The 288,358-nt window shown below is 38.8% G+C and overlaps 2 protein-coding genes and 1 pseudogene across 6 annotated transcripts; 1 reads left to right on the top strand and 2 right to left on the bottom strand.

Moving 5' to 3' along the window:
- Positions 1-26,757: 26,757 nt before the first annotated feature.
- On the bottom strand, positions 26,758-27,430 carry LOC113897436 (annotated as a pseudogene).
- Positions 27,431-69,640: 42,210 nt separating this feature from the next.
- On the bottom strand, positions 69,641-230,674 carry C8H9orf135 (chromosome 8 C9orf135 homolog). 4 transcript variants are annotated; one of them, XM_027549439.1, is made up of 7 exons: positions 230,593-230,674; positions 226,263-226,358; positions 146,153-146,261; positions 131,369-131,487; positions 130,733-130,801; positions 93,948-94,005; positions 69,641-69,950 (listed from the first exon to the last, which is right to left on the bottom strand). In XM_027549439.1, exons 4-7 carry the CDS (start codon positions 131,458-131,460, stop codon positions 69,759-69,761), a joined length of 411 nt encoding a protein of 136 aa, XP_027405240.1. In that variant the 5' UTR covers positions 131,461-131,487; positions 146,153-146,261; positions 226,263-226,358; positions 230,593-230,674; the 3' UTR covers positions 69,641-69,758. The 4 variants fall into 4 exon arrangements, with proteins under 4 accessions (XP_027405240.1, XP_027405239.1, XP_027405236.1 ...); XM_027549438.1 differs by lacking the exon at positions 230,593-230,674 and adding an exon at positions 229,668-230,479; XM_027549435.1 differs by lacking the exons at positions 226,263-226,358; positions 230,593-230,674 and adding an exon at positions 173,647-173,965.
- A 104-nt stretch (positions 230,675-230,778) lies between these two features.
- Positions 230,779-281,991, top strand: PTAR1 (protein prenyltransferase alpha subunit repeat containing 1). 2 transcript variants are annotated; one of them, XM_027549433.1, is made up of 7 exons: positions 230,782-230,953; positions 238,567-238,736; positions 250,225-250,291; positions 258,390-258,494; positions 260,619-260,832; positions 269,699-270,003; positions 272,359-281,991. In XM_027549433.1, the coding sequence occupies exons 1-7, from the start codon at positions 230,868-230,870 to the stop codon at positions 272,699-272,701; spliced, it is 1,290 nt and encodes a 429-aa protein (XP_027405234.1). In that variant the 5' UTR covers positions 230,782-230,867; the 3' UTR covers positions 272,702-281,991. The 2 variants fall into 2 exon arrangements, with proteins under 2 accessions (XP_027405235.1, XP_027405234.1); XM_027549434.1 differs by lacking the exon at positions 269,699-270,003 and having other exon boundaries at positions 230,779-230,953.
- The last annotated feature ends 6,367 nt before the right edge of the window (positions 281,992-288,358 follow it).

Below are 288,358 nucleotides of genomic sequence, written 5' to 3'. Positions count from 1 at the left end.
TTCAAAATGTGTCCTTCTACTCTGCAACTTGATCTGAAGCTCTGTTCCCTCAAATTTCAACCATAACTAGGAGATTGGGTTAAAATATTAAGTACATTTTATTTTTATTACTAATATTTCTGAATATTAAACCTGGGCCCAAAAAAGTGGTTTATTTTTGTAAACTGGAAAATGCCACTAGAAAAGGACAAAATATATAGATGTATAGCATTATTAAAGGGACAGGTGTCAGGAAGTAGTCTTGTTAGACGGCATGGTGGAATTTTGGCTGAGATGAAAAGGAGGTTTGAAAAGACAGAGACAAACTCCCAGGGTGCAAGTCCCAAAAGAAAGCAAGGGTGAAACTTGTCAGGGATGAGGGGGGTTGAGGGAGCTCCCATTGAGTTGGAAGACAGGGTGGGAAGACGGTGAGACAAATAACTTGAGAATTGTTGGGGGTGAGGAAACAACTGATTTGGAGTTCAGTCCACTCAGTGAGTCAAGTGGAGTCAAAGAGGACTGAAGGAGTGTTAAGAATCAAGAATGACAGAGGGATGAGAAGTGACATAAAGGAGAAGGTGATCTGGCAGGAATGAAGGAGTGGAGAGTTACAGGGGAAAGCTATGGTCAGTGAGTCAGCCCTGAGTTCCAGTTACGTAAGGGCATTGTCATCTTCTGCTTTCTGTCTCTGTCTCTATGCAGGCTACAAAAAAGTATAAGGAGATGTTCTTTTAAAATGCCGTATTTCCTCCCAACATTTTGCTTCCACAGTCTCAATTTCGATCTCGGGCACAAATATACCATATCTGGGCAGCTGGTGGAATCAATTAGATCACTTAGTCAAATATCAGTGATGTATATGGAATTCCATTCCTCCTCTCCTTCAACCAGGTACATAAACAACCCTGAATCCTACAAACACCCATAAGAATAAACCTGTAAAATATCCCTTTTTGGATACCAAGGGTGGCCCCCAATCAGAGAATTTAGCTTTTGCTAATAACTTTTATAGTTCTCTTCCCAAGACTCTCCTCCCTTATTAAACCAATTCCATTTTCCACTATAACGGGAAAAAAAAACTTGTAAAAACCCTAAAGGGCCATGTGTGCTTAGTCACTTCAGTTGTGTCCAACTCTTTGCGACCCCCATGGACCGCAGCCTGCCAGGCTCCTCTGTCCATGGGATTCTCCATGCAAGAACACCACTGTGGGTTGCCATGCCCTCCTCCAGGGGATCTTCCTGACCCAGGGATCGAACCCACATCTCCTACATCTCCCGCATTGCAGGCAGATTCTTTACCGCTGAGCCACTGAGGCAGCGCCCTAAACGGCTATAGATATTGTCTAATCCACCTCCCTCTCTTTTGCAATCTGGAAAGTTGAGGCCCAGAAAATGACAAATACTCATACAGGAATGGCCAGCCTGGCATCTGCATTAGTATTGTGGTGCACTGAGCCCTGGCCTTGGTTTGTTCCTTCACATAACAAGGGGCTCTCCTCAGCCCACTTTTCCTAGCAAACTAAATTTTGCTTAAGGTCCATCTTTTGTACGAAAATTTATCCTCATTTCTGCCCAATTCCTGATTATGTATAGGGTTTATGTATGTGTATGTTTCTACTGATTTTAGTCTCTTTCCCCCATAAGACTATAAGCACCACTCCCCACCATGCATGGACCACCTCTCAATGATGTTAAGCATCTTTCATGTGCTTATTTGCCATTTGAACATAGAGAAATGTCTATTTATATCCTTTGCTCATTTTCTAAATTGAGTCATATTTTGTTGTTGGGTTGTAAGAATTCTTTATATATTCTGGATATTAGTCCTTTATCAGATATATGGTTTGCAAATATTTTCTTCCATCCTATGTATTGACGTTTCACTTTCTTTGATGAAATACAATTAATTTTTTTCTTTCACCACTATGTTCTTAGTCCGTAGGATCTTTGAACTCCAGACCTCACTGCCAGTGATGTCATATCTTCCTTACTTCACCTTTAGAGGAACACATCTGGTGGATCATTGATGAGTCAAAGATTGGCTCCTACAAGGGCAAGTCAAAGGATCTGAAAAGCAGGAGTAACAGAGGGAGCAGGGATCCCATGGAGAAACATGGTCACCCGACGAGTGCTTTCAGCAAGGGGTAGGGTAAGGGATCTTTCCAGACAAAAATGCACACACATGGTGGCCACACACACCAGGAAAGCTGTCTCCCATAGCTGCCTGCACCTGGAAACTGGCTGCCACCCAGTGGTGGAAATGGGCAAGGCTTTAGGGTACTAGTTAACAGTCAGTTACTAGTTGCTAACAAAAACATTTTGCTTGAAGTTTCAGATAGGCCGCTCTTTGGGACAGGATGTGTTTGGTTTTGGGGTTGTATTTTGCTCCACTGGGTTTCAGTGAAGGACAGGCTCCTCTTCCTAAGTTTGAAACTGCCACCCTGGAGAGTTGCTTCCAAAGGCACAGCACCACATTCCAGCAGGAAAGCGGCACTGTCTTGACTGGAGCAGTTTGCTTGGTGGCCCAGTTGTGCCCGTTATATGCTACTTGTACACTTTATAGATTTCTAACCTGCTAACAGTAGGCTCCTTAATTTGAGGTGATTTTCCAGCAGTGAAAGATCTGGTGGGATGATGGCTGTAGCTGTGAACCAGAGAGGACACAAGCCCTAACCTTGGGTTTGACCTTCTTACTCCAAACTCTAAATGATCAGAACAGATAACACTAAATTTGGGAGGATAGAGAAGAAGTCTCACTTAATAGACTAATTATTTTAAGTTATAATACAGTAGTAACATCTCCAAGGCACCTCAATTCAATTCAGCTTTTTATTGGCTAGTGGCAGAAATACATCTCAAATTAGCTTAAACAAAAGGTGGAGTTCATAGTAAGGATTTGGGGATATCTCATGAAATCACAGGGGGCTTCCCAGGTGGCGCTAGTGGTAAAGAACCCGGCTGCAAATGCAGGAGACACAAAAGACTCGGGTTTGATCCATGAGTTGGGAAGATCCCCTGGAAGAGGGCATGGCAACCCACTCCAGTATTCTTGCCTAGAGAATCCCATGGACAGTCCATGGGTCTCCATGGGCTACAGTCCATAGGGTCGCAAAGAGTTGGACACAACTGAAGTGACTTTGCACATGTAATCACAAGTAGGTTGTAAAACCAAATTATTAACTGGTAAGGTATGTTGTAGGGCCTCCTGGATAGTGGGAACCTAAATTCAGTCTTACTTAAACTCTGTCTCTATCTATGCTATAGTCTGTGCTGATTCCATTCTCTCTTAGAGAATTCTCAAGAGAATCCTCTCTCCATTCCATTCTCTCATAAAGCTGGAAACAAAAGCATTGAAAGGTCCCCTATTTTGCACTGCAGCTCCTACCGTGGAGGGTCTATATGAGTCAGGGCTCAGTCACAGATAACAGGAACCCCTCCTATAAGTTTAAGCAGAAGGTAGAAGGATCAAGTGTTACCATGTGATGCCTGCGCCCTCCATCATTCCTAGAATTAGGTGCTTACAAAATCACTGGAAGAGCTGGAGATATAGACACCATGATGAGCTTCCAGGAATAACTTCTAGAACAATACTATGTATTTGCTGCCACAATCAGAAGGCTTCCCATTGCTTCTGCTGCTCTCCTTGCAAGTGGAATTGATGTCTCATGTTCTGCTTCTGACACCCCCAAAGCTAAGTGCCAGCCATTGGGACCTCAGCTACCTCAGTCACAGAAAATTGAACATCTACATACCACGCTCACCCAGAAGCTCACAACATGCACTGCTGCCTTCTACATCTCTCAGGAGCCTCTGCTTGGTATCAGTTAAGTCACATGAAAACCCAGCTATAAGAGACTCTGGGTAAGAATGTGCAAAAATAGGAACCCTGTGCATAGTGCATGGGAATGGAAAATGGTGCAGCTGTTGTGGAAAACAGTATGGAAATTCCTCAGAAAAATTAAAAATAGAACTACCATAGGATTAAGCAACCCTACCTTTGGGTATATATCCAATTCAATCTTAAAATAGGATCTTAAAGAGATAACTATACACGCAGGTATAGTGCAGAATTACAACAGCCAAAATTTGAAGTAACCTAAATGTCCATTGATAAATAAAAGGATTTTTTTTAATGTGGTATATACATACAATAAAATATTATTCAACCTTAAAAAATAAGTAAATCTGATCACAGGCTACAACATGGATAAACCTTGAGGATATTATGCTAAGTTAAATAAGCTTACCATAAAAAAAAATTACTGCATGATTCCACAAGCATGAAATACTTAAAATAGCCAAAATCAGAGAGACAGAAAGTAGAATGGTGGTGGTCAGGGGCTGGGGAGAGGAGAAACTGGGGAGTAGTCTTTTTTTTAAACAAGTATAGAGTTTTGATCTTGCAAGTGGAAAAAGTTCCAGAGATGATCCTGCTCCCCACACATGTGCTTGCATATGATAATTTACCACTCCAAAGGCAGCAAGGTCTCATGGGTATGCATTCCCAAAAGAACAGGGAATAAGAAAGAATCCCTATAAACTCCAACTAACACAAAGGAAGCTCTCCAAGTCCTGCTCCACGCAGACTTCACCTGTATAACCTAAGTGGGGTCAAAAGCAATGTTCTCTTTTTTAAAAGTTGACAAAACCGAGGAAAATTTGTAATTTCAGTCACATTGGAGAGTCTAAATTAGAGGTTAATTTGGGTGTGTAAATGGGTTGTTGTTGTTGTTCAGTCAGCAAGTCGTGTCCAACTCTGCAACCCCATAAACTGCACCATCCCAGGCTTTCCTCCTGTCCTTCCTTATCTCCCAGAGTTTGCTCGAATTCATGCCCATTGAGTCAGTGATGCTATCTCATCATCTAATCCTCTATCGTCCCCTTCTCCTCCCGCCTTCAATCTTTCCCAGCATCAGGGTCTTTTCAAATGAGTCAGCTCTTTGCATCAGGTGGCTAAAGTATTGGAACTTCGGCTTCAGCATCTGTCATTTCAATGAATATTCAGGGTTGATTTCTTTTAGTATTGACTAATTGGATCTCCTTACAGTCCAAGGGATTCTCAAGAGTCTTCTCCAGCACCACAATTGGAAATCATCAATTGTTCAGCACTCAGCCTTCTTTATGGTCCAAAGTCCATATTACTTTATAATTTTCAGTAACTTTCTTCTTCTGAATCTTTCCCATCTTATCCAAGTCTAAGAAGTTCTTTAATAACAAAAAGGCCTGTTAAGATCCAATGATGACTGTTTTCCTAACAGAAGTAAAAAAAATTTCAATCTACTATGGAGAATTATATCGATTCCCTGGAAGACAGAAGAGGTTTCAGTCATTTTATGTCCATCATAGAATTTTTTTCTTCTAATTAAAATCAGTTCTCATGACCATGACCAGGCCACATAATGGCCCTCCAAAGATATTTGTGTCTTAACCCCCAGAACCTGGAACTATGCCTCAGTACTTCACATGGCAAAAGGGATTTTGCTGACAGGATTAAGTTTAGAGCCTTGAGATTGGGCATTTACCCTGGATTATCCATGTGGGCCCAATCACTTGGGTTCTTAAACCCATCTGAAACCCTTTCCTAACTGTGATCAGAGGGTGACATGACCACAGAAGGGTCAGAGGGCTGTAACATTGCTGCTGGCTTTGAAGATAGAAGAAATGAGTCAAAAGCCAACTGATATGAGTGGCTTCTAGAAGTTGGAAAAGGTAAAATATTAACACGTACATATATTTCTCCCTTTGTCAACCTCCAGAAAGGAAGGCTTTCAACACTTTAATTTTATCCTAGTGAGACCCATTTGGACTTCTGACCTCCAGAGCTGTGGTGGTGGTAGTTTAGTTGCTAAGTTGTGTCTGACTCTTGGGACCCCATGGTCTGTAGCCCTCCAGGCTCCTCTGTCCATGGGCTTTCCCAGACAAGAATATTGGAGTGGGTAGTCATTTCCTTCTCCAGGGGATCTTTCCAACCTAGGGATTGAACTTGGGTCTCCTGTGTTACCTGAACTGCAGGTGTGTTCTTTACCACTGAGCTACCAGGGAAACCCAACCTCCAGAGCTATATAATAATGAATTTGTGTTAAGTCACCAGGTTTGTGGTAATTTGTTATAGCAGCAGTAGAAAACAAATATAATGACAAAAATGAACTTCACAGAGAATATTTTTTTAAAAAATACATGATGACAGAGACCATGTGGGTGAAGTAGGAATATTCTACCCAACCCTAGTTTGATTCATGGGTCAGGAAGATTTCCTGGAGAAGGGATAGGCTATCCAGTCCAGTTTTCTTGGGCTTCTATGGTGGCTTAGATGGTAAAGAATCTGCCTGCAATAGGGGAGACCTGGGTTCAATCTCTGGGTTGGGAAGATCCCCTGGAGGAGGGCATGGCAAGCCACTCCAGTATTCTTGCCTGGAGAATCTCATGGACAGAGGAGCCTGGTAGGCTACAGTCCATGGGGTTGCAAAGAGTTGGACACAACTGAATGACTAAGCACAGAACAGCTGATGTTCTAGTAACATTCACTTGTGGATGGAACTCAGCACTTTTTTTGCATAAGCTCATCACACATCTCGTTACTGTGAAAAGCAAGGACAGAAATACAACCAGAAGGAAATGGAAGGCACTCTCTTTCAAATGTTCATAAAGGGTGACTATGTTTTATAAGTTACGTTATCTCATTTCTCATATTGTTTGAAGTTACCAACCTTGTCACCACTGAGTTTTAGGGTGTCAGGGCAATCAAGTGTCCATCCATAAAAAAAAACACTAAATATCACACACAACCCAAATAAAATGATGGTAACTGGAAAATAATAGGAGATTCTTGAAAGAAGGATGATAATAAAAGAGTTAGGACCATGAGGTCCAGCCCCTTCACCTGGGAGAACTGTCCTCCTGTGCTGGCCATGGAGGACACAAATTTTATTTAATTTACATCATACTATTAGAGGCTTCTAGAACTTCGAAATAAAAGAAAATTGTAGGAAATCATGTACTCCCTTTCCCAGAACTGTTTTTCTTTCTTAAGCTCATCATTGGAAGCTATTGCTGCTCCATTTTTGCCTCCTTAAAGTTACAGTGAATGTTTCTCATGAGATGACATGGAACCACTATTAAAGGTATAGGAAATAAATAGACTACATCACAATCATGAGACACAGGACTCTAGTTATGAGGGTCAGCCTGTCTGATCAGACCAACCACTATATAGCCATCTACTTGCATAGTTCCTAGAAATCCCAAGAAGCACAGTTACATATACCTTCCCAAGTCAACACATGTACACCCACCCCCACCCTTTGCACCTGGTCACAGCCACCGAGCTCTGTGAAGCCTTGCTTTGTAGTATAAACTTCCCAATACCATGGACATAGGTGATTGGCCTGGAGTGGGCAACTGACACAGATTAGTAAATCAGAGTCTCTTCTCTAAGAAAGCAGACCTGGAGAAAGAAAGGGGGTGGGGGTGTGACACAAACAGTGACAGAGAGAAATTTTCCTGGAGAATCACAGCTATAACATTGAAACTCAAAGGCTGTGGGGAAAACTAGTTTTTTCTATCAGATAAATCGAACAAGTAGAGGAAACTAGACTGTAAAAAGAAAGAAAGAAAAATGAAGCAGACATAGAGATACACTCTTGTGGTTACCTTCTGCTCTTGCCTTAGCTGCATCCCTACCCTAAAGTATTCTAAAACATCTCCTTGCCCTTTCAATAAATTATTTTGCTTTAGTTGGTTTGAGTGGATTTTGTCCATATACAACCAATGACTCATGACGAATAAGGCCCAGTGCTGAGGAGTGAGTTTGAGTTGTGATGACACGGCTTTTGGGTGGAATACAGCCTTGGCAGCCTACTGTCTTACACCACCATTAGTGTCTCCCTTCTGTAGGCAAATATGCAAGAACTAACCAGAGAAGAAGGCTGCTTTTAGATGCCTCTTTTAAAGATATAAGGAGGAAGGTAAGAGATTCCCTTGCTAGTTTCAAAAATAACTGTTTTACTCTACTTTCTCCTGCATATATCTCAAGAGGAGAAATAAACTAAGGAGCCAATTGCTTTAGTCATTTACAAAAATGGCTATGATTGGAACAAATGAAAGTAGAAACTTGCTGCTGCTGCTAAGTCGCTTCAGTCGTGTCCGACTCTGTGCGACCACATAGACGGCAGCTCACCAGGCTCTGCTGTCCCTGGGATTCTCCAGGCAGGAACACTGGAGTGGGTTGCCATTTCCTTCTCCAATAGAAACTTACTAGTAAGCTAAATAATACAAAGGGCTAACTCAGACCAGAATTCATGTGATGATAAATTACTGCACTGTCTCTGAAAAACATCTACTTCTACTTCATTTACTGTGCTTAAGCCTTTGACTCTGTGTATCAGAGCAAACTATGGAAAATTCTTGAAGAGATGGGAATACCAGACCACATTACCTGCCTCCTGAGAAATCCATATGCAGGTCAAGAAGCAACAGTTAGAACAAGACATGGAACAATGGACTGGTTCAAAATTGGGAAAGGAGTACTACAAGGCTATATATTGTCATCCTACTTCACTTCACTTGCTCAGTCAGGTCCGACTCTCTGTGACCCTGTGGACTGCAGCACGCCAGGCTTCCCTGTCCATCGCCAACTTCTGAAGCTTACTCAAGCTCATGTCAATCAAGTTGGTGATGCCATCCAACCATCTCATCCTCTTCATCCCCTTCCTATGAGCCATGCCGTGTAGGGTCACCCTACTTATTTAACTTATATGCAGAGTTACTGCTGCTGCTGCTAAGTCACTTCAGTCATGTCCAACTCTGTGCAACCCCATAGACAGCATCCCACCAGGCTCTTCTGTCCACAGGATTCTCCAGGCAAGAATACTGGAGTGGGTTGCCATTTCCTTCTCCAATGCATGCACACATGCTAAGTTGCTTCATTAGTGTCCAACTCTGTGAGACCCTATGGACAACAGCTCACCAGGCTCCTCTGTCCACAGGATTACTTAGGCAAGAATACTGGAGTGAGTTGCCATTTCCTTCTCCCTATATGCAGAGTACATCATGTGAAATGCCAGGTTGGATGAAACACAAGCTGGAATCAAGATTGCCGGGAGAAATATCAATAACCTCAGTTATGCAGATGACACCACTCTTATGGCACAAAGTGAAGAAGAACTAAAGAGCCTCTTAATGAAGGTGAAAGACAGTGAAAAAGCTGGCTTCAAACTCAACATTCAAAAAATGAAGATCATGGCATCCAGTCCCATCACTTCATGGCAAATAGATGGGGAAACAGTGTCAGACTTTATTTTCTTGGGCTCCAAAATCACTGCAGATGGTGATTGTGCAGTCACAAAATTAAAAGACCCTTGCTCCTTGGAAGGAAAGTTATGACCAACCCCTACAGCATATTAAAAAGCAGAGATACTATTTTGCCTACAAAGACCCATTTAGTCAAAGCTATGGTTTTTCCAGTAGTCATGTATGGATGTGAGAGTTGGGCCATAAAGAAGGCTGAACCCTGAAAAATTGATGCTTTTGAACTGTGGTGTTGGAGAAGACTCTTGAGAGCCCCTTGGACTTCAAGATCAAATCAGTCAATCCTAAGGAAATCAATCCTGAATATTCATTGGAAGGGCTGATGCTGAAGCTGAAGTTCCAATATTTTGGCCACCTGATGAGAAGAGCCAACTCATTGGAAAAGACCCTGATGCTGGGAAAGACTGAAGGCAGGAGGAGAAGGGGATGACAAGAAGTGGAGATGGTTGGATGGAATCACCAACTCAATGGACATGAGTTTGAGCAAGCTCGGGGAGATAGTGAAGGACAGGGAAGCCTGGGGTGCTGCAGTCCATGGGGTCTGCAAAGAGTCGGACACTACTGAGCAACTGAACAACAACAACTCTGAAAATTAAAATATGCATATGCTCCCTGTTCCCAAAACACACAGAGCTTCTCTCTATCTTTCATACACACACACATATACACACACATCCCTTCCTCAGTCTTAATGCCTCATATCCCACTCTGTCAGTTCATGGGTAGTACGACAGACTCTCCTAAGATCCCAGAAATGATCATGTAGCAGAGAAATAGCTGTCAGATATAATGATACAAAATCTGACCTGAGCTAATATAGAGCATAAATCCAAGATGTGCCTTATTAACTGCTGGTTTCTGGCAATATCTCACATAGAAAACAAACCATACAAAAATGCTGTTACACACCTAGCATGAGGTTTAGAGTGTCAGATTTGGAGACAGGTAGAATTTGTTTTCTGTACTAGCCATACTACTGACCAGCTATGTATTATTCAAGCTCTGGGCCTCAGTTTAAACATCTTTTTTGATTAGAGAGATCATATTAACCTCATGGAAGTATTGTGGCATCAGGCACTCTATAGGTACAAGATAGCCCTGGTGACACCCCACCAGTAAAGGATAAGGAGAATCCTTAGGCATTCTTGGGAACCAAAGATTCTTTCTTCTCTCTTTTCAGGGTCTTTCTAGGCCAGGTTTTCCTTTCCTATAATTAGGCCTAAAGAACTGCCCCAAGCAAGAAATAGAAAGTCAGTACTCAGAAATCTTCAAAAAAGAAGATCAAGAAACCTATGCATGAGAAAAGTTCTTCAACTCAAACCTATCTACAATGTAGAGCATCTTTCCATTTTCTCTCCTTCCTTTCCCTTCTCTTCTTTCTCTTCCTTCTTTCCTCCCTTTCTTCCTTCTGGCTTTGACAAGAATTAGAATAAGGAATATTTCACATTTGTCTACTAAAACAAAACAAAAACTCTGTTCAGCTGTTCTTATTCAATCTAGATTTGCAGACTTGACAAGGCTCATAAAGCATGAGCTTAAATAAATTCTTATTCTCACCTTCACCCCTGCCCTCTACCCAGGCTAATTACCTCCATGACCCCTTCTCCCTTAGAGAGAAAGTAAGGATCATTCAGAAGATGCCACCTGGATGCTTCTAGTGGTTAAGTCAGCCCAGCCTGGCTTAGTGCAGACACACTCGTGTAAGTGACTCATGATTTATCTTGGGAGGGGTAGGTTTGCATGTCTCCAGCCCTGTATAATCTTCACTTCAATCTTGCATGCAGCTGTCATTTTACTTTCTCTGTGGGTGAGGGATCTGTGATCAAGAGGGATGGAATGACTTTCCCAAAGCCCTGTATCTATCTGACTTCAGAACACTGTGCAGCCTCAGTGTTCTTAGCAAGGATAGTTCATATTATGTCATTCCTCTGCTTGAATCTTTTCAATGGTTTCACATCACACTTTCAGTAAAATCCTGACTCCTTCTCTCAATGTGCAGAACCTACCATAATTTGGCCCCTGACTTCTTCAAACCAGCCAGTCACTGGCAATCAAGAAGGCTGACATAATTTTGCTAATAGGATGAAGTCTGGTTAACATTATATCAAGTAATAAAATATAGTGTTTAGGATGATTTTTTTTTTTTGCAGTGCATAAGTCCATTGTCTCTACATTCTTGCTATCTGCCAGAATTATTTACATTGCAACAGTTTTCTACAAAAGAACATCTATCCTTATCAAATTGTACAATATCCATCAATCAAAAGACAACCAAAAGAATTCCCTCTATGTAACCAGCTAATCCTCAAAGCATCAACTATACAGTGCCTAGCACCCTACTGAAAGGACATTCAATAATATTTTTTGCATATTTCCAAGTCTTGGGTAATTTTCCCTGACAATAACTTTGCTGTACCTTGGCTTTCCATATAGCTGGGAGAAGGTTAGTGTCAGAATCTGCTTTCATGCCCAGAGTCAAATAAAATCCCTGAGTTGGAAGTGGTTCAGGGTAAAAAGAGAGGATTGCAGGTTCTGCTGATTTGGCCAGAGATTGCATTTTCTAAGTTCATGGCTCTGACTAATGCTTGGAAGATGACAAGCATTCAATAAACCTTTGTCAAATAGATAAATGAAGGAACAGAGAGTGGAGGGAAACAAACTGGGGTTTGAATACAATTTCTGTCATTTGCTGACTGGGTAATCCCAGCTAAGGGTTTACCCCCAGCTAAGGGATGGTCATCCCACCATCCCACCTGGTGGCCCAGATGATAAAGAATCTACTTGCAATGCAGGAGATCTGGGTTCAATCCCTGGGTTGGGAAGACCCCTTGGAGAAGGGAGTGGTAATCCACTCTTGACTGAAGAATTCCATGGACAGAGGAGCCTGGTGGGGTACAATTCATGGGGTCACAAAGAGTCAGACACGACTGAACAACTAACACACACATACAAACACAACCCCAACAAACTTCAGAGTCTCAGTTTCCACACTTGGAAGATGGAGATAAATAAGACCTACCTGACAGGTTTTTGTGAAGATTCAAAATAGTGTTTATGAAGCACTGCACATGCTGTCTGACATATTGCAGGCCTTCAATACACAATAGTCATGGGTTTACACATAGGGGATACTTACTCTATGTGTGGGCAACTAGCTATCTCCTGTAAACATCTTGTGGTGAATTTTCAACCATAAATTCTTCTTTGTTGTTATCCAAATAATCAAAATCATAACCAAAAACAGGAAATCAAATCAGCAAATACTTGGAAACAAAATAACTGAACTAAATTTTTAACCTAAATTCAACCTAGAACTTTTTCTTTTAACTAAAAAGTATGGAGAATGTAAAATATATACAAAAGTAGGCATCACCAGTTCCACCAATCATCAACCCATTGCCAGTTCCTTCCCACCCATTCTCTCCTTCCACATTATTTTGAAGCAAATCCTAGACATAGGAGAAGAAATACTTTTCTTCTGCCATCTTAGGTTCAGTGTCAGGGAAGCCTATAAGTTAAACTTAAAAGACAAAAGACAGATAGACAGGAGAGAAGGCATATAAATTCATTAGTTTTTAAATTTACTTGTACATAGAACATCACAGAAGGAAGTGAATGCCTAAAGTAGTGATGAGATTTGAGGCACTGCTTTGAGGCAGATAAGGGATTTCAGCAACTCAAATGCCTTCAGCTGAAAATAATTCTTATGCTAAAGTGACATACTTTGAGATGGCATATCCTGATCCCCTTCAGCATCATATCACTTCATCGATAGATGAAATCAAGTGTTTAAAAAAAAAAAGTTCTGTATGTAAAAGAAATGCTAAGGGGATACAAACTCTCAAAAGGATTGGAGGGGAGGCACACTCGGAAGATGCACTCCTATGTTGGACAATGCAATTCATGGTAAATGACGGGTTTCAGAACACTCAACCCTGAAATATGGCACCTTGACTGAAGGAGGTTGAGAAAACAGTAGAAGCAAGTTGTTCTCTGTGACTTCCTACCCTTCTCCCCTAAAGCAGGTTATAAGACCATCATGCAAAAGGTGCCCTCTCTACTACCAGAGGAAGGAAGCATCCTGATCTCCAAGACAGAGGGCACGGACAGGAATCTGAATGAACAGGCCTTGCTAAGTTTCCCTCAGCTTACTACACTTATCTGATAGTCCTTAACTTACCCGTTCCTCCTCAAAATGTGCAGTCATCATCAAACCTAGCATGAAAATACTCAGGTTTAACGGTTCTTTCAGATCATTTCCTTAATGAAAGCTCCTAATCACATAAAAATTATATTAAATAAACTTGCATGCTTTCCCCCTGTTCTGGTTTCTGTTAATCTTTGTCAATTTAACATTCAGACTCAGCCAGGAAACTTATGAAGGAGGAGGAAAACTTTTTCCTCCCTTACATAATCCTGGGATTTCACTGAGGCTTAATTTATATAAAGCTCAGGCAGTAAATTAAGCATATTTTCTGATCACTTAACTGGAAGCTAGATCTCTGTCTGACAGGCCACTTTGATCTTTCTCCTAATTCTTCCTCGAGGTTGACATCTTCCAGAAACTATAATCTGAGTCACTAAATGCTGAGTCCTCCACAGGATGTGTATTTGGGAGTTTTCCCAGTCCAGCCCCCAGAGTGAGTGAAATGTAAATTCAGCTGAAGAGAAGCTAAGGATCACTCTAATGTTATTCCTAAGGAAACCTTTGTCTCAGAGTGGTAGCTGCTTTAGAGACAACTGAGAGATCAGAGAAGTGAAATCCTAGGTGGAGTGGTATAGTGAGAACTCTTCAGGAAATTTTTGGAGCAGGGGCAGTTGAGAGGTATTGACCCCAAATCCAGGAGTATGGAGAAGGTGGGTCATGCTTAGTGTAATCCTAAAGAGTAAAGATTTAGATAGTGTAAGAGACAAATGCAAATTGAAAATAAGGGGCCTAATTCTCCCTGGTGAAAATCAGGGAAGAGGCTTTCCTCCCTCCCCTCTGCTTTCTTTCACAATTTCTTTCTCTATCCTTCTCAGAGGAATGTAATACTTCTTAATGACTTTAAATGCCAGTCTCACAACTCAAAAATTTCATCAAAGACTCAGCAGCCATTTCTTTGGAATGTAATCCTTAAGAAAAATAAGGCTTATCCCCCAGTGTCCTGGGAGGAGATGCGTCTAACCTATCTAGTGTAATTGCCACTCAAGTTACAGAAAAGAGGGAGACTGCCCTCTGCCTTTGCAATCCCTTCAGTGGGTTGCCTGTGGTGCCCATCACATTCTGGTTTAATGCTTTTTCAACATTAAAATTGTCTCCTTCTCTTACATCTTTGTGGCAAGATTTTTTGGATTGAGAGATTTTGCTTTTAATTATGTTTTCCCAATGACTGCTTGAAACCCAAAGATAGGGAAGAACGCGGGGACCAAATGCTTTCCTAAAAGCTAGGGTAATGGAAAACATTAGCTCAGATTTTGACTGGAAAGTAAAAACAAACCAGAAAACACACTGTGTTTTCCTGTATTTGAGGAAAACACAGCATGGTAGCTAAAGTCACATACTTTGGTCTTAGATACCCTTCAGTTTAGGATCTAGTTTTACCAATTACTAATTGGGCAAGGTACCTTCTCTGAATCCTAATTTTCCTCTGTAAAACTGGCATAACTAGCACAGCACCTATGAAAGAGAGATTTCATGAGGGTAAGATAATGCAATCAAAATACTTAGTCCATGTGTCCTACAAGGAGTGAGCTCCATAATTCTTAATTATTCATAATGTATATTTACAATAACATCTAGGTTTTATTATAAAAACCTGAATTATGTTTAAATGAGTGGTGAACTATCTCTGGAAACTAATGGTTGTTGAACTGTAACCCAATGACTGGCTATGTTTCCAAGGTGACGTAGCCCTGCAATAAATTGCACTGGTTCATAATAGACATGGCGGGGAGATTTAGGACAGATATAGTGGTTACAGACCGGGATTTTGAGAGAATCACTTTGAGATTTTTTTTTAAACTGATTGATTCCCCAGATAGGAGAAGTAGAAAAATATCTATGTGTTTTGAAATATGCACCCCAAAAAGGTCAGTTTGCAGGTGACAATAGACAGGTTTGTCACATCCCTGTGGAGTAGGAGGAAACATTTTTCCTCCTGCCCTTCTACTTTTTTGACTGGGACCCCTCTTATTAAAGACAGATTAACAAGACAAAAACAAAGAGAAGTTTATTAACATGTATCTCTCTCATATTACATGGGAAAAACTCAGGGATGAGTAAATTCAAAGAGGTGGCTAGAACTTGAGCTTAGATACATCTTCAGCTAAAACAAAGTAAGAATGGTGGAGGGGAGGCGAGTTATAGGAAAATGATCAGAAAAGTACAGTAAACAAGGGTAAGATTTGTCATGCAGATGCAAGTGCCTTCTCCATTAGTTAGAGTCTTTGAGGATTTAGTCAACCTTTCTTTTCCTGGTACCCAGAAAGAGACACCCCTACAAATGGTAGTTTCCTTTATAAATGTAAGTTTCCCTCACCAAAGGGTAACTTCTACTCTATTTTCAGAGCTTTTCCTTTGTCTGCTGTGTCTCAAGAAAATCCTTATGCCAAAGAGTCCATTAAGCTAGCATATTCTGGCCTCCCACAGTTATAGTTTGGGGTGACATATTCTAGCTTCCTAGACCTACTTTTCCATGGTCATCTGACAGATGGCAGGAGTACTTTGACTTCAGATTCTGGTGTGGTGAGCACCACTCACCTCCAGACTATCTGCATAAGTATGAATCCCTGACTGTGGGTGGTTCCCCTCTAGGAGTGTATGTCTGGCTTGGCAGAAGACACTTCAGTGCCATTCTCAAATATAAGTGACCTTCCTATCACTCCTGAAATGATTTTTAAAAGAATATAAAATAGACATTATGTCTTGGAGCTCTCTCCTAAGCTCCAAAGTCAGTATTGGAATATGTTGACTATGGAGCCATAGAAATCTCTTTGGGAAGTCAGAACATCTGATGAAAATGCTCAGAACATTTGTCAGAGCTCCCAAAAGCTGATGAAAAAACGTCATGCTCTGATGGGTTTCTCCATGGTCAAGGGGCCCCCTTACAAAGCTGGCTCTGTAAGAAAGCCTAGCTCTGGGACTGGGCCTGCCAGGCCAGCTTACAGGTCCACAAATGAGCAAGTCCCAAGCCCAAGCCCAGATGGAAAACTGGAATGCACTAGGGGAAAACTCTGGGAGGAAGAAAAAGGCAACTCATTAAATTGCATGCCTGCCTGCCACAGAAAACACTAACAGATTTAGAGATAGGGTGGTAGTATAATTCTCAGATCCAGAAATACTGATTTCAAGTGAATTCATCAGAGATGTGCTTCAAAGTTGGATACTGATCCTCCACTCCCAAGAATTCTGCAGGAAACATATGTGCACAGATGCCACACACATCTGTTCTAAACTAAATTAACATGTTCAAGGGGTAATGAAAATTTAAGGTCTCAAAAAACATCACCAGTGGATAGGAGAACTATTCAAAGAGTAATTTTTAACACCTGGGGTTGGAATTCTGACCCTCAGGCTAAAAGATCTTACCCAGTCCTCATTATACAACTCAATCTGTGTTGAACTATGAGTCTTAATCACATTCAATTTGATAATCAATAGATATAATTTATTCTATGTCAGCTTGGCCATAGACTCAAAAATAATAACCATTATTTTAGTCATGTTTGATGCAACTGATCAAAACACTTCATTTAAAAATACATTTGTAGAGCCTATAAATACCCTCCATAACACTGAATTTAAAAATATTTTATAATTGATGGCAAAATTTACTAACTACAACCTATAGCTATTATAGTTGTGACATGGTTTTTTCCAACAGAATATAAATAGGCAAATTCCAGTGAGCATTGTGACTTATTTTTACATTCTGGACGGCACCTAACCACCATGTTACTTCTTGTTTCTCATTATTAGCTGTGTTTTCTGATAGATATAATGATGTGAGCCCACAGAGCACAAAACTCTGTTAAAGGTACCAAGGCTTTGTGAACTCTTTCAAAAGGCAACACAGAGCCTCTCACTAAAGCAGGAATAGTAACACATCAATAATAGAAAGAATGTTGCTGCTAGCATTTAAGTTGCTATTCAGGGTACTATTACTACTAAAATCCCACTCTCACCCTGCTTTCTTTTACTCATATTGATGTCCTTCTTTTATTTTATGAAACAGACTTTCCACTGGATAATTTCATAAATCATTCCCTAGCCTTTTAATCTTTCAAAACTTATTTTGAACTTCCGAGTGGAGAGTTTTGCTCTCATGGCTCTTAGTAAAGACAAATGAAACAATAAAGGACAGAAATGGTATGGACCTAACAGAAGCAGAAGATAGAAGAAGAGGTGGCAAGAATACACAGAAGAACTGTACAAAAAAGATCTTCATGACCCAGATAATCATGATGGTGTGATTACTCACCTAGAGCCAGACATCCTTGAATGTGAAGTCAAGTGGGCCTTAGAAAGCATCACTACAAACAAAACTAATGGAGATGATAGAATTTCAGTTGAGCTATTTCAAATCCTAAAAAATGATGCTGTGAAAGTGCTGCACTCAATATGCCAGCAAATTTGGAAAACTCAGCAGTGGCCATGGGACTGGAAAAGGTCAGTTTTCATTCCAATCCCAAAGATAGGCAATGCCAAAGAATGCTCAAACTATGGCACAATTGCACTCATCTCACACGCTAGTAAAGTAATGCTCAAAATTCTCCAAGCCAGGCTTCAGCAATATGTGAACCGTGAACTTCCAGATGTTCCAGCTGGATTTAGAAAAGGCAGAGGAACCAGAGATCAATTTGCCAACGTCTGCTGGATCATCAAAAAAGCAAGAGAGTTCCAGAAAAATATCTATTTCTGCTTTATTGACTATGCCAAAGCCTTTGACTATATGGATCACAACAAATTGTGGAAAATTCTAAAAGACATGGGAATACCAGACCACCTGACCTACCTCTTGAGAAACCTATATGCAGGTCAGGAAGCAGCAGTTAGAACTGGACATGGAACAACAGACTGGTTCCAAATAGGAAAAGGAGTACATCAAGGCTGTATATTGTCACCCTGCTTATTTAATGTATATGCAGAGTACATCATGAGAAATGCTGGGCTGGATGAAGTACAAGCTGGAATCAAGATTGCTGGGAGAAATATCAATAACTTCAGATATGTAGATGACACCACGCTTAAGGCAGAAAGTTAAGAAGAACTAAAGAGCCTCTTGATGAAAGTGAAAGAGGAGAGTGAAAAAGTTGGCTTAAAGCTCAACATTCAGAAAACTAAGATCATGGCATCTGGTCCCATCACTTCACGGCAAATAAATGGGGAAACAGTGGAAACAGTGACAGACTTTATTTTGGGGGGCTCCAAAATCACTGCAGATGGTGACTGCAGCCATGAAATTAAAAGACGCTTACTCCTTGGAAGGAAAGTTATGACCAACCTATATAGCATATTCAAAAGCAGAGACATTACTTGGCCAACAAAGATCCGTCTAGTCAAAGCTATGGTTTTTCCAGTAGTCATGTATGGATGTGAGAGTTGGACTGTAAGGAAAGCTGAGTGCCAAAGAATTGATGCTTTTGAACTGTGGTTTTGGAGAAGACTCTTGAGAGCCTCTAGGACCACAAGGAGATCCAACCAGTCCATCCTAAAGGAGATCAGTCCTGGGTGTTCATTGGAAGGACTGATGTTGAAGCTAAAACTCCAATACTTTGGCCACCTGATGAGAAGAACTGACTCATTTGAAAAGACCCTGATGCTGGGAAAGATTGAGAGCAGGAGAAGGGGACAACAGAGGATGAGATAGTTGGATGGCATCACCGACTCAATGGACATGAGTTTGGGTAAACTCGGGGAGTTGGTGATGGACAGGGAGGCCTGGCATGCTGCAGTCCATGGGGTCGCAAAGAGTCGAACACTGAGTAACTGAACTGAACTGAATGAAACTTCAAAAATGTATGCCTCTCATTCTATTCATTTGGAGCCACATGACCTCTTCACTGTTTAATAATAAGCATTTAAAACTGTTACTTTATATTAATGCATTTTAAATGCCAGGAAAATGGTAGACATACTTAAGAAGAATAACTAAAGCAATAATTCAGTGTTATACCAACATCCTTAAAAGTCTAGAGTTATATGCTTACAGTTTATAAATTTAATTGAATCCTAAGTGATTATGACTATCAAGTTTGAGGAGATTCCAGGTAAAGGGTCGGAGAAGGCAATGGCACCCCCACTCCAGTACTCTTGCCTGGAAAATCCGATGGATGGAGGAGCCTGGTGGGCTGCAGTCCATGTGGTCGCTAAAGAGTCAGACGTGACTGAGCGACTTCACTTTCACTTTTCACTTTCATGCATTGAAGAAGGAAATAGCAACCCACTCCAGTGTTCTTGCCTGGAGAATCCCAGGGATGAGGGAGCCTGGTGGGCTGCCGTCTATGGGGTCGCACAGAGTCGGAGACGACTGAAGCGACTTAGCAGCAGCAGCAGCAGGTAAAGGGGAAAATTTGAGACAGGATTTGGAGACAGGAATATGCAAGGTGTTTGAGGAATAGAAAGCTATTCAGTTTGGCTAAATCAGACAGTAGAGCAAGAGATAGGGCTGAAAGAAGACACTCAGAATGTAAATCACGGGTTGAAAACCAGACTGAGGTATCTGTGCATGATTCAGAGGGCAATAAGGGCATGCTGCATATTTTTCAGCGAGGATCTTGTATGATTTGAGCCAGGGTTTAGAAAGATTAACAGAGCAGTGACTTGCAGAACAGAATGGGAGAGTTAGGGGAGGGCAGGGAAATGGAGCCAGGACTGGAATCACGGGGCCCTATTAAAGTCATTACAACACTTCTACTTGGATGGCTCCAGGAATCTCAAACCTAAGATTGCCAAGACAGAAGTCTTCATATTTTTCCAAAACATCCTCCTCCCTTAATCTGCCCCATCTCAATAAATGGCACCACCACTGACCTAGTCCCTCCAGTCAGAAACTAGATGTCACGTTGGATTTCTCCCCTACTCCTACCCCCACATTTTATTCAACGACAGCACAACCATAAAAGGATGTCCTTTATCCAACCACTTATCTCCATTTTCCATGCCCAAACTTCAGTCTGGGTTTATGCATCGTACACCTCCACCCGGACAGCTAAAACAACCTCCTGAGTGGTGACCCTTTGCTCATATTCTCCAAATGGCACTCCAGAGAGTTCTGCACAAAGTGTAAGTCAGAGCATATCACCTCTCAGTTTAGAATCCTAAAATGGTTGTCTGTTGCATTAAAAATAATATCCAAAATTTACCTTAGCCTAAAAGGCCTTACATATTCTGCTCTCTACTTAACCTTCAGATTTCATTTCTCTTCCTCTTATCTGTGATTCTTTAACCTTGCCTCAGCCACTTGAACGTATCAGGCTTATTCTCACCTCAGAGTACTTTTAGTCTCTGGGAACTTTTAGTCTCTAGTATAACTGAAAACAAAAGCCAGAGGAATAGCAACTAGAACTCATTTTTTCATTGTGAGTTTTAACAGAGCGAGGATGATATATCACTCATGAAATCTATTCATAGCTTTTCAACAGCTATTGTATTGATTTTTGGTTTGTGGTTATAGCAGCTATTGCAGAAATTGACTGTAATAAAGAGGGTCATCTTGTAGAGAGCCCCCAAACAAAAGACTCTGCTAGCTTGCTTCTTCCTCTTGACCCTCTGGAGAGGCGATAGTGAGAATGGAGAGAAGGTGTGGAATCTCCTCTCGAAAACCTGCTCTGAGGTCTCATGGACTCCTCCCACCCCACCTCCAACACTTCCCTCCACCATGTCTGTTTCTCTCTAGAACCCCTGGTTTTTTCAGATGCACAAAGCTTCTTCTACTTCATGTTATGGTAAACAAAAATTTTCCTTGACCATATAAACATCTCCTCCCCTTTCCTGCTATGTATCTTATCCCAATTACAGTCCCAAACAAACCCATCCTTAATATTTTAAAATATATATCCCAAACATTTTCTATGCACATATGCATCACTGAGTTTTAAAAGTTATCTCAAAATTCTGTGGCTAAAAAAAATCATTTTTTTTTTCAACTCAGGGGTCCTATAGGTTGGAACTCTAGATAGGGAATAATGAGGATGACTTGTCCTATTCTGCAATGTTCTGAGCTCAGTTGGTTATTCAGGAAAAATCTCTGACTTGATGCTGGAGACTGAAACCAGCTGAAGATTTGGTCACTCATAGTCTGGAGCCTGAGATGACTCAAAAATTAGGACTGATGACTGGAGTGTTCCGTTTGCTGAAGAAAAATCTAGACTAACACAATAGGAACAAAGGTGGGGACTGTACCCAGGCTGAAGGAAAAGCATCCACATACCAAGTTTCCCTGGTGGGAGAGAGCACAACACATTAGAGGTAATGAGAGGAAGTCCGTGAGGCTACACACACACACACACAGCAAGAGTGAGAAAGAAGTCTTTTGTGAGGGGCCAGACCCCACATGGCCTTGCAGCTCAGTTTTAAATTTGTATTTTACCTTAAGAGCAATGAGGACCCAGTTAAAGTCTTAAGCAAGAGGGTGAGCATTGGAGGTTAGACACCAATATACCTTTTCTGGGGGGACACAATTCATTTCATAGCACATGCTAACGGCATTCCACTGTTGCTAGTCCCTAGGTCCTGCTCGTAGGTGACTTGCTTGTAGGTTGTCTTGAGCTTTCTCACACCACTATAGTATCTTCATTAAAGTCTCTTAGGCGAAACACTTCAAATTTGCCAGGCTTGCTTTGGGACCCTGACCCATAAATCCACTGTGAGAGCTATTTAATAAATAAAATGGAATGGACTTGGTGATGGGCTGCATTTGTAAGGAGTGGAAATAAGAGAATGAGAAGTTAATTCCCAAGTTTCTATCTTGTTGTTTATTGATGAGTGTGGTGCTTTTCACTGAGATCAGGCGTGCATAGAAGGACCACTGTACAGGAGACTATGACATATTTTGAGACACATGAAGAATGTATAACACACACACATATAAAATCTTAATGTCTGTGCATTACAGAGTTTATATCCTCTGGACATTAAAAGTCAGCATGAATTCAAATTCTGGTCCTGCCACTTATTAGTTGAGCCATCTAAGACCTTATTATATTCATTTTTGTCTGTAAAATAAACATCATAATATCTGTGTCATAGTGCTGCTGTTAGGATTGATGAGAAGAGTCATATAAAGCAATTAGCAAAATGTCTGACATTTAGTAAAAGCAATAAATGTTAGTATTAGCCAGTATTACTTTTACACACTTAATTTCCATCTGGAGAAAGTATCACCAACAATAAAGGGTTTGAAATGATCCACCTGAGTGTGGTCTAATTCCTATTTTCCACTGAAAATTTAAAACAATTTTAAATGCGTACAGGACTGGAAAAAAATAAATCTTGCTAGCAGGCTTGCACTTCTAAAGCTTTCTCTTTTCTATTTCATTTTGAACTCAGCAAGCCTATTTAAAAGAGTTACTAACCTTGATGCCGGATATCAGTTGGAGATTTGGATAAATTTCAAAGCAATATAGATACTTTAGGATGTCAAGGGGGCTTTGGAAAATTATATAGCCTGACCTCTAATTTTTGGATGTGGAAATTAAGATCTGAGAGGTTAAATAACTCATCTGAGGCCACACAACTAGAGGCAGAGTTGGGACTAACATCCCGGCGTTGTGATTCATTAACTGGCCTTTCATCTCCAACATGGCAGCTTCTAGCAAAACAGTCCAGAAAAATGTTTACTGCACAGATTTTAAATTTATATAATGAATCCCCCCCCACAAAAGATACACATTAAAATGAAGAATGAGGCACCAAAATAGGAGTTCAAAAGCATACAGGGTTTTGATAAATCCACTCTAATGATTCCTTTTGAAAAATAGATGAATGATTAACTTTAAGGAGATCAAACCAATCAATCTTAAAGGAAATCAACCCTGAATATTCATTGGAAGGACTGATGCTGAAGCTCCAAGACTTTGGTCACCTGATGTGAAGAGCTGACTCATTAGAAAAGAGCTGACTCATTACAAAATCTTTCCTGATGCTGGGAAAGATTGAAGGCAGGAGGAGAAAGGGATGACAGAGGATGAGATGGTTGGATGACATCACAAACTCAATGAATATGAATTTGAGCAAGCTTCAGGAGATGGTGAAGGATAGGGAAGCCTGGCGTGCTGCAGTCCATGAGGTCACAAAGAGTCAGACATGACTAAACAGCTGAACAACAATTTTGTAGATTTTGTGCTTTTTTTCCCTCTGCAACAATGAATTAACTTAATGCTATGTTCAAAAGTATTCATCCTAAAGAGATTCTATTTTAAAGAATTCTGACTCAATAAACCAATGAAATAGTTATGTACCTTTTAATAATCAATCTGGTTCTCAAATACTGAGTTTAAAACATCTGAACATTACAACTGGGTCAATCATACTGTGACATTTGTGTGTACTTATGTGGAACCAATGAAACGAGTTTTCCTGTTTAGATAGAATTAAAACCAGAGATATCTATTTCTTCAAATCATCTTTTCTATTGTAAAAAAAAAAAAAAGAGGAGCTGTAAGATAATGAAAATTTTCAGGGCAAAATTAGAGAAAAAATTAAAAAATTAAAATTAAAAAATTAAATATCAAAAATTTTTTGATATTGGGAGAAAGGGATATAATTTTTTTATTTTAAAAGAGTATGCTGGGTAGACATAATATTTAAGAAAAAGTCAACCTAACTGAACTGGATTATGTTAAAAGAATTTTATCATCTCAAAGACTGGTATCCATAGCAACTGAGACATCTCTATGCTTACTTTTTCTATCCACAACAAGGGAAATAAACAGCCAAAGAGCTTGCTATTTTTCTGATATCATTCTATCATAGCTAATAAATTATTATTTGACTGAGACATCTTAACTAACCATACTTTCAAAACAAGGCCCCTTCCAAAAAAAGAAATAAGAAAATGTAACCAAAACACAGAAATAAAAAATCAGCTCACAACGGAGAGCTGGAACAGCACATCTAAGGATGGAAGAAGTTATTCTCTGATCTTGGCCCCATGCTGGCTGATGTCCAACACAGAGAAGCATATTCTGTGATCCTGCCAAGCCATAGGTCACCTGGTCCTCCATGCATGCAGACTCTCTTGGTATGAAAGGGAGTCTAGACCTAGTCTAGACAGACCAAAGATATTTCAAACAGAATGTCCAACCATTGACAGAGGTGAGCCTTTTACACCTATAACTAACTGTTGTTACAGAATAAATTTTTTTCATTCATTAAATATTTGCTGTGTGTCTATATGTACCAGTCACTGTGTAAAGTTCTAAGGATGTTAGATGTGAATGAGGCAGTCCCAGCTGACAAGAAGTTCACATCTTGTGTAGAATCTAGATATATCAAATTTCTGATTAAGAGGAGAAGAGACACTCTAATATCCATCTATGATTGGCACATCATTATACAATATCCTTAGTACCCAGGACAGTTTCTTGCAAACAACTGACACAAAATTGTTGACTGAATACAAGAACTCAAGGGTATGATCAGGATGATGCTAACAAACAATATTGAAAATATCTGTAAGTGGGAGATCTTCAAAATGCAAAGCCTCAAGTTTTAGTTAATGAAAGGACTGTAGTTTAAAAATTGTTATAAATATAATTAAAGTTTTTAGAAATTTGTGATAAAGCTATGATTTGAATTTGTGCACCCTGGCTCCAGAGATTTTTGTGCTTAACCACTATACTATGCCACCTTTTTGAGCAAAGCAGAACAGAAAGGGAGGGCACATGTTAAATTATTTCTACAGCTGCACTTATTAAAATAATAATAATAATAATAAAAGCAGTCCAAAAGTGCAAATTGAAAACCCTTAGAAGCCAAACATACAGGCCGAACTACACCTATTCATTTATTCACTCATTTATTCAACAAATATTCATTGTGCCCCCCTGAGCCAGGCATTCTTCTGAGCATCATGGTTTTCATGTAAAAAACATTAAACCATTGCCCTCATGGTCTATTTTCTGCATAGGATTGACTACCTTCAAACACACCTGTGATTTACTTATTTAATAAGCTTATTGTCTCTTTTTAACAGAATGTAAATTCTATGAGGACACAAAATTTTGTATTTTGCTACCTGAGAAAAACTGTCTTTAGAATAGTGATTGGAACATGGCAATAAGCATTTGTAGAATGAATGATTCGTGGAATTTACTTTTTAGTGGGGGACTGCTGCTGCTAAGTCACTTCAGTCGTGTCCGACTCTGTGAGACCCCATAGACAGCAGCCCACCAGGCTCCCCCGTCCCTGGGATTCTCCAGGCAAGAACACTGGAGTGGGTTGCCATTTCCTCCTCCAATGCATGAAAGTGAAAAGTGAAAGTGAAGTTGCTCAGTCGTGTCTGACTCTTAGCGACCCCATGGACTGCAGCTTACCAGTGTATGCTATGCTATGCTAAGTCACTTCAGTCGTGTCCGACTCTGTGAGACCCCATAGACGGCAGCCCACCAGGCTCCCCCATCCCTGGGACTCTCCAGGCAAGAACACTGGAGTGGGTTGCCATTTCCTTCTCCAATGCATGAAAGTGAAAAGTGAAAGTGAAGTTGCTCAGTTGTGTCCGACCCTCAGCGACCCCATGGACTTCAGCCTTCCAGTCTGCTCCGTCCATGGGATTTTCCAGGAGGGTTTTAAAATGAAATAATACTTAGGAATATGTTCAGGGCAAGATCATAAATGTACTATGCCCCAGTTCTCTAAAATACAGCAGAGTGAAAGTATTAGTAACTCTGTCATGTCTGACTCTTTGCGACCCCATGGACTGTAGCCCAGCAGGCTCCTCTGTCCATGGAATTCTCCAGGCAAGAATAGTCTCTAGGAGTGGGTTGCCAGTTTCTATCCATGGGATCACCTGACCCAGGGATCAAACCAACAGCAAAGATAACTCTTAATTACTATTGGATTTAGAAGGACATTATAAGTTTTAAGCAAGATGTGAAAACACGTTGGAATCCTGGGAAGAATCCTAAAATAAAGTCTGTTTCTGAATGTGTTCTATTTTCAAGTATCAGGGAGATAAATCTGAATGTGTACTTAATATTTTCAGCGTTACTCCGGCAAGTCAATAAATGATACAGATAATGCAAACACCAGGAATTCTGCCAGATGCTCAAAACCCCACACTGGCTAACATCTGCACTATTTTACATATTCTGTTCTATCCGTATACTTGTCTTCCTTCTTTCAGCAACACTTTATCTTTTTCTTTTTTTATTACAAAGAAGTCCCACCTTTTTACTGAGGGTATACAAATCGTTCTGCTCAGAAGGAAAAGAGCTCTCCCTTTTCTTGGGTGATAGACACACCTCTTCCACAGCTCCCAGTTTTCTCTTCTACCAGTGCTTTCCATGTTGGTTAAAGCATTTGTAGAAATCGGAGAAGGCAATGGCACCCCACTCCAGTACTTTTGCCTGGAAAATCCCATGAACGGAGGAGCCTGGTGGGCTACAGTCATGGGGTCGCGAAGAGTCAGACACGACTGAGCGACTTCACTTTCAACTTTTCACTTTCATGCATTGGAAAAGGAAATGGCAACCCACTCCAGTGTTCTTGCCTGGAGAATCCCAGGGATGAGGGAGCCTGGTGGGCTGCCGTCTATGGGGTCGCACAGAGTCGGACACGACTGACGCAACTTAGCAGCAGTAGTAGCAGCAGCAGAGATAGCTGATGAGTCTGCTAAGGTTGTGCAGTTCATCAGTGAACATTCTGTTTCTAACCAATATCTTCTTTTGGATACAACACTGCAATTAATTCTCCTTCCAGCCTCAAAATCATATGGGGCCCTTGATCAGTTCTTTGGAGTGCTTTTCAAAGTTGCCCAGGATCCTGATACTGTCATATACCCCAAGCATGGCCCTCTTCTCTTTCCAATGGTCAGCCACTTTGGGGGCAGGAGGGTGACCATTACATGGAACAATCTGGGAACACCCAAAGAGAAACTTCTGCAGGCCAGAGGCACTGGTCCCATAGATTACAGCCTGCCACCCAAGAGAGGTTCCCTGCCATTGTTCTCATCTCTCCCCCACAACAGCTTACCACAGGAGCACAGGAGGGAGGGCCAAACGTGGCCTTCAAGGAGATAACAGAACCTTCCCCCCTGGGGGTCACATGAGTACCAGGTGCAAGCAGCCATCTTGGGCTTTACTGCAGCAGCTCTTTATCTTTTAAACATTTTGGGGAATTCCCTGGTGGTCCAGTGGTTAGGACTCTGTGCTTCCAGTTCAGGGGGTATGGATTTGATCCCTAGTTGTGTCCAATTCTTTGTGATGCTATGGACTGTAGCCAATCAGGCTCCTCAGTCCATGGGATTCTCCAGGCAAGAATACTGGAGTGGGTTGCCGTGCCCTCCTCTGGAAGATCTTCCAGATCCAGGGATAGAAACAATCTGCATCTCCTGTGTTGCCTACACTGCAGGTTGATTCTTTACCCACTGAGTCATTGGGAAACAATTACCTAAGTGATATAAAAATAATTATTGAAGATAAACTAAAGATGTAGTTACTTATAAATTAACTCATTAACATGTAATAGATGAAAACAAGCAGAAAGATTACTTTTGTACAATAAAAAACTGAAACAGGGAAACTTAAAAAAATACAAATAACTATATTTGCCAGCAGAGTACATCATAAGAAATGCTGGGCTGGAAGAAGCACAAGGTGGGATCAAGATTGCCAGGAGAAATATCAATAACCTCAGATATGCAGATGACACCACCCTTATGGCAGAAAGTGAAGAGAAACTAAAAAGCCTCTTGATGAAAGTGAAAGAGGAGAGTGAAAAGTTGGCTTAAAGTTCAACATTCAGAAAATGAAGATCATGGCATCCGGTCCCATCACTTCATGGGAAGTAGATGGGGAAACAGTGGAAACAGTGTCAGACTTTATTTTTCTGGGCTCCAAAATCACTGCAGATAGTGACTTCAGCCATGAAATTAAAAGACGCTTACTCCTTGGAAGAAAAGTTATGACCAACCTAGATAACGTATTGAAAAGCAGAGACATTACTTTGCCAACAAAGGTCCGTCTAGTCAATGCTATGGTTTTCCCAGTGGTCATGTATGGATGTGAGAGTTGGACTGTGAAGAAGGCTGAGTGCCAAAGAATTGATGCTTTTGAACTGTGGTGTTGGAGAAGACTCATGAGAGTCCCTTGGACTGCAAGGAGATCCAGCCCGTCCATTCTAAATGAGATCAGCCCTGGGTATTCTTTGGAAGGAATGATGCTAAAGCTGAAACTCCAGTACTTTGGCCACCTCATGCAAAGAGTTGACTCATTGGAAAAGACTCTGATGCTGGGAGGGATTGGGGGCAGGAGGAGAAGGGGATGACAGAGGATGAGATGGCTGGATGGCATCACCGACTCGATGGACGTGAGTTTGAGTGAACTCCGGGAGTTGGTGTTGGACAGGGAGGCCTGGCATGCTGCGATTCATGGGGTCACAAAGACTCGGACACAACTGAGCGATTGAACTAACTGACTGACTGACTGGGGAAGTAACATCCCACAAGCTTGTGCAGCATGGCCAAATAAACAAACAAAATTTCCTCCCCAGCCTTAACTAAACATTAATCTACTTTCTGTCTCCATAGATTTCCCTATTCTGGATTTTGATTTTGAGCAGAAGTGTAAATATGTGCTCTTTTGTGACTGGCTGTCTTCCAGTTAGGATATTATCAAGGTTAATTCAAGTTATAGCATGTTTCAGTGCTTTATTTTTATTTTTTGGCCAAATAATATTTCATTGTATGGGTATACATCCTTTTGTTTATCCATTCATCTGTCGATGAATATTTAAGTTGTTCCCACCTTGGGGCTATGGATAATGCTGCTATGCACACTCATATACAAGGTTTGTGTGAACAGGTGCTTTGTTTTCTCTTGGATATATTCTAGGAGTAGAATTGTTAGGGCATGTGGTAACTATGTTTAATCAGTTAAGAAACTGTTTTCCAAAGCAGCCACAATTTACATTCCCACTGGCAATTCCATTTTGAACTGACTGTTGTATATGGTGTGAGTTAAGGCTCCAACTGCATTCCTTTGTATGTCACCCCATTGTCCTAGCACCATTTTTTTGAAAAAGACTATTCTTTCCCCATTGAGTAATCATTGGCATCTGTGTTAATCAGTTAATCATGGAGGTACTGATTTATTTCTGAACTCTCAATTCTACTCCACTGATCTGTGGTAGCCCTCCTTATCTTCAAGGGATACGTTTGTTCCAAGACCCACAACGTATACCTGAAACCATGTGCTGTGCTGTGCTCAGTTGCTCAGTCGTGTCTGACTCGTTGCAACCCTGTGGACTGTAGCCCACTATGGATAGTACCAAATCCTATATATACTATATTTTTTTCCCTATACTTACATACCTATGGTAAAGGTTAATTTATGAATTAGGCACAGTAAGAGATTAACAACAATAATAATAAAATAGAATAAGAGTATTTAACAATATACTCTATTGTTCATACCATGTGAATGTGGTCTCTCAAAATATTTTATTACACAAATTTAATGCCTTTTTCATCTTAACTAAATATATATCATGGACTATGGCCATAACTTTTGCAGTTTGAGGTACACAGCAAAACTAGCATGAATTTCTTTTTTCTTCCTCATAATTTCATGGACAGATTTGTTTTTACTGTATATCTTAGCAACTTCAGCATATGATTGTTTTTCTTTCCTTATTGAGAACTTTCACCTTTCCAGTTGAAGCATGTCTTGGACATACCCAAACTGCCAGTATCACTACTCTTGCTCTTTGAGGCCATTATTAAGTAAAGTAAGGTTTTCCTGAACACAAGCACTATGATACCACAACAGTCTGATAAACATTGATAGTGACTAAGTGATTAACAGGTGGCATAAACTGGAATAAGGGATGATTCATATGTCAGGTTGGATGAAATAAAATGTTGTGAGAGTTTGTCATGCTACTAAGAATGACTCATGATTTTAAACTTATGAATTGTTTATTTATGGAATTTTTCCATTTATTATTTTCAGACTGTGGTTGACTGCAGGTTAACTAAGACTTTAGAAAATGAAAACAGGGATAAGGGGAGGCCACTGCATGTGTCTATTATCAGGCTAGTAGTGCTAGGTTGTCTTTGTTACCATTTTTTTGTAGTAACCTTTGAAGTCAGAAAGTGTGAGTCCTCTAATTCTCCATTTCAGGACTTTTGTTTCTGCTATTTTTGGCCCCTTTAATTTCATATGAATTTTTGAATGAGTCAATTTCTATAGTGGTCAACTTCTATAAAGAAATCAGCTCAGAATCAGATATTGGCACAAAACAGACACATGTATCAATGCAGCAGAAAAGCGAGCCCCCAGAATAAACCCACACACCTATGGTCAATTAATCTTCAACAAAGGAGGCAAGAATATACAATGGAGAGAATGGTCTCTTCAGCAAGTGGTGTTGGGAAAGTTGGACAGCCACATATAAATCAATGAAATTAGAACCTACTCTCACAGCATACACAAAAATAAACTCAAAATGGCTTACATACATAGATATAAGACTTAACACTATAAAACTCCTAGAAGAGAATATAGACAAAACATTCTTTAACATAAATCATACCAACGTTTTCTTAAGTCAGTCTCTCAAGGCAACAGAAATAAAAGCAAAAACAAACAAATGGTACCTAATCAAGCTTCCAAGCCTATGTACAGTAAAAGGAAAGCATAAACAAATGAAAAGACAACCTACAGACTAGAAGAAAATATTTGCAAATGATGTGACCAACAAGGGCTTAATTTTCAAAATATACAAATGGTTTATACAATTCAATAATATCAAAAAAACAAACACCACTATCAAAAAATGGGCAGAAGGCCTAAATAGACATTTCTCCAAAGAAGATATACATATGGCCAACAGGCACAGAAAAAGATGGTGAACATTGCTAATTATTAGAGAGATGCAAATCAAAGCACAACGAGGTACCACCTCACACCAGTCAGAATGGCCATCATTAAAAATTTACAAATAACAAATGCTGGAGATGATATGGAGAAAATGGAAATCCCCTACACTGTTGGTGGGAATGTAAATTGATACAGCCACTATGGAAATGGTATGGAGGTTCCTCAGAAAACTAATGATTGAGTTGCCATATGATCCAGCAATCCAACTCCTGGGCATACATTGGAGAAAACCATAAATCAAAGATACGTGCACCCCACTGTTCATTGCAAGCACTCTTAACAACAGCCAATACATGGAAGCAACCTAAATGTCCATCAACAGATGAATGGATAAAGAAGATGTGGTGCATATATGCACTGAAATATTATTCAGCCATAAAAAGGATAAAATAATGCCATTTGTAGCAACATGGATGGACCTAGATATTATCATACTAAGTGCAATGACAGAAAGAGAAAGACAAATACCATGTGATATCACATATATGTAGAATCTAAAATATAACACAAACGATCTTATCTATGAAATAGAAATAGACTCAGGCATAAAGAACAGACTTGAGATTTACCAAGGAAAAGAGGTAGTGAGTGAGGGATGGATTGGGAGTTTGGGATCAGCAGAGGCAAGCTATTATACCTAGAATGGATAAACAACAAAGTCCTATTGTATAGCACAGAGAACTATATTCAATATCCTATGATAAACCATAATGGAAACGAATATGAAACCCAATGTACCACAGCTTTCTTATCCATTCATCTGCTGATGGACATCTAGGTTGCTTCCATGTCCTGGCTATTACAAACAGTGCTGCGATGAACATTGGGGTACATGTGTCTCTTTCCATTCTGGTTTCCTCAGTGTGTATGCCCAGCAGTGGGATTGCTGGGTCATAAGGCAGTTCTATTTCCAGTTTTTTAAGGAATCTCCACACTGTTCTCCATAGTGGCTGTACTAGTTTGCATTCCCACCAACAGTGTAAGAGGGTTCCCTTTTCTCCACACCCTCTCCAGCATTTATTGGGATGGTACGGGGAAGGAGGAGGGAGGAGGGTTCAGGATGGGGAACACGTGTATACCTGTGGCGGATTCATGTTGATATATGGCAAAACCAATACAATATTGTAAAGTTAAACAATAAAAAAAGAAACATAATGTATATACATGAATAACTGAATCACTTTGCTGCATGGAAGATATTAATAAAACATTGTTAATCAACTATACTTGAATAAAGGAATTTTTTTTTTTTTAAAGAAAGAAATGCTAAAGTCCTGTTTCTCCTGGGAAGAAAGCCCTCCAGCTAAGAACTCAGAGGAGAGAGATCCCTGTCTTCTGGCTGCAACAGTCTGGCATGAACTCTCTGCCTCACTGAGCTGGGAGAGGAGAAGGAGAGTGTGGTGTTGGTTCACCTTTCTTACCAAATTTTTGTTGATTTTCTTTAACAGATGTCTCTTCATTTGCTGTTCATTCTTAGGACCATTTCCAGAGGCTTTCATATTTTTAAAAATAATTTTCAACAGTTTCTCTGTGAAGCAACTCATCAGATATCCTTTAATGTAAGAATTATAGCAAACCTTCATTTTAATGAGTTTATTCATTGCTCACTTATAGCAGAATGGCTTTGGAGTATATGCTGTCCATTCATTAATTTCAAATAGGTTTGTATCAACTAGTAACATGATGTGAGATCAACGATTAATAGTAGCAAGAAGCATATGTTGACACTGTGCTTTACCCTGGTGAGATCAAAGGCAGTAAGAGAAAACAGCTCATAGAAGGTGTGGTTTTATGAGTGATTAGATAGACACCTGGGAAGGGCACAAAATGTACGCCCAACCCACAGAGACTGAACCAGAACTGTGTCTGAGTGTCTCCTGTGGAGGTACGGTCAGCAGTGGCCTGCTGCAGGGGCTCTGGGTGCAGCAGACCTGGGTATGGCATAAGCACCCTTGGAGGAGGTTGCCATTAACCCCACGATAGAATGACCAGAACTTACACAGGACTGAGGAAACAGACTCTTGGATGGCACAAACAAAACCTTGTGCATACCAGGACCCAGGAGAAAGGAGCAGTGACCCCACAAGAAACTGACCCAGACATGCCCATGAGTGTCCAGGAGTCTCCAGTGGAGGCGTGAATCGGCAGTGGCCTGCTGCAGGGTTGGAGGCACCGAGTGCAACAGAGTGTACATGGGACCTTTTGAAGGAGGTCGCCATTATCTTCATTACCTCCACCATAGTTTGGCCTCAGCTCAAGCAACATGAAGGGAACACAGCCCACCCTTCAACAGAAAATTGGATTAAAGATTTAATGAGCATGGCCCCGACCATCAGAACAAGACCTAGTTTCCCCCCTCAATCAGTCTCTCCCATCAGGAAGCTTCCATAAGCCTCTTATCTTTATCCATCAGAGGGCAGACAGAATGAAAACCACAATCACAGAAAACTAACCAAACTGATCACATTGACCATAGCCTTGTCTAACTCAGTGAAACTAAGCCATGCCATGTAGGGCCACTCAAGATGGATGGGTCATGGCAGAGAGTTCTGACAAAACGTAGTCCACTGGAAAAGGGAATGGCAAACCATTTCAGTATTTTTGCCTTGAGAACCCCATGAACAGTATGAAAAGGCAAAAAAGTATGACTGAAAGATGAACTCCCCAGGTCGGTAGGTGTCCAATACACTACTGGAGAAGAATGGAGAAATAACTCCAGAAAGAATGAAGAGATGGACCCAAACAAAAACAACACCTAGTTGTGGATGTGACTGGTGATGGAAGTAAAATTAGATGCTGTAAAGAGCAATATTGCATAGGAACCTGGACTGTTAGGCCCATGAATCAAGGCAAATTGGAAATGGTCAAACAGGAGATGGCAAGAGTGAACATCAACATTCTAGGAATCAGTGAACTAAAATGGACTGGAATGGGTGAATTTAACTCAGATGACCATTATATCTATTACTGTGGGCAAGAATTGCAAGAATCCCTTAGAAGAAATGGAGTAGCCATCATAGTCAACAAAAGAGTCTGAAATTCAGTACTTGGATGCAGACTCAAAAACGACAGAATGATCTCTGTTCGTTTCCAAGGCAAACCATTCAATATCATGGTAATCCAAGTCTAAGCCCTGACTAGCAATGCTGAAGAAGCTGAACAGTTCTATGAAGACCTACAAGACCTTTTAGAATTAATACTACATCCCACCCCCCCACAAAAAAATGTCCTCTTCATTATAGGGGACTGGAATGCAAAAGAGGGAAGTCAAGAGATACATGGAGTAACAGGTAAATTTGACCTTGGAGTTCAAAATGAAGCAGAGCAAAGGATAAAGTTTTGCCAAGAGAACACACTGGTCATAGCAAACATCCTCTTCCAACAACACAAGAGAAGACTCTACACATGGACATCACCAGATGGTCAATACTGAAATCAGATTGATTATATTCTTTGCAGCCAAAGATGGAGAAGCTCTATAGAAGGCAATGGCACCCCACTCCAGTACTCTTGCCTGGAAAATCCCATGGACGGAGGAGCCTGGTAGGTTGCAGTCCATGGGGTCTCGAAGAGTTGGACACGACTGAGCGACTTCACTTTCACTTTTCACTTTCCTGCATTGGAAAAGGAAATGGCAACCCACTCCAGTGTTCTTGCCTGGAGAATCCCAGGGATGGGGGAGCCTGGTGGCTGCCATCTATGGGGTCACACAGAGTCAGACACGACTGAAGTGACTTAGCAGCAGCAGCAGCATACAGTCAGCAAAAACAAGGCTGGGAGCTGACTGTGGCTCAGATCATGAACTTCTTATTGCCAAATTCAGACTTAAATTGAAGAAAGTAGGAAAAACCACTAGACCATTCAGGTTTGATCTAAATCAAATCTCTTATGATTATACAGCGGAAATGAGAAATAGATTCAAGGGATTAGATCTGATAGACAGAGTGCCTCAAGAACTATGGACGGAGGTTCACGACATTGTACAGAAGGCAGTGATCAAGACCATCCCCAAGAAAAAGAAATGCAAAAAGGCAAAATTGTTGTCTGAGGAGGCCTTACAAATAGCTGAGAAAAGAAGAGAAACTAAAGGCAAAGGAGAAAAGGAAAGATATACCCATTTGAATGCAGAGTTCCAAAGAATAGCAAGGAGAGGTAAGAAAGCCTTCCTCAGCAATCAATGCAAAGAAATAGAGGAAAACAATAGAATGGGAAAGACTATAGATCTCTTCAAGAAAATTAGACATACCAAGGGAACATTTCATGCAAAGATGGGCACAATAAAGGACAGAAATTGTATGGACCTAACAGAAGCAGAAGATATGAAGAAGAGGTGGCAAGAATACCCAGAAGAACTATACAAAAAAGATCTTTAAGACCCAGAGAACCAGGATGGTGTGATCACTCACCTAGAGTCAGACATCCTGGAATATGAAGTGAAGTGGGGCTTAGGAAGCATCATTATGAACAAAGCTAGTGGAGGTGATGGAATTCCAGTTGAGCTATTTCAAATCCTAAAAGATTATGCTGTGAAAGTGCTGCACCCAAAATGCTGCACTCAATAAGAATTTAGAAAACTCAGCAGTGGCCATGGGACTGGAAAAGGTCAGTTTTCATTCCAATCCCAAAGAAAGGCAATGCCAAAGAATGCTCAAACTACCACACAATGGCACTCATCTCACATGCTAACAAAGTAATGCTCAAAATTCTCCAAGCCAGGCTTCAACAGTATGTGAACTGTGAACTTCCAGATGTTCCAGGTGGATTTAGAAAAGGCAGAGGAACCAGAGATCAAGTTGCCAACATCCGCTGGATCATCAAAAAAAGCTAAAGTTCTAGAAAAACATCTATTTCTGCTTTATTGACTATGCCAAAGCCTTTGACTGTATGGATCACAACAAATTATGGAAAATTCTTCAAGAGGTGGGAATACCAGACCACCTGATCTGCCTCTTGAGAAATCTGTGTGCAGGTCAGGAAGCAACAGTTAGAACTGGACATGGAAGAACAGACTTTCCCTAAATGGGGAAAGGAGTACATCAAGGCTGTATATTGTCACCATGCTTATTTAACTTATATGCAGAGTACATCATGAGAAACGCTAGGCTGGAGGAAGCACAAGCTGGAATCAAGATTGCTGGGAGAAATATCAATAACCTCAGATATGCAGATGATACCACCCTTATGGCAGAAGTGAAGAGGAACTAAAGAGCCTCTTGATGAAAGTGAAAGAGGAGAGTGAAAAAGTTGGCTTAAAGCTCAACATTCAGAAAACTAAGATCATGGCATCCAATCTCATCACTTCATGGCAAATAGATGGAGAAATAATGGAAACAGTGTCAGACTTTATTTTTTTTGCTCTCCAAAATCACTGCAGATGGTAATTGCAGCCATGAAATTAAGATGATTGCTCCTTGGTAGAAAAGTTATGACCAACCTAGACAGCATATTTAAAAGCAGAGACATTACTTTACCAACAAAGTCCATCTAATCAAAACTATGGTTTTTCCATATAAAGACTATATGGACTATAAAGAAGGCTTAGTGCCGAAGAATTGATGCTTTTGAACTGTGGTGTTGAAGAAGACTCTTGAGTTTTTTGAACTGCAAGGAGATCCAACCAGTCCATCCTAAAGGAAATCAGTCCTGAATATTCATTGGAAGGACTGATGCTGAAGCTGAAACCCCAATACTTTGGCCACCTAATGCGAAGAACCAACTCATTGGAAAAGATCCTGATGCTGGGAAAGACTGAAAGCAGGAGGAGAAGGGGACAACAGAGGATGAGATAGTTGGATGGCATTACCGACATGATGAACACAAGTTTGAGTTGGTGATGGACAGGGAAGCCTGGCATGCTGCAGTCCATGGGGTCGCAAAAAGTCAGAGACGACTTAGCGACTGAACTGAACCGAGATAGACATCACACGCATGTGCTCAGTTGCTTCAATCATGTCCAACTCTTTGGGACCCCATGGCCCACCAGGCTTCTCTGTCCACAGGAATCTCCAGGCAAGAATACTGGAGTGGGTTTCCATGACCTCCTCCAGGGGAACTTATCCACCCAGGAATCGAACCCACATCTCTTGCATCTCTGCTTTGCAGGCAGATTCTTTACTTTTGAGCCACGAAGGAAGCCCACATAGACAACATACGTAACACAAATGATTAAACTTCTAAAACTCAACATGTTGTATGGCCTTGAAGAAGCTGTGAACCAACTAGTCTCTTTATCTTTCAGAAACAGTTTGAAAAACAGGACCTTAATTCAAACTTAGCTTGATTTCAGTGCTGAAAATAAGAGATGTCGGCGATATAAAACAGGAAACGTTAATTAAGTCTCATGTGAGTTTTAAAAGCTAAATGCTTGGACAAGCTCTAGTCATTTGCAACAATCACATTTACATCTACATTGATAAAAATGAGGTACTGCTAAATCTCAGAATCATTCTCAGCTCTGGAAGGCATTTCATATTGTCTAAAGTCTTAAGAGAGGTGCTGAGGAAGCCCCTGATGTGACACAGAGAATATTAAGAACACAGAGTCCTTTTGTCTGCAGTTGTGCCTTTTCTTTGATGTTAAAACCTAGCATCCAAGAATTACCACTGATTGAAATAGGAGAACCTATGTTTTCTAAAGATACTTCAGGAGGAAGAGATGTGCTTACATCTTACACTTGTGCTCAAGTGTAATTATTTGTTTTGACTCTAGAGGTTCCTGATCCACAGCGGACTTTAAAAAATCATTTCCATAATGCTTTTAGAACTTCTAAGCAGAAAATATGGGAGCAGCAGGGGACTGACATTTAGTTTATTAAATCAGAACTGAGGTTTCTCGCCCTGATGCCTGCAGTTACTGAAAAGGCACCCTTTCCCCAGATAAATTTTGCCCGCCCCCCCTCCCCCAACACACATATCTGTGTTTCCAGAACCGGCAAGAAATGGTATTTATTCAGTTGGGTTTCATTTTGTAAGTTGACTTTTGAATGCTTTCTTAGAATTTCTATACACCATATTAGTTTTCCTTGCACATACAAATTGAGTGATAATAATGTAAGTGATACATATATGTGCTTTCTATGTACCAGAATCTGTTCTAATGGCTTTGTGTATATTAATTTGTTATTCATTACAACAATCTCAGAAGGAATGTGAGGCATAACGAGAGTAACTTGCAACCCCGTGGACTATAGCCCACCAGGTTCCTCCGTCTATCGGATTATTCCAGCAAGAACACTGGAGTAGGTTGCCGTTTCCTCCTCCAGGGGATCTTTCTGACCCAGGGATCAAACCTGTGTCTCTTACGTCTCCTGCATTGGCAGGTGGGTTCTTAGCACCACCTGGGAAGCCCTCCCAAGGTGAAACAGCTGGCAAAAGGTAGAGCTGGGGTTTGAAGCTCTGATAAACACTACAATGGACTGCCTCTATATAAATGTTGCTTCTTGAGGCAGCAGAATAAATGAGCAGTAGAGTGGTCCAAACAAAGTCAGAGTGGCTTTTGGTCTCTGTTCTCTCAGCGTAGTAGTTAACAATTAGGTGAGGGTCTGTATACACACATAGAGTTAGGTAGGAATGGTGTCTCTACAATGGACTGTAAGTTCCAATGGGCAGATGAAAGTCACACGCTGAACTGACTACAAAAGATTTATACAGGCGTTTTAGGATTGCAAGGTGAGCTTAAGGCTGTTGGACCAATAAATAGAACCAAATATGCAGATGTGCTTTCTAAGAAATCAATTAACTTATGAAGAGTCTGACATTTCCATTAAAAAAGAACTTTAGATTATTCACTGATAATCCAAAGTCATTTTCTACAGTAATAACAGAACCAAAATTTTGTAACCCACTCCAACACAAATTATCACCCTCTCATTAAAATCCCTAATTTCTAGTTCAGAAGGTCAGTCAGTCCTCAGAGCTAGCTATATGGGAACCAATACCAAATAAAGGAGAATAAGTGGCTATGCAAAGAAATTATCAATCATCTGTCAAGAACCAGTGCTTCTTAATATGAAAAAGGTCACTTAATTTGGCCATTGGGAGTTGCAGACAGGGAGCAATGTATACCCTGGAATTATCATTCATATAACTTAATTCTATAAGCTCTCTGAGGAGCAAAGATCATATCTCATACATCTTTGTATATCTTGCGTCTAATTTACAGAGGCAATCAAGAAATACATCTTAATTTGATGCAGTAATTGCTACTGAATGTTATAGATGTGCATCATACATAACTTATTATATATGCCCAGTTGATCAATCAGGCAATTTCCATATGCACGGGGACTAGAAAAACCTGAACTGTGAACCCCAATCCTGCCAGTGCTTTTTGGACCTCAGTCAAAAGAAAAGGAGGAAAAGTATCATATCCTCCAGTAGAGGGAGCCAGATTTTAAGTGTTAACCAAATCACAATTTACTCTCTAGCACTGTTTGCCCGATTCAGAAAGAGGAAATCAGCAATTTGATACATAATCTTCACTTCTGAATCTTACATAATACAGCAAAAAATGGTATCATAGAGGCCAACACTAAAGGCAAGATTTTTCCTAGTAATAGTAATTGTTACTTCTTTTTTAACAATTCTCAGTCAGTTTCATCAGAAGTGGTAGGAGATTTACAACCATTTATTCGGCTTGTGGGTCTCTGACTTCAAGTAAAACTTACAGATATATAAAGATGTCACTATAGCTTGGTATTTTTTTTAAGTGGGAACTTTTTCATTAACAGGTAAAGAGAAGTCTTTTGTTTTTTTACTGAGATATAATTGACATATAACATTGTATTTATTTTAGGCATACAACATAATGACATACAAAATACAATATATACAATATACAGCATAGAACATAATATTGTGAAATGATTACCACAATAAAGTTGGTTAACATTCATCACTATATATAGTTACAACTTTTTTCTTGTAATGAGAACTTTAAGATTTAGTGTCTTAGAAACTTTGAAATATGCAATAGAGTATTATTAACTATACTTCCAATGTTGTACATTACCTCCCCAGGACTTACACATCTTATAACTGGAATTTTGTACATTTTGACGACCTTCATCCACTTACTCCACTCTTCTGCGTCTGGCAACCACTCTTTTCTCTGTATCTATGAGTTTGGTGTTTTTTTTTGTTTGTTTTAGATTCTACATATTGGTGAGATCATATGTATTTGTCTTTCTCTATCTGACATTTCATTTAGCATAATGCCCTTAAGATCCATCCATCTTGTTACAAATGGCAGGATTTCTTTGTTTTTTATGACTAATAATAGTCCATTTTGTGTGTGTATATATATACATATTATATAAAATGTCTATATGTACAATGTATAGATATATATATATATAATATATTTTATCCATTCATTCATCAATGGACACTCAGGTTGTTTCCATGTTGTGATTATTGTTAAGTAATGCTATAATGAACAGATTAGTGCAGATATCTCTTCAAGATAGTGATTTCATTTCCTTTGGATAAATACTTAGAAGTTGAAATGCTAGATCATATGATAGTTCTATTCTTAATTTTTTTTGAGCAAACTCCATAATGCCTACCTTATTTGCTGTACCAATTTATATTCCCATCAACAGTGTACAAGTGTTCCCTTTTCTTCACATCCTCTCCAAAACTTATCTATTGTTTTTTGATAATAAGTCATTCTAACAGGTTCGAGGTAATATCTGTGGTTCTGATCTGCGTTTTCCCAATTAGTTATGTTGATGTACTTGTTGGCCATCTGTATGTCTTCTTTTGAAAAATGTTCATTCGCTTCTCTCCCCATTTTTAAATTGGATTGTTTTCTAGTTCTATTGAGTTGTATGAGTTCTTTATATATATTGAATATTAATCCTTTATCAGATATATTATTTCATTGTATTTTCTCCCATCTATAAATTGTTTTTTAATTTTGTTGATGATTTCCTTTTCTGTTCAAAAACTAAAGAGTTTTAACTTGGTACAGTCCCACTTGCTTATTTTTGCTTTTGTTGCCTTTGCTTTTGTTATCAAATTTGAAAGGTCATTGCTGGGACCAAAGACTAATGTCAAGGAGCTGGCCTTCTTCCAGGAGTTATATGGTTTCACGGTTTGGGTTTTACATTTAGCTCTTTAATCCATTTTCAGTTTATTTTTGTGTATGGTGTACTTACACAGTTTCATTCTTGTGCATGTGACTGTCCAGTTTTCCGAACACCATTTATTGAAGAGATTATCCCCTCTTCATTGTGAATTCTCAGCTGAAAAGTCTTCATTAAGGACAGTATTTTGGGGCAAACGGATCATGATGGCAAAGAAGAAGAATGTGGAATTCACCTCCCTCCACAAACACATTAAAATACATTTGTATGTGGAACAATTCTCATGAAAAGCTAACAGGAACTGGCAGATAACTGCACAAAGCTACAAGAAAGATCTCCATGTAAGGAAGTAGGTTGAAATAAAGGCATGAGGTCCTGTGCCCTGAAAGGATTCTAAAAGGAAGAGAAGGTCCATGTGGGTGAGTCCTTGCTCTGGGGAGCAGGCACTTTGAGACAGTCTGGACAACTCAGTCATGGGGTCCCATACAGAGGAGACAACACTCCTTGGCTGCTGGGAGAACTGCTGGGACAGACAGAAGGGCTAGAGAAGCCTAGACTACTTGAGAGGAGTGTGCATGCTGGCTTGCCAACAGAGTGGAGAGAGCCTTGCACTGATGACTGTTGCCTTGTCAGTGTTCCCAATCCAATGGGGCAAACACCTCAGCCCTCCTCACTCCATACCACAGCTTGGCATGAGATCTGGGCCAACTGAGTCCTGGAAAAAGATTTAGTCTAGCTATGCACAAACTGGGGGGCTTGTGTGTGATCTGGGTGGGGCAGAGGTGGCCATCGTCAGCATATGCATGGGGTGGTGGTGCTGTAGGAGTGTGCACATGTCATCTCCCAGAGCACCCTGACCCTGCCCACTCCATACTGCAGCTTAACACAGCATCTGGGGCAGACAGGTCCTGGAAGAAGACTGCCACAGAGGCAGCCTAGATCTCTGGCAGCAGCACAGACACCTCAGTCCCCACAGCCACAACACCCTCTCTCCCAGCCCCAACCTGGTGGATGTTCTGGCTCCACCCACTCCACACCACAGCCTTGCACTAGATCTGGGATGACCACAGCAAGGTAAAGGACGCTACCTTGGGCTGTTCCGAAGTGGAGCCACAGATATCTACACAGGTGGCACATCAGTCCTCAGTGAGCACATGAGCCCCACTTGCTTTAGAAATCACCTCTTTGGGGGCATGGCATGCACTCAAAGGAAATGGAGACTGGGTGACTTCTACTCCAACAACTGAGGAGCAGACCACACCACACCCTGACAAGGTTGTGACAGCTATAAAGCAGAGGGGAAGCCCCCACCTCACACCCTACACAGGCTTTGAATCCCCCGACACCAACCACACCCCCTTCAAGGCGAAAATGTCCAGCAAACCCTGAGGAAAGATGTGGTTGGTGTCCATATCAAAAAGAACTCTCACACCAAAGACATCAGACACACACAGTGTACACAGGGATGCTCCCACATAAAAACACTCCTTCAAGACCACAGTAGATAACTGTTTCTCCTAAATTCATAGGGTAAAAGAAAGTTAGGCAAAATGAAAAAGCAGAGGAACTACTCCCAATTAAAAGAGCAAGAGAAATCCCCTGAAAGAACAAATAAAGAAATAGAACTAATAACTCTACCAGAACCTGAGTTCAAAAAAAGTGGTAATAAAAATGCTAACCGGGTTAAGAAAGAGCATTAATAGAAATGCAGATCACTGTAACAAGGAATTAGAAACTATAAAGATGAAGCAATAAAAAATTAGATAATTCAACTTCCAAAAGCAATCTAGAAACACTGAATAGTCAACTAAATGACACGGAATAACAAATAAGTGCTGTGGAATACAGAACAATGGAAATCAGCCAATCAGAATAGCAGATAGAAAGACAAATTTAAAAAATGAAAGCAACATACGAGGTCTACAGGGAGTAATATAAAATGTGCCAACTTATGCATAATAGCGGTTTCAAAGGTGGAGAGAAAGAGAAAGGGATGGAAAATGTACTTGGAGAAATTGTAGCTGAAAACTTCCCAAATCCGAAAAAGGAAACAGAGAGCCAGGTACAGGAAGCACGTGCACGCATGCGTGCTCAGGAAGCACAGAGGGTCCCAAACAAGATGAACCCAAACAGATCCTCAGCACAGCATATAATTAAAACGGCAAAGGTTAAAGATAAACAGAGGATTCTAAAAGCAGCAAGAGAAAAACAGAGAGTCATATACAAGTTTTCTAAGAATTTCACCAGACTTATTTGATCTCATCTAATCTATTAACTTCCCCTCAGTCTACTCTGCGTGCTTGCTCAGTCGCTTCAGTTGTGTCCGACTCTTTGTGACCCCATAGACTATAGCCTGCCAGGATTCAACTCTAAATCTTAAACTTCTCTGTCTGCTGCTCTCAACAAATATTTATTGAGCATCAATTATATGCCACACTTTGTCCTATGTACTGGGCATACAGAATTGAAATACTCCTGTCCTCATGTAACTCATGTTCTATTTATCCTCAGAACTAGCCCAGCCTGAATATCTTAAACCCTGTTAATAGTCTCTCTTATCACAAACTTTCACCCTCTCATTTTCTCATCCCCTCACTATTCCAAATCCCGTAACTTCACCTTACAAGGTCCTCCAGTCTCTTGGCCACTCCATACATCCATGCCTGACCATGCTTTCCTTCTTACAGAGCTTGGACCCATGCATAATATAGCACTTCAGCAACACTCTAAGAGTTTCAACTGTTTAATCCTTTTATCTACACACCCTCATCCATGAGGATTTTCTTACTTTTCATAAGTAAACTCAGTTTTACTTACTAACTATATATCCACCACAGAAAACTCTCATAACTCCAGGTAATTCTTCTGGGTCCCATTCCCCTTATATCCAACTACCTGCTAGATGTCCCCACCTGGATGTCCCAAACTCAACATGTCTCAGATAGTACTCATCTTCATCCACATTCCCACTTTTCCTTCAGTGTTCTCTATCCTCATCAATGGTACCACTGATGTCATCTTGGATTCCCACCTCCCCCCCTCCATATCTAATTAATCACTAAGACCTGCCAACTCTAAATCATAAACTTCTCTGTCTGCTGCTCTCTGTCCACAATGACATCACTTCTCTCCTCCCTTTTATGGTAGCTTCGTCACTGGTCCTTCTGCTTCTAGTCATGCTCCTTCCAAGCATTCTCCACACTGCCTTTATTTTTATCATCATATTTCTTATCATATTACTCACTGCTTAAAGCTCAAAATTTCCTGAATCAAGTCTTTTCTTCTCCATGATATACTTGGCTTTTTATGATCTTGTTTCTGTCTTCCTCTACTGCCTCAGTATCTTAGTCAGTTTTGGTTCAGTTCAGTTCAGTTGCTCAGTCATGTCCAACTCTTTGTGACCCCATGAATTTGCAGCACGCCAGGCCTCCCTGTCCATCACCAACTCCTGGAGTTTACTCAAACTCATGTCCATCAAGTCAGTGATGCCATCCAGCCATTTCATCCTCTGTTGTCCCCTTCTCTTCCTGTCCCCAATCCCTCCCAACATCAGAGTCTTTTCCAATGAGTCAACTCTTTGCATGAGGTGGCTAAAGTATTGGAGTTTCAGCTTTAGCATCAGTCCTTCCAAAGAACACCCAGGACTGATCTCCTTTAGAATAGACTGGTTGGATCTCCTTGCAGTCCAAGGGACTCTCAAGAGTTTTCTCCAACACCACAAACAAAATACCATAGACTGTGTACTTTAAACAATGAACATTTATTTCTCATGGTTCTGGGGGCTGGGAAGTCCAAGATTAAGATGCAGGATGACTAGATGTCTGATGAAGTCTCTCCTCCTGCTTGCAGACAGACATGGTCTGTGTCCTCACATGGTGGGGAAAGAGGGAGGTAGTAGGAACAAGCTCTGGTCTCTTCATTCATTCCAATATAAAGACCCCACCCTCATGACCTCATCTAAACCTAATTAACTCCCAAACACCCTATCTCATAATGCCATCACACTGGAGGTCAAAACTTCAAATTACAAATTTCCTGAAAGACATAGACATTTAGTCAATAATGCTTAGCTTCCATCATTCCAAATTCATCCTACCTCTGTGACTTTTCTCTAGCTATTGCCTCTGTCTAGAATTCTCTCCTCCTCTCACTTTGCTCAATGTAAATAACCACTTTCTTTTAGGCAAATGTATGCTCTTTCCATCAGAGAAGGCAATGGCAACCCACTGCAGTACTCTTGCCTGGAAAATCCCATGGACAGAGGGGCCTGGTAGGCTGCAGTCCATGGGATCGCTAGGAGTCAGACACGACTGAGCGACTTCACTTTCACTTTTCACTTTCATGCATTGGAGAAGGAAATGGCAACCCACTCCAGTGTTATTGCCTGGAGAATCCCAGGGACGGGGAGCCTGGTGGGCTGCCGTCTATGGGGTCGCACAGAGTCGGATACGACTGAAGTGACTTAGCAGTAACATGCTCTTTCCATCTAGTCAAGGCTATGGTTTTTCCAGTAGTCATATATGGATGTGAGAGTTGAACTGTGAAGAAAGCTGAGCACCGAAGAACTGATGCTTTTGAACTGTGGTGTTGGAGAAGACTCTTGAGAGTCCCTTGGACTGCAAGGAGATCCAACCAGTCCGTTCTGAAGGAGATCAGCCCTGGATCAGATCCTTATTTGGAAGGAATGGTGCTAAAGCTGAAACTCCAGTACTTTGGCCACCTCATAAGAAGAGTTGACTCATTGGAAAAGACTCTGATGCTGGGAGGGATTGGGGGCAGGAGGAGAAGGGGATGACAGAGGATGAGATGGCTGGATGGCATCACTGACTCGGTGGACGTGAGTCTGAGTGAACTCCGGGAGTTGGTGATGGACAGGGAGGCCTGGTGTGCTGCGATTCATGGGGTCGCAAAGAATCGGACATGACTGAGTGACTGAACTGAACTCATGCTCTTTCATCATCTTTCAACTCATGTTTCAACTTATTGAGTAGCCTTCTATGATTTCCCCCAACAGACCAAAGAACATCTCTAGAATTCCATTACATTTGCACACATATCTATTATAGAAATCATCATATTACTGTCTATTTATAGGTTTATTTTCCCATATAATCTATGGTTTTAGATACAAGCCAGCCCTAGTTACTTAATATTTGTGAAATGAGTAAGTAAATATATGGACAACATACACCTTTAACAACACAGCATACTAGATCTTCTGCTTTGAAATGGGTTTACTATTCAGAAACCATTTATAGTACATACATTTTTTAATCTTGGAAAGCAATTTATCCAACTCCTCAAGGTCAATGGTTTTCTTTAATAAACTTTCAAATTGAGGTATAATATACATATTGAAGGGGCTTCCCAGGTAGCTCAGCTGGTAAAGAATCCGCCTGCAATGGAGACCTGGATTCAATTCCTGGGTTTTGAAGATCCCCTGGAGGAGGGCATGGCAACCCACTCCAGTATTCTTGCCTGGAGAATCCCCATGGACAGAAAAGCCTAGGGGGCTACAGTCCATGGGGTTGCAAAGAGTTGGACATGACTGAGCAACTAAGCACAGTAGAGCATACATACTGAAAATAAGCATACAAAAGTTAACAGCCCAGTGAATTTTCACAAAGTGAATACAGTGTAGTAACTACCAGCTGGATCAAGAAACAGAGCATTATGCTCTCTGAAGCAGCTCTAATGCCCTTCCTAGTCATATTGTGACCCCCTAAAATAATCACCATTTCAACTTCTAATACTGTAGGTTAATTTTCCCTTAATTATATGTTTTGAACTTTTTATAAATAAAATTACAGAGTACTTTTTTTTTGCATCTGTGAACTCAACTATCTTTTCTTTACTTCTTTTTGCCTACCAGATTTCTTTTTTGGAACCAGTTTTATTGAATTCATGTAGAAGTGTTTTAGCCATTTAAAAAATAAGGCATTTAATCCAAGCAAATTGGCTTATGGAAAACACAAATTTCATATTACAAGGCTTGGCTATCAAATATCACATCTTTGTAACAATTTCTCAGTCAACAGGTGCCAGCATTCATCATGAACACTGTTTTAAATGTTTCAATGAAATTTTCATGTTAGAGTATTTTTAGACTTACACAAAAGTTGTACAGAGTTCTCGTATACCTCTCACTTGGTTTTCCCTATCATTAACATTAGAATGGTACATATGTCACAGTCCTTACTTCATTCAATTCTCCTTAGTTTTTATACAATGCTCTTCTGTTCCAGGAACCCATGCATGATGTCACATTACATTTAGTAATCATATGTCCTTAGGCCCCTCTTGTCTGTGACAGTTTCTCAGACTTTCCTTGTTTTTGATGACCTTGAAAATTTTGATGAGTACTGGTAAGATATTTCATAGTGTCCCTTAATTGGGATTTGTCTGTTTTCCCATGATTCAGCTGGAGTGAGGGGATTTTAGAGGACGACCAGAGAGGTCAAGTGCCATTTTCTTCATATAATATCAAGGGTGTGTGCATGCTTCCAGTTGCTCAGTGGTGTCCAACTCTTTGCGACCCCATGGACTGCAGCCCATCAGGCTCATTTGTCCATGTAATCTTTCAGGCAAGAATACTGGGATGGGTTGCCATTTCCTACTCCAGGGGATCTTCTCAACCCAGAGATCAAACTCACATCTCTGTATTTCCTGCATTGCAGGTGGATTCTTCACTGATGAGTCACTGGGGACACCTATCAAGGGTAGACACTACTTATTACTGCTGATGTTGCCCTTGATCACTGCATTGAGGTAATGTTTACTAGGAGTGCTCACTACAAACTTACTCTTCTTTCCCTATTTCCATACTATTTGGAAGAAAGTCACTGTGTGCTGCATACACTGAATAAGTTGTATGTATCTCACATGCCCTACTGTTCTACTGTTTAGTTCTTCTGTTTAGAACTAAAATTCTAGAAATATAGAATTATTTGCTGTTTAGCTCTAAACATCTGCTGCTGCTCAGTCGCTTCAGTCATGTCCGACTCTGTGTGACCCCATAGATGGAAGCCCACCAGGCTCCCCCGTCCCTGGGATTCTCCAGGCAAGAACACTGGAGTGGGTTGCCATTTCCTTCTCCAACGCATGAAAGTGAAAAGTGAAAGTGAAGTTTTGCTCAGTCGTGTTCGACCCTCAGCGACCCCATGGACTGCAGCCTACCAGGCTCCTCAGTCCATGGGATTTTCCAGGCAAGAGTACTGGAGTGGGGTGTCATTGCCTTCTCCGCTAAACATCTAGAAATATTTAAAAATTCCATCACTGATATTTTCCCATGAATGATCCCCACCCTCCAGTCATACAAAGCAGCAACTGAAAGGTGAAATGATCTGCTTACCTTCTACTCAGAAAAACTCCTTTCCTTACTCCAGGACTTGAACTGAGGCAGACTCATTCTTCAGAGAAATCTAAGGTTCTGTAGCATACCATCTGTCTGGCAATCTCTTGAGATACTTTTCTCTGCCTGATTTCTCTAAAGTGAGAGGCATTAAATTTGCCTCCACACTTACTTCATCTGCTTTTTTTAAATCATTTTATCCTGCCTCTCGATTACCCATTTCCTTGAGTCTTGTCTTTCATAGCCACTGTCTTACAATTATCCAATAAAATCAGAAATGCCAACAGCCTTTTTTCTTCTATTTTCCTGCTTTATGAAAGAGCTTTTTGCATACTCCACTGGATTTTAAACTACTTATGAGAAAGAGGCATTCTGAAAAGAAATGCTCTTTACTTTATGATTTCCCTATGTTCTTTTCTTCAGTTGGCTTGAAAAGATAAGTGTTTTCAGATTCCTACATTTGCTTGAGGCTTTTAGAAATATTTCTTTGTTTGATGTACTTCAGTTTTTAAAAAGTCACTATATACACTATGCAGTTTGTTTCTTAAGTAATGAATAAGCACTTTCTTGTGGCCAATTCTGGGGTCTCATTTTTTTTTAAAGCCCAAACAACCCTTTAATTGCCAGTGTCATATCAGTTATCTTATCAGTATAGTATCTGAAATAAGCCTACTCAGAGTTTGTATGCATATTTAATAAAAATTTGAATTAAATGCACCAAACATGTACAATATTGAAAAATACTCTACCTTTAATCCATTTTTTAAATCTCTTCTCACTTTCCAATTATAACTTGAATTTATCCTCTCCCAAATATCTCCAAATTTGTTTTCTTACTTTGGCAACTCCACCCATCTGTATAGACTTAAGTTTAATTAAATGCATTTTTTTCCTAACTGTTCTTAATATTAGGCCAAAAGCCTATAGAATCTAACATTCTCATGTTCAATAAATAAATGGACATATATTATGCACCTATATGAATTCAACACATTAAGTTTTAAGGGAAAAAAGACTTGTTAATCCTTAGTCTGGTAGTACAATAGAGAATAAAATATTTATAATCAATGAATACTTGATCCTGCCTATATTAAAATGATAATTGGAACCCTAGGCCACAAGTTTTAGTTGTGTTTAATGAAAACCTCAGAGTGAAATGTGACACAAATCATTTTTAGAAGGTAAAGCAGAGTTAGCCATTACCCTTCATTTAGAAAGATAAGGGAGAAGAGTCGAACATATACATGCCAATTATCATAACATTTAAGGTGAATCTATACTTCATCATCATGAGGTTGGATTTCTGTCTAAGTCTGTTTACTAAAAGAAGTACTTGGGCTTTTTTTCCTTATTAGTAGTACTGGAATTTTTTTTTTTAAATTAGGAAAATATCTTTATTATTTCTGAAATATTCCACTATTCACTGTAAAAATCATGATAATGGCTTTTTCACAACTTCATAAATTATGGAAAAATTATCTTCCACCTTCTTTACAGAAGTCCTCCCACCAGCCACCCTCCCTTGCTGAGTCCCAGAAACCTGTGAGCCCTGTGAGGGAGCCTCAGCCCACACACATCTGTAGCACACTGAGGCAGGCACCCACAGAAGGCCTGCGGCATGACACTTGTGGCTGGCAGGCCACAGTATAGGAATTTTAAAAAAAGAAGAAAAGAAAAAGTCTACTTCACCTATGAATATCGTTTTTACTACACAATAAATATTAATTTTGTTCTCCATCCTTATTCAGAAAATGCTTAGAGCGATGCTTTCCCTATTTTCCATGACATACTAATATCCTAGAATATATGAAAAAATATTCCTAGCAAAAATGATTCTGTGATGAAATAAACCCAGAAAATATCAGATTAAATAGGAGTAAACTGCGTTCTATTCTACAGAATTTCTCAGGGTCTTTGATATTTGAACGTGTGTTGTAATGTTCCAAGATAGAGAGATGGCATATAGTATTCCCCAGTGACATTTGGCCAACAGAACACTTCCTTCAAGAAACACCTGTTAAAATCTCCAGGCCAAATTTTTGGAAGTGAGAGATTAATAGAGAGAGCAATGGAGAGAGAAATTAAAATGACTATTGGGAAGACAGTGATACTATTAATAGCAATAGGAAATAGGAGAGACAAATTTGCAATGGAATATTATTTCATCTTGAACATAATGAGGTTCCTTTCCTGTCTGGTGGAGATGAGCAGCATATACGAGACTCAAGCTCAGGAGAGAGGTCAGGTTATTGATTATGATTAATTAGAAGTCTTCTACTATATAGCCTTAGCACTCTGATACATTACAATGGCTTGTGAGATAGGTCACAAGTAACTTTTTACTAACATTGGTTAAAATACCAAATTTGCAAAAGCTTTACACTTTCGAAGAAAATAATATTATAGGCTTTTCTGCATGTAATGAATGATACAAAGAAAATTTATTTTCTCAGCAACTAGTGACTGAATGGGTACTTTGATAAATCTGAGGGTGGCACTGGGCTTCCAGGGCCTCACATCAATAGTAGTAGGCAGATTCCCTGCATAGACCAGGAAAAGGGTATGAGTTCAAGTCTTAAAATAGGAAATGGTTTGGTGAGTGGAGGGATGCAAGAGAAAGAAGGGGGTGAAGAAACGTGAGAGCAGAGACACTTGGTGGAGGTTTTCAATTAAACTGCCACATGCTATGTGATATAACTTACCCTCACATCCCAGTAACTGAAGCAAGTTTTCAAAAAATCATATACTGAGTGTGGTTTGATTTTTTTTTTTTAAAGAAAGCAATGTTTTGTTTGGCAGAGTATCAAGACAACACTCAGATGCATGAAAAGAAGGGACAGCCTAGAATAGGTGGCCAATTTGGTGGATTCTGTTGACTACCTGCTCAACATCTGCTTCCCTCTTCTTTCTTCCTGACACCCTGCTTTACATCAGGTAGCCATATAACAGAATCCAGTGGAAGCCAACACCATTTGTAGTTCAGGAGGAGATTCTGGCTTGTCTAAGCCAGTCATGGCATCCCCCTTACCAGGGATGGTTTTAGGAATGTGCAAGTGACCCCATTCTGGCCACTGAGATATACATGAAGGAGACTCAGTGAAATTTTCCTAGTTTCTGAGAAATGCATCAAAGAAGAGAAAGTCATTCTCTTTCCTCTGAACATTTCATGCCTGGACATGAGGGCTGGAACAATTTCATCCATTATGTAGCCAGTCTGAGGAGGGCAGAGGCAAGAGAACTCAGGAGCCAGGACACAGCAGACCAAGGGCCTGTCCTACCTTTGAACTTGATGTTACGTGAGATCATAAAAGCACTTAGTGTTTCAGCCAGTCTAAGACTTTTGTTTCTTACAAGCAGAAGTATGTGAACTATGAATGCCTATAATAATACCACTCTCACTGACCTACATTCTGAAAAGCTTTTCCAGGTGGGAGAGAAAGCAGCACAGTTAAACCCAGCCTGATCTAAATATTTCATAATCTGTAGCCAATCTAATCTATATCATACCTTTATAAAATGTTTTACTGACTGTTATGCCCACCCTCTTCCCCCACCTGAATGCATTCTATGCACTGTTATATTAGTCAGGATTTTCCAGAGAAACAAAACCAACAAGATGTGTGTGTGTGTGTGTGTAGATAGATAGATTTTAAGGAATTGACTCATATGATTTATGGAGGCTGGAAAGTCCAAAATCTGCAGGGTGGGCTCTCAGGCTGTCAGGCTAGAGACTAGGGAGAGCTGATGCTGAAGTCTGAAGGAAGTCTGTTGCAGTATTCTTTCTTGTTCACGGGAGGTCAGCATTTTTGTTCTATCCAGGCCTTCAAATGACTGGAAGAGGCCCATCATATTTTAAAGGCAACCTGTTTTACTCAAAGTCTACCGATTTAATTGTAAATCTCATCCAAAAACACCCTCACAGAAAATATCCAGAACAATATTTGATGAAATATCTGGGGCACCCCACTCTAGTACTCTTGACTGGAAAATCCCATGGATGGAGAAGCCTGGTAGGCTGCAGTCCATGGGGTCGCTAAGAGTCAGACACGACTGAGTGACTTCACTTTCCCTTTTCACTTTCATGCATTGGAAAAGGAAATGGCAACCCACTCCAGTGTTCTTGCCTGGAGAATCCCAGGGATGGGGGAGCCTGGTGGGCTGCCATCTATGGGGTCACACAGAGTCGGACACGACTGAAGCGACTTAGCAGCAGCAGGGCACCATAGCTCAGTCAAGTTGACACATGAAATTAACCATCAAAACTATTTTTTTTATTTTTTAAATTTTATTTTATTTTTAAACTTTACATAATTGTATTAGTTTTGCCAAATATCAAAATGAATCCACCACAGGTATACATGTGTTCCCCATCCTGAACCCTACCCCCTCCTCCCTCCCCGTACTATCCCTCTGGGTCGTCCCAGTGCACTAGCCCCAAGCATCCAGTATCGTGCATCGAACCTGGACTGGCAACTCGTTTCTTACATGATATTTTACATGTTTCAATGCCATTCTCCCATATCTTCCCACCCTCTCCCTCTCCCACAGAGTCCATAAGACTGTTCTATACATCAGTGTCTCTTTTGCTGTCTCGTACACAGGGTTATTGTTACCATCTTTCTAAATTCCATATATATGCGTTAGTATACTGTATTGGTGTTTTTCCTTCTGGCTTACTTCACTTTGTATAATGGGCTCCAGTTTCATCCACCTCATTAGAAATGATTCAAATGTATTCTTTTAATGGCTGAGTAATACTCCATTGTGTATATGTACCATAGCTTTCTTAGCCATTCATCTGCTGATGGACATCTAGGTTGCTTCCATGTCCTGGCTATTATAAACAGTGCTGCGATGAACACTGGGGTACATGTGTCTCTTTCCCTTCTGGTTTCCTCAGTGTGTATGCCCAGCAGTGGGATTGCTGGATCATAAGGCAGTTCTATTTCCAGTTTTTTAAGGAATCTCCACACTGTTCTCCACAGTGGCTGTATTAGTTTGCATTCCCACCAACAGTGTAAGAGGGTTCCCTTTTCTCCACAACCTCTCCAGCATTTATTATTTGTAGACTTTTGGATCGCAGCCATTCTGACTGGTGTGAAATGGTACCTTATAGTGGTTTTGATTTGCATTTCTCTGATAATGAGTGATGTTGAGCATCTTTTCATGTGTTTGTTAGCCATCTGTATGTCTTCTTTGGAGAAATGTCTATTTGGTTCTTTGGCCCATTTTTTGATTGGGTCATTTATTTTTCTGGAGTTGAGCTGTAGGAGTTGCTTGTATATTTTTGAGATTAGTTGTTTGTCAGTTGCTTCATTTACTATTATTTTCTCCCATTCTGAAGGCTGTCTTTTCACCTTGCTAATAGTTTCCTTTGATGTGCAGAAGCTTTTAAGTTTAATTAGGTCCCATTTGTTTATTTTTGCTTTTATTTCCAATATTCTGGGAGGTGGGTCATAGAGGATCCTGCTGTGATGTATGTTGGAGAGTGTTTTGCCTATGTTCTCCTCTAGGAGTTTTATAGTTTCTGGTCTTACGTTTAGATCTTTAATCCATTTTGAGTTTATTTTTGTGTATGGTGTTAGAAAGTGGTCTAGTTTCATTCTTTTACAAGTGGTTGACCAGATTTCCCAGCACCACTTGTAAAAGAGATTGTCTTTAATCCATTGCATATTCTTGCCTCCTTTGTCAAAGATAAGGTGTCCATATGTGTGTGGATTTATCTCTGGGCTTTCTATTTTGTTCCATTGATCTATATTTCTGTCTTTGTGCCAGTACCATACTGTCTTGATAACTGTGGCTTTGTAGTAGAGCCTGAAGTCAGGTAGGTTGAGTCCTCCAGTTCCATTCTTCTTTCTCAAGATCGCTTTGGCTATTTGAGGTTTTTTGTATTTCCATACAAATTGTGAAATTATTTGTTCTAGCTCTGTGAAGAATACCGTTGGTAGCTTGATAGGGATTGCATTGAATCTATAAATTGCTTTGGGTAGTATACTCATTTTCACTATATTGATTCTTCCAATCCATGAACATGGTATATTTCTCCATCTATTAGTGTCCTCTTTGATTTCTTTCACCAGTGTTTTATAGTTTTCTATATACAGGTCTTTAGTTTCTTTAGGTAGATATATTCCTAAGTATTTTATTATTTCCGTTGCAATGGTGAATGGAATTGTTTCCTTAATTTCTCTTTCTGTTTTCTCATTATTAGTGTATAGGAATGCAAGGGATTTCTGTGTGTTGATTTTATATCCTGCAACTTTACTATAGTCATTGATTAGCTCTAGTAATTTTCTGGTGGAGTCTTTAGGGTTTTCTATGTAGAGGATCATGTCATCTGCAAACAGTGAGAGTTTTACTTCTTCTTTTCCAATTTGGATTCATTTTATTTCTTTTTCTGCTCTGATTGCTGTGGCCAAAACTTCCAAAATGATGTTGAATAGTAATGGTGAAAGTGGGCACCCTTGTCTTGTTCCTGACTTTAGAGGAAATGTTTTCAATTTTTCACCATTGAGGATAATGTTTGCTGTGGGTTTGTCATATATAGCTTTTATTATGTTGAGGTATGTTCCTTCTATTCCTGCTTTCTGGAGAGTTTTTATCATAAATGGATGTTGAATTTTGTCAAAGGCTTTCTCTGCATCTATTGAGATAATCATATGGTTTTTATCTCTAGACAGGAAACACAAAAACGGTGTATAAATTCGAACCCAAAACAATAAAGTAAATGGCAACGGGATCATACTTATCAGTAATTACCTTAAACGTAAATGGGTTGAATGCCCCAACCAAAAGACAAAGACTGGCTGAATGGATACAAAAACAAGACCCCTACATATGTTGTCTACAAGAGACCCACCTCAAAACAGGGGACACATAGAGACTGAAAGTGAAGGGCTGGAAAAAGATTTTCCATGCAAATAGGGACCAAAAGAAAGCAGGAGTAGCAATACTCATATCAGATAAAATAGACTTTAAAACAAAGGCTGTGAAAAGAGACAAAGAAGTCACTACATAATGATCAAAGGATCAATCCAAGAAGAAGATATAACAATTATAAATATATATGCACCCAACACAGGAGCACCGCAGTATGTAAGACAAATGCTAACAAGTATGAAAGGAGAAATTAACAATAACACGATAATAGTGGGAGACTTTAATACCCCACTCACACCTATGGATAGATCAACTAAACAGAAAATTAACAAGGACACACAAACTTTAAACGATACAATAGACCAGTTAGACCTAATTGATATCTATAGGACATTTCATCCCAAAACAATGAATTTCACCTTTTTCTCAAGCGCACACTGAACCTTCTCCAGGATAGATCACATCCTGGGCCATAAAGCTAGCCTTGGTAAATTCAAAAAAATAGAAATCATTCCAAGCATCTTTTCTGACCACAATGCAGTAAGATTAGATCTCAATTACAGGAGAAAAACTATTAAAAATTCCAACATATGGAGGCTGAACAACACCCTGCTGAATAACCAACAAATCACAGAAGAAATCAAAAAGAAATCAAAATTTGCATAGAAACGAATGAAAATGAAAACACAACAACTCAAAACCTGTGGGACACTTTAAAAGCAGTCCTAAGGGGAAAGTTCATAGCAATACAGGCACACCTCAAGAAACAAGAAAAAAGTCAAATAAATAACCTAACTCTACACCTAAAGCAACTAGAAAAGGAAGAAATGAAGAACCCCAGGGTTAGTAGAAGGAAAGAAATCTTAAAAATTAGAGCAGAAATAAATGCAAAAGAAACAAAAGAGACCATAGCAAAAATCAACAAAACCAAAAGCTGGTTCTTTGAAAGGATAAATAAAATTGACAAACCATTAGCCAGACTCATCAAGAAACAAAGGGAGAAAAATCAAATCAATAAAATTAGAAACGAAAATGGAGAGATCACAACAGATAACACAAATACAAAGGATCATAAGAGACTACTATCAACAATTATATGCCAATAAAATGGACAACGTGGAAGAAATGGACAAATTCTTAGAAAAGTACAACTTTCCAAAACTCGACCAGGAAGAAATAGAAAATCTTAACAGACCCATCACAAGCACGGAAATTGAAACTGTAATCAAAAATCTTCCAGCAAACAAAAGCCCAGGTCCAGACGGCTTCACAGCTGAATTCTACCAAAAATTTAGAGAAGAGCTAACACCTATCCTGCTCAAATTCTTCCAAAAAATTGCAGAGGAAGGTAAACTTCCAAACTCATTCTATGAGGCCACCATCACCCTAATACCAAAACCTGACAAAGATCCCACAAAAAAAGAAAACTACAGGCCAATATCACTGATGAACATAGACGCAAAAATCCTTAACAAAATTCTAGCAATCAAAATCCAAAACTATTTTTTTTAGTTCCCAACCAATTTCCTGGGACCTCATTGAACTTTGGGCATATTCAAGGCATTATGTCATACATGTGAATATTTTCTGTCATTGGCATCATAATAAATAAAAGAAAAAAACAAATTCCAGATGAAGGTAATAGTAGAGTCTAAGACATCATGAGAAACGCTGGACTGGAAGAAACACAAGCTGGAATCAAGATTTCCAGGAGAAATATCAATAACCTCAGATATGCAGATGACACCACCCTTATGGCAGAAAGTGAAGAGGAACTAAAAAGCCTCTTGATGAAAGTGAAAGTAGAGAGTGAAAAAGTTGGCTTAAAGCTCAACATTCAGAAAACGAAGATCATGGCATCTGGTCCCATCACTTCATGGGAAATAGATGGGTAAACAGTGTCAGACTTTATTTTTTGGGGCTCCAAAATCACAGCAGAAGGTGACTGCAGCCATGAAATTAAAAGACACTTACTCCTTGGAAGGAAAGTTATGACCAATCTAGATAGCATATTCAAAACAGAGACATTACTTTGCCAACAAAGGTCTGTCTAGTCAAGCCTATGGTTTTTCCTGTGGTCATGTATGGATGTGAGAATTGGACTGTGAAGAAGGCTGAGTGCCGAAGAATTGATGCTTTTGAACTGTGGTGTTGGAGAAGACTCTTGAGAGTCCCTTGGACTGCTAGAGATCCAACCAGTCCATTCTGAAGGAGATCAGCCCTGGGATTTCTTTGGAAGGAATGATGCTAAAGCTGAAACTCCAGTACTTTGGCCACTTCATGCGAAGAGTTGACTCATTGGAAAAGACTGTGATGCTGGGAGGGATTGGGGGCAGGAGGAGTAGGGGACGACAGAGGATGAGATGGCTGGATGGCATCACTGACTCAATGGACGTGAGTCTGAGTGAACTCCGGGAGTTGGTGTTGGACAGGGAGGCCTGGTGCGCTGCGATTCATGGGGTCGCAAAGAGTCGGACACGACTGAGTGACTGATCTGATTTGATCTGATCTGAAGACACTGTATGCAGAGAGCAGGGTAAAAGTCAACCCAGGGAAATACCTAGGTATTACAGTTAGGAAAAATAAGACAAGCCAGTGAAAGAGGAGTTGAAGTGGGCAGGGCAGTGCCTCCATGACTCACAAAAGGACTCCTGGGTCAATATTGCCACTGTTGTAAGAAATGGAAGGTGTCAGGGTCCAGAAGACAATGTTGGGACTAGGTCTGTAAGAGTGCATCTGTTTAGGGATCCAGGCAGGAAACAGATAGCTGTTCGATTTGGTTTATTTAAGAAGCATTTAATATAGTATTAAAAAGGTGTGGGAAATATGAGAAGGAACCAGGGAAATGACAAGTTACCCAGGTAGTATTAAGGAAGAACAAAGAAATGTGAGCACTGGAGAAGTATTTACCTTCCCTATGTCAGAAGAGACTTGGGAAAGGTGAGGCTCCTGGAACCAAGGACTGCATAACAAGAGGTAGGACCATCTGTTAATGGACAAAATCAGCCTGTATCAACTTAGTCAAGAGGGAACAGGGCAGGGAAATACTCTGACTTCACTTCGATTTTCTTGATTACCTGTTGGTGCTCCCACTGACTAAACCAATGACTAAGCCAGAGTGGGTTTGCCAGATAAAACACAACACATTCAGTTAAATTTGAATTTCTGGTAAGTCTAAGTATTCATATTACATACGACATGGGACATACTTGCATTAAAAACTATCCTTTTACTGGAAATTCTAATTTAGCCTGATGTCCTATATTTTCATTTGCTAAACCATTCAACCCTAAGCCAGAGGGCCATGGAGTCCACCGAAGCGTCTCTAAAGCACAGCCTCTCAGGGTCCAGAACAGAAAGAGGAAGTGTGGGGAGTGGATCTGAAGGGCAATAGCTGATAGGAAGCACAGATGATCGCAGAATCCAGACAAAAAGGAGTGGCTGGGGCAAAAGGTGCAGACAGCTAAGTATCATCCACTTTTTGAGGATGACACCGGTGGTTTGAGAGAGTAGCAGGATAAAGGGGTGGAGTGCATAGCTGATGCAGCAAAGTGCAGGAGGGACAACCTCTCAAAAGCCTATTTGGAGAGGCCACAGCCCTTTACCTCCCCATTTGTGGGGCTCCTTTCATGCTTCTCTTCCAAAAGTCATTTATGTTGGTGCTCTGGATGCTCTCTAGAAAACACTGTTTATCTTTACCTTGAAGGATAAAGACATAGAAAATATTTGTGGTTAGGCAAAAGTTTCAAGATTTCATGTTTAACTTTTAACCAGATTGCTCATTAGTATTAAGCAACTCAGGAGAAGAGATAAATCTACTTTTTCTCAAGAATCCTCAGAGCTGAACTATTACAAGTTTTTTCTTTAAGTACACCTCTTCCTTGCATTGCTGTATACCAAGACTCCAGACTGTATAAAATCTTCTCTTGTTACAAATTTTACTATTTGGTCAATCTCTATATTTTTAAGATTCAGATAGTGTTAATATAAATTAACCTTTAATAAAGAGAATATAAATTTTAAAATAATATTTTTATCTGGAAGTTGGGAATTGGTATGTGTTTGTCTTTTGTTTTGTTTTTTTCCCTTTTAACTGAAGCTTTGTAGAGTACTTCCTTCATGGCTAATTCTTGGTCATTTATGGTGCTGTAAATAGGTTATGCCATGGAGAAGTCAAATTTGAATGTCATTCATTTTGATATTTTGGTTACTTATTTCAGCTTTTTGATTTCTTTGTTTTACTTCACTGGGACAGCTACTGTCCACTCCCAGTATGTGATAGAAAGGTGACTTACATCAGTAAGATAGTTTGTGTTCAGACAACCAAAAGATGACAAAATCCTGTCACTTAATAAATATTTCTCAAGCCCATAACACAAACAGAAGGCTTGAGTAGAGATAAAAATGAACCATCACCAGGGACCTTTAGAGTACTTATGAAGCAATTTCATTTTCTACAGTAAGAAATTTAAGTGAGGAAGGCTTGAGACGAATACGAAAAAGGCAAACTGAATATTTATCCTCAAATATCCAATTCAGGACCATCATTCTCCAAGTTTGTAGCTACCATAGGCAGTTGCACAACCAAACCTGTACGCAGACTGTGAACCTGAGAACGCTAGCGTGCACGCTGATTTTCCTTCAGTGCAGCATTTCTTCAAAGCAACTTTCCTCTCCACTCCTCTTCCGCACCATCTTTTCAGCCTTCAGTCTTACTAGCTGCCTTCATCACACCTATTGTGCTACATTGTTCAACTTTCACCAGTTTTGGGGACACGAGAAGTACTCATTCAAACTGATGCTCTGGCTTGTGAGCAACTTTTTTTTTTTTTTACTTTAAGTAGGATTTCAGTCAGATCAATAGATGCTTTGGCAAACTGTCTGCTTACCATGCAGGGCATAAATTTTCTTAGGTCAATTTTTGCTATCTCCTCCCATTTTCCCAATATTATAACTGAAACTCTTGGTAATATAAACCTGTTAATTAACTGAGTCTTTTTAGCTAATCCCATTCTGATCATATGGATTGCAATCATTATTATCCATACACTCACCATTCCAGTATATGATTATGACAAATGTCTTTATACCAATGCCCTCAGCATTTCTGAGTGCCCACTGTTTTAGACACAAGTGGCCCCCAATGAGTAGACATGATGCCTCCTCTCCAAAAACTATTAAATGGTAATAAGAAAAGCAGGTGAGTGCCATAATAGAGAGACACACAAAAAGCACAAATGACTGGGGAGCAACTAATATCAGACTTAAGGAGAATGTGGGGATAATGTTTAGAGGGAGAATGTTTCTAAAACAGTCAGAAACGGTCACAATTCTATGTTTTGAGACTCTAAGTACAAAGCAAGCTTCTATCTTTTGGTTCATAAAAATAATGGCTGATAAATTATTAATACATGGAAAAACAAGAATTTCACATACAGGTAACATTAGGCAGAAAGTGGTCAGGCTAAAGAAATAAAGACCTAGCTTTCTATTAGGAAGATGAGGTGGGCCATGGATTGTGTGCCCAGTTGACAAACTGGCCACAACACAGGACTGGAAAGTCACAGGCTAAATGAACAGTATCTCCTTAATCTCTAAGAGTTCAATCCTACTTTGCTCAACTGTGAAGATGTGAAGAGTTCTGAGATTATTTTCAGATGATCTTGGTTTGAATTCCAACAAGTCCCTTCACCACTTTGAGGCTTAAGGGCCAAAGAGAAGTACTAATGATAATCACACACACACACACACACACACACACACACATACACACACAGTATTCACAGATTTTGTTGTGATGATGAAATGCAAATATACTAAAAGTGCTGGCACGTGTTGGTTCTCAGCTCTAATTATCAACTCTAAATCTGTACATTCTGTACTTTTAAGCCCCGGGTCACTTTTAAGAAACTCAATTTAGTCTTTTCACCTGCATAATTATCGCCTCCTACAACTTACAAACCTGGATGACTTGGGTTCAGGGTATCAGCAAACCTCCTGAAATGGTAGGTAGCACTGGATGGATGGTACTATCCTGTCGTTCCAGACACTAAGTCGTGTCTGACTCTTTGTGACCCCATGAACTGCAGCATGCCAGGCTCCTCTGTCAGTTCTTTGCATCAGCTTCAGCAACAGTCCTTGCAATGAATATTCTGGGTTGATTTCGTTTAGGATTAATTGGTTTGACCTCCTTGCTGTCCGAGGGATTCTCAAGAGTCATCTCTAGCACCACAGTTTGAAAGCATCAGTTCTTCAGCACTCAGCCTTCTTTATGGTCCAACTCTTCTATTCACACATGACTACTGGAAAAACCATAGCTTTATAGTTTTTTGGACTATATGGACCTTTGTCAGCAAAGTGATGTTTCTTCAATATGCACTCGAGGTTTTGTCATAAGCTTTTCCTCCAAGGAGCAAGTGTCCTTTAATTTCACGACTGCAGTCACCAACTGCAGTGATTCTGGAGCCCCAAAAAATAGACCAACTCAATGGACATGAGTCTGAGCAAACTCCAGGAGCTGGTGATGGACAGGGAAGCCTGGTGTGCTGCAGTCCATGGGGTCGCAAAGAGTTGGACATGACTGAGTGACTGAACTGAACTGAAGAAAATAAAATTTGTCACTGCTTCCATTTTTTCCTACAATGTGCTTAACTTAAGGGCTAGGTGCCTCCCTAAGTTAGGAAGTGCTTTGATTCTTCAACTGCAATGGGGTAGTTCTAGAACATCAGGAGATAGAAGTCCATGAATTATTTTTTTCTTATCCTTTTATTCTTTGTTTACACTATTCCAGATCTGTGACAAAGGAAAAACTTCTCATAATTCTTAGCTATCCAGGACCCCTGAGTGGAGGGATTCACTTTGCCTTAGGAATGGATCCAAAAGGATTATCCTAGCCCATAACTAGGTTCCATGAACACCAACAACTTGGGCCACAAGTGACAAAAAAACCCACCAAATTATGTTACCAATTTAAGACAAATGGGCAAGATTCCTTCTTGACTCTCTTGTAGAAGTACTGAGCAGGAAGAGGCAGAATTTTTGTACAAAGGACTTTGCATAAGAAGCATGCAACAGCATAGACTGTGATCGACTGCAAAAATAGAAATTATCCCCTCATTCTACCCACACTCTTTGGTAGAGCACACCCACACAGACTCCAGGCTGGCCTCCTGACTTGCTCCAGCCAGGCTTTAGTAAGCATGACACACGATGTCTGACAAACCCTTGTGCACAGAAGTACCCCCATTTGTTTCTCTTGTGATCCCTGCACTACTACCAAATGAATAAGCCCAGTCTGTCCTGCCACATGATGAACTACTCATGGCCAGGATGTCCCTGACATCCCAGCTGTCTTTGAACCAAGTGCCAACTAGGTGAGGCCATCCTAGAACCATCTAGCCCCAAAACAGAGAAACCACCCAGTGGACCACAGAACAATAAGAAATACTATTTTTTATTTTAAGTCAGTATATTTTCAGGTGGTTAGCAAAAGCTAATTGATAAAATTATGCATTCTCTTTCATGGTCGCCAAGTATAAATACATGAATGTAAGTGTGTATATGCATGCATACTTTGTCTTCTGGAAATGGGCACACAGACCTTAATAGTAACTTGTTAAATATTCACAGTTGATTTAATCTTCTTCCAAAGGAAAGGAAAATTTCTTTACTTAGTGATGTTAGAATATTTCTCAATATTTTCAACAGGAATATTTGTAACTTTTTCAGGGCAAAGGTCTGGATTTCATTAGACCGTCAAAGGCATTCATGAGCATAGCAGGGTGAGATCCACACTTAAAAGGAAAATTCTAGTATGAAGGAAGAATGTTAGCAAATGAGCTGAGTTTGATTCCCAGAAAACAAGCCCTAGTAACTATCCTGACAAATGAAAAGCGGAACTGTGTGATGAAAAATTAAAGAACAGAATTTTATGAATAATTTCAGTATTATTTATTGACTCACTGTATCATCACTATCATTATCAAAAATATTGGTTAAACCACATATGTGCAATACAAATTTTCACTTGACAGTGCTTTCCTACAAGATCTTAAGGTTCTATTCATTTTCAAATATTCTGTTGTGTTGGAACAGAAATTCCAGTATTTGTTTATAAATGAAATCTCCCAAGCTACTTCTCAAGCCAACAAAACTTTTTTTTTTCAGATTTATGTGTTTCAATTGTTTGAAAACTATATTACAAATAGGTTATGATCTTAAAAGCTAAATAACCCAATTTAAAATGGAAAATGGATCCAAATAAAGGCTTCTCCAAGGAAGATACACAAATGGTCAATAACCACATAGAAAGATGCTCAACATTACTAGCCATCAGGAAAACACAAATCAAAACCACAATGAGACACTACTTCACACCCACTAGGATGGTTATAAGCAAAACAACAGATGTTGGCAAGTATATGAAGAAACTGTGATCCTCAAGCATTGCTGGTGGAAATGTAAAATACACTAGAAAATAGTTTGGCAGTTCATCAAAAGGTTAAACATAGAGTTAACATATGACCCAGCAGTTTCGCTGCTACCTATATGCCCAAGAGAAATGAAAACATATGTCCACACAAAAACTCATACATAAATATTCATAGCAGAATTTTTTTTAATAGTCAAAAGACAGAAATATCCCAATGTCCATCAACTGATGAATGGATAAACTGTAATATAGCTATAAAATAGAATATTATTCAGCCAAAGAAGAATGATACACTGATATTTCATTCAACATGAAACCTTCAAAACATTGTAAGTGAGAGAAACTAATCACAAAAGACCATGCATATGATTCCACTGACATAAAATATTCAGAATAGGTAAATCTATAGAGACAGAAAGGACTTCCCAGGTGGCTCAGTGCCACCATACAGGAGACGCATGAGACATGGGTTCGATCCTGGGTCAGCAAGATACCCTGCAGGAAGGCATGGCAACCCACTCCAGTATTCTTGCCTGGAGAATCCCATGGACAGAGGACCCCGATGGGCTACAGTCCAAAGGGTCACAAAAAGTCTGTCACGACCGAAGTGACTAAGCAAGCACACACGCATACATGCACATAGAGACAGAAAGTAGATTAATGGTTGTTCAGAACCAAGAGATGGAGAGGCAATGGGGAATGACAGCAATGGGTAAGGAGTTTCTTTTGGGGATGGTGAGAACATTCTAAATTGATTGTGGTGATAGTAGCACACCTCTATGAATATATCCCAAATCACCGAATTACACACTTTAAGGGTGAACTTTATAATTTGTGAATCATATCTCAATAAAGCTAATAAATTTTTGATAAAGCTTATGATCTTAATATTTGGAACACTGTGTGGGGTTTTGTTTGGGTTTTCCACTTTCATTTACAATATTTGCCTCAGGCTTGCTCCACCACAGCTATTTAGAGGGCCAATAGAGTCAGACATGACTACTGGGTATTGGCAAACTGCCCTCCTGCTCACTCTGAAATAAAGTTAGCTTTTGGCCAGCACACCTTTAAGAAAGGATCTTTCTGCCTCTCTGTTGTTGATGGTAGCAATACCAGCAATTCTATGGGCTCACCTACCCTGTCACCTACCTGTACTCTATGTCCTATCATAGAAAGGACTTTTACCATTGCTACCTAGGGTCTTGGTAAATCTGGAGTTTTTCTATGCCTCTAGAAAAATGAGCACTGGAATCCAGGGAGTGATTTTCCTCTGTAAATAAACCAGTGAGGGGCTTCCATGGTGGCTCAGTGGTAAACAATCCGCCTGGCAGGGCAGGAAACATGGGTTTGACCCCTGATCAGAGAAGATCCCACGTACCGTGGGGCAACTAAGCTTGCGTGCCACAATTGCTGAGCATGTGTTCCAAAACCTGGGAGCCACAACTACTGAGCTGCATGCCCCAGAGCCCATGCTCAGCAACAAGAGAAGCCACTGCGATGAGAAGCTTGTGCACCGCAACTAGAGTATTCCATGCAGCAATGAAGACCCAGCACAGCCATAAATAAATAAATACACATTTGAAAAAAATACTCACTTCCTGCCTCAGTACAAAGGGATTCCCAGTATAAACCAGTGGATCTGAGATTTCTCTATTCAGTATTTCTAAGGTGGAGCCATCTACCCACTCTCCATCTCTGCTGCTGCTAAGTCGCATCAGTTGTGTCCAACTCTGTGCGACCCCATAGATGGAAGCCCACCAGGCTCCCCCATCCCTGAGATTCTCCAGGCAAGAACCCTGGAGTGGGTTGCCATTTCCTTCTCCAATGCATGAAAGTGAAAAGAGAAAGTGAAGTCACTCAGTCGTGTCCGACTCTTAGCGACCCCCTGGACTGCAGCCTACCAGGCTCCTCCATCCATGGGATTTTCCAGGCAAGAGTACTGGGGTGGGGTACCATTGCCTTCTCCCACTCTCCATCTCTATTTTCTTTTTTTTGGCTTGAAAAAAAATGTATTATCTTACAGCTTTTTGGGTCAGAAGTCTGGCACAGCTCTCACTGGAATAAAATCAAGGTGGTAGCAGGTTGTGCTCCTTTCCAGAGGCTCTTAGAGAGAATCTGTTCCCTGCTCATTTGGGTTGTTGGAGGAACTCAGTTCCTTGTGGTTATAAGACTGTCCATATCTCTATTTTCTACATCATATACTCCAGGATCTTGATTCCTACTTGAACTCAACCAGATTTGCAGTCCCTACTATTAGGATGTGGCCTCTGCCTTTATTATCTTAATCTCAGACACCAAGAATCTGCCAATTTTGCCATTTTTCTACCACCTCTTTCCCTCTACAACTTATTTCATATTTGTCCAACCTATCCTTTGGTAAAGGGTCACAGTGCCTCCATAAATAAGTATACCAGGTGAGAACTGCAGCAAAATGGTGAACTTAACCCATCCAGAGAGGTCCCCCCATCATACCCCTGATGATTGCTGCTGGATTCATTTTGATATATGACAAAACCAATACAATATTGTAAAGTTAAAAAAGAAAAAAAAGAAAACCAAGATTAAAAAAAAAAATCAGACCAGTGCTACCAGATCTGTAAATGTGCCAAGGACATAAGAATTTGAATTTTAAAGTAAAATGTCCTAGTCTATAAAATGTGGCTCAATTTTTTTTTCTCTTTTAGATTCTTTTCTTTGATTTTTTTTTTTACACAGTAAGGTAATAGCTGAGCTTTGAAATGAAACCCAAGGGGACCTTGCAGAAGGCTATCTGTATTTACAAAATTTTTATTCATATGATTTTGATTTTTTAAAATTAAAGAAAAAGCCACTGAAGATTAAATAAAATTTATGGTGGGCCAAATTTAATCAAGGACCACCACAGCAGTCTGCACTCTGCCATGGTAAGCTCACACCAACAATTCAGATATAATACCATATAAAGGCCAAAATAAAAATACTGAACAAATATGAATGCTAACTGTATAAAAACATACAAAATATAGTGTTATTTTGGTGTCTCAAGTGAAATCTGTCAAAGTATATGTGTGGAACCATTAGAAGATAGTGCAGTCACTTCCTAAAGAAGACATTCTCTAACAATATCTGAGTTTAAGCTTTTATTGTTTGAAACAGTCTCTGACACTGGTGAGTGAACCATTAAAGCAGTTATCTAAAGAAATCCAAATCAACACAAAATAATTACTCCTGAAAAATCTAATCTTTAATTTTTTCAATGCATCATATTATTCAACTAGTTTAAAATACAACCCCCCCTTATTTCATTCTCCTAATCAAGCAAAAACTGATTTCTAAATTGATCCCTTGTGACAGACCCAGGTTATTTATGTAAAATGTAATGCTAATCATTGTAATAAAACAGAATTCCTGCTAAAGAAGGTGAATTTTTTATTCTAAGTAAATGGCAAGTTCAAAGGTCAGTATGGCCATTGAGACTTTTCCCTTACAAAATGAAAAACAAATTATAAGTAGCTTGACATACAGATTTGCATACTTCAAACAGCTGTCCATCCTAGATGTTAACGAATGTTCAGAGTGATTAAACTTGAATTTATAGTTTATAGAAGGAAAAGTAATCCACTAGAATAGGTACTGCTGCTGCTAAGTCGATTCAGTTGTGTCCGACTCTGTGCGACCCCATAGACGGCAGCCCACCAGCCTCCCCCGTCCCTGGGATTCTCCAGGCAAGAACACTGGAGTGGGTTGCCGTTTCCTTCTCCAATGCACGAAAGGGAAAAGTGAAAGTGAAGTCGCTCAATCCTGTCCGACTCTTCGCAACCCCATGGTCTGCAGCCTACCAGGCTCCTCTGTCAATGGGATTTTCCAGGCAAGAGTACTGGAGTAGGGTGCCATTGCCTTCTCCGAGAATAGGTACTAAGCAGCAAGAAAATATAGTAAAACTCTGCTGGTGAATGCTTCCTTGCCATTTCCACATTTTCTTTATTTTCATTTCCCTATTCACAAGACTTGTGTTCTCACCTGTATTTTTCTAACCACATTAACATTTATCATGAAATACTATTTCATGAATTACTTTTTTTTTTTTAAAGAAAAATAATGAGAGTAAATTTAGCTCAGGCTGACCAAATAGGCTGACCTTCCTCAGAAAAAATGAAAGTTCAAATGCACCCCAAAGTTCAACTAGAATCTGCTATTTATGTAACCCTGGGAAAGCTACTTGAAAATTTGTCTCTGCTCATCTGTAAAATGGAAGTGTAAGTCAAAACAACTGCTAAGATTTCTTCTAAATCGAACACTAGATGATTGGATTTTCCATTAAACCCTTAAAGTTTCACTAAGATTCTGTCTGCATGACTGTTACGCCATACAATCAAGAGGTGTTATATTAAATAAGGAAAATATTCCTTAAATATTAAATAAGGAAAAAATACCATGCTGAAATGATAATCCATAGTGCAGCTAGCCACCACAGATATGTTAAAGTCTATAAACAGACACACTCCCCCTCAATACACATACACAAACATTCAACACCATCATAGGGTCAGTGTTGCTCAAATTTCAGCAATTTGAGTTTCGTGAGGAATTTGAGCACCACCTAAATTTTATGATCCAGCAATCCCACTGCTGGGCATACACACTGAGGAAACCAGAAGGGAAAGAGACACGTGTACCCCAATGTTCATCGCAGCACTGTTTATAATAGCCAGGACATGGAAGCAACCTAGATGTCCATCAGCAGATGAATGGATAAGAAAGCTGTGGTACATATACACAATGGAGTATTACTCAGCCATTAAAAAGAATACATTTGAATCAGTTCTAATGAGGTGGATGAAACTGGAGCCTATTATACAGAGTGAAGTAAGCCAGAAGGAAAAACACCAATACAGTATACTAACGCATATATATGGAATTTAGAAAGATGGTAACGATAACCCTGTATACGAGACAGCAAAAGAGACACTGATGTATAGAACAGTCTTATGGACTCTGTGGGAGAGGGAGAGGGTGGGAAGATTTGGGAGAATGGCATTGAAACATGTAAAATATCATGTATGAAACGAGATGCCAGTCCAGGTTCAATGCACGATACTGGATGCTTGGGGCTGGTGCACTGGGACGACCCAGAGGGATGGTGTGGGGAGGGAGGAGGGAGGGGGGTTCAGGATGGGGAACACATGTATACCCGTGGTGGATTCATTTTGATGTTTGGCAGAACTAATACAATTATGTAAAGTTTGAGAATAGAATAAAATTAATTTAAAAAATAAATAAATAAAAGAAAAAAAAAAAGTGGAAGTTACCTCATTTTTTAAAATCAGACACACCCTAAGCAATCAAGAGCTTGACTGTGTTAGCTGTATGTATTTTTCCCAATAAAATGTATTCAATAAAATAAATCCAGTCAATAAAATAAAGTACAATTAAATAAAATTCCTCCAAGTACTATCTAGAATTTTATACATACCTTCAATGATAAACATACTAAACTTTGGAAATACCAGAGTAGCTTACGAAAAAAAGGATATACACACTAGTGTAGAATTTAAGATTTTGTGTTAAAGGAATGTAAAGTTTCCATTGTATTTATTAGGATAGAAAATCATCAACTGTTACATCCACTACCTTTCGTTAGTTATAGAATCTGACCCCATACATTATTTTAAAAAGGGAGCAATAGGGCCACCTGTTAATGAATAGAGTTTTCGTTTTACATATGAATTGGCATAAATCCCACTCTCGTCATGCCAAGTGTTGATGCCAAGTCTTTTGGAACCATCTAGATCTGTGAACTGAGAACGGCATTTTCTGTGGACAATTGAATAATCATCATCTTGACAAGGATCACCCTATGGAGGGAAAAGACAATTTAAATATTAAATGACTGAAATATGTATAAAGGAATGATTTCCAAAAGTTGATCTTTAATGTGATAGTCTTATTATGATCAAAGGTTAATTTTCAAACAGTTGATTAATATAATCTCTCAAATTACTCATCACTTCTTGTATTTGGCTATTGCATTTATAAGCATTTCTAATTATGAATGATAAGTCTAATTAATGATTGTCTTATTTATAAAATTATAAATTATTATATGTGCAAAAATTTCTAAACCATAAATATACAGCATAAAGAACTATTTCTACATATGAAAAAAACAACTACAATTTAACTACCATTTAACACCTTTTATATTAATATAATTTTTCCAAAGACTAATATCTTCAGTTATATTTTTATTTTTTTGTCTTTTTTTAATATAAATTTATTTATTTTAATTGGAGGCTAATTACTTTACAATATTGTATTGGTTTTGCCATACATTGACATGAATCTGCCACGGTGTACATGTGTTCCCCATCCTGAACCCCCCTCCCACCTCCCTCCCCATCCCATCCCTCTGGGTCATCCCAGTGCACCAGCCCCGAGCATCCTGTCTCATGCATCAAACCTGGACTGGCAATTCATTTCACATATGATAATATATGTGTTTCTATGCCATTCTCCCAAGTCATCCCACCCTTGCCCTCGCCCACAGAGTCCAAAAGACTGTTCTATACATCTGTGTCTCTTTTGCTATCTCATATACAGGGTTATTGTTACCATCTTTCTAAATTCCATATATATGCGTTAGTATACTGTATTGGTGTTTTTCTTTCTGGCTTACTTCATTCTGTATAATAGGCTCCAGTTTCATCCACCTCATTAGAACTGATTCAAATGTATTCTTTTTAATGGCTGAGTAATACTCCATTGTGTATATGTACCACCGATTTCTTATCCATTCATCTGCTGATGGACATCTAGGTTGCTTCCATGTCCTGGCTATTATAAACAGTGCTGCGATGAACATTGGGGTACACATGTCTCTTTCAGTTCTGGTTTCCTCGGTGTGTATGCCCAGCAATGGGATTGCTGGGTCGTATGGCAGTTCTATTTCCAGTTTTTAAAGGAATCTCCACACCGTTCTCCATAGTGGCTGTACTATTTTGCATTCCCACCAACAGTGTAAGAGGGTTCCCTTTTCTCCACACCCTCTCCAGCATTTATTGCTTGTAGACTTTTGGATCACAGCCATTCTGACTGGCGTGAAATGGTACCTCATTGTGGTTTTGATTTGCATTTCTCTGATAATGAGTGATGTTGAGCATCTTTTCATGTGTTTGTTAGCCATCTGTATGTCTTCTTTGGAGAAATGTCTGTTTAGTTCTTTGGCCCATTTATTGATTGGGTTGTTTATTTTTCTGGAATTGAGTTGCAGGAGTTGCTTGTATATTTTTGAGATTAATTCTTTGTCAGTTGCTTCATTTGCTATTATTTTCTCCCATTCTGAAGGCTGTCTTTTCACCTTGCTTATAGTTTCCTTTGTTGTGCGGGTTATATTTTTAATAACTGCTATCAGGTCATACTTGCAAGTAAATGCCAAGCTGGAAGGTTCATCCTATGAGAAATTTACCTCAGTATAACCCAGTATAATATTTAAGGTATTTATCCTTAGAGCGGGCTTCCCAGATGGTGCTAGTGGTAAAAAACCTGCCTGCCAATGCAGGAGACATAAGAGACACGGGTTCGATCCCTAGGTTGGGAATATCCCCTGGAGGAGGGCATGGCAACCCACTCTAGTATTCTTTCCTGGAGAATCCCATGGACTGAGGAACCTGGCTGGCTACAGTTCACAGGGTCACAAAGAGTCAGACACAACAGAAGTGACTTAGCACATACGCATCCTTAGAGTACGTCATAAAAACTTCTATCGTGATAGAACAAAACACTATCATTTCCACTTCCCAAAGGAAATATTAATTCACTCAGATTACATCAAGGATAATGGCAAACAAGAAACATAAAGCCCCTGTATTGATTATCTAATTTCTGCTTTAAATTGATACTGATTTTAAAGCACTAGGACAAAATTTAAATTAAATCACCAAAACTATGAAACAATGAAAGAACACCAAAATAGTTCTAATCTTAGATAGGCTTTGTTGAAAACAATTGAAAATTCTAATCTCATAACAATTATGGTGTCTACTTATTTACTGAGTGCCTATTATGGTCTGAACATGGTAGTTGAGTATAACTTTTAATCCACAACTGGCTTTGAAGTAGGAATTATTACTCCCACTTTACATGCAAGAAAATATCATTTGCTTAAAATCTCAGCGAAGAAGCTAAAGAATGCCAGTGATTCAGCCAGGGCTTCAAGCTGTCTGCTTGTAAGACACATTAGTGCACTAGCACCTTCATGAAATTCTTAATAATTCAAAGATAAAATATACAAACAATAAAATCTGAAAGCTACATAATATCCATGTCACTTTCTATATAGTTTTGGGCTTTTGCTTTGTGTTGGGGTTCTATTTCTTTGAGGTTTGTTTGTTTGTTTGTTTTGGGTCAGGTAGAGATCCTTTAAATGAGATTAGAGCATCACTTGCCAAACTGCCTTCTAAGTAGGAAGCAGGATCTCCTCATTCCTACCCCTGTTGCAGTGGAACTGAGGAGAGCTTCGCATGTAAGTCAACACCTTCCTTTAGTATCTCCTAGGCAGAGAGGATGATATGTTTTGATGAGACGAATGATAAGAATAAATGTGATGTTTTAGGAGAAATATTCTGGCAGCAGAAGGTGCTAAAGACTGAAGATGAAAAAGACTGGATCCCAGAGCTATGATTAGAAATGGATCTCAACAACTTACATGTCATTAACTCATGGATGTATAAACAAAATGTGGTCTATTCACACAACGAAATAATTTATTTTGGCCAAAAAAAGGAATAAAATACTGGTAGCTCTATAGCATAGATGAAATTTGGGAATATTATGCTAATTGCATGAAACTAAGCCAAAAGCCAGATTTTATGATTCCTTATATGAAATGACAAAATAGGCAAGTCCACAAAGAGAGAAAGTTGCTTTGCCAGAGGATGATGGAGGGGAAAGAATGAGGAGTGACTATTAATGAATGTGATTGGATCAAAAGGCACCAAGATATGTGCTAAACATTATTTGTGGGTTGTATCCAGATGAAACTAGCATTTAAATCAATGAACTCAATAAGGCAGTTTGCCTTCCCCAATGTGGGTAGGCATCATCCAATCTGCTGAGGGCCTGAATAGAAGAGAAAGGCAGAGAAAGTAAGAATTGGCCCATTTTGCTTGATTGCTTGAGCTGAGATGTTGATCTTATCCTGCTCGTTGGTGCTTCTGATTCTCAAGCACTGGTTTTCCTAGGATTTCAGCTTTGGTTTGTTTCTGTAGAGAAACCTGACTGGTACACTGGGTATGTGGTTTCTTTGGGATATGATGAAAATGTTCTGAAATTGACTGTGGTGATGATTGTATGACACTGGAGATGACTGTATGACTCAATGACTGGAGATATATTTTAAAAAATCACTGAATTGTACATTTTAAAAGGGTGAATCTTATGGCATGTGAATTAAATCTCAGTAAATTATATCTCAGTAAGGCCATTATTTTCTACAAGTGGATAAGAAGGGGTGAAAAATGCTGAAGTTAGGAAAACTAATTAAGAGAATGTTTGTTGCCTGTTAACACACATAAAACTGAATGCCTCCCATGATCAGAGATGGTAAACCAACCTCCCCACCCAAAAAAACCCCATACAACTGAATCTGTAATATTTGACAATTTCTTCATTGTCTATACTCCTACCATGTTTGATTTCAAGTGAAGTCAGTAGTGAACACTGAGTTGGGAAGACATGAACAGACTCATTTCATGCAAACTTTAAGAGGTGACTCCAGCTCATCCTGAATCCACTTTTCTCATTTCCCATTAAGCAGCAGCCATGCAATGTGAGTAGATTAAGCCCCCTCTAGGTCTAGGGGCAGAATCTAACTGGCCTGAGACAATCAGGATAATCTCACTCCACTCTCAATGACAGTGATTAGTTCAGTGTTAGACATGTGACTTCAGTTTGTCCAAACAGCTCAAAGCCTGAGACTTCTGTTCAAGGGTTTGGGGAAGAAAACATTCTTTTTTCACTACTGGATATAAATAAGGAAGCACCTAGCCCAGGCTGCTGTTGGCAGCCTGCCTACAATCAGTATAGCATGAAACCAATACCATAAAAAGGCAGATATGAGAGTCAGTAAAAAGTATGATGACATTGCCATATCAATCCTTTCCTGAAGCCAGACTTTTCAAAAATATATGGGCCAATAAATTACTTTTACTGCCTAATCTAGTTTGAGTTGGTTTTTGTACAACCTACTAAAAGCATCCTATCTAATATATACCTGAATAATCTGCATTATTGGAACACTGAGGTACTGAGAGTTAGAGCAAGGAAATGGGTCAAAAACAAGGGAGATGGAAATATATTAAAAAGTAGGAGTAAAGGCAGACAGTAAATTTCTGCCTAAGCATACACCCAGGAATTAGAAGGATGCAAATATGGAACAGGTGAAAAAAGAAGGTTTTCAAAAATAAGAACAAACTATTAGGAACCATGAGGGTATAATTACTATAAGGAAGCAGAATAAAGTATGTTTTTCAAAGTTTAGTACAAAAGGCACCAAATAGAATAGAAAAAAAGCAGCTTCACCAACCAAGAAGGTCCTACATCAAAGGACCTTTTATATTGACTACAGCTCATACCCAAGGCCAAATTGAGATGCTGGGAGCTTTGGACAAGCAAGTAATTTGGTCTACCTCTGAAACTAAATATATAGGGAGGGAGTAATCATTTCAAAATTATTATTAGTTTTCTCTTTTCATTGTATGTAACCACCCATTTTCCCAAGGGGTGATCAAAATTTGTTTTAGAAAAAAATGACAAAGAGCAAAGTAATATCACCTTCTAATGAAAAATACAGTTTTTCCTAAAGACAACAACCTTGCAATCCAATGCACACTCTTGAGGATTTTAGAATATCAATAACCATACCTGGAAGATTCAAATCATAGATTTCTCCAAGCATGGAGAGAAAACATTCTTTGCCATCAAACCTTAAACAAGAGTTGGAATATAGAGTAGGAAAATACAGAAGTTTGGGGCATTGTAGAAAGATGAAAATAGGTAAAAGCACAGAAGGACAGGAGAAATAGTTGATGCATTTCCCAGTTTTCCCATCCCTAGACTTAAATCAGGGCTTCCCTGGTGGCTCAGACAGTAAAGAATCTGTCTGCAATGCAGGAGACCTGGGTTCAATCCCTGGGTTGAGAAGATTCCCTGGAGAAAGAAATGGCAACCCACTCTAGTATTCTTGCCTGGAGAATTCCATGGACAGTGGAGCCTGGCAGGCTACAGCCCATGGGATCACAAAGAGTTTGACATGACTGAGCAACACCTTTCACACAGTTTCATAAGCTTCCCCGGTGGCTCAGTAGTAAAGAACCCTCCTGCGCAGGAGACTCAGGAGACGTGGCTTCGATCCCTGGGTCAGGGAGATCCCTTGGAGGAGGAAATGGCAACCCACTCCAGTATTCTTGCCTGGAGAATCCCATGGACAGAAGAGCCTGGTGGGCTACAGTCTATGGGGTCGCAAAAGAGTCAGACACAACTGAGCTTGCAGCACAGATTTAAACCAGATAGGGTCTCATTGATATGGACAGAGAGAAGTACATTAGATACGTGAGAATAATGGCAGAAAGGCATAGGGGTCTCCTGGCCCTCATTTCTCATGAGATCTTTAAACAGACCACCTCTCAAGCTGTTCTTTCGTTTGCCTGGGGCACAGCCAAACTCAAACCAGTGAAGCAGCCTGGTCAGGCAGAGGGAGGTCTGAGAATCATCAGTCCTGAGGCATGTTTGGTATTCTGTGGCACAAACAAGACCCTGAAAGTAGTTGCAAGTCTGGAGAGAGGGTTCAACTGTTAGCTGCAGAGCTGAGCACTGAAGCTAGTTATTGAATGGGAATCACAGAAGGCTTCTGTGGGGTCAACAGTATCTATGGAAGTGGAAATGAAGTTCAGTCATCTCAGACAAGCCATGAGGGCTCCAACCAAGCCCAGAAAAAAAGAGTGGGAAATAGAAAAAGACTGAAAGACTCACAGACTATAGCCACTTATACCAGTAAGAAAAAGAGCAACCAGGTAGACTTGGGATATCATCCCAGAGACTAGATGTTGCTGGAACAGCTACACAACAACTCTTTGTGCCTGCGTGGGCTTCCTCACAGCATGGTGACTGGGTTCTAAGAATAAGGTTGGCACAAAGAGAACAAGAGGAAACTGCAGTGCATTTAAACAGCTACTCCAGAAATCATATAGCATCACTTTCATCACAGTCACAGTTCACCCAGATTTGGGGGGATGTAACACAGACTTGGAGATGGTGATGGACAGGGAGGCCTGGCGTGCTGCAATTCATGGGGTCGCAAAGAGTCAGACACGACTGAGCGACTGAACTGAACTGAACTGAACACGGACTCTACCTCTCAATGTGAAGAGTGTCAAAATCACATTGTAAGAGCACATGCCATGGCAGCGCATGTGGCAACCATTTGGGGAAAATAGCAGTTTGCCACAGGGAGAAAATTAGGGTGTGTTGGGATTCCCAAGACCACCACTAGATTCAATGACTTGCTCAGAGGACTCATTAAACTCAACATATAATTGTACTTGTGACTATGATTAGTGCTAGCACTAGTTATAAAGAATAACTAGCACTAGTTGTAAAGAATCCGCCTGCAGATGCTGCTGCTGCTAAGTCACTTCAGTCATGTCCGACTCTGTGCGACCCCATAGATGGCAGCCCACCAGGCTCCCCCATCCCTGGGATTCTCCAGGCAAGAACACTGGCGTGGGTTGCCATTTCCTTCTCCAATGCATGAAAGCGAAAAGTAAAAGTGAAGTCGCTCAGTCGTGTCCTACTCTTCACGACCCCATGGTCTGCAGCCTACCAGGCTCCTCCGTCCATGGGATTTTCCAGGCAAGAGTACTGGAGTGGGGTGCCATTGCCTGCAGGTGAAGGAGACACAAAAGACATGGGTTCGATCCCTGGGTCAGGGAAGATCCCCTGCAGTAGGAAATGGCAACCCACTCCAGTATTCTTGCCTGGAAAATCCCATGGACAGAGGAGCCTGGCAGGCTACAGTCTGTGGGTTGCAGAGTCAGACATGACTGAGCACATGCATGCATGCACGTGGCTATGCTTGATTACAGCAAGTTGATTCAAATCAAAGTGAGCAAAGGGAAAAGGCACATAGGCTAAAGTCAAGGAAAAAACAGGTATGAAATTCTGAGATCAAGAACCTTCTCCCAGTGAATCACATGGGATGCACTTGATTCCCTCCAGCCATGAGGTATGAGATGCTACCTACTGGGGAAGCTCATTAGAGACTCCAAGGCCAAGATTTTTCTTAGGAGCTGGTCACATAGGCACCCTCTGCCTAGCATATACCAAAATTCCAGACTCCTAGAAGGAAAACAATTGTTCAACATAAGGCACATTGTTTGTGCCAACAGTTCAGACACTGTGAACTACTTTTATTAGGGAATTCTTATCTCCACATGCCAACCAAAGGCCAACCTTGTAAGCAGACCTTTTAACAGATAACAGTCTCAGTTCTTTTCTACACATTGAAAGTGGGAGAGGATCTCTGAGAAAGTGAGTTTTTTTTCAAGAAAGATTAAATTTTCTTATAGGAGCTATTTAAATCATGGAATCAGACTAAGCTTATGTTGATTGAGAATTAGTATTTTCCCACTGGTGATGGGCTTAGGAAGAGGGCCAGTGATCAGTTAGACATACTTCCTCTGCATATGTGAATTGTGGACAATTGTTAGAGTTTCAACACCCTAACATAATATCTAAATGATTACTCAACATCTATTAAGTGGGTTGGGAAGAAGTGTTTAGAAATTGTATATAGAAAAAGATTTGTGGATTATTTCACATTATTGGCTGATCCACTATTCTGGTGCCACACAGACCCTGAGTTCTGACAAAGTACTCAAGATATCACTGACAAAGTACTCTTAAGATATCTTAAGATATCACTGAATTGTCCGAGTCTTCCGGATAGATGAGGGTAACAGAATTCGTCTGAAGTATGGAATGGGTGGGCAACAGAGCACACAGCTTAAGCAGAGCTGTACTAGAGGAGGCATTTCACAGGAAGAATTTAAAGGACTTACTAGCCTAACTGGGGATAAAGAATCGAAGATGCTCATACCTTCAAATCTGGATGGCTGGGAGAGTTCTAACACCATTAAAAAGAATTAAAAAGACATGGAGATAAGGAGGACTTGTTAAAGGGGGCAAATGATGAGTCACTTCTCAGACATTTTTAATTAGAGATGACATCAGTACAAAATTCTTATTTGAAAGGTAATGCTGTTGGACAGATGTCCAGGAGAGAAGTCAGTGCCCTGTGCACAGCAGTGATAATTGATTGGGTAAAATAGCGATAAAGAATATCACTAGGACCATGGATTATATTTGAATATGGACTCTGGCTTTCATAATTATCCTGTATCAATTTTCTGTGAGGCTGAAAACTTTACCATGGCTATGTGTCTGTTATTAAGAAATGCACGTTGAATTATTTATAGGTAAAGAGGCACAAAGTCTCCAATCTACTCTCAAATGGTAAATAATTGGTGACTCTAGGTAAAGATTATATGGGAGCTCCTTGTGCTGGTCTTATAAATTTCCTGTAAGTTTGAAATTATATAAAAATAAGTTACCCCCTCAAAGGTGATGGTTACAGAGCCATGGGAGTGGATTAATTTTCTGAGATTATGTAAAATGAGAGGAGCAGGGTTCTGGGACCCAATTCTTGGGAATACTTATGGCTGGGTTCATAAAAAAGCCATGAAAGACAGAGACAAAAAGTCATGGAGAGAGCATTGCAAAGCTATAGATTCTAAGGAAAGGCGGGACACAAAGAATGCAGTGGTAGCCAATGACTACTCACTTCCAAAGAAGCATCATAGAGGGCAAGACCTGATAAAACACAACCAACAATAAGAATCAATCTCTTGTCATCTTTGACTGTGCTGTTTCAGAAAATGGTTGGGGAAACCAAAACATCCTGATAGAAGATGGAAAAAGAGTGTCAGAGAAAGGAACACAGAGGGCAAATAGGCCCTGCAGCAACGGGAACTACTAAAGACCCAGCAAGAGAATCACTATACAGAAAATCTGCATTAAGGCTAATAAAGTTTTCTTTTTCCTTTCCTTCTCTTTTTCTTCCTTCTTATTTTTAACAGATAATAGAAAAATAGGTTAGGATATTACAGAGGGTCCTCTTGAGTGCCCAGTCAACCTTCCCTCCTTGTGAAAGACAAATAAGACATGGTTTTACCACTTACATCAGTAAAATGTATCAGTAAGTGATGAGTATCCAATTCTTAGATTCCTATCCCTTTCCCACCTCATTCCCATAACCTCTAAGCATCATTTATCTTACAAACCATTTTTTCAGGATAAAATGACATTGCTGTTTCTTAGTCAACCATATACCCAGTCCTTACCCATTTCTGTGGTTTCACTTATTCTTATTTGATTTCATCCTGTTTTTTTAGGACTTTTTATTTTTCATAGTTTTATTTCTCAAGGTCATTTTCAGTTTTAGTCCTGCCTTCTAGAATATCAATAACTCTACCTAACTTAATATCACTAGATAATTTGAGAGCAGTCTCAATTCCTTCATCTAGAGAGCTCATCCATAAAAATACATAATGGGTTGTTTCCTGCCCAAATCAGTCACTGGGAACTAACCTTGTGTCCACCATTACAAATAGCTATTAGCCACCTGGTATTCATACAGCAAAGATCATTCTTCCCTAGCATGCCTTTAAGCATCCTCATTTGGTGTACTCCATTTACTCTTTAAAATGTATGGAGGCAACAAGCTTATTTATCCAAATTTCACATTGGATGGAATTTAAAAAGATATTAAAGTAGATTGTTGTGATATTTTGTTTAATTTCAGTATATATCACATATAAAATTCTTCCCTACTCACATGCACTTGGCTGAAGACCTGTCTTCCCCTAATTAGGCTGTCTTCTAAACACACAGAGTGATGTGGGAAGAAAAGAACAATTCTCCTACAGCCAAAATTACTTTACTAACTCTGGGAATCACAGGTCATAGGCATTTTAGACAGATTCCTTTGTTCATTTCCCTACATTACTTTTAAATTGATTTCATTTCTATTGGATATTTTTTCCTCAATGATTGAATAAGAGTAACTGGCATATGCAGCTGTAAAGAACATGCAGATAGTTGGATATATTTAAGAAACCTTTATATATATCTTTTCATTTGGTAAAATTTTACAAAGGAGAAATATTTGTAACAAATAAAAGTATTCAACCAAAGAAAATAGTCATGGGAAGTTCAAGTAGGTATAGACTGTGAATATAGGTATAAACATCTATATCATTAATGAGTTAGGGTTAGGGTCATCCCAAAGAAAAATATGGAGGTCTATATGAATCAGATCAGATCAGATCAGATCAGTCACTCAGTCGTGTCCAACTCTTTGCAACCCCATGAATCGCAGCACACCAGGCCTCCCTGTCCATCACCAACTCCCAGAGTTCACTCAGACTCACGTCCATTGAGTCAGTGATGCCATCCAGCCATCTCATCCTCTGTCGTCCCCTTCTCCTCCTGCCCCCAATCCCTCCCAGCATCAGAGTCTTTTCCAATGAGTCAACTCTTCGCATGATGTGGCCAAAGTCCTGGGGTTTCAGCTTTAGCATCATTCCTTCCAAAGAAATCCCAGGGCTGATCTCCTTCAGAATGGACTGGTTGGATCTCCTAGCAGTCCAAGGGACTCTCAAGAGTCTTCTCCAACACCACAGTTCAAAAGCATCAATTCTTTGGTGCTCAGCCTTCTTCACAGTCCAACTCTCACATCCATACATGACCACAATGAATAGTCACATCAAAAAATAACCTTTTCAGTGCAGTTCAGTCGCTCAGTTGTGTCCACCTCTTTGTGACCCCATGGACTGCAGCATGCCAGGCCTCCCTGTCCATCACCAACTCCTGGAGTTTACCCAAACTCATGTCCATTGAGTCAGTGATGCCATCCAACCATCTCGTCCTCTGTCATCCCCTTCTCCTCCCACCTTCAATCTTTCCCAGCATCAGGGTCTTTTCTAATGAGTCAGTTCTTTGCATCAGATGGCCAAAGTATTGGAGTTTCAGCTTCAGCATCAGTCCTTCCAATGAATATTCAGGGCTGATTTCTTTTAGGATTGAATGGTTGGATCTCCTTGCAATCCAAGGGACTTTCAAGAGTCTTCTCCAACATCACAGTTCAAAAGCATCGATTCTTTGGCGCTCAGCCTTCTTTATAGTCCAATTCTCACATCCATACATGACTACTGGAAAAACCATAGCTTTGACAAGATGGACCTTTGTTGGCAAAGTAATGTCTCTGCTTTTTAGTATGCTGTCTAGGTTGGTCATAGCTTTTCTTCCAAGGAGCAAGCATCTTTTAATTTCATGGCTGCAATCACCATCTGCAGTGATTTTGGAGCCCAAAAAACTAAAGCATGTCACTGTTTCCATTGTTTCCACATCTATTTGCCATGAAGTGATGGGACCGGATGCCATGATCTTAGTTTTCTGAAATTTGAGATAGAGAGAATAGATATGATAGTCATATTATCTATATATCTTATCTATCTCTCCATCTTATCTATGTGTCTATTAATCTCTATATCTAAATAAAGATCAATGAGAGAAGCTGGAGAAGCCTTGTGGAACTATATGAGCAACTGCCAAATGATACAAAGGTTAAAGCTTGTCGTTGTTGCTCAGTCGCAATCATGTCCGACTCTTTTCAACCACATGGACAATAGCATGCCGGACTTCCCTGTACTTGACTATTTCCTGAAGTTTGCTCAAACTCATGTCCATTGGGTCAGTGATGCCATCTAACCATCTCATCTTTTCCTTTTGCTTTCAATCTTTGCCAGCATCAGAGTCTTTTCCAATTAGTCAGCTCTTCCCATCAGGTGGCCAAAGTGGAGCTTCACTTTTCAGCATCAGTCCTTCCAATGAATATTCAGGATTGATTTCCTTAAGGGTTGATTGACTGGTTTGATCTCCTTGCAATCCAAGGAACTCTCAGGAGTCTTCTCCAACACTACAATGGGAAAGCATCAACTTTTAGACCCTCAGACTTCTTTATAGCCCAACTCTCACATCCAGCATGACTACTGGAAAAACAATAGCTTTGACTATGTGGACTTTGGTCAGCAAAGTGATGTCTCTGCTTTTTAATATGTAGTCTGGTGGTGGTGGTGTAGTCACTAAATCACATCCGACTCTTGCAACCCCATGGACTATAGCCTGCCAGGCTCCTCTGTCCATGGGATTCTACAAGCAACAATACTGGAGTGGGTTGCCATTTCCTTCTCCAGGGGATCTTCCTGACCCACGGATTGAATCCAGGTTTCCTGCATTGCAGGAAGAGTCTTTACCAACTGAGCTACAAAGGAAGCTCTTTGTCAAAACTCTCCTTCCTAGGAGCAAGTGTCCTTTAATTTCATTTCTTCAGTAATCATTGCAGTGATTTTGGAGCCCAAGAAAATAAAATATTTCACTTTTCCCCCTTCTATTTGGCTTCCCAGGTAGCCCAGTTGGTAAAGAATCCGCCTGTCAATGCAGAGTATGTAAGAGACATGGGTTCAATCCTTGGGTCAGAAAGATCCCCTGGAGTAGGAAACAGCAGTCCAGCAGTCTTTCCTGGGAAATCCCATGTACAGAGGAGCCTGGAGGGCTACAGTCCATGGGGTTACAGAGTCGGACATGACTCAACACACACATATTTGCCATGAAGTGATGATGGGGCCAGATGCCATGATCTTAGTTTTTGAATGCTGAATTTTAAGCCAGCTTTTTCACTCTCTTCTTTCAACCTCATCAAGAAGCTCTTTTAGTTCTTCTTCACTTTCTGCCATTAGAGTGGTATCATCTGCATACCTGAGGTTATTGATATTTTTCCCAGCAATGGTGATTCCAACTTGTGATTCATCCGGCCTGCCATTTCACATGATGTTCTCTTCATAGAAGTTAAATAAGCAGGGTTACAAAAAACACAGCCTTGATATGCTCCTTACCCAGTTTTGAACCAGTCCATTGTTCCCTGTCTGGTTCTAACTGTTGCTTCTTAACCTGTATACAGGTTTCTCAGGAGACAGGTAAGGTGATCTGGTATTCCCATATCTTAAAGAATTTTCCACAGTTTTTTTTTGATCCACACAGTCAAAGGCTTTATAGCATAGTCAATGAAGCAGAAGTAGATGTTTTCCTGGAATTCCCTTGCTTTTTCTATGATCCAATGAATGTTGGAAATTTTATCTCTGGTTCCTTTGCCTTTTCTAAATACAGCTTGTATGTCTGGAAGTTCTCGGCTCATGTACTATTGAAGCCTAGCTTGGAGGATTTTGAGTATTACCTTGCTAGCGTGTGAAATGAGTGCAATTGTGCAGTAGTTTGAACATTCTTTGGCATTGCCCTTCTTTGGGATTGGAATGAAAACTGACCTTTTCCAGTCCTGTCGTCACTGCTGAGTTTTCCAAATTTACTGGCATATTGAGTGCAACACTTTAATAGCATCATCTTTCAGGATCTGAAACAGTTAAACTGGAATTCCATCACCTCCACTAGCTGTGTTTCATAGCGATGCCTCTTCAGGCCCGCTTGGCTTCACATTCCAGGATGTGCGGGTCTAGTTGAGTGACCACACCTTCATGGTTATCTAGGTCATGAAGATCTTTTTTGTATAGTTCTTCTGTGTATTCTTGCCACCTCTTCTTGATCTCTTCTGCTTCTATTAAGTTCATACCATTTCTGTCCTTTATTGTGCCCATCTTTGCATGAAATGTTCCCTTGATATATCTAATTTTCTTGAGATCTCTAGTGTTTCCCATTCTATTGTTTTCCTCTATTTCTTTGCATTGTTCACTTAAGGCGGCTTTCTTATCTCTCCTTGCTATTCTATGGAACTCTGCATTCAGTTGCATATATCTTTTCCTTTCTCTCTTGCCTTTCAGTTCTCTTCTTTTCTCAGCTATTTAGAAAGCCTCCTCAGACAACCACTTTACCCTCTTGCATTTCTTTTTCTTTGGGATGGTTTTGGTCACAGCCTCCTGTATAATGTTACAAACCTCTGTCCATAGTTCTTCAGGCACTCTGTCTACCAGATTTAATCCCTTGAATCTATTCATCACCTCCACTGTATAGTCATAGGGAATTTGATTTAGGTCATACCCAAATGGCCTAGTGATTTTCCCTACTTTCTTCAATTCAAGCCTGAATTTTGCAATAAGAAGCTCATGATCTGAGCCATAGTCAGCTCCAAGTATTTTTGCTGATTTATAAAGAGTTTCTCCATCTTTGACTGCAAGGAATATAATCAATCTGATTTCACTGTTGACCATCTGGTGATATCCATGTGTACAGTCATCTCTTGTGTCATTGGAAGAGGGTGCTTTTGCTATGACCAGTGTGCTCTCTTGACAAAACTCTGTTTGCCTTTGTCCTGCTTCATTTTGTATCTTAAGACCAAACTTGTCTGTTATTGCAGGTATCTGGACTTCCTACTTTTGCATTCCAGTCCCCTATTATGAAAAGGACATCTCTTTTTGGCATTAGTTCTAGAATATCTTGTAGCTCTTCATAGAACCATTCAACTTTAGCTTCTGTGGCATTTGTGGTTGGGGCACAGACTTGGATTATTATTGTTATGTTCAATGGTTTGTCTTGGAAATGAACTGAGATCATTCTGTCATTTTCTAGATTGTACCCAAGTACTACATTTCAGACTCTTTTGTTGACTTTGAGGGATACTTCATTTCTTCTAAAGGACTCTTTCCCATAGTAGTAGATATAATGGTCATCTGAATTAAATTCACCCATCCCTTCCCATTTTAGGAAATGTGGTCTCTTAGCACTCGGAGAATGCCATGAGACTCAGATTCAGAATTATTTGCCTATAAGCTACAAAATCATGGCCATATGTATGTTTCAGGTCAGCACACATATGTACAACACATATTGAGATCTTTCAGGTATGAATATACATCAAAGAAAGCCACCATCTCCTTCTGAACCCAAGTAAGAGAAGGCTGTTTCTGTGGTTAACTAGAAGCAGGATTTTGAAACACCTTGATGTCAATCAAAAAATATTAGGTACAATCATGTGACCTCTCTTCCTTCTTCTCCAATTCCACTCCCTCACCACTACACCTCTTTTGCAGAAGAATGTAAACCTCTCTCTCATTTCATTTCAGTCAACAGTACATAATAAGATAAACAAGAGTATTCAGCAAAGGGCCATGATTATACTCTTAGTAGACAGTGAGTCAGAACCTTAACAGAAGAAAAAAGAGAAAATTAAATAGTAGATATATTAAGATGCAGTACAAAGTGAAGTAGTACTAAAATAAAAATTATGAAGACACATTATGGACTCTGAAACATTACCTAATTAAAGTTCAACCTTAATTTTTTGGATGAAAGCTTGGCAAAACTACACTCTATTCTAGACTACAAGGCTTACACATGATTATTCAGTGTGACCAGATTTACAATGAACAACTTTTCATGCTATTACATTTTTAAAACAATAATAATAACAAAAGAACAAGAAAAAAAGAAAAAGACTATCTACACTGGAATTATGGAAGATCACAGGGACACAGAATGGAGCAGATACAAAGAGAAGGGCTTAAAAAGAAGTGGAAATGAAAGCTAATTTAGTTCAGACGGGTAATGTTTCCTACAGAAACCCCAACCTGTTCTAGATTCACTTTCTGACCCAACTACTGGTGGTTTTTGGTAAGTCACTCTTTCCCTTATCTTCTTTTTAAAGCCCCTGTTAGACATCCCTTCCTGGGAAGCAGGAAACTAAGGGTAATTCCAGGCTTTAAGGAGTTTCTTTCATGTTTCTGAGCCTAATAAAACAATAAAAGGCTCTTGATAGTGCTCAAGGTGACTCCTAGCTGAGGTGTATCTTGGTTTGGGATGATATTCAAAGTATTTATAAATCAATACACACCAAGCACTTTGGACAAGTTTTAGATGCCCCTGTCAGGCAGGTGTTAAGCTACCAGAAAGAAAATCCAGGCTCAGCCCACTGAGCCATGAGGCACAGAAAGCCCAGTGTCTAAGGCCCATAGTATTTTAAAGTTCCCACAAAAGTGTTTTAATTTATTTTAAAATCAGAATTTTCAAAGTGACTATAACAATAATGTGAATGTACTTAGTGCCACTAAATTGTAAACTAAAAAAAGGTTAAAATGGTACTTTTATATTATATATATTTTACCATAATGAAAAATGCAAATACCATTTTGAAAAACTAACTCTATTAAATGATATAAACTCATATTGAAGCCAGGAAATGATGCCAGTAATTTAATACCCATAAACATCTCAAGGCAGTAAGCAATGGCAGCTATTATACAGAAAATTTTGCTTAAAATAGAGTACCAAAGTCCAAAAGTATTTCTCAGGAAAAGATGAGTGTTGTATGATTTAGTTTTGTGTAATAACACCCACTGGACTTCCCTGGTGGCTGAGCAGTAAAGAATCTGCCTGCAATGCAGGAGACGCAGGTTCAATTCCTGAGTCAGGAAGATCCCCTAGAGAAGGAAAAGGCAATTCACTCCAGTGAAGATCCCCTAGAGAAGGAAATGACAATTCACTTCCTGGGAAATCCCATGGCCAGAGAAGTCTGGCAGGCTACAGTCCATGGGATCACAAAAGAGATAGATACGACTTAGCATCTAAACAACAACAAAAATAACACCCATAGTATACTGATAATTTCAGGAGGGTCAGCAATAACATGATCACATAACATGGCTATAAAATACAATAGTATAGTCACAAATAATCAAAAATAGGCAAGGAGGCAGAACAGTATAAAAATATAAAAGAAAAAAGGATAGGTAATCTTTACAAAATACCAGTGAGAAATGCAGCCTAAAAATACATCTCTTCAATAAGCCTTTCAATTAGCAAAAGAGATACTGATGTATAGAACAGTCTTTTGGACTCTGTGGGAGAGGGAGAGGGTGGGATAATTTTGGAGAATGGCATTGAAATATGTATAATATCATATATGAAACGAGTCGCCAGTCCAGGTTCGATGCACGATATTGGATGCTTGGGGCTGGTGCACTGGGACGACCCAGAGGAATGGTTTGGGGAGGGAGGAGGGAGGAGGGTTCAGGATGGGGAACACATGTATACCTGTGGCAGGTTCATTTTGATATATGGCAAAACCAATACAATATTGTAAAGTTAAATAAAATAAAATTTAAAAATAAAAAATAAAAATAAATAAATTAACAAAAGTGAATATAATCCAACCTGGATTATATTTGCCTTTATGGCAATACAGTTGTAAAATAAATTATTTAATTTTTTTTTCTTTCAGTGGAAGAAGGAGCCCATGAAAGTCCTTAGGGCCCAGGTAAGTCATAATGTACCCCTGGGTCCTGGGAGTCCAGAATGCTGGGCTACTGAGGCAGCAGGGTTCTGGAGAACACAAGGCCACAGCAAATTTCTAAATAGCACAGAAATATCAATATTTTAACAATGCTGTATCCATACCAGGGCACAGAATCCCGGTGACAGGGTAGGTCAATCCTACCATTGTTGGGAATATTTTAAACAGATACAGCCTCTTTCTTACCTACTGGGCAACACTGCTTAGGTTCCTTGTAATCAATTTGGAATGCATGCCAGCTTTAATACGTAACTCTCTAAGAGTTCCTCAGTTTTTTATCTCTGAAAGAACTGAGATATGAAACATTTTCTGGCTTAAAGCTACACATATGCCTGGAAAGATAATTCAATAGACAGCTCTCTTTAGGAAAAAGGATGGTAATTCACACAGTAAAGACCAATCTTCTTCGTCTTCTTCTTCTTCTAAGTTGCTTCAGTCGTGTCCAACTCTGTGCAACCCCATAGACGGCAGCCCACCAGGCTCCCCCATCCAATCAGATGTACTCAAATGGCAGCTGCAGGGCTGGGAGGAGCCATGAATCTCCAAAATGCTCCCACCGAGGGACTGGTCATTTGACTCAGTCTTTGGTCCTACCTTTCTTTCCTACTATCTTGTAGGCTGACAACAACACTCATATGTAGAATCTAGCCAACACTCTCACTTACCATTTTTTCACCTTCTCAAGTCAATGGCTTAGATTCCATTATAACACCTCATTCCCATGACCACATCTTGGGATCTGTGATTCCCCCAGATTGTTCTAAATCAGAAATATCAATAAATTCCAGTACATCCCCTTCACTCACTACCTCTAATTCTTTTAGCTCTCTCACTCCTTCACTATTGCCATGCTTGTTCTTTTTTTTAATTCCCTACTCCTCAACTTCCTGAGTTTGCTAGTCCATGCCTGAAATAATTATTTTCCTTACTAATCCTAAGTGTGTTCAGTTGACTCTCCACCATTACCCTATCCTCACTTGTCCTTTGTCTAAAAGATTCATGTACCCTACAAACATCCAGTCTTAGACCAATCTTCTGATGTAATATCTCTGTGACTTTTCCTTTATTTTGGTTCTTTGGGAGACGGATAGGAAAGATTTTAAGAGAAGGTATCTTTCATTGAAATTAAACACCCCCTTTAGGAAGTGGAATTCTGAAGAAGAAACTTGCAATTCTCTTTCTTTTCTCTCCTTAGAAATAATTTCATAGCTTCCTAATATTTTGGATTTATTAATTCATATAGGGAGATTATTTGGATTCCCTTAAGACTTCTTAGGGCTTCCCTGGTGGCTCAGACGGTAAAGTGTCTGTCTGCAATGCAGGAGACCCAGGTTCGATCCCTGGATTGGGATGATCCCCTGGAGAAAGAAATGGCAGCCCATCCAGTATTCTTGTCTGGAAAATCCCATGGATGGTGGAGCCTGGTAGGCTACTGTCCATGGGGTCACAAAGAGTCGGACACAACTGAGCGACTTCACTTCACTTCAAGACTTCTTATAATTCCATCCTACTTTATGCAAATGTGAATTAAGCAAATGTAAGAGACAACAATATAAAAATTTATAAAGCCTCAATTCATGCATAAAATTTGAGATAATACAAATCAAAATATTTTAAGATTTCTCCAGAAACTGCATAATTGCAAAAGTGATAGACTGAGTGAATGGTGAGTTGTGTTTATGTAAAGGCCACATGGTGAGGTCTCTAGCAAGTAAAAAATATTCTCTTTATTTTGTCAGTATTTTATGAATCATATATTTTTTTATGTGAATGGTATCTTCTAAGTCTGAGTTCAGTCACTATTCTGCTATTACTTAACCATTCACTGTCATTACAATTTAAAATAGTTTTTATATTCTATAACAATGTAATGCAAGCATTATTAAATGGGGGTGCTAGAAGCAGTACTGAAAACATGCTCAAAGTCAATTACTTTGACAAGAAACTTAGAAGTAAATGAACAAAACTCTAAATAAAGCCAAACAACTGCCATCACATGCTGCATGCTGTGCTGTTAATGTGGAAACAAGCAACATGAGAAATACTAGACATAATGCTGAAAAAATTAAAAGTACAAATACATAACACAGTGGCTAAAGAGTTATTCACCCAAAAAATACATCCCACATTCTTTATATTTATGCTTATGGGAAAATTAGTCCTTTGAATTTTGTGAGTTTTTAATTATGTGCCTTGCAACTTCCTTTTTTTAGAGATGGGACCAAATCCCATGCAAATAAGGAAATGAGCCTGAAACTCATTTTTAAATAATATATATTTCCTTGTGGTTCTGATTATAAACCACCATGCTTGCTACACTGAAAAATGTTGAAAAGTGTAATAATGAAGGAAATCATCTAGAATTTCAGCATTCACTAGCCAACTTTTATAGCATTTAACAGTTTCTTCAGGCTTTTTTTCCTCCATACTTTTATCTAAAAGTATGGAGGAAAAATACACATACAATTTTGTATCTTAATGATTTTCCTTGACCTTAAATAAGAAGATTTATCAAGACACTAAGAACTATCCATGGACTTTCTAAAGGGTGGAATATATAAATATATAAAATATCTCATTATGTGATTACAACCTATTTAATTAGTACTGTCAGAAAGGAAAACAAAACTTTCCTTTACACTTATAGATTCTTCTGATTAGTCTAAGAATTAAACTGACATAAGACAGATTAGCCAGAAAAAGTCTAATTTAATTTCATACATACAGGAACCTGACATACATGAGAAGGTTCAAAGACAGAAAGATAAAATGAGGTATACATGTCATCCTGAGCTAAGGAATGGGATAGAGGCCTGGGGCGTCCAAAGATAGGAATTGTCTTATTTCAAGACAATAAGAGCAGATGTTTGGCAATTAGACATTTGCCCTGCAATATAGATGCAGCAACTTAGCTAAAATTTATCTCCAGTAATAACTTTTTTTTTTTCCTGAGAAAAATTCCCAGTTTAAATTCTTCTAGGTAGTTAAAGGAGGAGATTAGGTTATCTTAACCCACAGGGTCTTTGGCTCAAAAAAATCCTCATGCAGGAGTGAAACATTTTTTGGAGACTCATTCTGAATCCCTAGAGTACTGTACCCAATTCTAAAACATTGAGTAATTTCCAAGTTTGCCATAATAAATAATTCAGTGATGAATATCAATGGATATAAACTTTGTCCCTGGATTGAATTGTTTTTCTTGGGGAAATCCTTAGAATTATTAGATCAAATAGTGTATCAATTCATATTGAAAAATTCCTTTCCAGAAAGACAAACAATTTACAATATTTCTGGCAATAGAAAAAAAAGTAGCCATCTCACCCTAGTGTCACTCAACAGAGTATTATTATTTTAAAAAATATCACCAATTTTTCTAGCAAAAAAATGTACTGTTTTAATCCACACATTCTGTTATTTGTAGACTGAGATTTGCCCTGTATTTGTCAGTTAACTAATAATAATTATTTCCCAATTTGTGAATTGTCTTTATATGCCCTTGGCTCATTTACCTATGGTTGAACAGTTTTCCTGCCAATAAATCTGAATTCTTTATGTATTAAGCATATTAATCCATAAGCCATCATATTTGCTTTTCTAACAGCTTGATTTGTATTTTTTAATAAGAAAAAATAAATAATATTATAATATAGGTGGTATCAGGAATCTTTTATTTCCATAAATGGTTATGCCACTGTTTCAAATAACTTTTTATTATTCTCATCTGTTTATACTCTCAAATAACTTTCAGAATCTTAGAGTTCTCAGATAGTAAACAAAGTCCATTCGGATTTTTTAATGTAATTATATTAAATTTATAAATTTAACTTATAATTAATTTAGTTTCCCAGTCCCCTAAACAGTAGATATTCCCTTGTACTTGAGATTTCTGTTTCAGTTACCTTTGGTGTGTATTTATTAAAAAAAAAACAAAACACCCAAAACTTAATGCCTTCAAATAACAATTTATTATTATTTTCTTGCAATCTCTTGTGGTTTGTAGTCAGATGACAACTGAAGCTTCAGTCTATGCCCACGAGGCTGGATGTCCAAGATGGTTTCATCGTTCATAAGTTAAGTATATCATTATCCCTCCTCATGGCCTCTCCCTTCAGCAGAGTAGCCTAGATTTCCTAGCCCGTGGCTCAGGGCTCCAGGAATTGGAAGCAGTCTTATTAAAGCTAGCCTAGATTTGGCATAGAGTTACTGTTGTCATGTTCTATTGCTCAAATCTGTCACCTGACAACCGTGATTCAAAAGGTGGAGGAACATTTAACTCTTGCTGGGTAAGTAGCCTGTCTACCATCTTTGGAGAGGAGCTTCCACATCTTCTTTATTGATCTTTATCTGAGAATTTTCTTCATAAAAGTACTTAAAATTTGTGTTGCTATAGCAATTTCTATGTTTTTTTCTTTTATGGATTGCTTACTAAGCAGTTATTACTAATATGAAGGAAAAATATTATCTTTGATATATTTTATATTCAATCACCTTACTAAGTGGTCTAAACTGATTCTAAGTACTTATTATTTTAACATCCTGGTTCTCCTGAGAAGAAATCATACTATCCAAAAATAAAGATTTTTTTTCTCCTCTTTTTCAGTAGCTAAGTCTCTTATTTATTGCACCAGTTAGGACTTCTAGAACAAGACTAATAGGAAGCAGCCTTGTTTTGCTTTTGTTGTATAATGTTTTAAGTACAAGTACATGCTAGTAAAGTAATGCTCAAAATTCTTCAAGCCAGGCTTCAGCAATATGTGAACCGTGAACTTCCTGATGTTCAAGCTGGTTTTAGAAAAGGCAGAGGAACCAGACATCAAATTGCCAACATCTGCCAGACCATCGAAAAAGCAAGAGAGTTCCAGAAAAACATCTATTTCTGCTTTATTGACTATGCCAAAGCCTTTGACTGTGTGGATCACAAGAAACTGTGGAAAATTCTGAAAGAGATGGGAATACCAGACCACCTGACCTGCCTCTTGAGAAATTTGTATGCAGGTCAGGAAGCAACAGTTAGAACTGGACATGGAACAACAGACTGGTTCCAAATAGGAAAAGGAGTACGTCAAGGCTGTATATTGTCACCCTGCTTATTTAACTTCTATGCAGAGTACATCATGAGAAACGCTGGATTGGAAGAAACACAAGCTGGAATCAAGATTGCCAGAAGAAATATCAATAACCTCAGATATGCAGATGACATCAGCCTTATGGCAGAAAGTGAAGAGGAACTACAAAGTCTCTTGATGAAAGTGAAAGTGGAGAGTGAAAAAGTTGGCTTAAAGCTCAACATTCAGAAAATGAAGATCATGGCATCTGGTCCCATCACTTCATGGGAAATAGATGGGGAAACAGTGGACACAGTGTCAGACTTTATTTTTTGGGCTCCAAAATCACAGCAGATGGTGACTGCAGCCATGAAATTAAAAGACACTTACTCCTTGGAAGGAAAGTTATGACCAACCTAGATAACATATTGAAAAGCCAACTTTTTACTTTGCCAACAAAGGTCCATCTAGTCAAGGCTATGGTTTTTCCTGTGGTCATGTATGGATGTGAGAGTTGGACTGTGAAGAAGGCTAAGCGTCGAAGAATTGATGCTTTTGAACTGTGGTGTTGGAGAAGACTCTTGAGAGTCCCTTGGACTGCAAGGAGATCCAACCAGTTCATTTTGAAGGAGATCAGCCCTGGGATTTCTTTGGAAGGAATGATGCTAAAGCTGAAACTCCAGTACTTTGGCCACCTCATGCGAAGAGTTGACTCATTGGAAAAGACTGATGCTGGGAGGGATTGGGGGCAGGAGGAGAAGGGGACGACAGAGGATGAGATGGCTGGATGGCATCACTGACTCGATGGATGTGAGTCTGGGTGAACTCCGGGTGTTAGTGATGGACAGGGAGGCCTGGCGTGCTGCAATTTATGGGGTCGCAAAGAGTCAGACACGACTGAGTGACTGAACTGAACTGATACTGAAGTTGTAAAACTAGACATATTTTATCAGCATACATATTTCCCAGGGCTAAATTAAACCACTTATTTTCATATGCTAATATAATACAAATGAATAGAAAGGTAGATTCTTATTCCAGATAAATTGCATTTATGGAGCAGGACAATAAAACAAAGATGAGGAAGAAAGTAACTAATATATTTTAGATACTGCAATATTTTCTCCCTGAAATCTATAAACTTGTTCCCAAAATAAATCATAACCATAAAATATTCCATTAACTCCCACAAATAGCTAATATCTCTAGATAAATATAAAACATCATAAATCTCAACAATTTGTCCTTTCTTCTCAAGCTTGACTATTTACACTAGATGTAAAGAATCATATTAAGCACAGAAATATTAGAATATGGCTTTTCAGCTCTGTTATACTCACAAGTGGCTGATATTCATATGGTGGAGCATATTCTTCAGCATATGTTGTCAATGTACACCTAACAAAGATAAGTCAATATCTGAGAAAAGAATGACTCCAAAAGAAAAACATCTTAATTTTTTAGTAATATGTGCTTTAAACAAAATAAAAACATTTCAAGGAAAATTGGCCTTAATAAAAATTTTAAATTTTTTAATTTCCCAGGCCTCATTTATAGTGTTAACTATCACCAGCAAGGTGCCTTCCTTCAATTACTTCCAGTATCACCTACTATTCTTCTATGCTAACGATATGCTACCAAGTCCCAAAGCTCAGGTTCATTCCAGACAAGGGTTCTCTTTTCCACTCACTTTGTACTTTTCAAATTTTTGACCCTATACCCCATGTTCTCTGCTAGTTGGCAACTGAAAAATAATACAAACCAGGTCATCTGAGATTACATAGTTTCCCCAACCTCCACTCCATGAAATACATAGAAATGCTGAGTGAAATACATCCTTCTCCCCCAAGTCTTACAAACACAGTCTAAGACTCAAAGCTGGAGTTTGAACTGCCTATCAAGGGCAGGAGACATGACCTTGGGTTCACAGAAGGCACAGAGCTAAATTGCTACTTATAATCAGGAGTTTGTAAAGGCTGTACCTCCATATGTGTGTGTGCTAAGTGTCCAACTCTTTGTGACCCTATATACTGTATCTCACCAGAACTAAACTGCTGCTTCTAGTCAAGAGTCTGTAAATGTTGTACCTACATATAAAAGAGACCAAAGAAACTCTAGCCATCAGACTAGGGAAACTTGCAAGAAAGTTTCTCTCTGTCTAGTACTCAGAATTGGGGAAAATTTTTTTCTCCTATGAGAAATTACTGTCCTGATTCTGTTCCTGGCAATATTATGGGATTAGATGGTCAAAGAAATTCATCTGAGAATTGCAAACCTAAAAATACCAGGAAAAAGGACATTTAAACATTTTAACATATGACTGAGCTGAAGGGAGGGTAGAGAACAAGTAGAAGAATTCAAAACTAACTAGGATGTCAACTAAGAATGGTTACTGGGTACAGATGCTAATATTTATCTGGTGCTAACCACCAATTCGGAGAAGGAGATGGCACCCCACTCCAGTACTCTTGCCTAGAAAATCCCATTGACAGAGGAGCCTGGTGGGCTGCAGTCCATGGGGTCCCAAAGAGTTGGACACAACTGAGCGACTTCACTTTCACTTTTCACTTTCATGCATTGGAGAAGGAAATGGCAACCCATTCCAGTGTTCTTGCCTGGAGAATCCCAGGGATGGGAGAGCCTTGTGGGCTGCCATCTATGGGGTCGCACAGAGCCGGACATGACTGAAGCGACTTAGCAGCAGCAACCACCAATTAATTACTGTCAGATTTTCAAGATGTGATTTCCAGAGGCGCAACATTAGCATTATCTGGGGACTTGTTAGAAATGCAAATACTTGGATGTCACGCCAAGTCCACTTAATTACAAATTCTAGGAGTGGGCCCCACAATCTTGCTTTAACAAGCCGTTTAGGTCATTGGTCCCCTATCTTTTTGGCAAGAGGGACCTACTTCGTGGAAGACAATTTTACCAGACTGGGAATGGGGGGACATGGTTTGGGGATGATTCAAGCAGATTACATTTATTGTGCACTTCATTTCTATTATTATTACATCAGCTCCACTGGAGACCATGAGGCATTAGATCCTGGATGTTGGGGACCCCTGCTCTAGGTGATTCTAAAAGTATGAGTATTGGCAATTAAAAGAACAAAAATTAGAAGTGTAACTTTCAAACCAGCAAATAGGATATTATTTAAAATTTTTAAAGAACACTCTAATAGAAAGCAGGAAAGGATAAAAAAAAATGTGAAAATTTTTTTCTGCTCAGAAGACAATTAAAATCATAAAAAACTAAACACCTTGGGTAATCACAAAGAAAGTAAAGGAATTAAACCCATCAGTGAAAATATTTTCTCAAACTTAGATTGAAAATCAAGCTGTATTATATAGCCCAACTCTATGGGGTGTTTTTTGTACTAGTATTTTTTTTTGTTTTGTTTTTGGTTTTCAAGTATAGTTATCTATAATATTATATTAGTTTTAGGTACAGCATAGTTATTCCGTATTCTTATAGATTATACTTCATTAACAGTTATAACAAAATAATGGCTATAATTCTCTGTGTTGTACAATCTATATTTGAGCTTGTTTATTTTATACATAGTGGTTTTGTATATCATACTCCAATCTTCCTTTCCTCCTTTTCTTCTCCCCATTGGTAGCCCACTAGCTTGTTTTCTATGGGTCTGTTTCTGTTTTCCTATATACATTTGTTTGTTTTATTATTTTTTTACATTACACAGATAAGTGATAACATACAGTATGTCTTTTTCCGTCTGACTTTTCTCACTAGGCCTAATATTCTCTAGGTCCACCCATGATGCTGCAAATGGCAGGATGACATTCTTTGTATGGCTGAGTAAAATATATCATTGTATATATATACCACTGTATATATATATATATACCACATCTTTATTCATGTGTTCAAGGACATTTTGGTTGCTTCCATATCCTAGCAATTGTAAACAGTGCTGCTCTGAACATTACAGTATATGTATCTTTTCAAATTAGTGTTCCTTTTTCTTCTGGAAATATACTCAGGAGTGTAATTGCTGGATCATAAGGTAGTTCTATTTTTAGTTTTTGAGAAAACTTCATACTGTTTTCCACAGAGTCTGTGCCTTACATTCCCAAGAGTGTGCAGGGGTTCCGTTTTTTCCACATCACACCCACATTTGTTATTTGTGTTCTTTTTTAATGATAGCTGTTCTGATAGGTGTAGGGTGATATCTCATTTTTCTTTTGATTCAGTCAGTTCAGTTCAGTTCAGTCGCTCAGTCATGTCTGACTCTTTGAAACCCCATGAACTGCAGCACACCAGACCTCCCTGTCCATCACCAACACCCAGAGTCTACCCAAAACCATGTCCATTGAGTTGGTGATGCCATCCAACCATCTCATCCTCTGTCGTCCCCTTCTCCTCCTGCCCTCAATCTTTCCCAGCATGAGAGTCTTTTCAAATGAGTCAGCTCTTCGCATCAGGTGGCCAAAGTATTGGAGTTTCAGCTTTAACATCAGTCCTTCCAAAGAACACCCAGGACTGATCTCCTTTAAGATGGACTGGTTGGATCTCCTTGCTGTCCAAGGGACTCTCAAGCGTCTTCTCCAACACCACAGTTCAAAAGCATCAATTCTTTGGCACTCAGCTTTCTTTATAGTCCAACTTTCACATCCATAACATGACTACTGGAAAAACCATAGCCTTGACTAGACGGACCTTTGTTGGCAAAGTAATGCCTCCACTTTTTAATATGCTGTCTAGGTTGGTCATAACTTTCCTTTCAAGAAGCAAGCATCTTTTAATTTCATGGCTCCAATCACCATCTAGAGTGATTTTGGAACCCCCAAATATAGTCAGCCACTGTTTCCACTGTGTCCCCATCTATTTGCCATGAAGTGATGGGACCAGATGCCATGATCTTAGTTTTCTGAATGTTGAGCTTTAAGCCAACTTTTCACTCTCCTCTTTCACTTTCATCAAGAGGCTCTTTAGTTCTTCTTCACTTTCTGCCATTAAGAGTGGTGTCATCTGCATATCTGAGGTTATTGATATTTCTCCCAGCAAACTTCATTCCAGCTTGTGCATCCTCGAGCTCAGCGTTTCTCATGATGTACTCTGCATATAAGTTAAATAAGCAGGGTAACAATATACAGCTTTGACATACTCCTTTTTGTATTTGGAACCAGTCTGTTGTTCCATGTCCAGTTCTAACTGTTGCTTCCTGACCTGCATACAAATTTCTCAAGAGGCAGGTCAGGTGGTCTGGTATTCCCATCTCTTTCAGAATTTTCCAGTTTATTGTGATCCACACAGTCAAAGGCTTTGGCATAGTCAATAAAGCAGAAATAGATGTTTTTCTGGAACTCTCTTGCTTTTTCGATGATCCAGCAGATGTTGGCAATTTGATGTCTGGTTCCTCTGCCTTTTCTAAAACCAGCTTGAACATCTGGAAGTTTATGGTTCACGTATTGCTGAAGCCTGCCTTGGAAAATTTTGAGCATTACTTTACTAGTGTGTGAGATGAGTGCAATTGTGTAGTAGTTTGAGTGTTCTTTGGCATTGCCTTTCTTTGGGATTGAAATGAAAACTGACCCTTTCCAGTCCTGTGGCTGCTGTTGAGTTTTCCAAATTTGCTGGCATATTGAGTGCAACACTTTCACAGCATCATCTTTCAGGATTTCAAATAGCTCAACTGGAATTCCATCCCCTCTACTAGCTTTGTTCATAGTGATGCTTCCTCAGGCCCACTTGACCTCACCTTCCAGAATGTCTGGCTCGAGGTGAGTGATCACACCATTGTGATTATCTTGGTCATGAAGATCTTTTTGTACAGTTCTTCTGTGTATTCTTGCCACTTCTTGATATCTTCTGCTTCTGTTAGGTCCATACCATTTCTGTCCTTTATCAAGCCCATCTTTGCATGAAATGTTCCCTTGGTATCTCTAATTTTCTTGAAGAGATCTCTAGACTTTCCCATTCTATTGTTTTTCTCTATTTCTTTGCACTGATCACTGAGGAAGGCTTTCTTATCTCTTCTTGCTATTCTTTGGAACTCTGCATTCAAATGGGTATATCTTTCCTTTTCTCCTTTGCTTTTCACTTCCCTTCTTTTCACAGATATTTGTAAGGCCTCCTCAGACAGTCATTTTGGTTTTTTTGCATTTCTTTTTCTTGGGGATGGTCTTGACCTGTCTCCTGTACAATGTCACATACCTCCATCCACAGTTCATCAGGGACTCGGTCTATCAGATCTAGTCCTTTAAATCTATTTCTCACTTCCATTGTATAGTCATAGGAATTTGATTTAGGACATACCTGAATGGTCTAGTGGTTTTCTCCACTTTCTTCAATTTCAGTCTGAATTTGGCAATAGGGAGTTCATGATCTGAGCCACAGTCAGCTCCCAGTCTTGTTTTTGCTGACTGTATAGAGCTTCTCCATCTTTGGCTGCAAAGAATATAATCTATCTGATTTCAGTGTCGACCATCTGGTGATGTCCATGTGTAGAGTCTTCTCTTGTGTTGTTGGAAGAGGGTGTTTTCTATGATGAGTGTATTCTTTTGGCAGAACTCTATTAGCCTTTGCCCTGCTTCATTCCTTATTCCAAGGCCAAATTTGCCTGTTACTCCAGGTGTTTCTTGACTTCCTACTTTTGCATTCCAGTCCCCTATAATGAAAAGGACATCTTTTTTGGGTGTTAGTTCTAGAAGGTCTTGTAGGTCTTCATAGTACCGTTAAACTTCAGCTTCTTCAGCGTTACTGGTCAGGGCATAGACTTGGATTACCATGATATTGAATGGTTTGCCTTGGAAACGAAGAGAGATCATTGTGTTGTTTTTGAGTTGCATCCAAATACTGCATTTTGGACTCTTTTGTTGACCATGATGGCTACTCCATTTCTTCTAAGGGATTCCTGCCCACAGTAGTAGATATAATGGTCATCTGAGTTAAATTCATCCATTCCAGTCCATCTTAGTTCACAGATCCCTAGAATGTCGATGTTCACTCTTGCCATCTCCTGTTTGACCACTTCCAATTTGCCTTGATTTATGGACATAACATCCAGGTTCCTATTCAATATTGCTCTTTACAGCATTGAACCCTGCTTCCATCACCAGTCCCATTACAACTAGGTGTTGTTTTTGCTTTGGCTCCATCCCTTCGTTCTCTCTAGAGTTATTTCTTCACTGATCTCCAGTAGCATATTGGACACCTACCGACCTGGGGAGTTCATCTTTAAGTGTCCTATCTTTTTGCCTTTTCATACTGTTCATGGGGTTCGCAAGGCAAGAACACTGAAGTGTTTTGCCATCCCCTTCTCCAGTGGACCACTTAATGTTTTGATTTGCGTTTCTCAAATAATTAACAATACTGAGCAGCTTTTCATGGGCCTCTTAGCCATCTGTGTGTCTTCCGCAGAAATATGTCTATTCAGGTCTTCTGCCCAATTTTTAATGGGGTTGTTCGTTTTTTTATATTGAGTTATATGAGCTATTTATATATTTTGGATATTAACCCCCTGTTGATCACAGCATTTGAAAATATTTTCTCCTATTCAATAGGTTATCTTTTCATTTTGTCAGTGGTTTCATTCGCCATGCAAAAGCCTTTAAGTTTTATTTGTTATCCTATTTGTTTATTTTTGTTTTTATTTATTTTGCTTTAGGAGACAGACTCCAAAAAGCACTGCTATGATTTATGTCAAAGAGTGTTCTGCTTATGTTTTCCTCTAGGAGCTTTATGGTATCTGGTCTTACATTCAGGTCTTTAATCCATTTATAATTTATTTTTTGAACATGGTTTTAGAGAATGTTCTAATTTCATTCTTTTACATGTAGCTCTCCAGTTTTTATGTCCAGCACTATTTATTGAAGGGAGTGTCTTTTCTCCACTGTATATTCTTGCCTACTTTGTCATAGATTATTTGACCATGGATGCATGGGTTTATTTCTAGACTCTCTAGTCTGTCTCATTAATCTATGTATCTGGTTTTATGCCGGTACCATGTTCTTTTGATTACTGTAGCTTTTTCGTAGATTCTGAAGTCAGCAAGAATGATACCTTCAGCCTTGTTATTTTTTCTGACGATCACGTTGGAAATTTTTTGCCACACATTAACACGCAGTAGTCTTTTGTGGTTCCATATAAATTTTAGGATTATTTGTTCTAGTTCCATGAAAACTGTCATGAGTATTTTAACAGGGATTGCATTAATTGCTTTCTTTGAAAAGTATGGCCATTTTAACAATATTATTTTTCTAATCCATGAACATGGGATATCTTTCCATTTTAAAATATCATCTCTAATTTCCTTTATATATTTTAAATATCATCTTCAATTTAAATTTATAAAAATATAAATCAATATTTTATAGTTTTCAGAGTATAGGTATTTCACCTCCTTGGTTAAGTTTGTTCCTAGGTATTTTATAATTTCTTATTCAATTTTAAATAAGCCCCCTCCCTTTTTTTCTTTCTCTTTCTGAAAGCTCATTATTAGTGATTAATAATATACAGATTTATGTATATTAATCTTGTATCTTACAACTTTACTGAATTGATTTATTAGTTCTAATAGTTTTTTTTGGAGATTTTAGGGTTTTCTATATGCAGTATCAGGGCTTCCCTGTTAGCTCAGATGATAAAGCATCTACCTGCAATGAGGGAGACCTGGATTTGATCCCTGGGTTGGGAAGATGCCCTGGAGAAGGAAATGGCAGCCCACTCCAGTACTCTTGCCCGGAAAATTCTGTGGATGGAGGAGCCTGGTAGGCTATAGTCCATCGGATCCCAAATAGTTGGACATGACTGAGCAAATTCACTGGTTCACTGGATACACAGTATCATGTCATCTGCCAATAGAAACAATTTTACTTCTTCCCTTCCACCTTGGATGCCTTTTATTCCCTTTTCTTATATGACTACTGTGGCTAGGACTTCCAATACCATGTAAATAGAAGTGGCAAGACTGGGCATCCTTGTCTTGTTCCAGACTCTTGGCATATATTGGTGCATGAGCTGTGGTAAACTAGCCATGGTCACAGTACTGTTCTGGGCTATCTCTGAGGCATTGCTTGAGTTAGCACTAACAATGGCCATTGTGCCTCCACTGAGAACCAAGTCATTTTTGTATCCCATGGCCAAGCTTTTTCCCTGGTCTTGGCAGTCCTAGATCTCTGTGATGTGAAGTAAGTGAGGCTAGAGCATTTGCTCACCTCAGGCTGGGGCACATGCCAAAGTGTTTCCAGGAAACCCAGCAACCAGTAGAGCAGTCTTCAATTGACGTCTGATCTGCCTCAGAATCCAGACTTCACATAACCCTTCTATTAGTCTCAGCAGTCCTCCAGCCAGCCAAGGGGGCTCATCTCTCCTTTTCTGGGCCCTAGGACTGGGGTACCTGATGTGTGACTTGAACCATTCAGTCTCTGGGGCATGTCTCCACTCATGCAATCTTTTTCTTCTGGGTCCCCTCCCAGGGGCACAGATTCCAGGTTGACTGCTTTTCTTTCCTCTCTACTTAATTACATGTGTACTTTTGTTATAGTCTTGGTTGAACAGAGGTCTTTCTTCCAGTTTCTAGTTAGCTTACAGTGAGAATTTTTCCACGTGTAGATGTATTTTTTAATGTGTTCATGGGGGGAAGTGAGTTCCATGTCCTCCTACTCTATATCTTGGTTGATCTTCTCCCCAACTCTATGCTTTTTACACCTAAAATAAAATTATTTTCCAAAAAATGTTTGAAAATAAAAGGATATTAAAAATATATATTCAGCAAATATTAACCAAAAGCAACTGTTCTTATTAATATCATATGTAATTGATATTGAATCAAAAATTATTAGTTATAAAGATCATTACTTACTGATTAAAGGAATAAGTCACTAAAGAAGACATAATAATCCCAAATCAATAAACCTAACAACACAGAGAATATGTAAGACAAAAAATGACAGAATCACTAGGATAAAATGACTAATTCATGGTTATACAGGAAGAATGAACCACATGCCTAGAACTTGGGTTCCTTAAACCTATATCTACATACATCTTCCAATACCGTATAGATTAACAGCAAACAAAATCATGTAAGTATTGATGCATAGAGTGTAACAGAGGCTAGAAAAGACTACAAACTTCTGTTTACACAGAGGTGGGAGAACAATCCAGAATCAGTAGAAGCAGATCCAGAGCCCATTTAGGAGCAAAATCAGGCAAGGATTACATGGAAAAGGAGAAAGAGAAATACTGAGAACAAGCTGGGAAAATGCTGAAAACAAGCCTGAGACTAGAGGATTTGAACATCGGCTTTCGAAGAAAAAGACTTGGAAATTATGAAAGACCACAATAGCAGTCTTGGGAAGGCACTGCCTCTAGAAAACTAACAAGGTAAAGAAAAATAAGAAATTAAGCCCACAAGTTAAGGGTCCTAGAACCACCACTCTTTCATAAAAGATGCCATTAATGAAATAAAGCTCATTTCACTGATTCAACAGAAGAGGGCACTCCTGAACCAAGATATTGAGGAAACTGCCCAACTTTCATTCCCTCTTTGTACAATTACATGGTTGCTACTATTCCAAGAAATCTCAATATATTTAAATAGCAAAAGGCAACATTACTATAAGAAGAAAACAATAAGTGAAAATCAAAACTAAACTGATGAAAATCCTCCCAAGAAATATTTTCCCAAATAGTCACAGAAGCTCTCCATCAACATTTGTATTCAATGATGTACTAAAGATTCTGGCAGATACAGTAAAACAAGAAAACGAAGCACAAATATACTAATGTGAATGGAAGAACAATATTCTCATTTTCCAACAGATGATAAGGTTGTACGTTAGACTACCCAAACGAATCTACAAATCATAAAAATAGGCAACTTTCAGGGAGGTTGTTAGATATAAGATCAATATACAAAAATATAACAGCCATACACCAATAACAAGAAATTAGAAAGTGTAATTAGTGGTAAAATCCCACTTATAATTGCAATAAAATCTCTGAGCTTCCTATAGGAATACAACAGAAGATTGACATTTATGCAGAAAATGTATAAAAAAATCAAAAGGACATAAAGAACTGATTTATAATGGATGGCTCAACATATGTTACATATGTGTATGTGTATATATATAATTTCTAAAAGGTTTAATGTTTGATATTTTATATATAGGTCTTGATTAAATTTTAATTTAAAACTTCTATTGCTCAAAAGACAGTATAAACAGTTATAAGACTAGGAGTTATTATAATATAAAATTAACTAAAGCAAGATTAGCCCATATTTTATAAATTCTTACAAATCAATAAAAGACAACATCTCATAAAAATGGGTTTTTTAAATAACCAGTCAATTCATACTAGAAAAATCAGAATGACTAATGAAATTTTAAAATGAATTAAAACTTAAAATTCAGACAAATTTAGTGATTAGTGAAATGCAAAGTAAAACTACAAGATATAACATGTTATATCCATTAGATTGGTAAAAACTAAAATTTTTCTAAATGTTGATAAAAATCTGAAAGAATGAAGATATTAGTACACTATTGGTGGCAATATTTTTACAAAATTGAAGATGCACACATCTTTTTTTTTAATGAAAATACATTAACATTTTATTTTTTTTTTAATTTTATTTTTAACCTTTACAATATTGTATTAGTTTTGCCAAATATCGAAATGAATCCGCCACAGGTATACCTGTGTTCCCCATCCTGAACCCTCCTCCCTCCTCCCTCCCCATACCCTCCCTCTGGGTCGTCCCAGTGCACCAGCCCCAAGCATCCAGTATCGTGCATCGAACCTGGACTGGTGACTCGTTTCATACATAAGTATAAAGAAATCCTTGCATATATATTGAAGGAGACATATGTACATGTATACAGATATTCAATGAAGCCTTATTTGCAATAATAAAAACTTGAAAACTATCTAATGGGTCCATCAACAGGGTGGATATATTGGATAACTAGATAAATCATTTTTCAAAAAAACTGTAGAGCAAATTTGATTAAAAATATTAACTTACATTGTAACCAGATAATGAGTTGATGAGTGTTTGAAAGTATTTTATTTGGAAATATTCCATCTTAAAAAGTTTAAGTGTGAATAGATGACTATAAATAAACTTATTCTCCTACTTTATTCTCACCTGATGTTATGACTCAAATATGATTATCATTCAAATATCAAAGTTTGCTTTGGGCAGGTCGACCTTGAAAGCTAGCATTGGGCATCTCTCAACTCACTTAAAGCAGGCAGAAACCCATTCCCCGAGTTCACGCCCTTTTCAGTTTAGTTCAGTCACTCAATTGTGTCCAACTGTTTGTGAGCCCATGGACTGCAGCACTCCAGGCTTCCTTGTCAATCACCAAACCCTGGAGCCTGCTCAAACTCATGTCCACTGGGTCAGTGAAGCCATTCAACCATCTCATCCTCTGTCATCCCCTTTTCCTCCTGCCTTCAATCTTTCCCAGCATCAGGGTTTTTTTCAGTGAGTCAGTTCTTCATATCAGGTAGCCAAAGTATTGGAGTTTCAGCTTCAGCATCAGTCCTTCCAATGAATATTCAAGACTGATATCCTTTAAGATGGACTGGTTGGATCTCCTTGCAGTCCAAGGGACTCTCAAGAGTCTTCTCCAACACCACAGTTCAAAAGCATCAGTTCTTTGGTGCTCAGCTTTCTTTATAGTCCAACTCTCATATCCATACATGACTACTAGAAAAACCATAGCTTTGACTAGATAGACCTTTGTTGGCAAAGTAATGTCTCTGCTTTTGAATATGCTGTCAATGTTGGTCATAGCTTTTCTTCCAAGGAGTAAGTGTCTTTTAATTTCATGGCTGCAGTCACCATCTGCAGTGAATGGCTGCAGTCACCATCTGCAGTGATCTTGGAGCCCAAGAAAACAAAGTCAGTCACTGTTTCCATTGTTTCCCCATCTATTTGCCATGAAGTGATGGGACCGGATACCATAATCTTAGTTTCCTGAACGTTGAATTTTAAGCCAACTTTTTCACTCTCCTCTTTTGCTTTCATCAAGAGGGTCTTTAGTTCTTCATTTTTTGCCATAAGGGTGGTGTCATCTGCATATCTGAGGTTATTGATATTTCTCCCGGCAATCTTGATTCCAGCTCGTGCTTCATCCAGCCCAGCGTTTCTCATGATGTACTCTGCATATAAGTTAAATAAGCAGGGTGACAATGTACGGCCCTGACATACACCTTTTGTAATTTGGAACCAGTCCGTTGTTCCATGTCCAGTTCTAACTGTTGCTTTTTGACCTGCATACAGATTTCTCAGGAAGCAGGTTAGGCAGTCTGGTATTCCTAGCTCTTGAAGAACTGTCCTCAGTTTGTTGTAATCTATACACTCAAAGCAGAGAAGGCGATGGCACCCTACTCCAGTACTCTTGCCTGGAAAATCCCATGGATGGAGGAGCCTGGTAGGCTGCAGTCCATGGGGTCGCTAAGAGTTGGACACGACTGAGCGACTTCACTTTCACTTTCCACTTTCATGCATTGGAGAAGGAAATGGGAACCCACTCCAGTGTTCTTGCCTGGAGAATCCCAGGGACGGGGGAGCCTGGTGGGCTGCCGTCTATGGGGTCGCACAGAGTCGGACACGACTGAAGTGACTTAGCAGTAACAGCATACACTCAAAGGCTGTAGTGTAGTCAATAAAGCAAAGTAGATGTTTTTCTGGAACTCTCTTGCTTTTTCGATGATCCAGTGGATGTTGGCAATATGATCTCTGGTTCCTCTGCCTTTTCTAAAACCAGCTTGAACATCTGGAAGTTCATGATTCACTACTGTTGAAACCTTGCTTGGAGAATTTTGAGCATTACTTTGCTAACGTATGAGATGAGTGCAATTGTGCAGTAGTTTGAACATTCTTTGGCATTGGAATGAAAACTGACCTTTTCCAGTCCTGTGGCCACTGCTGAGTTTTCCAAATTTGCTAGCATATTGAGTGCACCACTTACACAGCATCATATTTTAGGATTTGAAATAGCTCAACTGGAATTCCATTACCTCCACTAGCTTTGTTCCTGGTGATGCTTTCTAAGGTCCATTTGACTTCGTATTCCAGGATGTCTGGCTCTAGGTGAGCAATCACACCATTGTGATTATCTGGGTCATGAAGATCAGGCCCTTTTCCCTTTCTTTATTATCACCTCCAGGCATAGAGCCTGATACAAGGTAGACACTGAAAAGTATTTACTAAATGAATAAAGCAATAAAATAAATTAAAACATAAAGAAATATAGAGAATTCAATTCAATGAGAATTCTAAGTAAACAGAGGTAGAAGATTAACTGAAAAGGCAATGATATAGCTAGACAACATGGAAACTTTTACAGTACTGAATAATGACTTTCAGTCAGTTATGGCTACTTATAAACTCTTAGTGATTCTCCTTTTCTTTTCTATAAATCTGAAGAAGAGAGTAACAGTCTTTAAGTGATGTATTTAATCGAATTATCATTTGAGAATAAAAATATGAAAGACCAACATGAATCTTCCTCTTAGATATCAGCTTAAAGCTGTACCCAAATAAAGAACATAAGGAAGGAAAGAAAAAGTCCATAGAAGAGAAATGGCCTTCAGAGAAATTCGGGAAAGCAAAAGGAGAGAGAGGGAAAGGAAGCATTGGTTCTTGGCATATTCTGGGGAAGGGGTATTCTGGCTCATGAGTAGAACAGAGCTGGAGTATATCAATGTCAGGGCTCCAGTCCAACTTATGGCAGACAACTTTTACTTTAATTCATGTCTGGAGTCACAGGAGCAAGCCTATGCTATGCCTCCTCTACCACTCCATCACTATCCATAGATGAGAGGTCCAAACATCAGACTCCAGCTCATGTCTGTCAGAGCTCTCCCCTGAAACATCTTAAGAAACACTAATGGGAAAGGGTCACTCTCCTGTGATGAGAATCACGGGCTATAATGTCCCTATTCTAAGAGGGAGCAAATGAAGCCAACAGGAAGAGAATCCTGGAGGTTTTCTAGTCCTGATTTCAGCAGTCTCTGAAACTCAACCCTTCAGTGCACTTTCCCAGAGTTCCGTGAGGTACTTGAGTGCTGTTTTCAATGAACTCCCTTTTGGGCCCAAGGTAATTTTAATTGTGCCTTCTCTTACGTACAGCCAAAGGGTCCTATTACAATCAGGCATTCAAAGTCTGAGGCCATTGATCACTGTAATCATATAGCTAATCCCCTTCACTCTGATTCCAAACAGACTGGCAACCTTCTGACTAGAGTTTGGCTTTTTATACAGCTTTTTTTTTTTTTTTTTAATGAGAGAGAATGCTTTTATTAGTCTGACATGACTGGAATGCTTGAAGATTTTATTTCTCATTATAAATTAACTAATTAGAATTCTGGCTTTTCTTGTAAGTTTAATGTGCACAACTCAATTTCCATGAGTCAGATAAATTCTGAAGCACAGAAAAAATTGTCTTTCTGGGAATGTAAAACTGAAGACCAGATGCTGGTAAATTCACCAAGATATGCCATGCTGAAAGGACACTTGGAAATTCACTAGCTGGCTTTAATCCAGCACCACCCACAGTTTGCCACTCATGCCCTCTTCAACCTTTAACAGTTGTAAGGTAGAGAACAACTAAAAGTGTTTTGTAAGATGAGAAAGGAAAAGGAGTCTGTTATGACAGTTACCATTAAAGCCATGTATCATTTAAAACACCAACACCAAGTAACATCAGTGGTAACATGTATGACTCTATAAGATGATGCACCAAAACCTAGAATGAGATGATGTACCATGGAATCACAGCTTCTTAAGTCTGGAAGAATTTTAAAGGTTAACCGCTTCTTTTCTTTTTTATCAAGAAGAGGGGCAGATTTTTTCTCACCCAGCTTCCCAACAGCCAGAAAAGTGACATGCGACATCTATTCAACTAATCAGATGGTCCCACCTAAGAACCTAAGTTACCAACTCAATTAACGAATTAATTTGGAATTAATCCAATCACTGACAGCAGTAGAAGCAGCATCCATTTTTAGAACGAGTATAGCCACAGAGGGCCTTGAATTCTACTTGACACTGTGTGATACAAGGGAAGGGAAATCTTATAGCCACTCTGGGAAATCTGTCTCACTCTGGACAAGCAACCATCATTTTAAAAAATCTCCTATCAAGCTAAAATGGATATCCCTGTCATTTCCTCCTCCTATTTACTGAGGAAGCTGTGAAGACAAATCTGATAGTTCTTCCACAACTGCTGAATGCCAAGACTATTTTTCAGAAACCAACCTTGAAAAAACTAGTGAGTAAGAGATGGGGAAGAAAGAAAAAGTGGAGGATAATTTGAATCTGCTTTTACTCCTGATCCAACCCAAGCTGTGGTTTAGTTCCGTAGCAGCTTAGAAGCAGTATTCCCCTCTCATGAAGAACACAGAACTGAACCCCAAAATTCTAATCTCCGCTTTTACAAGCAAGTAGTCATGGGGATTTTGGCAAGCACTTAAGCCTTCTGCATCTTAATTTCCTTTATTAGTATCTGATCCATATGTATTTATAGAATGGATGGATTAATAAGGAATTGGAGTTCTTTATTACCTCTGTGCTTTGATTTATTCATCTATACAATTAATAAAATGTCTATCCAAATGGCCTTGTAATGATGTGGGGAGCAAAAGGATAGAGGATCATGCATACTTTGAAGGATATGGAGTGCTCTTATCCATTTAAGCATGAAAGACACATGAAAGACACATACTAGAAGGGTTAAGAACAACAGACCCTGCAGTCAGATAGGCCAGACATGAAGTTAAAACCCAGCCCTGGTGCTTATTAAGTAAGGACCAGAGGAAATCCTGGAAAGTTACTTTACCTCTCTGAGCCCCTTTGTAATGGAGATAGATAGTAGCAACAGCCATCTCAAAGAATGAGAATTAAATGAAATAAGCCCTTAGCTCAGTGCCAGAGTATGTGCTCATTAACACTAAAAGAAAAAAAATACTGTAATGATACTAAGTAAACAGAAGAACATGATTTACTTTTCATTTTAATTGGATTATTCAAACTGCTTAATGGAGAACAGATTGAAAGGGACAAGACTGGAAGCAGAGGAACTAGTTAAGATATTTGTATTAGCAACGGTCTGGGTCACTGACTCTTCTCATCCTCCAGTCTCAAATATCCACTTGCTATCTAATATTTGCTTTTCTTCCCATCTTCACTGCCTCAATGAATGGCCCCATTAAGCCCTTGTTGGGTAAGCCAGAAGCTGGTATTCAACTTTGAATCTTCTCTACCTTCATAACTAAGTTGCTCACTTAGTCGTGTCCAACTCTTTGCGACCCCCATGGACTGTAGCCCACCAGGCTCCTCCAGGCTCCTCCGTCCATGGGATTCTCCAGGCAAGAATACTGGAGTGGGTTGCCATTCATAACTAACCAATCATCAAGTAAATGTTTATTACTCTCTTTTAAGATGTCTAAAATCTGAGCCCTTCTTTCCCTCCATGCCACCATCACTAAAGTTCAGGCCTTTATTGTGTCTTGCCTTGATTAGTTCAGCAGTCTTTTGACTGTAGTCTCAGGTACCTACCAATCTGTTTTCTGCTTTCTGAACACAAATCTGATCTTTCCTACCCCACAGGTGCATACTTTTCACTCCTGCCTGCATGATAAAGACCATATTCCTTAACATAGCTTTCAGGCCTTGCTTGCTTCGTCCCCAGCATCTCTCTCCAACTTTGGCTGTCAACAGACCAACTGTGTACTCTGAGCCAGGCATGTTCATCATACGTCCCATGTCTGTATGGCCAATATTCTCAGCCTGGGCTGCCCTTCTCTCCTGTTGGTCTCAGTTCAGTTCAGTGACTCAGTTGTGTCCAGCTCTTTGCGACCCCATGGACTGAAGCATGCCAGGCCTCCTTGTCCACCACCAACTGCCAGAGTATACCCAAACTCATGTCCATTGAGTCGGTGATGCCATCCAGCCATCTCATCCTCTGTCGTCCCCTTCTCCTCCTGACCCCAATCTTTCCCAGCATCAGGGTCTTTTCAAATGAGTCAGCTCTTCGCATCAGGTGGTCAAAGTATTGGAGTTTCAGCTTTAACATCAGTCCTTCCAATGAACACCCAGGACTGATCTCCTTTAGAATGGACTGGTTGGATCTCCTTGCTGTCCAAGGGACTCTCAGGAGTCTTCTCCAACACCACAGTTCAAAAGCATCAATTCTTCAGTGCTCAGCTTTCTTTATAGTCCAACTCTTACATCCAGACATGACTACTGGAAAAACCACAGCCCTGACTAGATGGACCTTTGTGGACAAAGTAATACCTCTGCTTTTTAATATGCTGTCTAGGTTGGTCATAAATTTCCTTCCAAGGAGTAAGTGTCTTTTAATTTCATGGCTGCAATCACCATCTGCAGTGATTTTGGAGCCCCCCAAAATAGTCAGCCACTGTTTCCACTGTTTCCCTACCTATCTGCCATGAAGTGATGGGACCAGATGCCATGATCTTAGTTTTCTGAATGTTGAGCTTTAAGCCAACTTTTTCACTCTCCTCTTTCACTTTCATCAAGAGGCTTTTTAGTTCCTCTTCACTTTCTGCCATAAGGGTAGTGTCATCTGCATATTTGAGGTTATTGATATTTCTACCAGCAATCTTGATTCCAGCTTGTGCTTCCTCCAGCCCAGCACTTCTCACAATGTACTCTGCATAGAAGTTAAATAAGCAGGCTGACAATATACAGCCTTGACATACTCCTTTTCCTATTTGGAACCAGTCTGTTGTTCCATGTCCAGTTCTAACTGTTGCTTCCTGATCTGCATACAGGTTTCTCAAGAGGCAGGTCAGGTGGTCTGGTATTCCAGTCTCCTTTAGTATTTTCCACAGTTTATTGTGATCCACACAGTCAAAGGTTTTGGCATAATCAATAAAGCAGAAATAGATGTTTTTCTGAAACTCTCTTGCTTTTTCAATGATCCAGCAGATGTTGGCAATTTGATCTCTGGTTCCTCTGCCTATTCTAAATCCAGCTTGAAAATTTGGAAGTTCATGGTTCACATATTGCTGAAGCCTGGCTTGGAGAATTTTGAGCATTACTTTATTAGTGTGTGAGATGAGTGCTCCTGTTGGTCTAGCTAATTCCAACTCCTATTTCATGATTGAACTCAAGTTTCACTATGTTCACCCTAGCATGTTGTAGGGTATAGAGTGGCTTTAGTTCAGTTCAGTCACTCAGTTGTTTCCGACTCTTTGCGAACCCATGGATTGCAGCATGCCAGGCTTCCCTGTCCATCAATCAACTCCTAGAGTTTGCTCAACCTCATGCCCATTGAGTCGGTGATGTTATCCAACCATCTCCACCTATGTCATCCCCTTCTCCTCCTGCCTTCAATCTTTTCCAGCATCAGGGGCTTTACCAATGAGTCAATTTTTCGCATCAGGTAGCCAGAGTATTGGTACTTCAGCTTCAGCATCAGTCCTTCCAATGAATATTCAGGGTTGATTTCCTTTAAGACTGACTTGTTTGATCTCCTTGCAGTCCAAGGGATTCTCAAGAGTCTTCTCCAACACCACAGTTCAAAAGTATAAATTCTTTGGCGCTCAGCTTTCTTTATAGTCCAACTCTCACATCCATACATGACTACTGGAAAAACCATAGACTATACAGATCTCGGTCAGCAAAGTAATGTCTCTGCTTTTTAATGTGCTGTCTAGGTTGGTCATAGCTTTTCTTCCAAGGAGCAAGTGTCTTTTAATTTCATGGCTGCAGTCACCATCTGCAGTGATTTTGGAGCCCAGGAAAATATAGTCTGTCGCTGTTTCTATTGTTTCCCCACAATAATTGCCATGAAATGATGGGACTGGATGCCATGATCTTCACTTTTTGAATGTTGAGTTTTAAGCCAGCTTTTTCACTCTTCTCTTTCATTTTCATCAAGAGGCTCTTCAAATCCTCTTCACTTTTTGCTATAAGGGTGGTGTCATCTGTATATCTGAGGTATTTCTGATATATTTCTCCTGGCAATCTTCATTCCAGCTTGTGCTTCATCCAGCCCAGCATTTCACATGATGTACTCTGCATATAAGTTAAATAAGCAGTGTGGACAATATACAGCCTTGATGTATTCCTTTCCCCATTTTGAACCAGTCTATTGTTCCATGTCCAATTGATTGGCTTATTCAACCCCTATTCCAACTTCCCTTGTCTTTCTCTACTTTGAAGACTGTTGTAGCCAAGGGTGGCCATGTCACAATTTATCAATTGATATAATCACAATAGATTTAAAATGAAGATCCTCTTCATTTTCCAAAATCTTCCTTTCTAGAACAGATTGCTGTTGGGAGACATAGTAACTATCTTGAGACTATGAGGATGAAAGCTACCTAGCAAAACTGGTAGAGAAGAAAGACAAAAAGACCCTGTATCCTTGATGGCATTGTTTAGGTGCCACATCAGTCTTGAACTTCCTTATATTTCATGCCAAATGACCAAATTCATTAATTATTTAAGTTGCTTCTAGTTAGGTTTTCTGTCACTTTCAGCAAAGTATATCTCCTACTAATACACAAGAAATGACTAGTTATTTTTCTGTTGTTTATGTTGAAAGAATAAACTCAGATATATGGAACAAATAAAATTTGTTTAGGCCTAATAATTTTTGGAAGCTATTTGAAAGCAATATATTGTTCTTACATGTTAGGGTAATAAGTTAACTATGTAAGCAGTAAATATGGGATCAAATTAAATATGGATAGTAGCAAAGATTTCTGTAATTCTGGAAAGTTCATATTCTTGTGAAATCACCTCTGTGGCTCACAGATGCATTGTATAGTACTATCCACTGGGACCCGCTGAAGACTTACTTTAAGTAATTATAAATAATGATAAATTTATGACAACTACATAAACTTCCAATATTATAAAGATTAATACAGGCTCATCATTAATGGGCATGAGATAAAAGGAAACAGGATTGAAATACAAATTATACAATATTGACATTTTGAAAATCTTTACCACTCATTTGTTTTATTAGCTCATCAGTCTCAAAGGTTTGAACTGCTTGTATGCCTTATGGATTAGCTATGACAAAACTATACCTATAGGCCAAATAATGGTAGGAGTAGCCATATAATCATGGTAGTTAGAGGCATGACGGTTGTTTTCAATTACCTATTGCTGTGGCTTAAATGTTCCTGGCTTAAAATAACAATATGCTATTATCTCTAATTATTATGTGGGATGATGGGCTCCACTGGGTGGTTTTTCTGCCCCATGTGATGTCAGTGAGAGCTAAAGTCATTAGGTATCTGACTACACTGAATAGCTCACTCACATGGCTGGCAGCTGGTTTTGTCTGTTGTCTGGGAAGCTCAACTGGAGCTGTCAAATACAGTGCCTTTGTTCTCTTCCATGTGTCTTGGTTACTTACAGCATGTCAGCTAGAGTCCAAGAATCAGAAAGCAGCAACTACCAGTCCCTTTAAAGTCTGCACTCAGAAGTCTTAGGATATCAGTTTTGCTACATTCTACTGATCAAAGGCAGTCATAAGGCCAGACAAGAGAGATAACCTCTGCCTCTTGATGGGAGCATGCATATACAGAGAGAGAAGGAACTGCTGGAAGCCACCTCTGGAGACTTGTGACCACACTTTCACCAGTACTTCCTTCAAGAGCTTAGTGCTCAAGGCTAAATGTAGCAATTATCATCTCTGAGTTAGCAAAGGAAAGTGATGTTCAGAGTCCTAGTTGATCTATCATTCAGAGAAGCAGCTCAGTAGAGTAGCTAAGACCATGAACTTTGATGTAAGACCTTCTCAGTTCAAATTCTGGCTCATTATTACTTACCAGCTTGAACATGTTACTCAACTTCTCCATACCTATTATTTTCCCCCTTTCATAGAATGTGGATGATGATGGAATCAACTCATAGTGAGTAAATAAGTCGGTACATATGAAACCCTTAAAATGGTGCCTGGTATGTAATAAACATCATATAAATATTTGCTATTAGTAGTGTTACTCTTAAGCTATAAGTAATTTAAACTCAATGAAGAGGAAAAAAAGAAAAATACCACCACAGGTAAAAAGAATATAATCAAACTCTTTCCCCACACCTCTGTTCAGTTGCATTTACAGACATGCTCCACTAGCAGCAAGATGCCCTCTATAATTTGTTACCTGGAACACCAGAGGGCACTTTGCCCAAAACTCCAGTTACTATACTAGAGTGCGTTCTGATTGGCCTGGCCTGGGTCATATGCCCAGGTGTTTGTGGGTTTGTGATGAGGTGAGAGTGGAGAAGAGAATCATCCCATTGATCATACAATCTAATTGGATTGCACTGAATGGGAGAGAGAATGTTATCCAAAAGAACGCTGGACACAGAAACAAAAGGTCCTACAACAAATAAGAAGAATCAACAAAAAGATATATACCTGCACATTCATAGCAACACTATTTGCAACAACCTAAATGTCCATCAAGAAGGTGTGGTACATGTATACAATGGAACATTGCTGCTGCTAAGTTGCTTCAGTCGTGTCCGACTCTGTGCGACACCATAGACAGCAGCCCAACAGGCTCCCCTGTCCCTGGGATTCTCCAGGCAAGAACACTGGAGTGGGTTGCCATTTCCTTCTCCAATGCATGAAAGTGAAAAGTGAAAGTGAAGCCGTTCAGTCGTGTCCGACTCTTAGCGACCCCATGGGCTACAGGCTACCAGGCGCCTTCATCCATGGGATTTTCCAGGCAGAAGTACTGGAGTGGGGTGCCATTGCCTTCTCCACAATGGAACATTACTCAGCCATAAAAAATAAAGAAAAAATGCCATTTGCAGGAACATGAATGGACACAGAGATTATCATACTAAGTGAAGTAACTCAGAAAGAGAGAAATACCGGGTTGGCCAAAAAGTTTGTCGGATTTTTCCACAAGATGGTATGGAAAAACTAGAACAAACTTTTTAGCCAACTCAATACTATATATCACTTACAACTGGAGTCTAAAATATCACACAGTGAACTTTATATTTACAAAACAGAAACAGACTCACAGACATAGAGAAACAGATTTGTGGTTTGCTAAGAGAGAAGGATGGATTTGGAGTTTGGGATTAGCAGATGCAGACTGTTATGTATAGAATGGATTAAATGACAAAGTCTTAATGTAGTATAGCACAGGGAACTATTTCAATAATGAAAAAGAATATGAAAAAGAACATATGTGTGTATATCAGTTCAGTTCAGTCGCTCAGTCGTGTCCGACTCTTTGTGACCCCATGAATCACAGCATGCCAGGCCTCCCTGTCCATCACCAACTCCCGGAGTTCACTCAGACTCACGTCCATCGAATCAGTGATGCCATCCAGCCATCTCATCCTCTGTCATCCCCTTCTCCTCCTGCCCTCAATCTTTCCCAGCGTGAGAGTCTTTTCAAATGAGTCAGCTCTTCGCATGAGGTGGCCAAAGTCCTGGAGTTTCAGCTTTAGCATCATTCCTTCCAATGAACACCCAGGACTGATCTCCTTTAGAATGGACTGGCTGGATCTCCTTGCAGTCCAAAGGACTCTCAAGTCTTCTCCAACACCACAGTTCAAAAGCATCAATTCTTCGGCGTTCAGCCTTCTTCACAGTCCAACTCTCACATCCATACATGACAATAGGAAAAACCATAGCCTTGACTAGACGAACCTTTGTTGGCAAAGTAACGTCTCTGCTTTTGAATATGCTATCTAGGTTGGTCATAACTTTCCTTCCAAGGAGTAAGCGTCTTTTAATTTCATGGTTGCAATCACCATCTGCTGTGATTTTGGAGCCCCCAAAAAATAAAGTCTGATGCTGTGTCCACTGTTTCTCCATCTATTTCCCATGAAGTGATGGGACCGGATGCCACGATCTTCGTTTTCTGAATGTTGAGCTTTAAGCCAACTTTTTCACTCTCCTCTTTCACTTTCATCAAGAGGCTTTTTAGTTCCTCTTCACTTTCTGCCATAAGGGTGGTGTCATCTGCATATCTGAGGTTATTGATATTTCTCCCGGCAATCTTGATTCCACCTTGTGTTTCTACCAGCCCAGCGTTTCTCATGATGTTCTCTGCATAGAAGTTAAATAAGCAGGGTGACAATATACAGCCTTGACGTACTCCTTTTCCTATTTGGAACCAGTCTGTTGTTCCATGTCCAGTTCTAACTGTTGCTTCCTGACCTGCATACAAATTTCTCAAGAGGCAGGTCAGGTGGTCTGGTATTCCCATCTCTTTCAGAATTTTCCACAGTTTATTGTGATCCACACAGTCAAAGGCTTTGGCATAGTCAATAAAGCAGAAATAGATGTTTTTCTGGAACTCTCTTGCTTTTTCCATGATCCAGTGGATGTTGCCAATTTGATCTCTGGTTCCTCTGCCTTTTCTAAAACCAGCTTGAACATCTGGAAGTTCACGGTTCACGTATTGCTGAAGCCTGGCTTGGAGAATTTTGAGCATTACTTTACTAGCATGTGAGATGAGTGCACACACATCTGAATATATATATATATATATATATGAATCACTTTGCTCTACTGTAAAAATTAACATAACATTATGAGTCAACTATATTTTGGTAAAATAATTTTTTAACAAAAGAAAGGAAGTCAAGAATTGAATTCAGATGATTGTTGACAAATTCAGAATTTGTTGATTCTTCTTATTTGTTGTAGGACCTTTTGTTTCTGTGTCCAGCGTTCTTCTTTTGGATAACATTCTCTCTCCCATTCAGTGCAATCCAATTAGATTGTATGATGAATGGGATGATTCTCTTCTCCACTCTCACCTCCTGACAAACCCCAAACACCTGGGCATATGACCCAGGCCAGGCCTATCAGAATGCACTCTAGTATAGTAATCGAAGTTTTGGGCAAAGTGCCCTCTGGTGTTCCAGGTAACAATGCTAACAAACATAAAAGGGGAAATCAACAGTAACACAATAATAGCAAGGGACTTTATCACCCCACTTTTGCCAATGAATAGATCATCCACACAGGAAATTAATAAGGAAACACAAGCCTTAAACCAGATGGCTTAACTGATATCTTCAGGACATTCCATTCTAAAACAGCAGAATATGCTTTTTCTCAAGTGCACATGAGACATTCTCCAAATCACATTAGTTGTTGTTGAGTCACTCAGCATGTCTGACTCTTTGCGACCCGATGAACTGCAGCACACCAGGCCTCCCTGTCCCTTACCATCTCCTGGAGTTTGCCCAAATTCATGTCCATTGAGTTAATGATGCCATCTAATCATCTCATCCTCTATTGCCCTCTTCTCCTCCTGCCCTCAGTCCTTCCCAGCATTGAGGTCTTTTCCAATTTTGGCTCCTCGCATCAGGTGGCCAAAGTATTGGAGCTTCAGTTTCAGCAACAGTCCTTCCAATGAATATTCAGGGTTGATTTCCTTTAGGATTGACTGGTTTGATCTCCTTGCTGTCCAAGAGACTCTCAAGAGTCTTCTCAAACATAATTGGAAGGCATCAATTCTTTGGTGCTCAGCCTTCTTTATGATCCAACTCTCACATCCGTACATGAATAATGGAAAACCCATCATTTTGACTATACAGACCTTTGTTGGCAAAATGATATCTGCTTTTTAATACACTATCTAGATTTGTCATAGCTTTCCTTCCGAGGAGCAAGAGCCTTTTAATTTCATGGCTGAAGTCACTGTCCACAGTGATTTGGAGCCCAAGGAAAAAAGTCTATAACTGTTTCCATTTTTTTCTCCATCTATTTGCCATGAAGTGATGGGACCAGATACCATGATCTTCATTTTTTGAATGTTGAGTTTTAAGCCAGCTTTTTCACTCTCCTCTTTCACCTTCATCAAGAGGCTCTTTACTTGGGTCACAAATCAAGCCTCAGTAAATTTAAGAAAATTAAAATCATATCAAGCACACTTTCTAACCACAACTCTCTGTGCTTGCTGCTGTGGTTAGTCCCTCGGTTGTGTCTTGACTATTTGCAACTCTTTGGACTGTAGCATGTCAGGTTCCTCTGTCTATGGGATTTTTCAGGGAAGAATACTAGAGTGGTGTGCCATTTTCCTTCTCCAGGAGATCTTCCTGACCCAGGGATCAAACCTGTGTCTCCTGAATTTCAGGCAGATTCTTTACCCTCTGAGTCATTGGGGAATGAGACTAGATATCAATTACAGGAAAAAAAAATCAGTTAAAAAAAAACAAACACATGAAGGCTGAACAGCACATTTCTAAATAACCGAGATGTCACTGAAAATATCAAAAAAAAGAAATTTAAAAATACCTAGAAACAAAAGACAATGAAAACACAATGACCCAAAACCCATGTGTGCATGCCAGGTCCCTTCAATCATGTGTGATTCTTTGTGACCCTACGGACTGTAGCTTGCCAAGCTCCTCTGTCCATGGGATTCTCCAGGCAAGGATACTAGAGTGGCTTGCCATTTCCTCCTCCGGGGGATCTTCTCGACCCAGGAATTGAACGTGCACCACTGAGGAAACCCATATCTTTTTGTAGATGACTTCTATGTAAGTTCTCCAAAAGTTTTCAGTATATATCACTGATCTTCCTAAAACCTATGGGATACAGCAAAAGCAGTTCTAAGAAGTAAGTTTATAACAATAGAAGCCTACCTCAAGAAATGAGATATATATAAATGGAATATTTGTTGTTTTTGTTCAGTCATTAAGTTGTGTCCAATTCTTTGCAACCCCATAGACTGCAGCATGCCAGGCCTTCCTGTCCCTCATCATCTCCTGGAGTTTACCCAAGTTCATGTCCACTGAATCAGTGATGCTACCCAACCATCTCACCTCTACCACCCACTTCTCCTTTTGCCTTCAACATTTTCCAGAATCAGGGTCTTTTCTAATGACTCTTTTCCAGGCTTTTCGCATCAGGTGGCCAAAGTATTAGAGCTTCAGCTTCAGCAACATTCCTTCCAATGACTAATCAGGGTTGATCTCCCTTAGAATTGACTTGTTTCATCTCCTTGCTGTCCAAGGGGCTCTCAAGAGTCTTCTCCAGCACCACAGTTCAAAAGCATCAATTCTTTGTGGTCCAGCTCTCACATCTGTACATGACTACTTGAAAAAGCATAGCTTTGACTATATGGACCTTTGTCAGCAAAGTGGCCTCTGCTTTTTAATACTCTGTCTAGGTTTGTCATAGCCTTCCTTCCAAGAAGCAAGAGTCTTTGAATTTCATGGCTGCAGGCAATATCCGTAGTGATTTTGGAGACCAGGAAGTGAAAATCTATGACTGTTTCCAGTTTTTTCCCTTCTATTTGCCATAAAGTGATGCAACCAGATGCCATGATCTTAGTGTTTTGAATATTGAGTTTTAAGCCAACTTTTTCACTCTCCTCCTTCACCCTCATCAAGAGGCTGTTCAGTTCCTCTTCGCTTTCTGCCATTAGAGTGGTATCATATATATATATTTCTCCCAGCAATCTTGATTCCAGCTTGTAACTCATCTATCACAGCATTTCACATAATGTACTCTGCATATATGTTAAATAAATAGGGTGACAATATGCAACCTTGTTGTACTCCTTTCCCAATTTTGAATCAGTCAGTTGTTCCATGTAAGGTTCTAACTTGCTTCCTGACCAGCATACAGGTTTCTTAGAAGACAGGTAAGATCGTCTAGTATTTCCATCTCTTTCAGAATTTTCCAGTTTATTGTGATCCACACAGTCAAAGGCTCTCACATAGTGAATGAAAAAGGTATAGATGTTTTTTTCTGTAATTTGCTTGCTTTCTCTATGAGCCAGTGAATGTTGGCAATTTGCTCTCTAGTTCTCTGCATTTTCTAAATCCAGCTTGTACAGCTGGAAGTTCTTGGTTCACATACTGCTGAAGCCTAGCTTGAAGGATTCTGAGTATAACCACTAGCATAGGAAGTGGGTGCTGTTGTCCAGTAGTTTGAACATTCTTTAGCACTTTCCTTCTTTGGAACTGGGATGAAAACACTGACATTTTCCAGTCCTGTGGCCACTGCTGGGTTTTTCAAACTTGCTGACATACTGAGTGCAACACTTTAACATCATCATCTTTTAGTATTTTAAATAGCTCAGCTGGAATTCCATCACCTCCACTAGCATCATTGGTAATAGGCTTTCTGAGGTCACTTGACTTCACCCTCCAGGATATCTGTCTCTATGTGAGTGACCACACCACTGTGGTTATCCAGACCATCAAGACACAGAATATTACTGTTTGTTATCCCTGGAAAGCAAAAGTAGGAAGTCAAGAAACACCTGGAGTAACAGGCAAATTTGGACTTGGAGTACAGAATGAAGCAGGGAAAAGGCTAATAGAGTTTTGCCAAGAGAATGCACTGGCCATAGCAAACACCCTCTTCCAACAACACAAGAGAAGACTCTACACGTGGACATCACCAGATGGTCAACACCGAAATCAGATTGTTTATATTCTTTGTAGCCAAAGATGGAGAAGCTCTATACAGTCAGCAAAAACAAGACCAGGAGCTGACTGTGGCTCAGATCATGAACACCTTATTGCCAAATTCAGACTTAAATTGAAGAAAGTAGGGAAAACCACTAGACTATTCAGGTATTTGACCTAAATTCAGATTTGACCTAAATCAAATCCCTTATGATTATACAGTGGAAGTGAGAAATAGATTTAAGGGACTATATCTGATAGACAGAGTGCCTGATGAACTATGGACAAAGGTAAGGAGAGGGTGGGACAAATTGAGAGAGTAACATTGAAACATATACATTACCATATACAAAGTAGATAGCCAATGGGAAGTTGCCGTGTAACATAGGGAGCTCAGCTCTGTGCTCTGTGACAACACAGAGTGCTGGAATGGGGTGGAAGGTGGGAGGAAGGTTCAGAAGGGAGGGTACATATATACACTATGGCTGATTCACATTGTTGTATGGCAGAAAGCAACACAACACTGTAAGCAATTATCCTCCAATTTAAAATAATTTTTTTAATTTAGAAGATAAAAGAATTTAATTCAGATCTGTCTCCCTCTCATTCCATAATCATTTCACCACACAACTCTCCTCTCTACATTTTCTTTGTTGTTATCCTCATCACCATCACCATCTGGCAATTTTAAACTTTTTTTCTTGTAGAGAAATGTTCAACAACTTGGTGGTATTTTACCAAGAGACAAGCCATAATCCAAGTGCCAGAGTAGGAAAAGAAAGTAAATAGACATTTCTCCAAAGAAGACATATAGATGGCTCACAAACACATGAAAAGATGCTCAACATCACTCATTATCAGAGAAATGCAAATCAAAACCACTATGAGGTACCATTTCATGCCAGTCAGAATGGCTGCGATCCAAAAGTCTACAAGCAATAAATGCTGGAGAGGGTGTGGAGAAAAGGAAACCGTCTTACACTGTTGGTGGGAATGCAAACTAGTACAGCCACTATGGAGAACAGTGTGGAGATTCCTTAAAAAACTGGAAATAAAACTACCTTATGATCCAGCAATCCCACTACTGGGCATACACACTGAGGAAACCAGAAGGGAAAGAGACACGTGTACCCCAATGTTCATCACAGCACTGTTTATAATAGCCAGGACATGGAAGCAACCTAGATGTCCATCAGCAGATGAATGGATAAGAAAGCTGTGGTACATATACACAATGGAGTATTACTCAGCCATTGAAAAGAATACATTTGAATCAGTTCTAACGAGGTGGATGAAACTGGAGCCTATTATACAGAGCGAAGTAAGCCAGAAAGAAAAACACCAATACAGTATACTAACGCATATATATGGAATTTAGAAAGATGGTAACAATAACCCTGTGTACGAGACAGCAAAAGAGACACTGATGTATAGAACAGTCTTATGGACTCTGTTGGAGAGGGAGGGGGTGGGAAGATTTGGGAGAATGGCACTGAAGCATGTATAATATCATGTATGAAACGAGTCGCCAGTCCAGGTTCGATGCACGATACTGGATGCTTGGGGCTGGTGCACCAGGACGGCCCAGAGGGATGGTATGGGGAGGGAGGAGGGAGGAAGGTTCAGGATGGGGAACACATGTATACCTGTGGCGGATTCATTTCGATATTTGGCAAAACTAACACAATACTGTAAAGTTTAAAAAATAAAATAAAATTAAAAAAAAAGAAAGTAAATGCCTTACACTTTGAGGCGGAAAAAAGACCCTCTTGCTCTTCATATTCAATCCCTTCCCTCTGAAGAGTGCCAAAGGTTTTACAGATGTTAAATGCCCCAGTGAGAAGAGTGAACTGGAAGCTTAAACTGTGGCCTAAGCTTGCTACTACTACTGTGAGGTAATCACTGCACACATAAGGGTAAGTGCTGTATGGCAATAATGAAAGCTTAACTGAACTACTTTTTGGCCTCATTTAACTTGTCCATTTATGCAGCTACAGATGCCTTTCTCCTTTAGAAACAAAATTTTAGAGCAGGAAAGGACTTTACAGATCATTTGGTTCAATCCTTTCATTTTCCAGATGGAAACAACTGGAGCCCAGAGACGGTTATTAGCCACCACAAGGTCACATAGTAGGTTTAACACATGTCTGAAAGTAGAATCCATGTCTCCTATTTTCCTATACCACGCCCTTTCTTAAAAACTACACTATGGAGAAAAAGCTACCCAGTGATCTAAAACACTACTGATTTCTTTCTTCTCCAGTCAGGTGGATCACATAAATGTTTGGACAATTCTGGAAACAAGACACATTTATCATAAAATTTCAACAATAAACACTAATCACTACCACCAGAAGGCAATGAAATTTGGCAAAAATGACAGGACACATTAGTTAGAGCTGACCTTGTAAGAGACCTACCTTGCTTCTTCTCCACCCTCTAGTAGGTGATTAATACTTCTGGGCTGCCCTCAAACTAACCCAGAAGCCCGTGGATCTGCTTTTCACCCAGCAAATATGCTATGTTAGAATTGGCTTTTTCCTATTAAAAAAAAAAAAACTTCTCCTGTGAACCATTACCCCAGGACCATATATGGTTATGTACCTATATTTAAATAAGGGCTTCTGAGAAATAAGATCTTAAAATTATATTTATACCACATCTCTAAAAATTGGATTTGCTTTATATAGTTTTTGTGGTTGTTTGTTCTGTCAACTTGGTTTCTGCTTTTTTGTTTGTTTAATGGTCACAGACACAGTCAAGACATTATACTGCACATGAAAAACCTTACTTCTTAGAATAAATCAGCTACAACTGTCTGGTTCTGTGGACAAATCATAAAATGATTTTGTATTAGATAATAGATATCCAGGAGCCTTCTGACAGTGAGTTTTTCATCCCTCATAAAAAGTACTTTCAAATTAAGTGAAAGCTCCTTGAGGAGTCTTAAGAACCAGGTAGAAGGGCAAAGAAAGTAACTTATTACAGCTTCATGTTTCTATCCACTTTTCCTATGTGCCTTAAAAGAAATGTGCCTCATTATTTTTCTAGACCTTTAGTCTCTCTATCCATATAGTAAAAGTAATGTATGTTAGAGACCCCTAAACATGCAACTGTATCCATTTGAGACCATAAGACCACTGTTGACATCTTTGAGCCTTCTTGACTCTCACCCCTTCCATCACTGGCCAATGCCAACCTTGGTTATTCACTATGGAAATGCAATCAACTCTCTAGAGAAGCAATAACTCTAGTTCTGGACAAGCTCACTCCAGCCTCAAGGCATATCAATCTCATTTTTAAAGTGTAAGTCATCAATATCACTTTTGGTCTCAACCTGACCATTCTATATATTGCAGTTGTCAAAAACATATCTCCATCTGGATGTGTGGAAGGAATTATTCACCAAGCCCTTTTCTCTAGTTAAGGTCAGGAGTGATAAATCCAGTGATGTCAAACATTCTGGTTGTTCTGATTTTCAAAATGTTCCACTGAGATGTTTGCTGCCAGTTTAAGGAAGAGAGGTGTTGTGTCTTCTTCACATTGGCTCAAAATAAAGTAGGTGGGCTACTGCTTTTGAGTTGCAAGAAAAGAAACAGACTGTCAAATGCTATCACAACATAATGAATGTTATCTAAAATTAAGATAAATGCATCTAACTAATGTCTCCTTAATAACAAAGCTACATCTGTATTCTGATTTTTTTCCATCAAGATAACCTGAAGTTTAAATTTACATTATGATTATAGCTTTTATTTTATAAGTTAAAGGCACATTATTTTGGTCCATTGAGCAAACTCATTTTTATTCATTGCCTTTTAAAGTTGACATTTAACTTCTACAGCTGTACAGTTGGCAAGAAGCAAAAGAATATTTAATATTCAAGAGAGCAGATTCTACAACACCAGAGCATTCTATTGTATAGAATGCCCTATAATTAGTGTACATTAACTGAAAGAAAGAATTACATATGGAATTAGTGGAGGATGGTTGAAGGTACTAATGTATTCATTTCCTTGCTAATGCTTGTGAATCAAATCAAACAAACAAGTAATTCTAGTAATTCAAACTAATAAGAGCTGATTTTCTAAAAGACCATGTCTTTTAATGTATTTACCAAACTAACATTGAGAACTTAAGTTCTTCAGGACTTAAAATTGTAAAATCAAGTAAAATAGGAATTAGTTATACCCCTTTTCCAGTATAATTTGCTGTTCAACATCAGAAATAGTTTGTTCATTTGAGAAATTAATTATATCTACAGTAGGTCAGGCTCTTTATTAGGACTGGGGAGAGCTGCAACAGCCTTTGCTTCAGAGCACTGAATTCAGTAAGAAAGACAAATAATGTAAGTAACAGCAACCTAACTAGATAGGGATAAAAGAAGTACATGGTACTATGAACACCCACAAGAGACCTACCATGGGGGCTGGGAGTGGCAGTAGGAAGGGAAGGTCCTTCAGAAGAGGTGAAATTTCAGATGAGACTGAATGACTTCAAGGTTAAGATTGAATGTGCACATTGAATCTTGCTTCCTCAAAAAGCTTCACTAAAATCAAATTAAAGAGATTTAAAAAATAAACCCACAAGAACAAGGAGAACAGAAAAAGTAACACAAGAAATGAACTTTCAAAGCTCAAGAGAAGATGGACAAGTGGTCTCTGACTTAGCAGAAAGCTGAACAAATCCTAAACCAGCAAAGGAAGATTGGGGCAGAACTTTTTGAGAAGCACATAAACTCCAGGCAGGATCCTCCTCCACACCCCATTACTGAGTAACTGCCCCTCCCTTACTCCCTTACTTCAGGAGGAAGCTAGAAATTTATTCACTTGAAAGGGTAAAAGAGAAAGTCCTTGACCAACAACGTAGTTCAGCGACCATACACAGTGAAGGATTAACATGGATGTCCAAGCCAATTGCCTTGTTTACTCCACCACCACAGGTACTAGCCCAGATGGGCAATTTGGGGAACTTCCTCTGGGGAATGTGACCAGCTTATAAGGAAAGACTAAAATACTGACACCAGGGCTTCTACAAAAAAAAAGACATGCATAGATCCTTCCAGTGAAGCTCCAAATAAATAAGCCTCACACACAGGCTCTGAGCCTCATCTCTTAATTATGAGCAGGAATGCTTAGTTGCTCAGTCATGTCCAACTCTTTGCAACATCATGGACTGTAGCCCACCAGGCTCCTCTGTCCATGGGGATTCTCCAGGCAAGAATACTGGAGTGGGTTACCATGCTCTCCTCCAGGGGATCTTCCCAACTCAGGAATCAAACCCAGGTCTCCCACATTGCAGGCGCATTCTTTACCAGGTGAACCACCGGGGAAACCCATGAGCAGAGAACCAAGAAGTAATTACCAAACATCTAAGGAAAGCTTCTAGTATGGAAGATAGACACCAAATAAACAAAAGGCAAACTAATAAAAAGCATCTTGGAGGAAATAGATACTATGCATGGATAAAAATTTAGTAAAACTATTACTAACATCGCCAAATAGATATTTCAGTCATGAAACAAACAAAGAATTCTATAAAAACCAAAGATTCAGAAAACAAAAAGAGAACTCAATAGTAGGGTTGAAGACACAGAGGGTAAACTAGACAGTAAAGATAAATATGAGAGAGAAGACAAGAAAATTAGAAGACCAGGCCAGGCAAACCAACATCTAAATAAAGTATATCCAAAAGTGAGAACAGAGAAAATGGAAGATATAAATCATCAGTGAAATAAATGAAGAATATTTTCCTGAACTGAAAGATAGGAGTTTCTTGACCAAAAGTGTTTGCTGAGTGGCTGGACCAGCAGATCTGCTTAGCATTTAACATATATGCACGAATTACTGTTCTGTTTCACATGTATTAACTTACTTAGTCATCACAACAACTCTATAACTCTATCCCCATTTTACAGATGAAGAAACCAAGGTACAAAATGATTAAGCAACTATTAATAGCCCAAGTTCACATAGCTAGTAAGTGGCAGAGCCAGGATTTGAAAGTAGGTAATGTAGCCCTGAAGTTCACTATACAATACTACCATGAAGGAAGGGGCAGCACTGTGAAATTTCAGAAAACACTTTAGACAGTTCCATTTGATTTTTTAAATCAGGAGTATGTACTATATTGATAGTGTATGCAGAGCCGAGCAATTGACTAAGAACCTGAGGGACATTGCATGCAGACTTCTGTTCCTACCTCCAAACACAACAGCCTTCTGTCCAGTAGTCTGTCCTACAAATTCCAATTACATCAGAAGCTCTAAATTCCTATTCCCCACCCCCAGCTCAACAATAACACTGCTCTACTCTTGGGTTCACCTCTGCACTGTAGCCAGGAAAAGTGACCTCAGTAAGTGAGTGATCCTCAGTTCTCATCTTCAGGAGCACAGAACCCCACTGGTTGCTATTCAATCCTGACAACAGTTGCATAACATATTAATATTTTGCCCAGTTCTATCATTATTCATGTCAGGACAGTAAGTCTGAAATTAGTCCTTGTATACCTGAAAGTATCTTTATTTGACTCTCACATTTAAATAATTATGGGCTCAAAATTCTTTTCCTTCAATACTTTAATATGCTCTTGCATCCAGTGTTGCTGTTGGGAAACTACTGTCAATCTGATTTTTATTATTTTGCCTTATATTTGCAACCATTTTCTTTATTTCCCTAAGTAATTAAGCTTTCTATTTCTGTTCCATTAGTTTTGAATTCCTGTTACATTTGTTCCATCAGGTCTATTTCATCTGGTAGAAGTTGTCTATGTCTTTTCATTCTTCATGATGCTTTTGTTCTTTAAATGTGTCATGATATTTTTAAGACCAGGAATTCAGCTGTATTATTAATAAGATGATCAGTTGCCTCTGCTTTTGATGACTCTATACATGGTCCACTGAAAAGGGAGGCTCAGCTGGTGTATTCACTGTGAGTATAAGAGATATGAGTTGAATGCCTCTGCTGTACTTCTCTGGGCTTAACTGCACTTATTTTCCCTGGCATTTCTTTCTCCTCAAGATATACTTCCCAGTTCCTCTATATCCGAGAATATTTTCCCTACTTGGAGCTGTAGGAGACAACTCAGGGTCAGCTTACAGCACTTTCCACTACCACCCTACACACACTCTGCAAAATAGGTTAGCTCTAAAGCCAGACAGTTCTCAAAGGAAGCACAAACAACTAAATTGCCAGTGATGATATATACACTCATATCTTCATAATACACGATCCAACACTTAGAATTTTTTCATGCTCATGCTGCTGCTGCTAAGTCACTTCAGTAGTGTCCGACTCTGTGCGACCCCGTAGATGGCAGCCCACCAGGCTCCCCCGTCCCTGGGATTCTCCAGGCAAGAACACTGGCGTGGGTTGCCATTTCCTTCTCCAATGCATGAAAGTGAAAAGTGAAAGTGAAGTCGCTCAGTCGCTCAGTCGTGTCTGACTCTTAGCAACCCCATGGACTGCAGCCTCCCAGGCTCCTCCATCCATGGATTTTCCAGGCAAGAGTACTGGAGTGGGGTGCCATTGCCTTCTCCATTTCATGCTTATAGTTACCTATATTTCATCACTTATATATATGCATATATATATAATTATAGCAATTATGAAAGTTTGTCTTCTTTACAAAGATGAGTAGAAAAGAAATATTTTTTCTGTAGTGACAAACCATGTTGTCTCCAAAAGCAATTTCTTTTATTAGTTAAAAAAAATAGTAGTTTCTTCCTATACAGTCACTTCTCACTAGTCACAGTAATGTTCTGCAAAGTCATTGTGAACACTGAATTAGAAAATCTTGAATGTATTAGGAGAAACACAGGGTTAGGTTCCTTCAAGCTCTGGTTACAACATTTTCATCAGAAAATCAATACATATTTTGGTTTCATGTGTGTTTCTGTTTAAAGACGTTCTATTCAATATATAGTTTATGCATTAACTTTGAGTATGGCCAGCAGCACTTGTAACTCATGCCTGAAGGAAATTCATCTATTATCTGCATAAATCATATCACAGCCTTCTTGCCCTTAGGAACAATAAATAACATTTCAGCACTACACTTAGAAACCATTTCAAACAGCAAAATCACTAAAAAATCACCAAAAAAATGCAAAAAATACAGGATTGTGAAAAGGACACTTGCATACACTCTGAAAACTGAAACAAGAAGGTAGTCTCACCTTTTTTCACCTCAGCTGGGAATGTGTGCTTTGGTTGGCTCAAATATTTTGCCACCATTAATTTTGCCACCATTTTGCCACCATTAATGTCTTTAATGATCTGCCTTTTGAGAAATCTGTATGCGTGTCAAGAAGCAACAGTTAGAACTGGACATGGAACAACAAACTGGTTCCAAATAGGAAAAGGAGTACGTCAAGGCTGTATATTGTCACCCTGCTTATTTAACTTATATGCAGAGTACATCATGAGAAATGCTGGGCTGGAAGAAGCACAAGCTGGAATCAAGATTGCCGGGAGAAATATCAATAACCTCAGATATGCAGATGAACCACCCTTATGGCAGAAGGTGAAGAGGAACTACAAAGTCTCTTGATGAAAGTGAAAGTGGAGAGTGAAAAAGTTGGCTGAAAGCTCAACATTCAGAAAACGAAGATCATGGCATCCGGTCCCATCACTTCATGGGAAATAGATGGGGAAACAGTAGAAACAGTGTCAGACTTTATTTTTGGGGGCTCCAAAATCACTGCGGATGGTGACTGCAGCCATGAAATTAAAGTCACTTACTCCTTGGAAGGAAAGTTATGACCAACCTAGATAGCATATTCAAAAGTACAGACATTACTTTGCCAACAAAGGTTCATCTAGTCAAGGCTATGGTTTTTCCAGTGGTTATGTATGGATGTGAGAGTTGGACTGTGAAGAAAGCTGAGTGCCAAAGAATTGATGCTTTTGAACTGTGGTGTTGGAGAAGACTCTTGAGAGTCCCTTGGACTGCTAGGAGATCCAACCAGTCCATTCTGAAGGAGATCAGCCCTGGGATTTCTTTGGAAGGAATGATGCTAAAGCTGAAACTCCAGGACTTTGGCCACCTCATGCAAAGAGTTGACTCATTGGAAAAGACTCTGATGCTGGGAGGGATTGGGGGCAGGAGGAGAAGGGGACGACAGACGATGAGATGGCTGGATGGCATCACTGACTCGATGGACGTGAGTCTGAGTGAACTCCGGGAGTTGGTGATGGACAGGGAGGCCTGGCGTGCTGCGATTCATGGGGTCACAAAGAGTCGGACACGACTGAGCGACTGAACTGAACTGAACTGAATGTCTTTATGCATATGCATTATTGTCTGCAACAGCACCCTTAGTATTGACTTGGGGGTTACAAATCAGTTTTAGCAGTAAGAGAATTTACAAACATAGAATCTACAAATATTGAGTATTGACTACTGTATTATTGTTATTATTGCTTGCATATTGATGGGAAAAGCTTGTTAAAGGAAAGAAGTCTCATGCTAATTTTTGTGTATACACATGCACACAAACACATATATCACTGTTCATATTTTTTAAATGATAATCTACTTTTCTTCTAACAGTCTGATGGTGTTCATAAATTGGAAAAAACAAACACCATTTTTTTTTAAGAAAGGAAAGTAACCTGTAAGATACCACATAAAGGGCAGTTTGTTGACTTTGGTTCACCACTAATTCCTTCACCCCTGCAATCAAACCTTCTGAACCATTAAGAAACATTTTGTGCAATCTGCAGCAGTTTAGGGACTACGAACATTTTGCTCCAATCCGGTGAGTGTCTAGTAAAGAGAGCTCCAAAACCTGTGGCAGGCAATCCAGTGTCCCTGGAAACAAGATAACAATTTTTAGAAAACATGTTAAACTGACATTTACAACTTTCAAAGCCATACAAAACTAATTTGGGAGCTGAATTTTTATAATAAATTTTTAAAGGATTTCCATGTTTGCAAGTTTAATGCACTTTGCAAAATATTAATAAAATGTCTCAACAAGTAAATGGAAAATTTCAGCATTCTGTCCAATAACTACAATACAAGAGGAAGTCTATGTCATGCATTTCCACAGAAAGGCACTAACTTTTAGCAATAAATTGTAGAGATGGGGTTCAAACCTAGGTTGTCAGAAGCATGACCAGAAAAAAACACGTAAAGGGAAAAAGACACTTTAATTGGACCTATAACGCACAGAGCTGACTGGAAAACAACCAAGGGAAAGGGAATTCCAGACAGAGGAAGCAGCATGAACAGAAAGCATGGCAGCTTGAGATGTGGTGTCCGTGCTTGCTGTAGTCCAATAATGTGTAGCTGGGGCCAACCTACCTCCTTCACTGCTTATTTATTAGCCCTTTCCTGTAGATGTCTGTTCCAAGCAAAGGGCTATATTAAGCATACCTTTCAATAATTCCAGAGTTCATAGTTTCCTCATTCAATAAAGCCTTGCTCTTTATTTTGGCCAGTTTTGTGTTTAAACAAACCTGTGCCATTTTTTCACGTGTTTCTGATATCCAAACCTGGAAAAAATAAAAAATTACATATAAAGAAAATAAATAGTTAAAAATTCTCACTTACTAAAATATATTTCTGCTGAAGTACATTCTGATTTTAATTGTTGACTCTATTCATATTAAAAAATAAATGTCCCATAGCAGTCAATGATTTCATCATAAATATATGAAAATGGCAATTTCTTACTATGTTTTGTTGGAACAAAAATCAGATTGGTTGTTTCCATGAAATAGAAATTACTTCATTCAACTAAATACTAACTCTTATTTGCTTTCTATTTCCTTCTCAAGGTAGTATATTTTAACTTCCCTAAGTAAGAAAACGTAGCAATCACTTTGTAAATCACACATGACTTTAGATACCACCATTATCGTTGTTATCCATTCTCTATCACAGAAGATAATTCAATGAACTATCAAACAATTATTACTATGAGAAAAACCTGATAATTATAAGATATACTCAAGTTAATTGCAGAAGCATCATGGGTAATGTCTAGAGGACCTTAGGAATAAAAATGTATGCTGAGGATTCAATATTTTTCCCATACAATACTCTAGAAGATCACAAATATGGAGGTTCACAGCAGAGATTCAGAACTCACTACCACCAAGAGAATCAATTACTTGCTACAAACCTGAAGACAAGCTTCCCTAAGATATCCAATGAAGCCTCAGATCATATCAATTCCACTAGATTTTGTTTTTAAAAAAAAAGAGAAAGAGAGAGAAAATACTGTTTAGAAAACTGAAGACTTCAACTGCAAGAGTATCCGAGAGCTAGAGTCAAATTCCTTTGGTCCATTTTTGTGAAGATTAAAGAGGCTCTGTAAAACTAAGAACCCATCCTATTCAAAGCAATTTTAACTTTAGTCTCTGATCCTGGTTCCTTGGTCTACTCCATGGCTTCTATGATTTCTGTCCCCTAAGACCTCACCTCCTGAATCACCAGCCTCGCAGCCTAATTTCCCAGCTCTGACTCTTATACTTGTAACTCAACTATTCTTTCTCAGAGATTCCAAGTTTCACAAATCAGCAGCAGAGGATTCTGTATTGGGCTCCATATTTTACACTCTAATGAAAAATAAAGCATTATCTTTTAGGGAAAAAATTACTAGGTATCATTTTGTTTTTAAGGTGTAAGGTTGGCCCAACAATTAATCTTAGATATGATCTAGTCATTTTTGACAGTAAATATTTCAATAAATCAATCAACACCATTGAAAATTATATAAAACAAAGGTACTGCCAAATTTAAATAATGAATAGTAAAAGGAAACAGATAATAGCATTAGTGGCTTTTAAGTTTATTGACTGCTTATTCTGTACCAGTTCAGTTCAGTTTAGTCGCTCAGTCGTGTCCGACTCTTTGCGACCCCATGAATCACAGCACGCCAGGCCTCCCTGTCCACCACCAACTCCCGGAGTTCACCCAGCCTCACGTCCATCGAGTCAGTGATGCCATCCAGCCATCTCATCCTCTGTCGTCCCCTTCTCCTCCTGCCCCCAATCCCTCCCAGCATCAGAGTCTTTTCCAATGAGTCAACTCTTTGCATGAGGTGGCCAAAGTCCTGGAGTTTCAGCTTTAGCATCATTCCTTCCAAAGAAATCCCAGGGCTGATCTCCTTCAGAATGGACTGGTTAGATCTCCTAGCAGTCCAAGGGACTCTCAAGAGTCTTCTCCAACACCATAGTTCAAAAGCATCAATTCTTCAGTGCTCAGCCTTCTTCAGTCCAACTCTCACATCCATACATGACCACTGGAAAAACCATAGCCTTGACTAGACGGATTCTGTATCAGATACCATATTAAGCATTTAATATACATTATCCCTCTAGATACTTAAAGCAACCCTGAGTGTTATGTATTAATTATGGTGCCAGAAGTAAAAGAAAAATCATATGGGGGAAATGAAGAAAGTTTAATAGAGAATCTACTTATAAAAGTGTGGCCAGAATTCAGAAAACCAGCATACAACGATGAAGCACCCTGACAACAGCAATACTGGTGAGTCACAGGTTGGGCAGTTATGGAACTCAGATCTATAGCTCTAAAGAGAGGGTCACCTGGTAGTTGTGACTTTCAGAACAGACACAATGTTTTAGTCTGCTCAGGCTGTTGTTACAAATCTCATAGACTGAGTGAGTTATACACAGTAGGTAATTATTTCTTAGAATTCTGAAGGCTGAGAAGGCCAAGATCAAGGCACAAGCAGTGACTGGTGAGAGTGTACTTTCTAGTTGATAGACAGCCCTCTTTTCACAATGTCTTCACAATGGCACAAGTGGGTAAGAGCTCTTTGGTGTCTCTATTATAAGGGTATTAATCTCATTCATGAGGACTCCACTTTCATGAACTAAACACCTCCCGTATGCCCCATCTCTTAATTGCATCACACTGGGAGTACGAAAAGGCAAAATGATAGGATACTGAAAGAGGAACTCCCCAGGTCAGTAAGGGCCCAATATGCTACTGGAGATCAGTGGAGAAATAACTCCAGAAAGAATGAAGGGATGGAGCCAAAGCAAAAACAATAGCCAGCTGTGGATGTGACTGGTGATAGAAGCAAGGTCCGATGCTGTAAAGAGCAATATTGCATAGGAACCTGGAATGTCAGATCCATGAATCAAGGCAAAATTGAAGTGGTCAAACAAGAGATGGCAAGAGTGAATGTCAACATTCTAGGAATCAGCGAACTGAAATGGACTGGAATGGGTGAATTTAACTCCGATGACCATTATATCTACTACTACAGGCAGGAATCCCTCAGAAGAAATGGAGTAGCCATCATGGTCAACAAAAGAGTCCGAAATGCAGTACTTGGATGCAATCTCAAAAATGACAGAATGATCTCTGTTCGTTTCCAAGGCAAACCATTCAATATCACAGTAATCCAAGTCTATGCCCCAACCAGTAATGCTGAAGAAGCTGAAGTTGAACGGTTCTATGAAGACCTACAAGACCTTTTAGAAGTAACACCCACAAAAGATGTGCTTTTCATTATAGGGGACTGGAATACAAAAGTAGGAAGTCAAGAAACACCTGGAGTAACAGGCAAATTTGGCCTTGGAATACAGAATGAAACAGGGCAAAGACTAATAGAGTTTTGCCAAGAAAATGCACTGGCCATAGCAAACACCCTCTTCCAACAACACAAGAGAAGACTCTACACATGGACATCACCAGATGGTCAACACCGAAATCAGATTGATTATATTCTTTCCAGCCAAAGATGGAGAAGCTCTATACTGTCAGCAAAAACAAGACCGGGAGCTGACTGTGGCTCAGACTATGAACTCCTTATTGCCAAATTCAGACTGAAATTGAAGAAAGTAGGGAAAACCACTAGACCATACAGGTATGACCTAAATCAAATCCTTTATGATTATACAGTGAAAGTGAGAAATAGATTTAAGGGCCTAGATCTGATAGATAGAGTGCCTGATGAACTATGGAATGAGGTTCGTGACATTATACAGGAGATAGTTATCAAGACCATCCCTGTGGAAAAGAAATGCAAAAAAGCAAAATGGCTGTCTGGGGAGGCCTTACAAATAGCTGTGAAAAGAAGAGAAGTGAAAAGCAAAGGAGAAAAGGAAAGATATAAGCATCTGAATGCAGAGTTCCAAAGAATAGCAAGAAGAGATAAGAAAGCCTTCTTCAGCGATCAATGCAAAGAAATAGAGGAAAACAACAGAATGGGAAAGACTAGAGATCTCTTCAAGAAAATCAGAGATACCAAAGGAACATTTCATGCAAAGATGGGCTCGATAAAGGACAGAAATGGTATGGACCTAACAAAAGCAGAAGATATTAAGAAGAGATGGCAAGAATACACAGAAGAAGTGTACAAAAAAGATCTTCATGACCCAGATCATCACGATGGTGTGATCACTGACCTAGAGCCAGACATCCTGGAATGTGAAGTCAAGTGGGCCTTAGAAAGCATCACTACAAACAAAGCTAGTGGAGGTGATGGAATTCCAGTTGAGCTCTTTCAAATCCTGAAAGATGATGCTGTGAAAGTGCTGCACTCAATATGCCAGCAAATTTGAAAAACTCAGCAGTGGCCACAGGACTGGAAAGGGTCAGTTTTCATTCCAATCCCAAAGAAAGGCAATGCCAAAGAATGCTCAGACTACCACACAGTTTCACTCATCTCACATGCTAGTAAAGTAATGCTCAAAATTCTCCAAGCCAGGCTTCAGCAATAGATGAACTGTGAACTTCCAGATGTTCAAGCTGGTTTTAGAAAAGGCAGAGGAACCAGAGATCAAATTGCCAACATCTGCTGGATCATGGAAAAAGCAAGAGAGTTCCAGAAAAACATCTATTTCTGCTTTACTGACTATGCCAAAGCCTTTGACTGTGTGGATCACAATAAACTGTGGAAAATTCTGAAAGAGATGGGAATACCAGACCACCTGACCTGCCTCTTGAGAAATTTGTATGCAGGTCAGGAAGCAACAGTTAGAACTGGACATGGAACAACAGACTGGTTCCAAATAGGAAAAGGAGTATGCCAAGGCTGTATATTGTCACCCTGCTTATTTTACTTATATGCAGAGTACATCATGAGAAATGCTGGACTGGAAGAAACACAAGCTGGAATCAAAATTGCTGGGAGAAATATCAATAACCTCAGATATGCAGATGACACCACCCTTATGGCAGAAAGTGAAGAGGAACTAAAAAGCCTCTTGATGAAAATGAAAGTAGAGAGTGAAAAAGTTGGCTTAAAGCTCAACATTCAAAAAATGAAGATCATGGCATCTGGTCCCATGACTTCATGGGAAATAGATGGGGAAACAGTGGAAACAGTGTCAAACTTATTTTTTTGAGCTCCAAAATCACTGCAGATGGTGACTGCAGCCATGAAATTAAGATGCTTACTCCTTGGAAGGAAAGTTATGACCAACCTAGATAGCATATTCAAAAGCAGAGACATTACTTTGCCAACAAAGGTTCGTCTAGTCAAGGCTATGGTTTTTCCTGTGGTCATGTATGGATGTGAGAGTTGGACTGTGAAGAAGGCTGAGCACTGAAGAACTGATGCTTTTGAACTTTGGTGTTGGAGAAGACTCCTGAGAGTCCCGTGGACTGCAAGGAGATCTAACCAGTCCATTCTGAAGGAGATCAGCCCTGGGATTTCTTTGGAAGGAATGATGCTAAAGCTGAAACTCCAGGACATTGGCCATCTCATGCGAAGAGTTGACTCATTGGAAAAGACTCTGATGCTGGGAGGGATTGGGGGCAGGAGGAGAAGGGGACTACAGAGGATGAGATGGCTGGATGGCATCACTGACTCGATGGACGTGAGGCTGGGTGAACTCCGGGAGTTGGTGATGGACAGGGAGGCCTGGTGTGCTGCGATTCATGGGGTCGCAAAGAGTCGGACACAACTGAACGACTGAACTGAACTGAACTTGGAGTTAGAATTTCAACATTTGAGTTTGAAAGGGACACAATCATTTAATCCATAGAAGACAGCCACTGTCAAAATGGCCTCTCAGGAGGAAAGCAAAGAAATGTCAGAGCCAGCTCTCCTTCCATTGCTGATCACCTGTCAGTGCCTTCCACAGGCCAGTTCCTGGAAATTCACAGAAAGCCAGAGGGCAAAAAACTCACTGACATAATCCATAAAGGTCAGCCTCCTTGGTACACAGCAGGGTTGAGACGGGTAGAGAGTAGTTCTGGAGGGAGAAAGGAAAGACTCTTGGCTTATTTTATCTTCATTTTAAGGAGGGGAAAACTGAGGTTGAAAGGGATTAATGCTCAGATAAACCAGAGAGAAAAGAAATCCCACAATTTAAAACAAGCAGTCTGACTCATTCAGTCATTCATCCATCCGTCCATATATGTGAAATGCCAGGCATCCTACTAAGTTCTAGAGCTATAGTAGTAAATAAAACCCAGAGACTACTGGGTGTAGCTTAGTTAGTTGCAATAAACCATGGAATAATGGCAATAACAATGCCATATTGACCAGACACCATTCTAAATGTCTTCACATTAAATGCTCATGAAAACTCTATTCCCACTTTTTACCCAAGTAAATAAAGAAACAGAAAATTGTAAACTCTTGACCAAAGTTACAACCTAGTAGGTGGTGGAGCCAAGAATCAATGAGAAGCAATCTGTCAGCAGAGCCCACGCTTACCCTCTGTGTCCTCCATATCAGAGGTAAATAGTATTCTCCAATATTAGACTTCCAATTCTGTTATTCATCAATAATAGAACCCTCAAATTTTAGTTGGGCCCATGAGGTTTCAGACTACATTTCTAACCTCCCTTATACTTAGAAATGACCAGTGACTTGTTCTGGACAATAGGACATAATGGAATTAATATATACAACCTCCAGCTTCTGTTTCTCTTTCTATGGCATGGAATGTGGACATAATGGCAGATTTCCAGCAGCCATACTGGGCCTTTTGTAAGGGATGGCAGAGCAGAAAGCAAGAAGCAGTAGGTGTCTGACAATTTATCGAATTTTCATACCACTCTTGGCCTGTTATCCTCTAGACTTTTTTTTTTTTTTATTGCTGTTAATTCAAGGAAAAGAGGTTGCATAAAATCCAATCTTTTCTAGAAATATAAGTAGCCTTTGCAGTACATAACATTTCAAATATCAAAGTATATGGTAAACATACAAATAAGAAGGCAACATACCTCCTATATACAGTACAGTCTTTTAAATCATTAAATAAGCTCCATAAAATACAACTGGCAAGTGATTCACAATGCAGTCCATACAGGGCTTATCAAAACTCTCACTCCCACAACTCGACTGCAGTTTAACAATTAATTTACTATATGGTCCAAAAATACCCAAATGAAATATATTTAATCAAAATAATTTCCTTTCTTTGAACTTTCTTTTTAAATTAAAGCTTTCATCTACCCCTTCACCCACCACCCCCCTTTTTTCCCCTTTTACTCCCACTCCTAAAAGAAGGTTTCAAAATGTACATTGGTGCTATAAATATAAACTCTACCTATAAAGCTTTACAGGAAGCTTCTTACTTCAAGTGTTTCCTTTTGTCTGGCAATCTGTTAGGTTTCTGAACCAAGGCCAGATATTTCAGTTCCTCTGACGCACACCAACATGACCCCAAAGAAACATCCGCCTTCTCTGCTCTGTACTGAGGGTGGGGCACAGCACACCCAACTCCAAACCCTTACACCCACGGCTCAATGCAGGGGGCTGCTTGGTGCCACCGACTTTTTATATAAAAGAATAAAACCTTATGTGAACAGCCACTGTTGATTTCTGGTTTCTGTTGTGTGTAGGCAAACCTAATCCTACACCATCTTAATGTGAAAAATCACTTTGGTCTAGAAATGTTCATAACCTGACATAAGGGTGGATAATTTATAAAAACACTTCCATATGTTTAAAAGTCTTTTGGGCTGTATATATATATGTATCACAAACTGGATATCAGCAATTATCATAGCACAAGCTTACAGGATAAGCACTAAAATTTCCATTTAATTTGCATAATAAAATCTAGCTTGAGTAAAATGGTAATATAAAAAATATCTAATATGTATACAGGAAGTACACTTCATAATATCATTCTTATTCCCCATTTTCCTGAGTATCAATTTTTTAAGTCTCTATTTCTAATCTTCCAAAATGAACTCTTCCCGTATGGCTACATTTAAGGAAAGCCAGTAGGTGTATAATCTGGGTAATGGGTACAGGAAAAGAGTAGGTCACTTAGGACTTCGCCTCAAGTTTCACATTAGAATGTAACCAGCCTATTTGTGCTGAGGAAGACTTACCCCCTGGCATTTTAAATGATGCCCAACAGGCATTTTTTTGGGGGTTCCTTATAAGGGTTCCCTGAAAGCATGCTCCTCTAACTCATACTGAAGGACTGAAGCGACTTAGCACGCACACACGCACACAAGCAAATGGACACATATGAAATATTAAAAGCTAGTTTCTCTAAAAGTTAAATTAGGGCATGACTGGGCTCTATCACTCAGTCCTGTCTGACTCTTTGCAGGCCCCATACACTGCAGACCACAAGGCTCCTCTGTCCATAGAAATTGTTAGGTAAGAATACTGGAGCGGGTTGCCATTTCCTACTCCAGGGGATCTTCCCTACCCAAGGATCAAACCCACATCTCTTGGGCCGCCTGCACTGGCAGGCAGATTCTTTACCACTGAGCCACCTGGGAAGCCATGTGGCATGACTACTGACACAGAAAAAGAGTCACAAAGGAGAGTAATAGGATCAAAATGGCAGATACCTCCTTTCATTCACATCCAAGTGCCAAGAAGTGATACTCGATAGAGTTCCCAAGCCCATAGCTGAAGCATAAGACAAGGAAATACGCTCGAGTTGGCCAAAACTTACACAGAATTCCTGAAACAGGAAAGTCAGATGCAATTGTAATGACATAGGAAAAGACAAAATCCAGGAGAGCATGCTGGAACCTGTGGCATCAACTTCAAATTCAGAGATTATGGAGATAGAAAGCAAGAGAGGGCCCTGACTCAATAGTCCACTATCTTCCAAACATCTTTCTTCTCCCTGGTTTAAGTGGTTCTCTTTCACTGACATTTAAAATTATTCCATTTATAAAGATTTGATCCATATGTGTTTTTCAGGTAGTACTTAGATCTGAATGCAGGAAGCATTTGTAAGATTGTAGTGTTCAAAATACTATTCTACTATGTCAATCAAAGGAAAAAAATACCTGAACCAATTAAGTAAATGACAATTTAATTTCTCAAATCCATTATAATTATATCCCTTTTAGGGTCTTTAATTTTTAAATGTTGTATTTTCATCCACCAAAACAGCTCTTACTTGAGACCTACTTAGTATTCATCTGTTCATAAAGTGAATGTTAGCACACTTTTGTACTATTCATTTGTTTGCCATTTTAAGTCCAAAATGACTGTCATGTTGTTAATACTAATCTAATATTAGACTAATTTGCTCATCAGTGTTATCCTGTTCCAAAAATCCCTTGGCATTGATCCATTAGCTATATAAGAAAAATCTGCTTAATAAAATTACTCAAATTTCTCTTTGTTCCTTTCTATCTGACATTTCTCATCTTCTGTGATACAACATCAAATTTACTCTGTAGTTAATCCTTCCAAGTTTATGGGATTCAATGTGCAACACTTCCTTAGAAGTGGTCTTACATAAGTGATTAAGACAGAGAGTCATAATCTGCCATGAGGTCCTTGGGTGAGGGACTTAACAAATGAAGAAATAATGATAGATGTATTCTTGATCATTTACTTTACATGGAACTCACTCTGTTATAGCTAAGTAATACCTTAATGAAGTCCAAATAAAATAACACAAACTATTGTAATTTAAAATACTACTTCCCATAATCACTTAGACTACTATTAACACAATCAGAAATTCCAGTGGCTTGAATGACTGCTCCCCTATGAATCCACGACTCCACTCAGCTTCCTGAAGCCAGAGGGGTCACTGGGGTAGGAATTCGACTATGCTACCACTGAAATTTGGGTAGTACCTTTCCAGATTCCACCAACAGATAGTTCCTTTAAACACTCAGCCCAGAAGCTTCAGGTGGTCACCTCTACTGGGAAGCCATACTTTTCTTTGGCCACACCACCACACAGCTTGTGAGATCTTAGTGTCCAACCAGGGAGTGAACCCAGGTTTCTCGGCAGTGAAAGTACTGAGTCCTAACCACTGGACCAGTAGGGAATTCCCTAGGAAGCCATCCTTGACCCTCTCCTCAACTTATTTCAGTTCAAGTGCCCTGACCTTCTTCCTGTCATATTATCCATCATACATACCACCACTGCGGTTGCATGCACCCATTACCCCCCCAAAGCCTGTGAGTTCCTGATGTACAGTGACCTTGCTTTGAATTATGTTTCTAACCCTAGCACTCATCATGATGACTTGGCACAACATTTCTTAGACCAGCACTTAACAAGATAATAGGAACTTAATACATATTTGTGGAATACAGTCTTCCTTTCTTTCCTCCTTCCATAAATATTTATTGTGTACCTACTGTGTGCCAGCCCTGGAGAAGGGAATGGCAACCCACTCCAATATTCTTGCCTGGAGAATCCCATGGCCTGGCAGGCTACAGTCTATGGGTTGCAAAGATTCAGACATGACTGAGCGACTAACACACACACACACACACACACACACACTATGTGCCAGACACCATTAGAGGAAATGGAGATATAGCAGAGAACAAAAAAGACCAACATCTGTTCTCCCATAAAGCTTGTATTCTAGTAGGGAGAGACAGACAATTAACAGCTAACAAGTCTTAAATATGTCCAGTCATTGAAGTGCCATGAAGAAAATTAAAGTAAGGGAAGAGGATGGAGAGGGATGATGTGAATAGACTTCTATTTTATATACAAATGGGCAATTGGCTCTTTGAACAAATAGGTCTTGTAAGTAGGTACAATCAGAAAACAAATCTATTCTTTCATTGCTGTCCATCCATAGTTACTTGGAAGGGATAGTTCCTTATTATGCTCTTTGCTGAAATATAGGACAGGCTTCAGGATTTTCAGGTCACTCAGATATTATAAAAACCTTTTGGCTACTTCTGTCCCAAGAACAGTTATACTGAGTAAGTAAAATGCCCAGTCCCACGTACCAGCCAAAATTTCACTTAAAATGAAAGGTTCTCAAGAAGCATGTGTCAGTCTGGTCTACTTCAGCTGATTTCTTCCCAACTGTCCCCCTTGGAATTCTTTCCTACACCCCAACTCCTTCTGGCTCCTTGAGGGTTTGAGGGTGAGAAGACATGAGGAAGGAGAGAAGCAAATGCGGGAAAAGTGGACATGTACTCTTGTTTTGGGTTTCTCTGGGTTTGCCTGTGTCTGACCCTCTCTGGCACTGAAGGACGTTCAAACCTGACTTTCTTGCAGTGTTCTAATAGAAGCTGAGAACTCTTTTGGGAACATTCAGCGGTGTGTTTCATGATACAGGATGCCAATCTCTGTACTTCAATGTCCTGGCTCAGTTCATGGAAATACAGTCAATCCCTCTCCCATTCCTACATGAGATGCTCTTGGGCAGGCACTAAAATGGCTCTCTGTCATCTTTCTCTTCTACATGGCCCATATCTCATCTCCCTAAGCCAAATCTGGGCCTGATTACTCACTTATCTTTGTCCCACCACTGATGAATATGTAGCTGATTCCCTTCTTGCTGCTCTGCTACTGCAGATAGATTACCAGAGCCTCATATCTGTAACTTAGTTTTGCAGATGAGACTTATAGTAAACCTTTTCCAAAATCCTGTCTCTATTTTCAAACTGAATTTTGGCTTTGCTGCAGGTTGGGAAGTGGACCCAAGTTCATTCAGTAACATTCCTATCTAACACACACTGTAAACCTGGTAGGACAAGGTTTCAATGACTATGAATGAAAGTCATAAAGAGGGTAAATATTATTTCATTTATACATTCTCTATTAAACCTGAGAATTAACTGCTACAATGCATGGAATATAAGGAATAAATGTTTGAGGTTCCTACTCCTTATATTTCACTTCATCTCACTTCCTCCCACAATCTAGAGATCAAGAGTATTTTCATTTAGGAATAAAAAATAAATGTTTTTAAGGGTCAAAGATGCTAAGTGCATGCCAGACAATGCCTGCATTGTCCACCTTGCTCTCATCCTCACCATGCTCAAGAAAGCAAGGGTAAGCTGGGTTTGGAGAAGTGGGAAGGGGTGGTTATTTTCTGAGTTGGGCATTATACTCAAGAGCTCCATCCATGTGCTGGCTAATGACCACTTAGGCAGCCTTGTGCAAAGGCAAGAGGGCAGGGTGAAAACTGGGGAAACTGGCAGAACGCCCCTGAGATTTAAGCTGTGGGACTAAAGGAGGACAAAGCAGAGAGAAATAGAGATTCTGAGAAAGAGTGTGTGTATCAGATAGAGAGAAAACAGAGGGGAGAGAAAGAGAGAGGGAGAGAGAGAGACGACTTGCTTTAGAGCTGTCTTGGTTCCAGTAAGTGTCCTTCTTCCATATCCAGGCAGCTGCATCTTTATAATAAATTCCCATTTTCAGTCTATGTTTATTATTCTCTGCCTATGATAACTATAAAATGAATGGGGAACAGCATAGGTTCTGCTAAGCTAAATTTTTCCCATCATCTTGCAGAACAGAGAATTTTCTAGAGCCATCCTCAATGGTAGAATTATGGATCTTCCTAGGCTTACCCTTTTTTAAAGTAGCCCAGGCTTTGAGGGGAAGAATGTGATCCAAACCCAGACTTCTAAACACATTCATATCTGTCTGTGAAATTACCAACTCTTCAGGCCCCAAGGCCAAACTAAGAAGTTGAACTGAGCCGTCAACTAGTCCCAAATCTCTTGACACTGTAGGACAGAATTTGGGAGGCTCCTGCCTCACACTGATTGAGCAAACACCTAAATAGTTTGAGAAATAAAAATGGAGCTGGAGGAATCAACCTTCCTGACTTCAGATTAGACTACAAAGCTGTAGTCATCAAGACAGTATGGTACTGGCACAAAAACAGAAATATAGACCAATGAAATAAAATAGAAAGCCCAGAAATAAACCCATGCACTTATGGGTACCTTATTTTTGACAAAGGAGGCACGAATATACAATGGGGCAAAGACAGCCTCTTCAATAAATGGTGCTGGGAAAACTGGACAGCTACATGTAAAAGAATGAAATTAGAACACTTCCTAACACCATACACAAAGATAGACTCAAAATGGATTAAAGACCTAAATGTAAGACCATAAACTATAAAACTCTAAGAGGAAAACATAGGCAGAACACTCAATGACATAAATCAAAGCAAGATCCTCTATGACCCACTTCCTAGAATAACGTAAATAAAAACAAAAGTAAACAAGTGGGACCTGATTAAACCTAAAAGCTTTTGCACAGCAAAGGAAACTATAATCAAGGTGAAAAGACAACCCTCAGAATAGGAAAAAACTGACAAAGGATTAATTTCCAAAATATACAAGCAGCTCATACAACTCAATACCAGAAAAACAAACAACCCAGTCAAAAAGTGGGAAAAAGAACTAAACAGACATTCCTCCAAAGAAGACATATAGATGGCTAACAAACACATGAAAAGATGCTCAACATCACTCATTACTAGAGAAATGCAAATCAAAACCACAATGAGATATTACCTCACACCAGTCAGAATGGCCATCATCAAAAAGTCTACAAACAATAAATGCTGGAGACGGTGTGGAGAAAAGGGAATATTCTTGCACTGTTGGTGGGAATGTAAATTGATACAGCCACTATGGAAGACAGTATGGAGATTCCCTAAAAAACTAGGAATAAAACCACCATATGACCCAGCAATCCCACTCCTAGGCATATACCCGAGGAAACCAGGGTTGAAAAAGACACATGTATCCCATTGTTCATTGCAGCACTATTTACAATAGCTAGAACTTGGAGGCAACCTAGATGCCCACTGACAGATGAATGAATAAAGAAATTGTGGTACATATACACAATGGAATATTATTCAGCCATAAAAAGGAACTCATTTGAATCAGTTCTGATGAGGTCAGTGAACCTAGAACCTATTATACAGAGTGAAGTGAGTCAGAAAGAGAAAGATAAATATCGTATTCTAACACACATATACGGAATCTAGAAAAATGGTTCTGAATAATTTATTTACAGGGCAGGAATGGAGAAACAGACATAGAGAATAGACTTATGGACATGGGGAGAGGGGAGAAGAGGGTGATATGTATGGAAAGAGTAACATGGAAACTTACATTACCACATGTAAAATAGATAGCCAACGGGAATTTGCTGTATGGCTCAGGAAACTCAAACAGGGCTCTGTATCAACCTAGAGGGATGGGATGGGGAGCAAGGTGGGAGGGAGGTTCAAAAGTGAGGGGATATATGTATACCTATGGCTGATTCATGTTGAGGTTTGACAGAAAACAGCAAAATTCTATAAAGCAATTATCCTTTAATAAAAAAATAAATTTAAAATAAAATAGAAAAAAAAGACCCAGCACAGCTAATAAATAAATAAACAAAATTATCTTTTAAAGAAAGAAAGAAAAAAACACCTAAATAACCATGGAGTAATCCATCCACAATTCAAACAGGAAGTACTTATGCAATGATTCCTCCTTTAGTAACTTGGTTGTACAAATGTTATAAGAAATAATAGCATGTTTAAATTACTTACAACTCTGTCACCTTAAATACAAAAGATATAAAATAAAAGAAATGGGTTCAAACTCTCACTCTTTCACCTCCCTGGCTGGGTGACTTTGAGTAAGTCATTTAACGTCTAGGAGTTTCTCTGCATTTGTAAAATAGAGATAAGAATACCTACTTCATAGGGTGATGATGAAGGTTAGAGGAGACATCTAGCAAGGTATCACAATAGCAGTAATAATTTCTTGAGCACTTGCTATGTGCCAGGCACTGAGTTAAGCACTTTATTTGCTTTATTTACCCAGTAACCTTATGAAGTGCTCCCATCTTACAGGTAAGGTCACTGAGGCAAACAGTGGCTAAGCCACCTGCCTAAGTAACTAACACAAGTAAGAGGAGCCCTGAGAAAATGCTCCTCCCTCTACTTTTTCATGTTTCACTAGGAGGAAGATTTGGACTTAGAGAAATTAGTGGTTACTACTTACTGGGGGTTCACTGGTTCCAAGTCGACGATATGTTGAATTACATAGTTTTTTCACTTCTTCAGGACCCTCTATATCATAATCTTTAGGATAAGTTTCTCTGTCACGGTGCCTTAAGAAAAAAAATTAGAATCTGTTAAAGGACAAAGCTTATTTATCATGTATTGCATTTAAATATTTTAAAAATAATGCAATGAAAGTTTACTATATTTGTGATATTGTTCTAATGATAAATTTACTGGATTTGGGACATATATTGCCCATCTCTTTTCAGGTAATACTGAGGCTACTTCCTAAAAACAATTTAGCATACGTGATAAAACTAATGTCATAAAACAACACTTATCCAATGCAGTGATTATTCAGTGACTCCAGTGAAGTGAATCTTATTTAATAATGTAAATTAGTTACTGAAAGTAAGAATTAAAACAAGACATGGTAATATCTTAGAAAGGCAACTTACCACTTTAGAAATTGTTCTACCATGAAATTTAATTACAATTCTTCTCAAAACAAGAGACAGTAAAATATTTACTCATATGGATTTATAACATGTGGTCTCTGCTTCTAAAGAGGGTTTAAAGGAAGTTAACAGTTAAACATAACAGTTCTTAAAACATGTAGATGAAAGAGGAAAAGTATTCTTAACATTTTGACTAAAACAGTGGTGGAAAATAATAATAAAGGAAAGGTTTGGGGATAAGGAAGGAAAGAGGAGGTGAAGTGGCCCACAACAGAAGGAGCTATTTTCACAAAGCTTTCTCAGGTGAGATAAAGGAAACTGAACCCAAACACCCATCAAAAGAGGCTTGCTTTTTTATCAAGACATATGGGACTAGGACTATGTGAGGGACACTGAGGTACCCAGGATCTTATTATCCATCCATCCACCTATCTGCTCATTCGTTGAGCGAATATTTTAAATACCTATTACATGCCAGGCATCCTGTTAGGTGCAGGAGATACAAATGGGGAGTAAGTGTGGTGTAATTCCTGCCTTCAGTTGCTCATAGTCTGGAAAGGAGTGGGCAATTAAACAAGAAAAATCTACAATGTTGTTAAGTGTGAGTACAGGACTGTAGAAGCAGAACAGCATCAACTAACCTGGGTGGGGCACCCAGCCTAGGACCTGACCACCCCACCTCATCCCACTGCATTGGTGCTGGGGCCCTGTATTCAGATTATACCCTTACCTCCCCACCACCATTCATGGAAGCAGAGCTCTGCATAGAACACAGCAGAGAGGGAGCCCAGGGCATATTAGCAGAGCCTCAGCAGATGAGCCCTCAGCCCTCCTCACATCTGAGCATTAACTGCAAAACACTAACAGCATTTTGGTACCAATACTATTTTTTGAGAGCCTGAGAGAAAGCTCTCACTGAAGTTTTTTAGGGGAATATCAGACATTAAGAACCAGGAGTAGGGGACTTCCCTGGTGGTCCAGTGGTTAAGAACCTGCCTGCCAATACAGGGGTCATGGGTTTGATCCCAGGTCTAGGAACAAGGATACCACATGCTGCAGGGCAGCTGAGCCTGTGCACCATAACTATTGAAGCCCGAGCACTCTAGAGCTCATGCTGCACAAGAGAAGCCCATGTAATGAGAAGCTTGTGCACCACAGTTGGAGAGTAGTCCTGGCTCACTGCAACTAGAGAAAGTCCGCACACAGCAGTGAAGTCCCAGCACAGACAAAAATAAATTAATTAATCAAAAAAAAAAAAAAAAAAAAAAACCACAAAACAGGAATGGTAGAGTGAATGGGGTCATGGGCTTGAGTCATTGCTCAGCAAAGTGCTAGCTGTGTGACCTTGGGGAAGTCACTTAACTTTTCTGTGCCCTTATTTTCTTATGTGTAAAATAAGGACAGAAATTATACCAATACATTTTAAGATTTTTAGAAGAGTTAAAAGGAAAAAAAATTAAAGGTGGAAGGTCCTGCAAATAATGTAAAGAACCCATATAAACCTATATATAGTGAATACTAATCTGGCTTCAAAAAATTCTGAGGTACAAAATTTGTAACTTAATTTTTCCATTATTGTACTTAATTTCTTTTCCAAGTGCTCATAATTTCAGGTGAAAAAAACCTAATCTGTCAATTCTGGTTCTCTTCCAACTCTAAAGAGTTCATGTGGTACCACAATGCCAAGAGTCCATCTTTGCTGGCATCATATCTCCTTGCTGGAACCCATGGAAACATCCTGCTTCTCCAATGTTCTTCCATTATGGATCCATGCAGAGCTCTGCTCTGCCCGCCTCGTCCTGCCACACAGTCTACACAGACTGGCACTTTGCCAGAAGGGTGAAAGTGAAGTCGCTCAGTCGTGTCCAGCCCTTTGCGACCCCATGGAATGTAGCCTACCAGGCTCCTCTGTACGTGGGATTTTCCAAGGCAAGAGTACTGGAGTGGGTTGCCATTTCCTTCTCCGGGGATCTTCCTAACCCAGGGATCGAACTCTGGTCTCCCGCATTGCAAGAAGACGCTTCCCATCTAAGCCACCAGGGAAGCCTGCCACTATCCAAACCACCAAAAACCTTTTTGTGTCCTTCTCCAACCAGTGTTCCTAGAAACCCAGATGCCATCCCTGAGTTGTTTGCCTGGCCCACCAAGAAGGCACTTGTTTCATGTCTCCACCACACTGGGCTTGGGAGACACATCAGAGCCCCACACATCAACAGCTCTGGAAACATTACCCTGGGAATAAATGATTAGGCAGTGATAGGTCCCATCTACTCTAGGATTTCCAAAGTTTAATCCAAGTTTGGGATCCCAGACAAATCCACATATTCTCAACTTCTCTGGCCTCTTTCATCTTTGGTGCATGAACTCTTCATCTACTAAGGGACAGAATAGCCCAGCTCTTCATCTATTCTTTCAAATCTATCCCAAGACCTAAAGCTTTGAACCTCAAAGCCAAGAATTTAGCTCTTTTGTTGCCTGTTGGGTCATTCTTCCCTGAGGCAATAAAACCAGAATACCTCCCTAGGAACACAGGAATGAAAGGCCAAAACACCAAGTAATATTTCAATGTATTATTTCCAGGGCCCATCTCTATCTTAGGCAATATAGGATCCCTGGGTTGGGAACATCCTCTGGAGTAGGGAATGGCCACCCACTCCAGTATTCTTGCCTGGAAAACCCCACGGAAAGAGAAGCCTGGCAGGCTACAATCCATGGGGCTACAGAGAGTTGGACATGAATGAGTGACTGAGCACACACACACACACACACACACACACAGGCCCAGTGTCCAGGGCCTGGGAAACTTTTAGGGGCCAAGGAAAGTGTTTTAATCACTTTCAAATCAGTAAAAAAGAATATAATCAAGCTTGAACAATATACATCTTTATACCAAAGCAATCATAAACTATCATTTAAAACTTTTTTAATGGAGGAAGGGACCCATGAAGGCAAAGAAAGTCCATGAAAGTCAGAATGCAGCCTTGATTATCCCACCATGTATTTTAAGTTGTATTATAACTAGATTACCAAAAATACAGACACATTCCTTTTCTTACCACAATCTCAGACAACAATCAAAAGCCCAGCATTAAAACATCAATCTATAGTGAAACTTTGGAGGACTAAGCCAATGCAATTGGCATTCCATAAAGTCTGCTGGCTGCCCACAAATGATGTGCCCAGAGCCAGCAGGTTCTGAGAGACACGCAGCTGAAGACCTGCCCCTATTTCCTAGATGCTGCCAACCTAGCAAAAATAAACATATGTGTTCAAAAATGTAAAATATAAAATATTCAAAATGTAAAATTAACAATAAAAATATATTTATTATAATACTAAATGTATGCTGCTGCTGCTGCTAAGTCACTTCAGTTGTGTCCGACTCTGTGCGACCCCATAGACGGCAGCCCACCAGGCTCCCCCATCCCTGGGATTCTCCAGGCAAGAACACTGGAGTGGGTTGCCATTGCCTTCTCCAATGCATGAAAGTGAAAAGTGAAAGTGAAGTCGCTCAGTTGTGTCCAACTCTTAGCGACCCCATGGACTACAGCCTACCAGGCTCGTCCATCCATGGGATTTTCCAGGCAAGAGTACTGGAGTAGGGTGCCATTGCCTTCAGGGGCTTATTTGCCACATATAATAACAGTAAAAATGATTAGGGTATTATAAAGGATATGAGAGGCCTAATTAGTCCTGATTTTATCATGTCAGTTGAACATTGACTTGCGCCTCAGTTTCCCCAAGATGAACTGGGAATCATACACTAAGGACACAAATCAATTGAATGAGAGTCTCAAGTGAAAAGTGACATAAAAATGCAAATGTTATTATGAGTAATAATATTATATCTATCTACAATATGCTTTGTTGCGGATTTTTAAATACTTTGTCAATATCAATTAAGCTTTATAGCATCTTTGTAATAATGTAAATATGCATAATCAAAGTATTATATACATAGACATATATATGTCTATACATATACATATACTTTATATAGCCTTATTTTGACTGCTACCTGAATTTATTTATGGCTGCCATGACTTCTCATTTATTGCAATAAAAATTCTTTATGAGAAAATAATGAATATAAATGAAGTAAAATTTACAATGTCTGTAGAACAGTATCTTTCAAATTTTTTGATCATAGTCCCCACCTATTCCATTAAAACCCATCCTGAGACATTTTTAGTTGCTGCATCTGGGTGGAGTGGTTTTCTATTGGCATTTAGTGGAAAGAGGCTAGCAATGCTCCACTAAATATCCCATGGTGCACAGGACAGCCCACACAATAAAGTACTATCTGATCCAAAATGTCAAAAGTACCAAGGTTGAGAAAGAGCTAGAGAATGACTGTATACCAGATTCTTGGATCAGTCAGTTCAGTCGCTTAGTCATGTCCGACTCTTTGCGACCCCATGGACTGCAGCATGGCAGGTCTCCCTATCTGTTGTCAACTCCCAGAGTTTACTCAAACTTATGTCCATTGAGTTGGTGATGCCATCCAACCATTTCATCCTCTGTCATCCCCTTCTCTTCCTGCCCTCAATCTTTCCCAGCATCAGGGTCTTTTCCAATGAGTCAGCTCTTCACATCAGGTGGCCAAAGTATTGGAGTTTCAGCTTTAGCATCAGTCCTTCCAATGAACACCCAGGACTGATCTCCTTTAGGATGGACTGGCTGGATCTCCTTGCAGTCCAAGGGACTCTCAAGAGTCTTCTCTAACACCACAGTTCAAAAGCATCAATTCTTTGGTACACAGACTTCTTTATAGTCCAACTCTTACATCCATATATGACTACTGGAAAAACCATAGCTTTGACTAGACAGACCTTTGTGGGCAAAGTAATGTCTCTGCTTTTGAATATGCTGTCTATGTTGGTCATAGCTTTTCTTCCAAGGAGTAAGCATCTTTTAATTTCATGGCTACAGTCACTATCTGCAGTGATTTTGGAGTACCCAAAAAAAGTCTGTCACTGTTTCCACTGTTTCCCCATCTATTTGCCATGAAGTGATGGGACCAGATGTCATGATCTTAGTTTTCTGAATGTTGAGTTTTAAGTCAACTTTTTCTCTCCTCTTTTCAAGAGGCTCTTTAGTTCTTCACTTTCTGCCATAAGGTTAGTGGTCCCCAAACCTCAGCATTTCATGGAGCAGCAAAACTTTATCCCCAAATTTGTAAAACCAACATAAAATTGCCAACACTTTCTCTTAACAGGAACATTAAAAATAAAATAACTATCCATCACCTTTAATAAGAAGGCTTCCAACACCAAAGATAAGTAAAATCAATCTTAAAATCCTTTAAATTGAATAAATTTAGCTATGTGAAAAACTTGCTACATTGTCTTTATAATTTGCACATCGCTTTGGATTAGTATAAAGGTCATTATTGACCAGCCCTGGTGTAGTCTACAGACTGGATCTGCAGATGTTAGTTTTCTCCAGACATGAATTTGACAGCAGGAGTCAGTTCAAGGCTAAAGCAGCTTGATACAGGTATTCTGTGCTGTTCACTGAAGGAAGAGCTGTGTTTTTGATGTCAGGTGTGCAGATACAGACTAACATTCTTGCTGGAAGAAGTGCTTCTAGGACCTCCTGACCTCTTGCCAGCAGGGCCAGCATCTTCTTTGACAATCAGCCTTGCTTCTGCTCTGTCAAGCCCAGAGCTAAGCTGTGGCTATTTTTTTATATGAGAAATCTTTATGTAAGACATCCTTATTTACAAGAAAGGAAATTTGCTTTCTCTACCCTACTGTGGGAGAAACAGTATGAATATGAACAGAATTACAAATGAGGAAAGGGCTGACAAGACAGGATCAGAGCTGCCAACTGTATAAAAAGGAGCTTGGAATGATGACCCTGATGTCAAAAATGCCACTTGGACTGATTCAGAGAGGATTAAGGTCAATTGAATCTAGTAAGGCAAAGATAGCACAAGTAGGTTCCATTGTAGAAAATACTCCACTACCAATCCTACAATTACCTGAATGCTCTAGATCCTGTATTTCCTGTCTCCTCCAGTCTAACATAGTCCCAAGTAAAACTTCATGAAAAACACTTTCTGGATTTGTTTCTGGGGTCCTTTGGGAGCTTGGGTTTCCTACCATAAGAGCTGGATGATTTCACATCAAATCAAATCTGTAAGCCCTAGTTGACTGAACACATAAATTCCCAACTGAGTTCCAGGACTAAACAAACTGAATTCCAGAACATACTTGGGGCAAGGATCTGAAGATCCTCTCAGGCTGCCCTAAGCCATAGTGGTCCAGCTCTCAGAAAAGGACAAGGTTGGGTTAAATCACAGGATTCTTCTTGCAGGAGAGGAGACCAAGTTACTCCCTAAGGTTTCTCTCTGTGGTGTCAAGACTAACTGAGGGAAATGCAGTGGGGTTTTGCAAACTTCTCCACCTTTCATGTTTTAAAACCATTATCCATTAATGAATCTTCCTTTTCATTAGACTAAGAACATCTTAGACACAGGGATCATTTTTTTTTTTTACTCATTTTTGTGATCTCAGTGCCTAAAGACTTACATGTTGTAAATGCTCATTAAATCTTAAATGATTGATTAATTGAATTTCTTACATTTTGTTCCTGTCACCTTAATATAAATGCTGAAAGCAAAGGCTTTCAAACATGTCCATAAAAATAAAGAGCACCCCAGCTCACTCAACAAAAATGCACATAAAAAAGGAGTGATTATGCATATAGAGATGCTAGTTCTTTTCAACAAAAACTTGTCTCCAGAGGAATTATAAATCTGCATGCTGAATGGGAAAAGTCTCAGCATACATATGCATAACACTGATTGCAAAGGGGGTGTGAACCTGAGCAATATCTGACAACGAAAATCAGAGCTGAATTCTGGTTTCTGGTTACTTGACAAGAAACACATTTTCTTCGTGAATTTCAAACATGTTAAAAATGTTGACTCCAGATGGGAGAATATATTAATTTAAAATTTTAGAACTATTAATGTAGCTCACAGCTACTCTGTCAGCTATTGTATTTCTGATGTAAATCTGAGCCAACCTTTTCTATTAGGTTTTATAATCAACTGCTATCTAGGACTTTACATGAAAATTACCCCAGAGACTCAGCTATATTTCCTGGCACATTAGAAGCATTAAAACTAGTAGAATCACAGACTACAAAGAAATATTTGACAATCCTCTTCAAAGATTTCAGAGGCAAATGATTTATATGCCAAGATATTGCTATTTTGTGACACATTTCTCAAACTGACAAATGAAGACTTTTAGAGATATTTGCAAGAGTCATAAAATTTTATGTCCTTGGGAGAAATGGTGACATTTCAGACTTATGAAGAGGGACTTTGTTTTTCAATGTGTCTCATGCTGTATGTGATTTGTGTATTTATAACTATGAAGCCACAGAATTTGAAACCTAAAAACTGCACTCAAAAGAAAAATATTTGACGGAGACAGATAAGTGAGGTCATTTCCCTCACTCAGCATATATTGAATGGCATGTAAATAAGACCCATCATTATTGTGAAATTTTGTATAAGAAACTTTAGAAACAGGAAGCCCCATGGAGAATATAGGAAGTAAACAAAAAAATACAGCATGGGAGACTGTTTATCTTAACAGTTGAAATGTTAAATGTTGTCAGTATAATTAACTGTCAAACATGTTGTAGCCACGCGTTCCGGGAAACAAACTCACTCAGAAGGACAATGCAGATAGTGGAGTGGTTTATTACACTGATGGGCCTAAGGCAGAGTCTCCTCTTAGCCAAGGATCCCGACCAGTTTTTGTGAAAACCTTATACACCCTAAGTGTAGATGCTCAAACTCATCTCCCCAAATTCTCTGAAACTAGTCTAAACAAAGGAAAAGAAAGATACAATCAAAGTTAACCCTTGATTCGTATGCCTTAAACCCGTGATTCATATGCCTTAAGCCTAGGTAGTTAACAGTGGATAATTATCAATAGGCCTGTGGTCATATCCCAAAAAGCATAATAGAATTTATGATTCTATTCAGTTACACAGATAATTAGGGTATTCTTTTAGGCTAGGGAGAGTCTAGATACAAGCCCTAGGGCTCTTCCATCCAGGGGGTCTGGTTTTCCAGTTGGTATGTCGTTTCCATAGATACTGAGAATATAGCTCAAAGTGCACAGTCCAGCCTGAGATGGAGTCCAGCTTTCAAGATGGAGCCTGTTCTGTTTCCTCCTTCAGTATGACTTTGAAAAGAGCTGGAGGAACATGGATTAAATGGAGTGACACTATAATTGATTATCCCACCTGGGACACGGTTAGAGGGAAATCAGGTACTAAGTACACTGAGAGTGGTGAAAACCAGCATTGTCCTGGTCAAATCAGAATTGGGACGTTTTGTTAACCGATGTTTTTTGACTACTGGATCTCAATTGTCTTCAGATTTGAGGATACTTCTTAGGGTTCCTTTGATCTCCCCTCCAGAAACAGCTTATGTTGGCTGGCCAAAGACACTTAGGATGGTGGAATAGTAAGACTAAAAAGAGACTGAGTCTTTAAAGTGTATTATATATTGGTAATTACTGTTATCCAAAGAACACTTTGATAGTATACTGGCATGAATGGCATGAAGACTAGTTTGGCCCCTTCAAACTAGAAACAAATGCCTGATTACCTGCATAAACTCCTATCCCTACAGTCTTAATATTACTGGCTTAGATAACTTGAATTAATTACTGTAGAGTAGCATAAAATGGAGCTTCCTAGATGACGCTGGTGGTAAAAAATCTGCCTGCCAATACAGGAGACACAAGACACGGCTCAATATCTGGATTGGGAAGAGCCTGTGGAGGCAGGCATGACAACCCACTCCAGTGTTCTGGCCTGGAGAATCCCTTGGACAGAGGAGACTGGCGGGCTACAGTCCATAAAGTCACAGAGTCTGACACAACTGAAGTGACTGAGCATGAACATGTAACATGAAAAGATTATATTATGTGAGGTAAAGGACCATTTTAATGCACACTTCTATGAATCCATGAGAAAAGTATACTGAGTAGATAATACAATGTTCTTTCATTTCAAAGCAATTCATTCTATTAACATTGAAACAAATGAAAAAGCCTTTCTTCATAAATAGTATCTATAGCTAAAACAGTCTTTCATTATGAACATAGCTACACAGTTCAGTTCAGTTCAGTCGCTCAGTCGTGTCTGACTCTTTGCAACATCATGAACTGCAGCACGCCAGGCCTCCCTGTCCATCACCAACTCCAGGAGTCCACCCAAACCCATGTCCATTGAGTCGATGATGCCATCCAACCATCTCATCTTCTGTCATCCCCTTCTCCTCCTTCCCTCAATCTTTCCCAGCATCAGGATCTTTTCCAATGAGTCAGCTCTCTGCATCAGGTGGCCAAAGTATTGGAGTTTCAGCTTCAACATCAGTCCCTCCAATGAACACCCAGGACTGATCTCCTTTAGGATGGACTGGTTGGAACTCCTTGTATTCCAAGGGACTTTCAAGTCTTCTCCTACACCACAATTCAAAAGCATCCATTCTTTGGCACTCAGCTTTCTTTATAGTCCAATTCTCACATCCATACATGACTACTGGAAAAACCATAGCTTTGACTAGACGGACCTTTGTTGGCAAAGTAATGTTTCTGCTTTTCAATATGCTGTCTAGGTTGGTCATAACTTTCCTTCCAAGAAGCAAGTGTCTTTTAATTTCATGGCTGCAATCACCATCCGCAGTGATTTTGGAGCCCAGAAAAATAAAGTCAGCCACTATTTCCACCGTTTCCCCATCTATTTGCCATGAAATGATGGGACTGGATGCCATGATCTTAGTTTTCTGAATGTTGAGCTTTAAGTCAACTTTTTCACTCTCCTCTTTGACTCACATCAAGAGGCTTTTTAGTTCTTCTTCACTTTCTGCCATAAGGGTGGTGTCATCTGTGTATCTGAGGTTATTGATTTTCTCCTGGCAATCTTGATTCCAGCTTGTTTCTTCCAGTCCAGCGTTTCTCATGATGTACTCTGCATAGAAGTTAAATAAGCAGGGTGATAATATACAGCCTTGACGTACTCCTTTTCCTATTTGGAACCAGTCTGTTGTTCCATGTCCAGTTCTAACTATTGCTTCTTGACCTGCATACAGGTTACTCAAGAGGCAGGTCAGGTGGTCTGGTATTCCCATCTCTGGAAGAATTTTCCACAGTTTATTGTGATCCACAGAGTCAAAGGCTTTGGCACAGTCAATAAAGCAGAAATAGATGTTTTTCTGGAACTCTCTTGCTTTTTCCATGATCCAGAGGATGTTGGCAATTTGATCTCTGGTTCCTCTGGCTTTTCTAAAACCAGCTTGAACATCTAGAAGTTCACAGTTCACATATTGCTGAAGCCTGGCTTGGAGAATTTTGAGCATTACTTGGCTAGAGTGTGAGACGAGTGCAATCGTGCGGTAGTTTGAGCATTCTTTGGCATTGCCTTTCTTTGGGCTTGGAATGAAAACTGACCTTTTCCAGTCCTGTGGCCACTGCTGAGTTTTCCAAAATTGCTGACATATTGAGTGCAGGACTTTCACAGCATCATTAGCTACACAAATGAACACTTTTTCCATTTCTTCCTAAAAATCATTCAAAAGCAGCAAAGGAAATGGAAAAATTAAAAGAAAACTAATTTATGGCAAAGTTATAATCCCTAGATTACATCATGTATAAGGGCTACTTTAAGCAGCCAAGTTCCAGTTGAAGACAAGTGGAAGAAGCAGAGACAGAGCAGATAATCTCAGTAGAGAGATTGTCGAAAACTAGGAACTCTCAGAGCACCAGCCAGACTACATTCTCATAGTTTTGCAGATAAACTCTTTCACTGAAAACAGTGGAAATGCTAGATCAATATATACATATACACACACGTGTGTCCGTGTGTGTATTTTAAATTCCAACACATTGAAAGTATGAAAGAGCTGATAATCCAGTGGGGAATTTAAAGGCCAATTTTTGGATGAAAGCCTGTAACCAAAGGGATAAATGGAATTTTAAAACACAAAACCTGTTGATGCCCTTGGGACATTTGCTAATATGCACAGGGGCAATGGCTTCAGGGCTGGAGGTACTAAAGTCTAGCCCTGGAGCCCACCTAGGATGGGAGTTTTACAAGGAAGTCTTCCATATGTGACAGATATTTAGCCTGCCAATACAATTTCTCCTTTTTTCTGGAAATACAAGCGATTAAAATTCCCAGAAACTTTGCAGTTAGTAAGGTTCATTTGACTAGCTCTGGCCAATTAAAAAAAAAAAAAAAGAGCAGAAATGATACATTTCATTTCTCCTGTAGAATTCTCAAATCTTTTTTTCCCCTGCCAAAGCAAAAGACTTTCTAGATGATGGCACCTCAATCAGCCTGAATCCCAGAGGATCTCTGTGGAGGAATGCCGAAAGTTGACCAGAAACCTAAAGAAACTCTTCTGTGAGCAGGAAATACACCTTTATGTGTTAAACCACTGAGATTTTAGGAGCTGTATGTTATCACTGGAATGCAAAAATAGGAAGTCAAGAAACACCTGGAGTAACAGGCAAATTTGGACTTGGAGTACAGAATGAAGCAGGGCAAAGGCTAACAGAGATTTGCCAAGAGAATGCACTGGTCATAGCAAACACCCTCTTCCAACAACACAGGAGAAGACTGTACACATAAACATCACCAGATGGTCAATACTGAAATCAGATTGATTATATTCTTTGCAGCAAGTGATGGAGAAGCTCTATACAGTCAGCAAAAACAAGACCAGGAGCTGACTGTGGCTCAGATCATGAACTCCTTATTGTAAATTTCAGACTTAAATTGAAGAAAGTAGGGAAAACCACTAGACCATTCACATATGACCTAAATAAAATCCCTTATGATTATACAGTGGAAGTGACAAATAGATTTAAAGGATTAGATCTGATAGACAGAGTGCCTGAAGAACTATGGATGGAGGTTCCTGACATTGTACAGGAGGCAGGGATTAAGACCATCCCCAAGAAAAAGAAATGCAGAAAGGCAAAATAGCTGTCTGAGGAGGCCTTACAAATATCTGTGAAAAGAAGGGATGTGAAAAGCAAAGGAGAAAGGAAAGATATACCCATTTGAATGCAGAGCACCAAAGAATAGCAAGGAGAGATAAGAAAGCCTTCCTCAGTGACCAGTGCAAAGAAACAGGAAAACAACAGAATGGGAAAGACTAGAGATCTCTTCAAGAAAATTAGAAATACCAAGGGAACATTTCATGCAAAGATGGGCTCAACAAAGGACAGAAATGGTATGGACCTAAACAGAAACAGAAGATATGAAGAAGAGGTGGCAAGAATACACAGAAGAACTGTACAAAAAAGATCTTCATGACCCAGATAACCATGAAGGTGTGGTCACTCATCTAGACCCACACATGCTGGAATGCAAAGCCAAGTGGGCCTGAGGATGCATCGCTATAAACACAGCTAGTGGAGGTGATGGAATTCCAGTTGAACTTTTTCAAATCCTGAAAGATAATAATGTTAAAATGTTGTAGTCAATATGCCTGCAACTTTGGAAAACTCAGCAGGGGCCACAGGACTGAAAACGGTCAGTTTTCATTCCAATCCCAAAGAAAGGCACTGCCAAAGAATGTTCAAACTACCACACAATTGCACTCATCTCACACTCTAGCAAGGTAATGCTCAAAATTCTCCAAGCCAGGCTTCAACAGTACATGAATCATGAACTTCCAGATGTTCAAGCTGGATTTAGAAGAGGCAGAGGAACTAGAGATCAAATTGCCAACATCCACTAGATCATCAAAAAAGCAAGAGAGTCCCAGAAAAGCATCTACTTCTGCTTTATTGACTATGCCAAAGCCTTTGACAGTGTGGATCACAACAAACTGTGGAAAATTCTTCAAGAGATGGGAATACCAGACCACGCAACCTGCTTCCTGAGAAATCTGTATGCAGGTCAAGAAGCAACAGTTAGAACTGGACACGGAACAACAGACTGGTTCCAAATTGGGAAAGGAGTACGTCAATACTGTATATTTTCACCCTGCTTACTTCACTTATATGCAGAATGCATCATGTGAAATGCTGGGCTGGATGAAGCACAAGCTGGAATCAAGATTGCTGGGAGAAATACCAATAACCTCAGATACACAGATGACACCACCCTTATGGCAGAAAGTGAAGAGGAACTAAAGATCCTCTTGATGCAAGTGAAAGAGGAGAGTGAAAAAGTTGGCTTAAAGCTCAACATTCAGAAAACTAAGATCATGGCATCTGGTCCCATCACTTCATGGGAAATAGACGGGGAAACAGCGGAAACAGTGACAGACTATTTTTAGGGGCTCCAAAATCACTGCAGATGGTGACTGCAGCCATGAAATTAAAAGATGCTTGCTCCTTGGAAGAAAAGCTATGACCTACATAGACAGCATATTCAAAAGCAAAGACATTACTTTGCCTACAAAGGTCTGTCTAGTCAAAGCTACGGTTTTTCCAGTAGTCATGTATGGATGTGAGAGTTGGACCATAAAGAAAGCTGAGCACCAAAGAACTGATGCTTTTGAACTATGGCGTTGGAGAAAACTCTTGAGAGTCCCTTGGACTGCAAGGAGATCAAACCAGTCAATCCAAAAGTTTTGATTCAATCAATCCTGAATATTCATTGGAAGGATTGATACTAAAGCTGAAACTCCAATACTTTGACCACCTGATGCAAAGAACTGACGCATTGGAAAAGACCCTGGTGTTGGAAAATATTGAAGGCAGGAGGAGAAGGGGACGACAGAGAATTAGATGGTTGGATGGCATCACTGACTCAATGGACATGAGTGAGCAAGCTCCGGGTATTGGTAATGGACAGGGAAGCCTGGCGTGCTGCAGTCCATGGGGTCGCAGAGTTGGACACAACTGAGCAACTGAAATTAACTAATATAAAAATGTACACATATTTTCAAACACTGTAGGGGAAGGACAAGTAATTCCTTCACTTTGAAAACTAAAATAATGGGCCATCTTTAGTTATCCATGTGGATCCTAGGAGCTAGGACAACCTGCTCTAGAAAACTTTCCCTGGTCCAACAGGCCTAAGTGCTCCTCTTAGATGTCTCCAGAGCACTCTGCTTACTCCAGTCCTAGCAAGTATTACAGTACATAGTAATTGCCCAGCAAGACCCCTCTGAGGGTAATGTTATTTATTATAGGTCTTATTACTGTCTCACAGTAATCTTGACCTCCTAAGGGCAGGGAGAATGTCTTATTCACTGTCAAATCTGAAACCCAGTTGATGCCATTCATAAGAGATCTCTTTATTTAGAAAAAAACATTGTTTGTTTTTTTTTGGAGGGGGTAGGGGTTATTTGGTATTTTGCTTTTTGTTTTCAAAAGCTCATTTCATGCTTCTGGGTCCTGGCGGAACAGCTCAGTGTTTTCCCAAGTGTTTTAAAAATTGTGACAAGTGATTCATAAATTTTAATTTCAAAATATTCTTCCTACCACTTTCTACAAAAGGAAGATAAATTCTTTGCAATAAATAAATTAAATTACATTAATTCTTCCATTTGATTGAACTTGGAACTATCTGATTGAGGATCTAACATCTCAACAAAGAAACATAATTTTTTTGTGAATTAATTACCTTTGTTAATGCATCAAAACTTAGTGTGATAAAAATAAAGAAAACACTTAGTGTGACTAATATCAATTAAAATGTAATTGTATTTCAAAATTAAATATTATAAACAGTAATAGAAGATGTGTCTATTAAAAGCAGCAATATAATACTCAAATTTATTCATAAATATTTCAAAACACCACAAAATGTTTTGTTCACCAAATCTCTACACAAGATTTTTATTTTCTATCTGTGATATCTAAGGTCAATTTTTTAAAATTATTTTTTTAAAGATTCAGTTTTTTTTTTAATTTATCTTTGGCTGTGCTGGGTCTTTATTGCTTTATTACTATGTGCAGGCTTACTCTAGTTGTGAGGAGCAGAGGCTACTCTTCGCTGAGGTTCTCAGGCTTCTCATTGTACTGGTTCCTCTTGTTGTGAAGCATGGGCTTTAGGCACATGGGCTTCAGTAGTTGCAACTCCTGGGCTCTAGTGAGCTGGCTCAGTAGTAGTGGCACACAGGCTTAGTTACTTCACAGTGTGTGGGATCTTCCTGGACCAGGGATTGAACTCATGTCACTTGCATTGGCAGGCAGATTCTTAACCACTGGACCACCAGGAAAGTCCCTAAGGTCAATTTTTGAAAACTGCATGTATGGGTGCCAGTTGGGTGGGTGAGTGGGGAAATTTAAAGTCGAAATAATAGCTAATGTAGGAAATCATCAATATATTCAGTTCTCTTCAGTTGCTCAGTCATGTCCGACTCTTTGCGATCCCATGGACTGCAGCACACCAAGCTTCCCTGTCCATTACCAACCCCCAGAGCTTTCTCAAATTCATGTCCATTGAGTCAATGATGCCATCCAACCATCTCATTCTCTGCTGTCCCTTTCTCCTCCTGCCTTCAATTTTTTCCAGCATCAGTGTCTTTTCCAATGAGTCAGTTCTTCGGATCAGGTGGCCAAAGTATTGGAGTTTCAGCTTCAGCATCAGTCCTTCCAATGAATATTCAGGACTGATTTCCTTTAAGATGGACTAGTTGGATCTCCTTGCATTTCAAGGGGCTTTCAAGATTCTTCTCCAACACCATATTTCAAAAGCATCAATTCTTTGGCGCTCAGCTTTCTTTATGGTCCAACTCTCACATCCATACATGACTACTGGAAAAAACCATAGCTTTGACTAGACAGACCTTTGTTGGCAAAGTAACGTCTCTGCTTTTGAATATGCTGTCTATGTTGGTCATAGCTTTTCTTCCAAGGAGCAAGCATCTTTTAATTTCATGGCTGCAGTCACCATCTGCAGTGATTTTGGAGCCCCTAAAAATAGTCTGTCACTGTTTCCACTGTTTCCCCGTCTATTTGCCATGAAGTGACAGGACCAGATACCATGATCTTAGTTTTCTGAATGCTGAGCTTTAAGCCAACTTTTTCACTCTCCTCTTTCATCAAGAGGCTCTTTAGTTCCTCTTCACTTTCTGCCATAAGGGTGGTGTCATCTATGTATCTGAGGTTATTGATATTTCTCCCAGCAATCTTGATTCCAGCTTGTGCTTCATCCAGCCCAGCATTTCACATGATGCATTCTGCATATAAGTGAAATAAGCAGGGTGAAAATATACAGCATTGATGTACTCCTTTCCCAATTTGGAACCAGTCTGTTGTTCCGTGTCCAGTTCTAACTGTTGCTTCTTGACCTGCATACAGATTTCTCAGGAAGCAGGTTGCGTGGTCTGGTATTCCCATCTCTTGAAGAATTTTCCACAGTTTGTTGTGATCCACACTGTCAAAGGCTTTGGCATAGTCAATAAAGCAGAAGTAGATGCTTTTCTGGGACTCTCTTGCTTTTTTGATGATCTAGTGGATGTTGGCAATTTGATCTCTAGTTCCTCTGCCTCTTCTAAATCCAGCTTGAACATCTGGAAGTTCATGATTCATGTACTGTTGAAGCCTGGCTTGGAGAATTTTGAGCATTACCTTGCTAGAGTGTGAGATGAGTGCAATTGTGTGGTAGTTTGAACATTCTTTGGCAGTGCCTTTCTTTGGGATTGGAATGAAAACTGACCGTTTTCAGTCCTGTGGCCCCTGCTGAGTTTTCCAAAGTTGCTGGCATATTGAGTGCAGCACTTCCACAGCATCATTTTTTAGGATTTGAAATAGCTCAACTGAAATCCCATCACCTCCATTAACATCAATATATTAATGGATTATATTTTAAACTTGTGTTATAAATTTGGGTATTTGGAATTTAGAATTCATTCTCCACTGCAGTAACTTTCTATAGGATATAGTATTATATCATATAAATATCTACAAGATAGGATGGGACATAGTAGATATCTATGGGATTATTGGGCTTCCCTGTTGGCTCAGATGGTAAAGAATCTGCTTGCAATGCAGGAGACTCAGGTTTGACACAGGTGTGTGGGGAAGATCCTCTGGAGAGGGGAATGGCTACCTACTTCAGTATTCCTCTCTGGAGAAGAATACTGGAGAAATTTTCTCTCTGGAGAAAACCAGGGACAGAGGAGCTTGGTAGGCCACAGTCCACGGGGTCATAAAGAGGCAGATATGACTGAGCAACTAAGCATACATAGGATTATCAGCATAGCACTTCTCCTTTCTCCTGGGAATGTCCATTGTGCCCTATGGCTATTGGTGAGCTGCCATTTTCTACCTAACCTTGACCAGTCAGATGACCCCAAACAGATACTTGGCCCAATAATGGACATCTGACCTGAAATTTTAAAATTCAGAACTTAAGATATCTTAAAACCAGCTTTTTTGTTGGTTGAAGATCTAAGTTATAGATTACAGAACCATAGCAGTCATGTTTCTCATAGTCTTCAGTGATACAATGAGGGTAAACAAAGAGGAGAGAGCAGAAGTGAAGCAAGACCTGGAGGCAGTACCATCCCTTACATCTGTTTTCCTGAGGTTGAGCTGCATCCCTGCACTTCTTATCTAGTGATCAACCATTCTATGAATATCATGACCTAATTCATTTCCTTCCTTCCTTACGCTAGTGCAAGCTGAGTATTTGTCAACTGCAGTCAAAAGAAGTCTGATCAGTACACAGAAAATAGTACTGATGAGGTGGCTTCTCAGGCCAACTCAGAGAAGTTTATCAAACAGTGCTCGTTCTAGTGCTATTGAAAACCTTGAGCTCTGAGCCTGGGTATCCTGGGGTCCATAAGATTGAACCTCTCCTTATCAAAATATCACTAAGCCCCACCTTCTTCTTACCTCCTCCCTCACACCCTACACATCCTTACCTAGAAAAGGACCATCATTAAGGGAAAGAAAGCTGGTGAAAAAGCACATGTGACTCTCTGTGAGGAAGAGTGCAGCAGCATTATGACAAGGCTCTGGTGACTCCTGCAGCCCAGGAGAGAGATGGTCCCAAGAACAGGAGGGAGTTGGCTCTGGCAGAGGTACTTGTATACAGCAATGATCTTTTCTAATCCAAGTGCACCCACATGAGGAAATGCCTGTCCTATAATATCTGCCCTACAGGTCAAGGGTTCATCTTGCAAGTAAAACTGTTTTATTTTGGCCATCAGGTAAATTAAGCAAAACCTCACACAAAGGTCAAGGTACAATTTTATAACCACTGGTTTTCAGAAAATAATTTGGTTGGGATTTCACAAAGAGAGAATAGCACTGAAAGAAAAATACAGTCCAGACAAAAGGATGCAGAATGTCCTGCATCGTCCTGAAAAATAGAAAATAAGATGTTTCCCTCCCCAAAACTACTACATTCAAAAGCATTTGTGGGTATGTGCGTATGTTGAGGAATAAGTATGTAGCACTAAGATTAAAAATAACCATCGCGTAGGACCTACCATTATAGAACACAGACAAGAATGAAAGGGTGGTTAAACTAAAGGAATGTGAATAGCATCATCCTTTTTATCCAATATAAACTGGCAATTAAAAAGATATTTTTAAAAGATTCATAATAAACCATGAAGAATGACTCAGACTATGAAAGAGATGAAGTATTGTGTTTAAATTCTGATCATTTAGAGAATGTTTGCTCCAAGGGAAAAGCTGTAGAAAGTGATATCAAATTTTTTAAAGTACTTTTACTTTATTCTTACTATGAAAATAATATACATTCATTATGGAAAATGTAAAAGTGGCAAATAGGAAAAAAGTAAAGGACAAATAATCCATAAATCCACCATCCAGTAATAAAATATCTTGTGTTGCATAGTAAATATCTTTCAGCCTCTTTCCAATGCATATAGACATATATTTTTAACAAAGGACTTTATTACATGCTGTTTCTTTTTTTACTTAAAATGAGATTATATTTTAAAATATTAACACTTTTCTTTGCTTAACTCTTTAAAATAATCTTTGTTCTAATAAATTAGAGGCATCCACATTCGCACTGGGAAGATCTAGGACTGTTTTGAATACTAAGAAAAATAAAGTGTTGGTGATTAACTTCTGAATAACAATAAATTCCTTTAGTCCTGCTGCTGCTGCTGTTTAGTACTAAATTGTGTCCAACTCTTTGTGATTCCATGGACTGTAGCCTGCCAGGCTCCTCTGTACATGGGATTTCCCAGGCAAGAATACTGGAGTGGGTTGCCATTCCCTTCTCCAGGGGACTTTCCCAACCCAGGGATTGAACCCGCATCTCCTGTTTGGCAGGCAGATTCTTTACCACTGAGCCACCTGGGAAGCCCTCTTTAGTCCTGGGTCAGATGCTTTTATTGAAAGTCAGGAGCTGTTAAGAAATAAAAGGGCTAAATTTCTTAAACTTTGAGAGTCAGTGGGCCAGCTACAGGACCACTATGTTCTGGGTATCCCTACCACAGTGGCTACTACCAGCCTAAGTTAGGGTACAGGGGAGGATGAGCTGACATGGGGATCTATAGTGCTAAGGAGAGCCAAAATAGAAATGAGTCTGTAAGCAGACCCCTCAGGTCTTCAACGAACCAAGTGGATTAGTCAAAAATTCACCAATAGCAAGGACAGAAGTTGGAATAAGAATGAGGTGAGCAAGAACAAGGATCCACATGTAGATCTGGGAGACTCACTCCCCCATAACCAAAATACCGTATAACTTCAGTCCCTCATGCAGGAAAAGGAGAGGGTGGAGGAGGTAGGACTCAGAAGAGTGGGAACTGTTCCGAAAGAGACTATTTTAATCTAAAACAAACTGTTTAAACTCAGAGATAGAGAAATCCTTAAATTGGTATGTTTGAATTTTTCTCTAGTAACCAACAGTTGAAAAACCTTAAGGATCAGTTTTAGAAAACAAATTTTATATATGTATCTGACTTACATGAAAATTTCTAATTCTTCCACCGACTAGATAGTAAATATATTTCCACGTCATTGATCTACTATCAGTTCAGTTCAGTCGCTCAGTCATGTACGACTCTTTGCGACCCAATGAATTGCAGCACACCAGGCCTCCCTGTCCATCACCAACTCCCGGAGTTCACCCAAACTCTTGTCCATCGAGTTGGTGATGCCATCCAGACATCTCACCCTCTGTCGTCCCCTTCTCCTCCTGCCCCCAATCCCTCCCAGCATCAGAGTCTTTTCCAATGAGTCAACTCTTCACATGAGGTGGCCAAAGTATTGGAGTTTCAGCTTTAGCATCAGTCCTTCCAAAGAACACCCAGGACTGATCTCCTTTAGAATGGACTGGCTGGATCTCCTTGCAGTCCAAGGGACTTTCAAGAATTTTCTCCAACACCACAGTTCAAAGGCATCAATTCTTTGGCACTCAGCTTTCTTCACAGTCCAACTTTAACATCCATACATGACCACAGGAAAAACCAAAGCCTTGACTAGATGGACCTTTGTTGACAAAGTAATGTCTCTGCTTTTGAATATGCTATCTAGGTTGGTCATAACTTTCCTTCCAAGGAGTAAGTGTCTTTTAATTTCATGGCTGCAGTCACCATCTGCAGTGATTTTGGAGCCCCCAAAAATAAAGTCTGACACTGTTTCCACTGTTTCCCCATCTATACTACCACATCATCTTAAATGGTCACACAGTATTATAACTTGAAATGTTTTTTAAAGCCCGAGTTAAGACACAACTACTGAGCTTGTGCTGTGCACTCTAGAATCTGTGCCCTACAACAAGAGAAGCCCATGTATTGCAACTAGAGATGTCCTTGCACCACCACAAGAGAAGGCCCGCACCCTGCAATGAAGACCCAGCACAGCCAAATTTTTTTTTAAGTATGAGTTAAGAAATTAGAATGCCTCTTTAAAATGTGACTATCCTTTGTCCCTATACTAACTAAGAATTTCCTAACTACCTGTTATTCATGTACCTGTCATTACCAGTACATTCCTGGTAATTCGTGTACTACATCTAGGAAGAGTACATGTTTAGCTCCCATTTTAAAATTCTTTACCATTCTAATCAAAGCCTAATGCTTTATAATCCTCTAATCTTACCTCTACAGAGGTGACCAAACATGCTTCAGTGTCATCCTGCTGTATCAGGATCAGGGCTGTGCATGTGCAGAAACACAGATGGACTTAGAGATTTATTATGCCAAACCAATTAAGTCAGGAAGACAAAGATAAAAACCACATAATATCACTTATATGTGGAATCTAAAATAGGACACAAATGAACATTTCTACGAAACAGACTCACAGAGTACAGACTTGTGGTTGCCAAGGGGGAGGGCGCTGGGGGGAAGGAAGGATTGGGAATTTGGGATTAGTCAGATGCAAACTATTATATACAAGATAGACAACCAAAAAGGCCCTATTGTATAGCACAGGGAACTATATTCAATATCATGTAATAAATCATAATGGAAAAGAATTTGAAAAAAATATATATGTAAAACTGAGTCACTTTTCTGTATAGCAGAAATTAACACAATATTGTAAATCAACTATATATAATTTAATTAAAAAAATGTTTTAAGGGTCAGGACTGTGAAAATCAGCTCTGGGTTTATTATGGATCTGCATTATCCTATAGTCCTTTACCTTAGGGTCTTTTTAAAATATAAAATAGAGGCCCCAGCCTGCAATGCCTTTTGTATTTGTGTGTGTGTCCTTTCTATCTGCTCATTTGTTCATTTCTTTGATAAACATTATTTGAGCACCAACTGTGTTCTTATAATTTACCCTGAGGCTTGCTCTTCTCACTTCTCATCACTGACCAAAAAAGCTCTTTAAATTCTCTTCTCTTTGCTCGCCATATAACCAAACATTTAAAATGCACAAAAGAGTTAAAAACTTTTGACTGAGGGTCTAAGTTGTTAAAGTAGAAGAATGGAGGCTTGCTGGAAGGGGAAGCATTTATGGATTTCAACAGAGGCAGGCTGCAACATGACATACTAAAGAGCTTGCTTTATTTTCTTTGCCTTTTTATCTTGAGTGTGTGCTGGAGATATGAGAAGATGGGATTGATGGATAAAGAAGATCTGTTTAAGACTTCCAGGTTAGTCCACGAGAAAACTGCTGATTAAATGTAGGAAGAACATACAGCACATTAGAAAAGTCATCTCTATTTTCTAATAAACATACTAATGATATCCTAGTGCCTTGAAACTGGATTCTCCTCTAAATGTGAAGTACCTTGAATTCATATGAACTCCTTGTTCAAACAGCACAATAGAATATAAGTCTGAAGAGCATCATAGAAAGTTCTTTAATTTCTTTCCCCCACCCAAATGGTTTTCTGTAAAAAAATTTAAAACTATCAAGTTCCCTACCCTACAATTATCACCACATTTTAATTTTTCTTCCTTTTTCCCCTTTCTCTTTCTGTTTTCTTCCTATAATGGGGGTGATGAGGCAGGAGAGTAAAATACCCAAGCTCTTTAATTTAGGACTCAGGCAGGAGAGAGAAGTAATTGAAATTAAAAATATATAAAATTAACGTGAGTGAGTCCTTAAAACTCTTTAAATGTCACCATGGAGACCAGAGCATGGACTGTCTCCATGGAGACTTGAGTGAATTTTTTTGGCTCATCACTTACTGCTGCTGCTGCTGCTGCTAAATTGTGTCAGTCCTGTCCAACTCCGTGTGACCCCATAGATGGCAGCCCACCAGGCTCCTCTGTCCCTGGGATTCTCCATGCAAGAATACTGGAGTGGGTTGCCATTTCCTTCTCCAATGCATGAAAGTGAAAAGTGAAAGTGAAGTCGCTCAGTCGCGACCGACTCTTCATGACCCCATGGAATGTAGCCCACCAGGCTCCTTTGGCCATGGGATTCTCCAGGCAAGAGTACTGGAGTGGGTTGCCATTGCCTTCTTCCATCACTTACTACCAGATGTCAATTTGGCCAAGGAAAAAGAGATAAGTATAATAAATAAATAAATAAGAACTAGCCTCACACTAGAGAATTTATTAAGGGCAAATCTAGTTGTCCTGGTTCTTAGTATTCAATTATTCCAATGAGTGGGAAGATATCCCAAGAGAAAACTTCCCCTCAACTCATAATTTCCAATGGAAACATCTGATGATATAGCTCCATAAATGCTACAGGCATGAAGAGAGAAAGATAGTTTCTAGAAAAAATTCAGAAGCATCAAGGTATAATGCAAGTGATATGCCTCTCTATTCACCACTCCAACTGCAAGAAGACAAGGCTCCTATACAATTTCTCATCCAGTAATGGACCTGAAACACTTTTACCAGCCATTCTGGGTATTTCAGCTTATCATGTCTATTATACACAACTCTTTTTAATGTGTAGTGAAGTCAAACAGACTTGCATTACATTCTGCATAAAGAGGAACACAGGAATCACTTAAATGTTTATTAAGAGGTACCTCAGAATTTCTCCCAGTTAGATTATATTTTGCAAACCTATAGGCACAGTCCCTTAGTTGATCAACTACTCAATTGAGAGGCCACAAAATGATTATTTTATTTTATATTTTATTTTATGCCACACCATGAAACATGCAGAATCTCAGTTCCCTGACCAGAGATTAAACCTATGGCCCCTGCAGTGGAAGCATGGAGTCTTAACCACTGAACCACTATTGCTGCTGCTGCTGCTGCTGCTAAGTCACTTCAGTCGTGTCTGACTCTGTGCAACCCCATAGACGGCAGCCCATCAGGCTCCACCGTCCCTGGGATTCTCCAGGCAAGAACACTGGAGTGGGGTGCCGTTGCCTTCTCTGGAACCACTATTGACGTACCTTCAAATGGTGTATTTTAGATAGTAGGTGTTCATCAATTAATCACTAACATAAGGTTAAAATCCAATAAAAGTCTTTTAAAAATTCAATAAAAGTTTTAATATACAACAAAATAAGTCAAAAGAAAGCAAACAGTGATGACCAGAATACATAAAAACAAAATGGTCAATGACATTTATTCATCTAGAAATTTATACAATTTGAACTTTATATAGTTTTTTTTTTTAGGACAGATCTTGGTGAATGGATATGGAAGGAAAACAAGGATGCCAGCAGCACAGCCAGCTCAGAGAAATGCAAGTGTTTCTCAGATTTGATAATTGATTCTCATTATTTGAGGCTGTTATGTTCTAAAAAGTCACAAACAATTAGAAAATACTGAATCATTGTTCTTAGGGGAAATACAGGATTAGGTTCCTATGAGCTTCAGGTCACATTTTCATCAACTAATCAATACGTGACCTGGTTTTATGTGTGTCCCTGTTTAAACACATCTTGTTTAATACATATTGTTGACTCACTAACATTGAAATTACAGCCAATAGCATTGTAACTCAAGTCCAAATGAAGTTTATGTAACACACATACTTTCTTCATGAGGCACATAACAGCCTTCTTGCACTTAGGAACACTAGACAGCACTTCAACACTATGTTTGGGGGCCACCTGAACAATGATATCACCAACAAAATGTACAAAAATGCAAAAAACATGGCACTAAGTAGACTGTGAAAAGAATACTTGTTTACAGGAAGAGGAGCTAAAACAAGAAGGCAGAGTGTCTGACATCAACTAAGACTATGTGTGTGGGATGATTCAAATTTTTTGCCTCTCAGCACATGTCCATAAATGACCATGAAAGCACTGCAAGTAATGATTGGGGTTACATATAAATTTTTGCAAGGAATTTGCAAACACAGAATCTACAAGGAATGAGATCAACTGTATTTACCAACTATAGAGAACCTCTTCTATTTCCCTCTGACACTGCTTCTTCCTATTACATTGCTCTTGTCTATTCTCTTTTGTGTACCTATGGAACCCCTATTCTTCCTTCTAAACCTTGCTCAGAAAACCATATGCACACTAACCACCCACTCCTATTATATTTGTCTCCTACACTCATCTCTATTTTGCACAAATCAAATTATACTGAATTTACTGACACTCTACTTTATTGGCCAATGAAATTCATTGAGGTCAATGATCATGTCCTAATACATGTATATACTCTTTACTGTGTTTACCTGCTAGGCTATCTGTCAAAAGATGCTTCACATATAACACCTTGTTTAATCTTATAATAATACTATCAACCCCATTTTGCAGTTGCAGAAACAGAGGCCTAGAACAGTCATGTCACTTACCATATCACAAGCTGCAGAACTGGTATTGAAACCTAAAATCCAAGCTTTTAATCATTATATTATGCTAAATAAATATTAGTTACTATGTATGATTGACTCCTTAATATGCACAGGCATGGTATTAAATGCTTTATATAAATTATTTCATTGAACCACTTTATCCATCTCTATCTCCAACACATAGCAAAGTCCATGACACAAAAATATTTGTTGGGTTGAATTTATTTCTTCCTGCTCCCAAATCTTCTTTCTAAAACCAACAACATGAGAACTCTCTACAGTTCCAGTAGTGATCAGAATGACTTTCAGTTACACCACCCTTTTCTCCCACCAAGATCCTCATTCTCTTTCTCATACATGTTTTTCTGTGTTTTGTTACTGATGTCTGTGATGACCACAAGGAAAATCTTGAAAGCAAAAGAGGTACAGAAGGGAGCAGAAGCACTGTCCACTTGAAAAATGTCTTTCTCCTTAACAATTTCTGGCAGTGACTTACATTATGACCTAAATCCTTATGGAGTAACAAAATCATGGAAGAGTTAAGTATTTTGCTTGAGGCCTGTGGGGTAACCCCTCTTATGAGGCTAAAGAGGATTTTTCTACTTCCCAGTGCAGGTTTTGATTTCAAATTAATATAACCTGTCATAGTGAGTTCAAAGTAGGCAAAGAGTTGGTTTTAGGGATAAGAAGTAAAACTAAGGGAGAGGGCTCATGGGAAAGGGAGTAGACAATAGAAAATTTGCAAGACAGAAACAACAGGAGTCACATACATTACATTAATGAAGGGATCAAGGAGAATTTAGCCCTGGGCTAGAGTCAAAATTATTTTCTTTCAAAAGTGAAAGTATAAAGAGGACAAGATATGAAATTTCATTTCAGATCTTCCTCTTACCCAGAATATTCTAAATAATCCAAAAACAATAATTCTCAACAATACAGCCAGGAAAATTGACCCAAAGGACAGAATTCTAAATGCTCTAAAAAGGCCTCATTTTTTCTCCCAATTATATGTGTCATGTTTTTGCTACTGGGCACTGTCATATTTAATAAATAGCAGAATCTCTAAGTGAATTCCAAGCCCAAAACTTAATGCAGGGAAGTAAATGTTTGCTGAGGTCAGGCAAGAAGTCAAAATTACCAGAGAAAGGGGTAGACTCATCTTAAACAGTAGCCAGTGTTCAACTCTCCAGTACATTCATAGTTGCCAGAAAAAAATAAAATTCTTTGTTGCCAAGGCTTTCAGCTTTTCAAAAGAAGACACAATCCTCTATTTCCATGTGAAATCTCCTGGTTTTAAATGTCGTCAATTATTTTAAAAGAAAAAATGTAAACACAGTGCATGTCAAATAAACTATGTTTGCTGGTTTACCCAGTGGGGGACACAGGGAATTTTAGGGACCTCTTTCAAATCATTCATTGTGTTTCACTGCCCCCAAGAAATGGCAATCCTGAGGCCATCCTCTGAACAGACATCTCCTCCTGTGCCTTGGTCCCCTAACAGACTCTGCCACGATTCCCTGGCCTCTGCAGATACCCTCCACCTCCACTCTCTGTGTGGGTGATCTGTGACCTCTGGCCGACAGGGTCTGGTGGCAGCAGGTCTCCGTGTGTACTAGGGAGCTGTTCTTGGAGTCCTCTTCTATCTCTCGTCTGCCCTGCCCAAACTTTCAGTCCTACACTCTCCATTTCTCCTTTGAAGATCTGTTTCCCTTTGTTTTTCCTCCTGATTACTCTCTCTTGAATGATGTTTTTCTTTATCTGCTCTTTTCCTCTTTTCTTATTCTTTCCTGTTTATTTCATGCTCTTCACCCTCGTCCTCTGTCTCTTACTCTCCTTTCCTCCCCCGTCCCCCATCCCTTCCCTTCTTCTCCATCTCCCAGCACCTAAGAATCCGAAGAGAGCTCGCTCACCAGGAATACACCAATACTGGCTTCGAGTATTTCTTGTGATGGGAGCGGAGGGTTAGGGAGCCTTTGCGCTCCATTAAGTCCGTGGGTCCGAGTTCCAACCAGTATTGTCCATGGCTGCACCATTCCTGGCAGGAACTGTCAGAGCTATCCATGGCGGCCCTCCTGACTCAGACCTCGAAGGATTTCTCTCTGAACCTATCCTGTTCTCTGTGTTGACACAGTCCAAGATTCCGCGTCTCTCATCTCCTAAGCAACCTGGAGCAAGGTCAATGGAGGGGCGGAGTCAATGGAAGGGCGGGGCCAATAGAGAGGCCGATCCCTCAAACTTAACAGTCCTGGTTTCCTAGACAGTGTACGCAATTACTGATTAGGAATAAACTACACTCCCCAGAGTGCAGTGAGAGGAGTGAGCAGACTACCTACAGCTTGGGAGGGACAACTGCATCCTGGGATATGTAGTTTCACCCTCCTAACAGCCTACCCCTTAGAGTGCACGGAGTTAAGCAGGAGCGCTGGGTCAGTTAAGGCCTAAGTGGACCTGAACCCCGGGCTGGTCTGTTCTGGCTGTCCTTGGGGAAGTTTCTCTTTACCATTAATCATCTGTTGCCACCACACCTTCTGCTTACAAGTTACATAAATTTGACTAAAAGGGAGCTAGAGAACACCCCTCAAACCATAAAATATGTCTTTTCCATACAACTTTTCTGAGAAAGAGCCTTAGGCTTCAATAAATTCCAGAAGTTTCTTATTGTAAGAAGACCACATTACACAAGCTTAAAAACACAAGAGATATTTCGCATTACAAATCGATTTTCTAGTTCGCAAAAGATTTATCATGGTATGCCTAATAGTGTTCTGGATTAGATTTCACAAATTTGAATATACACAACTACTAAGTGCTTTTCTGTGGCCTGCAGTGCCCAGTGTGGGCACCTGTGGCAGGTGTAGGCCCCTATTTTACTGACAGTCACGGTTAAACCACGTTTCTTAGAACCAAAAAAACAGCCCACTGTCACCTGCCTAGTGCTAGGAGAGCACTGATTGCTATTTTAGCCCTTTACTTCTTGAAGGAATGAAAAGAAAATTAGAAGTGTAAACAAGATCCATGCTAATCTCAATTCTGTCCAATCAAAGCATAGCACATTGCTGTTGCTCCAAAAATACTATTATCATATTACCATTTGGTTTATTTTATTTTACTTATGTTTAAAGTGTATTTGTTTTACTTATGCTTTAAGAGGTGGCAACATAATATATGTACATCCAACATGTCAGGTCTCTCTAGCCAATTTGACTGAGAGATGGAAGCTGCCCAGAGCCAAGTCTTTTTTCTTGTGCTGCAGAGATTTAAAAGCTCTTTAACACACCAACTAGCAATATACTACAAAAGCAAACAAAACAAGCATAATTCATTATTTTAGAGTTCCTTAAGCCAAACAGACAGCATTTTGAAGTCTAAGAATTTGCTTTTTTGTTACACTCTTCCCCTTCATATCAACTTGATAAACTTTATTGTCTTGTGTCTACTAAATACTTTCCCAAGTCGAGATGTATGAGATTAACTCTCTGATACCCTCAAGTTCAGACATAATCTATTCTCTTTGTATACAGCAGTACATTTCATAGAATTTTCTGTTGCTAATTCCATCCTTACAGAACAGAATAATAGTTACAGTAATAGAACAGTATTTATTGCAGAGGGGGTTTTGTGAGAATTACATAAGATGGTAACTTTATTGAAAGCAGAAGGAACGGTGCCTAACACATGCTCAGTCCTCAATTAAATTTCAATTACTAATGTTATAACTACATACTAACTTTGTTCTTATCATTTTAGAAAAAATACTCTAAACTGCTTGTTGTTTTTGTAGAGTTTCCTAAGTATACTTCACTATTTTTCAAGCTTTGTCTATAAGGTGTATTTAATAAATATCTTTTCATCATATTTTAATATGAAATTTAATAGCTTGAGTCAGAAAAATGTTGGCAGATATTTTTATATATTGTTACCAATGATAACAATGGTTTTGTATTCATATGGAATCTTTTCAAGATCATTTAATAAGCTTTATTTTTTATAACTATGAAATCACTGATCTTTGACATACTTGAGTTATTCCTGTTTTCCTCAATCTTCATCAAACCAATGACGTGTAGGGCTTAATGCAAGACCTTCTATTATAGTAATCTCTTTTCAACATAATATCCTTGGAGTGAGAAAATTACAGCTCAGCTGGCTGAATCAGTACTTCTCTGTAAGATAAGTACAGGCAGACCAACTTGCGAAGTGGGAATCCCTTCATCTCAGCCTACTCCAGTGTATTTCTTTATTAGCTTTATCAGATCCATAAACAGGTTGCCAAGGAGACCTGACCAGAACAGTAAACCTAAAACAGATGTAATCCAGCCAGACGTAAATAACCACGGAGGTTAACCTCCTTACCATCTCCTTTCCTTTCTTTCTTAACAGTCTGCTCAATTCTTGGAAAAGCCCCTACTCAGCACCTTCCAAAGTCACCATCAACTTATCCTCTCCTAGTTCTTCTACCACGTGTCATGCAATTATTTGAGAGAAAAAAATTTTAATTACACAAGAACATTAGTTTGTACTATCTTCATGATGAGTCTAGTTTAAATCTATTTAAAAACTTGTACTGAACTTGTATAATACTTAAAAGTTTGAAACAAATATTTATGTCCTAATTAAGGATTGCATAGAATTTTTTTAGTTCTCCAGAAATGAGGACCTCCCATCACCCACCATATACATATCTAGGGGCTCTCTTTCAAATATTTTGTATAAAAAATTTAGGATCACAATGAATGAGAGGTGTCTGGTCCTCCCTGCTCCCGCTGTCCCCGCTATGTATCTCCTGTTCTCTCTCCCTTCTCTCCTTCGTTTCCTTTTGCCCACTTTTTCTCCCCTTATCCCTTCCTCTTCCATCACCACTCTTTATTTTCTTTCCTTCTTCCCTCTTCTTTCTCTCTTCCCACCTTTCCTCTCCCTGTTTCCTCTTCTTCTTCTTCTTCCTCCTGAGAAGTGGTATGGATTTTAGAGTCAAAAACTACTGCTGAGCCCTCAAGACATTTTGGTACAATTCAGTTACATGAAAAATATAAAAGGAAAATAGTATGACCTAGAAATCTGGGCCAAAATTTATTTGAATAAGTTCATATTTAAAGGAGTAATGCTAATGAAAGCTTCAATCTTCTTGCCTTTCCTTTAGCTATTCATAACTACCAACAGTCTTTTTAGAGGAATTTAATCTTGAATATGATTCTTCAGTGCTTCTAATTTGGATTGCAAACATATCAGGCATTGACCTGCTCTCAAGCCATTATTAACTAGTATTGATTAAGTCCTATCATGCAGCAGACATTATTTCTGGAACTCCTACTGTCAACATGGGGATTAATTTATTAAATATTCAATGTATAGTATTCTATAATTCAGCATTTCCCTTATTTTGATATATAATCCAGCCAATAAGTGAAATTCTTCAGTAGAGTTGCTCATAGATATCATGTTAAAACTTTAATGACCTGGGTTAGTAATGACATACTCTAACATAAATGTAGATTAGGGATTTCTTTAATATTCTACAAGTTGGATATCCTTAATTATTCAAAGACTGAATACCCATTTTCACAAATGATCTAAACCCTTAGTTTCTTCCATGTTTCTTCTGTGCCTCTTTGGTGTTTTGGCACCTTCACTGTTTATTAGCAGCAAGAATGAGATAATTTAGCTACCAGTTACTAGTTCTTATGTAAAAGTGGCACTGGAAATTAAGTTCAATATCTTTGTGACTTTCTTTGTTCCCTGTGGTCTTTAATCTAGATGAAGGAACATTTTCTCCCAGGGAAGAAGCTCAGAGGAAAGAAATTGGATTTGGGCTCCTTTCTGCTCCTGGTGGGAGAAGGCAACGGCAACCCACTCCAGTACTCTTGCCTGGAAAATCCTATGGACGGAGGGACGTGGTAGGCTGCAGTCCGTGGGGTTGCTAGGAGTCGGACATGACTGAGCAACTTCACTTTCACTTTTAACTTGCATGCATTGGAGAAGGAAATGGCAACCCACTCCAGTGTTCTTGCCTGGAGAATCCCAGGGACGGAGAGCCTGCTGGGCTGCCGTCTATGGGGTCGCACAGAGTTGGATACGACTGAAGCGACTTAGCAGCAGCAGCAGCTGCTCCTGGTGGTGGTAAACATTTTCCTATGTTCCTCATAAGTCCCACCCCCAGCTGCAGGATGAGCAGCCTGATAAGAAACTTGCAAAAGGGCTTCTCCCAGAGGGTCAAGTGTATGCACAAAGTTTCTAGTTGTTGAGTGAGCCAAGCACATAGCTGAGGATTCTGAGTCACCAGTCTGGGGAAAAGAAGGGGAGCTTAGGGCAGAAACTGGAAAACTTTCTGAACTTGTAGGGTCTTTCCCGGGGTTGCATGATTTCGAGTTTCCAGTGTTCAGTTGGCTTATGTCACTGTTTCCTCTGTTAATTAGGCTTATGACGCTGTTTCCTCTGTTAATTAAATCTCTTTCTATACCATGATGTATAGATTGCTTTAAGTAGGGAGGCTCAGGATATTTCAGAAGGATCATTTTCTAAACAGTCAAAAGTGAAAGTGTTCCTTGCTCAGTCCTATCTGAGTCTTTGCCAGGAGGGGGCTAAAATCAAGTAACATTAAAAGATAATAATAAAGAAAATAAGGACTTAAGAGTAAGGATCTTTAAGACAGAGGGCTTGTTTACTTTTTTGCCACTATTCTATGACTAATTAGTATACTTCTTGAAATTTGGCCCATGGCTCAAGTTGGGAAAAAGAGTTGAAATGTTTCTTTTCACAGGAAGCTGGAAGTACTATTCAACAAATAGTGTCTGCCAGAAAAGGAGTGTTTTGGGGGTAAGCCCACCATGGAATTCTAGAGGAATTGGAGGTAGGGTCAGCTGTTTACTATTCCTTCACCTTAATAACTCCTCTCTTCCTCCTGGGTTCACTAGGCAGCTCCTTTCCTTGTTAGGATTGAGGGTTGGAGGAGAGTTAAGGGGGAGGGGGTGGGAAGTAGCATCTTATTTGACTGCTCACCTCATAATTTCTGTCAAAGCCCTCTGGGTGGTTGATGCCTAAATGTTGGTCATAGGGAATTTTTGTAGGTTCCTCAAAGGCCCCCTTAGACTGCATTATTGCTAAGAGCAGATTGTATCCTGATTATTTAGGTCATCTTACCCTTGCCCTCATACGTCTTGGGCAGAGTCCTTTGAAATCAGCCCATCCTCAGTTAATCTTTCCAGTGTTCATTCTTGTCCATGGAAAACAGCATGTTTGGTGCCCTCTAAATCCTGGAAGCACAAGCTGCTTCACAGGCTCTGCTACCATATAAAGCTCCAGAATGCCTCTAACCTGCAGATATTTCTAGGCTAGAAACTGAGCACTACTCACCAGGTCCTCCAAATCCCTGGGTGACATGTGAAGCTCTCTGAGAGAATTCTAAACCCTTCTCACTTGATAAAGGTGTTCTGCACTCAGTTCCTCTGTGGGAGTTGGGGAGCAGGGGAGAGCCCAGATCAACAAGCAATTCTCAGGATACCAGCTGGGCATCCTATAATTCAGCTCAATTCTGACACTATCTACCCAGAGATAGCATTGGATATCACGGTTAAGGGTTCAGCCCTACAAGACTGCCCCCCACTCACCAGTCACAAGTCCAGGTTATTACCTGTTCTTCTGACCAAACTGGCTATAAATCAGAGATTATATGCTCTCCTTGAGTTCAGTTAGATTGCTAGAATAGCTCACAGAACTCAGAAAACATTTTACTTACTAGAACATCAGTTTATTATAAAAGAATATAGCCTAGGAAGAGGCCAGTGGAAGAGAGGCAGAAGGCAAGGTACAGGAAAGGGCACTGGAGCTTTCATGCTCTCACCATGCGCGCTACTCTTCCCGAATCTCCAATGTTCGCCAATCCAGGAGCTCTCTGCACCCTGTTTTTTGGATTTGGGGGGAGGCTTCATTACATTGGTATGACTAACTAAATCACTGGTCATTGGTGACTGATTCAATTTCCTAGCCCGCTCCCTTCCCTGAAGGTTGAGGGTGGGACTAAGTTCCTACTCTTACTTTGCTGGTTCCCATGGCAACCTGCACTTAACTTCAGGTGAGGGCCAGAAGTCACCTTATTTACATAACAGGAGACACCTTTGTTGTTCTCCTTGCTTAGGAAATTCCAAGGATTTAGAAGGCAATAGCACCCCATTCCAGTACTCTTGCCTGGAAAATCCCATGGATGGAGGAGCCTGGTAGGCTGCAGTCCATGGGGTCTCGAAGAATCGGACATGACTGAGCGACTTCACTTTCACTTTTCACGTTCATGCATTGGAGAAGGAAATGGCAACCCGCTCCAGTGTTCTTGCCTGGAGAATCCCAGGGATGGGGGAGCCTGATGGGCTGCCTTCTATGGGGTCACACAGAGTCACGACTGAAGTGACTTAGCAGCAAAAGCTCATGATGGTGGGATCACTCACCTAGAGCCAGACTTCCTGGAATGTGAAGTCAAGTGGGCCTTAGAAAGCATCACTACGAACAAAGCTAGTGGAGGTGATGGAATTCCAGTTGAGCTATTCCAAATCCTGAAAGATGATGCCGGGAAAGTGCTGCACTCAATATGCCAGCAAATTTGGAAAACTCAGCAGTGGCCACAGGACTGGAAAAGGTCAGTTTTCATTCCAAGCCCAAAGAAAGGCAATGCCAAAGAATGCTCAAACTACCGCACAATTGCACTCATCTCACATGCTAGTAAAGTAATGCTCAAAATTCGCCAAGCCAGGCTTCAGCAATACGTGAACCGCGAACTTCCAGATGTTCAAGCTGGTTTTAGAAAAGGCAGAGGAACCAGAGATCAAATTGCCAATATTCCCTGGATCATGGAAAAAGCAAGAGAGTTCCAGAAAAACATCTATTTCTGCTTTATTGACTATGCCAAAGCCTTTGACTGTGTGGATCACAATAAACTGTGGAAAATTCTGAAAGAGATGGGAATACCAGACCACCTGACTGCCTCTTGAGAAACCTGTATGCAGGTCAGGAAGCAACATTTAGAACTGGACATGGAACAACAGACTGGTTCCAAATAGGAAAAGGAATATGTCAAGGCTGTATACTGCCACCCTGCTTATTTAACTTCTATGCAGAGTACATCATGGGAAACGCTGAGCTGGATGAAGCACAAGCTGGAATCAAGATTACACGGAGAAATATCAATAACCTCAGCTATGCAGATGACACCACCCTTATGGCAGAAAGTGAAGAGGAACTAAAAAGCCTCTTGATGAAAGTGAAAGAGGAGAGTGAAAAAGTTGGCTTAAAGCTCAACATTCAGAAAATGAAGATCATGGCATCCGGTCCCACCACTTCATGGGACATAGATGGGGAAACAGTGGAAACAGTGTCAGACTTTATTTTGGGGGGCTCCAAAATCACTGCAGATGGTGACTGCAGCCATGAAATTAAAAGACACTTACTCCTTGGAAGGAAAGTTATGACCAACCTAGATAGCATATTCAAAAGCAGAGACATTACTTTGCCAACAAAGGTCCGTCTAGTCAAGGCTATGGTTTTTCCAGTAGTCATGTATGGATGTGAGAGTTGGACTGTGAAGAAATCTGAGTGCCGAAGAATTGATGCTTTTGAACTGGTGGTGTTGGAGAAGACTCTTCAGAGTCCCTTGGACTGCAAGGAGATCCAACCAGTCCATCCTAAAGGAGATCAGTCCTGGTTGTTCTCTGGAAGGACTGATGCTAAAGCTGAAACTCCAATACTTTGGCCACCTCATGAGAAGAGTTGGCTCATTGGAAAAGACTCTGATGCTGGGAGGGATTGGGGGCAGGAAGAGAAGGGGACGACAGAGGATGAGATGGCTGGATGGCATCACCAACTCTATGGACATGAGTTGGGGTGAACTTCCGGAGTTGGTGATAGACAGGGAGGCCTGGCGTGCTGCGATTCATGGGGTCGCAAAGAGTTGGACACAACTGAGCGACTGAACTGAACTCTGCACCAGGAACCAAGGACAAAGACCAAATATATATTTCTTACTATAAATCACAATATCATATTTGACTTGAATGGAAAGGGGAGAAGAGAAAACTATAGCATTATGCCAACTCTCTCCAAAAAAATCCTCATTGCTGCTCTTCATCCCCTCCATCAGTCTGACCTTCATATGTGTGTGTGTGTGTGTGTGTGTGTATGTGGATAGATAGATGATACATATTATTGTATCAACTTCTCTTTGAAAGTCTGTCACCTCTGCCCACAGCCCACCCTACATTCTCTGGCCAGAATTGATCACTCCCTCTTCTCTGTATTGAAGTATCTTGAACACCTTTTATGATGGTGCCTATCACACTGTAGATATGTTAATTTTTTATATGTTTATCTTCCCCACTAGAGTGACTTGAGGACACCATCATTTTGGCATCCCTAATGTGTGGCTTGAAACTCAACATTCAAAAAATTAAGATCATTGCATCCAGTCCCAACACTTCACAGCAAATAGATGGGGAAACAATGGAAACAGTGACAGACTTTATTTTCTTGAACTGAACTGAATGTGTGGCATAATGCCTGGAACCTGCATGGTAGTAGAGAAAAAACAAAGTCAGAATTCACTGGGTACTTTCTAGTTGTCATGTACTATACCAAGCATGTCAACATATATTATCTCATTTAATCATCATAGCAGCTTTATGAAGTTGCATCTATTTTATATGTACTACAAAGATGAAAAATAGGGCTTAGTTAATTTAATGATTCCCCAAATCATGAAGCTACATAGTGAAGACAAGATTTGAATGCAGTCAGTTGGACTCCCAATCCAGTCTTTACTCAATATTGTCTCCTAGGACAGAAAATTATTACAGTTAAAGTTGTGGCTTCTTTTCTTTTTTAATTTATTTTTTATTGAAGGATAATTGCCTTACAGAATTTTGCTGTTTTCTGTCAAACCTCAACATAAATCAACCATAGGTATACATATATCCTCTCCTTTTTGAAACTCCCTCCCATCTCCCTCCCCATCCCACCCCTCTAGGTTGATACAGAGCCCTGTATGAGTTTCCTGAGCCAGACAGCAAATTCCCATTGGCTATCATTTTAAATACAGTAATTTTAGTTTCCATGTTACTCTTTCCATACATATCACCCTCTCCTCCCCTCTCTCCATGTCCTTAGTTTGTTCTCTTGTCTGTTTCTCCACTGTTGCCCTGTAAATAAATTCTTCAGTACCAATTTTCTAGATTCTGTATATATGTACTAGAATACACTATTTATCTTTCTTTCTGACTCACTTCATTCTGTATAATAGGTTATAGGTTCATCCACCTCATTAGAACTGACTCAGTGCACTCCTTTTTATGGCTGAGTAATATTCCATTGTGTACCAGAACTTCTTTATCCATTCATCTGTTGATGGACATCTAGGTTGTTTCCATGTTCTAGCTGTTGTAAATAGTGCTGAATTGAACAATGGGATACATAGGTTTCTTTCAATTTTGGTTTCCTCAAGGTATATGCCTAGGAATGGGATTGCTGAGTCATATGGTGGTTTTATTCCTAGTTTTTTAAGGAATATTCATACAGTCTTCCATAGTGGCTATATCAATTTACATTCCCACCAACAGTGCAAGGGCATTCCCTTTTCTCCACACACTCTCCAGAATTTATTCTTTGTAGCCTTTTTGATGATGGCCATTCTGACCAGTGTGAGGTGACATCTCACTGTGGTTTTTATTTGCATTTCTCTAGTAATGAGTGATGTTGAGCATCTTTTCATGTGTTTATTAGCCATCTGTATGTCTTCTTTGGAGAAATGTCTGTTTGGTTCTTTTTCTCACTTTTTGATTGGGTTGTTTATCTGGTATTGAGTTGTATGAGCTGCTTGTGTATTTTGGAAATTAATCCTTTGTCAATTGTTTCATTTGCTATTATTTCCTCCCATTCTGAGCATTGTCTTTTCACCTTGATTATAGTTTCCTTTGTTGTGCAAAAGCATTTAAGTTTAATCAGGTCCCACTTTTTTACTTTTGTTTTTATTTCCATTACTGTAGAAGGTAGGTCATAGAAGATCTTGCTTTGATTTATGTCATTGAGTGTTCTGCCTATGCTTTCCTCTAAGAGTTTTATAGTTTCTGGTCTTACATTTAGGTCTTTAATCCATTTTGAGTTTCTCTTTGTGTATGGTGTTAGTAAGTGTTCTAATTTCATTCTTTTACATGTAGCTGTCCAGTTTTCCCAGCACCATTTATTGAAGAGGCTGTCTTTGCCCATTGTATATTTGTGCCTCCTTTGTCAAAAATAAGGTACCCATAGGTGCATGGGTTTATTTCTGGGCTTTCTATCTTATTCCACTGGTCTATATTTCTGTTTTTGTGCCAGTACCATACTGTCTTGATGACTGTAGCTTTGTAGTATAATCTGAAGTCAGGAAGGTTGATTCCTCCAGCTCCATTCTTCTTTCTTAAGACTGCTTTGGCTATTTGGGGTCTTCTGTGTTTTCATATGAATTGTGAAATTTTTTGTTCTAGTTCTGTGAAAAATGCCAATGACAATTTGATAGGACTCACATTAAGTCTGTAGATTGTGTTTTGTAGTATAGTCATTTTCACAATATTGATTCTTCCTACCTGGGAACATGGACTATCTCTCCATCTGTTTATGTCGTCTTTGATTTCTTTCATTAGTGTCTTATAATTTTCTGTGCACAGTTCTTTTGTATCCTTAGGTAAGTTTATTCCTAGATATGTAATTCTTTCTGTTGCAATGGTGAATGGGATTGATTCCTTAATTTCTCTGTATGATTTCTCATTGTTAGTATATAGAAATGCAAATGATTTCTGTGTGTTGAGTTTGTATCCTGCAACTTTGCTAATTCACTGGTTAGCTCTAGTAATTTTCTGATACTATCTTTAGGGTTTTCTATGAACCGTATCACGTAATCTGCAAACAGTGAGAGCTTTAATTCTTTTCTGATCTGGATTCCTTTAATTTCTTTTTCTTCTCTGATTGCTGTAGCTAGCACTTCCAGAACTATGTTGAGTAATAGTGGCAAAAGTGGACTCCCTTGTCTTATTACTGATCTTAGGGGGAATGCTTTCAGTTTTTCACCACTGAGAATAATGTTTGCTGTAGGCTTATCATATATGGCCTTTACTATGTTGAAGAAGGTTCCTTCTATGCCCTTTTTTTGAAGCGTTTTAATCATAAATGTGTGTTGAAAGTTGTCAAAGGCTTTTTCTGCATCTATTGAGATGATCATATGGTTTTTATTCTTTCAATTTGTTAATATAGTGTATCACATTGATTGATTTGCATATATTGAAGAATCTTTGCATCCCTGGAATAAATCCAACTTGATCATGGTGTATGAGCTTTTTGATGTGTTACTGAAATCTGTTTGCTAAAATTTTGTTGAGGACTTTTGCATCTATGTTCATCAGTGATATTGGCCTGTAGTTTTCTTTTTCATGTTGTCTTTGTCTGGTTTTGGTATTAGGGTGATGGTGGCCTCATAGAATGAGTTTGGAAGTGTTCTTCCTCTACAATTTTTTTGAAAGAATTTCAAGAAGGATAGGCATTAGCTCTTCTCTAAATGTTTGATAGAATTCTCCTGTGAAGCCATCTGGTCCTGAGCTTTGGTTTTTTGGGATATTTTTGATCACAGCTTCAATTTCAGTGCTTGTAATTGGATGTTCATAATTTCTATTTCTTCCTGGTTCAGTCTTGGAAGATTGAACTTTTCTAAGAATCTGTCCACTTCTTCCAGGTTATCCATTTTACTGCCATATAGTTGTTCATAACAGTCTCTTATAATCCTTTGTATTTCTGCACTGTCTGTTGTAAACTCTCCTTTTTCATTTCTAATTTTGTTGATTTGATTCTTCTCTCTTTTTTTCTTGATGAGTCTGGCTAAAGGTTTGTCAATTTTGTTTATCTTCTCAAAGAACCAGCTTTGGTTTTATTAATCTTTACTACTGTTTCTGTCATTTATTTCTGCTCAGATCTTTATGATCTTTCCTTCTACTAATTTTGGGGTTTCTTTGTTATTCTTTTTCCAGTTGTTTTAGGTGTAAAGTTAGGTTGTCTATTCGATGTTTTTCTTCTTTCTTGAGGTAGGATTGAGGATCCTATAAACTTCCCTCTTAGATCTGCTTTTGCTGCATCCCATAGGTTTTGAGTTGTCATGTTTTCATTGTCATTTGTTTCTAGAAATTTTTTTATTTCCCTTTTACAGGTTTCAGTAACCTGTTGGTTATTTAGAAATGTTTTGTTTAATCTCCATGTGTTTCTTACAGTTCTTTTTTCTCTTGAAATTGATATCTAGTCTCATAGCGTTGTGGTTGGAGAAGATGCTTGATATGATCTGAATTTTCTTAAATTTACTGAGGTTTGATTTATGACCCAAGATATGGTCTATCCTGGAGAATGTTTCATAGGCAGTTGAGAAGAAGGTGTATTTTTAGGCATTTGGATGGAATGTCCTGAAGATATCAATAAGATCCATCTCACCTAGTGTATCATTTAAGACTTGTGTTTCCTTATTAATTTTCTGTTTGGATGATCTGTCCATTGGTGTGAATGGGGTGTAAAGTCTCCTACTATTACTGTGTTACTTTCAATTTCTCCTTTTATGTCTGTTAGTGTTTGTCTTATGTATTGAGGTGTTCCTATGTTGGATGCATAGATATTGACAATTGTTATGTCTTCCTCTTAGACTGATCCCTTGATCATCATGTAGTGTTCTTCCTTATTTCTTGTAATCTTCTTTATTTTAAGGTCTATTTTCTCTGATATGAGGATTGCCACTCCAGCTTTCTTTTGCTTCCCATTTACATGGAATATATTTTTCTTTCCTCTCACTTTTCAGTCTATGTGTGTCTTGAGGTCTGAAGTGGGTTTCTTGTAGACACCATATATATGGGTCTTGTTTTTGTATACAGTCAGCAAGTCTGTGTCTTTTGGTTGGAGCATTTAATCCATTTACATTGAAAGTAATTATTGATATATATGTTCCTATTGCCATTGTCTTAATTGTTTTGGGTTTGTTTTGTAGATCTTTTTTCTTGTCTTGTATTTCTTGACTATATAAGTCCCTTTAACATTTGTTGTAAAGCTGGTTTGATGGTATTGAATTCTGTCAACTTTTGCTTGTCTGAAATGCTTTTTATTTCTTCATCAATTTTAAATGATGTCCTTGTCGGATACAATAATCTCGATTGTACATTTTTCCCTTTCAGAACTTCGAATATATCCTGTCATTCCCTTCTGGCCTGCAGAGTTACTGCTGAAAGATCAGCTGTTAAGCATACGAAGTTTCCCTTGTATGTTACTTGTTGCTTCCCCCTTGCTGCTTTTTAATATTCTTTCTTTGTGTTTAGTCTTTGTTAGTTTGATTAGTATGTATCTTGGTGTGTTTCTCCTTGGGTTTATCCTGTATGGGACTCTTTGTGCCTCTTGGATTTGATTGACTATTTCTGTTTCCCTGATGGGGAAATTTTGAACTATAATCTCTTCAAAAATTTTCTCATACCCTTTCTTTTTCTTTTCTTCTTCTTCTTCTGGGACCCCTATAATTCAAATTTTGGTGTCTTTGAGATGGTTCCTGAGATCTCTGAGACTGTCCTCAGCTCTTTTCATTCTTTTTACTTTATTCTGCTCTTCAGAAGTTATTTCCACCATTCTATCTTCCAGCTCACTGATTCGTTCTTCTGCTTCAGATATTCTGCTACTGATTCCTTCTAGAGTATTTTTAATTTCAGTAACTGTGTTGTTTGTCTCTGTATGTTTATTCTTTAATTCTTCTAGATCTTTGTTAAGTGATACCTGCATTTTCTCCATTTTGTTTTCAAGTTTTATTATCATCTTTATTATCATTATTCTGAATTCTTCTTCAGGTAGTTTGCCTATTTCCTCTTCATTTATTTGGGCTTTTCTGTTTCTAGTTTGTTCCTTCAGTATTTCTCTGCCTCATTATTATTTTTTTTTAAGTTATTGTGTTTGAGGTCTCCTTTTCCCAGGTTTGAAGAAAAGTTGAATTCTTTCTTCCTTTGGTTTCTGCCCTCCTAAGGTTGGTCCCATGGACCACATTCTGACAGAATGTGGTTTCCACTGGAGAAGGGAATGGCAAACCACTTCAATGTTCTTGCCTTGAGAACCCCATGAACAGTATGAAAAGGCAAAATGATAGGATACTGAAAGAGGAACTCCCCAGGTCAGTAGGGGTCCAATATGCTACTGGAGATCAGTGGAGAAATAACTCCAGAAAGAATGAAGGGATGGAGCCAAAGCAAAAACAATACCCAGCTGTGGATGTGACTGGTGATAGAAGCAAGGTCCGATGCTGTAAAGAGCAATATTGCATAGGAACCTGGAATGTCAGGTCCATGAATCAAGGCAAATTGGAAGTGGTCAAACAAGAGATGGCAAGAGTGAATGTCGACACTCTAGGAATCAGCGAACTAAAATGGACTGGAATGGGTGAATTTAACTCAGATGACCATTATATCTACTACTACAGGCAGGAATCCCTCAGAAGAAATGGAGTAGCCATCATGGTCAACAAAAGAGTCTGAAATGCAGTACTTGGATGCAATCTCAAAAACGAAAGAATGATCTCTGTTCGTTTCCAAGGCAAACCATTCAATATCACAGTAATCCAAGTCTATGCCCTAACCAGTAATGCTGAAGAAGCTCGTCTTCTCCAAAGATGGAGAAGCTCTATGAAGACCTACAAGACCTTTTAGAACTAAAACCCAAAAAAGATGTGCTTTTCATTATAGGGGACTAGAATGCAAAAGTGGAAAGTCAAGAAACACCTGGAGTAACAGGCAAATTTGGCCTTGGAATACGGAATGAAGCAGGGCAAAGACTAATAGAGTTTTGCCAAGAAAATGCACTGGTCATAACAAACACCCTCTTCCAACAACACAGGAAAAGATTCTATACATGGACATCACCAGATGGTCAACACCAAAATCAGATTGATTATGTTCTTTGCAGCCAAAGATGGAGAAGCTCTATACAGTCAGCAAAAACAAGGCCAGGAGCTGACTGTGGCTCAGATCATGAACTCCTTATTGCCAAATTCAGACTGAAATTGAAGAAAGTAGGGAAAACCACTAGACCACTCAGGTATGACCTAAATCAAATTCCTTTTGATTATACAGTGGAAGTGAGAAATATATTTAAGGGACTAGATCTGATAGATAGAGTGCCTGATGAACTATGGAATGAGGTTCGTGACATTGTACAGGAGACAGGGATCAAGACCATCCCCATGGAAAAGAATGCAAAAAAGCAAGATGGCTGTCTGGGGAGGCCTTACAAATAGCTGTGAAAAGAAGAGAAGTGAAAAGCAAAGGAGAAAAAGAAAGACATAAGCATCTGAATGCAGAGTTCCAAAAATAGCAAGAAGAGATAAGAAAGCCTTCTTCAGCGATCAATGCAAAGAAATAGAGAAAAACAACAGAATGGGAAAGACTAGAGATCTCTTCAAGAAAATTAGAGATACCAAGGGAACATTTCATGCAAAGACGGGATCGATAAAGGACAGAAATGGTATGGACCTAAAAGAAGCAGAAGACATTAAGAAGAGACGGCAAGAATAGACAGAAGAACGGTACGAAAAAGATCTTCACGACCCAGATAATCACGATGGTGTGATCACTGACCTAGAGCCAGACATCCTGGAATGTGAAGTCAAGTGGGCCTTAGAAAGCATCACTACGAACAAAGCTAGTGGAGGTGATGGAATCACAGTTGAGCTATTTCAAATCCTGAAAGATGATGCTGTGAAAGTGTTGCACTCAATATGCCAGCAAATTTGGAAAACTCAGCAGTGGCCACAGGACTGGAAAGGGTCAGTTTTCATTCCAAACCCAAAGAAAGGCAATGCCAAAGAATGCTCAAACTACCGCACAATTGCACTCATCTCACATGCTAGTAAAGTAATGCTCAAAATTCTCCAAGCCAGGCTTCAGCAATACGTGAACCGCGAACTTCCAGATGTTCAAGCTGGTTTTAGAAAAGCCAGAGGAACCAGAGATCAAATTGCCAACATCTGCTGGATCATGGAAAAAGCAAGAGAGTTCCAGAAAAACATCTATTTCTGCTTCATTGACTATGCCAAAGCCTTTGACTGTGTGGATCACAATAAACTGTGGAAAATTCTTCCAAAGATGGGAATACCAGACCACCTGACTGCCTCCTGAGAAATCTGTACGCAGGTCAGGAAGCAACAGTTAGAACTAGACATGGAAAACAGACTGGTTCCAAATAGGAAAAGGAGTACGTCAAGGCTGTATATTGTCACCCTGCTTATTTAACTTCTATGCAAAATACATCATGAGAAACGCTGGACTGGATGAAACACAAGCTGGAATCAAAATTGCTGGGAGAAATATCAATAACCTCAGCTATGCAGATGACACCACCCTGATGGCAGAAAGTGAAGAGGAACTCAAAAGCCTCTTGATAAAAGTGAAAGTGGAGAGTGAAAAAGTTGGCTTAAAGCTAAACATTCAGAAAACGAAGATCATGGCATCCGGTCCCATCACTTCATGGGAAATAGATGGGCAAACAGTAGAAACAGTGTCAGACTTTATTTTTTGGGGGCTCCAAAATCACAGCAGATGGTGACTGCAGCCATGAAATTAAAAGATGCTTACTCCTTGGAAGGAAAGTTATAACCAACCTAGATAGCATATTCAAAAGCAGAGACGTTACTTTACCAACAAACGTCCGTCTAGTCAAGGCTATGGTTTTTCCTGTGGTCATGTATGAATGTGAGAGTTGGACTGTGAAGAAGGCTGAGTGCAGAAGAATTGATGCTTTTGAACTGTGGTGTTGGAGAAGACTCTTGAGAGTCCCTTGGACTGCAAGGAGATCCAACTAGTCCATTCTGAAGGAGATCAGCCCTGGGATTTCTTTCGAAGGAATGATGCTGAAGCTGAAACTCCAATACTTTGGCCACCTCATGCAAAGAGTTGACTCATTGGAAAAGACTCTGATGTTGGGAGGGATTGCGGGCAGGTGGAGAAGGGGACAACAGAGGATGAGATGGCTGGATGGCATCACTGACTCGATGGACGTGAGTCTGGGTGACCAGGAGTTGGTGATGGACAGGGAGGCCTGGCATGCTGCGATTCATGGGGTCTCAAAGAGTCGGACACGATTGAGCGACTGAACTGAACTGAACTGAAGGTTGGTCCAATGGTTTGTGTGAGCTTGTATAGGGTGAGATTTGTGCTGAGTTTTTATTTGTTTGTTTGTTTTTCCTCTGATTGGCAAGGCTGAGTGAGGTTGTGATCCTGTCTTCTGCTGATTGGGTTTGTATTTTTGTTTTGTTTGTTGTTTAGATGAGGCGTCTTGCACAGGGTGCTACTGGTGGTTGGTGATGCCGGGTCTTATATTCAAGTGGTTTCCTTTCTGTGAGTTCTCACTATTTGATACCCCCTAGGGTTAGTTCTCTGGTAGTCTAGGGTCTTGGAGTCAGTGCTCCCACTCCAAAGGCTCAGGGCTTGATCTCTGTTCAGGAACGAAGATTCCACGCGTGGCTTGTTATGGCATTGAGATTAAAACAAATATCCAAAAATGAGAAAGCAAAGATGAACCCCAGACAAATGGCAGTTACAAAATCAGGCAAATAATAATTAAAATCATCGAATATACACATATACATATACACCCACGAGCAAAGTGAAAACAGTCCAACAAAAATATAGTAGATTGACCCAGTGAACAAAGGAAATAAAAAATTAAATTTACCAGTTAAGAACAAAATTAACTTAAGCACAAACTGGAAAACAAAACTAAAGCAAGGTGCCAAGTGGGGAATATAGCAATTAATACAAAACTAACAAATATGTTGAGAGGAAAAGAAATAAAGAAAAGAGAGAAAGAATAGATATGCTAATAGACAAGTTAAATAGAGGTAGATGAAGATTTCTATACATTAAAGATTAACTGCAAGTGGAAAAGAACAGTAGGAAAGGCAAACAAAGGAATAAATGTAACAAAAATATAACAGGTTAAAAAAATAAACATTAGAATTATTTTTTTTTAAAAAAAGGAAGAAAGAAAAAAGAGGAAAAAAATGAAAACTCCACAGAACTGCAAAAGCCCAACATAGAGACAGAGGTTTATAACAGAAGAAAGTGTGACTGAATATACACATATACCTATACAACCATAAGCAAAATCAAAACAGTCCAAGAAAAATGAAGTACAATAGATTGACCTGGTGAACAAAGGAAACCAAAAATTATATCTACCAGAATAAAACTAATTAAAGGACAAATTGGAAAACTAAACTAAAGCAAGATGCCAACTGGGGAATAAAGCAATGAAAATAAAACTAACAAACATGTTGAAAGGAAAGGAGAGAAAGAAAAGAAAAAGAATAGATATGCAAATTTAAATAGAGGTAGATAAGATTTACAGAGAAGAAGATGGCACCCCACTCAAGGACTCTTGCCTGGAAAATCCCATGGATGGAAGAGCCTGGTAGGCTGCAGTCCATGGGATCGCTAAGAGTTGGATACGACTGAGCGACTTCACTTTCACTTTTCACTTTCATGCATTGGAGAAGGAAATGGCAACCCACTCCAGTATTCTTGCCTGGAGAATCCCAGGGATGGGGGAGCCTGGTGGGCTGCTGTCTATGGGGTCTCACAGAGTTGGACACGACTAAAGCGACTTAGTAGCAGCAGAAGGGTATGGCAACCACTATTGGGTAATACACTCCAGTATTCTTGCCTGGAGAACCCCCTGACAGAGAAGCCTGGCAGGCCACAGTCTACAGGATCATAAAGAGTTGGACACTACCTAAGCGACCCTGTGTGCATAGACTAAGACTTTTTTTCCCTATGGCAGCTCTGCCCCAGTGAGAGTTAAGTGTGAAGGTGGCACAGCTGCTTGGCTTGTGGGGACCCTGGTGGTACTAAGTGTGCAGGGACATGGACTGCCTCGCTGCAGGAGTTATGGTCCTATCAGAGTCTTTTTTCAAGACTCTGTTGATGATCAGAAGGCCTCTTTGGTCAGTCTTTCTCTGTAGCTCCACCCATTCAGGTACGTAGAGGGCTCCCTTGCCTGGGGTCCTTCTCTGTTGTTTGTGGCATCAGGAATATAGAGGGGCCCCCTGGCTGGGGTCCTACTCTGTAGTGCAGGGTGTCAGGCATTTGATGGGCCAGCCTCACTATTGTTCAGATGCCAATGCTGGTGTGTGGGGAGAGAGAGTCCTAGGTAATGGCCCCACCCCCTAAGCATGACTCAGCAGTATCGCCTTGCTTCCATGGCTGCCTGGCCTTCCTCCACCAGCATTTCCCACCACAGTCTCATCCCTCACATCCCCTCAATCCATCTCTCCGCAGTCAACAGCAGTCCCCACCTGGGATTGCTCCACAATCCCTAAACTCCAGCCCCCAGCCACTGCGCCTTCCGGGAGACTGGCGTTCCTGTCCAGGGTATGTATGGCTGCAACGAGGATTATCTGATTCTCATTCCATTTAGGCTGCCATGGATCAGCTGTTTCACTCTCAGCCTTAAATGTTTCTCCTCCGACTCAGACAATTTCCCCAATGTGGGATCAGACCTTTGCTTCAGTTCCCCCACTTGCTGAAGGTAGGTCCAGTCCTACTAACACTTCTGTTTTTCCCCCTAGTTCCTTCCTCCTACTTAATTTTGCCTGGTTCTATATATTCTTTTCCACTGGTCAGGTACTCCTGTCCACTCTCAGCAGGGGTTCTGCATGCACTTCTGTGTCTGAAGGTGTATTTCTGATGTATCCATGGAGAGAAGTGTACTCCATGTCCACCTACTCCACTGCCATCTTGTTCTCCATGGCTTCATTTCTAATTGATTAAAATTAATTTTAAATGTTGATCAAAATTAATTTTTAAATTTCATCTAAACATATTTTACTATAGTTTATTCTAAATTTACTTTTAACATTTTATTTAATATGTATCATCTATATAAAAACATTTAGAACAGGTATTCTTAACTGAGAATTCACATCTCAGACAAACAATTTACAGCTTTATTTTTCTAGCCTCCAATTGAAATTTATATTTCCTTTTGTTATGAATATAGGCAGCAGACTAGAATGGCATTAGCACGTATGTCACAAACAGAAATCATAGATATCTTCTTATAATATTATTGCTGTTGCAAATATTCCAAAATAGCATTTATACTCATTGTACTTTGAAATTCTGATTATTAGATCCATGCTGGTTCTTTTTAATTAAGGCATTAATAAAAAATAATCACATATAATACTATATAAAAATCTGTGGGGATTTTTAGGATTTGGATAAGTTCGTAAACTTATAATTATTTTACGCATTTAAAAATCATTATTCAGAAAAGAGGTCTATATACTTCACCAGATGCTCACAAGGTCCATTTCACAGACACCAAAACAGTCAAGAAGCCCTGGTTTTAAATGTAAAACATATAAGTAATTTATTAAATATTAGCTAAATTCTTAGTTACTTATTAATTTTTCAAAAGTCTGCTGTATATTTGTCCCTTAATCTACTTTTTTCTTTCTACCAAGAGAAAGCCTGGCTTAGAGGAGTCTGAATATATGTCTGATTAATGAAAAAGTAAATGATAATTAAAAATATTTGAAGGAAAACTAACACCATCCACCAAAAAATTATGAAAGATTAGCAATAATAAAAGATAGGCTGAAATTTAATATTCAAACTATTTTGAAAGAAACTCAGTAGCATTATACCAAAAGGAAACTTTTCTATGTCTTTAAGACCTTTCTATTTTGCCAACTCTAAAACAGAGTCTGAAGGGAAAAAATACAGAAGGAAATTAAAACTTCCAAGCTTTTAGGACTGAATTTGAAGTGAAGTGAAAGTCGCTCAGTCATGTCCGACTCTTTGTGACCCCATGGACTATACAGTCCATGGAATTCTCCAGGCCAGAATACTGCAGTGGATAGCCTTTCCCTTTTCCAGTAGATCTTCCCAACCCAGGGATCGAACCCAGGTCTCCTGCACTGCAGGCAGATGCTTTACCAGCTGAGCCACAAGGGAAGCCTTTTTGAACTAGTCACATAATTGTTTTAGTATAAATTAGGTCCAGAGGTTTTCCAAGTAACACTAATGGTTTCTAGTTTTCCTAGTAACAGTGACTCAGCTAGTACAATGTTGATGACAAACAACAGAAAGCTAAATTAAACTCCTCGGTACAGAAAGAATTTATGGGCTCATGTAACTGAAAATTCCAGAGGCACTTCTGGTTTCCAACATATCTGAATCCCAGGCATTGATGATTATCTTTGGGATGTTGGTCCACTATTTCTTGGTTCTGCTTTCCTTCTGCTGCTGCTGCTAAGTTGCTTCAGTCGTGTCTGACTCTGTGCGACCCCATAGATGGCAGCCTACCAGGCTCCTCTGTCCATGGGATTCTCCAGGCAAGAACACTGGAGTGGGTTGCCATTTCCTCCTCCAATGCATGAATGTGAAAAGTCAAAGTGAAGTCATTCAGTCGTGTCCGACTCTTAGTGACTCCATGGACTGCAGCCTACTAGGCTCCTCCATCCATGGGATTTTCCAGGCAAGAGTACTGGAGTGGGGTGCCATTGCCTTCTCATACTTTCCTTCTAGAGTTAGCTTATTCTCAGGCACGTTCCCCCCCACTCCCGCTAAATGGCCACCAATTTTGTAAATTAAATTACTTCTCACAATGTAAGGTATTTATCTTTCCTTGATCTCCAACATAAACCCTGGGCACCGACTGACCTGAATGCACTCTTGTGATTATTCTGAAAAAATCACTACTGCCAGGCCCAGAGTTGATGTGGTACTCTCCCCAGCTTGATCTGTCATGGATTTCCCTCCACGGTGAAGTCTACCCTTTCTGAGCAATCTAGACCAAAAGTATGGGTTTGGACTAAAGGAAAAAATAGGTTGCTAATTTCAGAATAAGAGGAAAGCATGTCTGGTAGGCAAAAAGCAAAAACAGATATCCTACTATAGACCACGATAGACAATAAGACATCCCATCCATAAAATCACTTTATAAAATATTTTTACAAATATTTCTATTTCTAAGATGACTAAACCACACATTCAGTAAGAAGCAAAGCCAGTCTTTTTAAAATTTATTTCTAATTGGAGGATAATTGCTTTACAATGTTGAGCAAAGTCATCTTTAGACTCCAAGGATTACAGGAATCTGGTCTCTAGGACTATAAGACTATTTCTTCAGCTTAACCTTTATAATTTTTGTCTCCCTGAATATAATTTTTCCACCTAAGGCACTGGGTTCATTCATTAGGTTAGCAATATGTTTTCAAAATTCCTCCTTGTTAATTTCCTCTGAAATTACACTTTAAATACCCTGAGGATTTCATACAGCATACTCAAGGATCTCTTGTCCCTTTGTCTTGTCATTTGGGATCAAATATCATTTTGTCCTCAAGAGAATCTGGCTCACATTTTGCCTTTCTTTTGCTCTCATCTTCCCTGTGACTGGATTGATTTTCCTTTCTCTGAGTAATCCCACCCACCCCCTACCCCTCCGTGTTGTGTCTGTTGTCCACGAGAGGACCAAAGGACTTGAGTCTTGCTTCCTCAGAGTTCTCTTGTCACTCTAGAATCCAGAGATGGAAAAGTATATCTGAAGTTCTAAAATTTCAACATAAGCTTTATTCTTACAGTGGAAGGTTAAATGTGCTGTTTTCCCAAAGCAACAATTTTAGAACAGGTATGATTTTATTTTCATATAAAACTCCAAGAAAAAAATACCAAGACCTCAATATCATCTACAAAATTATTCAAAAAGCCTTTATCTAGTAATATGAAGAATAATATTTAATATTAAAGGAAATTACCCTGAAATATATTTTAAATGTAATCACATAGCTCTTCTGTATCATCTCGTCTCACTTACCAATGTCTACTCTGTTTAGTTTAAGATGAACTAAACTACTGAGTGAACCTTATCATTATTTAAAAACGTATCATACTTTCTCTAAGTGTGGATATGAGGAGAATATTTTGTATAAAAATTAATCGCCTTTTTTCTTGGCACATTATGAGGACTATTTGGAAGTAAAATATATTAATGACTACTCTCTGACTTACCAATTTGAAAGTTTTCTTCAATACTGTGACACAAAATTTCCTTCAATCATAGTCAGAATGTAGGATAAATGTCTCTTCCAGATGGCTATCATTTCTTATTTTTTAATCTAAATGTATAAGAGTCATGGAATAAGAAAGCCTAGAATTTGAACTCACAGGAAGAGTAAAGGTTATTTGATACAGCATCTTAGCCAAAGTAGAAATGTATTCCTGGCTCCAACACTATTACTGAAAATACTTATCCAACCTCCACATAACTCAGAGTCAAGAGGGCACACTTCACAAAGGCGGCCCATTCCAATTTTGTACAAGTATAATCATAAGTTCCATCTTATGTTGTGCTACCTCCTTGCTTGATGCACCTGTTGATTCTGCTTCTTAAAGATAAAAGATAACCCTTATTTCTCTCAAGCACAAGATCCTTTCAGATATTTGAACAGTTAATACATGACTTCTCTTTTCCCAGGTAAACAAAGTAAAGAAACTTACTTGTTTTTCATCTTTATTATGGCTAAATCTCTAGATGTGCATCACTTTGATCATGATCTCCTTTAAAAAAGTCTTATTGGAACACAGCATAATATTTTACTCCCACCAGTGCCCAGTGCTGAGTACAGTGAAGCTACTGTGTCCCATACATTTGATTCTGTGCACTTATTAGCACAACCTAAGCTGGAGAATCCCAGGGACGGGGGAGCCTGGTGGGCTGCCATCTATGGGGTCACACAGAGTCGGACAAGACTGAAGTGACTTAGCAGCAGCAGCAGTAAGCAGGAGAGGACAGAGAAGGCAATGGCACCCCACTCCAGTACTCTTGCCTGGAAAATCCCATGGACAGAGGAGCCTGGTAGGCTGCAGTCCATGGGGTCGTGAAGAGTTGGACACGATTGAGTGACTTCACTTTCACTTTTCACTTTCATGCATTGAAGAAGGAAATGGCAACCTGCTCCAGTGTTCTTGCCTGGAGAATCCCAGGGATGGGGGAGCCTGGTGGGCTGAGGAGGAGGTAAAAAGTAAAAGAGGATAGGGAGGGAGGGAGAGAGAAACAGAAAATAGATGAACTGAGACCAAATCAGGGAGAAATAGACAAATTTAGATCAGATCAGTCGCTCAGTCGTGTCCGACTCTTTGCAACCCCATGAATCGCAGCATACCAGGCCCTATCCATCACCAACTCCCAGAGTTTACTGAGACTCACGTCCATTGAGTCAGTGATGCCATCCAGCCATCTCATCCTCTGTCGTCCCCTTCTCTTCCTGCCCCCAATCCCTCCCAGCATCAGAGTCTTTTCCAATGAGTCAACTCTTCGCATGAGATGGCCAATGTCCTGGAGTTTCAGCTTTAGCATCATTGCTTCCAAAGAAATCCCAGGGCTGATCTCCTTCAGAATGGACTGGTTGGATCTCCTTGCAGTCCAAGGGACTCTCAAGAGTCTTCTCCAACACCACAGTTCAAAAGCATCAGTTCTTCAGTGCTCAGCCTTCTTCACAGTCCAACTCTCACATCCACACATAACCACAGGAAAAACCATAGCCTTGACTAGACGAACCTTTGTTGGCAAAGTAATGTCTCTGCTTTTGAATATGTTATCTAGGTTGGTCATAACTTTCCTTCCAAGGAGTAAGCGTCTTTTAATTTCATGGCTGCAGTCACCATCTGCAGTGATTTTGGAGCCCAGAAAAATAAAGTCTGATACTGTTTCCACTGTTTGCCCATCTATTTCCCATGAAGTGGTGGGACTGGATGCCATGATCTTCATTTTCTGAATGTTGAGCTTTAAGCCAACTTTTTCTCTCTCCTCTTTCACTTTCATCAAGAGGCTTTTTAGTTCCTCTTCACTTTCTGCCATAAGGGTGGTGTCATCTGCATATCTAAGGTTATTGATATTTCTCCCAGCAATCTTGATTCCAGCTTGTGTTTCTTCCAGTCCAGCGTTTCTCATAATGTACTCTGCATATAAGTTAAATAAACAGGGTGACAATATACAGCCTTGACATACTCCTTTTCCTATTTGGAACCAGTCTGTTGTTCCATGTCCAGTTCTAACTGTTGCTTCCTGACCTGCATACAAATTTCTCAAGAGGCAGATCAGGTGGTCTGGTATTCCCATCTCTTTCAGAATTTTCCACAGTTTATTGTGATCCACACAGTCAAAGGCTTTGGCATAGTCAATAAAGCAGAAATAGATGTTTTTCTGGAACTCTCTTGCTTTTTCCATGATCCAGCGCATGTTGGCAATTTGATCTCTGGTTCCTCTGCCTTTTCTGAAAATATATGTATATCCCAAGGCTAACACTAGGATCAGAACTACCAACTGGAGACAAAGCTTTTGGACATCTGACCCTACATTAAGTCCAGGGCTCTGGAAGCAACAAATGAAGGAGCCTATGAAAATGAAAATCCTTTCTAAAACAAACTATCCCCAATTTAGACTCTCAGAATTCCCCCAGATTAAACTCAACAAATGTAAGTTCACAAAAAACGATTGGCAAACACAGAAAGAAATAAGCTAGGGTGAGCAAAAACAACAAGGATAGATTTAGGTCCTCAACCACCCCCTAAATCACATATTCAAATTATTATATGCAGCATGTGAGATAATTCTGAATGGAAATTCTAAAGAAACAAATCTTGGAATAATAAAGAATTCTGATTAAGGGATAAATCACTGTCAAAAATAGAGAAACTTTCAATGTGAACATGGATGCATTAATCAGTAGTTCTCCCCTCTTACTATGGAAATCTTATGAAAGTCACAAGTATGTAGACAACAAAAATATTAATTTTATTTAAAATTAAGATAGAGACTACAAAATATTTACAAAGGTTGCTGAGTCTTGAGTATTCATGTGGTGCTAAGTGCAAAAGAACCTAAGAGTAATGTGATAGGCAGAATTCCAAAATTCATGCTTCCCTCACTGTTCCCCAACCTAGACTTCCTGCACTAATCTGAGTATGAATATGATGAATTCAGTAATACCTCTGTGATTATGTTATGGAAGTGAAGTTGCTCAGTTGTGTCCGACTCTTTGCGACTCCATGGACTGTAACCCACCAGGCTCCTCCATCCATGGAATTTTCCAGGCAAGAATACTGGAGTGCATTACCATTTCCTTCTCCAGGGGATCTTCCTGACCCAGGGATCGAACCCGGGTCTCCTGCACTGCAGGCAGATGCTTTACCATCTGAGCCACAGGGAAGCCTTATATTCCATAGCAAATGAGATTTTGTAGATGCAATTAAGAGTATTAATCAGTTGATTTTAAGAAAATCAAAAGGGAGACCATCCAGGTGAACTTAATCTAACCATACAAGCTCTTTGAAAGCAATTTTCTCTGTCTATTGGAAGAAGGGAAACTCAGAGAAATCAGGATTCAAGGAACTGTTGCTAGTTTTAAAGATGGAGGAGCCTCATAAAAGATGGGAGAGTGGCCTCTAGGAGCTATAATAGTGGTCCACAGCTGATAGCTAGTAGGAAAAGGGACACTCCAGTCCTACAATTGTAGGGAAAAGAGTTCTGCCAACAACAATAAGATTGAAAGTGATTTCTTCCCCAGGCACTCCATAAAGAGCCCAGTTCAGCTAACACCTTTATCTTGGCCATGTGAAACCCTCTTTAGAGAACCAATGAAGTCAGCCTAGGCTTCTGACCTACAGAACTATCAGCTATTATATGAGTGTTGTCATAAGCCATTAATTCTGTGGTAATTTATGTAGCAATAGAAAACTAAAATAAGTGATATTTCAGAAAGTACTACTAAAAAATACCTAAAGATAATGAGCCACATCTTGAGGTACAGAAAGTATCCCTAATGAGCAGTAAGTGAATTGGAAAGGTCAAGTGAGTGGTATCAGATGGCCCCCATACTACTGATGTTGAATAGAAGAGGAGGGCTGAAAAAAGTCTGCTAGTTTATACTCTCCAACGAGCCTAGTTCTTATGTGTGTGTGCTCAGTCGTGTCCAGAGAAGGCAATGGCACCCCACTCCAGTACTCTTGCCTGGGAAATCCTATGGACGGAGGAGCCTGGTAGGCTGCAGTCCATGGGGTCGCTAAGAGCCGGATACGACTGAGCGACTTCACTTTCACTTTTCACTTTCGTGCATTGGAGAAGGAAATGGCAACCCACTCCTGTGGGTTCTTGCCTGGAGAATCCCAGGGACGGGGGAGCCTGGTGGGCTGCCGTCTATGGGGTCGCACAGAGTCTGACATGACTGCAGTGACTTAGCAGCAGCAGCAATTCAGTCGTGTCCAACTCTTTTCGACCCCACAGACTGTAGCCCATCAAGTTCTCCTGTCCATGGAATTTCCCAGGCAAGAATACTAGAGTGGGTTGCCATTTCCTTCTCTGGAGGATCTTCCCAACACAGGGATTGAACATGCATCTCTTGCATTGGCAGGTAGATTCTTTACCACTGCATCACCTGGGAAGACTGTAGTTCTTATAATCTTTACTAAAAGAGGATATTTTGATTGCTGTTTTCATCAATGTAAAGTTGAGTCCTTTGTTCCATTTTAATTATTTTGACTTTGAATTATACTTGTTGGAGATTAGTATTGCAACATCTACTCTATGGTTACTTAGACTTTCCTGGTGCATCTCAGTTTCTTTCTAAGCCACCTAGCATAATTTAGGATGGGATTCGTTTATGGATAAGAAAATAGTTAATCTCTCCTTTTCAAAAAGGAAATTTAATATGTCATCTAATTTTTTTTCCTAGTTACATTATATTCTTTTCAATATTTTCTTGTTTTTGTTTTTTCTGTCTACTCCATGTACTATGCTTTATTTGGTATTATATTTCCCACTGATGTCAAAAGTAAAAATACTTGTTTTAATTTTATTAGTGGTTATGAAGTTTTTCCAACATAGTCTTTAACTTGCACTTCCTTATGTTTCGAGATCAGGAATAAAATATCACCTCTTAATAACATGTAATATGACACTGCTCAATACAGAGTATGCCATCATCAAAGGCTTATTTGATTAGACTGAGTTGAAATCAATTTGTTCTTCAATCTCATTTGAAATTATTTGAGACACAGCATTCATGCAACATCTCAGACAGCTGACGGCAGTGGGGCAGGGAGAGTTTAAATAATATGGCCTCTGGTAATGCAGGCAGAAATGTTTCTAAATGAATGGTAAGAAAGCACTGTCAAAGTTTCATATTGTTACTACTCATTGTTGAAACTCATTGAAGTGCTACATTTTTAAAGGTATGTATAAAAATCTGTTCAGTGGTTGACAATCAATCTATCTTCCTGTTCAAACAAAACCCAAGGGAGACTGATTGGTTCGTTTACTTTTCAGTGTCTTATGCTCCTTTCCAATCTAAACTCCCATGTCATGGACATAGCAGTGCCTCTATAATTCCGAGAGTCTCTGAGCACCTGTATGTTGCATCCTGTCCAAGGGCAATTTAACTGTCAGGATATATCATCAAGTTCTTCAGCAAGTTGCCCAACTTATCACTAAAGCTGTATGAACAGCTTTATCGGGTGACACAGCCCTAAATCATTTAAATCTGAGAGAGAACAATGGAGAATTATTTCAAAGGCTTATACAGTGGTTGCATTGAGGTTTGTGGATGAAACATGATGGCCATGAAGGAATTTGGGGAGAAAAAGCAGTTATCACTTCTGTTTGCTTTCCTTTCTTGTCACATTACCTTTCTAATTTCAGGCTAAGCTTACAGCTGATTTAAAAGGGCTTGTTAGCATGACTCCCAGAGGTTTCTGGCAAAGTGACCCCTATTTGGGCCGCACATTGCTACGTTTAAGAATATACTAAAATCAGGATATACAGTATGCAGCAAGGGTAATGAATCGGGGCTGCTCAGGCTGGCTTGGGTTTACTGTATTGATGCGCTCCATTGTATCTGACTCTTTTGTGACTCTATGGACTGCAGCTCATCAGGACTCCTCTGTCCATGGAATTCTCCAGACAAGAATACTGGAGTGGGTTGCCAATTCCTTCTCCAGGCAATCTTCCCAACCTAAGGATCGAACCCACCTCTCTTATGTCTCCTGCATTTGAAGATGGATTCTTTAACACTGAGCAACCTGGGAAGCCCTTTCCTGTACTGTACTGCCTCCTATAATCATACTGTGTTTTGCACTGAGAGATTTAATGTAAAGCTGCTGCTGCTACTGCTAAGTCACTTCAGTCATGTCTGACTCTGTGTGATCCCATAGACGGCAGCCCACCAGGCTCCCCAGTCCCTGGGATTTTCCAGGCAAGAACACTGGAGTGGGTTGCCATTTCCTTCTCCAATGCATGAAAGTGAAAAGTGAAAGTGAAGTCGCTCAGTCATGTCCGACTCTTAGCAACTCCATGGACTGCAGCCTACCAGGCTCTTCCATCCATGGGATTTTCCAGGCAAGAGTACTGGAGTGGGGTGTCATTGCCTTCTCTGAATGTAAAGCTAACAATGACCAAATCATATATAAAAACAGATCTCTGACCCACCACCTGCAACAACTTGGCCAGGAAATCAACCACCCCCAGGAAGCCAGCCTGTGATAAGTCAGACTTGTAGGAAGTCAAACTTCTATCTCCAGTGACAGTCTAGGGAGACAAATAGAAACCCCTATAACAATCAACTTCAAATGGCCAGGATTTGATGAATAATTAACAGCATTCCTAATATTTCCCCATAACCTGGCCACAGGTTTCCCATGCCAACAGCTTCCAATCAGGGCATACCTGAAGCCTTTTTTTCTTTCCACTCCTCTGTCTGCCTTTGGTATTCCGATCTCTTGAAGAAATTTCCACAGTTTGTTGTAATCTACACAATGAAAGGTTTTGGCATAATTAATGAAGCATAAGTAGATGTGTTTCTGGAATTCTCTTGCTTTATCAATGATCCAAAGGATGTTGGCAACCTGATCTCTGGTTCCTCTGCCTTTTCTAAATCCAGCTTGAACTTCTGGAAGTTCATGATTCATGTACTATTGAAGCTTGGCTTGGAGAATTTTGAGCATTACTTTGCTAGCGTGTGAGATGAGTGCAATTGTGGGGTAGTTTGGACTTCCCTGGTGGCTCAGATGGTAAAGCATCTGCCTATAATGCAGGAGACCCAGGTTCGGTCCCTGGGTTGGGAAGATCCCCTGGAGAAGGAAATGGTAACACACTCCAGTATTCTTGCCTGGAAAATCCCATGGATGGAGGAGACTGGTGGGCTACAGTCCATGGGATCGCAAAGAGTCAGATATGACTGAGCGACTTCACTTTCACTTGAACATTCTTTGGCATCACTCTTCTTTTGGATTGGAATGAAAACTGACCTTTTCCAGTCCTGTGGCCACTGCTCAGTCTTCCAAATTCTGGCATATTGAGTGCAGCACTTTCACAGTATCACCTTTCAGGATTTGAAATATTTCAACTGGAATTCCATCACTTTCACTAGCTGTGTTCATAGTGGTGCTGCCTAAGGCCCACTTAACTTTGAATTCCAGGACGTCTGGCTCTAGGTGAGTGATCACACCATCATGGTTATCTGGGTCATGAAGATTTTTTTGTATAGTTCTTCTGTGTATTCTTGCCACCTCTTCTTCATATCTTCTGCTTCTGTTCGGTCCATACCATTTCTGGCCTTTATAGTGCCCATCTTTTCATGAAATGTTCCCTTGGTATCTCTAATTTTCTTGAAGAGATCTCTAGTCTTTCCCATTCTATTGTTTTCCTCTATTTCCTTCCATTGATCACTGAGGAAGGCTTTCTTATCTCTCCTTGCTATTCTTTGGAACTCTGCATTCAAATGGAATTATCTTTCCTTTTCTCCTTTGCCTTTCACTTCTCTTCTTTTCTCTTTGGAAGGCCTCCTCAGACAACCATTTTGCCTTTTTGCATTTCTTTTCCTTGGGGACGGTCTTGATCACTGCCTCCTGTATAATGTCATGAACCTCCGCCCATACTTCTTCAGGCATTCTATCAGATCTAATCCCTTGAAACTATTTGTCACTTCCACTGTATAATCGTAAGGGATTTGATTTAGGTTAAACCTGAATGGTCTAGTGGTTTTCCCTACTTTCTTCAATTTAAGTCTGAATTTGGCAATAAGGAGTTCATGATCTGAGCCACAGTCAGCTCCCAGTCTTGTTTTTGCTGACTGTATAGAGCTTCTTCATCTTTGGCTGCAAAGAGTATAATCAATGTGATTTCAGTATTCACCATCTGGTGATGTCCATGTATAGGGTCTTTTCTTGTGTTTGCTATAACCAGTGCTTTCTCTTGGCAAAACTCTATTAGCCTTTGGCCTGCTTCGTTTTGTACTCCAAGGTCAAATTTACCTGTTACTTCAGGTATCTCTTGACTTTCTACCTTTGCATTCCCATCCCCTGTGATGAAAAGGACATCTATGTTGGGTTAATTCTAGAAGGTCTTGTAGGTGTTCATAGAACCATTCAACTTCAGCTTCTTCAGCATTACTGGTTGGAGCATAGACTTGGATTACTGTGATATTTAACTTACATGCAGAGTACATCATGAGAAATGCTGGGCTGGATGAAGCACAAGATGGAATCAACACTGCCAGGATAAATATATATAAAAAAAGAAATATCAATAATCTCAGATATGCAGATGATACCACCCTTATGGCAGAAAGTGAAGAACTAAAGAGCCTCTTGATGAAAGTGAAAGAGGAGAGTGAAAAAGCTGACTTAAAACTAAACATTCAGAAAACTAAGATCATGGCATCTGGTCCCATCACTTCATGGCAAATAGATGGGAAACAGTGGAAACAGTGACAGACTTTATTTGGGGGGAGAGGGCACTCCAAAATCACTGCAGATGGTGACTGCAGCCATGAAACGAAAAGATGCTTGCTCCTCAGAAGAAAAGCTATGACCAACCTAGATAGCATATTAAAAAGCAGAGACATTACTTTGCCAACAAAGGTCCATCTATTCAAAGCTATGGTTTTTCCACTGATCATGTATGGATGTGAGAGTTGGACTGTAAAGAAAGCTGAGCACCAAAGAACTGATGGTTCTGAAGTGTGGTGTTGGAGAAGACTCTTAGATCCAACCAGTTCATCCTAAAGGAAATCAGTCCTGAATATTCATTGGAAGGACTGATGCTGAAGCTAAAACTCCAATACTTTGGCCACCTGATACGAAGAACTTACTCATTAGAAAAGACCCTGATTCTGGGAAGATTGAAGGCAGGCGAGAAGAGAATGACAGAAGATGAAATGGTTGGATGGCATCACTGACTCAATGGATATGAGTTTGAGTAAACTCCAGGAGTTTGCGATGGACAGGGAGGTCTGGCGTGCTTCAGTCCATGGGGTCACAAAGAGTGGACACAACTTGAGTGACTGAACTGAACTGAACTGTGTTATTGAATGGTTTGCCTTGAAAACAGAGATAATTCTGTCTTTTTCAGATTGCACCCAAGTACTGCATTACACCCAAGACCACCTTATCTGCCTCTGGAGAAATCTGTATGCAGATCAAGAAGCAACCGTTAGAACTGGACATGGGACAACAGACCAGTTCAAAATTGGGAAAGGAGTATGTCAAGGCTGTATATTGTCAGCCTGCTTATTTAACTTATATGAAGAGTACAGTATGTGAAATGGCAGGCTGGATGAAGCACAAGCTGGAATTAAGATTTCCAGGAGAAATATCAATAACCTCAGATATGCAGATGACACCACCCTTATGGCAGAAAGTGAAGAGGAACTAAAGAGCCTCTTGATGAAAGTGAAAGAGGAAAGTGAAAAAGCTGACTTAAAACTCAACATTCAGTAAACTAAGATCATAGCATCTGGTCCCATCACTTCATGGCAAATAGATGGGGAAACAATGGAAACAGTGACAGACCTTGTTTTCTTGGGCTCTAAAATCACTGCAGATGGTGAATGCAGCCATGAAATTAAAAGATGCTTGCTCCTTGGAAGAAAAGCTATGACCAACCTAGACAGCATATTAAAAAGCAGAGATATTATTTTGCCAACAAAGTTCTGTCAAAGCTAGTCCAAGCTATGGTTTTTCCAGTAGTCATGTATGGATGTGCGAGTTGAACCATAAAGAAAGCTGAGCACTGAAGAATTGATGCTTTTGAACTGTGGTATTCGAGAAGACATTTGAGATTCCCTTGGACTTCAAGGCGATCAGTCAAACCAGTCCTAAAGGAAATCAGTCCTGACTATTCATTGGAAGGACTGATGCTGAAGCTGAAAGTCAAATACTTTGGCCACCTGATGTGAAGAACTGATTCACTGGAAAAGACCCTGATGCTGGGAAAGATTGACGGCAGGAGGAGAAGGGGACAACAGAGGATGAGATGGTTGGATGGCATCACCAACTCGATGGATATGAGTTTGAGCAAGCTCCAGGAGTTGGTGATGGACAGGGAAGCCTGGCATGCTGCAGTCCATGGGGTCGCAAACAGTTGGACACGACTGAGCAACTGAACTGAACTGTCTGCCTTTGAGTCTCTGCTAAAATACAAGTGACAGTGACTGACTCGCTTACTATAGCAAGCTCTGAATAAATAGCCTTTGCTTGTTTTCATTTGGTTAGTCTACATTTATTTCTACAGTATAAATCTGAGTTTAAAAAGGTGCTCCTGGCTTCAAAGAAATGGTCCCCAGCACATATCCAGGCTAGTCTATTTAGAGAACTGATCCACTCTTGGGTACTTTAGTCAAAATGTAAAGAGAAAGACTATGAAGACTGAAATGATTTTTATTTAGATATTATTATCTGTACCTATGCACCCAGTGAACTTCCCTTGTGGCTCAGCTGGTAAAGAATCAACCTGCAATGTGGGAGGCCTGGGTTTGATCCCTGTGTTGGGAAGATCCCCTCGAGAAGGGAAAGACTACCCACTCTAGTAGTCTGCCCTGGAGAATTACATGGACTATATAAGTCCATGGGGTCGCAGAGAGTCGGACACAACTCAGCGACTTTCACTTCACTATCTGATTACCTTATCCGCTTTCAGGCACCCAATAGTGAGGATTTCAAAAGGTGGAATCCCATCTGTCCTGAAATATGTTGCTGACCTCTGTGATGTATACCATGGCTGTGCTGATTTCTTTTACATACTCTAGATAGTTAAACCCTGCTTGATTTACCCAAGGAGCATGTATCTAGTTTTTCCATCAGTCTGAGCTTCCAACTGACACTGTCAATATAGTGACCGTGCACATTCTACTTCTCAGATTAGGTAGGCAGGGCTTGTATATTTTATAGAGGAATATAAAGACTTTTGTCTTCTGTCCAAGGCTAGAATTTCTAGATAACTTCTAATAGTAGTATTTCTTACCTGGAGCCAGGTACCATTTGAGGAAGAAAGGGCAGTAAAGGCAGAGAGGGCAGCATAAGTAAGGTGAGGAGGCAGGGACACGAGAGCAGTGTTGTGCATCTCATAGGCCTCTAGAAGATGCCATATGCTTTACATCAAACTTCAAATGCAGACTTCCAACTTCTACAAGCTGAGGGAATAGGAGAAGGAAAGACCCTGAAGTGAACTTTGCCCTGAGGGAGGTTTTAAAACACTATTTATTCTTGGGTTCTCTTGCATTAAGGGGACAAGCAACATCTATAGCTGAATATAGAGTTAAACATTTGATTAACCATCTCTTTTAACTCATGCATTAAATCAAAAAATGTACACATGCTATTTCTCTTGGCTAGTTATGCTGATAAGTGCTGTCTCATTTGAATAGTTCTTCTTGAATCATAGGTGCATAGGATCAAGCAGTTAACAGAAAAACAGAATATCTTGACTGGAGGCTGACAGCCACAATGACCGTGAATCAACGGAAATATCAAAAGAAGTAGCGCCAGCCCTGCAAGGTCTCCTGTTATGTAGTTCTGCGACCCCTACCCTCAAAATTCTCTTTCAATAGACCTGCCCTCTTTTAGAGAGTAGGATGGTAGTCTGCTGCCTTCCTCATTTGCTGGCAAATTAATAAATTTCTCTTTCTTTTATCCTCCAAGCTTTGTCCTCATTATTCTCATTCAGACTCAGAGACAGGAACTGAACTTTTGGTTATACATCCATATAGGCACCACTGATGAAAGTGAAAGAGAAGAGTGAAAAAGTTGGCTTAAAACTCAACATTCAGAAAACTAAGATCATGGCATCTGGTCCCATCACTTCATGGCAAACAGATGGGGAAACAGTGGCTGACTTTATTTTTCTGGGCTCCAAAATCACTGCAGATGGTGATTGCAGCCATGAAATTAAGACGCTTGCTTTATGTCCAACCTAGACAGCATATTAAAGAGCAGAGACATTACTTTGCCAACAAAAGTCTGTCTAGTCAAGGCTATGGTTTTTCCAGTAGTCATGTATGGATGTGAGAGTTGGACTATAAAGAAAGCTGAGCACTGAAGAATTGATGGTTTTGAACTGCGGTGTCGGAGAAGACTCTTGAGAGTCCCCTGGACTGCAAGGAGATCCAACCAGTCCATTCTAAAGGAGATCAGTCCTGGATGTTCATCGGAGGGACTGATGTTGATGCTGAAACTCCAATACTTTGGCCACCTAATGCGAAGAGCTGACTCATTGGAAAAGACCCTGATGCTGGGAAAGATTGAGGGCAGGAGGAGAAGGGAATGACAGAGGATGAGATGGTTGGATGGCATCACCGACACAATGGACATGGGTTTGGGTGGACTCCGGGAGTTGGTGATGGACAAGGAGGCCTGGCGTGCTGCAGTTCATGGGGTCGCAAAGAGTCAGACACAACTGAGTGACTGAACTGAACTGAACTGAACTGAGCTCTCAAGAATTCTCATCTGTTGTTCTCCTTCATGCCCAATGCACAAGGACCAACAGCTCATTTGACTCTAAGTGTGATCATGACATGGTCCAGATGTTCATTTTCAATCTTTGAGGCCTAAATATGTCAGCAAATATTTTCAAGCGGAAGATGAGGTAAAAACAATTATGTGCTAAACATACTTCTCTCTTTGCCTTGCAAATTCCTTCTTTGATATTAATCATGGTTGTTAATATTCATGTCAGCATCTGTAACAGAGCTCCTGATTCTGTCAATTTGCAACATATCATTAAAATAGCAGCAATTTTCTTTTTTAAACCTCAAGATTTTTCTGTCCTATATATGTGTGTCTTGGTCACTTAATTGCAACCAAGTCTTTGTGACCCCATGGACTGGAGCCCACCAGGCTCCTCTCTGTCCATGGAATTCTCCAGGCAACTGGAATGGGTTGCCATTCCCTTCTCCAGAGGATCTTCCTGACCCAGGGATCAAACCTGGGTCCCCCACATTGCAGGCAGATTCTTTACCGACTGAACTACCAGGGAAGCCCTATATATAGGCATTGTAGAAAATAAGAAAGAAAGAGAAACAAAGGAAAGAAGGAAAGAAAGACTGAGGAAAGGAGGGACAAAACGAATGAAGGAAGAGAGGGAGGTCACAATACCAACATCACTATTAATATTTGGGTATAAAAATTTCCAATTGTACTTGTTGTCATGTCATCACAACATACAAAGTATTTTATAACTTTCTTTACTCAATTATATGTTAACATTAAACATTCCACAATGTAAATGTTAATAACAGGAGTACATTTCAAAGTCTGGGTAGTCCATACAATGTCTTCTATTGTTAAATATTTATTGTTTCCTATTCTTCATTATTATAAGGAATGCTGCCATTAACACCCCATAAATAAATATTTTCCTGAATGCATGGTGACTTCCACATCAAAAAAAGCGTGGCATCTGTAACAGAGAAATTGTATTTATCATATATGTGTATCATACAAATTGTATCTGTAACAGAAATTGTATTTATCTCTCAAAAGTTAAGCATATCTTTATTACTTTTGATCTATGTTCCAAATAGCCTTCCAGAAAGGTTGTTAACAATTTATACTCCTTCCAGCAATGCATGAGTGTGTTCATTTTCCTATACCCTCTTTGTCTAAGTATTATGTTTTGGCCTTTCTTTCCTTTCTAACTCATGTCACCTGTTAATGTAGTAATGCACCAGAGTTTTCCTAAGAAAAGTTTGTCTTACATACATTTCACTACAATGCATCCAAAGGATCAATGATACACAGAATCTGAAGGATGTAATTTAGCCTCTTCAGGATTGATCAAGGGCTTTGGGGGGAAAGCACAGGAACAGAAAAAGGCATGGAGGGTGGAACAATGAGGAAAATGAAAATCAGTCCTTAGATGTTTATCTAAGAAAGACTCTAAATAGGATGAAAGGTGACTCAGTGGGAAAGGCAAATCAATATTTTGTACCACCTTCTGGATACAGTGTTCAGCCTCAATATTACCCCTGAACGCCAGATTTACATATGTGACAAACCTATTTTGAGATTTACACTTGTTTAGCTATTTCTCTCATCACCACTACACCAACATACAGCAACATACATCACACCAACATAAAGCCAATTAGAAAAAATGTTTCATTCTTCCTCCAAAATATATCTTTACCTGGTCTAATTTTCTCCAAATTACTGTTTCTTACGGCCATCTCTCATCTGACCATAGATTCTTAATTGTTCTCCCTGCTTCTACAATCCATTCTCTACATAGCAGCCAGGGAATGATAGTCATAACATGTCATATGCAGCTTAAAATAATTCAGTGGCATCCTCTGGCTCTTGGAATGAAATCTCAACACACTATGTGGCTTACAAGCCCTTACACACAAGTAGGATTCTGTCCAACTCTCTGATGCCATTTGGTACTGCTTTCCCCCTCCATCATCTGTCACCAACCACTCTGGTATCATTCTACTTCTATTGTTTGCTGAATTCTTTTCCACATTTGAACTTTTCAATTTGCTGTTCCACCTCCTTAGTCACTCTTCTCCTCACTTTATGCATGGACAGATCTCACCCATCATGTTCCACCTCAGAAAAAGCCTCCCAGACTATCCTTCTGAGTTGCCTGCAATCACCAATACATTAATTCTCCATCATATAACCCTATTTTTTCCTTTGTTAGAAAATCAAACAATCTTCTTTATTTCCTTTCTAACTTGGTTGTTGTCTTATTCGCTAGAATGTAACCTCCATGAGTATAGAGACTTAATTTTCATAAAACCACTGTTATCACCAGCAGCTACCTGAATGGCATACTGTTGACACTCAAAAAGTTTGAGTGTACAAAATAAAAAAACACAAGGTATATGCATGATCAACTAAAATCATATTTTCTTTGTGGTAATATATTTTCTTACATATACATATAATCATTATAGCCATAACTAAGGAGTTCAGTTCAGTTCAGTCGCTCAGTCATGTCCGACTCTTTGCAACCCCATGAATTGCAGCACGCCAGGCCTCCCTGTCCATCAACAACTCCCAGAGTTCACTCAAACCCACGTCCATCGATTTGGTGATGCCATCCAGCCATCTCATCCTCTGTCGTCCCCTTCTCCTCCTGCCCCCAATCCCTCCCAGCATCAGAGTCTTTTCCAATGAGTCAACTCTTCACATGAGGTGGCCAAAGTATTGGAGTTTCAGCTTTAGCATCAGTCCTTCCAAAGAAGTCCCAGGGCTGATCTCCTTCAGAATGGACTGGTTGGATCTCCTTGCAGTCCAAGGGACTCTCAAGAGTCTTCTCCAACACCACAGTTCAAAAGCATCAATTCTTCGGCGTTCAGCTTTCTTCACAGTCCAACTCTCACATCCATACATGACTACTGGAAAAACCATAGCCTTGACTAGATGGATCTTTGTTGGCAAAGTAATGTCTTTGCTTTTGAATATGCTATCTAGGTTGGTCATAACTTTCCTTCCAAGGAGTAAGCGTCTCTTAATTTCATGGCTGCAATCACCATCTGCAGCGATTTTGGAGCCCAAGAAAATAAAGTCTCTGACTGTTTCCATTGTTTCCCCATCTGTTTGCCATGAAGTGATGGGATCAGATGCCATGATCTTCGTTTTCTGAATGTTGAGCTTTAAGCCAACTTTTTCACTCTCCACTTTCACCTTCATCAAGAGGCTTTTTAGTTCCTCTTCACTTTCTGCCTTAAGCGTGGTGTCATCTACATATCTGAGGTTATTGATATTTCTCCTGGAAATCTTGATTCCAGCTTGTGCTTCTTCCAGCCCAGTGTTTCTCATGATGTGCTCTGCATAGAAGTTAAATAAGAGGGTGACAATATACAGCCTTGATGTACTCCTTTTCCTATTTGGAACCAGTCTATTGTTCCATGTCCAGTTCCACCTGTTGCTTCCTGACCTGCATATAGGTTTGTCAAGAGGCCGGAGTTTACTTTATTTTTAAATAATTTTATTTTGATTGGTGAAAAGGAACATGGCACTGTTTGAATAGTCTAAACTCATTTAATCATTGTCCCTTATTTTTGCAAATTTAATTTTTACAATTTTTCACTATTATAAGCAATATTATCATATGTAAACTCGAAGCTAATATATACTTATTAAAATTTCCTACTAAAGTGGCTTTGCTGGATCAAAATCTTTTTTTGGTTTCATCAAATTTCCTTCTGAAAATATTAAAATACTAAACCAACTGTCTATTAGCAGTAAACTAAAGTTCTTGTGGTCATTTCATATACTAGGTTGCATTCAGCTAAAAGGAAAAGAAAGCCCCAGTGAAAACTGGTTAATAAGGAAAAATATCTCAATTAAAAAGGACCAGTGATAGAGCAGTTTTCAGTACTGCTTGATTAAATGGCTCAATAAAGTCATTCTTCTTCTCTCTGCATTGCCCTCAGGCTGAGTCCCCTCAAGATTACAAGATAGCTGAAGCAGTTCTGGGCTGAACATCCCAGGAAAACCAGACCAGAGATAAAAATGGATCATATCTCCTTGTGTCTCCTTCCTAGGAAGAGGAAATACTTCCCAGGAACCAAATAGCAAACTTCCCTCAGGTCTCACTGGATGGAAGTGGGTGACATGCCCTCTTGTAAGCCAGTCACCGATAAGGAGAATGGAACCACCAGAAAGACTTTACAGTTAACCCTTAAACATATCTGGAGTCTCTCCTAGAGTAAACATGAGGATTCTGTCAGTAAAAAAAAAAAATTGAGGTGGGGTGATCTTGGGATAAAACCCTTAGTATATGACAATATGGAGTATTAACATTTTAAAAATCTTTGAAAATTTGTTTGATGAAGAGTTATTATTTGAAATTGCATTTGACCACTAGTTTGCATTAATATTTTCTCATGTTCTGCTCTGTATTCTCATTTTAAACTGCTTTAGTGGGGGCACAGACATTCTTGGTGGCATACAAAAAGAAGAGAAAAAGGAAAGGAATCCAATTTGCAAGCTGACCTCAATACTAAACTCTCAAGTAGTTTACAAAAGCCACCACATCAGAAGTCTCTTTATAATTGCCAAATCCATGAATTTCACCCAAGCACTGATGGCTGCTCAGTAGAACAAGTGAGGCAATATGAATCCAGAAAACATTATGTGCACTAATCACATTTTCATTGGCAGGAGAGTCAATAGGGTTACAGCTCCCAAGAAGTTCCTTAAGTTTTGCTGACAGCTCACTATTACCCCTTGTAATTTCATATTATAATGTGTACTATTTCTCTCCCAAACTTGTCCCCAGAATTTTCCTTAAGATAGAACAAGTTAGATAAAACATAGCTTCAACTGCAGTTACCCTTTGGTTTATTTTCTTACGGGTTTTCTATTACAATATCATTAACTTAGGGAATACCTGGTGCCACTGATAGTGGAACCCACATAACATATTCTAATGAGACTATCAGCTCCATTAATTTGAACTCCCTTGCAACAATAAATGCTCTACAATGTCTCCTCCTTATCTTAACCCATTTTCTGCAAACATTTCCATGTTAATTACTAATTAAATATTTTAATTATAATTAAATAATAATTGTTATTTACATTAGTAAATTAATAATTTAGTAATTTAATAATTTATATTCCCCTCTTTTTAAAAGATTTCCCTTTGAACAATAATAACATGTTCATTGGATAGTTACTAGATTATCATCTCTGATTTTTATATGGGCTATTTATCTATTAAGGATGTTGATTATCTGTCTTTTTAAATTTTATCTTTGTCTTTCAAATTTGATTAATGTGATACATATGTATATCATTTGTCAATCTTGTTTTTTATTTTCTGCCTTGCATAACATGTAAAAGAAGACTTTTTACTCTGAGATCAAGTATATCCATTCATTCTTTTTAAAGGTCTTAAGCCTTTAGATTTTGCAGTAAATGTCAGACTTCATGTATGTGTGTAATTATATATTTAGCTATGAAAATCTTTCAAATACCAACAAGAAAATTGTTTGGTGTGATACATTTAAATTGACATAATGAGATCTTCCATGCGCAGCATTATTCTGTTGACACTGTTCTTTTCTTTCACATTCATTTGCTCCTACAAGTACTATATCCACACCAAAATGACCACTGAAATTCAGATTTCCAGGTCAACATATAAAGGAATTCCCCTAGCTCATGAAAAGTAGGAGAACATTAGGGTCAGAAGGAAAGAATCGAGACTCATGGGCAAAAGGACTGAAAAAAAGGTGAATGTTGTGAATGTTGAGCTAGCTCTGTCATTCAGAAGCAAAGGGTCAGCTCTATCTCATCAATCTTCTATTTGCTCTGGCCAAGGTCAAAGTGATTCCAGCTTATATGCCATGGCAAAAAAAAAAAAAAAAGGATACTATTTAGAATCAGAAAATAAAGAATTGTGGGGAGGCTGAAGAAGGAAAATATTATTCATGACTTTTTCTTATACTGTGTTGGGGAAATCATCAGGACTCTCATAATAACTACAGAATACACACTTCCTTGGGCTTCCCTGGTGGCTCAGATAGTAAAGAATCTGCCTGCTGTGCAGGAGACCCAGGTTCGATCCCTGGGTCAGGAATAACCCCTGGAGAAGAAGGAAATGGCTACCCACTCCAGTATTGTTGCCTTGAGAATTCCATGGACAGAGGAGGCTGGTGGGCTACAGTCCATGGGGTCCCATAGAGTTGGATGCGACTGAATGACTAAAACTTTCACTTTTTCACACACCTGCTTAACTGTTATAATTACAATTCATGAACTGAAAGAGAGGAAAAATGTGTTCAAGAGCCTTTTCCCTCTGAGTATATGCCTTAAATATTGATTTTCAACATAAAGTGATTGATACACTGCCACTATTTTAAAAACTATTTTCTATTCTAACTTAAAACCTCCAAATCAAAAACAGAGAGATCAGTTAGGCTTAGCTTCCCAGAGTGAATCAATGAAATTCTTAAAATGTTTTTACATGGTACTCCAACGGTTTTCTTAGAAATTAATTTAAAAGTGATAGAATTTACGACACAGATGTTTAAGGTTGTTTTGTTTGTTTTTGCTTAATTATGGACTGAGCTGACTGGATTAATATTTCATGTGTTTTGTGAGGGAGGTGCAGGGAAAACAGTTATTGACGATTTAAACTTAAGAAAACAGACACCTCAAAAAATTTCAAAAGGCTGGACTAAAGACACCTAGCTAGAAAGGGGCAGAATCAGGACTGAAAATCAGGTTTTCAGATTCTAATTTTGGTGTTTTTTTCTATTCTATGCTACTTTTACTACACAATAAAATCCTTATTTTCTAGAAATTTTACACAAAGGCAATAATAGTTGGATTTTCAACAATCTAATGGGTTAGTAATATTGGAACACTAAGGCTAAGAGGAGCAACCCTACATCTAAGGAGCAGCGGCTGCGCAGGCGCAGGTGGGCTGAGAGGAGCTACTCCACATTCAAGGTCAGGAGGGGAGACCCTGAAGAGATACCCTTCGTCCAAGGTAAGGAGCAGGACTGTGCTTTGCTAGAACAGCCATGAAGAGATACCCCATGACCAAGGTAAGAGAAACCCAAGTAAGATGGTAGGTGTTGCGAGACGGCATCAGAAGGCAGACACACTGAAACCATAATCACAGAAAACTAGCCAATCTGATCACACAGACCAAAGCCTTATCTAACTCAATGAAACTAAGACATACCATGTAGGGCCACCCAAGATGGACGGGCCATGGTGGAGAGGTCTGACAGAATGTAGTCCATTGGAAAAGGAATGGCAAACCACTTCAGTATTCTTGCCTTGAGAACCCCATGAACAGTATGAAAAGGCAAAATGATAGGACACTGAAAGAGGAACTCCCCAGGTTGGTAAGTGCCCAATATGCTACTGGAGATCAGTGGAGAAATAACTCCAGAAAGAATGAAGGGATGGAGCCAAAGCAAACACAATATCCATTTGTGGATGTGACTGGTGATAGAAGCAAGATCTGATGCTGTAAAGAGAAATATTGCATAGGAACCTGGAATGTTAGGTCCATGAATCAAGGCAAATTGGAAGTGGTCAAACAGGAGATGGCAAAAGTAAATATCGACATTCTAGGAATCAATGAACTAAAATGGACTGGAATGGGTGAATTTAACTCAGATGACCATTATATCTACTACTGTGGGCAGGAATTCCTTAGAAGAAATGGAGTAGCCATCATGGTCAACAAGAGTCTGAAATGTAGTACTTGGATGCAATCTCAAAAAGGACAGAATGATCTGTTCGTTTCCAAGGCAAACCATTCAATATCACGGATATCCAAGCCTATGCCCTGACATGTAACGCTGAAGAAGATGAAGTTGAACGGTTCTATGAAGACCTACAAGACTTTTTAGAACTAACACCCAAAAAAGATGTGCTTTTCATTATAGGGGACTGGAATGCAAAAGTAGGAAGTCAAGGAACACTTGGAGTAACAGGCAAACTTGGCCTTGAAGTATGCAATTAAGCAGGGTAAAGGCTAATAGAGTTTTGCCAAGAGAACACACTGGTCATAGCAAACACCCTCTTCCAACAACACAAGAGAAGACTCTACACATGGACATCACCAGATGGTAGACACCGAAATCAGACAGATTATATTCTTTGCAGCCAAAGATGGAGAAGCTCTATACTGTCAGCAAAAACAAGACCGGGAGCTGACTGTGTCTCAGATCATGAACTTCTTATTGCCAAATTCAGATTTAAATTGAAGAAAGTGGGGAAAACCACTAGGCCATTCAGTTATGGCCTAAATAAAATCCCTTATGATTATACATTGGAAGTGAGAAATAGATTTAAGGGACCAGATCTGATAGACAGACTGCCTGATGAACTATGGATGGAGGTTCATGACACTGTACAGGAGACAGGGATCAAGACCATCCCTAAGAAAAAGAATGCAAAAAAGCAAAATGACTGTCTGAGGAGGCCTTACAAATAGCTGTGAAAATAGAAGCCAAAAGCAAAGGAGAAAAGGAAAGATATAAGCATCTGAATGCAGAGTTCCAAAAATAGCAAGAAAAGATAAGAAAGCCTTCCTCAGCAATCAATGCAAAGAAATAGAGAAAAACAACAGAATGGGAAAGACTAGAGATCTCTTCAAGAAAATTAGAGATATCAAGGGAACATTTCATGCAAAGATGGGCTCGATAAAGGACAGAAATGGTATGGAACTAACAGAAGCAGAAGATATGAAGAAGAGGTGGCAAGAATACACAGAACTATACAAAAAAGATCTTCATGACCAAGACAATCATGATGGTGTGATCACTCACCTCGAGCCAGACATCCTAGAATGTGAAGTCAAGTGGGCCTTAGAAAGCATCACTACGAACAAAGCTAGTGGAGGTGATGGAATCACAGTTGAGCTATTTCAAATCCTGAAAGATGATGCTGTGAAAGTGCTGCACTCAATATGCCAGCAAATTTGGAAAACTCAGCAGTGACCACAGGACTAGAAAGGGTCAGTTTTCATTCCAATCCCAAAGAAAGGCAATACCAAAGAATGCTCAAACTACCCCACAATTGCACTCATCTCACATGCTAGTAAAGTAATGCTCAAAATTCTCCAAGCCAGGCTTCAGCAATACATGAACCGTGAACTTCCAGATGTTCAAGCTGGTTTTAGAAAAGGCAGAGGAACCAGAGATCAAATTGCCAATATTCCCTGGATCATGGAAAAGCAAGAGAGTTCCAGAAAAACATCTATTTCTGCTTTATTGACTATGCCAAAGCCTTTGACAGTGTGGATCACAAGAAACTGTGGAAAATTCTGAAAGAGATGGGAATACCAGACCACCTGATCTGCCTCTTGAGAAATCTATATGCAGGTCAGGAAGCAACAGTTAGAACTGGACATGGAACAATAGACTGGTTCCAAATAGGAAAAGGAGTACGTTAAGGCTGTATACTGTCACCCTGCTTATTTAACTTATATGCAGAGTACATCATAAGAAACACTGGGCTGGAAGAAGCACAAGCTAGAATCAAGATTGCCAGGAGAAATATCAATAATCTCAGATATGAAAATGACACCACCCTTATGGCAGAAAGTGAAGAGGAACTAAAAAGCCTCTTGATGAAAGTGAAAGAGGAGAGTGAAAAAGTTGGCCTAAATCTCAACATTCAGAAAACTAAGATCATGGCATCTGGTCCCATCACTTTATGGCAAATAGATGGCAAACAGTGGAAACAGTATCAGACTATTTTTCGGGGCTCTAAAATCACTGCAGATGGTGACTGCAGCCATGAAATTAAAAGATGCTTACTCCTCGGAAGGAAAGTTATGACCAACCTAGATAGCATATTCAAAAGCAGAGACATTACTTTGCCAACAAAGGTCCACCTAGTCAAGGCTGTGGTTTTTCCAGTGGTCATGCATGGATGTGAGAGTTGGACTGTGAAGAAAGCTGAGCACCTAAGAATTGACGCTTTTGAACTGTGGTGTTGGAGAAGACTCTTGAGAGTCCCTTGGACTGCAAGGAGATCCAACTAGTCCATTCTAAAGTAGATCAGTCCTGGGTGTTCACTGGAAGGACTAATGCTGAAGCTGAAACTCCAATACTTGGCCACCTCATGCGAAGAGTTGACTCATTGGAAAAGACTCTGTTGCTGGGAGGGATTGGGGGCAGGAGGAGAAGGGGACGACAGAGCATGAGATGGCTGGATGGCATCACCAAATCGATGGACGTGGGTTTGAGTGAATTCCGCGAGTTGGTGATGGACAGGGGGGCCTGGCATGCTGCGATTCATGGGGTCACAGAGTCAGACACGACAGAGTGACTGAACTGAACTGAAGCTAAGTTTGGGGATATGAGAAGAATGAAAGAAGAAACAAGTTGTCATCAAACCCTTTCATTTAATCAATGTGGCTTTGAGCCAAAGAGAAAAGAGAAGGGATCCTGTGTGTGATTCAGAATTCTAGAGTTTGCTATCATCAATTAAAAAAAAAACTCACCAAATTTCTAATCATTCTCTAGAGGAAGGCATGCACTGGGTTGTGAGGCTCAACAGAAGAACATGGGCTCTGTCACAAAGTTGATCTGGTTCCAGATCCAGCTCAGCCACTAACTCATTATGTGCCTTTGGGTTAAGCCACTTTTCTAAGCCCTACTTTCCTCATCTAGATAATGGAGGAAAACAAAGCAGTTACCTTATAGGATTGCTGATAGTTAAAGGCAATATATGTAAAGCTACTTTAACACAGTGCCAGGCACAAAGTAAACACAGCTATGATCTCTTGTTTTGGTTTTGTCACAATGAAGAGTACAGATAGTTACATGAGGCTGCTTCATGATGACTTAGGAAAGGCTCAGGTCCAGAAACTGTAATACAGTTCCTTTCTATTTCCTTGGTCTTGGATCAGAGAGTAAACCTTGATGTTTTATTCATGACGACCATACAATCTGGCAACAGAGGCAAGTCTTAACTTAATTTGCTGTTTAATCTTGAATACAGTAATTTCATCTCATTCCTTACTTATGAATTGAGGATACGGATAAGATTGTATTTTTGAGGACTACATAAAATAGAGGATTAAGAGATGGTATTTTTGCATAAAACATGGATTATAATTATTTACTCTACCTGCAGACACATGAGTGGTAATACTATCAGCAGAGCCTCCTCCTATTAACGTTACTATACTTTTTCTATTACTATAATTTTTCAAGGCTCATTTTCCTGACACCCATCTTCTTTTCCCAGGGCAATTCCAGGCTTCCTTATTATGACCAATATAGGCCTGTTTACTGGACATAATCACATGAGGATTCCTGCTTTATGCATTAACCAGGCCATTACAGCTACTGAGTAGCAGCACCAGTTTATAATCTGTGAATTTTTAAAGATCCACTTCTCATCTGTCTATTCAATCCTATCACAAAGTCTAACATTGAGAATTAAGTCCAGAAATGGTAGATTTGGTCAGACTGTGGAAGCTTTTTGTATCATTAGCAAAAAATCTGGGTTTTTCTTTGGTGGTTGGTAAAGAGTATTAGAAAAACCACTTTGGGAGTTCTGTAGGGGTTAGCAAGAGGCTTGGCCTGGAGATATGACCTGCACAATCAATACCAGCAAGAGAAGAAGAAATAAGCTAAGAATTCTGCCTAATACGGAAGGCAAGTATTGAAAATAATCTTTAAAATATTTCCATCGATATCCTTAATGTATCAATTTAATTATGTTCAAGTATATAGAGTCCTTAACATATCTTTAACATATCAATTTAATTATGTTCAAGTATATAGAGTGGTGGCCAGTGGTATGAAACAAACTATTCTAAATGAGTGATCTTAAAATGCACACATATATGCACACATATAGACACACACTCACTCACACACAGAGAGTCAACAATGATGCCTCAAAATACAACTTTTGGAGCTTTATAGTTCCAGTCTACTTCATGCAGCAGAGTCAATCTATATGTTGGTAGAAAAAGAGCGGGGGGAGGGGGTGGAAATCTAGGAAAAAGTAAACCAGTTTTCCCCATTCAGATAATTCATGGATTTCCATATCATATCTACTAGCAAATAGCTATCAAAAATAATGTAAATTCTACTCTGCTGCTGCTGCTAAGTCTCTTCAGTCGTTTCCGACTCTGTGTGACCCCATAGACGGCAGCCCACCAGGCACCCCCGTCCCTCGGATTCTCCAGGCAAGAATATTGGAGTGGGTTGCCATTTCCTTCTCCAATGCATGAAAGTAAAAAGTGAAAGTGAAGTCGCTCAGTCGTGTCTGACTCTTCGTGACACCATGGACGGCAGCGCTACGAGGCTCCTCTGTCCACTGGATTTTCCAGGCAAGAGTACTGGAGTGGGGTGCCATCACCTTCTCCAAATTCTCCTCTAGGAATTCTCAAAAGCTTAAAAATATCCTAGGCTAGAAAATTACTTATCCTAGAGATGTATGTTCTAGTTTTAAAACCAACATATGTATAGTAATGAACTGAGAGCTTGCTTGTAAAATCCTGTCCTAGAGTTTAAAAAGATAAACCTAGGTTTGTTAAAAGTCATCTTGGTTTTTAAATCTACACTTGATTGCTACTAATATATAATTAACTCCCTCTTAAAAACAAAGAAATTAAATTGTATGACATGGAGTTTCAATTCTGGTTTATAATTTAAAGTGAAAAAGCCTTATTTACATATTCATAAAGGTATTAGGCAGCAGTTTAGATTTTTCCAAATATAAGTTTTGAAATAAAAGCCTGAATATATTTTGTTTAAATAAATTATATCTCCTTTATTAGAACCATACTATTTTGAGAGTTACTGATCTTTCAATCAGAAAGATCAGAATATCTAACGCTTGGATATTAAGAAGTTTTCATTTGCACTACTTCAAAAGGAAGTCTTGGTATGCAAAGTAGATTTGCATCTAAATAAGACTATAGGTCCCATCACTTCATGGGAAATAGATGGGGAAACAGTGGAAACAGTGTCAGACTTTATTTTGGGGGGCTCCCAAATAACTGCAGATGGTGATTGCAGCCATGAAATTAGAAGACGCTTACTCCTTGGAAGGAAAGTTATGACCAACCTAGATAGCACGTTCAAAAGCAGAGATATTACTTTGCCAACAAAGGTCCGCCTAATCAAGGCTATGGTTTTTCCAGTGGTCATGTATGGATGTGAGAGTTGGACTGTGAAGAAAGCTGAGTGCCAAAGAATTGTTGCTTTTGAAATGTGGTGTTGGAGAAGAGTCTTGAGAGTCCCTTGGACTGCAAGGAGATCCAACCAGTAAGGGGATCAGTTCTGGGTGTTCATTGGAAGGACTGATGCTGAAGCTGAAACTCCAATACTTTGGCCACCTCATGGGAAGAGTTGACTCATTGGAAAAGACCCTGATGCTGGGAGGGATTGAGGGCAGGAGGAGAAGGGGACGACTGAGGATGAGATGTCTGGATGGCATCACCGACTCGATGGACATGAGTTTGAGTGAACTCCGAGAGTTGGTGATGGATAGGGAGGCCTGGCGTGCTGTGATTCCTGGCATCACAAAGAGTCAGACACGACTGAGTGATTGAACTGAACTGAACTGAAGACTATAGGTGAATAAGATAACCTGTTTTAGAGAGGCAAGGTCTAGTTTTGGTCATCAATGTCACCTTTGTGGACATGCCATACATATAGCAGACACCCAGCAAATGTTTGCTCAATTGAAATACTTCATTAAATAGAATGTTTTCTGTGAAGATGGATGCTGCTAACCATAAACAAATCACCTTTTTAATTGCATCAAGTTAGAAGTAATTATTTAATAGTTCTAGCTATGAAAAATTGCATTAAAGTTCTACAATTTAGGTTTATCACTAGACCCTACTTAGATAATCATTTAAGTTTTAAAGAAGAGTATAAAATTAATTTCTAAAATGGTTTCACCCCTCTTCTTGAAAAAAATTAATGAAATAACACTTTTCTTATTGAAAATAAAGAGAATTGTCAGCTCTGTTAGAGCCAGTAATAAAGAGCCAACCCTTTCTTGATGCTGGTATTGAGTTGGCACTATTTCAGGAACATACCTAAGGACTTTCAAAATGAAAAAAATGATTAAAAGATAGCTTCTATTAAAGATGGTTCTATTATTATAGTATGGTCTGTTGGCTCAAATGTATGTCATCAATGACAATGAAAAACCTTATTCACTCAGACACAGACATAAGTAGATTGGACTTTTGGGGGCCCTGAGGAACAATATGGTTAGAACTGTTTTTGTTGTTGTTCACTCTCTAACTCATGTCTGATTCTTTACAACCTCAAGGACTACAATGCACCAGTATCCTCTGTCTTGCGCGCTCTCTCAGAATTTGCTCAAATCAATGTTCATTTAGTATGGTGATGCTATCTATCTTATCCTCTGCCACCCCTTTCTCCTTTTGCCTTCAATCTTTACCAGCATCAGGGTCTTTTCCAATGAGTCAGCTCTTCACCTCAGATTGCCAAAGTATTGGAGCTTCAGCTTCAGCAGCAGTCCTTCCAGTGAAAATTCAGGGTTGATTTCCTTTTGGATTGACTGGTTTGATTTCTTTGCAGTCCAAGGGACTCTCCAGCACCTCAATTTCAAAGCATCAATTCTTTGGCATTCAGCCTTCCTTAAGGTCCAACTTACACATCTGTACATGACTACTGTAAAAATCATAGCTTTGACTATACGGACCTTTGTCAGCAAAGTGATGTCTCTACTTTTAAATACACTATCTAGGTTTGTCAAAGCTTTCCTTCCAAGGAGCAAGCGTCTTTTAATTTCATGGTTGCAGTTACCATCCACAGTGATTTTGGAGCCCAAGAAAAGAAAATCTGTCACTGCTTCTAGTTTTCCCCTTCTATTTGCCATAAAGTCTTGGGGTCACATGGCATGATTTTAGATTTTGAATATGGAGTTTCAAGCCAGGTTTTTTCACTCTCTTCTTTCACCTTCATCAAGAGGCTCTTTAGATCCGCTTCACTTTCTGGTATTAGAGTGGTATCATCTACATATCTGAGGTTGCTGCTATTTCTCCCACCAATCTTGATTCTAGCCTGTGATTCATCTAGCCCAGCATTTTTTATGATGTACTCTGCATGTAAGTTAAATAAGCAGGGTGCCAATATACAGCCTTGTTGTATTCCTTTCCCAGTTTTGAACCAGTCAGTTGTTCTATGTCCAGTTCTAACTGTTGCTTCTTGACCTGCATAGAGGTTTCTCAAAAGACAGGTAAGGTGGTCTGGTATTCACATCTCTTGAAGAATTTTCCACAGTTTATTGTGATCCACACAGTCAAAGACTTTAGCATAGTGGATGATGCAGAAGTAGATGTTTCTCTGGAATTCCATTGCTTTCTCCATGAGCCAACGAACGTTGGCAATTTGATTTCTGGTTTCTCTGCCCTTTCTAAATCCAGCTTGTACATCTGGAAGTTCTCAGTTCATGTACTGCTGAAGCCTAGCTTGAAGGATTTTGAAGCATGTTGAATGAGTGCAATTGTACAGTAGTTTAAACATTCTTTGGCATTGCCCTTCTTTGGAATTTGGAATGAAAACTGACCTTTTCCAGTCCTTTGGACACTGTTGAGTTTTCCAAATTTGCTGACATACTGAGGGCAGCACTTTAATAGCATCATCTTTTAGGATTTGAAATAGTTCAGCTGGAATTCCATCAACTTCAGTAGCTTTATTTGTAGTAATGCTTCCTAAGGCCCACTTAACTCACACTCCAGGATGTCTGGATCTAGGTGAGTGACAACACCATCATGGTTATCTGGGTCACTAAGATCTTTTTTGTATAGTTCTTCTGTGTATTCTTGCTACCTCTTCTTAATCTCTTTTGCTTGTTAGGTCCTTACCATTTCTGTTCTTTGTTATGCCCATCCTTGCATGAAATGTTCCCTTTACATCTCCAATTTTCTTGAGGACTCTCCATAGAAATTCAAGTGCCTAAAGCCAGAAGATGTTAATTGGGGAATAACTGTTTGGCATTCTTTCCTAACACTCAGACTGTCAGTTTCTATAAATATTATACTATTAATACAAGTTAGAGCATAATTCATCATTTAATAAAGAAATTTCATCATTTCCTATGGGTGATTTTGGCCTGTTGTTAATTTTGTTAAGTCTCAGAAGTGGCTTAAAACATGGAAACAGAAAGAAACTGAGAAATAAAGTACATTTTTGATTATAAAATCTGAGTTGAAAAATTAGCTTAAGAAGTGAGATGGGGATTTCCCTGGTGGTCCAGTGGTTAAGAATCTGCCTGCCAATGCATGGGATGGGGTTCGATCCCTGGTCTGGGAACTAAGATCCCACATGACATACAGCCAGAAAAAGGAAAAAAGATACCAAAAAAGAAGTGAGATGAAAGAAGAGGAAATATAGCCCTCTCTTACTTTCAGGCAGTTACTGAGGAAGACTCAGAGTAAACCTCTTCTGTAGTAAAATTAAAGCTTTTACTACTTTCCTAAATTTTCAGTTATGATTTTTTAAACCTAAGTCTACGGTTTACATTATTATCATATTTACACTGAAGAATAAGAAAAACATAAAGCAAAAAATAACTCCTTAAGAATGTACTCATATTTGGATACTTCTTTTCTTTAGTCATCCATTAAACGGCATAAGAAATCCCTACAAAAATTTTGATATCTTCTGTACATGAGAAACATTGAATCCATCATGGAGACATACCCATATCCCTAGCCATTTCCATATGCAAGGCCTGGATTGGCTCTTTTTCTCTCCAGATATTTTCTCTTGTTCTTTTCTGAAGATTACATCATGGGCCTATAGATAGGAAGAAGATAAAGAATAACATTTTGGAACTATTAAATATCAATAAATATAAAACAGCACTTTACTCAGCAACAAAAACCACACTATGCTACTAGTATCTTCATTCCTCTATCATCATGGATTCTAACAACTGATCATTTAAAGTCATCAACATGATTAGCATCTTTATAACATTTATCTACTTTCTGATATGTTAAAAAAAAGTTCATATTTTAACTAGGAAACTAATTGTAATAGTGGTATAATTCTCTTTAGAATATTAAACAATAGAGTTCTGTTTTGAAAATTAGTATTAGCTTTACTACTATGTTTTAATACTGATGTGTCTACTCATAGAAATAAGCAATAATTTGTATAGTGCTTCACATTAGATTTTTTACTCTAGAAAGTTTCGAACATCCAGAGTAATATAAAGAATCTATATTTATAGGTCCTAATCATCTATAGTAGTTCTATCATATGGAGATAACTATTGCTAACATTTTAGTTTATAACATCCCAGTCTAATACATATAAATATGATGTACAATTTGTTTCATATATGATGAAATAAAATTCATTTTTAAGGCTAGATGAGAAATACTTAAACATAAAATTTTTCTTTGCCTGTTTGGGCTTCCTCCCTCTCCTTAGCATGTGCTGTGAATTTGTGTTAGCCAGACCTCCTTAGGAGATGTTACTTATTAATTTCACAGAGTCACAACTTCTTAAGAAATAACCTTCCTTCTTAATCTTGTGAGGGGCCATGATGACCCATGACTCATTATTTATTTTGTATGTGCAGAACTGGATTATGTAAACTGTCTATGATAAATCGTTTAACATGTAATGTATCTGTGTGTCTGTGTGTAATGTGTCTGTGTGTGTGTGTGCTCAGTCATTGGCTTGAATAAAATTTTCCATTTCTTTCTTAGATCGACTATTGCATAATTTTTGTCTATAACTGTCTTGTATGTTGTTTTGGTACTTGTCATTTATTTTATATATATACACACACACACACACACACACACACACCTTTCCCCATCATCAAATATTCTTCTAAAATACAAAAAGAATGATTTTGGTGGGGTATGGAAGGATTATCAAGTACATTCATAGGACTGTCAAATAGTCTTCTAAGCTATGAAAGGCATAATTGGGGGCAGTATGAGGGAGTTACAAGAGTCATGGTCACTTAAAAATCAATCTCTAAGAAAATTAATAAGCATAATAAGAGATTGTTAAATAATTAACAAATAAATATATACATGTTTTTATTAAAGTATACTTTGAAAACATTTTTATTCAATTACAAAAATTTTATTTTGTTCTTTGTGTTACTTAGAAAGTAAAATTCTCCTTTAAATTTACCTTGCCTAAGAGTTTGGTACATACTGTCCTAGTTACAATGAGCTTTTAAATGACTAAACTATTTTATCACATAGATTTACTATAATTTAATCAATCTCCAATATTGAGCATTTCATTTAAGCTATTTACAATATTTCAATATTAGTAAGTGTATTTTACAGATTCTTAAACATAAATCTTTGACTCCTTCAGCAAAATCATGCTAAATTTATCATATCCTCATGTTCCTCAGGTAGCACTAGTGGTAAAGAACCCATCTACCAATGCAGTTTCTTATCCCTGGATTACAAAGTTTCTTGTCCCTGGATTAGGAAGATGCCCGGGAGGAAGGCAAGGGAATTCACCCCAGTATTCATGCCTGGAGGATCCCACGGACTGAGAAGCCTGGTGGGCTATGGTCTACAGGGTTGCAAAGAGTCAGACACGACTGAAGCGACTTAACATGCACACACACACACACACACAGTCTTATAAACATATCATTATTGAAATCACATGAATTTCAATTATTTGAACCTCAGCTTCCTTATCTGCAAAAAAGGCGGGGTTTGGACAGAGCTCTAGTATGTTCTAACTATAAAAAATTCAAGTTCTAAACATAGCATATCTTTAATAATTGGTTGAAACAACTCATGAACTCTTAGAAGAAACATGAGACATATAATTCATACCTTTCAAATGAGTACCAATAGTGTGTGTATGTGCATGTGTCATGCATGTGGGAAGGGGACATACAAAATCATTCAGAGGAATTGTCTTTTTGGAGTATCAATTTCCTTTCAGAATTTAGGGACAAAGTTTGTTAGTTTTTCCTCTTAAAAAGAGTAGAATGAAATACAAAAGTCACACTAATTTTTAAGATAAAAATGAATTATTTTTAAAAATGTCATATTTATGAGTGTGTTCCATTAAGCTCTGCCCCAGAAGTCAGGATTTATTTCCACTTTGATTAGGAAAGGATGCAGGGCTCTGATTAATTGAATATGAAGAAAACTTATCAGTGAACTCAAACCATTTCAACATCTGTATTTCATTTTAAGAGTAATTAGGACATTTGAAGTTGTCTTTGGCCTTGGAATCTAAACACAAATTCACTTCACTGCCTCATTTGAGAACCTGTCAATAGGTTAAAGTTTGTTTGACTTTACTAAATCAAACCTGTCCATCTTGCTTTTCTACAATTTTATGAAATTTCTCTATCATTTCTTTTAAAACCAGAAGGCCAATGTCTATGCAGAAGGCAATGGCACCCCACTCCAGTACTCCTGCCTGGAAAATCCCATGGATGGAGGTGCCTGGTAGGCTTCAGTCCATGGGGTCGCTAAGAGTTGGACACGACTGAGCGACTTCACTTTCACTTTAAACTTTCATGCATTGGAGAAGGAAATGGCAACCCACTCCAGTGTTCTTGCCTGGAGAATCCGAGGGACGGGGGAGCCTGGTGGGCTGCCGTCTATGGGGTCACGTAGAGTCGGAGACGACTGAAGCGATTTAGCAGCAGCAGGGATACAAATCAATATGATTAATACCTATTTCTCATTCATTGCTTTATAATTTTGCATCCAATGAACAATTTTACTTTCGAAATCTTCAAACCTACTTCAAATGCTCTACATAACAGATTCTGAATTTGCTTTAAGAACAAAAGTTTCTAATAGGCAAGATTTCAAGGTTTAAGTAAAAATACCTGAACCAAAAGCAGCTGGATTTTTCTAACACAAAGACTGAAAGAAAATCTGATATATGAAATTTTGAATTATTGCATTTCAAAATCCAAATGGACTAAAAAGCCAGCCTTGTTAGGGGCAGCACTGACTGAAAAATGCCCATCCTGGCCAGGGGCCACAGTAACCATTTGCATGAGTTATAAGAAACATGGAATAAGCCACCACCAAACTAGAAGAATTCGGAAAAGGTCATAAAGAGACAAGAGTCCATATGTCCTACCAACATCTCAGAATCCTCCATGCTGGAATCCTTCTTGCCTGAGTGATGCGGGCGTCACGAGGAAGGACCTCGAGTGACAATGGTTGGCCAAAGACAACCCTGAAACTAATCCTATCACCAAAAATCCCAGACTATGGCAAAGCAACCCTCCTGGATTCCCTTACACTGCTGTTCTCCACCCAGGGCGCCCCTTCCCAAGAAGTCTCTTGCTTCCTCATCATGTGTGTGTCCTCTGACACTTCTGCATGTTAGACAAGAGCCAACTCGCAGGCCCTAGAAGAGGGTCCCCCTACCTGCAAGAGTTTTTCTTACACAAATTGTTTGTAGGAAGGCAAATAGCTATTAAGAGCAAACTTTGCCAAGGACTTTGTTTTTAAACTCCAAAATTAAAATGCAGTGTTTAAAGGACATCAAAGGATGTGCAACACAAAGTACAAAGTAAAAAATTCTAAAATAGCTCTGTACTTCAACTCCCTATATGGAAAGAGCAAATAACTTTACTTTACTTTTCTCCTTCTTCCTTTAATCCATTTATTAACTTTTTAAAATTAACTTTTTGAAAACGGCTGCTCAGTGGCCGAAACTGGCACGGAGTTACAAAAGGTCACCAATATAGTCCCACTGGGACTCATTTCACCAAGAGCGTCTCTGAACGGCCTCATCCCTCCAACTTATTCCGATAAAGGGAACGAACTCTCAGAACGTCAAGGGACTAACTGTTTAAGAGAACCTTCACTCTCAGTTGAACTTTTCTCCATGAGCATTTGGGGACCGGCTCCTTTCCTCAAGGCCTGAGGAGGCTGAAGACTGGTGGTCTGGGCAGGGTGCTCAGGCCAGACTCCGGCTCTGGAAGTGACCTTAGGACCCCTCACTCCACGGCCCCGAGTGGACTAGAAATTAAAATAAAATGTGTGGAAACAGCGACCTGAGGTAACTTTGCAAATGAATCTTCAGCATAACCTCGGACGCTTTGAAACTCGCTGCCTAGAGGAAGTCCGCGACCAAACACCCTACTCTAGCCCGGTTAACGACCACACCCTTAACGCCGGCGGCCTGACCCGGAAGTGCTCTGCGGCGGCCTCGGCGGTGGGGGCGGGGCGCGGCCAAACCGGCGCACACGCGCGCGCTCCCCGCGGAACTCCCGCGGGCTGCTCGGCGCTCTCCCGGAGGCGCGCCCGAGCCGCCGCGGCCGCCGCCAACATGGCTGAGACGAGCGAAGAGGTGGCGGTGCTGGTGCAGCGGGTGGTGAAGGACATCACCAATGCCTTCAGGAGAAACCCGCACATGTGAGTCGCGCGCCGACTAAGCCCCCGCCTCCGCGGCTTGCGGGGGTCGTCGGGGACGGGCGGGGGCGGGGTCAAGCCTGGAGCTGACCTCCGATGGCGGGTCCTGGCCCGCGCCCTCCTCGCTAGAGCGGATGGAACCTGGTCGGTCCCCGACCGCTGTCGGCCGCCGCGGGGCCAGCTTTCCGCTACCGGAACTCGCTCGCGGGCTCATCCTTAGAAGTGACCTCGGAAAATCAAATCGTAGTGACTTTGTTTGGTTCTCCTCCCTCCAACCCTTTTCCCAGGAGTTCACGAAACTCGAAAGATTTCACCCGTGTGTCCACGTCCTACATCCGTTTCAGGCACTCGGTGTGGTCTGTTATGTGCTTTGTTAACACAGCTCTTGAGGTTCATCCCGGACCTTGGTAAGAAGGGGTTACCGATCATCTTCTTCTCTGTGGTGCAAAAACCCCTCAGTTTACTAGCTCAAGGTAGTTTGAGGCTGCTTTTGACTTTGCCCTCACTTGTTCTAAGATTATAGAGGGATTTCGATGAAGCATTTTGTTTAAAAGGTTAACAGGGCATTCTCAAGAGTGTGGCTTCAGTAAGCGCAGGTTGTGTGGTGTAAAGTAAATGAAAGAAACCTTGATACTTTTTAGCATTAGTTGATTCATAGTTGCAGGGAGCATATTCTTTTTTTTTTTTTTAATTCAAAAGCTGCTACCCTCTTTAAGTAGGACACCACAGAAACTGGCACATGTATCTTTTCCCTCCTTCCTTTCCATTTTACTTAAGAGCTCTCCGGGAAGATCCCAGAAGAAACTATTCACTCTGATACTTCTGTTTTTATGTAACCAGTAAAAAGGAAAGTATTAAAGGAGAGATATATTTACACATTATACAAAAGAATAAGGAAGAACCAAGAGTGTAGCTCTTTTCTTGTCCTTCCTTTCCTCTCCTCAAAAGAAATAAACAGGGAGTCCCGTTTTATTAATACATTATTTTCACTTTATCTAATTGCTTGTGGAGTTTATTTTTGTTGTTGTTGTTCTTTAAACTGGAACGCATGAATTATTCTTTTTAAGCATTCTAACTCCTTCAGTTTTTCTGCTTAAAAGAGATGCCAAACCTTCATCTAAATGAAATGTTCTTTTCCTTCAAGGTGATGCTCTCAGATGTCTTGCTCCCTTGGGGCACACAATTGGAGACGTGCAGCTGTGCCTCATTAAAAACAGGACACTGCTGGCCTCAAAACACACCTGCCACCTCTGACAGCATCCACTTCCTTTCCCCTTGTGACTGGTGCCTTTTTTCAGAATGAGAGTGTTTGGAATCATTTCCTGGCAGTAACCATAGAGGGTACTGGGCCTTCTAAAGAATGCTTTGATGCCTTGTTGTATATCAGTCTTTCAGTTCCTTTTTGAGAATGAGAGCTTTATTGCAAATAAGAGACATCCTCAAGAAAAAAAATTGGACAAACGAAGGGCCTGTTTTCTTATCATTTGGGGTTATTTTTCTTAAAGAATTAATTTCTTAAATAAATTAAGGAGGAGGTTAGAAAGAATTCTAATGTACAGTATTCATCTTAGTTTGAAAAACCTGAGATTGAGTGTTCATTGGCCTGGCAGGTTGACACAATGCAGTTTGGAACACATCCCAATTCTTCTGGATCATAATTTATTGAAGCTTCTTGTTCTAGTCGCTAAGTTGTGTCAGACTCTTTGCAACCCCATGGACTGTAGCCTGCTAGGCTCCTCTGTTCATGGGATTTCCCAGGCAAGAATACTGGAGTGGGTTGCCATTTCCTTCTCTTGGGAATCTTCGAGATCCTGGGATTGAACCCCAAGTCTCTTGTATTGGGAGGCAGGCATTCTTTAGCGTTGAGCCACCTGGGAAGCGCTTTTATTAAAACTCATAAATGATTTTAATTGCCCCCTCCCAGTTGCATTTTTATGATGAGATCTCATCGATGTACTGTCAATGCATAACTTAAAATTGTTAATAAGCATTTGGGTCATACAATATTTTAAAGCTTGAAATAAGTTGGGCATTAGAAATAATATGAAATAATGATGTAGAACTGAAAAATGTAAATAGCTTAACTTGTTATTTAATATTCAGCTATATATTAGTGCATATTCCCCGTAGTAACAATGTCTTCAGTAGTATTACAGTGTAACTTTAAAAATGTGTTTGGACATTTGGACTTTTCAGAATTGTTCATAGTTCTTCCCCTCATCTAACTAACGCTTTTACTTCCAAAATGTAAAGGGTCTATTTCTAGTTAAAAGAAAAAGCACTAGTTAACATCAAAATTAGTACTTAATTATATTGTTCAGTATTATAAAAAAAAGTTTTTCTTTTTTTTTTTTTGTTTTCCTCTTTCCTGCAAACATAAGATTGTAATTTTATTGGACAACATTTACTGTAGTAAACATATTGACTTTGTCTCTGAAAATTTCTAACCAGTAGGAGTTGAAGATGCAGTGGGTGAAATGTGGATTTTATTACTGGTGGGTATGGATAGGTTCGGAGAAGGCAATGGCACCCCACTCCAGTACTTTTGCCTGGAAAATCCCATGGACGGAGGAGCCTGGTAGGCTGCAGTCCATGGGGTCGCTGAGGGTCAGACACGACTGAGTGACTTCACTTTCACTTTTCACTTTCATGCATTGGAGAAGGAAATGGCAACCCACTCCAGTGTTCTTGCCTGGAGAATCCCAGGGATGGGGGAGCCTGGTGGGCTGCCGTCTATGGGGTCACACAGAGTCGGACACGACTGAAGTGACTTAGCAGCAGCAGCATGGATAGGTTACCCCTTCTCAGCCTAAAAACAGGAAAATTACCTCACACAGTGTCTTGCCCTTAGTTGCCACTACAGACTTAACTACTATAAATATTAGACTTAACTTGAATCCCTGTGTTTCTTAGAAAATATATTGGCCAACTGAATGATGAATGTGAAACACTTTATAAACTGAAAAATACCATGCAAATGTTTGTATGGTTGACTCCTAGAGAATACTTTGGAAAAACAACAGACGGCTTGACCCAGAGAACAGGTATTAGCTTAATGTGCGGACTTTGGCTACCTGATGCAAAGAACCGACTCATTGGAAAAGATCCTGATGCTGGGAAAGATTGAAGGTGGGAGGAGAAGGGAACGACAGAGGATGAGATGGTTGGATGGCATCACCAACGCGATGGATATGAGTTTAAGTAGGCTCCGGGAGTTGGTGATGGACAGGGAAACCTGGTGTGCTGAAGTCCATGGGATTGCAAAGAGTTGGATGTGACTGAGCGACTGAACTGAACTGACAGACACTGTGCTAATGTGAAGGGCAGCTTTTTACAGTGCAGTTAGAGTCATGTCAAAGTTCTCTTGTCCAGAAAGTTACTAATTTTTATTACTGTAATATTGATTGAACTCTTATTGTTTATGAGCTACCATCTTTTCTGCTGATGCATGAGACTGGGTGCTCAGGGCTGGTGCACTGGGATGACCCAGAGGCATGTGATGGGGCGGGAGGTGGGGGGTAATTGAGGATGGGGAACACATGTAAACCCATGGCTGATTCATATCAATGTATGGCAAAAACCACTACAATATTGTAAAGTAAAAATTAGCCTCCAACTAAAATAAATTTTAAAAAAAGAAATAGGAAGTATAAAATACAGTTCTTATACTTAGGCACTTACAGAAATACCTATAATGGTGGAAATGTTCTTAATCTGTCCTATCCAAATCATAGCCACTAGCCATATATAGCTGTTGAGTGCTTGAAATGTGGCTAGTGTGAAAGAAGAACTAAAATTTAAATTTTATTTAATTTTGATTGATTCATACATAATGGGCACACATGCCTGGTGACAACTGTATTGCACAGCGCAGATCTAGATGGAGACATAAGACTGACCTTATTCCTCATGTTTAGAGAGCGTCTCTTATCTCTACTTTTCAGAAACATCACTTAAGCTGGAATAGGTCCAATTATTTATAAAAGTAGTATTTACCAGCTTCCTATTGGTGAGGGAAGGATAGTCCCCAAATAGTAAAACTGAACCATATAATGTGGAGTGACTAAGATTTTGAATTAAGCCATAAGCACTGTGACCTTGGTTAATCACTTAACCTTAGTGGATCTGTTTCCTCATCTGACAAAATGAGAGACTGGAGGAATGAAGCCCCTTCCAATTTCAGAATGATTCTGGAATTCTAAAGTGTCTGAAAAAAAGTGGGACTAGGCATAGGCGAAGTCTGAAGTCAAACACACTTATTTGGAATCTTACTGACCTACCTGCCTTTATAAAGTACATGTTATATTTTTAGGAAGCAGCATAGCACTGTATCTTAGGGTCAAATAACTTGACAAAGGCTTATTTGCTTTCTTTGCTTTAGCTTCCTATTATCTGCTAACCAATGAACTTTTCTGGTTGACTTCAGGCTCTTAACTGAATTAATGATAATATACTTCATCTTTGCCTGATACTTTGTAGCTTACCACATCCTTTACATTGTATTACTTGCTTTCATAAGTGGCAGGGAAAGGGTTGTCATTCCTGTATTTCAGATGAGGATACTGATGTGTGCCTACTCAGGTCCACATTGATCAGTGGTAGAATGGAGACTAAGGTCTATGCATCCTGCTACCTCTCTTCTAATGTTTTTATCCCCGTCCCCCAACCCCCACCCTAGTGCTTTGTATTCCCTGATATGACCATTTTCATTCTCTTTGCATGAGAATAGTTTTTGGGTTTCTAGGTTATAAACTTTGAAAGCTGGATGAAACCTAGCAGCCTGTTTTCCTTATTTAGAAATATAATGTAATACTTCCATTTTACAAATGAAAAAAAATGGAGGTCTGCTGGGGCCAAATGATAGGAGACAGAGATAATGATATATACAGAGAGAGATGTATTTATATCGTATTGACAGAACTAGGATTCGGACCTGCATTAGAAGGAAGTCAGAGGTAATGTTCTTTTGGAGAGTCAAGAAGCAGTAGTCTTTGAAAACTGTTTATTCGAATATAACACTGAAGTGCACTGATAATCAGCATTTCAGTAGCAGTTGTTGGCCACCTGCTATATCCAAGGCATTCTTGTTTTGTAAAAGCATTTCTTGGAAGAATAGTAGCCAAACTAAAGAAATGTGTTTTTTATTTGTGCAAATGGTTCTGTCCTTTCATTTAGGTACCAGTTTGTTAGTTGGGCATTTTATGTTTGGTGTCGTGAACAAGGCAGGTTTTTACATTGTGAATTTAAGTAAAAAATACTCCCCCAAAATGGACTGTACCCAGAAGCTAGAATTCTTTTATTCCTGTTACTCTAACATTCATATTGACTTTTGCAGCTTTTTAAGTTGTAAGTGGTTGTTAGATCTTAGAAAACAGATTTTCTTGAAATAATTACACTGAGTTTATTATTTTCTTTACTATAAGTCTATTTGTTTTTAAACAAATATTTTACATAGTAACACCTGAACCCCAGAAAATATCAGCAATTCAATCATGTATTTAGTCAGTTATAGACCATGTGGCTAGTTATCCCAATAGTGAGTTAGATTAGATTTCATATCACCAAATACAAAAATATATTTAGAAATACTGGACATTGGCCTTAGATGCCCTCAGCATTATTGCCCTATTCTTCCTAAAAACCTTATCTATATTACTGGAATGGCAAAGTGTGTTAACATTTTATTACAGATATTGACACAACTCCCCAGCAAAACCATCAGCTTTGTGTAGTCTGGGACCACCTTATTTTATTCATTTTTTGCATTTTCAGAACCTAATGCAGTATCTAATTCATTGTAGTATTCAGAAGATGTTTAGGTAATATTGGCATATTCAGGTGTACCAAAACACCCTGAATCAGCTGAGTAAGTTGTCAGGACAAAAAGCCTTAGGTCCCAAAGTCTTCTTGGGAGTTAGATCAGCTTGAAAGAATAGTGACTTGCAACCCCTAGCACACCCTCTTTTACTGATATATGCCTGTGTCACTAAAGAAGTGATCAGTAGAAAGTAGGTTACTTCTGAACTATGCAGTTAAGAGTTTCCAGGATGGATTTTATTTTAGTTCCACAGCCTCCCACCAGCTTGTGATGGTGACCTAACCAAAAAAAAGGAGTCTTTTCTTATAATCTGTAATCGAACAAGTTTCCTCTTTGCATCTATCAGCCAACACACTTTTGGCAGAGGAAGCCAAGAGCATGATAGATAATGTCACACACAAGCTCTGAAAAACAGTTCTTTATTCTGTTTTTTTAAAAACACATTTTAAAAAATCTGCTTAGACACTCTAAAAGTATTTATGTCAACTGCTCTTGTTAAAAGGCTTTTTGTTATTCATTAATTAAGGGAAGAACATACTGTTTGAGAAAGGATGTTTATAGATGAGAACTGTAAATTCTATATAATTGAAAGGCATGTGTACAAGTTTTACAAAAACATTTTGGTGTTTGTTGGTTCATTTACTGTGTAAGTCAACTGCCCTATGTATTTTTTTTTTTTCCCCCACGTTATCAAATTTTTAAAAATGTATTTATTTTTTAGCTGAAGGATAATTGCTTTACAGAATTTTGATGTTTTCTGCCAAACATCAACATGAATCAGCCAGAGGTATACATATGTCCTCTCCCTCTTGTTTGTTAAATCTCTGCCAATAATGTAAATTTTTAGTTTAAGTTGAGGTGAATCAATGGATTTCGAGGCCACCATAGAGGAAAATGATCAAATCTTGAAATATTTGTGGTTTAACAACATTTATTAGCATATATTTTTATTTTAGAAATGTGTAAAGGATTATAAAGAAGACAAAAAATGGCTCACAGTCTCACTGATAATATAATTTTATTAGTGATTTGGCCTACATATATTTGTTAGCAGGCAAGCATAAATACATTTTGACATTTTTAAAAAAACAAAGCTAATATGCACAAATAATTAGAAAATTTAAACTATATAAAAATAAAACCCTCTCTCCCAAAGATTCTTGGTATCCTTCCAAGAAAATTTTTAATGCAACTCTGTATCTTTTTAAAAGATTATACAAAGGAAATTTTTAATGCAACTCTGTATCTTTTTAAAAGGGCTTTGTGCTGTACACTGTGTTTGGCATTTTGCTTTTTTTGTGTCATACATCTTTGCACCCTTTCCATACCAGCATATGCAGATTTACCTCATTTTTTTTTTTACCACTGTATCACATGGATGGCCCATGTTTATTTTACCAGTCTTACATTGTTTGATACACATTTAGAGTATTAACAAGTTTTATTGCCATGTTGCTATGAATAGCCAATGAATTCTTATATCTTGGCATAGGATAATTTCTGACCAGTAGAATTGCTGTGTCAAAGTGTATATGTACTTTAAAAATTGACAGATATTTTCAAATCTCTATTCAAAGATTAGACCAGCTTTCATTCCTGTCACTACAAGTACAAATAGTATTTTTTCCATATTCTTGTGAGTATTAGGAAATTTTTAAATTCTCCCAATCCAGTGGGTGAACTGAATATTTGTAAGAAAAGGAAATACGTGCAGTTTTTTAATACTCTGTAGGATTTGAAAATTTTTTTTAAAGTTAGTATTCTTACCTTTAATTCTTTTTATGTTTTACATATTAAGAGATGAAATTGGCCTGATCCCGTGTCCTGAAGCTAGGTATAACCGGAGTCCCATAGTCCTGGTTGAAAACAAACTTGGTGTGGAGAGCTGGTGTGTCAAGTTCCTTTTACCGTATGTCCACAACAAGCTCCTTTTGTACAGAACAAGAAAGCAGTGGCTGAACAAAGATGGTAAGTATTGAGACTGTCCTTTTTCTTTGATTTTTCAGAAGCAGCATGAAGTATTGTAGGAAGAACCCTCTGTGATGTTGACATTCCTGGATTCTGGTTCTGGCTTTTTCATTCATTGACTGGGCAGGCTCTTAACTTCTCTGTCAAATGAGTTTGGACTCATCACTCATTTTCTAATTTTGCATCCATTGTGATTCTCTGGAAGGTACTTCAACCATGGTGCCAGGTTCCCTACTTCTGATTTTTTTTTTAATGTACTAGAGTCATTTGTAAGGTATTTGAAGAAAATATATGAGTAAAAAAGGTTTGAAAATTTGTGAAGTGAACTCTAGTCCCTACAAGCTCTGATTCTTTGGTTTCTAATCCTCAAGTAAGTTATGAGCAACAGAACTCATTTAGTAACAGTTCATGTGAGATAACCAAGGTTTGATGGTGGTGGTAATACTGTGAAGCGGCTCAGTGGTTTACGGTGGTGCTGTTGTACTGTGATCCCAGTTAAGCTCTGGCCCTCTGTGTCCTGTTCTGTGCTGAAATGAGCAAAAGAAAATCATCCCAGCCTTCCTTTCTTCTGCTTCTCTGCAGAGAAACTTCTTTGCTGCATCAGACAATCCCTGTTCATCCCACCTGGTGTCTTTTCCTTGTTTTCCCCCTGTGTCTGGTAAGTCGCTTCAGTCGTGTCTGACTCTGAGACCCTATGAACTGTAGCCCACCAGGCTCCTCTGTCCATGGGATTCTCCAGGCAAGAATACTGCAGTGGGGTGCCATTTCCTTCTCCAGAGGCTGCTAAGCCTACATGTACACAAATTCTGTTTATATTTTAGGTAAAAGAGAGACCTGAGTTCTCACTTTTTTGGAGAATACTCATCCAAGATCATATTTTTGACGATTTCTGTAAAGCTCCTTTCTCTTCCCACATACACCAGTACCTTAAATGTCTTGGTATGCCTGGTGGCTAATTTTGAATAAAAACTGTGTTCCTTAGAGAATTTTAATTATAAGTTCAGTAGCCATTACTACGGGCTTACTCATACCAGAAGCTGCTCTAAGTACTGTGGAGGATAAAAAGATGCATAATACATGTTTCCTTTACTCAGAAAGCTTCCAGTTGAATGAAAAACAATCTCTTAGTAGAGAACAGTGTTGCCAAAAGTGACATATTGATTTCCTTGTGTTCCTCTTGGCATTGTCCTTAATGTATTGTCATTACAGGTTAATAGCACTTTCCCTGTTTAGACCAGTAGGAAAAAGAATCTGATTTGAAGATTTAATGTGAAGTATTTTCTACTTCCTGTGTTTCAATCAGTTAGTCCACTGATATTTATTTATTAATTATAAGGCTATGTCTAAGTTTATTAAGTTTATGGCAAAAATTTAAAGGCATAGGTTAGGCATAAATTTAAAGGTAAGACATTGATCTGTTGGTAGATCCCCTTTCATTCTCCATTACCCTACTGTAGTTTTCAGTGACATTAAGTTACAAAGTAGCACCATGTGAATCCATGAAGTTGTTATTATTTTGCCTAACAAAGCTATATTGTGTATATTCTGGCACACAGAAATGTATAATTGAGCCAATACGTAACTAATTCTGTATGGGGAAGATAAATGATGATCTTGCATAGAAGAAAAGTATGAATTTTTAGTGTCAAAGGCTGTTGTTTCAGATCATTAGCTTTTGCTCGTTGACGTGTGCTAGCCGAACCTGCCTTCTTCTGTAGTCTTCCAAGTTCTTGTCTCTGTTTCCCTGTTTCTTGTCTTTCTGGGCAATGCACTGTAGGCTTTGCTAAATCATCTCATCATATAATTTTATCTTGATCAACCCAGGAGAACCCAGGTAGAAGATCAAACAGTTAAGCTCACTCACATGAATAGCTGACGTCTAAGATTTGAATTCTGATGCAACTGTGCGTGTATACAGGAGCAACTTGGTTTTATCCTAACCTGTATCCTCATGGAAGTAGTTTTCAATTTCACTTTTTGGGGAGCAGGGACAGCATGGTTCAGTGAGGTGTCATATACTACTTAGGTTGCATATTGTATTGGTAAAAATATGGAAGTGAGTTTCTGATTGACCAGAAAAGATACCTGAAAATGCAAACTAACTAACATAGAAATACTCTGCTAAACTTGAGAACTGAAGAACACAGTAGTGAATTTTACTCAGGAAAAAAGTTAAAAATATTAGGAAAAAGCAGTTGTTTCATGAAAATGTTATACTTTTAAAACTGTTTTTGTAGATATACATGTTTAAGAACCACATGAAGAAAGCTGACAATTTAAAAACAGTTTCAGAAATGTCAGTGTCTGTGTGATTGATCATGCCAAAATCCTAGGCATTCCCCTAAGAATGTAATCTTTAACTGCAGGTGACCTTTATTCCGTAGACATAAGTTTTTCCTTTTATCCAAACTGAATTTGTGTTCTCATTAATGTGCTGAATTCCTTAGGTGTTTGGAAATCACCTGTATTAGTCAGGATTCTCCATAGCAGCAACCAATAGAAAAAATTTTACATACATGTAGAGTTTTATATGTACAAAAAACAAGATTCGTTATGACAAATTGGCTCACATGATTATGGAGGCTGAGAAGTCCCACACTCAGCTTTCTGCAAACTAGAGACCCAGAAAAGCTGGTGATTTAATTCCTTGAGTCTGAAGGACTGAGAAGCAGGGAATCCAATGGTTTAAATCTCAGTCTGAAAGCTAGAGAAGATAAGATGAGGTGTCCTATCACAAGCAGACAGAGAAGAAGCAAAACAGGGCTGAATTCTGTTTTCCTCCTTTTGTTCTATTCAGAAACCCCAACAGATTGATGTTCACCCACAGTGGGAGGGCTGTCTACTGTAGAGTCTGCAGATTCAAATGTTAATCTCATCTAGAAACACCCTCACACTGATGTACTCAGAAATCATGTTTAATAATGTTTAATCTGTGCACCCCAGTCACATTTAACCATAGTTTAACCAAAACTAACCATCACAGCCTCCCTGATTAGTAACTTAGAAACTAATATTTTTTAAAAGTCTGCTGCAGTAATAGCCATGGTTTGAGAGAGGTGAGATACTGTAATTCTAATTTATGAAAAATCCATGACAGAAACAGAAAGCAAGGGAGCAGTCCATAGCATCGGAGTTCTGACTTGGCAGTCCCATACTCTATCCCCAAGTCACCCCTTCTCTTTTGCTCTTTCCTCTTTCTCACAACACCTGCTGTCAGTTCATCACTGAGCTCTCCCTTAACCCTTCACTTCTTTTTTTTTTTCCAATGTATTTATTTTTAATTGAAGGATAATTGCTTTACAATATTGTGTTGGTGTCTGCTATATATCAACATAAATCAGCCATAGGTGTACATATGTCCCCTCTGTCTTAAACCTACCTCCCACCCCGTCCCACCTCTATAGGTTGTCACAGAGCACGGGTTTCATCCGTTCACTTATTTCTCATCTGGACGAATATTATCACCTCATAGCTAGTCTACCCCATTTTTAGTCTCTCTTTAATCCGTGTTTATCATACCACTAATGAAGCATTTTAAACAACACTTCTTAGAAACACAGTTTGAAAGATTCTTTACTGAAATATCTATCTTCCTATTTCTTGATGTCTACAGGGTTAAGGTTGAGTCATTCTCTGTGGCATAGTATGCAAGGGCCTTCATGAACTGTCTGTAGGCTACATCCCCAGCTTTTTCCTCTTTTATAGTCAGCATCAGAGGTTGTAGACTCTCAACCCCGCAGGCTGAAGCCAGCCCACATGTTTATTTAGTTTCAGCTTATATAATGTTGTTAAATTTTTAAAAATTAATCGGATTAACATTCTAAATGGTGATGAACTTTTAAAATTAGGATGGAAATCTGGATTTCTCTCTTCACTTGAAACATCAGAAGTGTTGGGTATGTCCATTTTTGCATAGCCGTGGTTGGTTGGAAATCATTTGTTGTTCAGTCACCCAGTCGTGTCTCTTTGCAAGACCGTATGGACTGCAGCATGCCAGGCCTCCCTGTCCCTCACCATCTCCCAAAGTTTGCCCAAGTTCATGTCCATTGCATTGGTGATGCCATCCAGCCATCTCCTCTCACGCTCTCTTCTCCTTCAGCCCTCAATCTTTCACAGCATCAGGGACTTTTCCAATGAGTCAGCTGTTTCAACCAGATGACCAAAATACTGCAGTTTCAGCTTCAGCATCAGTCCTCCAACAAGTATTCAGGGTTTATTTTCCTTAAGATTGACTGGTTTGATCTCCTTGCTGTCCAGGGGACTCTCGGGAGTCTTCTCCAGCACCACAGTTCAAATTCATCAATTCTTCAGCACTCTGCTTTCTTTATGGTCCAGCTCTCACAACTGTATGTGACCACTGGGAAGACCATAGCCTTGACTGTACGGACCTTTGTCGGCATCATAGCTTCTGCTTTTCTTGACTAGACAAGCCTATTCTAGTTGACCACAACTTCCCATGTCCTTCAGACACTGAGGCAGTATCGTTACTACTTACTAGGTTTGCTTTGCCTCTTTTTTGCCATTTGTTTGAACCCTAGAAACGTTTGAGTTTGCAGCTATTTGATATACATTCCAGTCATACCACTGTTCCATTCTTGGACTTTGCTGTGTACCACTGCCTTAACTCCATGCCTTTGCAGAGGTCAGGTTCAGGTCTAATGTTGTTATTGTTGTATTTGCTAATACACACACTTGTGAAGCATCTTGACTACTCCAGGAAGCAATAATTACTCCTCTGCACTCCTGTGGGAGTCCTTATTCATTAGGAATTCGTAGTAGAACGTATCACATTTTATTGTAGTTGGTTATTTAAACAATGCTTTTCCCAGCTAGGTTATGAGTTTGTTAGAAAGAAGGGTTGTGGCTTGTCTTTATTTATTCATCACTGTTAATATAGCTGGGATCAAGATTACTGGGAGAAATATCAATAACCTCAGATATACAGATGACACCCTTATGACAGAAAGTGAGGAAGAACTAAAGAGCCTCTTGATGAAAGTGAAAGAGGAGAGTGAAAAAGTTGGCTTAAAGCTCAACATTGAGAAAACTAAGATCAGGGCATCCGGTCCCTTCACTTCATGGCAAATAGATGGGGAAACAGTGGAAACAGTGGCTGACTTTATTTTTCCGGGCTCCAAAATCACTGCAGATGGTGATTGCAGCCATGAAATTAAAAGAGCCTTACTCCTTGGAAGGAAAGTTGTGACCAACCTAGACAGCATATTGAAAAACATTACTTTGCCAACAAAGGTCCGTCTAGTCAAGGCTATGGTTTTTCCAGTAGTCATGTATGGATGTGAGAGTTGGACTATAAAGAAAGCTGAACGCAGAAGAATTAATGCTTTTGAACTGTGGTATTGGAGAAGGCTCTTGAGAGTCCCTTGGACTGCAAGGAGATCCAACCAGTCCATTCTGAAGGAGATCAGTCCTGAATATTCATTGGAAGGACTGATGCTGAAACTCCAATATTTTGGCCACCTGATGCCAAGAGCTGACTCATTTGAAAAGACCCTGATGCTGGGAAAAATTGAGGGCAGGAGAAGGGGACGACAGAGGATGAGATGGTTGGATTGCATCACCGACTCAATGGACATGGGTTTGGATGGACTCTGGGAGTTGGTGACGAACAGGGAGGCCTGGCGTGCTGCGGTTCATGGGGTTGCAAAGAGTCGAACACGACTGATCAACTGAACTGAACGTGTTCAGTAGACATTTGTCAGATAAATAACAAGAATTTGGTAAGCAAGAGGTTTTAGCTTAGTCTGGCTATTGATTCGGTGACGTATTCTATAATAATAAAAGGGTCTTTCTGGTATTTACCACATAACCTTACCTCAAGCCTCTTTTGTTGTGCTAACCTGCATGTATTTTAGAGGAAAGATTAATCAGTCCACGTTGACCTTGGATTTATTTTTCGGTGCATGGAAACGTATCTCTCTCAGAAACAGTTGTCAGACCCAGTGACCCATACCAGGCGACTGCTCACCTTGGGCCATTTCTAGAATGCAGTGGAGCCAAGAAAGCATATTGATTTTTCACTGATTGTTCTATAGCATCCTTGCATCTTCTTGTTACAGGTGAAATTTAGCTACTTCTTTTCCTGTGTATACTGTACCCTAATTCATTTTTTCCTTGTGATGTGATAATGAGCCAGTCATATATTGGAGTGAGTGTAACACGAAACAGTTATTTGCTGGTATATGTTCTGGTGTTTAGATAGAGATCTGTTTAATTTCAAGGGACTGTAGGGATATCAGTAGCTCACATCTTGGTATATAATTGATGAAATAATAGAGTCAACTGTTGATTTTTGCATGTTTATCTTTAGATCTTTGGTTCAGCCCTTACTGGAAGACAGCAGAGTAATGGTAGACAGTGTGCTAGGTTGGAAGGAGCATCTTCTTTACGAGAAACATATCTGGATTTAGACTCAATGTATTAGCACACTGAAATCATTTAACAGTGACTTTAAGCAAATAACTTAACCTCCTATTTCCACACCAAAAGAAGAGAATTCTAACAGATCTCAGGGGGTTGTTGTAAGTATCACATGTGAATTAAAGCATCCGGCACAGAAACCGGCATGCCATAGACTCAAGAAACACAGATTTCCTTTCTCTCATTTATCCAGAGCCAGTAGAAGAGTAGAAAAATACAAGTAATACGGGAAGGATTCTTAATTATGTCCAGTATTTATACCTTAATTATTTCTCCTTCCTTGGCCCTTTCCCATTTCAGATATTCTATCAATACATCACCCACACCTCTTGGATCTGACTGGAATGCTTTCTAAAAGCAGTCCCATCTGACCTTGAGTCTTAAATCAGGAAGAGTTAGCAGTTTGTAATGTATTTAGAGAACAAGTGTGTTTAGAAAATTGGGGCAGTGGGGTGGTGGTTTGAGAGAGTGCTCAGCATTCACTGCTCAGCCAGCTTAAGAGATTCTTTTCATCCCTCTGGTGGCATCCCATGCCAATATCCTTTATAACTGGGCTAGATACAGGCTTTCTAACAGGAGTTACCATTGAGTGCTTTCCCTGTGTCAGGTACTGCTCTAGCACTTCATGGGCATGAATCATCTAATACCCCTATGAGATAGCACTATTATTAGCTCAATTTTATGTATGAGGACAGCACTAAGGCACAGAAAGATTAAGTGATGTGCCTAGGAATTTCCCAGCTACTAGTAGACCTGGGCTCTGAACACAGCAGCTGCTGTTGCCCTCCAATAAAAGAAATGTTACTTTGATTAGCCTTCCTCTCTCTCCACACAGCCACAAATTGAAAAGTGGGGACTTGGGTATTTTCTGTGTTAGTTTTTGCCTGTGCTGCTATGGGAAGTATCTTGTGGAGGATGAAGTCATCTTCATTTATGGGTTGCATTAGAAGTATGAACAAATAGCAACTACGATTGATCACATACACATATTTTTTAATGCAGAAAAGGGGAGTCCCAGAAACTAAATAAACTAAATACCAGTTTATCATATTATCTGGGGTAGTGTGGTAGATTTTGAAAAACTGTGGACTTGAAGAAAAATTCCAGAGACCTTGCCATCATGTACAAACATTTTCATATAGTCAATTAACAACCAACTGGTGTTTGGTTATTGCTTACCATACAAGTTTAGAAATTTAAACCGTTTCATTGTGAGAACAACTGCTGCTTTTTTTTCTTTTTACTCCTGATTAATTGATGTTGAAAAAACTCATTTCTTGGTAAGTAGCAATGGTGGTTAGTTGAACAGATATTTATTGAGTCAAACTGTGTGTCAAACCACTCTGGAGAAATGGGATGAATCTCATTGCTTATAACACTAAGGTTAATGCTATGATCCCCATTTTACAGATAAGAAAACTGAAATTCAAAGACATTAAGTTACATGGGCAATAAGTAGAGAAGTTGAGATTTGAACCCAGGCAGAATGGCTTTAAGGCGTTTGCTGTGGGCAGACATGGAATTTTTTGGGGGCAGAGACCATATTTTTTTTCATCTTTGATGATTGAATGGCTAATTTGAAGATGTATTAAAGAGGACCTGCATCCAAAAAAATGTATAGCCTCATTAAGAGAACAATATTTATATGAGGTTAACTAGGTGAGATAGGGAGAAGGAAGTGGCAACCCACTCCAGTATTCTTGCCTGGAGAATCCCATGGACAGAAGAGCCTGGCAGGCTATATATAGTCCATGGGGTCGCAAGAGTCAGACACGACTTAGTGACTAAACCACCAGGTAAGATATACACAAAACACAGAGATGAAAGACTGCTTTCAGCCGAGTAGGTTAGGAAGCCTTCCTGTTTTAAAAAAATAATTGTTATCTATTTTTGGCTGTGCTGGATGTTCGTTGCTTTGTGTGGGCTTTCTCTAGTTGCAGTGAACAGGGGCCGCACTTCATTGAGGTGCGTGGCCTTCTCATTGCAGTGGCTTTTCTTGTTGCAGAGCACAGGGTCTAGGCATGCAGGCTTCAGTAGTAGTGGCTTGAGGGCCCAGTGGTGGACACGGGGGCTTTGTTGCTCTGTGGCATGTGGAATCTTTCTGGACCAGGAATTGAACCCATGTCTTTTGCATTAGCAGACAGATTCTTACACTGTGCCACCAGAGAAATCTGAGGAAGGCCTTTATAAAGAAAGGTGCTTTTTTTTTTTTTAAGTTCAGGGATAGGAGGACACTTTTGGCAGAGAGAATAGCAAGCAGATAAATCTGAGTTAATAGCCAAAGAAGAAAAGGTAGGCAGGTGGGCGGTACATTTAGGGAATGAAGGGGTTTGGAGCACAGCACACGAAGCGAAAGTAATGGAACACCAGCCTGATGAGGAGATCCGGACCAGATTCTAGTTTCCAGGTATATTTCTCCAGCATCCTGAGCTTTAGTCACCATGTGGAACCCATAATCTTTTAAGAGCAGCCTGTGTGGGAAGGTCCCTCTTTACCTTTGCTCATACTTTTTCAAAGCACAGTCTGCAGTGCCCTTTACTGTCTTGACTCATTTATAGTCTTTCCTGGGTACTCCACTGAGAATTAAATGCGGCTGCTTTGGTGCTCCTCACAATGTGGTATATGTTTTTATTTCAGTTATTTTAGTTTGCCTTCTAACTGTTTACATGTTCTCTCCAGCTAAAGGTTAGCCTTCTATAAGGCAAGATCAGGTCTTCCATTTCTCATAATATCCATTCTTTCAGTCCTGTGGCCCAGTTGAATCTCTGCACATAATTAATACTTGGAATATTTTGGAATTAAAAGAATAATGGTATAGAAAATTGTATTTAATTTCCCTGGTAAATACTAAATTAGTGCCTAAGAGTGAAAGAAGGAAGAATTTTATTAGATTGTTCTTTACGGACATATTGACATTATATAGTATATGCATTGATGTAACATAGTAAGTATTAGTATAGACCATGATACTTATGATGAGGAAGGTAAAGGTCAAAAGTAAAATGTGTGCTAATCCTACCTTTTGTTGCTCGTTTAGTAAAGTTATAGTACATTGTGAACGTGAAAGTGAATGTTGCTCAGTTGTGTCCAACTCTTTGTGACCCCATGGACTGTAGTCCATGGAGTTCTCCAGGCCAGAATACTGGAGTGGGTAGCCTTTCCCTTCTCCAGGGGATCTTTCCAACCCAGGGATCGAACCCGGGTCTCCCACATTGCTAACAATAAGTGTTCATCTTTTACTAAGATGATTGAGAATAGAATAACTGATTTTAGTGTTCACTAAAATATTTTTAAATGACAATAGGAATGTGTTTATGTGTATTTACTCTTAGATTTTTAAATTTTCTCTTTTATTCAAACACTGAGAATGTCCCAATTATTTATTGTAGACAAACATTTCATTTGCAGTTATTAAAAGCAGTCAGATACAGACATTGCCACATACTAATTGATCTGGGGAAATTGCTTAAACTCTCCAAATATCAGTTTCCCTATCTGTAAGGTGAAATAAAGGTATCTTGGATTATGATTGTGAGAATTAAATGAAATAATGTGAATAAATAATAATTTACTTGGTACACAATAATTCTAAATAATTATAAGTTTTTATTATTTTATTTACTTAGCATTTAATATGAGCTTGCTAGAGGTTATTGTATTTAGTATTATGGCTAGCTTGATCATCTTATCCTAAAATTCTCTTTTTCACTTTTACTAAAATGAAGATGATATGTCTAAATATTATTGACTTTGTGTTATTAAATATAGGTTTATGAAGGTTATTTAAGATCATGATAGATACATAATGAGTATGAATAGACTATACAATGAAAATAGAAAATAGTAAACAAAATGAAAAGATGTTCATATTAATAATTATAATTAAAGATTAGATTAAAACAAAAACAAAGTATAGTTTTTTTTTACCTGCCACATTCATTTTTTAAAATATAATTGTATAAATCAGAGTCATAGGGACACAGGTATACTATGTTACTCTCGGCGATATAAATAGATATAGTTCATTTGGAGGACAATTTGGAAATGCTTATTAGGAGCCATATTGATATTTATATTGTTTGACATAGCAGTTCTACTCCTGGAAGTATATCCAAAGAAATGAATCTGTGAGACAAAAAGTGTGCTTAAAATGTTTGTGATAATACTATCCATAAAAGTAAAAAGAAAACAGGAAACAGCCTAAAGAATAAGATAAATGATAAAATAATTGTTATGCAGTTAAAAATATATTGGGCTTGCCTGGTGGCTCAGAGGGTAAAGCATCTGCCTGCAGTGCAGGAGCCCCAGGTTCAATCCCTAAGTCGGGAACATCCCCTGGAGAAGGACATGACAACCCCACTCCAGTATTCCTGCCTGGAGAATCCCATGGACAGAGGAGCCTGGTGGGCTATATATATAGTCCATGGGGTCATAGAGAGTTGGACACGACTGAGTGACTTCACTAAAAATGTATACTGTAGTAGTATAGGAGAATGCATATAAGAAATAATGTTGAGTGAAAAATGTAGAACAAATTGTGAATTTATCATTGCTATAACTGTGTAAAAATGTGTGTAAAAAAGAATAATTTTGCAGGGGAATGTAAATGAACTGTTAACTAAGTTGAATTATATGTGATTCTTTTTCCCTTTTAAAAATTTGCACAGAGTTAATTCTTGAAATATTTGTGAAATTAAATGAATAGTGGTATAGAAATTCTGTTTCTTTTTTTGTGCCCAAAACTACTGACAGAATGAATAGGTTAGTTTGATTATTCTTTGTAGACATAATTTCAGTGTCAACTTTTAAAAAGTTACATTATTGTATGTAGAAGAAAATCTTCATATCTTTGTACCTGAGGATAATCTTCATATCTCTGACAGCTTAGAAAAATGTTATCATTAAAATTACTGTGACATGAAATATAAGTATAATGTGAGATATATATATATATATATATATATATATAAAATAAAGAGGACCTTGAAAGAGAAGTCACATCTTCAAGGATAGGACTATTTGTTTTTAATATGACTTCTCTTTATTTTAGAATTGATAGATGTCACATGCACCCTGCTACTTCTAAATCCAGACTTTACCACTGCGTGGAACGTAAGGTATGTCATTCTCATCAGCGATAAAATGAAATTGTTGAAATTTCTGAAGACATATAAGACCAGGAATTGTTAGCATTTTGAAAAGTGAAATATAAATCACATATTCATGGCATCTTACACTTATTTCTTCTTTATAATATCTCCATGACAATTCTAATATACACTTTACTCCTTTTTGCATGTTTATGTCTATTCTCCCTCAAATTCATGAAAATATAAATTTTCATGTTGAATTACAGTATACCATTTGATACATGCTTTTAACTTCCTTTTTTTTAGTGGGGGTAGAGGGAATCAGTATAATTGTTTGGATTATAAAGTGTTGGTTAGTGTATTTGAGAAGCACAGCAGTGCAATGGAATGTGTAAAGGTAAGCTTTAAAGGTCACAAACTGTTAGGTTAGTCACATTGTGACCCCTGTGGGCAGATCATTTGACATCTCTCCACTCAGTATTTTGGAGAGGAACCACATTTTATGAGTGTCTTAAGTTCTTAAATTCTGATTGTTGTAGCTTTAAACACAGAATACATTATAGAAATATTAAAATTCAGACCAGGTTTATTTTTTTTAATTTTCAGTTAAACAGTGTGTATGGTTTTTAAAAATTGATGGTTCTTTAGACTAACACAAGTTTTCTTATAAGAAAGCAAGATACAAATTATAGATAAATAAAAGTAAAGTCCTGTTGAACATTGTGAATTCATTTAAAATTTTCTTGTAGGAAAGAGCCGTAGATTATAGCTCTTTATCTTTAAATATGACTTAAAGAATGCTTTAATTTTCTGTGAATTTTAATTCCAAGTTAGTGTTTTATAATACCTACTGAATTTTATATTTGTAGCTGGTTTTATTAAATTTAGGTAACCTCTTGATTTGTTTTACATTTTCTTTTGACTAATGATCAGATGTTTAAAGAGTAAGCAAGGATGGAATGTGTTAGAAGGTTTTAAAAATTTACAAAGTTTAGAATTTTCATTTTCTTTTATGGGAAACTCCAAGTAAGGGAGTAGACTAAATGTTTATGAGTGGCTACTCTATTCCAGGGACCATACTACAACTTTATACATTATCTCATTTAGTCCACACAATACTTGACAACATTTGTTCATCAAATATTTATTGATTAACTACTATGCTAGGTCCTAGACACAGAGGATACATTTAATATGAGAGAATGAAGAGGGTCAGTCTTGACTCTGGTTTTTGGCCTGAGCAACTGAAAGGTTGAAGTTGCTATTTACTGGAATGGGGATGTTTGGGAGAAGAGCAGAGGGGTGTCTGCTGGTTGGAAGTCAGGAGTTCAGTTTGGGACATGATAGGTTTGTGTTCAAGTAGCTGTGTGTGACTAAATTTCAGGCGAGAGTTTTAGGCCAGATATAATTGGGAGTCAGTGGAAAATGTATCATAGTTAAAGCCTTGAGATTGTTTGAGATACCAGTAGTGGGTATAGATATTAGAAAAGAACCAGTCCAAAGACTAAACACTGGGACACTACAGGTTTCTAGAGCAGCACACTTCAGTATAGTAGTCTCTAGCCACGTGTGGCTGTTGAGCCTTTGAAATATGACTAGTCTCCATTGAGAAGTGCTGTAATGTAAACTACACATCAGATTTTGAAGACTAAGTAACCCCCCAAAGTAAAATATCTTTCTTATTAATAATTTTATATTGATTACATGTTGAAATTATAATATTTTAAATGTATTGATAAAATAAAATTTTACTTTATACTTGTTTTTAATGTAGCTGTTAGAAAATTTTAAATCACATATATGGCTCACATGTATGACTCACATTATATTTCTGTTGGACAGCCCTGTTCTAGAGTTTGCGAGATGAGGAAGAATCAACAAAGGAGACTTTTAGGAAGGTACTATAAACTTAAAACTGAGAGTTTTCTTAAAGGTAGAGACAATGTCGTCTTCTTTTTTTTTTTTTTTTTTATTTCCCTAGCCTCTAACACTCCAGTGCCTGGTATATAACAGATCCTGTTTGCAGACTTGGCACTGAAAATAATTAAATTCAGTGAAAAAGAATGAGTGTAATAGAGAAGTGGAAGTACCATTTTTATGTTCACATATTCCTCATCATTACAGAGGAATCGAAAAATCCTCCCACAAAAAAGGATTTTTATTAGCATAATGTATATACACAAACACATAATTCATTGTATATTCATAGTGCAGTTTAGTGGTGAAGAACCTAGTTCTTAGATGTATGGATCTTAGTCCTAGTTCATCAGTTAACTAGCAAGCAGTTGACTTTTGACAAGACTTTTAACTTCTCAGGACTTTTAGTTTTCATATCTTTGAAATAAAAGATCTGAATAAGGTGGTTTTTTTTTTTTTTTTGTATGATTCTTTTGGTCTGTGTTTTTATTGTGTGTGGTTTAGTCTTATGAAGGGAAGTTGCTCCATAAATCTATCTTTAATGATGTTAATATCTGTTAATCTTGAAGCTTTTCTAGTAAGGTGATTTAGTAAGTTTTGTGCTAGATGAGTAGGAAGGAAATCGTGATTTTTAAAAAAATCCATTGTAGATATGTGTTCTAGTAAATTTTAATTTATATTAGTAAGATTGACGTACAAAGACATAGAATCATGAGTATATTTTGAGCAAAAAACGAACAACTTTGAAAGTAAACTGATCTAACCCTATAAGGTCTCACAAATCAAATACTCAGCATTTTATGTCTGATTGTTGGTACATTTCTTCTGACGTAACTTTAGGAAGCATTGAATGATTTTTGGCTGTATTTTATAAACAGCTAAAAGATTGTGTAACACATCAGTAGTTGTTGCAGTCTTAGGGAAAAAATACAGACAATAAGTTTTTGAGCTGATCTGTAATTATAGTATATGATGCATATAGTTTAAAAATCTGGCTGGTGCTAGAAAAAAATGACTAGTACTTTTTTTTTGCTTTGAATTTGCTTTGAAAATTGGTGAATTAATGGACGAAAGAGGTTGACTTCATAATAACGTCCTATTTTTCCTCCAGTCTGTGAACATAGAGTAAGCAAAACATCCTTGAGCAACTACAAGAGCTTGTGTCCAGGCTCCAGTGATTCATAGTCTTTCCTCAGCCTATTTAAATTGGTAGCTTTGTGCAGATTTGATGTTTTGTTCAGACACTTGCAGCGTGGAGACCTTGAGCAGGTTACTGAATCTCCCCCAGCTTCAGTTTCCTTATCTGTAAAACTGAGGTAACTTTGGGCTGCACCATATGAAATCATCCTTTTTGTAGGTCAGAAATGGTTAAGTCCAAATGTCCAGATCCTGGTTTCTAACACCCTTCTCTAATAAAAGGAACTGGGCTTCTTAGAGGACTGACTGATTCTAGGACCAGGTCAGGAAATGTACCAGATGAATCTGGAACATCTTAAGAGAGCCAGAAAGTAAGGCAGTGCTTTTGCTGGCCAAAGCTCAAACAATTTGAGCAATAAAATAATGTAATAATGGATTATTACAAAGTATAAAATCAATATCCATAAGTCCATGCTGATATAAATAAATGCTTGAATAAACAGAGACAATAGACAACTCTTCAGTACTGAAGAATTCCAAATAATTTATCTAGATAACTTCCCTCAAGGAAATGGAGCATATCTCCCTACTCCTTAAAGTGTAACCTTTTCCCAAAAAGTAGAGTGGAAAAATCAATCATATGCTACCTAAGCCAGATATTCAAGGTCAACATCAACAGTGGCAACTCATGCTGATATTACATACCCCTGATACAAAATAATGAAGATAGCACTTTACCTCTGTGGTCCCCTCAAAACTCGCAACTGTAGTCTAACCCTGGAAAAAATATATAAAACACCTGATCAGTATTCTCCAAAACTGTCAAGGCGATCAAAAACAAGGTGGAGCTAAGGGACCAAGAGGAGCCTACAAAGATATAACAACCAAATATAATGTGATATTCTAATGGGACCCTGGAATTTAAAAAAAGGACATTTGGTAAAAATGAAGCAATTCTAATTAAAGTATGGACTTCCAATACTAATCTATAAGTAATGGTTCATCAGTTGTGACAGTTGTATCATAATAATATAAAATGTTAATAATAGAAACTGGGTACAGGACATACAGAAATTCTCTTAATCATTCTTAAAAACTTCTCTATAAATTTAAAGCAATTCTAAATAAAAGGTTTATTTTTTAGAAAAACTGACGTTGGCAATTTCATATTATTCAACATAATATGGGATTTTTGTGAGAACTAATGTAGAAAATATATGTAAATCACTTAACACTGTGCCTTATTCAGGAGAAGTGTTCAATAAGTGGTGGTTTTTATGAGGATGACTTTTATTATTATCATCATTATTATTTTACACAATAACTTAAGATTAAAGAGTGAAAAAAAGGTGGCATATGTTTAGTCAATATTTACTGTATACCAAGTACTGGGCTAACCAGTGGAGATTTAGCCGTGGACATAATACACATGGCCCCTGGTTTCCTACAAATTTTGATTAGAGTGACAGCAGAGAGAACCCCTAATAGTTTGAGAAGGGAGAAAAAATATTAAAACTTTATAAAATAAGATAAATGTTGCAGAAATATGCAAATAACAATTTGTAAACTTTAAGGTATAAGTACATGAAATAACTAACTTCTTAGGATATTTAATTTTTCAATTTAACCTTTATCATGTTAACATGAAATATTTTAATTTATAAATTCTTCATTTTCCTATTTACATATCTCATTAGTTTAATTCAATCTTCTCACATGGCTTATTAACATCAGTGACTTTGTCATCATGAGAACTATTTTTTTGAGTTATCTAGCACAGTTTTCTGGGCTTCCCTGGTGGCTCAGATGGTAAAGAATCCACCTGCAATGCAGGAGAGCTGGGTTTGATCCCTGGGTTGGGGAGATCCCCTGGAGGAGGGCATGGCAACCCACTCCAGTATTCTTGCCTGGAGAATCCCCACAGACAGAAGAGCCTGGGGGGCTACAGTCCATGGGGTCGCAAAGAGTTGGACATGACTGAGAACTAAGCACAACACAGCACAGTTTTCCAGAGCATATTGTGCTTACTTACATTTAAGTTGTTCCAGATACAGTACTTTCCAAATTCACGTGTGACTGGAAATTTTATCTCAAGCTGTATTCCTACTTGAATACATTAAAGTAGGTGTTTTCTGTTGGATCTCTAGGTTATGTGATTGCTGATAGCTATAACTTAAACCAATTACAATATTTCTTTTTAATATAGTCTTTTAAAAACTTCTTTATAACGTTCCAGCACCTGCAATGTTCAGTCCTTCTAGGAATATTTCTTAAATTGATGGTAAAATTTTCCTTCTTTTTTTAATGATTCTGCCAGGCAGTCTCTTTAAGCATCCATCTATACCATTGATTGAGGTTGTTTCAGACTAAGATATCTTTACAAGTATAACTTTGTTGTTCAAAATAAAGAGATTACGAGATGGCCCTTATTTAAGAAACTTTATAAAGATTCAGTTGTAGGGTAACTTCCTTTTTTCTGAAGAAAATTTTATTTCTTCTTATATGTATAGATATATATGGGCTTCCCTGGTAGCTCAGATGGTAGAGAATCTGCCTGCAGTACAGGAGACCCAGGTTCGATCCCTTGGTTGGGAAGATCCCCTGGAGAAGGGAATGGCTACCCACTCCAGTATTCTTGCCTGGAGAATTCCATGGAGTCGCAGAGTCGGACATGATTGAGTGACTAACACAAACACACATAGACATATATGGGAATATAGGTAGGCAGTTGTAAGTAAGGAGAGGTTTAAATTTAGTAAATGGAAATTTGGCTTAATATAGTAAATTGTCTACAGTAGCAACTTAGCAGCAGCAGCAGCAGTGGTGTTTAAACTCTAGTGTGACCTGGAGGACTGGTTAAAACACATTGCTTTGCCCCACTGGACTTTTTGATTCAGTGTGCCTGGGTGAGGCTTAAGTTCCAAATGATGATGATATTGCAGTTAGGGACACTATTTTCAGAAACAGTGTGCCTACAAAATACTAAACAGCTTAACTTACATAGAGTAGCATTTTGCCTTTGAACAAAACATTACATATTTCAAAAGAAAAAGGATCTAGAGCTATAAAAGTAACTGGCTATTGTGATAAATATTCCTTTGATGACATAGATTTCCTGTACCTTGAAAGAAAAATAGTCAATAAATCATAAATCATTTTTTAAACCATAAACCTTGGTATCACTTCAAACTATTTTACAGAGTTAAGTTACTTACCTGAAATAAAATTGATTGTAAAATGCAAGTATTTATTATCATTATTTAGTATTTTCATTAAAAAGGAAGTTCTTTTCCTTATCAAATAAGAATCTGTTGGGAAGGAAATGTATTGCGGTTTTTAGGAACTAAGTCCATCTAAGTAGGTGAGATATATAGTCTGGGCTCTGGTTTTGAGATTAACATCTCTAAAATAAATGATGAGCCCCTACTACAGGAAAGACGTGGTAAGATTAATAAAAACTAGCAAATGACCTAATTTTATTATAAAACAATAGGTAAATTGAAAAATCGAAGTGTAATCAGTAATATCAGAGCTTATTATCAAAAACTTACCTGAGAAATTCAATCTAAACTTACATTAACCTGAGAAATAGGTGAGGCTCTCTTGCGTGACATAGTTTATAATTGCACTGAAGCTTTGAACAGTTTTAAAATAACAAAAAGTTCCTATTCCTTTTACTTTTGTTTATATTTCAAAAAGGAATGGTCTAGTGTATCAGGAGCCATTCAAGTATTTCTCCTGGTAATGTCTTTTGGAAACTTACCCTAAGTAGTAGTACAAATGAAGTTATAAGCGCAGAGGTTTTTGTTTCAGAATGCCTGCTGCTGGTGCTGCTGCTAAGTCGCTTCAGTCGTGTCCAATTCTGTGCAACCCCATAGACGGCAGCCCACTAGGCTTCCCCGTCCCTGAGATTCTCCAGGCAAGAACACTGGAGTGGGTTGCCATTTCCTTCTCCAATGCATGAAGGTAAAAAGTGAAAGTGAAGTTGCTCAGTCGTTTCCGACTCTTAGCGACCCCATGGACTGCAGCCTACCAGGCTCCTCCATCCATGGGATTTTCCAGGCAAGAGTACTGGAGTGGGGTGCCATTGCCTTCTCCGTCAGAATGCCTTTAGAATAGCAAAAACTTGAAAGCAACCTGAAACATCTAATTATAGGGGGAAGGGTTGTTAAATTATCAGACAGTTACTGAACAAAAACTATGCTGCTGCTGCTAAGTCGCTTCAGTCGTGTCCGACTCTGTGCAACCCCATAGACCGGCAGCCCAACAGGCTCCCCCATCCCTGGGATTCTCCAGGCAAGAACACTGGAGTGGGTTGCCATTTCCTTCTCCAATGCATGAAAGTGAAAAGTGAAACTGAAGTCGCTCAGTTGTGTCCGACTCTTAGCGACCCCATGGACTGCAGCCTACCAGGCTCCTCCATCCATGGGATTTTCCAGGCAAGAGTACTGGAGTGGGGTGCCATTGCCTTCTCCGAACAAAAACTATGTGACCATTTAAAATGTTTAAAGATTATAAAGAACTGTGGAAATAATTCTCGAGATATAAGAACAGAATATAAAATCGCATGTTAAAATATAGATGCATATGAGGAAAGGTAGAAGGGAAAAATTCAAAAATAAAGTTTGTTAGGATGGCTATTGAATGAATGATTTTTTTTCCCCTTACATCTCAATCCAATGTGTTTGTTGTTGTATGTGTGGTTTTGGTAATGAACAAGACCATATCGAGTCCTACTTAGGAAGTTAGAATAATTCTTGATTAGTATGGGATCTGCCCTGCATATACTGAAGTCAGGCCTTATAAGTTTTGGAAATGATACAAGCCAGAAAACTCCTTTGCCCTCTACCAAATAGACCACTAAAGTTCCACTGCTGATTTAAGAGCTTCCATTTCTGTTTTTTAATTAATTTCAAGATTATGGGAATACATTCTTGATTACTGTGTGTAACATTTAAGAGAGTTTTATTTTTTTAATTCTTGGAAATTTGCTTCACAATGAGGTTATATTAATAGTCATGCAATTGTGTAGAAAAATAAAGTAATAGTTCTTTTTATTTTTCTTTTACAGAAAAGAGCTGATCCTCTCAGGTACTTTAAATCCAATTAAGGACTTACATCTGGGAAAACTGGCCTTAACTAAGTTTCCGAAGAGTCCAGAAACATGGATTCACAGGTGTGGTTAATTTACACCACGGAATTCTTAGGGCTTAGAACGGGTGGAGGAAAAAAAACACAGAATATGAAGCAGGTCACATACTGATTACTGAATTCTGAAGTCAGATTATATCTACATTCAAGCCTAGATGCCATCACTTTCTACTTAGGTGATATCTAGAGATTATTTAATCTCTTCAGGCTTTGGTTTTATCATTTGTAAAATGAGAATAATAATTACATCTATCTCAGAGTTAGTGGTTGAGTTTTACTTGAGGTAATGCATGTAAACACAAGCACAGTGCTCGACATATGTTAAATACTCAGTAAATTTTATGTTATTACTAACTACCTGAAGCAGTTATGGAAATTGCACTTAGATATTCAACTATAATGAGCAACTTGAGTTTTAATTAAACTTGGATTTAATTCAGTCAGGTGTGTTCCTGGTAAAAATGGTGGTGGTGGTTGTTATGGTTATTAAAATCAACCAAATAAAGGCAACTGAGGTGAATGGGGTGTAGACTGAATTAAAGTTGCTAAGACCATAAATGCAAAGAGTATTTTTAGGTTAAAAGCTGAGGCAGATAATTGAAGTGCATGTAAGAACTCTTTTCAAAATCCTGGCTATCTGGAAGCATTTTACTCTTGAATCACACATAACATCTTTGACTAAAATGAGATGGTCTGGGCTTACTGGTTGGGGTCAATGGGGAGATTCTCTAAAGAAATCTGTTCTTAGTTTATTAAGCCACTTTTAACTTTTCTTAAATCCTGAGCATTTTTAGGATCTTAAAGTCAGTTTAAGGTATCTTAACTGTAACCTTGCCTTTGGCTAGCATTGCAGAGCTGCTGGTGCTAAGTCATTTCAGTCGTGTCTGACTCTGTGGGACCCCATAAATGGCAGCCCACCAGGCTTCCCTGTCCCTGGGATTCTCCAGACAAGAACCCTGGAGTGGGTTGCCATTTCCTTCTCCAATGCATGAAAGTAAAAAGTGAAAGTGAAGTCGTTCAGTCATGTCCAACTCTTAGCAACCCCATGGACTGCAGCCTACCAGGCTCCTCCGTCCATGGATTTTCCAGGCAAGAGTACTGGAGTGGGGTGCCATTGCCTTACTCGAGCATTGCAGAGCAGCTGCTTCCAAATGATGCAGTTGGTTGTACTTTCTCCCTATTAGAAATTGGGATAGCAGACTACAGAGAAGTGTATGATTATGTGTATAGAGACTAGGAAAGGGGTGATGGTAGAGGAAGGGAGTTATTACTAACATAGATGCATCCATCGATTTATTGACTTGTCTAAGGTTTTATAAAGCAAGTTTTGGTTGTTAAAAATAACATTATTTGAAAATGACAAAAGTGAATTTTGTTACTCAATTTCCTGTATCCTGGCTTGAAAATTTTAATCTATAAAGAATGCTTTCTTATGAGAAAATATTTGTAAAAACTAAAGACAGTAAGTGGTTAGAGGCAGTTTTGAGTGCTTTTCATTTAAATGTATGCTAATAAAAATCTTAGATAAGGGGAAGATTATAGATGAAGAAATTTAAAACCTCCGTGATGGTTTCACTAATTATATTGATTTTTTTTCTTCAAGATTCTATGCTATAATATAGAAATTTTGCTTTATAAAAGCTTAATGCAGCTTCTTCTTTGCAAACACACAAAGGGTGAGGCATGCACATATAATTAAAAGTGAACTGTGCTTCTTTTGAGTATTTACCAGCCAATAATTAATATCACTCCTTCCCATACCCACAGTACCACCAATCAGACACACACACACAAACAGTCCTGTTGCCTTTACATTTCCTGGCCAAATGAAGTTTTGGAGTTGTCATTTCCAAATTGATGACGTTTTCTTTTTGACAGATGTTAACATTTTAGAATGCTTTTTCTATAATCTTTGTCCTTTATCCTCACCCCCACCACCCCTCCACACCCTGCCTACATCCATGGTGCTGAAATTATTATCATTAAAAACACAAACAACTCTCCCCCTCAAAAAAAGACCCTTGAATACTGGGCATTACTTTGCATTGTCTATGAATAGAAATTAAATTGACAACAAAGAGAACTCTGGTTGTTTCCCTCTCTGGTTTATTTTCTTTACTCATTTCTTGCCCACATGTTACCTTAACAGGCGATGGGTGCTACAACAGCTAATTCAGGAAACCTCCTTGCCTTCCTTTATGACCAAAGGAAACTTGGGAATAATTCCTGCAGAAAGGACACAGCAACTAATACGAGAAGAGATGGAGGTCTGTGGTGAAGCAGCAGGGAGATACCCAAGCAACTATAATGCCTGGTCTCATCGCATCTGGGTTTTACAGCACCTGGCTAAGCTAGACACCAAGGTAGGGTGTTATTTTGTGTCCCTAGGCACGTGTCTGTCTGCCATTTAAATCATCTGGTAGTATGTAGTAATTCCTTCTCAGAGGAGCTTTTAAAGAGAGAAGTAATGGCCCAGTAGCCCAGAGAGGATTGCAACAACTGATACCTCGAGGGAAACTGGCAATTTAAAACAAGTTTGCATCCCTCACCCGCACAGCTTTGGCACTGTTTAAGGCTAGTGTACTGGTAGAACAAAGAAGGTTTAAGCAGTAAGGAAGACAGAGTATAACTCCTTTTGCCCTGAAATAGGAAGAGATGATTAAACTTGATACAATTGAAATTGTTCTTTCTTGGTAGCCTTTTGTTATGTGACTTAATGTGCTAGATCAGCTGGCTGCCTTTTCACAATCTCTTTTCTTGGGGAGGGAGATCTCACCCAGGTGTTCCCACACTTGGCCGAGTCTGTAAATTACCTGACGATTCTTACATCCTACCCTACATCTACTGAATCGAAATGAGGGTAGGATTTAAAGATCAGTATTTTTCACAGGCTCAGGGGATTGTTTGGATGCAGAACCAGGTTGGGAATTGTCACTGCCTAATCCTTTTAGTTTAGAAATGAGGAGATGGAAGTTTCCAGAGAATTTTAATGGCTTGGACTCAGCCACAGTTGTATCATTTATTATTCATCAGAATGAGAGCCAGGTATCCCTGTACTCCTTCTTACATACTACAGCTTCTCTATTTTTTCTTCACTTCTTATGGTATCAGTGCTTTAGAATCTAGAGTACTCTTCCAAAAGCTTTCCAGGCTTAAGACAATTTAAAGGAGTCAGAATGTCTCACATGGCGCTTTTAGATTAATGGGCTCGCATTCTCCATTTTTGCTTACCTCCCCTTCCTGTATCTCCTTTCAGGTCCCCTCTCCTCTCTCTGTGTGCTAGCCAGAGACTCCTCCAGAATAAATAGGAGAGCTTTCGCTTCTGAGGGATTTTAAGCCAATGATTCTGAAAGAGAAGGCATTCTTTGCAGCTTACATGGCTTTGCATTTCAGGAGGGGTGGCCACCTAATGGAATGGAAAGAGAAACAGAATCACATTAACCCAGGTTCAGATTCTGGCCCTATTAGCTCTTTGTGTAAAGTAAGGCTTTAATGTTTTCATCTATAAGATAGGGGCTCTGCTGCCTGCCTCCGTGGATTATTGTGAAAATTACTTGTGTTAATGTGTATAAAGTACTGGGCACCTAGTAGAGGCTCACAGAATTCCTCTCTCTGCTCCGCATAGGTAGAAAACTTAGGTGGAACTTGACTGCCAGCTAGGTTAACTCAGTGCAATTCATTCATGAAAAAAGTAGTGAAATTTTATTGTTACCAGACACTGTACTATACATTGGATATGGCATAAAGACAAAAAGCTTACTACCAACAAATTGAAAATCTAGTTGAAACAGATACTGACAGTTACAAAGCAGGGTAACACTTGCTGAAACTGAGGGAATTTTCCAGGCACATTGGGAGCACAGAAATGTCTCCTCTGACTGGGCTCATTGACAACAGCTGCGAGAGGGAGCGATGCTACATTCTCAGGGGCCTGGAGCAGTGAATACAAGTTATCTGGTGGGTATAGGGGATATGGAGTGCTTTAAAGTCAGTCATCTCAGCTGCACAACTTGGTGTCCTGTGGGAGGTAGGGAAAGGAAAGGGGAAGGTTGTGGATAAAGGAAGGCAGAGTCCAGGTGAGCTGAGAGCTCTTTGGAAGCTTTCTTGCCTTGATGTGGACCTTTTAAAGAAGCAGTCCATATATCAGAAACACAGGGCCAAGGTGGAATTCTTGGTTCCTTGAGACCATCTCATAAGTCATGTATGAACTCATCTGCCCTGGTCCACTGCTAGGCTTACATGTTGTCAGCCTGCCCTCCTCTGCCTTGGGGATCTTGGCACTTTTCCTATCACCACTGCCACCATCTCTTACTCTCAGTGAAGGGTGCTGAATTTACAAAATCCACTTTCTGTTCTTATAAGCTGTTGGGCCCAGCTAGGAGATCATGATGATGGGGGAAGACCCTGATGCTGGGAAAGACTGAAGGCAGTAGGAGAATGGGACAACAGAGGATGAGATGGTTGGATGGCATCACTGTCTCAATGAACATGAGTTTGAGTAAGCTCCAGGAGATGGTGAAGGACAAGGAAGCCTGGTGTGCTGCAGTCCATGGGGTCACAGAGAGTTGACACAACTGAACAACAGGGAGATCATGTCCTACAGTGCTTTGTCTGTTAGAGGAAGTAATCACAAAAGTATTAGTTGTCTAGAGCAGCTTAAAAACACATATAAAATGAGTAGCATTTTTTTACTTAGAAAATTTAAAATGATTTTTTAAAGTGCTCATATTTAGCTTGGTAAGGGTATAAAGTGAAAGTCACTCAGTTGTATCTGACTCTTTGCGACCCCATGGACTCTACAGTCCATGGAATTCTCTAGGCCAGAATACTGGAGTGGGTAGCCTTTTCCTTCTCCAGTGGATCTTCCCAACCCAAGGATCGAACACAGGCCTCCTGCATTGCAGGCAGATTCTTTACCAGGTGAACCACAAAGGAAGGGTATAATATAAAGACAAGCATTATAGAAATTGATAAAAATCTTACCAAAGGGCAACATGGCAGCATTTACCAGACCTTAAAATGTGTGTTATCTCTAATATAGCGATTCTGGTTCTAGGCATTCATCCTAAAGAAAAAATGGGAGATGCAGTATGATATAGTGATTAAAGGCTCCACTCAGTGGTCATACAAGCATGATATGAATGCTAACTCTACTAGCAATTTGCTATGTGGCCTTAAAAAGGGTTCTTAGCGTCTCTAACCTCAGTTTCCTCATCTGTAAATTGGGGATGATGACAATTCTACCTCCTCGAGTGATGTAAATTAAGTAGGAGAATCCACATAAAGTGGCTGTCCCTAGTGCTGATACTAAGTGATCAGTAAACATTGAATATTATATTAAATATGGGAGTTTGATATATAAAAATACTGTATATAATAGTGAAAAACTGGTGACAGTCTAATAACAAGGAATGCATTTCACTGCAGTTCATCACAAAGTAGAATATTTTGTTGCTACTAGAAATTATACTTTTTATTTAAAGGAAAATGTTAATTATAAGTTAAGGATATAAAACTAAATATGAGATGGGCCTAATAATTTTTTATGTTATTAGCATTGAATAATATTTAACGTATTTTGAATAGTACCTGGCATATTATAAGTGTGCAACAGATATTTATACACACCAACACGGTGCCATTATGGATATATTTTGTTATATTTTCTATAAGCATGTGTTTTCTAGTCAGGAAAAAAATAGATTACAGAATAAAGAATACTTACTAGTGCTATGGGGTAGAATTATAAGAGGTTTTAATTTTCTATTTTTTGTTCCCTATGATGTTTGTATTTTTCAGTGGACATATATTGAAATAAATTTTAAAATAATCTATTTTTTCAGGGTGGGGTGGAGGGAAACAGTCACAGTTGAAAACAGTTAGAAGTAGTATTCCATTTATGAGACATATTCAGAACAAGCAAAGCGGTTTAGTAGGTGCCAGAGACTGGGGGGAATGGGGAATTAGAGGACTCCTAATAGGAATAAGGGTTGTTTTGAAGGTGATGAAAATGTTTTGAAATTATAATAATGACATAGGCAAATCAAAACTACAATGAGATATCACCTCACTCCCTTCAGAATGGCTGTCATCAAAATATTTGTCATCAAAATATTTGTCATCAAAGTGTTGACAAAGACGTAGGATGTAAGTTGGTACAGACAGTAATGAAAACAGTATGACATTTCCTTAGAAAATTAAAAACAGAACTACAATACGATCTAGCAATTCCACCCTTGGTTATGTATATGAAGAAAACAAAAATACTAATTTGAAAAGGTACATGCACCCCAGTTTTCATAGCAGCATTATTTATAGAAGCCAAGCTACAAAACCTTCCTAAGTGTCCATCAACAGATGAATGGATAAAGAAAATGTGATTGATATATATGTGTATATAAATATATATAATGAAATATTACTCAGCAATAAAAAAGAATGAAATTGATATATATGTGTATATAAATATATATAATGAAATATTACTCAGCAATAGAAAAGAAGGAAGCAAAAATACTAATTTGAAAAGGTACATGCACCCCAGTTTTCATAGCAGCATTATTTATAGAAGCCAAGCTACAAAACCTTCCTAAGTGTCCATCAACAGATGAATGGATAAAGAAAATGTGATTGATATATATGTGTATATAAATATATATAATGAAATATTACTTAGCAATAAAAAAGAATGAATTGAAAGCTACAAAACCTTCCTAAGTGTCCATCAACAGATGAATGGATAAAGAAAATGTGATTGATATATATGTGTATATAAATATATATAATGAAATATTACTCAGCAATAAAAAAGAATGAATTGAAAGCTACAAAACCTTCCTAAGTGTCCATCAACAGATGAATGGATAAAGAAAATGTGATTGATATATATGTGTATATAAATATATATAATGAAATATTACTCAGCATTTGCAGCAACATGGACGGTATTAGAGGGTATTACGCGTAGTGAAATAAGCCAGACAGAGAAAAAGAAATACTGTGTGTTATCACTTATATGTGGACTCTATAAAGTAAACGAATGAATTTAACAGAAACATTCACAGATACAGAGAACAAACTAGTGGTTGCCAGTAGGGAGGGAAGGGATGAGGAGCAAGATAGGAGTAGGAGATTTAGGCAGTAAAAGCTACTATATGTAAAATGAATAAGCTGCAAAGATAGATTGTGTGGCACAGCGAAATATAGCCATTTTATAGTAACTTTAAATGGAGTATAGTCTATAAAAATATTGAATCACTATGTTGTACCCCTGAAACTGTAAATCAATTATACATCAATAAAAGAAAAAAGAAAGTGTATCAGAATTAGATGACAGTAGTGAGACGGAGGAGTCTGGTTGGCTGCCGTCTATGGGGTCGCACAGAGTCGGACACAACTGAAGTAACTTAGCGGCAGCAGCAGCAGTGGCTATACAACTCTGTGACTATACTAAAAATCAGAATTTTTTTTCAACTTCAAAAATTAATTCTAATAAATAAAGCTTCAAGAATAGTTAAGAAATTGTTGAAAAAAAAGGAAAAATAAGGAACTCTGTATATTGCTATGCTGCTGCTAAGTTGCTTCAGTTGTGTCCGACTCTGTGCAACCCGTTAGATGGCAGCCCACCAGGCTCCACTATCCCTGGCATTCTCCAGGCAAGAACACTGGAGTGGGTTGCCCTTTCCTTCTCCAACGCAGGAAAGTGAAAAGTCGCTCAGTTGTGCCTGACTCGTAGCAACCCCATGAACCGCAGCCCATCAGGCTCCTCCATCCATGGGATTTTCCAGGCAAGAGTACTAGAGTGATATTGCTATATGTTTCTATTTTTTGAGCCAGTACTACAGTTTTAATGTCTATTTCTATAAACATTTAAATATATAAACATATTGCTATATGGCTCAAAAAGTAGACACAGTAGAGAGAGTATAAAAGCCTAGAAACTAATTCCAGTGCACAGTGTGTACAAATTTCATTGATGATAAATATGGCATTTCACATGATTGGAGAAGGGATTCTTTTTTCAATTTGTGATGCTAATAAGATTGAGTTTTTAGAAAATAATGGTTAGATTTTAATCTCACATACCAACCTGAACTCTTAAGTGAAATAAAAACGTGAAGAAAAAAGGAATTTAAAAAATCAATTGCAGTAATATATTAAGAAAAATATTTACAACACAGAAACTTAATACCTTTAATATATAAAGATCTCTTACAAACCCATAAGAACAGTAATGACTTTAACAAAGAATAAGTTGAGCAAATTATAAAAGAGAATTAGACAAACAGGCAGTTTGTAAAAGAAACAAAGATAAGTGAATAGGAAAAATATTTAGCTTTAATCATAATTAAGGAAATGTAAATTAAATGTGATTTTCCACTTACTGGGCTACCCTGGTTGACTCAGCCGGTAAAGAATCCGCCTGCGGTGCAGGAGACCTGAGTTCAATCCCTGGATTGAGAAGATCCCCTGGAGAAGGGAACGGCTACCCACTCCAGTATTCTGGCCTGGAGAATTCCGTGGACTGTATAGTCCATGGGGTCACAAAGAGTTGGACATGACTGAGCAACTTTAACTTTGACTTCCACTTACTAAATTAACTAAAACTAAAGTATTGGTGAGGAATTTAGGAAACAAACATTAAGATCTTCTTCCAATAGGGGCATAAATTATACAGCCTTCCAGAGGGCAGTTTGAAATACACATCAAGAACTTTACAGAATTTTTCTCACTGTTCCAATTAGTGTACTTCTAGAAATTTCTCCTAAATAAAAATAAGACATGTACATAGATTAAAATGTGTGTATACATAGGCGTGTTACTTACGCAAAGTGGAAACAAAAGGAGGGAATGGTTTAAATTGTGATAATCTTTAGGATGAAGTATTATGCAAAAGTTTAAAATTATGTTGTAGAATAATACTTAATGAAATTGGAATACATTTATAATTTAAGTAAAATAAAATTTTGATATAAAAGATATCCAAAATTTGTGTTAAGTAAATTATACAGATGCATTATTGCAAAAAGCTGAGATTGGTTGTATGGTAGAATATTAAAAGTTTAGTCATTGTTGGTCAGTAGGATAATGAATGATGTGGGGATTTTTTTGCTTCTTTATATTCTGTATTTTTACATTTTTCTATAATGATCATCTTGTATAATCAGAAGAAAAACCAAATGTTTTTTAAAAAATGTACAGAACTCATGGTGTATGTGTCTATAAGAACTAGCATTTCTAGTAGTCTTTCATTTTAAACCTGTTATCTTCTCTTTCATAGCCCTGCTTCCATAGTTTTCTTATAATTTATTTATTCACTAACTCATTTTTATGTGGAATGTTGGAAAAGAATAATTATACAAAGGTCATTTGTTCTGTCAGTGCCTTCCGGTTAAGCCATATCTTTGTGCAGTATCTTTAAGATCACTTAAAAATAATTGCTTTCTTTTTTAAAAAAATCACTGCCTTTTATTCTACTAAGAAAACACCCTGAAATTCCTGTTAAAAGATTTCTTCTTTAGTTAGTAGGCATTTTATATCTTAGGGAAAAGAATATAGTGAATTTTTCTCTTAAATAGTCTCAGAAAAGAGTTTTTAGGAATTGAATTAGTTTTGTTGAAAACCTTTTAAATATATGCTATTTTTGCCTCAAAATTACAATGAATTTTTAATTTTTACATGTAGAAAATATATAGTAGAAATAATCTAAATGTTTTTCACATTATATAAATTCATTTTAAACAAGTCTTCTATTCTTTTCAATACATAGTAAGAAGCTGTACCATAATTAAAATGCTGCTGTATTATGGCCTGAATTTCCTGCAGGTTAAGTCTTCAAAAATATAATTAAAAAAAAACAAAACAAAAACCTTAAGATTAGTTTTTGTTTTGCACGTAGAAGTTTATCTGGTGGGTTTATTTTGCCCACCTTTTAAATCAAATAATCTCGTTATCCATTTCTCAGAGACTCACTAGCAATAGCCTCTGAAATAAATTTATGTGGCTGTGAATTAACTCATTATAATTTAAAGGAGATGTTTAAAACATTTCACTGATAAAACTTGACCATCCTAGCTGGGAGTAATCATATCCGTCTTTACCGGTCACTTTGTTTATTAAATTGTTCATTCATTCATTAAACATTTTTATATAGGGTATAGGGTGATGGGAACAGTAATTAGAAATGAATAAGTATCTTAAAAAACTTGTATAGTTTAGTGGGGATGAAAAGGTGTACAGGAATTTCTATAATATATATGATGGAACACACAAGAACTATGGAGGCTGAGAAGAGGGAAGACTTCTGGTTTTCTCTATGAAAAGTAGAGAGGGATCTTGCTTAAGGAGAAGGCATTTGCCTGAGCTCCCTGAAGAGCAGGTAAAAGAGCTTTTTGGCATTGTGTGGTCTGTATGGTTCACTGTTGATAAGTACATGTCATTTTTCCTTAGGTGGTCTGAAAATCCTCTCTCTGACAGATGTGGTAGGCCCTCAATACACCTTTTTCTGATCAAAACTCGTTTGCTAACCTGTCTGAGACACTGCCAAATAATTTATTTTTTCAGAAATGCTGCTTTCCTTTTTATCTCCATTTGAAATTCTTTAGTTTGCAGATTTAAACAATTCACTGCTGAATTTTGTCTTACCTATTTAAAAAAGTCACTTATTGGTGATAAGTTTGAGACAAATAGTGAAAGTCATGAGCACTTGAAAATTCCTGTTATTCATGCATCATGTTTTTGTACTAAGCCCTTAGAATTAAGTAGTGAACGAAATAGACATGGTTTCTGCCCTGATGACACTTAATAGTGCCAAAGAAATAGTTACACCGAGTCTATTGTTGAACAAATAGATACAGTACAGATTGATTAAATGCAAAAAAAAGTTTCCATCAAAGTGACCTCTGAATTTATATTTTCCCTTCAGTATAAGCATTAAATTAAAAGTGAATACCCAGAGTCTTTCCTTATTTTAGAATCTGGCTGTTCTATGTGTATGCCAATTAGAAAGGTCCTTAAATTCTGTAGTATTAAAAAATATTATTATTTTCTAAAAGAAATGGAACATGAGTATTTATTAAGCAACAACACTGTGTTGGATGTTATGTATAAAATATTGATAGGAATGGCATTATCAAAACAAGGAATGAATGAAAGAAATTCAAAGCATTAACAGAGAAAGGAAAACCTTTAGCAATTCCTCATTTCACTTCCCTTTTTCCTTCCTACAAGATTCTTCTTGATGAACTATCTTCTACTAAACACTGGGCATCCATGCATGTTTCAGACCACAGTGGATTTCACTACCGCCAATTTTTATTAAAGTCTTTGATTAGCCAAACTGTGACTGACGGTTCTGTATTGGAGCAAAGTCCTTTGAGAAGTGAGTCAACTGTAGTTCTCCCAAAAGATGAAGAAGCAGTGGCTTCAGCAGAGGAATCAAGGATAAATCTTCCCCATCTTCTAGAAGAAGAAGTTGAATTCAGCACTGATCTTATTGATGCCTACCCAGGACATGAAACCCTTTGGTGTCATAGGTAAGAGAAGGAAGATGTATTTCCTGCATGAAACTCTGTGTGTCCTTATGAGAGCTACAGAAGGTCTTACATCTGACTGGAGCCTCCTTGGGTAAATACGGTAATTTAACTATGGAACTTTGCCTGAGTGATTCAAAGGACTTTGTGTTACCATAGCCGCCTCCTCACAGTCTTCATGAGCATGAGGTTCTTTGCACAAATCTTTGCCAATGGCTCAAGATGGTGGTGTTCATCCTTGATTGTGCAACAGAATAACATGTGTTACTTCCAAACTAAAAAATGTTTCTGGACTCCATCTTTGGAGATCCTGATACTTAGCATTTCTGCGATAGAGTGCTGCCATCTGTCTTTAAAAAAAAAAAAAAAAAAGAAAAACCCTAACAGGTAAATTTGATGTATAGTCAGGGTTGAAATCAATGATTAGACCCTGCGAATAGTTAAGCTTTGGCTTCCCAAATGGCTCAGTGGTAATGAATCTGCATGCCAATGCAGGAGACATGGGTTTGATCCCTGGGTCTGGAAGATACCCCTGGAGAAGGAAATGGCAAACCCACTCCAGTATTCTTGCCTGGAAAATTCCATAACAGAGGAGCCTGGCGGGCTACAGTCCATGGGGTCGCAGAGAGTCATACACGTCTGAGCACACACAGATAGTTAAGCTTTACTGTTCTTCTCAGCCATGATGGCCTGCAGATTAATTTACTTTGAGTATAATCTCTTGACTTTTTTTTATTTTTAAGGTAAAATAAAATATATTTTATTAATATTTGTTTAATTTTACTATTCAGGATTATTATGAAGGTGTGAACGAGGGTTAGCAACCTCATAACTTGAGTTTTAAGTACCTTTGACAGTACTTCTCATTTTGAAATGAAATCCAAGTATGGAAATCCCCTGATTGGTTTATTTTGGATTATCACTTAGTTGGAGGCATCTCTGGCATTAAATATACAGATTTTACTTCAAGTTACAAGATTATGCTTATAGACAAATGACTTGCCTGTGTTAGGCAAGAGGTAGGCATTTTAAATAATTGTGTATTTTTTTAAGTTAATTGAAATTTTTTCCCTTTTTCCAGACTAAATATATTTGGAAGATATATTAGAAGATGAAAGACAATCTCCCCTCTTTGGCACCTTCATAAATACAAAATTGTCTTTTTCTCTTATAAACAAGACAGTCTTATTCCACATTTTTAGAAAAGGAGAGAGATCTTGACTTGCATATTTTGGTGTTAGATTTTTGTTGCTGTTTCATATTTAGACACATTAATAGCTAGGCTTAGAGAATATTAAAAATTATATTTGTTTTCGGAAGATAGCTAGATTGTTAGAACAGAAACTTTCTTTGTTCATAAGATTAATGGGAGTTTGGAATGGGGAAAAGAGACAGTTGGGAAGACCTATATATCATACAGACCAGTTTTCTACTGATTCAGTGCCCTTAAGCTGCTTCTCTGTCCTTTAAGATTTATCTGTAAAATGAATATGTTATATGCTCCTTTGTTCCAGAATAAGCTAGGAAAATGAATAGAATTCTCTTTTAAAGGCTTAGAATTGTTAATATAAATGAGATATAACAACCTAAAATCTATGTAGTTTACCTTATTTTGTACAAAGATGTGGACCCCATTTTGTCACAATTTTTGGAAATTAGGCATATGGATCTTCATTTTTAACAAATAACTACAGATGATTCTAAGAGCAGGAAAACTCTCCTTAGGGGAAGAACAGGAACTGTGTGTTTTAACATACTTTTCTCAGAGCCCAGCACATTCTAGCACATGTGGATGTTTAATGAGACTGTAGTGCTGGATTAGGGGGAAATTCAGAGGGTTTCTAAGATAAGTAAGTCCAGTTGCAGCAGTTCTGTTCTTATTAAAGAAAGTACTGGATAGAGGCCATAGGCTAATCCTCTAGAGGAGCTATTTAATCCTCTTGTTGCTGAAAATCACTTGTCTTTTAGGCTATCAATGAGGTTAATTTTGGTTTTGTTTTATATTTTAATTTATAGCAGAGATTGGGCAAAAACGCATCTCTGGTTTCATATTATAGTTACAGAGAGTAACAGCACCAGGTGATTGTCCTCATCTCAGTCAACGTTTTTTTAAAAACCTTTGGGGTAGTATTTCAACAAACTAGTAATCTGGACTTGTGAAGCTCTGTTCGAATACCAGAGACTACATCTTAACTACTCTCCTTCCCCAGATCGCTCTGGGTTACCGGAGGCAGTGAGACTGAACACTACTGTGTGTTTGGAAATTGTCTAACTTACTTTTCTGTTTTCTTCTGAAAAGCTTGACATTGTGATGTGGTTTTTCTTTTCTCTTCTATTCCTCCTCCTCTTCTTTCACAGACGGCATGTTTTCTACCTTCAGCATCACTTAAATGGTAGGTTTCCTCACAGCGTGATCCAGTTGTCACCTGCCGACAGTCCTGGGGGAACTTTGAGTGACTTGCACGGTATCCCAGCAGGCCCCCACACGTCTCAGGCAATGGAGGTGGATGGACTCAGTGACTTTAGCAAGCAAGGCTATTCCCAGGAAATCAAACGCCTGAAGCGGACCCCAGCTCCAGACTCCCTGGGCCTGGAAATGGAGCACAGGTTCATCGATCAAGTACTGTCCACCTGTCGGAACGTGGAACAGGCCAGGTTTGCCAATGCATACAGAAAATGGCTGGTTACATTGAGTCAATGAAAGAGGTGAATTAGTCCTGCAAAGTTCCCCTTTTTAGTGCAATATGGCTTTTCTTTCTTATTTACATAGTTGCATGAACTGTTTGCTACTATTGGCTAACTATGTGATCTTCATCTTTAGGCTAAAAGTCCCTAGTAAATCTTTCATTTTATTTATTTTGTTAAGAACTGGCATTCCTTTGGCTATAAAATAACTGTGTAGTTCCTTCTTGCTAAACAGTGAGTCTTAACTTTTTTCTTTTTAACTTCTCATCCTGTATATTCCTGTCTTTGAGACTTTGCTCATTTGATTCTCCAGATTGGTTCACACACACCTCAGCCCACCTCAGTGCAGTTGCTGTATAGGCTTTTTTTTTTTTTTTTGGTAATCAAAAAGTTATGCTGTAGTTTAGCTTAAGAACAATACAAATTCAGAATTACTCGATCTAATTGCTGTTTTGAGAATCAGATGGCCAGATGGATGAATTTGTGAAAATACACACCATTTCTCTTTCACTAGCATGTTATACTCGAGTCATAGGCCAACGTAACCAAAGTCAGAAGTATTGGAATTTATATGAACAACGTAGTTCTAATATAATCCATTTTTAAACTAATTATTTTAAAAAACTAATTTTATGAGTTTATGTAATTGTAGTGGAAACTTATTTTTACTACTAGCTTTGATAAGTTTTTTTACCTCAATCAATTAAAGTCAATTTTAAAAAAACCTAGAACGCCATTTTTAGTTATTACTACTTATTTTCCTCCAAATTCACCATGCAATATGGCAGGCTTATGCATAAAAACGTATCCATTAAAAACCTTCCTTTGTAAAGTTTTTAAGTTACTGAGGATACACTGGATAAACTACAAAATTTTTATGAAGGGATTATTAAGTTTACTGGCAAAAGCCAGGGGGAAAGAATAGTCTTGAAGGTTGGTTCTTCAGTCTTTATTTTAAAAAATAAAACAATTTAGAAACTTTGATACTGAATTTATCAGGGATGAGGTACCAAAGTATCCATCTTACCTTTTCAATAATAAGGGCTGCATTTTTCAAATAGGTGAGACAGATGTGGTGAAAGTAATATCTGATAATAATCTGAAAGTAATATCAGGTAATATCTGATTTCTTGATATGAAACAGTGCTTTGCATTTCTTCTTTCCACATACCTTTCTCTTTATTTTCCCCATCCGTGGTTTTTTTTTGGTCAGCTTCACTTTTGTATATTTTTCCTTGTCTATTATATTTCATAGATGTAAACTAAAGATATTCTCCTGTTTCCAGTTAATTCCATACCCCATTAAACACACACAAATATGAATATAAATTGCCCCCCTAAAAGTTACCCTAATAATGTTATTGGGTAACTTTTAGGGGGGCAGTTTATTATCCTGTGTGTATAAAATGTAGTAGTGGCTGGAACAGTGTGACCACCATGCTTTGCCTGTTTTCCTCTTTTTATGCTAGGCTGCCTGTAGGGTAAGAAGACATGTAGGGAAAACAGACCTCTTCTATCTCACTGTTATGGAGACTCTAGACTTGAGTGAGGAACGTTGCCTTAAGGGAAAAGAATAGGTACTTTACTTGTGTATCATGATTTTGTTGAGTGGCAAACTATCAAGTGAGACTTAAGAATACCAAAAAGCTTGTCTAGGCTGGTACTTATAGACAGAAGCTGCTCTTCTCTCCTAGAGCAAAAATTACCCTTTTATAACTTTTTGTAGTATTTAGGTGAGAAAATGATTGGCATTATGAGCATAATTTTATAACCTTTTATGTACAAAGCATATTTTGAATCAAATACCTCAAGGTCTACCTAGACCTCTGGATAAAACTATTACTTTATGATTTTTAGCAGCTGCAGGGATTAAGGGGTAAACTACACACAGATGACGTGGAGATCCAGTCAGTTCCTCTAATGTACGTTGCCAGATTTTGGCCTCTCTGTTAGTTTTCTTCCAAGAATCATTTTAAGTATCCTGACTGATAGGGCTTCTTATGCTTTGGTGTGTGAGTGTGAGAGTGTCAAGACATGAGTATAGACAATCTCCTGTGAAACATCAGCTAAATTTTATAATGTTCCACACTTTTTTATATCTTCCACAAAGTTTCTTGCCCTTCTTTGATGTTAACTGTCTTCTTGTGTTTTAAGTCTCTTAACTCACCCCTGCACAAAGCCATGCAGTCCTTTAATATACCTTGGTCTCCTGTCTTCCTAATAGTTTTAAGTACCAAGTAAAAATACAAATATCCAAAGGATACAGTTTGTATCTGACTCTTGTGTGCTACTTTATTTCTAAAATTTGTAATTTTCAAGTGTTCATTCACAGAAAAACATAATATTGCCCTGTGTAGTTGTGTGCTTTACTCTGAGTGGTGGACATCCAGCTCACTAGCTGTAGCATGATAATATCTCTTGGACTGAATGAGCTCATGCAGTGGAAAGGATGTGTCTATTTTTAGAGACTCATTAGTCTTCACTTACTTTTCGATAAATATGTCACTGTTAAAAGAAAAGATGATTTAGATTAACACACATTTCATCCAACTTTTACTGGAAGAATTGTAGACCATCCTAGGTCAAGAATACTACTGACAAGTTAAAAAAAAAGCAATAAGATCTGTAAATATCTTACAGATAAAATATCTGTACAATCACTCCTCCCCAATCTTTTACTTTTTTAAGTGTACCTATTTTGGTAATGTGTTCCCAGATTCTGTCTGCCTTGCATATTGTAAGGACTTATTAAATATTTATTAAATTTATGAATGATTAACTGAAGATGGGAAAATTAATCATGCAGGATGCATAGAGTGAGTTATGATTGAGAAATTGATGGAGTAGAGCACTGAATTGTCAATGAATGATGTATTCTGCCTTCATGATACTTAGGAGCAGCTATTGCATATAGAATAAGTTAATTTAGATTTTTTTCTTCATTGAACTACTTTGTTTATGCTTGTTAAATCCCAGCCAAGAAATGCAGCTGTATAATATCAGTTAACTGTACTTTAATATATATTAAAAATTCATAGAAGAATGAAGACCATTTTCATTAAGAACACTACTTTCTATTCATTTATGATGTTGGGGGACAGATCTTGCCCATAGAGCCAGAGCCACTTTTGGGGTATCTGAGGAAACTGATTTCAAAGATTTGTTGATCTGTATCTATGCATAAGTAGTCATTTTATGCTTCTCCTTTTCCCTCCACAACTTGAACTTTTTTGATATTTCTTAAACCCGTGAGTCATTTTTTTTTAAACTTAAGGATTTGATACCTTTTAGTGTCCCCTTTTTCTTTTTTATGTTTTAGCATTTTTTCTCTGGGCCCAGACTTTGAGTCATATTTCTTATTCCAGTGGTACAATTCTAATTTAAATTCAAGGCTTCATTATTTATCAGATTAAATATACAAGATGTCACACAAAGCCACTTAAGTCTTCAGATAAGGACTTAGTAACACAAGACATGCCAACAGAAGTTCTTGGATTTTTATGTGGCTTTTTTGTAGGAACGCATATATATAGTGATACACTATCATTTAGATATATTCAGGTCATGTGAATTTATGCTTGTCTAGATATATACATGTATGTGTGTGTAAAACTTAGTATTTTTGAGAACAAATTGTCAGTCTAGTATTTTTCTCTTAATAGCACAAGATGATATCAGACATGAGGGCTAAATATAAGTTAGGAATGCTACCACTTGCTATGCAACAATCTAATTTCGACCTTAGTTCCCCTGTATTACAGAAGATGCTAAAGATTTAGTTTATCAAAGGAAGTTAGAAAACACTTTTTTTTTTTGCAAAAAGCTTTTGTAAGCTTAATTATTTTCTTACTAGAAAATTACATTTTAAAACTTTAAAATATTGAAAATATGCTAGAAAATTTAAACAGCATTGTAACAACTGAACTTTTTGTCTTCTAAGTAAATTTCTCAAATAGAGCTAACAGACCCTAGCACTTTACATGCTGCCACCCTCCTGTGCTTGGGTATACTCTGTGATGTGCTCCTGTTCAGTAGAGAAGTGCGTGAAAGCAGAGGAAAGCTTAGGCAAGTTCAGTGTTTTGAAGGCAGTGAGCAGGAAAAGTCAACCCTGAGAATTGCATTTACCATCACATAGTGTCTTTTAAAAAATAACTGTGCATATACTGTGTTTCTTTGAGTGCCTTTCTTACTTTTCGCTGAAGCAAGATTATGTTTAAGTTTAATTAACCTTTAAGTAAAAATCAAAGGGTGAAAATTTTATTAAACGATTGATTATTTTATTTATTCCAACTGCTAGACATGGTCTAGTGGAATATTTTATCCTTAAGTGAGTTACTGATATGAGCAAGAAGGATGTTTTGGTTTGCATTTTCAAGCACCCTACCAAGAAGAATTAGTTCTTTCTCAGTAACAGCTAACTTTTTGGGGGTTGGAGGCATCACGTTTAGAGGATGGCATATTCATAACTAAAGATCAGCCTGAAACCTGTATAGCCCATGCTTAAAGGGAAACAGTGGCTCTCTGTCCTAACAGAAATGCCATATGGTTGTCCTAAGTGAATCCTTTGCATCATTTTAAGGACTTTTAAGAACTCCTTCCCAAATTCAGGCTTATGGATGATAGTTGAGAGGGGGGGGAAATGGAAGTTTAATTTTTTCAAATATTGGAGGAACAGAAGTAAATAATGACATGAAATTTAAAATGTGGCTTTTTATGTATTTGGGTGTGAAGAGGGGAAGGATCAGAATTCCGTATTTCCAGATAGCAAATAACTGTTAATTATATTTAAGATTCTAAAGTGCTTTTCAGAGAACTGTTGAATATGTATTCCTAAAGGACAGCAATAGGTCATGTTTATGGTGGAAACAAAGCTATCGTGTCAGTTGTGGATCTGGGGGTTAGGGACCTCAGGCTTCCAACTTTGACTTCTGTATTCTCACCAGGCCATGTTAACACTATAAAACCAAACTGTTTACTTAAAAAAAAGAAAGAAGAAAAAAATAGCAGTAGCTTACTCTGTTGATGAAATCTTGTGCTTCCAAGCATATTAGCTATATAGAGTTTGTGCTTTCTGCACAATAATATGGCCCACAAAGCTTAACCCTGGCACTTCTTTTATTAATCTGTTATTATTCCTCAGGGTGTAGAAAAATTAGTAAATTTAGGACAAAACTTTATATTCAGTGGCAAAAAAAGTGAAAATATGCTAATATATTACTAGCTCTTAAAAATGTTAGTATAGATAGTATTTTTTATAAACTACTACCAGCGCAGTAGCTCATAGGCGCTCGGTGACTGCCTCCGCGTTCCTCTCGCTGCTTCAGTCCCTGTGGCTCTATTATGAATGTTCTCTTACACATGTCTTCTACAGAAATGACTTTTGTATTGTATTATTTTCCATGTTTAGCAAAGGTAGGGGTGTTTTAGTTGACATAAGTCTCAGTTTTTGGAAATCCTGTTGAAAAAATGATTACTGTTGGTTTTCAAACTGATAACTCTTATGCTTCTTAAAACTTCAGTCTCCCCGAGAGAGTGTTTTGCGTAAAGGCCTGTGTACATGTTCAGTACATTGCGTAACGCCTTGCGCCTGGCAGGAACTCAACAGGTCAGAATTGTTACAGGCTAGAAAGTTAAAACTAGCTTGTTTATCTTATCACTGTCCATATTCTTAGCTTCAGGAGAAATACAGTATTGTGTTTAAGATACATAATCAGGTTCAAACATACACAGCAATGATATACAGCTATATAACATTGTAAGTGAAATTTAGATACTTTTAAGGCATGCATATGTGTGTGTATTCACATACATATATGTATATATATTTAAATGAGATTTGGAATTTCAGCTTATATAGTGGTTTTACAAAGAATTTTATCCAAAGGACTTTTATTTTCATACTTGCTTGAAGTGCTCCTATTTAAAAGCAGTTTTCTTTATTACACCAGCCCCCGTCAAGCAAAATTGGAAACCTAACACAAGTGCCCATTTGCTTGAATTAACCAGATATTGGTGTAAACTGTTCATAGTAAGTCTTCGGTTGCTTATGAACCATGACATTTTGACTCTTCTTCCATACATATAGGGAATCAGCCTTAATTTTATGTATGGCAGTCACTTTCCTCAAAGTACTATGCAGCATACTTCAAATGTTTGTCTTTATAAAGCGATCAATAATAAATTTGAGATTTTTCAATGTCATAGGGATGAACAGTTTCACACGTTCAGATATTGATTCATACAGCAGTCTGTTAGAAATGCTAATACTTTATCCTCCCTCACAAATGTCATCTTGCATTTGGAGCAGATTGTTTTTCTTACTAGTTAAAGAACGAATGCACTCATAGTAGGTGCTCAATAAATACTTGGTGGATTATTGATCTAACATCAGTGCAACAGCTTTCAGAAAGGAGACTGTTGTCATCTTTTCATTGAAGAGTATATTTTTATAGTAATATATGTTTGAAACTGGAAATTTTTCTCATTTGACATGAATTAGGCTTATTTAAGTTGGAGTTAGTAACATGTAATAAAATTTTTTTAATCGTTTATGTAGAAATGGTCTGAAGATATGAAAAGTTTAAGTAGTATCTCTGTGCAAGGCACATTCATGAATGTGATTAAATGTCTTAATAGGCTGCTGAACTCTAGAGAGAATTGCTATAGTCTTCTGCAGTCAGATTCTGTGTTGGTCTAGTATTTTCTAGTCTCTCTCTCTGTGCGTGCGTGCTCAGTTGTGTCTGACTCTTTGCAACCCCATGGGAGTGTAGCCCTCCAGGCTTCTCTGTTCATGGGATTTCCCAGGCAAGAATACTGGAGTGGGTTGCCATTTCCTACTCCAGGGGATCTTCCTGACCCAGGGATCAAACCCACGTTTCTTTGTCTCCTGTATTGGCACGCACCATCTGGGAATCTGTTTTCTGGTATAAGTTCTGTTTATTTCTCCCTAAGTCTTGGTTACTTTTCAGTGTCTTAAAAGTAGTGATAGCAAAATGAGGAAGAAATTTATATGAATAATCTAGTAGTTTGAGTCTATTAATTTGTGACTTTCAGAGCATTTTTGACAGAGTTTACCTAATTCAAACAGATTTAAACAATTTAAAAACAAGCATTCCATCCTGAGATGTGACAAGCAGAATATGCAGCACGGGCATAGTTAGGCAGTGCCTCCTGATGAGATTGTTGATGCATGACGAACACTGGCTTCTGACTGAGGTGACCACTGTGGGTATTGTGTACTGGTATTTGTTGTTCCTAGGAGAATAATGGTGTATATATGGAATATGTACCAGATTAACTTGTTTTTGAATTGGACAAAATAAAAGACGAGGTATTATAAATACACCAAATATTTATACACCCTGCTACAAAGAAACTAAAAAGAAGAAAATGCTAAAAGAGCAGTGATCTTATTTTTTCTTCATAGCTTCTAAAAAATTTTTTTTTCACGAAGTCTCTTTGGACTCAAGTCTCTTGGACACTAGGCAGTTGCTTACTTTAACACTGAGGGACTTTAAAGTATAGTTCTCAGATATTATATTCTGCTATTAGAATTCACCATGTCTGTTAATTTTACATGCTTAAAGATTTTCCAGAAAATGGAGTGTTGCAGTCAGTGTTAAGATTAAATGAACAGTGTAGGTTATAATTAAATGGGACAAGTTACATGTATGATCTGTGGTGCACGGTCAGATCCTGGATATTAAAGATAAGTTTGACTAACTTATTTTACTGAAGATACCAATTGTCTTCACTCTGATTGCACTGCTGTTTTTCTTAAACTATTTTCCCCCAGTATTACAGTCGGCATTGAATTTCATTTGGCATTTACCATATTCTACTTGATGTTTTTTAAGGATTAAATATTTTGTGAATTCTTTTTACACTTAAAACGTGTACCTTGCAGAGGGATAAAAATAAATTTTGAAATAATGTATTTACAGTGTGTGCTTATGGTGTTCTGTGAGTTAATAGTCCAGAGTGCTTTAAGAGTGATGCTAAATTCTAAGGCTGATATAATGACTATAGATTTTCTGTATCCACGCTGTCCAGTAAAAACAAATGTAAGCTACATAACGTAATTTAAAATTTTAAAGCTAGTAGCCACGTTAAAAAAAGAAATACATAAAATTAGCTTTATAATATATTTTAATTAACCCAGTATATTAAAAATATTCTTTTACATGTGTAACCTATATACAGAATTGAGGTGTTTTACCTTGTTTTCCCATAGAAAGTCCTCAAAATTCAGCGTGTATTTTGCACTCAGAGCATCTCAGTTCTGACTAGCTACATGTCAAATGCTCAAAAAGCCACTTATGGCTGGGGGCTGCTCTGTTGGACAAAGCAGATTCATAGAGTACAAAGTATGGCTTTATTTTAAATTAGAGATGCTGAGGTAGGCATGAAATTATGGTACATTAAAAATTATTTATTATACTTAGAAGAGAATCGAACTGAATTATCCACTTGTTTTTCTTTGCCTTCGTTTTAAATTTTCTTTAGAAGTTGGCTCAACCTGTTTCATTTTGCCAAGCATTATTTGAGGAAGTTATTCCATGCCTTGTAAAATACCATAATATACTGATTATAACCACACATTATTAATAATACATTTTCAATATGTTCACTAAATTCTGTCCTGTTTCTTCAAAATAATAGCTTAAATTGCATGTTTATTGTATATCTGTACCTATTTTGTTCTTATCATTATAATACAATAATGTGTATTTAGCAAATAGCCCTAGGATTCTAATCTTCCCATGCAGCTGTCCTCCAGTACTTATTGGTACACTTATTAAATTGTAATAAGTTGCAGAAAAGTAGAATGAAACCATTCTTTTTTTTCCATTAGATTTGTTTTTAATCATGTTACCATGTACCAAGCCAGCTATAAATTATATTTCTGTAGAATATGGAAAATAGCGTTTATGTCTTATCTTTGCTAAATGTTTGCAATTTTAAAGTAAACTTTTCATCTCCTAAAATGAGTGTTAAGTATGACTTTATTTTTACCTGTAGTGTTTTACAATTCAACTTAAGTCCCCCAGCCTGTCTTATTTAATTGCGCTGGAGGTGTGAGCTGTTGTCTGTGTGAAACCAATGATCTGATTAACATTTGTAAACAGAGTTTTAAAATATCATTTGTATCTAGAACATTAAAACAAAAAGCCAAAAACAAATGAGAGAAATTGTCACAGTTGTCTCTAAACTGCATTGATAATGAATAGTCAACTTAACGAAATCATCAATATGACTAGATATACTTCTTCCTATATATTTCAAATAAAGGTATAGAACAGGGAATTACTTGATTATTTCAGTGGTGTATCCCATGTTTTCTTAATCTGGAGTCTCACTTCTATATAAGACAGAGCATTTAGAGTTAGAGTTACTTAAAATGTATAATACATACATAAGCTCCAAAAAGTATTTGATGAAATGGACACTTTTTTTTTTAACTCAAATTTTAAATATTTCATGGACTTCCTCCATGGTTCAACGGTTATGATTCTGTATTCCCACTGCATGAGGCACAGGTTCGATCCCTGATTAAGGAACTAAGATCCCACATGCCTCGTGTGTGTAACCAAAAAAAATATATATATATATATATATATATGTTTCAAAAGGATGTTTTGTGGGAAAAGGCCTTTGTTACTTTGTCCCATGACTACTAAAGATTATATTTTAAATAATGCACTACTATTATCTACATCTGTTTTTGGTTGTAAATAGGATATAGATAGATATAGATATAGGCTTACATGGTGGCTCAGGCGGTAAAGTATCTGCCTGCAATGCAGGGGAAGCAAGTTCAATCCCTAGTTGGTAAGATCTCCTAGAGAAGGGAATGGCAACCCACTCCAGTATTCTTGCCTAGAGAATTCCATAGACAGAGGAGCCTGGTGGGCTACAGCCCATGGAGTCACAAAGAGTCGGACATGACTTAGCAATTAAGCACACAGCAAGATACAGAATTTATTTTGCACTGGGTCAAGTACCATGAACAATGTTTAGTCCACAGTATTGTTTTTTATTTGATATCCTAGGGAAGGGAAGTAGTTTACTAAAGACAGTCTTGATTTCAACAAGTAATCAGATTACATAAGAAATCTGACAACAGTATTACCAAAGTGCTTCACTTAATAGAATGCTCCTTGAACAATAACAGAGGCAGGATAATACACTAGCCAGTTACAACTTTTAAATATGATAAACCTTTCATCATTTGTCTGTATTTGGCAGTATCACTTTCCTCATGCTGGAAGCTCAATTTTTTGCTTTTGGTGTTTTTTTTTCCCCCCTTTTAAATTAAATGGCATGGCTTCTGTTATTTCACTCAACTCCAGAATGGCTAGACTGGGCATCAACTATATTTAACAAGTTATAGTAAGCCTTTTTCTTATAAGAAGTACAATATTATTATATGTGTCCCATGTTACAGCAGAAGTTGAAAATAGAAGCAATAATTTTTATATTGTCTTTTCTTTCAAAGAAATATATTTAGAATAATCCTGGTTGCTAGGAGGAATTTCCTTACCACTCCTTAATTATATGAGCAGACAGATAATACTTTTGAATTTACACTTTTATTATTGGAATCCTCTGAATATGTATAAATCCTCTGAAGATATATAAATCTCTTGTATTAGATTCCTTGTGTACCTCTCACAGTAATTACAGGTGACTAACGCAAGGTCAGCTTTCTGTGTAGGGGAGAAATGGGCTGAAATGGCCCTCCATCAGATTTCTGTATTCTAATATTTCTTAAATTGCTAGTGATATCCCTAGACACACTGTTGAGAGGATACTGGAAAGTGAGTGAATAAGTGGGATTGTTGCCACATTAAACACCCCATTTATTTTACTTTCAAGGAAGTTTTGTAGTCTCCCCACCATAGCTCAGTTGGTAAAGAATCTGCCTGCAAGGCTGGAGACCTGAGTTCGATCCCTGGGTTGGGAAGATCCCCTGGAGAAGGGAAAGGCTACTCACTCCAATATTCTGGCCTCGAGAATTCCATGGACTTTATAGTCTTTGGGGGTCACAGAGAGTTGGACACAACTGAGCAACTTTCACTCACATGCTCACACCTACTAAGGGCCCCTGGAGCAAAAATAATCACTAGTTCTCTCTTGTCTGTCACTAAGGGGTGACACATCTAATTTGTGACATTGATCTTATACAAGTCTTAATGTTAGTTATTCCATGTGAAGAAATTTTTAAAGTAAAGTATTTCATGTAGTATTTACTATAGTAAAAAATGAGAAACAACCTGAATACACAACAGTAAGAGATTCAGTAAATTGGCATTTTCCTACTGTGGCATAATACGTACCTTACCGTTATAAAGAAGTATATAAGATTCTAATTTTATTTAAAAATTAAGATTAATTCCCATTTCCAGTAGTGGCAGGACCAACACTCCTGCTGCTGCTGCTATGTCACTTCAGTCGTGTCCAACTGTGTGACCCCATAGACAGCAGCCTACAAGGCTCCCCCATCCCTGGGATTCTCCAGGCAAGAACACTGGAGTGGGTTGCCATTTCCTTCTCCAATGCATGAAAGTGAAAAGTGAAAGTGAAGTCGCTCAGTCGTGTCCGACTCTTTGCAACCCCATGGACTGCAGCCTACCAGGCTCCTCCGTCCATGGGATTTTCCAGGCAAGAGTACTGGAGTGGGGTGCCATTGCCTTCTCCAACTGGACACAACTAAAGCTCTTGGGAAAAAATACTAAAATTTTTCTTCAAAGCAGGATAAATAAAAAGAAATCCAATCATACTGAAACTGCAGGATACCCAGCAGCAATAGAACCTTAAAAGTAACTGATGATAAGACATTATACCAATGCTGACTTCTCATTAGCAACATTTAAAGTCAAAAGACAGTGGGAATGGTAAGCTCAATGTGCTGGAATGACATAACTGCCATTATAGAAATCTATATACAGAAAAAAGCTATTTGAGGAATTATATATATTGGGTTGGCCAAAAGGTTTGTTCAGGTTTTTCCATAAGCTACTATGGGAAAACCCATTTTTTTTTTTTTTCCAATCCAATATTATATATTAAGTAAAATAATTACATTTTTATTTAAATTTACTTACTAAAGTTATATATAAAATTCTGTATATAAATTGTATTTGAGGGATTTTACATATATATGTAATTCCTTTCATGTAAGATGTTTAAAATAGATGTTTAAACCTATGAAAAAAGCAAAAGAAAAACCTGTTGTAAGGGTCAAGGTAATGGTTATTTCTAGTTGGGGAATAATGGAACATGATCAAGGATTGCATCAAGATGGGGAACTTCTGGGATGCTGATGGGGTTTTGTCTTGAACTGGATCATGGACACATGTTTTATGCGCTTTGCTCATTGTTACTATCACAATAATAGAACAAAAATATTTAAAAATCTGAGTACAAAGTTATTTTTAAGTTAAAGTATCATATTTATGAACTCGACAGCATATAAAATATCCCTCCCAAATTGATCTGTAGATTGAACAATCTTTCAAAATTCCAGTGGGTTTTTTCAGTGAAATTAATGAATTACTTTAAATTTATATGGAAATGAAAAGGTTTTAAAATAACCAAATGATTTTGAAAAGATGGCTTACTATAAAGCTATAGTAATTAAGTCTGATTTTTGACATAAGAATAGACAAATCAATGGAACAGAATAGGTTTGTTCCCAAAAACAAACTTACACATATATAGTCAGCTGAATTTTGACCAAGGTACTAAAGTCGTTTCAATGGGGAAATCTAATAAATAGTGCTGGAACAACAAGATACCTATATGGAAAAAAAAGAACCTCAACACTTAACCTCTTGTAATTTATAGAAGTTAATTAAAAATGGATCATAGAACAGAATGTAAAACTAATAACCCATAATATTACTAGAAAACAGAATAGTTTTCCAGCCCTAAGGTAGAAACAGTTTATTGAACTGGACACAAAAAGGTCTAAATCTGATCAGTAAAAAATTTGAAGCTAGGCCATAACATGGATAGGAGTGTGTGCATGTTCAGGAAAGACCTGAGAAGGTCATAAGCTGTCACCTCGCACAGCAAAAGCAGCATGTGAAGACTAAGACAGTTTCGATTGCCTGGGTAATATGGAAGGCATGCCCTAACAAGCACACATAGTCCTATCAATAACTGGGAGATGTTAATCAAGGAAATCTGTTTCCAGTCATTAGCTGACCACTATGTTACTAAGTAGAGACTTACACGAATACATACCATAAAGAATACAGACTTTGCAAAATTAAGAAAAGTCAGTAAACAACAAGCAGTGACAATAAACCCTGGGAATGAGGAAGACTCTGATTCCCAAATTTGATGCATTACATTATTCAAAATGTCCAGTTTTCAACAAAAAATAACACATGGAAAGGAATGATAAAGTATGACTCATACTGAGGGAAAAAAGCATGAGAAAGAACAACTATTAGACTTACTAGACAAAGACATTAAATCAGCTATTTTAAATATATTCAAAGAACTAAAAGAACCATGGCAAGTGAGCATATGAAAAAATGCTATACATCACGTGTCATTTGGGAAATGTAAATTAAAACACTGAGATACAATCACATACCAATTAAAAAAGTCAAAATCCAGAACAAATGCTGATGACAATATGGAACAACAGGAACACTTACTCATTACTGTGGGAATGCAAAATGATGCTACAGTCACTTTGGAAAACAGTTTGGCAGTTTCTTACAAAACTAAACATACTCTTAACCATACAATCTAGCAGTTAAGCTCCTTGGTATTTGCCCAAAGGAGTCAAAAACTTATATACACATAAAAATCTGCACATGTGTATTACAGAAGTCCTATTTGTAATTCCTCAAATTTGGAAGCAATCAAAATGCCCTTCAGTGGGTGAATGGATAAACTGGGGCACATCTGGACAATGTAATATTATTCACTGTTAAAAAGAAATGAGCCATCAAGCCACAAAAAGGTGTGGAAGAACCATAAATATATTACCAAGTGAAAGAAACCAATATGAAAAGGCTACCTACCTATTGTAGCCTTTCAACTGTATGACCTGGAAAAGGCATAACAATGGAGATAGTAAAAAGATCACTGAGGGGTTAGGGAGGAGAGGGATGAAGACAGAGCACAAAGGATTTTAGGATCATGAAACTTCTGTATAACACTATGTAGGTGAATACTTACCATTATACTTGTGTCAGAACCCACAAAATGTACAACACCAAGAATGAACTCTAATATAAACTAAGATCTTTGGGTGATAATGAGATATCAATACAGGCCCATCAAAAGTGTACCACTTTGTTGGGGGATGTTGATAATGGCAAAGGCCATGCATATATAGGGACAGAGCTTATATGGGAAATCTCTACTGTCCATTCAGTTTTGTTGTGAACTTAGAACCTCGCTAAAAAAATAAAATCTGTTAAAAAGTCTCACAGTGGCAATGTGATTTTAGTACTTCAAATTTGAAAGTTTTATTGAAGGCATGGAAATTTGGAAACAAGTGTCAAGATATTTGACACTTTAATTTTTAAGTTGTTTAAAAACATAACATATGTATGTTTACAGATATTATTTGGACATATAAATGTTTTTTTAAAAAAGACAAGGTCCAACTATAAACTGTCTGCAAGACTCATACTTCAGATTTGAAAACAGATACAAGTAAGTTGAAAGTGAACGGACATAGGAAGATACAATATGCAAAAGAGAACTGCAGGTAGCTCTCAGACAAAATAGATTTTAAGACAAAATTTGTTACTAGAGACAAGGACATTTTCTAAAAAGGTTCTATCCATCAAGAGAGCTACCAATTAATTACATATGCACCTGACAACAGCCCCAAAATATATGAAGCAATATTAATAGAATTAAAGGGCAATACACAATTCAACAAAATTCATTAACAGACCATAGTACGCCACTTTCAATAATGAACAACTGGACAGAATACTAGCAAGGACATAGTAGGCCTTTAGCAACACTAAACCAACTAAATCTAATATCTATAGAATACTTCACCCAACAACAGCAAAATACACATTTTTCTCAAGTGTGATGGGACATTTTCCAAAATAGACCATGTGGTAAGCCATAAAATAAGTTAATAGATTTAAAAGGTTCAAATCGTGCAAAATCTATTCTCTGACCACCATGGAATGATTCAGACATCAATAACAGGAAAAAAATTTTGGAAACACACAAATATATGGAAATTAAACAATACACTCATAAATAACAAGTGGGTCAAAGACAAAAATCATAATTTAAAATATGAAATAATTTGAGGCAAATGCAAACAAAAACACAACATACCAAAACTTATGGGATGCAGCAAAAGAAAAGTGCTCAGAGGAAGATTTATAGTGGTAAATGCCTATGTTTAAAAAAATGAAAGATGTCATACCAGTAGCTTAAACTTCCAGCTTACTAAACTAAAAAAGTGGGAGGAGCAGGGTAAATTAAAATAAGCAGGGGGAAGAAAATAATAAAATCAACAGTAGAAATAGAGAATAGAAAAACACTAGAGCAAATGAAGCAAAGTTCGTTCTTTGGAAAGATCAATGTAAGTAAAGAACTTAGAGTGATCATTTTTTTAAAAATGAAGACTAATTACTAAGCTCAGAAATGAAAGAGGGGCGTTGCTAACAAC

Source organism: Bos indicus x Bos taurus, chromosome 8 (genome assembly GCF_003369695.1).
Source record: "Bos indicus x Bos taurus breed Angus x Brahman F1 hybrid chromosome 8, Bos_hybrid_MaternalHap_v2.0, whole genome shotgun sequence".
NCBI lineage: Eukaryota > Metazoa > Chordata > Mammalia > Artiodactyla > Bovidae > Bos > Bos indicus x Bos taurus.
Note: the sequence above shows the minus strand (reverse complement) of the source record. Positions and strands in the feature narration are given on the sequence as shown.

Coding starts and splice junctions, on each gene's coding strand:
- C8H9orf135 (XM_027549435.1), bottom strand. CDS start 173,798: ATGGATAGCTCTGACAGTTCCTGCCAGGAATGGTGCAGCCATGGACAA. Junction 146,262..173,646: donor CCAGTATTGGTGTATTCCTG/GTGAGCGAGCTC, acceptor TTTTTTCTTAAG/GCACCGTGACAGAGAAACTT. Junction 131,488..146,152: donor TTGGAACCAGTGAACCCCCA/GTAAGTAGTAAC, acceptor TATTTTTTCCAG/GTTTGGATATCAGAAACACG.
- PTAR1 (XM_027549433.1), top strand. CDS start 230,868: ATGGCTGAGACGAGCGAAGAGGTGGCGGTGCTGGTGCAGCGGGTGGTG. Junction 250,292..258,389: donor ACCACTGCGTGGAACGTAAG/GTATGTCATTCT, acceptor TTTCTTTTACAG/AAAAGAGCTGATCCTCTCAG. Junction 270,004..272,358: donor GAAACCCTTTGGTGTCATAG/GTAAGAGAAGGA, acceptor CTTCTTTCACAG/ACGGCATGTTTTCTACCTTC.